This window comes from Sorex araneus, chromosome 11 (genome assembly GCF_027595985.1).
Source record: "Sorex araneus isolate mSorAra2 chromosome 11, mSorAra2.pri, whole genome shotgun sequence".
Classification (NCBI taxonomy): domain Eukaryota; kingdom Metazoa; phylum Chordata; class Mammalia; order Eulipotyphla; family Soricidae; genus Sorex; species Sorex araneus.
In genome coordinates, this window is record NC_073312.1 from 38,085,648 (window position 1) to 38,338,575 (window position 252,928).

The 252,928-nt window shown below is 42.0% G+C and overlaps 4 protein-coding genes and 2 non-coding genes across 11 annotated transcripts; 4 read left to right on the forward strand and 2 right to left on the reverse strand.

Moving 5' to 3' along the window:
• Positions 1-1,683: 1,683 nt before the first annotated feature.
• On the forward strand, positions 1,684-27,339 carry NCOA4 (nuclear receptor coactivator 4). 3 transcript variants are annotated; one of them, XM_012932468.2, is made up of 10 exons: positions 1,684-1,786; positions 15,348-15,502; positions 17,614-17,754; positions 17,936-18,024; positions 18,705-18,813; positions 19,755-19,844; positions 20,320-20,466; positions 22,036-23,052; positions 23,474-23,614; positions 23,941-27,339. In XM_012932468.2, the coding sequence occupies exons 2-10, from the start codon at positions 15,362-15,364 to the stop codon at positions 23,944-23,946; spliced, it is 1,881 nt and encodes a 626-aa protein (XP_012787922.2). In that variant the 5' UTR covers positions 1,684-1,786; positions 15,348-15,361; the 3' UTR covers positions 23,947-27,339. The 3 variants fall into 3 exon arrangements, with proteins under 3 accessions (XP_012787922.2, XP_054974689.1, XP_054974688.1); XM_055118714.1 differs by having other exon boundaries at positions 20,323-20,466; XM_055118713.1 differs by lacking the exon at positions 1,684-1,786 and adding an exon at positions 14,133-14,232.
• On the reverse strand, positions 27,039-42,692 carry TIMM23B (translocase of inner mitochondrial membrane 23 homolog B). Its single transcript, XM_004607387.2, has 7 exons — positions 42,442-42,692; positions 39,856-39,914; positions 37,379-37,472; positions 37,114-37,198; positions 35,044-35,102; positions 32,817-32,927; positions 27,039-27,552 (listed from the first exon to the last, which is right to left on the reverse strand). Exons 1-7 carry the CDS (start codon positions 42,545-42,547, stop codon positions 27,437-27,439), a joined length of 630 nt encoding a protein of 209 aa, XP_004607444.1. The 5' UTR covers positions 42,548-42,692; the 3' UTR covers positions 27,039-27,436.
• On the reverse strand, positions 35,582-35,784 carry LOC129399459 (small nucleolar RNA SNORA74). The gene has a single exon (XR_008627101.1). It is a non-coding gene; the product is annotated as a small nucleolar RNA SNORA74 (small nucleolar RNA).
• A 70-nt stretch (positions 42,693-42,762) lies between the features above and the next one.
• Positions 42,763-144,747, forward strand: PARG (poly(ADP-ribose) glycohydrolase). Of its 2 annotated transcripts, XM_004607388.3 has the most exons (18): positions 42,769-43,252; positions 49,981-50,047; positions 51,395-52,369; positions 57,355-57,538; positions 62,768-62,890; positions 64,007-64,090; positions 70,652-70,726; positions 87,092-87,184; positions 88,760-88,917; positions 97,535-97,614; positions 103,370-103,430; positions 106,752-106,827; positions 112,367-112,514; positions 119,196-119,274; positions 121,255-121,363; positions 131,100-131,205; positions 139,558-139,686; positions 141,319-144,747. In XM_004607388.3, the coding sequence occupies exons 1-18, from the start codon at positions 43,033-43,035 to the stop codon at positions 141,471-141,473; spliced, it is 2,922 nt and encodes a 973-aa protein (XP_004607445.2). In that variant the 5' UTR covers positions 42,769-43,032; the 3' UTR covers positions 141,474-144,747. The 2 variants fall into 2 exon arrangements, 1 of the variants encoding a protein (XP_004607445.2); XR_008627045.1 differs by lacking the exons at positions 119,196-119,274; positions 139,558-139,686; positions 141,319-144,747 and having other exon boundaries at positions 42,763-43,252.
• LOC129399465 (small nucleolar RNA SNORA66) lies at positions 117,168-117,300 on the forward strand. The gene has a single exon (XR_008627105.1). It is a non-coding gene; the product is annotated as a small nucleolar RNA SNORA66 (small nucleolar RNA).
• Positions 144,748-186,233: 41,486 nt separating the features above from the next.
• OGDHL (oxoglutarate dehydrogenase L) lies at positions 186,234-215,766 on the forward strand. Of its 3 annotated transcripts, none has more exons than XM_055119436.1 (24): positions 186,234-186,296; positions 189,030-189,092; positions 190,916-191,120; positions 193,224-193,394; positions 199,225-199,327; positions 199,674-199,789; positions 199,909-200,063; positions 200,812-200,958; positions 202,436-202,526; positions 205,444-205,623; positions 205,782-205,910; positions 207,037-207,216; positions 207,490-207,642; positions 208,174-208,276; positions 208,709-208,837; positions 209,540-209,690; positions 210,496-210,623; positions 211,121-211,299; positions 212,583-212,654; positions 212,756-212,881; positions 213,021-213,093; positions 214,362-214,525; positions 214,674-214,828; positions 215,044-215,766. In XM_055119436.1, the coding sequence occupies exons 3-24, from the start codon at positions 190,917-190,919 to the stop codon at positions 215,165-215,167; spliced, it is 3,033 nt and encodes a 1,010-aa protein (XP_054975411.1). In that variant the 5' UTR covers positions 186,234-186,296; positions 189,030-189,092; position 190,916; the 3' UTR covers positions 215,168-215,766. The 3 variants fall into 3 exon arrangements, with proteins under 3 accessions (XP_054975411.1, XP_004607447.1, XP_054975410.1); XM_055119435.1 differs by having other exon boundaries at positions 186,254-186,376; XM_004607390.2 differs by lacking the exon at positions 189,030-189,092 and having other exon boundaries at positions 186,251-186,376.
• The last annotated feature ends 37,162 nt before the right edge of the window (positions 215,767-252,928 follow it).

A 252,928-nucleotide genomic window follows, 5' to 3' on the forward strand; every position in this document is an offset into this window, starting at 1 on the left:
CTGTTCAAACATGGTATGTGGACTAGTTGGGCAATCTAGGTAGACTTTTCATTTTTTCTCACCACAGGACAATAATAATAGTAATAATAATAAAAAAATAACCTGTCATTGTCAGTTATAAGTCTCTACCCATAGTCTGCATCTGAACTGAAGAGAGGAAGAGAGTTAAGGAACAATATAGTTTCTTTTCTGCTGCCAGTGTCAGTGTTTAGGGCAACATCCTTACTTTATGGGGCCTTTGTGGACTGCTTGTCTCTGCTCCTCCTCTTTCTCCACAGCTCCCCTTGGGCTTACAGCTCTGACTGCCCTCCTAGCTTCAGCATCTGAACTTATGTTTCCTTTGCTTTCTGTGAGATTGCTTTGCTCCTGGTAGGAGCGAAGCAGAACCTATAAAACCCTATCACAATCAGTTCTGAAATGTTCTTTTATCTTGTTGGGAAACAAAGGCCACAGTTAATGCAGTGTTGGGACCTCCCTCAAATCTGAGCCAGAAAGACTCCTATCTTTGAGCACCTGCTTACAAATACAGAACAGAATAGGTCCACAGAGATAGTACAGAGTTAAGATACTTGATTTGCATGCGACTACGGCCATGGCAATGATTTGAATCCTGGCACTGCATATGGTGCCCTGGGTACTGCCAGAAGTAGACACTGAGCACAGGATCAGGTGAGGCTCCTGACCATAGAGCCAGGTCCCTTAGCACTTCCAGTATGCCCGCAGTCCACCAAAAAGAACAAAACAAATTTCAAAACAAAACAAATTGCATAATACCACACTTGGGGGAAGCAGTGAGTAGAATTGGGGTGAGGAGAATAGATAACTGTGACAGGTGGAAGAAGTATGTATTTTGGAGTCAGATGATATGGCATTTAATATGGGCTCAAACATTACTTCTGTTTTTTAAATGGAAAAATATTTAAGTGGAAAAATATTAACCATTCTCAAATGTACAAATGAGTGGTAGTAATTTTCTGTTTGCACGTTATTGTGCAATTATTTCAACCATTCTTATCCAGAACTATCACTCCAAATTGAAACTTTGCCCATTAAAAAAAAAATTCCCCTTTTTCAAACCTGTAACTGGCACTATTTCGTTTTTACTTTTTTATTTTTTCTTTTTGAGTCACACCCTGTGATGCTCGGGGGTTACTCCTCACTCTGTAGTCAGGAATTACTCCTAGCAATGCTCCAGGGACCATATGGGATGCCAGGGATCGAACTCGGGTTGGCCAGGGTGGCTGCTTGCAAGACTAATGCCCGATCCACTGTACTATCACTCCGACCCGTTATTTCGTTTTTCCTTTGTATGAAAGTGACTATTCTACATACGGCATATAAGTGTAACTAAACAATCTTAGTACTTCTATGTCTTCTGCCGTTTATTTTTACTGCTATCCATTAAGATCTAAAATATATCTATAGCTGAGGACATTTTGTGTGAGAAAGAGCTGATAGTCCTTAGCACAGACATTATTTTCAACAAATGCTTTTTTTTTTTTTTTTTCATTTCACGTTGTTTATTTAGGAAGGACAAAAGGACACACGTCTGGTGTCCTCAAAACAAAAAATGTGCGCCTACTCCGTGCCCCTCTAGAGGGCGGACCCAGGCTTCGGAAGGACACGAGCAAGGATATCGCGAGACTGTCAAGACTTGTGGCGTGAGACGTGGGAGGAAGGCGGTGCTCTCGCGAGAACTCAGCCTGTAGTCCCCCTGGTCGCGAGAAAGCAAGCTTCAGTCTCCTGACGGTTCTCCTCAAATCTGTGGGAGCGGCACTCGGACTCGGTAAGACCCGGAGTAGCCCGCAGAGTGTTGTCCCCGTTTTCAGGTTGTGCGCCACGCGCGGATCCGGAACTCCAGTCTCTCTTCTCTTCCCCGGGCCTGCTCGTCCCAGCCGGCGTTTGGCCACTCGCCGGGGCCGGCGCCCACGTTCCGCGCGCCCCCGGAGGGGGCCTCGCCGCCTCCTGCCCGCGCCTCCCTTCCGGCCTCTGACGCTCTCCCAGTGCCTGGCGGCCCGGCCTTCCGCGCCGCGGGCCGACCCCCCCTACGTCGCCAGCTGTGGCCAGGGTCTCGAGCGAGGAGGGGGCTCCGTATCGGATGGGAAGGAGGACGCAGTAGTTTGGGGTTTTCCCCTCCTGTTCTCTGGGCCGACCTGTCGTTGCTTACCGACACCGGCGATTCTGCCGGCAGCCCTGAGAGAGGAATGTGGCACCGTTTGACAGACGCGAAGCGGCGGCGGGGCGGCTGGCGGGGGGATGGGGATGGGGTTGGGGGGCGCCCGCCCTAGTTCCTCCCGCTGCCGCATTCCAGGCCTTTCCCCTTCTGGGTGCCCAGAAGGGAGCTGTGGGAGCTGGGCACAGCCCTGCCTGTCGCCGAGATAGATGCCTGTGGCGAGGACCGGGGCAGTCCTGTCAGTAGCCTCGGGGGCCGGGTGCCCAGTGCCCAGGACCGTGCGATATACAATGGCTGCCTAGTAGAGCGATTTTGTTGTTGCTTTTGATTTTTGGGGGGCTACACCCAAATGGGGCGTGAAGGCTTCTGGTGCTCTGTGCTTGGGGTGGCGCCGGGCGGGGCCTGCGGTGCTGGGGCTCAAACCTCGCTCTTGCAAAGGTTATCTCTGCCGCCCCAGAACAGGCTGCTAATCCGACAAGACCAGGCTTTTAAAATCTACTTAGAGCAGAGCTTTTTTTTTTTTTTACACACACACACACACACACACACACACACACACTTCCATTTTTTAATTTGGAGAAGACTCGCCACAACCTACCTTTGGGCTAGAATGAGTTCTTCTGCCCACTTGGTACCTTGGAAAGATGGTTCAGAGGACTCTTGAGTTACTTTGTAGGACGATGCTTTCTGCACTGGGGTCCCAAGTGTGGCGTTTCTGAATTTAGAATACTTAAAAATGTTTGCTAGCAAGTAGTTTGTGGCAGGACTTTGGAGAAAAATTCAATTTACTGGGGTAGCGCATAGAGGAAGGACTTGTATATGATAGTGATGAACGATGGCCTTCTGGAGGAGGTGAATTTGGAAATGAAGGAGTGAGCTTGAGGATGTCTGGAGGAAGGTGCCCTGAGGCAGAGCCCGGAGCATCTTTGGGATTAGGGGTGCAGGGCCGGGGTTCTTGTGCCCAGAGGAAAGGGAGACATGGGCCACAGCTGTGACATACCTACAGGATCAAGAGAGAGATGATGTTGGCTTTAATTAAAATATGAGTTGTATAAAATATCTTCTTTCATAATCGTACCCCTTTCTCTGTCCTGAAGTAATAGAAATACCCATAAAGCTCCCATGTGTCTGGCACTATCCTAAGTGCTTAGTATTAATCTTGGACTCGCTCTAAAAATTATTGCAGTCTCAGAGTATGGAGACTTCTCAGTATATAGCATATGCACCAAGATGTACCGCTGGTTCAGAGAAAATTTATTAGTGGTAGTGTGGAGCCCAGTGAGTTCAATATCTGTTTATGTGCCAGTTAGGAGGGAAGGTCGGGTGGCTATAATTACGAACCAACCACTATGTATTTTTCAGTCTTGGTTCAGTTTTGTGAAGGAACTGTAGAGTTTTTATGGCATTTTAATTACATTTCTTGCTATTTTTTTCAGCACTCTTAACGTTTTGGGTCACTATTTTATTTTGGCTTTGTTTACAGAGTAGATATTTCTGAATATATTCTTTTCAGCACAGAGCACAGCAACAATTCATTTGACATAGGCTAAATTGACCACTTTTTTGTTATTCGGTGACACCCAGCAGTGCTCAGGGCTTACTCTGTCTCCGTTCTCAGGGATAACATCTGGCACTCAGAGGATCATGGGGTTCTGGGGTCCAGTGCTGGGGATTGAACCCAGGTCTGCCACGTGTAAGGCAAGTGCCCTACCAGCTGTACTCTTTGGCCCCATGACCACTTTTATTCTGGCCAGCAGTTCTTGGTTTGGGGGCCATATTCCTTCAACCATGGGAGCTACTTCTTATGTGATATTTAGGGGTTACCAGTGTTGCTTTGGGGACCGTGTATTACTGGGGATCCAACTCTGCCTTTTTTAAAAGTCTTTTAAAAATAACTTCTGCTCTTTTTTAGCTACCTCCTTGGCCCATGAGGCCAGTAGTATTAGTAGGGTTTCTGTGCTTATAAAAGGAATGACCATCTAGTTATTTCCAGCTTGTTTTCACTTATTAAATTATAACATTATGGTCATACCGTATAAATGTCCCATCTGGCCTACAATAAATACTTCAAATTCTGGCATGTTTGTTTGTTTGTTTTGCTTTTTGGCTTTGCACTCAGGAATCATCTCCTGCTCAGGAGACCATATGGGATGCTGGGAATCAAATCCAGGTCCGCTGCGTGCAAGGCAAATGCCCTACCCGCTGTGCTATCACTCCAGCCCAAATTCTGGCATAAATCTTGAAATAGATTGATCAGCAAGTAGTAACAGTGACCTTTAGAGTCATTGACAAAGTAGTAACTTTGAGAGTGTTCTTTTGACTTAACCTCAACAAAATCAATGCGGAAAGAACCTGATTTTAACATAACAAACCTCTTTTGTTGAAATGATGTTTTAACTTCTGTTGTGAATGATTTTCCCCCCTGACTTAGCCATTCTTTTTCAACTTACCCTGTTTTGTTTTTTTTCTGGACTTGATTATGCAATAGAATCCTTTTGGGGGCTAGGAGTAATTGAGGGAGCACTTTTGAAGCTTAATATTCCTCTGATTCAACCTTGCTTTGAATGCTCTACAAATTTCGCAGTGCAGTTCAGTGTGGAGGTAAATAATAAAGTAGATGAAGTTTCTTAGCAGTATGGGACATAATTATGTGATTAAATCTAAGTTTGGCATTTGCAAATTTCATAAAAACATAATTTTGATTATATTTTGAGTTTTATTTTGGCATTATTGCTAGTCCTCCAGACTGTAGAGGAAGGAAATGTTTTATCACTTGTTTTCTTCTATGGGGAAAACCACAAGATGCTTACCATAGAAAATCAGGGATAAAAATAGTATTATCACCAAGATTATAAAATAACATGTTTTCTTATTCTTGACCATATTATATGGCAAAAAGATTCACTTTGTAGTTAGCCCTCCACCCTATTTCTAAAAGTGTAAGCACACTGAACTTCTGTGATGTCAACTGGAATTTCTTTGGTACTGCAAAATCTGAGGGGGGTGGGGGAAATAGTTTGCTGTAAGCAGTTAATATTTCCTCTTTAATTTGCAGATTTGCTGAGGGTTATGAATCTGTGTGGCTGAGATTTGATGGATCTCTTGTCCAGAAAAAACTATCTCAGCATCCTTTCTGGAATTGTGGTTTTTAGAGGAATAAGCTTGACAGTTTTGTTTAGAAGAAAACTACAGTGATAGTTGGCTAGACACATCTCTGAAAAACCTTCTTGAATAAATGTAGGCCTTCCTGGAGTGGTATATTAAGTTTAAAATACAATTGACCAAACTTATTGCCAGAGGTCTGAACTTGAGCTTCTGTTTTTATTGCTTCATTCATTCACGTATCAAGTATATATTAATCCCTGTTGAGGTTAGGTGTCACAGGTTTGGTATAGCACAGCTTCCAGGGACACCTTTTTCTTTTTCCTTCTAATTTTTTCTGATTTTATTTTATTTCAAAAAAATAGTTCACATTAATTTATCATATTCAGTATTCCAACGTCAATCCCACCACCTAACACCTTCCTAACACCTAACACCTTTTGTTACCCTCCCCACTACCCAAGCCTTTCATGTGGAGTGTAGTATAAAACCTCATGCTACTGTGAAAGCAGTCACGTACTCCAGGGATTCTGAAATTTTGGATAGGGTGCTACAACTTGTGGCTCTCTTGCAAGATTTATTTGTTAGTCTCTGGATCATGGCCCTTACTGACTTTAAATGGATCGGAGGTGGTTCGTAGGCATGGCCACCAGGCTCTGGGAAAACAGGGATTTGGTTGGAGGTTGCCCTTTCTGGCTTCCTCAGAAGCCTGGCGGTCACAAAAACGGCAAAACTGAGGTTTTCAGCTGATTCATTCTTGTGTTTGAGGGGCTCCACTCCAACTTGTGGGGATCGGTCGTGAGCCTGGTGGTGATTGGGTTCTGGAGGTTTTTGACTGCCAGTATTCTGTTGACATGGCAGAGAGACTGGCCTACACCCCTTTAGTTGGAAAACAATTTTCTTTGTCAGTTCTGCAAAATACAGAGAATTGAGGGGGATTGGTGATACAGTCTAGCTAACAGGATGTCTGTTCAGTGTTAGTGCAAACAAAGTCAAATAAGACTGTCTCTTTTTTAATAAGTGAGTTCTCAGACCAAAAAGTTACACAAGTTACAATTAGTGTAACACATTACCCAGTTCAGAGTGGGGGAACCTGTACACATTACAGTGGGCTCAGAGGAGGCAACAAACTTTATTGGAGAAAACTGCAATTGAGTGGGTACTTGGGTAGGAAAGGCTTTGTAGATGCAATGACTCCTGATTTGAGCAGTCAGAAAATGAACTGGTGTGGAAATAGGAAGAAACTGGCATTGCTAGAGAGGAGAAACAAATTGAGTAAGTAATCCTGTCTAATTAGACTTGGAACAGCTTGTCTCGCGGTTCATGGTGTGGAGGCTGCATAGCAGGAAAGACAGTCTAAACAGCAGTCTACAGCAAGAAAATAGTGCACTTTATTACTTTAATAAGACATTTGTGAGCATTGCCTTGCATGCAGCTAACCTCATTTCAAATCCCAAGTACCACATACAGTCCTGAGCACCACTAGGTAACATTGCTAAGCAATTAGCCAGCACAGCTCAGTGTGGCACAAAAACACAGTCCCCCCAAAAATTGGAGCTTGGAGAGGTAGTACTGGGATTAAAGCTCTTGCCTTTTGTTTTTGCTTTTGGGGTCACACCCAGTTATGTTCAGGGGTTAGCCCTGGTTTTACACCTAGGAAATACTCCGCATGGACCTTGGGGGACCGTCTGGAATGCCAGGGATTGAACGTGTGCTGGCCTTTTACAAGGCAAGCATCCTACTCATTTACTAACTCTCCAGCTCCAAGGCACTGCCTTGCATGCGGCCAACTGCATTTTGATACTGACACCAGGGTACCAGAAAAGGCCTCTTAGAATTCCTGAATGTGATCCAAATACCATGTTCCCCACCCCAAAAGTTGGACTTTATCCATTAGGCAAGTGGGGAGCCACTGAAGAGATGCAGTTGTATGATCTCTATAGTTGAGATGATATACTAGTCATAGATTATTTTCTTATTTGGACACAGTATAGAAATATTGAAGAAAGGTAAAATGCTTTATAAATTTCTCCCCTTTAGGAAAGAATTTTTGTGATGACTCAAATAATGCTTACGGGAACATAAAGTTACTTGTAAGGGGCCAGAGATATAGTACAGTGCTTAAGGCTCTTGCCTTGCATGCGGCTGATCCAGGTGCCCTGTATATTCCCTAAACCAGCCAGAAGTGAACTCAGAGCCTGGAGTAAGGCTGAGCACCACAGGATATGGCCCTCAAGACCAAGTTTACTTACAAAGGAATCTCAGTGCAAATTACTAGAATTTTGTAATTTCCCCCTTTCGTTTTTTGTTTATGCCATATTTTATTTATTACATGGTTACAACAGCAACTAAAGCTGGGCTGATGGATGAAATAAATACTCAGTAACTATAATTCCATGGGAATTCAGGTGAGAGAGTGCAATTAATGGTCAACTAAGTTTTTCTGTATTTACTACATTTTGACTATTTTACAAGGCCACATAAGGGACTTAAGTTCTTTCATTATTATTACAAGAGTGGGGATGGGGTAGAGGTCTCCAAGGCCTCAAAGGGTGTTCAGGAGCCCCTGGGGCCCCTTCTTGGAATTTTCAGCCAGTGTGACTGGTGGTTCAGTACAAGTCCCCAAGGGACTTGTAGGCCTGCCTTCTGGGCCCTGTAGTGCCAGGGATATACCCAGGCTACCAGGCAGTGCTTCTGGCTCTCTGTGCATTCTTTGATGCAGGGAGATTGTGTGGTGCCAGTGATCAAACAGGGAATGTGTCTGCATACTAGGCATATGATTTCACTATATTGTCTCTCTGGCTTGGGGTTAAAGTTCTACAGTGGAGTATTTTAATAGACTGAGAAGTCCCCTTTTTCTAGACAGAAACTTCAACCATAACTTTCATTATTCAGAACTAAGTTTTTTTAATAAAACATTTTTTTGGTGAGGGGTTGCACACTGTCATGCTCAGGTCTTTCTCTTGTCTTCTACTCAGGGTACCATATGCACCTTTACCCACTCTGCTATCTCTCTGGTCCATTTGCATTTTATAAAAGGTATTTTGACTTAGAAATTGTTTTCTTGTTCTTTTTGGTAGTAGATATCCTAATGAGATTCCAGAAGCTGCTTGAGAGATAAAGCAGACAACTGCAAACTTAAATCTGAGGGATGAGGGATATTTGAGCATGAGGATTTTTTAGTGTAATTTTTCAGGTCATAGGAGATAAGTACTTGCTTTGCATACAATGGTCATGATTATGTTTTGTACCTCTGGTATCACCCTGAGCACCAGTGTGTGTGGCCCAAACAACCCCCATTCCCAAGTGATTAAGAGCAGGGTGAAATTGCTCAAAAGATTGAAGCATGCAGGAGCCTTGGGTTTGATCCCCAGCATGTTATTGTCCTCCAGTTAGTACTGGGAGTAGTTCCCCAGAATAATTGTGTACAATCCAAAATTTAAAACAAAAAATATTGAAAAGAAATGACAGTGCTGTTTAGATTTTATCTTCTGACTTGATTGAATATGTAGGTTATAAAGATTATTTGGAAGCATGGGGAGGAAATTAAATTTAGAGGTACCAAGAGCATGATGATCAACAGATAAGTAGTATTTGCTTTGTGTCTGGAATAGCACTACACATTTTATATATGCTAATCATATAGTTCTCACTGAGTTGGGTCCATCATTTTTCCTGTTTCATAGGTGGGAAACAAGCACAGAATGGTTAACTAAAGTTCCACAGAGTCTGATTGGCAGAACTAGATTTTGTATCGTAAGGGTCTAGTCCCATAGTTATGTCATTACTACTGTGTATTATTACCATTATTATTAACATTAGTAGTGTTATTAGTGTATATGAATCTAACTCTATAGTAGCCTAGCCCCTCTCTTCACTGTGATATTCCCAGCACCTAGAAAAGTCTTCACATACCACTTACATATAGTAGTAGGTATTGAAACAACTTGCTGCTTGAAAGTATTCCTGAGCATTCAAGGCAGTACTGAACTGAAACCAAGCTTGAGTAAGAAACAGGAGGAATCAGAAACAGACTTGGGATGGGTTTCGGTATTGGTAGATCACAGATGGGAATGGCTATGTGAGGACCTGAAAACAAGCCAAAGGCTTGTGAGCAGCTGTGTTGTAACCCTTATCTCAGCAGGAGCCAGAAGCTGTTGGCTAGAAGTATTCCGTTTGTAAGTTTGTAAGCTTTCTTAGTGATATCTCTGCTCTGTTTTTCAGCAGGATCCTAAAATCATAGACACCTTGAGGCTTTGGTGCCGGGAGGGTGGACCTGGACTAATGTTGGAGCAGGAGGGGCTTATGAGGGGCTGGTGAGGAGCTCCTGGTGCCCTCTCTCCCTGGTTTGTCCCTGGCTGATTTCACTGGAGGTAGTGGGTGGGGGTGGGGATGAAGATGCCTAAGCTGGAGCTGGGGGGCCCTGACCCTCACAGGTGAGGTTCTGTGGTTGGAACTGGCAAAAAGCCAGGGGAGGCATTGGTCTGCTGGGAGGCGGGAGGGTGCCCTCCAAGAGGAGGAACCTACTGCTGGCCTTCTGCACCGTCGTGCTTGCTTCTGCTTGCTGGAGGATAGGCCTCACCTAACTGATGGACATGGTGGGTGGCTGATGTACTCGGGTTTTTGGCCATCAACTTGGGGCTTTTCACCCCAATCCTAGATAAATGAAACAAAATCTTCAAGTCAGGGTGGTTCTCACTACTGGAATCTGGCCATTGAAGTACTATCCTCCCTGGACAGCAGCAGGAACCTGGCCCACAAGCCAGCATACTGAGTGGGGCTCAATTTGGAACTGTGGTCAAACTTTGCTGAGGTTTGAGGCTTCATAGGACCACTGAGCTCTCTGGAAAGTATCTCTGGGGAAAATCACTTGTGTCACCGTTGCTTTTGAGGTCATAAAGTCTTCTTGACATTAGATGGTAGAAATATGTGTCCAGTTTTCAGTTTCTATTTGGAAAGTTGATTTGCTGGAGTTGATTTCCTGTAAATCGCATGTGTAAAGGCAGATAACTTGAGTATTAAGTGATTTTAAATTATGCTGATTTTATTGCCTTAAATTTTTTTTGTCTTAAATTATTTATTTTATTGAATCACCATGTGGAAAGTACAAAGTTCTCAGGCTTATGTCTCAGTTATACAATGCTCGAACACTGGTCCCTTCACCAGTGCCCATATTCTACCACCAAAAACCCCAGTATGCCTCCTACCCCCTCACCCCCGCCTGCGTAGCTGATAAATTTCACTTCATTTTCTCTTTACCTTGATTACATTCCATATTTCAACACAAAACTCACTATTGTTGTTGGAGTTCCCCCCCCCCCAAAAAAAAACAGCCCTATTGACAAGGAAGCATTTGATAATTAGTTTTCCATTGCTGAGGATGATGAGATAGGAAGTCTGTATTTTAGGATTTCTGTATTTTAGTATTTTAGTAATTAAGTCCAGGGAGATTTATGTTAGAAATTGCATTATTTCCCTTCCTGGGGAAGCATGGGGCAATGGCTTAGTTCACAGTCTAGAGACATGGCTGCAAGCAGTTGCTGGGACCAAAAGTAGTCTAGCTGGCCTCCGGATCGTGGTCTATCAGCAGCAGAGCAGCCACACAAAAGTGGAGCACCAGCCGGTATGGCCCCCGGCCCGAGACTGCCCACGCTTGCTGCTGTTTCAAGTTCATAAGTCTTTTTTTTTTTTTCTCCTTCCCACGCCACCAAGTTTGTACCTGCTTAATAGTCCTCATAATATGGCGGACACCACGCTGCTTCTCCATTGCCTTACTTTATTAAAGCAACTTTAGTTTTTATTATGTGTGTGGTTTAAAAAATATTATGAATTGAAAGTTCAGAAACTACTTGTCTTTATAATGAGTAGGTTGGGTGAGAGCAAGGTGTATATTAAGTTATTAAGTTTAGATTGTGATATAAATCGCCCATTTAAACTAATAGTAAATGTGACAAAATGTCTCACGGTAAAATTTAATGGGAAATATTATTGTGTTGCTGGTTTTTCCTGAAAATTTTTATAAACGGCCCAATATCTATTGTTTCAGTTAGATACCAAATATCCAGTCAGTTTTTCAAATTTAGTAATATACAGAACATAAAATGCTTTTCCTATGGGTTATTATTTTTTAATAGTTGCCACATCCCAGATGTGCTTGATGTATGTCTTTCTCGTTAAGTGCTAGGAAGACAGTGGGGGAGAGTCCCAGAGTCATAGTCGGCTGTAGGCAGGGGATATCAAAGTCAGGCCTAGCCTGCACATTCCAGACTCTCCCTCTCATCTCCCTTAACCTGGATTTTTGTGTTTGTTTGGTATAGTTTTGATTATGGGTGACTGGGACAAAAGTGTATATACTTTTATATACTTATTATTAAGGATAATAAGTATATAAGATTATACACTTATTATTAAAGATAAGGTACATATTAAAGAATGTAGATTGGTATTTCCCAGAGTAATTGATACTGCTTCCCAGAGGGGTATTAGAATGGGGTAGTAGGAGCTTCTGGTATAGTCATGGGCAGTTAAGTATTTTCTGGAAGGGGGTCAGTAAGCCAATTAAGTTTGGGAACTTCTGGTTTAGACTATTTTTTACCATAATTGTTTTGCTTTTGCTATGTTGTGCAGTATGGGGAGTTATTATTTCTTAAACAATGATGGTAGCCTCCTTTTAACTTTGAGACATAGGTATGGTTTTCCTCTCTTACAAATTAAGACCGTAGGTTCAAGAACAGCAAAATGTCCAAGATCATAGCATTGATAAAGGGCACTGAATGATTATTAGTCAGGGTCTTTTTCCTTCCAAGTTTTTCCTAGCTTTGGTATTATTTTCTATACACCAAAGGTGGAGATTTCTTCCACATTACTAAGCTTAATAACAATAAACTGCAGCATTAAAGAAAATTGTGTAGATTGGTAGGTGTGTACATGGAGCTAATGTCTCACTTTTTTGGGGTGGGGGGTGAAGGGCACATCCAGCAGTGCCACACTCTTGGTTCTGTGCTCATGGATCACTCATGGCTGTGCTCAGGATAACATATGGGATTTTGGAGATCAAAACCTCATTAGCTGCATGCAAGGCAAATGCTCTATTCACTGTACTATCTCTCCAGAAGAAACATTTTAATTTTATTATTGATTACACTGTGCCAGGAATTTGATAAAGGTAAAGGTTGGTTCATGATCATGAAATCCCATTAATCATCAATTTCTCGAGTAGGCTCAGTAACCTCCCCATTCGTCCTTTCCCTGAGATCTTAGAAGTCTCTCTCGACTTGGCCCTTCCAATTATGTCCCACTGGAGGCTCTTTCAGGGTCAAAGGAATGGGATCCAGCTTGTTACTGGATTTAGCATATGAAAACACCATGGGAAGCTCACAAGGCTTCCATGTGGGCAGGAAACTCTCAGAAGCTTGCCAGTTTCTCCCAGAGGGAGAAGCAGGCTACAAGATATCACGTGGCTGCAAAGCAGCCACGCGCTTCTGGGAGCTTGCTTTTAAGTCTCTGGATGTTGGCCGTTGATGGGATTACACACAACTGGGTTCCTCTGCCGGTACCTTCATGCATGAGGCTCGTTCAAAAACGTGTGGAGAGGGGCCTGGAACATGGCTGTAGTTAGGTTCCGGTGGTCTTTGGCCGCTGGGAACTCTGCTCGGGGTGGGGAGGGAAGCTGGAGCCCATCCCCTCCAAGGGGCCCCGGGGAAGATAGCCAGGCGTGTGGGCAAGAGACTCTCTTAAATGTTGGTTAATATATGAAAAATAGCTAAGTGTGTTTTACCTGTAACTAAGTACAAATGTAGTAATTTATGGTAATGAAATGATTCTCCAGCTTTCCAAATGTCAAGCCAATATTTCACTTGTGTTGTATGGGTATTTTTCAAAGACAATGTTTTTAAAGCGTATACTAGTGCTTTTTAACACCTTTGCTTTTTTTTTTTTTTTTTTGCTTTTTTTTGGGGGGGGGTCACACCCAGCAATGCTCAGGGGTTACTCCTGGCTTTGCACTCAGAAATTACTCCTAGCAGTGCTTGGGAGACCATATGGGATGCCGGGGATCGAACCCGGGTCGGCCGCGTGCAAGGCAAATGCCTTACCCGCTGTGCTATCGCTCCGGCCCCTTAACACCTTTGCTTTTAAAGGGGCAGCAAAATAGCTGGTGTGCAGCTAGTATTAGAAAGCTTGAAGAAAAAAAAACACTCCATGGGTTCTCTGATTAAATCTAGCCAAAGCTCTTTCTTTTTAGGGGGTTGTCAAGGGACATGGGCCACCCAGGTGGTGCTCTAGGGTACTGCTGACTTTGTATCAGTGGTCACTTTTGCCGGTGCTCTAGGAACCATATGCTTGTCTGGGATCCATTTGGGGTCAGCCACATGCAAGACAGTAGTAACCCCTAGTACGATCTCTCTTGCCCAGTTCTTCCTTTCTAGAGTTGATTGTGGGGAAAATGGACTTTTAACAAAATAACAAGGGGAAGTTAGAAATTTCCTGAATGTTTTCAGAGTTTCTTAGAGGAACCTGGTAGTTCCTGAATGTGAATCTTTTGCTTAGATGGAAAAAATAAAGCCTATCGGGTTTCCTTTCATTTTTTTATTTCTGATGGTGGAACACATAGTGCTTTGTCTCTTTTCAGTTTTTGGCTAGCTACTTGGTCCTAAGATAAACTTAGCTGGAAGATGCAGTCAAGGCCAATTAAAGTCTCAAGGTACAGTTATAGAGGAATCTACACCTTAAGCTGCTGTTCAGCTAAAAGCTGACTTCTCTGAGGCCACCGTGTTTAGGACGGTTAGGGAATTGATTCATTACTTTAAATGTCTTCTATTAATTTCCTACCTTCTTTGGTTTATTTTAAACAGTTCTAATTCTTCTGTCTCCATCTTTTTAAAGCAGTGTTTCATCTTGTCCTTTCCTATCCAGATTTAAAAGACCGGGCTTTGGGGACTGGAGAGAGAGTTAATACAGTGAGTAAGGCACTTGTTTTGCACACAGCCAACCCTGGTTGGATCCCCAGGCACCACATGATCCCTGCCCCCTGCCAGGAGTGATCCCTTTGCACACTCTGTACGGAATCAGTCGCACAGAGGTCCTGAGCTCTGTTGGGTGTGACCCAACTCTACCCCACCCCTGCAGTGAATTTTATTTTATAAAATTTAAGAGTTACATAAAGATTATAAGGTAATGTTTCTGTCATAGCCTCATATTATCTCTAGTTTTAATTGCCTTAATTTTTTTATCCCAGTAATTTAGGAAAGCACTTGAGTAATTGAGGGAAAGGAACATGCCACTATAAATAACAAACTTACTTCAAGTCATATGTGAAGTACTTTATAAAAAATAACCTTATGATTTACTTAGGTTATTCTTCTGTTTAATCCACATACTTTTACATAACTTGTTACTATCATGCAGATAGGTGTTTACAGCATTATATTGACTGGCTAGTTTTATATAAAACCTCTAAGAAGAAAATAACTTTGCTGTCACAGAATTTAGCTGCTGGGCTACAGTGATTTGGCTTTTTCTAAGTGTTTGGAAAACATAACCGATTTTAGATCTGCATAGAATAAACACTAAACTGTTCTTTCAAAGGCCTAGTCAAGCTTCACTTTGTTCTTCTGACTTTCTTCTGTTCCCAGTCTCATTATATCATTGGTTATATGCTATTCTTTTTATTTTGATTTCTTAATTTCTCATAAGCTGGAGCTTATGAAAATTTTTTAATCTATATCAATTCCTTTTATTAGAATTTCATGAAGTATTTTAGGTAGATTTATATTTTGGAAAGTTTCCTTGCTATGACTTCAGCCCTAAACTCTTCCTAAATTTTTAAAAATCCACCCAACAAAAGTATAAAAAATTTCATTCATAAATTGAGACACATACCATACCTAAACAACGTCCCAACTATTTATCAAACTGTTGGTATGGACATTCTTTTCAAAGTAATTATGGGCTCTTATAGATCTTTTAGCTTTTACCTCTAAATCTATAAAATAAAAGCTTGTGTCACCATGACTTTATTTGTACTGTAATTAGCAACTTAAACTCATGTTCTTATAACTTTTTTCTTTTAAAGGAACAGAGAACAGAATGAGTACCTCACAGGACCAGAGTGGCTGCTCCACTAATAGAGAACCCCTCTTGAGGTGTTGTGATGCACGGAGGGACTTGGAACTCGCTATTGGTGGAGTTCTTCGAGCTGAACAGCAAATTAAAGATAATTTGCGAGAGGTGTGATTCTATGCTTTTCTTTTCTGTTGTCTGGACTTTTAGCACAGATTGGTTAAAAGCATGGCCAAGAGATTGGCTTCTCCGTGCCAGCCAAAAAGTTTCATCTTTATTTCTTATATTTGCTTGAAATATTGGTGCCATTGATTCCAAAGGGAAGAGTGTGAAAACCTTACACTACTTTAGAAAATCCACATCAGTCTATTTTATTTTTCTGGTGCTGGGGGTTGGACCCAAGCCTCTCATATATATATATATATATATAATATATATGCAATATATATATATATATATGCAAGGCAGAAGCTTTCCTGCTGAGCTATATCCTGACCCTCAGTGTCCATTTTTGATTGCTCCTCTGTTTGGTCTCTCTGCGAATCACCATATATTATCCTCTTGTTGCATATGGGATATTTCAGCATGTCACTTGCCACCTTTTAACTTGGGTGGCATGGTTCTACTTTATCTGTTAATATTAAGCCAGAGTGAAGTTTGTTTTCCTTTGGTCTAATAGTATTTCATAACTTTTAACTACAACTTTATTATAGAAAAAATGATGTTTGGGTGTATGTGAGATAGTTCAGTGGGTTGGAAGTCATGCTTGACATGCATGCAACCCTGAGTTCAGTTTCCAGCACTGCATGGCCCAGTAAGCACTGCCAGATGTAGCCCTGGCTGCCCCCAGCTCCCCTATTTCCAAAAGAAAATTGTTTTAAAATATAATTTTGTTAATGTGGATGCTCATGGATAATTTGTAGCTTTTTTTTCTTAATTTTTGAATTTAATCTTTGAGTTACAACTATGTCCTATGTATGCCAGGCATGTGCTTCAGCCCTATAAGCTATTTCCCATGCTCCCAAACATAATTTTTCCTATAATAAAGTTGTGTTTTAAAGGAATGGAATGCTTGGACTACTCACTCTCAACATAATGGTTGCATATTTAGTTTGATTTTTGTGCCATATCTAGCAGTGCTCAGGACTTAACTCTTAGCTCTGTGCTCAAGGATCACTGCTGGTTGGGTTCAGGGGACCATCTGCAGTGCGAGACATCGAATTGAGATTGGCCTTGGGCAAGGCAAGCACCCTACCTTCTGTACTATTGCTCTGGCTCCTAATTTATAATTTAAAAAAATTGTATACCCTAATAATCTTCTACACATTGAATTATAATGGTATCACTTTACTAAGTTAGCTTACCATAAATGAATTATTCATTCGTGGGTTGAGAACAGAAAAGAATTAGCAAAATAGGGGCCAGGGTGATAGTAGAATTCAGTCAGTAGGGCACTTGTCTTGCATAGTCTACCTGGGTTCAATCCCTGGCATCCCATATGGTCCCCCAAGCACTGCCAGGAGTAATTCCTGATCACAGAGCCAGGAGTAACCTTTGAACATTGCTAGTTGTTGCCGATCCCCCCACCCCCTCCCAAAAAAAGAATTTGCAAAATACAGTCTTAATCCCCTTCCAACAAGGGAATCAATTTAATAGACACATTATTTTATGTTTTCTTAATTACTTTAGGATAACACAAATCACAAGTGCTCTTAGGTGTTGTGGTAGTATTTTAGAATTTTGATGGACCTTTGTGATATAATTCTTATCAATGTATCACTGTATCACTGTCATCCTGTTGGTCATTGATTTGCTCTAGGGGGCACCAGTAATGTCTCCAAGTGAGACTGGTTACTGTTTTTGGCATATTGAATACGCCATGGCTACTTGCCAGGCTCTGCCGTGCAGGCGAGATACTCTCGGTAGCTTGCCGGGTTCTCTGAGAGAGACAGAGGAATCAAACCCGGGTCGACTGCATACAAGGCACACACCCTACCTGCTGTGCTATTGCTCCAGCCTGGGCCAATTGAAATTTTTTGTGATTTCATGGGTGGGTTTTGGAACACTAACCTCCCCTCCCCCCAATACACACACTTCTTATCTGTCCCCTTCCCCCCACTGAGCCCTGGGAAGATACTCCATAGATGTAATTGGATATAACAACAACAACAACAAAAAATAGTGAACTTCAAAAGTTTAAAAATCTTATTCTTCTATAGGATAGAATTCTTCCATAGGATAGGTTTATAACACTAATAAAGCATGTGTTTGTTTCCTAGGTCAAAGCTCAGATTCACAGCTGTATTAGTCGTCATCTGGAATGCCTTAGAAGCCGTGAGGTGTGGCTGTATGAACAAGTAGATCTAATCTATCAGCTCAAAGAGGAGACACTTCAGCAGCAGGCCCAGCAGCTCTACTGGGTAAGGGGACTAAAAGGTTATAAATATAAGAGTAGGGTTTTGAGTTTCCAGGGAATATCTTTCCTTTTATTCAACATTAATAGAGATCAAATAAAAGTCAACTCTTAGTGCTATTTGTTAAATTTGGGTACACTGATATTTATAGTACTGTTGTGTTTAAATGGCTCTAATTTTCTTTTAGTTACTGGGACAGTTTAATTGTCTAATTCATCAACTGGAGTGCACCCAAAACAAAGATCTAGCCAATCAAGTCTCTGTGTGCCTGGAAAGGTAACAACCTTTTTTGATTGTTTTGACTATTGGCTATATTGACTATATTTTGACTATTGAGTATATTTTGGTTTTGAAGTATAACAACTTTACTGGGAAATAAAGGGAAATGAGGAGAGAGGTTAAGATATATTCTTAAGAGAGAAATGGGCTTCTCTGGAATGTAGAGAGAGGTGGTACACACCAGCATTAAAGTAGGAAAGTATGAAAGTACACATCTCAAGAGGGAATGTGTGGGTGACGTTTGTAGGCAACATGTGCCCAGGAAGCACTTACATGTGTTCAGGCAGTCCGTGCTTATTTGACTTAAATGTACTGAAAAAAAAAAATGATAGCTAGGGAAAGAGGCCAAAGGACTAGTGCCTATGCTTTGTAAGCCAGAGGCCTGGATTTGATTTCCAGCAGCATTGCATGATTTCCTTAGCATCACTGGATGTGACTCAAAACCAAAACAAATCAGGTTTTTAATTCTTTGCATAAATTAGATTTAACATCTACATTATGGTAAAAATCATTGCTTTATATATTTAATAAACTAATGCTTGGTTAATTGTTTTTTTTTTTTTTAAAGAAAAGTGCATTTAAATTAAATTCCTCCCATATTTGGCTTTTGTTTTGGATGAATTTGAAATAGACTTTCCTTAAAAGTAACCAGATTTTACTCATTTCTTTCTCCCTAGAATGGGTAATTTGACTCTCAAGCCTGAAGATTCAACTATCCTGCTTTTTGAAGCAGATACAACTACTCTGCGCCAGGCCATCACCACATTTGGGTCACTCAAAACCATTGTGAGTAAAGTTGACCTCAAATGATTCTTAGTACACATCTGTACCTATACACACCTAAAACATCACACCTGTGTTGTTTTATATGGCCTAGGACAGTGGTCTTCAGTAGACAGTACCCTGGTGTAAAAGGTTTGAAGAACACTGGTTTATTGTCGCACCATTAGCAATAGCCAAAATCTGGGTACTAACCAAGCGTCCAAGACCAGATAACTAGGTAAAGAGACTGGTACATATACATAATGGAATAATTAGCTATAAGGAAAGATGAAATCATACTATTTCTGCTACATGGATGGATCTAGAGAGTATCAAGCTGAGTGAAGTTAGGAGAGGGATAGATATAGAGTGATTTTGGTACAGAAAGAAACATAGTAAGGAAACAACAAATACTCAAAGGTAACAGAAACTGAGAATTGATCTTTAGCAGGAAGCATCTTACTATGAAGGGAATGCAGGGGAGAATAAGATACCCACGTAGGGATGGTGGAGGACATTGGGATGGTGATAGAGGGAAGTTGATATTTTTTCTGGTGGAGGGTGTAGTGTTGGAAAGTTTTATGCATGAAATCCTGCCAGCATCAATATTATAATTGATAATACAGTGCCAGAAAAAAAAGAAACATCACTATATATTTTTAAGACTTTTTTTTCCTCAAGAATAATTGTTTACTGAAGAATTGCATAAACTTCAGAAATTTCATGCTCTGATTAAATTAATAGAGCATTAATCTTTTACATTGATGAACTGACAGATCTAGGGACCAGTGATTGAATTCTAGATGTTCTAACTATTAGATCTTTGAATTTAGTGTAAAGATTATTTGTTCTAGTGGAATAATAATATATTGCTTAATACTTCTGAAAAATTTAGGAGTAATAATTTTCACTTTTTTGATATGAAAGATTAACATCATTAACATGTAATTTGCCTTTAATTTAAGCAAATTCCTGAGCACCTGATGGCTCATGCTAGCTCATCAAATATTGGGCCCTTCTTGGAGAAAAGAAGCTATAGTCCTTTGCCAGACCAGGTAAAGTGTCATCTTGTTTTTGGTAATTAAATTATTACTTAATTCCTTTAGATTTTGACTGAATCACATCTTTTTCACTATTATTTGTTTGTAAAGGGCACTTGTGCTAAGTGAGTTCACATTATGAAATAATGCCCTTGAGATTGAATGTCAGAAATAAAGTTTTTATAGAATAAAAGAGCAAGAGAGAAATTTCTCCTACGAGATTATTCTCTAGTTTAGTTCTCTTTTGGAGATCACTCTTTGTAATTACTAGAGATGATTTACCTCTAAAGGCAACATGAATATAGATGTTTGAATTGAAAAGAATACTGGAGATTAACTATATGCTCTGCTTTTTAGTTCTGAAGAAGGAGGCTTAGGGAAGTTATAATTTGTACATGATCATGATCAGTGGCAAGTCAAATTAGAATACTTGAGTGATGTGAGTTTTTGTTCAGCTCTCTATCACATTTGACAAGTATTGTATAATTAGCAGAAGTCAGCATCCAACACCACAGCGGTCCCTCTCAATGATTGGCTCCTTGGAAGTAAACCTGCCAGTGGTCGCCAGGCTCCTTACGTGCCCAGCACCAACCTTCAAGACTGGCTTACCCAAAAGTCAAGCCTGGAAAACAGTCAGGTATGTTACTGAGGTAGATGTAGTTATTGAAATTTTCATTCTAATCTGGAAACAAATAACTTTTATTTATGACAAGTGTTTTAGTTTTTTGATCTAGTCTGAAAAGTTTTAATAAGTATTACAATGGTGGTATCTTTGTTGTAGAAAATTTCAAAAACAAAGAACTATATATAATAACCACTAAATGTTATAGTAGACAACCACTATAACATTTACATACCTCATTTCTCTGTCTACATATTCCACTTTTGCAAATCCTGTTAGTCCTAGCAAGTTGTTTTTAGTAGAGCACAAATGTTTCTGTCACTTAGTTTTCCTATAGAATCTTTACTATGTTGTATTGACTATAACTCCGTTATTACATCTTTTATTTCTGTTTTGCAGAATTGAAGAAATTACTTTTAGGGTCAGAAATGTGCTTGTCTCTGTTATATCTACAGTTTTTCTGCATAAAAACAAAGCTACAGATACTCAAGAGCTATTTATCTAATGCACATTCTTATTTAGTTTCTCAGGAATAAATGACTAGATTTTATATCTTAAGATTTTTGATATGTTTTGCCAACTTTTGATTTCCAGGAAGTTGGTATAAGGTATCAATCAGGAAGTTGATACCAGTATTTGTTCCCACTGATAAAGTATTTAGAGTACCAGCTTCCTTAAAATTTCTTTTGGTAGTCAGGCTGGAGTGATAGCACAGCAGGTAGGGCGTTCGCCTTGCACGCGGCTGACCCAGGTTCGATTCCTCTGTCCCTCTCGGAGAGCCCGGCCACCTACCGAGAGGATCTCGCCTACACAGCAAAGCCTGGCAAGCTACCTGTGGCAAATTTGATATGCCAAAAACAGTAACAAGTCTCACAATGGAGACATTACTGGAGCCCGATCAAGCAAATTGATGAGCAACGGATGACAGTGACAGGTGCCCCCTGCCCGAGCAAATCGATGAACAACAGGACAATAGTGCTACAGTGCTACAGTCAGTGGTAGTCATTTACAGGTGTTAAGTTTTGCTTGTTTTGAGATTTGATTACTCAGATTAAGCATTTTTCATGTTTAGTTTAGCTAGCCTGATTATATCCTTTGCTTTCTATCTTTACCACCGCATACAATTAACCATTTTTCCTTTTTATTTTTTGGTTTTGGGGGGCTATACTCAGTGATGCTCAGGGGTTACTCTTGGCTCTGCACTCAGGAATTATTCTTGGCTGTGCTCGAAGGACCATATGAGATGCCAAGGATCTAATCTGGCTTGGCTGTGTATAAGCCAAGCTCCCTACCTGCTGTACCATTACTCTGGAATTCTTCTATTCCCCGCCCCCCATCAGATGTGCTATAAATTCTGTCTCCTGATTTACCTTTAATATTTTTGTTTTAAACTGCAGAAATTAAAACTTTCTAGGTAGCCAAATATTTATTTTGATATCTCAAAAGAGATTTCTGTCTCTCTTTTGTAAATCTAGATTTAGAAGTACTGAGCAGTGCAGTAAATTATGGAGATATATCTCTTATCATTGAATTGCCGTATTATTCATAATGGTCTAGTGAACTAACAACATACTCCTTTTGTAGACACCTGCCAGAACCTGCAGTTTCTTCAGTAATGTTTGGGGCAACCTAAAGGGCTTGGAAAATTGGCTCCTCAAGACTCAGCAAGAAGCTCCTGAAAAGCCTAATTACCAAAAGTCTAACATCTATTCTACTACCAGTTCTTACTCCTGTGAAATGGAAAAGACTGGTGATTTAGAGCTTCTTGATCAAGATGAAATGGACCTTTCTGATTGGCTCATAACTCCACAGGAATTACCTAAATTGGAGAAGCCTGGAAGTAGCAGCTGTGAAACCAGTGAGAAGTTTAAGTCCTTGTTCCAAGTGTTTCAGGAGTCCTATAATGTGAATGATTGGCTTGTTAAGCCTGATTCCTGTACTAATTGTCAGGGCAGTCTGCCTAAAGGTGTGGAGATTGAAAACCTGGGCAATCTTAAGTGCCTGAATGACCACTTGGAAGCCAAGAAACCCTTCTCCAACCCCAGCATGATTACTGAGGTTTGGCTTATCCAGAACCAGCAGGATCCATGTAAAGTAGAAGAGGTATGCAAAGCCAATGAGCCCTGTCCAAGCTTTGCAGAGTGTGTATGTGATGAAAATTGTGAGAAGGAAGCTCTCTATAAATGGCTTCTGAAGAAAGAAGGAAAGGATAAAAATGGTGTGCCCATGGAAACAAAACCTGAGCCCGAGAAGTATAAAGATTCCCTGAATATGTGGCTCTGTTCTTCAAAAAGAGAATCAACAGAACTTGTTAAGGCACCAAAGGCCCTGGCTCCCTCTAGAATTGCTGATTCTTTCCAAGTGATTAGAAACAGTCCTTTGTCAGGTTGGCTCACCAGGCCCTCATGCAAAGATCGACACCCCCAGGAAGTAGCATCCAGTGCTGAGGACAGAGATGGCAAACAAAAGCTTCTGAGCCCCATGACCACTTCTTGGTGTCCCTTTAATACGGCTGACTGGGTCCTGCCAGGAAAGAAGACAGGAAATCTCAACCAGTTATCTTCAGGAGAAGATAAGTGGTTGCTGAGAAAGAAGGCCAAGGTGAGCAGACATAAAAGTAGCATTATTTAAAATATATTTACTAGATTTTTACTTTATTCCCAAATCTTGCAAGTTGGCCAGATCCTGAAAATGTTAAATGTTAAGTTCCAAATGATTTACTAATTTTGGTGCCATGCTAGCAATAGAATGATTTGTGAATCTGTTTGTATCTTGCAGGAAAGAAAACAAACAAAAATACTAGCCTTGTTTTGTTTCTAGGTACAGTTACCATCTTTGCTCTTGATTATTAGGACAGCCAATTTTTTGAGATGCCAGGGCTTCATATAAGTAAAGCAAATGCTATGCTGCTGAATCTACCCTTGGCCTCCAGTAGTTCTTTCTAGACACTAGTTTGGCAGATGAGTTTAAGTTGGTCTCACACTTCCCAGCTGTATCTAGAAACCCACTCTTTGTCTTGTAGGAAATGCTACTTAACTCACCTCTACAGGAGGAACGTAACTTTCCTGCAGACCATTACGGCCTCCCAGCAGTTTGTGATCTCTTTGCCTGCATGCAACTTAAAGTTGATAAAGAAAAGTGGTTGTATCGAACTCCTCTACAGGTGGGTACATGCTACTGCTGTATTACAGACCAAGTGCTTTGTCTTGTATGTGATATTCGTACTGTATACGTGCAACATACTCCTAATAATGGTGATATATTTGGCTAGGGTAGAAGAGTCATAACAATTTATTTCACCTCATTTTGCTGTATGAAATTATGATACACTTTAAAGTTACCTTTTGAGGTGATGAAGCCATTGGGAATTTTTAGAATCTGTGAATTCTGGTAGTTTTATAAGAAATGAGCGGTGGGTGGGAGAGGAATCTACTTTATCCTACAATGTAATGATTTTATCTCAGAGCTTTTTTTATATTTTTTTAATAGATGTGAAGGACTGGAGACCTACAGTCAAGCAACTTTTCTGCAAAGTATCACACATCCATGAGCGGAGTGATTACACCATACCAAATCATTGTGTTCCTGGGTCTGACCAGTCATCTTAGTTCTTTTCTGTCCAATTTTGAACTAGTGAAGAGAAATAGTCATCAGTTTATGAGTTCTTATGTAAAAGAGGTTGTTTGTTGATGTTGAGATGATTCAGTTCCATTTTGCAGAAGTATTAATTCACCCTACATCATAGCATATTGATGGGTGGGTGTTTTTCATAAGCTTCCATGGCTCCTCAGATTGGCTTGTTACATTAAACCACAGTAGTTATTTAAAAATAAAAGTTCTAGGGGTCCAAAGACATAGTAGAGGGTTTAAGGCATTTGCCTTGCACGTGGCCAACCCCAGTTGGATCCCCAGTACTGCTAGAGTACAGAGCCAGGAGTAAACCCTGAGACTGCCATGTGGCCTATAAAACTGAAAGTAAAGTTTTATCATTGAGGTGTATCCATACATTTTAAAACTACTCAAGTTCTCTAACCTTTTGCTTCCTTTCTTTAGATGCTTCCCTTGATATGGGTTTTCTCCCGTTAGTGATAGATATGACTCTTCTGTTTAGTATTTAACACAAATAATTAACCTTGCAAATACGATTTTTTAAAAAATCAAAATGTGTATTAATTTGGATAATTTTTGACAAAACTATTAAGACATTTTCGCTTGTGTCAGTCTACATTATTTTGTTCTTTTGAAAGAAATTTAGCTACTGCAAATTTAGTCATTTTATTCCTTTAAATTCTTTATAATAGTGTTCAGGTGCGCTTTTTTAGAAGTGCCTCCAATAGCTTCAAGACGAGAGCCCCAGTGCCAACTAATCCAAAAATAAAAGGCAAGACAGTTGGAAATTGAGTACTTGAACCATCTCACTATCCTAGGGGTTTATTGGTGCATCCTGTGTAAATGGAAAACTAAGCTTAACACCTGGTGCTTTAACTAGGGATAAATTAAATGTTCTCTCACTGCAAGCATACCTATACCTCTGAACATAGAATGCAGTGACATTTTGGTGAACATGCTGTATTGAACACTTACTTGTGCCTTGGGGTGTTTATTGAAGCTTTATGAACTGTTTTCACAATATCCTTAGTCATGTCCATGCTTTAAAAAGTTTCTCTATAGGAGGGATACAGGACTAACATGTTTCTAAATTCTCTATAATGATAAGCTACTGCTGTTCAGGCTTTTAAACCATCAAGCCACTCTACATGTTATGTTTGGAGAAATTTTAGCCCCAGTATTATTGCCGTATACTAAATTACAATTCATAAACTACAGTTAAAACTATTCTATTTTTGCCCTCCACTCTCCATTTAGAACTTTAATTAATGTGGTATGTAATGGAAATGAGACTTTCGATAATCACTATGTAGTATATGTCAAGTATAAAGCTGTACACCTGACATTTACACAACGTTACAAACCAATGAAGCCTCCAAAAATAGCCCCCACCCCAACAATGAAAACTTAAGGAGCCTTTTCATTTTCAGTTCTAAGAAACTTTGTAGAGTTTTGAGATATGACAGCATATTCTTAAATTTAATTAATCACAATGCTGAGTATATACAACATTCTTTCCCGTGATGTTTTGTACCTTCCTCCATTAAAAGCATAACAAGCATAGTTGTGTGTTATTTGTAAAACTACCATTTACAAAATGTCTATCTTCTATATGTGAACCAAATAAAGCTGAGAAACAACTTGAATATATGAAGACATTTAAGAATTTTTACTTTTTTTTAAAGATTGTATTGTCTTAAAATACCAGTGGATTTTATGAATCTTGTATTAGCAACAAATAGTGAAAATGTTGAAATTACTTTTCAGTCTTTTCCTACAAAGTTTTTTGTTTTGGTTTTTTGGACCACACCCGGCAATGCTCAGGGGTATTCCTGATTCTGTGATCAGGAATCACTACTGGCAGTGCTCAGAGGACCCGGGATCAAACTTGGGTCAACTGCATGCAAGGCAAATCCCCTACCCTCTCTACTATTGCTCCAGCCCCCTTTCTTACAAATTGTTAGTCTGTTTTGTTTGCAGGTGAAATATTGACTCCTTTTGATTTTTATTAGAGATCTTCAGCTAGATTTCAGTGTTTTTATGCCAAATGTTTTATTAGATGTCCCTCAAAACGAACCACCATTATGTATATGTGTAACCTGCACTGCACTTGTACTTCACAGGAGAGTAAGAAATAACTCTTCGTGAAGACATTTTTTTTTTTTTTGCTTTTTGGGTCACACCCAGCGATGCTCAGGGGTTACTCCTGGCTCTGCACTAAGGAATTGCTCCTGGCAGTGCTTGGGGGACCATATGGGATGCCAGGGATCGAACCCAGGTCGGCCGCGTGCAAGGCAAACGCCCTACCGGCTGTGCTATCGCTCCGGCCCCCATTTTTTTTTTTGAGGGGTGGGGGGGTTGGGCGTGTACACCAATTTATCCTAAGGGGTTACTCCTGGCTCTGCATTCAGGTATCACTCCTGGTGGTGCTGGGGGAAAATAGGGGATGCCAGGGATCAAACCTGGGATCAGCTGTATGCAAGGCACTCTCAGCCCCCTCTTCATTTAGCTTTACCTGAAGGCTTATTTATAAAACCTTAAATGCCTACTGCACGTTTTTCCTAATTATCCCCAATGAAGAGAAAATACAAAATTAAGCATGATCAAGCTTAATTATTTGGACTGGTCTAAAACACTGATAATAGTCAATCTAAAATATCTTCAGGTTGTTTCTATCAACTCTAAGAACATGTTAGTCGGGCTGGAGATAGCACAGTGGGTAGGGTATTTGCCTTGCACGTGGCTGACCTGGGTTCAATTCCCAACATCTCATATGGTCCCCCAAGCACCGCCAAGAGTAATTCCTGATCGCATGAGGCAGGAGTAAACCCTGTGCATCGCTGGGTGTCTCCAGTACCTTATTTCAACACCGACACCGGAAATGTTTTAATCTCTTTGGGCCAAAAAAATGCCGAAAAGTCAAGAATAACTTTCACTTCAGTTTTTAAATGGAGAGACCATTTATTTTCAGGTTGGGCTTTGGTTCTATTTTCACCCTTTATTGTGAATACAGGGCATTAATTTGATTATTAAATGAGAGAACATGGTGATACAGTATCCGTAACAAGCGTGACCTGAATTTTGTGAGTAAGTGGTTTTCCAGCTCCAGGGAACAGAAGACAGAATAGGTAAAACATTTTCTCCAAAGGAGAAGAGAACCACATTACTCAGCCACTAGAGTGTTTTGGTTTCAACTCAATGGCTGTAAGGAATGCCAGTCCTGGTCAGCTATCCATGATCTTCATTGTAGCAAATCAGAATTTCCGTTTTTTTTTTTTTTTCCAAACGAATTATACATAAAAGAGTTAATTCCAGACTGACTTAGAAGTTGACGTGAATGACTAAAGTGTCCTCCATCCAAGAGTTGGCAAAATCTTCAGAGAGACTGCTGGAGCAAGGAACCTTTCATGTGTTCCCAGTTATTATATAGTGCATAGAGGCTGGTAAGTGTTAGTCCTGCTAGACCGCCTCGTGCTACTCCTCGAATTCCACCTGGGAGAGAAAAGGAATGTGAAAACAGCCTTGTTTTGTATATTTAGCACCAAACAGTCAGTTAAGTAAATTTCGCAAAACTCAGCATTCATGTCCATAAATATGAAAAAATGTCCATAAATATTTCAAAAAAATATTTTTTAAAAATGCTATTGGGAAATTATCTGAAAATGATCTTCAAACCAATTAAGAACAGGAACCACAAACATTAGGTAACCCAGACTCTTATCTATGGCATACTTGTTCCAAGTCTTTTGTTAGGAGGCCAAAAACATCTCAATGTTTTAAAAGACACAAATTTGAGAAACTACTAAATCAAATATACTTGATTTTAACTCATTTTTCACTTTTAATTTCACAATTTGTACCTAAAATCATTTTTTTCTTTTTGATTTATTCCTACAATGCCTGATACATTTTTCTTTTTAAAGGGGCCTCCCTAAGAGAGGACTCAGAGCCTTACACCTTACAATAGTGGAGGCTAAGGGAAATTCACTACTGGCATGGAACTCAGCCATTCTAAGCTATCCATGGGCCCTACATTTTCTTACTGAAATCCCTACCAGATCAATAATTTCTGTTGGTTACGTAGTTTAGAATTTAACCAGCTCTGTTAATGGACTCTATTATAATGTAAACAAGGTGATACCTTCTTTGGAAATAGTATTAACAGCTCTTGGACTCTGGACAGATATTCCAAACACTAACTGAGGTATAGTGATAACATAAGCTATTAATACCAAGTCTGAGTTCGGTGCTAATTACAAATTACCAACTCCCTGGCTCCATTCCTACACTGATGTGCAGAAAATCTTTAACTAATAAGCAACTAGGTACTTAAGGAGTAGACTTTGAACTGTTTTTGCTTCACAATAAATAAGCCATTTATCATGTGAAAAAAACTTAGTATATATTTTTTTGAAATGCTATTGGGGAATTATCTGAAAATGCTCCTCAAACCAATTAAGAACAGGAACCACAAACATTAGGTAATCCAGACTCTTATCTATTGCATACTTGTTCCAAGTCTTTTGTTAGGAGGGCAAAAGTGGAACAGAGGTGTGGTCCAGTGACTATTAAAAGCCCTTTAGCTACGAGCCAGTATTTCTGTGAAATTTAGTGACAACACTTCAGATCTACCATTTCTGTAATGAAGGTCCTGCCAGATGGCTTGGGTTGATTAGGATCGAAGGGTCACTCCCTCCAGGAGTCTCTAGTCTGGTGACTTCTGATAGCTGACTTGCTTACATTCTGATGGCAAATACCCAATTACCTCTAAAACAGTGAAAAAGAAGCTGCAGAAATCTATATATAACTATCAGGTATGTGGAAGAGGGATCAGAAACACTGAAAAATTTTTATCAAAGTAAACAATATAGCTCCTGGAAGTTCCACATAATTTCTTTCCTAGTTTTAACTCATATTTATACTCATATTTATACTAAACTCATATTTATACTAAAGATGTCAGTTCAATGGGACTGAAAAAAATTATAAAATTACATTTAATCTAATTAAACAATTTAAAGTATTTAAATTTAAGTTTAAGTAAAATTTAAGTATTTTAAAATTTAAGTATTGGGTCAGAGAGATGGTGTAACAGGTAGAGCATTTGCCTTGTAGATGGTCGACCCAGGTTCAATTCTTGAAACTCGACATGGTTCTCATCCTTCCTGTTTAGGAGTAAACCCTAAACACCAGATAGGTGTGGCCCCAAATAAAAAGAAAACAAGAAAAAAAACCCAAAAGACAATTTAAGTTTTATCCATTTAAAACAGTCTTCTGTCTTTGACCAGTAAGCTAATACAAAGTGGTAGGAGCTAAAAACAAACTGATGAGAACAAATACCCCCCCAAATGGGAAAACTTAAGTGGAATAGAATGAATAAATGCTAACATCTGCAATGACATCACTGTGGTTCGATTAAAAGATCTAAACTTGAGTAATATGAGGTTCTATCAAGCAGTCTGCAAAACTTTCAGTTATCCTCACCACTGAGATTAATGAAGGGCAGGTAATTTTACAGACACTATTTTCTAGGACCAAACATTTCAAATTCAGACTTATTCCTCCTTAAGGACTTTAAGACAAAGCCAGTTACAGATTCACCGGATTTTGAAGGCAACCTCAGAAATACCTACAAACTATTCCTTCTAGGTGGTCCTTTGATTTATGTGCCCTAAGAACATGGCTTCTACTTTACTAGTTTGGAAGGATTTTCACACTACTTTTGAGTTATCTAATATCAAGCCTCTGTAATGGGAGTTAACAATGAAATTGCGAATACAAGGCTTTAAAACTGGGAACAGCAGTTGCATATTATTGTTCCCTAGGAAAAATTTACCCATAATTGCACTAAAATTCAAGGGGGGCGGGGCGCTGGATAAGCTCTGGGGTTTGGAGAGGACTCTGGAAATAACAGGACACATGAAGGATGCTGCCATCAGGAGCTGAGGGACAAGAGAGGGAGGAACTGAGCAGAAATGAACACCAAACTGGTCCCTTAGGGAGACAGGAACAAGGGGTTTCTTTGGGGCTTGGGGTCTTAGGGAGTCCCATGAAAACTACTAGGACGTCCTGGAAACTGAAAGATGCACTCTGCCCCCCCACCTTCAAGCCCCAGAAGCCTTTTCTGGGTGTATCTAGGTAAAACTTGGGGTGCTTTCTCATGGTACTGGATTGGTTGTCCCCTGTAGCTGCAGTGGCTTTGAGCAGAGGGACTGTGCTGCAGCTTTCTGATGTTTATAGTAAATACACCTCTTCACCTATGGGACATGAACCCTAATAAAGTTTTACCTTTTAACGAAACGGGTCATCAACAAAAAATTCAAATCAACTTAAGCAATTGCTTGACTTGTATCCTCTCCCCTCAATCCCACCTATTCAGTGCAGGGATGGGATCCAAGCCTTTACACATGCAAGGCATGCACTGAGCCATCTGTGGCCTGCAAGTTTCTTCTTTGAAAAATAGAAATATTTCTAGCAATAAAACAGAAACATAAGCAGTGTTTGATTTACAAAGCACAATTAAGCCTGACTCAATGGGTAGCCTTTTATCGCAGATCAACCATGTGTTCATTTTATATTTTCATTAGTTCCAGTTTTCTAACTGGTTTATCTGTTAAAAATGAATGCCTCTGAAGTCAAACAATTTGTGTCAACTAAGCACAGGAAGGTGATTGGTAAATACACTTGTTCTGAACGCAGAGTAACCAAATAAGGCCAACAATCAAACTCTATAAAGCAAACCAAACATGTGACTAGTTTTACTTTCTACCTCTTAAATCCTTACACAACTCTTCCAGAAAGGTTAACTGTACTTCTGAACATGGGAAAATGATCGCTTAGTATATTTAAGTATATTGGCTCAACTCTCTTCTGTCCTCCAAACCCCCAAAACAGTACATAAGATTGGAGGTTTGTAAAAGTCTAAGGTTTTTAAAATAGTCCATGAAAACACTTAAAGAAGTTCAAGGGGTTTGCAATAAAAACCTCAACTTAGGTAATACATGGTACACTTCACAACTGCTAAAATGAGAGGCCATAAAAGAAATCAAGGTGACTAGGTCATTTTCCTCTCCTTGTTTCATTATCATACAAGATTATTATTATTATAAAGTAGTAGTATTATAATAAAGTATTATTCAGTCTAAAAAAATTATGATGGGAAGATAGCTCACAGGCTAGAGTACCACCAGGTGTAACCACAAAACCATTTAAAAAAACAAATTCAGACATTTGCTACAACATGAATTAACTAAATGAGGATACACTAGGATATGTTTAACATGTCAGTCACCATCACCTCAGAAAAACCCCCAAACACAAAAGAAACCAAAATTTTATGATTTCACTTGTATCTAGTACTTAAGGAGTCAAATCGAAAGACAAAACAAACAAAAAACCCAGTAGAACAGTATTGTCCGGTGCTAAAAGAAGGGGGAAAAGGGAACTTATAATGGGTGAAAGAGTTTCACTTTTCTAAGAGGAGAAAAAGATGTAGAGATTTCACAACACGAATATAGTTAATATATACTTAGTATTACTGAACTCTACATTTAAAATATGGTGGGGGGGACTTAGAACTTGGAATAAATGAAAAAAAAAAAAGGTTCATAGGGCTGATTTTACATTGTGTATAGTTTTTGAAGATTGGAAAAAAAAAATAACCACAGACCACCACAAGGTTTCAGAGAATAGTAAGTTTTCTTTTGACAGTTGTAAAATAGATTGTAATTCAGAGGCAGGAGAATGGCTGGCTCAGTGGCAAGTTTCTGTCCTGCAAGCACGAGGCGAGGAGTTCAATTTTCAGTGCTGCCCACAGAGATAGCTTAGTCCTGTCAACTCTTGCCTGTGATCCCTGGCATCAAACTGTGTGATCCACAGCCCACTGTAGCCAGATGTATGAACACTGCAACGGAAGTGCTTGAACCTCAGCAAGAATAAAAATATATAAGCACCTCTGCCAGGTAAGATGACTTAAAGAATGTGAATCCCAGAAAATTCTATAATCTGAATTATGTGTGAATGCCACAACCAAGTACGACCCCTAGTGAGCACACTGCAACTAAAGTGAAAGGTTTCCCTAGTGACTTTGACCCAGTATGAGAATATAGAAACTAGGCTTGTGGCTCTGGAAAGCACAACAAAACATGTGTGACCCACCATCATCACAATAACAAAGGGAATGAGCCAGGAAAAAAATTATTTTAAAAAACAAACAACAACAATAAAAGGAAATGGGGATATAGCTGATAATTCAAAAAGCCAGAACTCCTGCTCAGCATGTGCAAGGCCCTGAGGTTGATCCTCAGGACTACATGACCATTTAGGCTCCCAGAGTATAGCCCTAGAAGTCCCTAACCATCACGATAGTGGCCTGTGGTGCCTAGAGGAAATGCATCGCTGCCAAGCACTGAACCTCCTAGCACAGTAGGACTGCATCACCACGAGTGGCTCTCAGCTCCATTGAGCATGATGTGGGACCCCCTCCTCCAACCAAAAGAAAAATACCATTAAAATAAATTTAAAAAAACTCAGAACAACAAATATGCAATTCACTATTTAAGAGCTAACTTAACAAGGATGTAATATAGTGACAAAAATACAATAGTGTACATTTGAAAGTTGTTGTAAGATCAGATCTTGAAACTTTCCATTAAAACAATAAAAGACATGACCGCAGTATAAATCAGTGTCTCAATAAAGTTGGAAAAATAATGAAATAATATAAAACAGATAGCTTTCCATTGAATAATACCTACCAGTAGATTTATATAACATGCCTGTCATGGTTCCAGCTGCTACTGTATTGAGATCATCTTCTGCACCCCGTGTTTTCTCAATGACAACACCAAATGCGCTATAGAGCAAAGCTACAGAAAAAAAATGAAATTAATCAGTAATTTGTTTGCTTTTAGGCCACACCCAGCAGTACTCAGGACTTACTCACAACTCTGGGCACAAAGATCACTCCTGATAGTGCTTAGGGGACTATATGGGGTGCCAAGGATTGAACCAGAGTTGATCATATGCAAGGCAAATGCCCTACCTACTGTACTATCACTCTGGCCCAGACTACTCAGTAACTTAAAAAACACTGAAAGTCTGCATGGCAACTACATTTAGAATCTATATCCCACAAACAACACCATTTGTATTCAGAGATATAATGATCAGTGAGAACTCTGTAATAGCAAAAGCCCAGCAATAAATAAAATGCACACCAAGAAGAGATGGATCAAGAAAATAACTTTCCGTATAATGAATATTATGTATGTGCTTAAAACAAAAATAGGAAAAACTATATTCACTAGTATATGAAGGCAATTAATGTATGTCTCTGGACATGAAGAAAAAGTTTGGAAAAGACTCAGAAGAAACACTAATAGTAGCTATTTATGCAAAGTATCACCAAGGAATCCCAAGAAGAAGATTTTTAATTTTCCTATGTTATAAAGAATTGTACTTTGAATTTAAAAACAGAAACCAAAACCTGTATACTTGAATTTTAAGAAAAATACAACTTCAAAAATTGTGAGGTGAAGTTCTTGCAAATGCAAATACAGTAATGATAGTATTATTTAATTTTAACAAGATTTCCCACAAATCACTCTTTTTCTATCCCGATGAAGATTCCTACCAGCTATGAATGCATTAGTACTTCTCACCACTTTTAAAAATTATACCCACATTTAACTTCTTAGCATTATCATACTTAAATCTTATTACCTTTCTGTTTCCAATACTTCTATAAAGGGTCTTCTTTCCTATTTCAGCTTATTTACTCTATGCTTGTTCTCCTGTTTCAAACTAACTGAAAAGATCCAGGATGGTGGCAGTGGCTTTGGGCACATTTAGGAAAATGCTGTTTGTTCATATTACATGGAAATGGGATGAGCATGAGTGATTTTTTTTTTCCTATAAAAGGGGTAAGACACCAGTAAATTTCGGAATCTCTGCTCTCTGTGTACATAAGCAATCAAAGAGGAATAAAGGAAGCTGGGGTGGGGGGATGGGTGGGGCATGGCTAAGACACATCTGAGCAGCATATGGGAGCAGCAAATTTACTGTGCTATTAAATTTGAATTTGGCTTCATAGTGTAAAAATATACTACCATAAAAAAGTTAGAACCACAGTAAATTACACACACTTTTCCTATCTTTTTAATGTGATGCTGACATCTTCCCTTTGCACAATTAAGAAGATTTTCAGGTTTTCAAGCAAATTACAAAGAAAACCACGTATGTTAGGGCCTAAGTTTATTATGAATTATGACAAACCAAAAGAGCTAATTAAGTCCTAAGTACTACTAAATCACCGATTACTTACAATGCTACATGCTTTCATATCTTCAAGGCCCTTATTGCTTTGGCAATTAAGTTGGGGAAATCTACATAATTAAACAGAACGGTGAATAGACTACTAAGAAAACAAAGCAAAAAGTCTAAATTACTTCAGATGACAGTACAAGATGTTGAACCTTTGCTAACAAAAAAAGCCATCTGCCTTGGACTAAAATTTCATTTACTTAAAACATGACTTTATTTGTTAGCTAGTATCTAAGAAAAATATGCAGTGTTTAAGTAGATTTAAAACACTCATATAGGGGTTGGAGCGACAGTACAGCAGGTAGGACGTTTGCCTTGCATGCGGCCAACCCAGGTTCAATTTCCAGCATCCCATATAGTCCCCTGAGCACTGCCAGGAGTAATTCCTGAGTGCAGAGCCAGAATAACCCCTGTGCATTGCCAAGTGTGACCTCCACCAAAAAAAGAAAAAGAAAACACTTGTAAATGGTATTGACATTAGGTATCATTTCACTATGCAGTCCACGGTCTTTTCCAACCAGTATCTCTAACTACTCACCAGACCCATTTAAAGATACTTTAAAATAACCAAGAGCCAGAATTTTGGTTGAGAAAACTGTTAATGATGTGTGTACATTTCTTTGTATTACTAATTTATTATCAAATAAGAGGGCTACTTACCCAGAGAGCCTAGAGTATTAGCCCAAAGAGCCCCTTGCCTAGTCACCATATTCAAAATCCTAACCAGGACAGAAAGAGAAATAGTTTGTAATCACTCATTTGTTAAACAATTATAACAGCAGCTATTAAAAAATAATAATACTAACACCCAAAGTTTTCTTTAACTTTAAAACTTAGCTTATACCCCCTCATAATTTTAGATTTTACTACAGATATGAGTATGAATGAAGATTAATTTAAAAGCCTTCATTTGGGGTAAAGTAAGGAAGATTCTTACTATTAAACGCATAAAGCATATCAAACACAGGGCTCTGAATGACAGTCTGGAAAGTATTTTTATAAAGGAGATTAAGAAATAAGAAAAATATGCCATTATAACTGAGAACTATAACTATGTTATAAGTAAATTTTTCTTGGAGGGGTATATACTTAGAATATTAAGTATAATTAATGGAAGAATTAGTACAGAATATAAAGCAGAATGGTAATTAAAAAAAAGAAAAAAATCTGTCAAAGTAAAATACCGAAGAAAATACACCATGTTTGCTCCCAGACTAGCACTGAGCAGCCGAAGTGAATGCTTAGCACACTCTCGAGGAAGCACAGTTCTGCCTTGTACCAGTGCCAGCAGCCACCAGAACAGTGACAGAGGCAACAGGAAAAAAAGGCAAGACATTACTCTCCCAGCAGAGTAACACCATCACAGGAATGATTTTGTCCGGACAGCTGACTACTGCTGGAAATTATAGAATCATAATAACAAAATAGTAAAAGAATTTATTTACTATGTATAAAGAAACCGGTTAAACAAATATTGTATGCTACACAAATCTGTATCACTTCTAAAAGGTTGTTTAGTAAAAAGCTATGATTATAAAGAATATGAAAACCTTGACAGTTCTAATTCTAGCAGATCTGTTGCCACCTACTGGCTGAACACTATAAAAGAAAAACAGGTCTAAAACAAATGCAAAAGAGGCCAGATAGTAGTTCAGAGAACCCTTCTTGCAAGCAAAAAGTTACAATGTCCTACAAGTCATTTCTGGCAACTGTGCTGTTTAGCCCTGGCACTGCAAGCAACTTCCCACTATAGTGCAGGCAGGTATGAAGGTATGAAACCCAGGGAGAAGAACAACAAATAGGCAACATGGCCAGGAAGTGCTACCTTTAGCAAGCTTTACAGTAACCCCTCCACAAGCACCACACCTGATATGAGCACCAGATAAAAATGTACAAGCATCGGGGCTGGAGCAATAGTACAGGGGGATAGGGCATTTGCCTTGCACGTGGCCGACCTGGGTTCGATTCCCAGCATCCCATATGGTCCTCTGAGGGTGATTCCTGAGTGCAGAGCCAGAGTAACCCCTGTGCACTGCCAAGTGTGACCACCCCCCCAAAAATAAATAAAAATGAAAATGAACAAGCATCACAGCCAGGTGTGTATAGAACCTCCAGTTACTGCAACATCATCAACAATAACAAAGGAGGAAAAGTGGAGAGAGAATAAAAAACACAACAAATCTATCAAACAAATCCATGAATCAATCGAGAACACACTGTGATCCCACTGACAGCAAGCATAAAAACATGCAAAATGAAACAATATATTATTTATAGAGTACCAGAGGGAACTAATCATGTGTGTTTCTCAAGCAGGATGAAGATACTTTCTGGGGTTCTCAATCTTTTCACTTCTCTGCAACCTTCAATTTTTCAAGACCTGAGAGAGGACTGTTTTATTTCTTTCTGAACTACCTCTAGGTTTTAGTAGTTTCATTTAAAAACGCTTAAGGTTTTCATTTTATTTCAGCTATAGAGTTAACAAGTGTTCAGGTCAAATTACAGTATCACTGATATCTAGAAATTTCTCTGACATGTTTATTTACTATCATGGAAGGAAGGCAGGCAGGCAGGCAGGCAGGCAGGCAAAAACTAACCAGGAAACAAACTAAAATGTAACCATCTGTAACTTAAGGATTGTGTTCATAAAGCCAAGAACATAAGGACATTACTACATTATATCACTACATTACCACACAATACAACATCACATGATTACATGAGACTTACTGGACATTTCTTGGTTTGGACCAGGCCATATTCTGGGTTTCCTTCAATCCTAGCCGTAGACCATTGATTGCCCCAAATGCAGCCCCTAAAATCATAATAATAGTTCATCCTACTAATAGAGTTTGACATTAAAAACCTAATCCCTAATCCATATTTTTTACTTAATAAAAAGTCTTTTGAAAAATAGAATTATTTTTTAAGAAAACAATATTCTAGTTGCTTTTGGCTAGTTGAAGACACTTAAGAGAAAAATTATTACACCCACCTGTCATACAACATCCTCCAATAGTAAAAAAGGCCAGCTCAAATCTTCCCCTGGTCTTATTAGCTCCAGTTGGTAAAATGAATTCATCTGTATCCTAATGGGATAATAATAAAATAAAGCTGAGCTCCCCTCAATACACAGTACTTGCAAAGTGTTTTTAAAAATTTCAAAGCAGCTTCCTACAAAAAATAAAATTTTTAACTAAAATCCAACTATTAAATCAACAAGAGCAAAACTTTATGCAATAGTAACACCTAAAATGTAATGAAATACACAAAATATATAGCTATGTTCATTAGAAATTAATTCTCAGGAGGAATTCTTGTTCAAAATATTATTTCTGTAAACCTGATTATAATTTGCCTTAGTTAATGATAAAAATGAAACAATAGTACAAGACAGACTAGAGAATATGCTCTAAAAAAGGCAAATTGAAAGCCATGAGAAGTAACAGCTGATGAAGTACTAGTCTAGAAAATAGCTTTCATTCTGCAGCTCCTATTTCTGTATCATTTTACTGTGTATAAGACAAAACAGTCATTAAAAATGAGTGAAAAACATAAGGCAGGATTGTTAAGCAAGGGCAAATACTTCTTAAATACTTGGGGGGGCATGTATTTTCATCATAATCTTAAAGAGCTGTAGATCCTCTTTTCTGTTACTTCATTCACAAAATATGGGTGAAGTCTTTGAAGGTCACCCAAAAATTGTGTAATGAGAAATGCTACTGTAAGAGTATTGTATGACTGATACTGTGACACAGTATTTTTTTCCCTCTCCTGGTGTCAAGGACAAACTGAAAACCTCACTTAGTCCTCAGTGACGCATGCACTTTACGAATAAGCCACATCCTGGGACAAAGACAATATATACTTTCTTAAAAATCCTGTTTGATTTATATGAATTCATTTTAGTTAAGGAACTGTGTATATAACAGTGTTGACAAATTTGTAATCTTACCTGTTTTAAATCAACACCTGGAATAATCTGCAAATAATCCCCCAAATAAATAAATGCTGACCCATGTGGCCAGAGAGATAGCACAGTGTAGGACGCTTGCCTTGCCTGCAGCTGCTCTGGGTTTAATGCTCAGCACCACTCCCCTGATGCTGCCGGAAAAAATCCCTGAGTGGACAGCAAAGAGTAAGCCCTGAACACTGCTGGGCGTTTACCCCCATAACCAAAATCAAAAGAAGGTGGTGAGTTTTCAGAGGGCTACTGAACAAGTTTTGATGAGCATGTAGGGAAACTGTAACCCTTGAAGAATGCAGATGGATGGTGAAATCATACAATAGTGTTAGATCCTCAGAAAATTAAAAACAGAAATTACCATATAATCCAGCAATTCCACATCTTATTAAAACAAAAGTAAATAAAAGGAGAGTCTGGGAGCAATATTTGTATACTATTATCCATAGTAATCCAGGTTCATCAACAGATAGGTAAAACAAAAAAATATTCAATGGGTTATTATCCAGATTTTAAAAAGGAAATTAAGGGGCTGGAGTGATAGAACAGCGGGTAGGGTGTTTGCCTTGCACACGGCAGACAAGGGTTCAATCCTCGCCATCCCATATGGTCCCGCAAGTACCTCCAGGAGTGATTCCTGAGCGCAGAGCCAGGAGTAACCCTGAGCATCGCTGTGTGACCCAAAAAGCAAAAAATGAATAAGTAAATAATAAAAAGGAAATTAAGGGGGCACAGAGATAATACAGTGGGTAAGGCACTTGCCTTACATGCCACAGACCTGGGTTTGAGCCTGGATACCACATGGTCCCGTAAGCCACACCAGGAATAATTCCTGAGCGCAGAGCCAGGAGTAACCCCTGAACACTGGTGGATGTGACCCCCAAACAAGACAAAACAAAACAAGAAAATTAACATGCGTGCTACCGTATAGCTGAGTCTTGAGAACACTACACCAAATGAAGTAAGTCAACAAGTAAGCCAAAAAGACAACTACTGTATGATTCTACTTATCTGAGGTATGCAGAACATTCAAAATCAGAGAGAGGCAGAAAGCAGAGGATGGTTGCCATGTGCTGGAGATATAACTAACTGGAAAGTTACTGTTTCAGTTTTTAAAAATTGTGAGCTAGTAGATGGTTGATGACTATACAATATTACATACGCAATTAATACTGAGTAAATGCTTAAAAATGGTTAAGATGGTAACTTATATGAAGTGTATTTTCTATAATAATGGGGAAAGACCTCAAAATCCTTTAGAGGGAATTAATCTAGTATCAGGAAGAGATGCAGATTAATCTATTAATTATCTATTAATCTAGTATCAGGGAGAGATGCAGCCAAATTCCCAATATTTCAATATTATGAGAAAAAAGTGTGAACAGAGACTTGGTACTTCTAGAAATACATATGATAGAGCAAGTAAACATATGTAACTGACTTTTTTTTTTTTTACAATTAAGATAAACAACCAGACTAGTAAAATCATGAAATAGTCTTGACCTTACCTGTATAAGATATCTTGGATCCACATTTAAATAAGGAGACAAGGGGTTCATACCAGTTACTAGAGAAAGAACAAAGCAACATATTACACCAAAAATGTAAAGTGATTTCATTTTGTGTAAAGCGGCTATTGTTTTGCAATACTGATTTACAGGCTCCCTGACAGAAATTTTCTTTTTTCTAAGCTCATTCTCCACTTGTGATACTTGGGGGATTGCCTCCTCCTGGGGTTCTTCAGGCTCTCATACTCAGCAGGTACTGAGAGACATGGATCAAAAAGCAAAAATAAGCCCAAATAAATTATAAAGCTTTTCTATTTTACAAAACGCTACAATTACACAAATTTTCAAAATAAGATTGATAGAGACAGATGAAGCCCAGAGGAAAACAGTGCTTGGTTTATTGCTGAGTTTTAATGTTTGAGGAGTCCTCCCCTACAGTACTTTCTGGGGTGTGGAAACCAAACTCCAGGTGATGCAGACCTCTGTCTGGTGCTCAGGCCTGAGAATCCAGAGCAGCGGGGAACCCGAGTTATATACCCAAAAGTGCCTGGGGAGCACCAGGGCTGCATCCAATTGCGCTGGGCAGTGCAAGGAGCACCTGAGAGAAAACAAGGCATGTGCTCTAGCCCCTTGAGCAATCTCTTTGGTCCATGTATAAACTATAAATGTTGTAAGGCAGCTGCTTAGATCTTAGTGCTGCCAATTAATCACATGAGTTCCAAACATGACAGGATGGATGAAACTTGGGTCATCACCATATGAAAGGAAGCCAGGACAAAAGAAAAAAAGCACCAAGGTTCAGTTCTAATGCTTTTTCAGGGGTGGAGGGGTGGGTCTTTGGGGGATTTAATCTGGACAGCTTCATGCAAGTGTCTTACTCACTGTATTATCTCTCCCAATCCCCCTAATAACTTTGAAGACAGAAAACAGTATGGACGAAAATAAACTTCACATTTTAAATTAAATCTTTGGATCTTTCCGTATGTCAGCTGACTATTCACAAGGCATACACACTATGGCTTTTTTTTTTTTTTTTTTTTTTTGCTTTTTGGGGCACACTGAGCAACGCTCAGCGTTTACTCCTGGCTCTGCACTCAGCAGAAATCTCTTCTGGAGGTGCTCTGGGGACCGTATGAGAGGTTAGAGATCAAATCCAGGTAGGCCGTGTGCAAGGCGCTGTAGTGTTGCTCCGGCCCCATTCCTACTATTTTAGACCAACATTTTTGGGGGTGGGAGTGGAGGGGTAAACCCAGCATTACTCAGGAGTTACTACTTACTCAGTCATCACAAATTATTCCCAGCAGTGCTTGGGGAATGCCAGGAATAACTGAGATGCCAGGGATCCAACTGGGTAAGCCACATGCAAGGAAAGGGCCAAACACATTCTTTTATCCCTCCACCCCTAGACTAACTTAAATCGCACTTGGAGAGCAGCAATATTTCCTACCTTTGCTGTTTGCATTCCTTCAATTCACTTTCTACAGAGCAACTAAAATGATTCTATTTTCCAAGAAAAGAGTATCAAAATAGCTTTCATTTCCTCATGTAATCAAACACAAACTCCTTACCTACTCCTATCATCTTCTGATTTTGTTTTACTGCCTTTATAGCACCTGGCCCGTTAATTTAAATTACTATGATTCTCTATCTCTCCACCCACGTCAGAGAAACCCAAGGTTTTCTCCGCCAAGAGTTTTGTAAAGGGCTTACTCGACGTTCTCTTCACTCAGCTGAATACCAATTTTCAAAAAAAAAAAAAAAAAACACAACGCTCTGAAACACAGGGGTGAGCAGAGAGTTCAGGCAGGGGGTTCACCCTTCTGTACCCACAATCTCGTGTCTCTTGTCTACAACTGGTCGTTCGAGTTCTGTTCTATGCCTAACTTCTCCATCAATTATTTTTCTAGCAGCTTCTTTCTCTTCTATATGATTTTATTTTTGGCCACACCAGGCGATGCTCAGCAACTAAAAATCACTTGAGTTGCTTGGTAAAAAGTGAATTGAAGGAACTCAAGCAGCAAAGAGTTAGGTAGGAGATAGTTATTGTTGTCCAAGTGAGATTTTAAAATGTTGGTCTAAGGGGCTGGAAGGGCAGAATGAGCGTCTTATCCGCTGTACTATCGCTCCGCCCCCGACCCCATATTTATTTTTGAGGATTTGGTCCCGACTAAAACATGCGACTTTGTGGCGTAGTTATTCGTGGGCTCCCTTAAGTGCATTTACTTGCAGAACTGTAAATCTAGGATCTCTTCTTCATCAGCGTCGAACAGGCCAGCCATCCCCCCTCCCCCAAAAGACACACATCGCCCCCCTCTCGTCCACCAAAGCATGCGTGGAAGCCAAGGAAAGGCAGGAGGCTTGACTTGGAAAAGACAATGCAACAGTCTCCAGAGCGCAGGGCAACCACAGCTTGCTTCAGGGAACTCCATGATTCCCCAAAATCGTTGCTTTTGAAAGGGCGGACGCACCGTCACACTGACCCCGCCACGGTACGACGTGTGGGAACACCCGCTAAAAATAGATCAGCACGTCTGCGCGGCTGCCAGCCGCACAGCGAAACGCTCGCGGGCGAGGCCCGATACTTACGCGGGACGCCAGCCAGATCCGCGTGCGAATATCCTGCTCCGCCGGCTCCGAAAAAGCCGGCCAACCCCCCAGTGGTTTTGTTGCCACTTCCCCCGCCGCCCTCCATGGTGAAGCCAGCAACTTGTCCGCCTGCTCCTCACCGCCGCCTCAGGGTCGGGGTGGTCGGCTCGGCCGTTGCCCCGGAGTAAGCAGCGGGAACCCCCGCGTTCCCACTGGCTCCTTCACACGCTGACCTTCCGGGCGCCGGGGCCCGCTAAGCTCCACACTTCCGCTTTGCGACAGCGTTACGGCACGGAACCAGGCGCACCTGACGGCAGCTTTCCGGTGGTGGGAAAGTGAAGGAAGGCGGACTCCAAGCGGCGCTCCCCGAGGCGGATCGGGTTCCAGAGGCAGAAGGCGCACGGGCGGCTGGCTAGAGCCTGAGCTCCCGGAGGCCGGCGCGATCAGCAGCTTCAGAGAAGCCAGGCAGCGGCTGAGAGGGGATGGTGCCGCGAGGCGCCGGGAAAAAGGCGCCGTCCGTCCCTCTCAGGGTTAGTGAATGAGGCGTTCCCGCCCGGGCCGGCCCGGGGACTCTTCGCTGCGGGTCCCAGCATGAGCGCGGGCCCCGGCTGTGAGCCCTGCACCAAGCGACCGCGCTGGGCCGCTTCTGCAACTTCTCCGGCTGCCGCTTCTGACGCCCGGCGTTTCTCCGGCCGGCAGAGGCGCGTCCCCGACCCCAAGAACGCTCCCGTGCGGCTCAGGGCCCCACCGTCCTCGCCAGGCTGCATCCCGGGGCGGGCGGGACCGCACCGAGGCAGCACCACCTCGCTTGGTACGTGGGGGGAAACTAAAGATGCTTGTACTTCGCCTCAGTCCCGAAACTCATCCCGGGCTTTTGTCTTAAGACACCAGGGGACTCCGGGTTTCACCCTTTTCCCGGTCTTGGCATGCACCTGGGGGTGGTCGTAAGGGTCGCCCCCACCCCCACGCCCTCCCTTGCCATTGAGAACGCCTGGTGAGCAGCCTTCTCACCGGGCAGCTTTGCTCTCCTGGCGGGGTGACCGAGCAGATGCCCGGAAGGAGGTCTGGTGGGGTGTGCGACACTGCCACCTCTAGCGGTGAGGAAAGGCCCAGCGTCCCGCTGTTGAGATTCCAGAGTCCGGGGCTGTGGCGCTCTGAAGTGCCCCGTGGGCGTGGTTGGTGATTCTAGTCTCAGGTTGACGGTGCTGAGCCGCCGGAGCTTGTTTGGCCTCGGACTTCACTCTCAAAATCCATCCGGAGAGAAGGACAGTTGCAGAAGTCTGCATAATAAAAAAAAAAATGAAGTCACTTAGCCCCGATAAGGGAGGGACGGCAGCGTTCTGGTAGAAGTTGGGAGAACCCATCCCAGTCCGTGGGGTGGAAAGTAGTTTCTCAGAAAATGAGATTTCCCCATTTGGAGGAGGGGGGCAGGTGTCCAGGGCCCGGTGTTCCGGCTTTGGAACTCAGACAGGCGAAGGACGTGCTCTGCCAAGCTGAGCGACACCTGAAATGGATTTGAGGACTGAAGAATGAGGGAAATTAGATGAACAGGAGAGGAGAGGAGGGACGTGTGTCTACTTTCCTCGCCCCCCACACCCCCGCGGTGAAAGTGGTGGGAGATGAGGTTCGGATGGGTCAGCAAAGGTCAGACCATAGGGAGCGGGGTCATAGAGGCAATGCTGAGGATTCTGATCTTTTTAAAGTTGGGGCTAAGGTTGTAGAGGAAAGGGGGTAGCTAAGATTTAGGCTGTAAACTTAAGATGTAGATTTAGGACTTGGTGAAGGAGAACAGTGTCCGGTTCCCCCCCTTCCCACCTCCCTCTGCAAGTACTGTTTCCAACTTCTTTAACAGACTCATTTTGTGGTCCCATGAACTTTATTTGAGTATAAAGGAGGAGGAGGGCCTTGGGATATGACTCGAGGGAAGCATGTGCCTTGAGTGTGTGAGGGTCGGAATTTGATCCCTAATGTAGCATGGCACTGCCAGATATAGCCCTCCTTGATAGCCCCATCACTGGAAGTTGGCCCTGTTAGACAAGGGAAAGGAGTTAGTTACAGGTGATGGAGGACAGTCATTCCACACTTGGATTTTCTTGTTCGCTACAGAAGAGGAACCAAAATAATACTTGGGTTGGGCTGTACATGTATAGATGTTTTTTATATACCTGGGACAGGACACTGATTAAATTGCTTAGATTCTAAATTTGTATCAAAAACTGTTGTTTCAAATTTTGTAGTTTTCCCGGAAGTTAGCATTAAGTTTTAAAAGTAGTTTCTGGGGCTGGAGCAATAACGCAGTGGGTAGGGTGTTTGCCTTGCACGCGGCCCACCCGGGTTCAATTCCCAGCATCCCATATGGTCCCCTGAGCACCACCAGGGGTAATTCCTGAGTGCAGAGCCAGGAGTAACCCCTGTGCATCGCTGGGTGTGACCCAAAAAGCAAAAAAATTAAAATAAAAATAAAAGTTTCTTAGGAGAAAAGGGTGGGGGAGGGAATCAGTTTTAATTCGGTAACTTTAAATTTTGTGTTACTTATTTTCCTGGGTGTGTTTCTTATATTGAGTGACATTTGCAGATTTGTGGCTAGGAGAAAACTCAACATGCTTTTTACATTCTGGTGAAGAATGGTTTGTTTAGTTATTGCTTTCGGGACTCTCCTTTTCTTCCTGATAGATCATGGAGAAAAACTCTAGGTAGTTGATCTAGGAATAGGCTGTATATAAGCTATTGGTGAATGGTTAGGAAACTTGTCTGACTTGTCTCCTAGCCTCACTATTCTTATAGTCTCAGTGCTTTCAGAATCATCTTCATCTTTTTTCTTTCTTCATCTCAAAATTCTCCAGCTGTCTAGTGCTTTTTTTGCTTTTACCACACCTATATTGCTGCTGTTGAATGAAAGGGAGTGTGGAAGTGGGATGTTCCTTTGAAACACGGCTGAATGTTACCATGTTTTATGTCATCTGTTTGTTTCTACAGAAAATTGTATGAATTTTTTAGTTTTTGGACCACATCAGGGCCTACTCCTGGCTCCCGACAGTACTCAGCGGGCCTTACAGTGCTGTTGATTGAACATACACTCAACCCTTTGAGCTTTGGCCTCCAATGAATGATTTTTATTCACTATGATATATAGTATTGATACAGGATTTCATGCAAGAAATGTTCCTACACCACACCATCGACCGGAGTGTCAGCTTCCCACACCATGTTCCAGTATCCCCACCTTACCCCTCTCTTATCCTCTAACCCCCTACAGTAATGTGCTTCCTATTAAATATCAGTTCTCAGTTTCTTTTGCCTTTGAGTATTTGTTGTTTCTTTACTGTGTTGCTTTATGTACCATATATGAGGGTAATCCTTCTATATCTATTCCTCTCCTTCTGACTAACTTCATTCAGCATAATACACTCCAGATTTCTCCACATAGCCGCAAATAGCATTTCACGTTTTCTTAAAGCTGAGTAGTATTCCGGTTTCTTTATTCAGTCATCTGGGACACGGGCTGTTTCCAGATGTGGGCTATTGTAAATAGTACTGCAATAAACAGATGAGTACAAATGTCTTTTCATCAGAAGAGTTTTTGGGCCCTTAGGGCAAGTGCCAAGAAGTGGAATTGAATGCTAGATCATATGGAAGACCAGTTCATAGTTTTATTGAGAAGTATTCATATTGTTTTCCAAAAAGACTGGACCAGTCTACATTCTCACCAGTGTTGAGTAAGGACCCCTTTATCCCCACATCCTTGCTAACACTGGTTGTTTTTGATTTTGAGCCAGTCTCAGTGTCCTGAACTATTACCTCGTTGTTGTTTTGATTTACATTTCCCACATGATAAGTGATGCTGACCATTTTTTCCTATGTCTTTTGGCCATTGGTATCTTGACTTTGAAGAAGTTTCTGTTCATCTCTGTGGTCATCCTGGCTTTTTAAAAGACATTGTTTGCCTGTAAGCAATGTTTATAGCCTTTGACTTTGAGCCTGAATTTACCCTGACTATTCTCTTGTAGGCAGCAGAATGTTGGGTTCAGGTTTCTGGTCCATCCTGCCACTCTGTCGATTGATCTATTGATTGGTGAGTTTAGCCTGTTAATGTTGAGTGAGATTATTGATATGGAGGGATTTATTGCCATCATTTTGTAGGAGTGTAACATAATTGGGGGTTTGTCTTGCCTTTTAGAGAAGAATCTCTGTATGCTTCTTGCAAAACTGGTTTTAGGGCTTATGCTGTTAAACTCCTGTTTAAGCTGTCTGAAATTTTGTATCATTCCTTTGAATGGGAATGATAATCTAGCTAGATTAAGTGTTCCTGGTAAGGCATTCATTTCATTCAGCATTTTTTACTATATCTCCTCATTTTTTTCTGACCCATGGAGTCTCATTTGATAAATGTGCCATAAATCTTACAGGATTTCCTTTGTATGTCAGTTCCTTTTTTGATCTTGAAACTTTCGATATTCTCTGTCTTTAGCTTTTTTTTTTTTAATTCTTTTATTAATTCACCATGTGGAAAGTTACAAAGCTTTCAGGTTAAAGTCTCAGTTATACAATGCTCAAACACCCATCCCTTCACCAGTGCACATATTCCACCACCAAGAATCACGATATACCTCCCCCATTCCCCTGTCTTTAGCTTTTGTCATTTTGATTACAATATATTTTAGATTTATTTGTGGGGAGGAGGGTGCACACCTGGCAGTGCTCAGTGTTTACTCCTGGCTCCGTGCTCAGGACTCACTTCTGGTGGGGCTTGGGAGACTATATGGGGTGCCCAGGATCAAACCTAGATCGTCTGCATGCAAACACCCTACCCTCTATACTATCACTCCCACCCTCGTGTCTTGGATTTTTCCTTTTTAAATCTCTCCTTGCTGGGTCCCATCAGGCCTCTTATATCTGGGCTCATGTACTCTTCAGTTCTGGGAGTATCTTTTCTGTGATTTTTGAACAACTGATTCTTCTTATCTTTTATTTATTTGCTTTTTTTGGGTTTTATTGGACTATTGGTTCGTCATCGGTTTCTCCTTACTCTTCTTCAGGGACTCTGTTTCTTATATTATTCCTCTTGAAGTCATCCCCTAGTTTCTTGGTGTGGTGTTCATTTTTTTTTAGTCTTTTTTTTCCATATTTTGTTGGTTTATATAGGTTTCTAGCATTCCATCATGGAGCTCACTAGCTCGCTATTTTTTCCTTAACTGTTGTCACTGTGCTCTTGAGGCCTTCCATTGAATGGTTGTTTTGATTTTTTAAATTTTACTAACCACATTCTTTAGTTCTCTCACTTTTGATTATAGTTTTCTTTTTTTTTATTATAGTTTTCTTATGTGTACTCATGCTTTCTTATATATATAGCATTGTTTCTTTAAGCTCATTAAACATTTGTATCATGTTTACCTGTATCATGTTTATTTGTTTCATGTCATTGTCTGAGAAGTTATAGAACTGGTTGGTGCTAGTAAAGCCTTCTGATCCATTATCTTTATTCCTTGGGCTTGGTGAACTTTTATGTAGTTTCCCCATTGTGTCTGCATTTCTTTGGGGGCTTAGCAAGGTTAGGGATGGTGGGATGATGCTGCAGGCAAGCACTGACATCCAGGACTTCTCTGGGACAGGGATTGGGCTGGGGGCTCTAGGCTAGGGTCTTGATTTGCTTCTTAGGCTCCAGACCTGTTCCACTGGGGGTACTCTCCTGGGAGATTAGCAGGATTGGGAACAGTGCAATACAGCTATAGGCAGGCACTGACACCAAGGACTTGAAATTACATCTCTTAAGTGTGACTTTTTAGGGGGAAGTGCTCTCAAGCAGTGCTTAAGGAGCTGTGCTAGGACATTGTCATTATGGTACTACTCAGTCTCATCGGTGTAGGTGTGGTGGGGTGTAGGGAGGCAACAGGACCACAATCCAGTATTTGTTTTGACACAAGTGACACAGTCTGTCAGGGGAGGGGCATAATTTTTCTTTTATATGCTTATTCAAGACACAAGTCAGACATCACGTTATCCCACTTAGTCAAGATATCTAAAGAAGACTTCATAGGAAATATCAAAATTCCTTCAGAAATCTCTTTGAATACCAAATAGTTAAGGAATAACATTTAAGGGCCTGAGAAATTGGGGCAGCAGTTGAGATGCTTGACTTGCATGCTACCATCTCCAGCTCGATCTCAGACACCACAGGTGGTCCCTCAGTCATCACCAGGAGTAATCACTTTGCACAGAGCCAGGAGTAATCCCTGAGCACATCCAGGTATAACTCAAAAACTAAAAAAGAATTTATATATATATATAACATATACATATATATGTTAGTTTTTTATATATATAAAGATTCATTATATATATCTATATGTGTATATATATATATATATACACACATACATACATAAAGAACTAACATTGAGTATCTACCAGGTAGTACCCTATATACTTTTTATGGGTTATTGTTTAATTTAGACCTCGAGGTAGCTTTAGGAGTGGTATTTTTAATTAGCATCTTTATAGATAAGAGATCTAAGTCTTAAGAGATGGCTTCTCACAGTCACTTAGGTCTCCAGTGGGAGATTCAGGATTTGAATCTAGATGGTGTGACTCCAGAGCCTCTATGCTAATTATTATTGAACATACTAACTTAGGGACTAGTCACTTTCTACTCTGTACCAAATGTATTTATATTTATGTTCCTCTTTTGTGTCCTATTGCTTGCATATGTAAAAAGTGATTAATTTTTGTTTAGCCCAAAGAACTTACATATATACTGTAGATACTTTCTTTTTTTAAAAAAAAAAGTTAAAGGCAGTTTATTAATAGCATGTATAATTTTTTTAAACATGGGAGAGAAACAGCAAAATTGAGTGACAATTGTGGTTATAGACCCCATATTTGTTTAACTTAGCTTATACAAAGAGTGAATTGAAATTGAAAAGAAGAAAGGGAAGGTCAGGTTATATACAGAAAAGGTATTTTAGACAAAAAGATGTGGATTTAAGTTCCTTCATCTCTATTGAGAAAATTAGATCTGATCCTCAGGGAGACACCCAGAAAATGACAGTTAAATACCTTTTCACAGTCAACATACATTGTGTTTTGAGGGCTGAAGGCTCTGGTGCAATTAACCTTTCCCCAAATACTTATTTTAAGGGGTAGATTCTTGTTTCCCTACAGTAGAATATGTTGCAACTTTCCTAAGTGTCACATAACAAAAATCTTTGCTTCTGTACCTAGAGAGTTTACTTTTAAGGATTTCCCTTTCATTGACATGAATATTACATTCGCACATGGACTAATAATTCTGTCACAAATATAATGTCCTTATCATTTCATTTTTCAGAATAGGGTGCCATGGGTGCCAAGTAAAGTGCTTTTATCTATTATCTCTCAAAAGCTCACCTGGCATATGCCAATCAGGTAATTGCTTGTGCAAATGGATGTAGATACTTTCTGTATACACCTCCAAAGAGAAAGTATACAGTATACAGTATACTTTGGAGGTGTAAATGCATGTACATTAATATTTTGGGGTTGTTTCTTTTTTTTTAAATACAGTTTCCAGACAGAAGACTATTACCAGTTGGATGGACACTAAAGGAATCAAGACAGCAGAGTCAGAAAGGTATAAAAACACGCATTTATGGAGAAATGAATAACGTGACATGGGTGCTTTTATCTTGTCCATGCTATTTTCTCTCCTGGTATTCTCTTTTTTTTTGTACTTATTTATTCTTTGTTTCTGAAATCTGATTTTTATAGTCATATCTATTATAGCCTCCTTTGTTTCAAATATCTCATATATTTGAGATAGAAAGACAAATAAGGGCACGGTGAGATAGTACAGCCTCCTTTGTTTCAGATATCTCATATATTTGAGATAGAAAGACAAATAAGGGCCTGGTGAGATAGTACAGCCTCCTTTGTTTCAAATATCTCATATATTTGAGATAGAAAGACAAATAAGGGCCCAGTGAGATAGTACAGCCTCTTTTGTTTCAAATACCTCACATATTTGAGATAGAAAGACAAATAAGGGCCCGGTGAGATAGTACAGCAAGTAGGATGCTTGCCTTGTACCTGGCTGACCCGGGTTTCATCCCTGGCATCCAATGTGGTCTCCTGAGCCCACCAGGAGTGATTCCTGAGCATATAATCAGGAGTAACCCCTGAGCATCTTTAGGTGTGACCCTCCCCACAAAACAATTTAAAAAGACAGATGAATGTTAGTTTCTGTCTTTAAGATATGTACAGGATTGAGAGATCATGCACCAGAGTACGTGCTTTGTATGTGGGAACCCTGATTTAGATCCCTGATACTACACAGTTCGAGCAACCCTGGGAGTAGCTCCTGAGCCCCCAAGAAATTATTCATGTTGTGATGACAGGCACAAAAGCACATAGAAATTATATACATAATAAATATGACAGTGAAGATATAAGCTACGAGAAGGCTAGCATATAGAATAATCAACTTTACCTCTACTTGAGAGATTACAAAGAAAGTGAATATAGATGTAAGAATTAAAAGAAGAGCTAGGGGCAGGTGGGCATTATAGGCATATGTGAAAAGACATGGATTTATAAAAGACTGTTGTATGCTCAGGTAGTTATGGATAGTTTAGTTACTGCTATAACATTTTCATAAATGTGTTTAAGTAGGGCTGGAGCTATAGTGCAGCGGGTAGAGCTTTTGTCTTGCACATGACTGACCCAGGTTCGATTCTTCCGCCCCTCTCGGAGAGCTTGGCAAGCTACTAAGAATATATCGCCCGCATGGCAGAGCCTGGCAGGCTATCCATGGCGTATTCGATATATCAAAAACAGTAACAGGAAGTCTCACAATGGAGACGTTACTGGTGCCTGCTCAAGCAAATCGATGAACAATGGGACGACAGTGACAGTGGTTGAGTGATTATTTTTTTGCTTCATAATTTCTACTGTATAATTATTTCTTTGTGTTTTCCTATAGTTTGCATAGTAAAGAAAACAACAACACAAGAGTAGAATCCATAATGAGTTCTGTACAAAAAGACAACTTTTATCAACATAATAGGGAAAAATTAGAAAACGTCTCTCAACTAAGTCTGGACAAATCATCGGTTGAAAAAAATACACAGTATTTGAACCAGCATCAGACTGCAGCTATGTGTAAGTGGCAAAACGAAGGAAAACATACAGAACAGCTTTTGGAAAGTGAACCTCCAGTAGTCACGCTGGTGCCAGAGCAATTCGGTAATGCTAATGTTGGTCAGTCACCCCAAAATGATGATCACAGTGACACAGAGAGTGAGGAAAGTAGAGATAATCAACAATTTTTGACACCTGCTAAGCTTATAGAGCAAAGTATAGAAGATGAACAGGTCATAGAAGACAGAAGTCAACAGAAATGTAGCAAATCTTGCCATCCTGTGGAAGAGTGTGTAGGTTGTGAGTCAGAAGAGATAGATGTGGTACCAGAGAGTCCTTTGTCAGACATTGGCTCTGATGATGTTGGTACTGGACTAAAAAACGCCAATAAATTGAGTAGACAAGAAAGTAGTTTAGGGAATTCTCCATTTGAGAAAGAAAGTGAACCCGAGTCTCCAATGGATGTAGATAATTCCAAATATAGTTGTCAGGACTCAGAAGCAGATGAAGAGACAAGTCCAGGTTTTGATGAACATGAAGAGAGCAGTTCCTCTCAAATAGCAAATAAACCAAGGTTCCAAGCAAGGGAAGCTGACACTGAGTTGAGAAAACGGTCTTCTGCTAAGGGCGGGGAAATGAGACTACACTTCCAATTTGAAGGAGGAGAGAGTCGTACCGGCATAAATGATTTAAACACCAAAGTACCTGGAAACACTACCAGTATGAATGTGGAATGCAGAAGTTCCAAGCTGCATGGAAAAAAGGATTCTAAAATCACAGATCATTTCATGCGAATACCCAAAGCAGAGGACAAAAGGTATTATTTTCTATTAGGAGTTATCACTGTATGTTATGTAATATTGTAAAGCGGTTTAACAAAGTTATTGTTTATACTGAAGCAAAGAGCTGTCTCATACTATGCTAGGAAGGTTGTTTTCCTTCTTTATATTTGGCAGTACCAGAGCATTACATATGCAAAAAAAAGTGTTCTACCACTGAGCCATATCACGCACCCTTAAAATTTTAATATCTAAAAAGGCCTGAAACAGAGTAGGAAGTAAAAAAATTATCAGATTTTCAGTCATGAAGTTCCTTCTGAAATTTATGGGAATAATAAAAAAAAATTGTAGTTAATCAGTTATAGTTTGGAGACTGGAGTGATAGTATAGCAGAATGGGTGCTTGCCTTGCATGTGACTGACCAGATTTGATCTTCAGCATCCAATATGGTCTGAGAGCATCAGAAGTGATCCCTGAGTATAGAGCAAGGAGTAAGTCCCTGAACACTGCTGGGCGTGACCAAAAAAGAAATGCAAAAAAAAAAAGATGCATCTTATTTAGCCATTTTCCTAGATTTTTGTTTAACTATCTTTTCTCTGCTGCCTGGTAGGTGATACTGTATTCATTTCACAAATGAGAAAACTTGATTTGGGCTAGAGAATTTACTGGAATTAACTTGTGGGTGGTAATGCTGGGATTCAGTTTCATTTTCAATTCAGTTTCCTTCTGATTACAAAGCAGACATTAAAAACACTAATCATATGGAATCTTAAAACCTCCAAAATCGTAATCTTTGGGACTGAAGCAATAGCACATCTGGTAGGGCATTTACCTTGCACTCGGCCGAACCGGGTTCGATTCCCAGCATCCCTGAGCATCGCCAGGAGTAATTTTTGAGTGCAAAAGTCAGGAGTAACCCCTGAACACCACTGGGTGTGACCCAAAAAGAAAAAAAAAGTGATCTTTATTTGCATGTATGCCATGTTTAATTCACATTGTTAAAATTACTGCCTGGAAACCTGAGAAGTAGTAGATATAGGCATTTCTTGGAACTATTGTGTGTTCTTACTCCAGGCTGCTGCAGTTACTTGTAAAGCAAATTGTGTGGATATTTTGGTTTTCTAGTACATATAGAACTTACTGTTAGTCTACACTGTAGTTATTAAGTGCATAATAGCATTCTGCCTTTAAAAAAAAGGAATGTTATACTTTATTTTTAAAATACATTATTGTGGGTCAGAGAAATAGTACAGCAGATAGGGTATTTACCCTGCACACAGCTGAGCCAGGTTTTGTCCTTGGCATCCCACCTGTTTGCCTAAACACTACCAGGAGTGATTCCTGAATGCAGAGCAAAGAAGCTGTGAGCACCACTGAGTATGGCAAAAAAAGATAAAAAGTGCTTGGGCACTGATGGGCTTGAGCACTACTAGGTATGGTTACCAAAACAATAAAAAATAAAACAAACAGCTTCATTGTTGCTAAAAATTCTGTCCATCACCCGATCCGTCTTGATAATCTGGTCTTGCCTCAAGATTTGATGTTAATGACTGCTCGTGTTGGTTACTAGATCATGATAGCTGTGGCAATTTCTTAAACAATGGTTAAGTTTGGGATACCAGAGAAATAGTACAACGGGAGGGGCACTTGCCTTCCATGTTGCTGATGCTGGTCCCCAGCATCCTGTATAGTCTCCCGAGTACTTGGAAGAGCAAACCCTAACCACTGCCGAGTCAGAAAATCCCTGTATTGAAGTTTGCAGTATTGTTTGCTCCTTTTATGGAAGGTTTCTTTGTGATGTGTTGTGCCTTTTGATAGCATTTTACCCATGGTAGAATGTTCAATATTGGAGTCAGTCCCATTAGACCCTGCTGCTGCTCTATCAGTTAAGTTTATATAATATTCTTTTGGGGTGGGGCACACCCAGCAGTGCTCAGTACTTACTTCTGGCACTGTGCTCAAGAATCACTCTTGGCAGGGCTTGGGGGACCATGTGTGATGCTGGGGACCTTCAAGGAAAGTGCCTTACCCATTGTACTATCGCTTTAGTCTCGATTTTATATAATAGTCTAACTCCTTGTCCTTTAAACAATGTTCACAGTATCTTTAGGATTCAATCTCATGAAAAAATTTTTTGCACATCTATAACTGCTTATCCAGTTTCTCATCTGTTAAAATTTTGTTATAAGATTGCATTAGTTCAGTTACCTTTTCAACTACACTTTTTAGCTCTAGTTCTCTTATCTTCAGTTACTTTCTTCATTGACTTCTTAAACTCCTCAAAGTCATGATGTCAACAGAGGATGTGAAATATCCAGTCAGCCATGTTGTATACAGATGTGTTGTCATCAGATTTGTTTTTCCATTTGTAGTGCAAAGGTAGAATAGACTTAACTATTGGGTGCTAATGAATCTGATGACTTTCAGAGTGATTTCAACTTAAATGTCATTAGATTTATTAGCCCATGTTAAGACAGCTGCATGCAAGGCAAACGCCCTTCTCGCAGTGCTATGGATCCAGCCCCCATAGGTGCTTTCTAATCTATGCTGTAATCCCACATAAAGTTATAGTTAGCATTGGTTAGTTGTACATAAACATTTTTATTTTTTTTTGCTTTGTGGGTCACACCTGGCGATGCACAGGGGTTACTCCTGGCTCAGCACTCAGGAATTACCCCTGGCCATGCTCAGGGGACCATATGGGATGCTGGGATTTGAACCCAGGTCAGCCGCGTGCAAGGCAAACGCTCTACCCGCTGTGCTATCTCTCCAGCCCCCAATTGTACATAAACATTTTTAATAGGACCATTGTTAAGTAATTGCTTTTTATCTCAATTATTAATATGTTGCAATAAAATAACACAATTTTTAGTTTTTTATATATACACACATATATATATGTAAAATAAATATCGGAGAGCCCTGAGAGTATACCGCCGACATGGGCAGAGCCTGGCAAGCTACCCATGGTGTGTTCGATATGCCAAAAACAGGGACAGTAGGTCTCATTCCCCTGACCCTGAAAGAGCCTCCAATTGTTGGGAAAGACTAGTAAGGAGAGGCTGCTAAAATCTCAGGACTGGGGGAGCTAGAGCAATAGCACAGCATGTAGGGCATTTGCCTTGCACGCGACTGGCCTGGTTCGATTCCCAGCATCCCATATGGTCCCCCGAGCACCTCCAATTCCTGAGTGCATAAGCCAGGAATAACCCCTGTGCATTGCCGGGTGTGACCCAAAAAGAAAAAAAAACTCAGGGCTGGGAAGAATAGAGACGTTACTGGTGCCCGCTCAAGTAAATTGATGAACAATGGATGACAGTGACACAATGATACAGTGAATAAGACAGTCACGTTTCCTTGGACACTTTGAATCCAGACATTCAGTTCTCTTTTGCTTGAAAGTCTTAGAAGTCATCTTCTTCTAATATACGGCTACTTTGTCTATAGTGAAAATCTTTTGATAGCTGTAGCTACCATTTTCAGTTACCTCTGCTAGATACACTGAAAAACTTGCTACAGCATCTACATTGCCATTTACTGCTTTAGTTTGCATTTTTGTGTTGTATACATATGTTACTGGTGCCCGCTCGAGCAAATCGATGAGCAACGGGATGATAGTGACAGTGACAGTGGGAACAAAGGACAGAGGTGCTTCTGCAGCATGCTGACTGCCATTTGTTGCCCACAAACATCTAATCAAATACATATGTTATGCTGCTTTCTTATGTCCTCATGAATAGACCTGTACTAGTGTTGAATTTTCTCCTGTAGCTTCCTTGCCTTTCAGCTGCTTTGTCTTAAGGAAATGTGCCTGGTTCATTTTTCAATTCAACAAATACAGCTATTTCACATTCTTATTGCTTGTTTGTTCACTGGTGTTCACTGGAGAAGTGCATTTAATTTCCTTCAATAATTTTTTTTGACATTCACAAAATGGCTAATTGGTGAAAGGAGACTAGCTTTCAGCCTGCTTTGACTTTTGATATATCTTCTTTACTATTCTTAGTCATATCTAGCTTCTTTTTGGTAAAGAGGTGGTAGGGAATGAATACAAGGTCTGCATATGCAAAGAATGCACTCTACCACTGATCTACTTTCCTGGTCTCCTATAGCTTTTTGCTATTTTGGGGGGCTGGGGGGAGTCACACCTGGTGATGCTCTGGTGCCCCCTGGCTCTGCACTCAGGAGTTACTCCTGGTGGTGCTCGGGGGACTATATGGGATGCTGGGGATTGAACCTGGGTCGGCTGTGGGCTGTGGGCAAGGCAAACGCCCTCCCCACTGTACTATTGCTCTGGCTCCAATAGCTTTTGAATTAAAATGAGAAATGTGTGACTCTTTCACTTGAACACCTAGAGGGCATTGTTTGGTTTAATTTTAGTTTTGTGGTGTCTCAAGGACTAGGGAAGCTCCATGAAAAGTACATGGGGAATAACTGGGGCCTGTGGAATAGTCAAAATATATATGTTTATCAAGTTTACTGCTTTTATTGGCAAGAAACTTGGTGCCCTCAATTTTAGTAGTAACATCAAAAATCACTAATCAAAAATTACCATAACATGTATAATAACTGAAAAATTTGAAATAATATGAGAATTACCAAAAGATGATGGCGAAACAATGAAGTGAACACATGCCATTGCCAAAGGGCGATAACAATGAAATGAGAAAAATGAGGCTGATAAATTTGGTGTCATTCAGATTAAGTCCAAATCTTATTTTGTATTAGAAATAAACAATATCAGTGAAGCACAATAAAATGAAGTATGCCTGTACAAGATACCACAATCCATTTGGCAGTATCTATATTCTGATAATCTTTTTTCAAAAAGTGATGTACATGAGTTGGGTAATTCCCTTCACAGATTACTGAAAATAAGTCCTTTGGTTTTATGATCGGCTTTATTATGCTTGAGGGAATACCAAGGATAGAGATTGACCTGGCACATTTTAAATTATTATGTTTCGGTGGTAAGTTTTGTATTTGTGTGATTTGTGACTGAGTATATTTGTTTTAACCTCAGAAAAGAACAGTGTGAAATCAAACATCAAAGAGCAGAAAGGAAGATCCCTAAATACATTCCACCTCACCTTTCTCCTGATAAGAAATGGCTTGGAACTCCTATTGAGGAGATGAGAAGAATGCCTAGATGTGGGACCCGGCTGCCTCTTTTGAGACCATCTGCCAATCATACAGTAACTATTAGGGTCAGTATTACTTTTTACCTATAAAGAGAAAATTCCAAGTCTTAGTTTCTTGTAAGACTAATGTAAAAAAAAGAGAATACTTCTTTATTCTTCACATTTGAAATATTAAGAAGTCAACAGTATGATACAAGAATAATAACCTAATTGTATTTAAGGAAATCATAACATGACTCATGTGAGCAGATTAGGACATTAAATTTTTGTTTTTTAAAAAATGTATATTTTTCCATAAAGCTATTAATATATACACTTCTGCTCTATAATGTGCAGTACCTCTGCCACCGCCAAAGTGCCCAGTACCCTCCACTACTATAATTATGTCACTTCCACATCCATTCCAGTCCCCTGTCTACCCCTCACTTGATAACCTCAGTTCTGTTGTTAGAATTCTAGTACCTTCATTTACCGTTGTCTATTTCCTTTCTTTATTTTATGTTCTACGTATGAGTGAGATCGCCTGGCACTTGTCCTTCTCCTTCTGATTTAGTTTGTGTAACTTGACACCCTTTGGTTCCTTCCAAGTTGTAGCAAAAGGCAGGATTTCATCTTTTCTTAAAAGTGAGTAGTATTCCGGGGCTGGAGCAATAGCACAGTGGGTAGGGCATTTTCCTTGCACGTGGCCGACCCGGGTTCGAATTCCAGCATCCCATATGGTCCCCTGAGCACCGCCAGGAGTAATTCCTGAGTGCAGAGCTAGGAGTAACCCCTGTGCATCGCTGAGTGTGACCCAAAGAGAAAAAAAAAAGAGTAGTATTCCACTGGGTATACATACATAATTTTTTTCCATTTTTAATCATAAATTTGTTTTACTTATAAAGCAACCTCCACATTCAGTTATGTGACCCCTTATGGAATTATGATCCACAGTTTAACAAACTAGGAACTGAGAGCACCTGTGGCAATGTCATCATGTGAATAGCATTAAGGCCCCCATTTTCTGGGAAAAATGGTCTGCAGTGCTTGGGTGTCACATTACTGCCTTCTAATATATCATGATTTTTTTATCCACTTATTTTTTGTTGAACATTTGGGTTGTTTGAGTTTTTGGCTGCAGTAAATATAGGTGTGCATATATCTTTCCTAATTCATGTTTTTCTGTTTCTGAAATAGAGACCAAGAAATGGAATTACAGGGTCCTATGGTAGTTTTATATTTAATCTTTTAACATGTAATCCTGCACAGTTATTCCACCCTATACTTGTGGAAGTATAAACTGTAGGGTACATCTTGTTCTAAACGAGTTTATAGCAGGTAATGGGACTACTAAGGAATAGAATATCATGCCATTCTCAGTTTTTTATTTTGCCTCCAATTTAGGTTTTGCCAAGAGTGGAGTTGTAAATCCTGGTGCCTGCTCACCCTTCTTTTCTCAGTTGAAGTTTTGAACTTTCAGCCTGTTTTTACTCCTTCCTACTATCAGGATCATTCTCCTTATATGTGATATCAATCAGATATCTGTGTTGTGCAGTCACAAATCTCTCAAAGGTAGTGACTTATTCTCTGGTGGATTTTGTCCAAGAACTCCATGCAGGACTCTGTGATCAATTCAGGGATTTTTTGCATTCTTTTTGTTGGTACCATGGTAGTATGCTCAGACCTTTCCCCTATGAATTTAGTGCTTTAAATAAAACGCACTGGATTCTTTTTATTTTTCCTTTTTCCTATTGACAGTATAGTTGTCATTGCATGCTAGTTACTGATTTAGTCCTTTAAATTCTAAGTTGTATGTGGTCCAGTTTTCTCAAATTATTCTCCACTTTTGCCTTCTTTTTCTGTGCTTCAGATTTTCTAGACATTTCCATCACTGTCCCTTGGGCGTCTTATACACACATCTCGCACCAACAAAATTTTTAAAATAATGTGTTAAAGGACTAGTGTGATAGTGTGGCACGTAGACTACTTGCTTTGTGTGTGGCAACCCATATTTAGTTCCCAGCATCCCATATGGTTCCCCAAGTCCTGCTAGTAGTGTTAACTGAACACTGAACCTGATTCAATACCTAGCACTGCATATGGGTTCCCAAGTATTGCAGAAGTGACCAGTGAGCACAGTGCCAGGAGATTGTTCCTTTGTTTTGCTTCTCTACATCCCACATGAGAGTATTTATCTTTCTCCTTCTGACGTATTTCAGGTAGCATGACCTATTCCATCTATATTATGAAAGGCAAATTTCATCTTCAATTTCTTTTTTCCCCTCCTTCCCTTTCCTCTTGATGTGATTGTGGAGGGGGACAAGTTGGGGGATACACATACTTGATGTGATGCTCACACATTTTAGTTGTGGTGGTCACACGCAGCCATAGTGCCAGGTGTTGAATTCCTTTAGTTGTGCTTGCCCCCAAGCTTGCAGGGAGTTGAACTGACTGCAGTGCTTGGCTATCTTTTTAGTTACCAGGGGATGAAACCTTTTATTGCAGTGTTCCGTGGCTGTGACTGCAGTGTGACCAGAAATCTGTTGTGACACTGGGGATCTCAGACTGTGCTGGCAAGTCAGGCACCATAGGCACTGAGCGATCACCTCGCTCCAGGTTTTTTTTTTTTTTTTTTTTTTTTTTTTTTTTTTTATTGTGGAAAGTTACAAAGTTACAAAGTTTTCAGGTTTAAATCTCAGTTATACAATGCTCGAATTCGCTCCAGGTTTTTATCTTTCCTTTTTTCATTATTCATGTATACCTTATTTTCTTTATTCATTCATCTGTCATTGGGTACTTGGTTTTTCCCCCCATACTTTAACTATTGTAAACCCCTTCAATGGATATAGGTGTGTCTGTGTCTTTTCAAATTAGTGTTTTGTATGATTTGGATTGATACCTAAGGGTGAATGCCTAGAAGATCTAGCTTTTAATAATTTGAAACTTCTCCAATACTATTTCCATAGAGGCCTGGGTCAGTTTGCATTGTCACCAGTAGTGTGTGAGGGTTCTTTAAAAAATCTTTATTTTATTAGATAATATTTGAGGGTCATAGTAAAAAAAATGCTATTATGTAGAAGTATGCAAATCAGAAAACCGATTTTCTCTTAATCTTAATCCAAAAATTAACAATTTAGTCTGTTTTCTTTCAGATTCTTTTTCATGAATATGGTAACATATACATGTAATAAATAGTTATTAAATGACTAATCCATAGTTACATTTCTAAGATGCCAGGAATAGTGACAGTATTTAAAGTAATAAAAATAAAACTTACATTGGTATTAGGGCTATAACGCAGTCTGAAATTTTGTGGACATGGTGACACCTTTTTGAGAATTAAAAAAAACATCCAGGATCTGTGACTGTAGCTCAGTAGTACAGCCTTTGCTTTCATCTTTGGCACCACAAAACAAAACAAAGCACACTGATAAATATACACATTGATACACAAGCACACATACATACTGATGCACACATGAATATACATATATATATTCATATATGCACACGAAACTTATTCACCTATTAGTGAGTTTGACTGGTACCTATTCTCACCTCAGATTATGTGGAACATCTTTACAAAAACACCTTGGGGCCTCCATTTGGAGAAAATATATTCAGCATTATTGATGACTAAGCCACTTTTAATCATTTTGATTTTGGAGTTTAGGTCCATACTAGGAGGTGGTTGGGGATTTACTCTCAGCAGTGCCGTGGGGGAGTAAGGTGGAGGTGAGGGGAAATGGGAACCATGTGGTGCTATATCTTGAACTCATGCATCACATGTGCAAATCATGCACTACAGCCCTTTGAGCTATTTTCCCCAGTCCACTTTGACTGTTCTTTCTTCCTAGTCTTTCCTGAATAGTCACATCCTTTGGTATCTATAATATATAGTATGAGTTTTATTCCTACCTTCGATAGCCATTTCTTCTGGATTTTTCTTTTAGTTCTTTTTCTGTATGTGAGTAGTAAATGTTCTTGGAGTTTTCCAAAGTGTTTACATAATAGTTACCCTTTTCTTCTTAGGCATTTTATGGATGATCTCATTCATACTTACATATTAACAGTAAGATAGCCTAACGTTTATTTCTTATGGGTTTTAGATTTGTACAGCTGCCTACTTTTCCTTTTCCCTTTTCATTAATTAACTTTTTAAAAGTTATTAGAAATTTAGTTCAATTGCTCCTTCTAGAAAGTTTAAAAAGGCTAGGTTATCATAATACCATGAGCCTTTCATTCATAACATTATTGTTGAAATTTATATGTATTTGATTATTTTGTTATCTGCAATAAAGTTATAATACAGATGAATCTTTGCAGATTGTCAAAATGCAAAATTAATGTGGTTATTACTTATAAGATTAGAATCTATTGGAAAAGGACAAATAAGTGTATGATAATGATCGAATAAAATAAGAGTTAAACTTTTTTTTTTTAATTTCCGAAAACATTTTAGGGTAAATTAAAATGGAGCTGTTGAAGTTCAGAATAGATATTTAACCAGCTGGAAAAATGTTAAACATTGAGGACATCATTTGGATTCAGCGTTTAGGCAGAGGGGGCACAATTTAAGGATTAGAATCCTTAAAATGCAAAGATAATGTTATTCCCAAGCAAAGTTAAGAGTTTATTTTTTTTTTTTTCATTGAGAGTCTGTGGTTTACAGTACCATGAATAGTGTTTTCTTAAATACTTAATTCCAACACCACGTTTATTACCAGTGTCTCCAGATCTTTCCCCAAAGCACTTCACTACCCCTACCTCTCATCCCTTCACATCTAACTCAGTTGTGTGGATCAATTCTCCCATTATGTAGCCTTTGAACCTTTGTCACTTGCTACTTCAGTTTGTATCTTTTTGCGATACCTTTGAGAGAGATCATATTGTATCCCTTTCCTTCTGACTGACTTTACTCAGCATGATGATATCCTCTAGTTCTATCCATGTTGTTGCAAATAGCATGATTTTGTTCTTTCTTGGAGATGCATAGTATTCCATTGTTATATACATCACAATTTTTTGATCCATTCATCTCTGTAGTTGAGCATTTGGGTTTCTTTTTCTGGGCCATGAGCGTAGGTGTGCATATAATTTTCTGAATTAATGTTTTTGTGTTTGATGCCACAAAATGGTATGCTACTTGGATTTTTATTAAGTGGAGATATGGACTGGGAACAGCTGAAAAGGACCTCTGAGATTTCTTGTTTGGGAACTGGTCTGTATTTTATAGCATTTGGTTTGTCAATCTATTTTGAGGAAGTAGATCTATCTCAATGTACTTATACTTTTCTTTGTTTATCTATATTTCAGGTAGATCTTTTACGAGCGGGAGAAGTTCCTAAACCTTTTCCAACACATTTTAAGGATTTGTGGGACAACAAACATGTTAAGATGCCTTGTTCAGAACAAAACTTATATCCTGTGGAAGATGAGGTAAGAATGTAGATGTGAAGTCATGTTAAACCAGTGGCAAATTAATTTTAAAAATAACCACACGTAAAATATTTGAAAAAATAGGTTGGATATTGAGGAAAACATTAATCATGGATATCGCTTAGTATTTGTCATCTTCCTTTTTCACCCTTGGGTACAGGAATTCACTTTTCCCAGTATCCTTATGGTTAGATGGGGTAATAAGATTAATTATTTTATGGATAATAATCCAGCAATAGCACAGCAGGTAGGACTGGAGCAATAGCACAGCGGGTAGGGTTATTGCCTTGCACGCGGCCGAGCCAGGTCCGATTCCTCTGCCCCTCTCTTTTCAAATATTCCTCTGCCCAGCAAGCTACTGAGAGTATCCCGCCTGCACGGCAGAGCCTGGAAAGCTACCCATGGCGTATTCGATATGCCAAAAACAGTAACAAGTTTCACAATGGAGATGCTACTGGTGCCCGCTCGAGCAAATCGATGAGCAATGGGATGACAGTGATACAGTGATATCTGAATGGATAATAATCATAAGTAGTACATATAACAAAGCATACAAGAACAGGTGTGATCTCTTGCTGCTCCTTTCCCCTTGGCATGGTGACAAATATTCAAGTGGAGAAGCTTCGAAGATAGCTCAAGTGGTAGAGCACATACCTTTGTAAGGTCCTACGTTCAATATCCAGTACTACTGCATGTACCCCTGCCCCAGACCCCTTCATCATTATTAAGACTAATCCCTGCACCCACCAAATGTTGCTGGGTGGTAATCCCTGTCAAATAAAAATGATTCAAGTGGGCATGGTAGCACCTATAATACCAGAGTAAACTTAATACCAGTAGGAGAGTGGTCACCTGAGTTATATAGATAAGCCATGAAGTTTCTTTTGAATAAACTTACTATAGTAAATTATTAAGAGAAAAAATACCCGCCAAAAATGCTGCTGGGTTATTTTTGTGTTTTTTTGTTTGTTTGTTTTGGCCACACCATGAGAGCTGCTGATTTAATCTATGAAAAATAGTATAGAAATAGTATAATACTTGCTTGGTTGGCTTCTGATTTTATGCTGCAAATGAGCTTAGAATACTTTCTTCATCTGTTTTTCCTTTTACTTGAAGAATGGTGAGCGAACTGCAGGAAGCCGGTGGGAGCTCATTCAGACTGCACTTCTCAATAAATTCACACGACCCCAAAACCTGAAGGTGTGTTTTTTTCTCTTGTCTTCTACATGTAATTCTTAGAAGTGGGTTCTGTGTCTCTCCCTCAAACACGTATTTTGATGCTTAATAGACACAGGTAATACATTTATATACAAAGTGCGTTCTTCCTGAGGAAGGAACTCTCCATAGGGATATTATTGGTTTCCACTCTATTACTAGAATATGAATAGAAAAATTGAGAATTGTATATGACTTGCACTGCCTAGAGCCATGCAGAATAATTTGTCCAACCAGGAATAAGACCTCTGTTTCTTGATTTCCCTACCCAATTTCCTCCAATGCAGACTTCTCTTTTGTTTCAGAATTACCATATTTCTGAAATGTGTTTAAGGGTAAATTAGGAAAGAATTATGACTTCAGCAGTATTTGCCCAGGGGGAAGCTTTTTTGTGATGATTGAAGTACACAATAAGCATATTTTTATTGCAAAAATTTTCTATTTTTCATTACTCTTATTATAGCTACTAGCAGTTTAATAATTTACTGATCTTTGGGGGGTAATTTTTTCATTTTAAATATTTTTTTTAACAGCAAAGGTAGTCATTAGGTAGTTTTTCTTATATATAAACTGTGACAAGTGTATGTATATGTGTATATATTTGATGCTACATCTGTGTAAACTTTTAAAACTGTTTTATAACAAACAGTAACACGTTTTTCTATAGTTCTGTGTATATTAATTTAACTTTTTTTGAGAAACTGAATTTGTTAGAATAGTTTCAAGTTTTATATCATCTTTTCCATTTATAGTTGCTTGCCATTCTTAAACTTTCTATATTATTTTGTAGTTCCTATTTTATGTTCTTTTTTCTTTATGTGAAAAGCATTGATATTTTGCGCCATATGTATTTTGAAGTTTCATTTCTTAGTAGTAGTGTTTCTCAATCTTGTAATGTACTTATGTATTTATTTCGGTTTGGGGGCCTTTACCTGGTGGTGCCCAGGGCTTACTCCTGGCTCTGTGCTCAGGGTTCACTCCTGGCGGTGCTCAGGGTACCATATGAGATGCCAGAGATCTGAACAGGGTCAACTGTATGCAAGGCAAGCACCCTACCAGCTGTACTATCTCTCTGCCGAAGAGGGTTTTGTTTTTGTCTTTGAAGTGTAAAAATAAACTTACTGTGCTCCAGAGGTTTTGAAAATTTTGTCTTGTTTTCATTTTCAAATGTGGGGTGGAATTGAACCCAGGACCCCCTCAAACATGAGAGGTTCTGCTGCTGTCTCTGTGGCCCTTTGTAATGTACTTTTAAATCAGGGTTTTCCAGAGTTGTCTTCTTTTTAGTATAACGTGAATTATATTTGTGCAAACATAAAACTTTAATATTTTGGTACTTGTGTAACTATTTCAATTTGATTTTTTTCTTTGTTTATGAACCTGTGTTCTGTGTTTATGAAGTGTTTATGAACCATGATTTGACTTGTGTTCACTGTCACAGTCAAAACCATTTGTTGTTGGGGCTGGAGCAATAGCAAAGCGGGTAGGGTGTTTGCCTTGCACGCAGCTGACCCGGGTTCGATTCCCAGCATCCCATATGGTCCCCTGAGTGCTGCCACAGGTAATTCCTGAGTGCAGAGCCAGGTACCTGTGCACTGCCGGGTGTGACCCATCCCCCCAAAAAAAAGCAAAAAAAAAAAAAAACCATTTGTTGTTATTCACAAACCTTACCTCAAACCAGGGGTTTTTAACTCTTAACTTGAAGTTCAAAATAGCATGGTATGAAATTTTTTTATAAAGAAAAAAATTGTTTATACTATATTTATTAATCACAGTCCATTGATGTTAGCATATGCAAAGATGGAATCTCTATACAAAGTACCATTGCAAATAAATATAATAGTGACCACTTTGAACAAGATTATGTATAAGTTAACATTGTACTGTGGTATCTCTTAGGATATCTCGATCTTTTTAGCATTTATATCTATTTATTGGCCTTGATTCCTGTGGTGTGTTTTCATTTGGACTTTGTTATCCTAACTACCACTATAAACTATAGCAAACACAGAAGCAGGATACCCATGAATACCGCCCAGATTTCTTAATGAGAAACATTGTCTTAGTGTTCTGACTATATAAAGAAGGCTATTTTTAAGAACTTGCATTTTTATTTCCTGTGTAAACACAGGATAATCATAGTGTTCTAAATTACATTCTTTTCTCATCACTTAAGCAATTCCTTAGTGTGTCATGATTACTTTAGGAAGGGTAATTGCTTTAATCTGAATTTCCCTTTCTTGTTTATTTTATGGTAGATTCAACAGAACAGAGTAATCCATCGAGATTTTCTTCTACCTGCATATGGTAATTGTTTCCTTTGCTGAGAGAACACTGTGAGAGGGAGAGGAAACACCAAATCCCTCTTATGGAATTTACTATATTTTTTTACTGTTTTTAGCCATTTGCTGTTAAATTAAGAGGAGGTCAGAACTGCTAAAAAGTTAGTAAGTTCCTTTTAAAAAGGAACTGTTTCCTTTAACATTGATTTACACAGTAATATCTACCTAAGTGAGCTGTGTAATAAGACAAAGAATGGACTTCTTTATACTTTGATTGTACTTATTATGAATTATGAACTGAAAAGATCTCAACAGTTGAAAACTAGGAATATAAAATAGCTAGAAGTTTTTCTAATGACTGGAGGAACATCTTATAATAGTTTTGAAATCTGAAAATTAATAGTTAATGCTAACTGTAAGTTCCATAAAAGGATTAGAGTAAGTGGCTATTTAAAATATTTACCAACCTAGGGGCCGGAGTGATAGCACAGTGGGTAGGGCATTTGCCTTGCACGTGGCCAACCCGGGTTCGATCCCCGGCATCCCATGTGGTTTCCCAAGCACTGCCAGGAGTAATTCCTGAGTGCAAAGCCAGGAGTAACCCCTGAGCATCGCTGGGTGTGGCCCAAAAAGCAAAAAAAAAAATATTAACCAACCTAACAGTTTTGAGGATTCTTTTATATCCTTTAAAATTTAAAGTGTGAAATTTCATGAAATTTAGCTTTTGCATTCCCTTTGAGTTTCTACTACAGTGTAGGAACTACAAAATATTTGTCATCCTCAAAAATTTCTTTACCCTTTTGTGGTTGATTTCTTTTTCTGTTTTCACCCCAAGTTACTATTCATTTGCCCTTTTTCCCAAACAAAACTAAAACTCAAAACCCTATTGATCCATTTATATTTTGTATAAATGAAATTGCTTTGTATGTTAGTATGTCTGTCTTCTTTTGCTCAGAATGAATGAAAATTTTTGGATTTATCTGTATTATTGAGTATATCAGTAGTTTTTTCCAGTATATGCACAGTTTGTCCATTAGACTTTTTTAATTGAATCACTGTGAGAACAGTTACAAAGCTTTCAGGTTTAAATCTCAGTCATACAATGATCAAACACCCATCCCTTCACCAGTGCGCATGTTCCACCACCAAGAACCCCAGTATACCCCATCCCACCCCCCACACTGCCTGTGTGGCAGATGATTTTCACTTTACTCTCTCTTTACTTTGATTACACTCAATTTTTGACAGAAAACCCACTATTATTTGGAATTTTACCCCAACATTCAGACCTGCCGAAAAGGCATTATTAGATAATTTGTTTTCTATTCCTGATAATGAAGAGCATATGATGTCACATAGCCGCAATAGTGGCTGTGCAGTTTTGGAATTCTGGTATTTTAGTAATTAAGTCCAGAGGTATTTCTGCCAGCAGCAGCTGTGTTCCGAGATTGGTTTGTGTGCCTCTGGGATCATGGCCGTTCATGAGTGGAGGAGCCTTTCCTGAGCATTTTTTTGTATATCAGAAAAGGTTGTGCGGCCGCTTAAGTTGCCGCATGGTTTGGAGAAATAGTCCTGATCCCCACATACCAGGGCCATGTTTGTAGAAGCTCATGGTCGCCAGGATTCCATCTGGAGAAAGCAGGGAGACTGCACCTGCTCCATCTGGGGCACCCCAGTGTTATCAGCTCGGTTTGGGGTCCGGAGCATTCTCCAGTGTTGTGGTGCCAGCCAGCCAGGATTCTTCACTGCTGAGTGCAGCAAGATGGCACCAGGGGCAGGTTTAGGGCGTGACTTCTGGGGCCATTAGACTTTTTTGTGTAATAATTTGTGTGTGGTTCTGAAACTAGGTACCAGAGATGAGAAACAAGTCTTACAATCTTTTCTTTCTTCATTAAAAATGTTTTATTACTTTGAAGTGAAAGGCTTTTTTTAATATTATTTTTTGATGTTCTACTCGATTCCCCCACTGCTTTTTTTTTTTGTTTCTCCAACATTTATATCTTTTTTTAAATTTATTTATTTTTTAATTAGTCACAGTGAGGGTATAGTTACCGATTCACACATTGTCGTGCTTGTTTTTCCCCTCATTCAATGTTTGAGATCCCATCCCTCCACCAGTGTCCATTCTCCACCACCAATGAACCCAGTATCCCTCCCACCCCCAAGTTCCATCCACCCCACCCCACCCCGCCTCTGAGGCAGGGCATTCCAGTTTGTACTCTCTCTCTCCTTTTAGGTGTTGTGGTTTGCAGTAGGGGTATTGACCCCACCGCTTTCTTAAAGGAACTTGGAAATCTTTTGATTCCAAGGAAACTGTATATTTTGTTGAGTTGTTTTTGGGGAGAGAGGAAAGTCATACCTGACAATGCTCAGGACTTAGTCCTGACTCTGTACTCAGGGGTCACTCCAGGCAGTGCTCAGAGAACCATATGTGTTTATTGGGACTGAACTTTAGTTGGCCATATGCAAGGCAAGTGCCTTAATTCTTGTACTATCTCTCCAGCCTACCTTATTTTTTAACCTAGATGCTTAGTGATTTTTTTTTTCTTTCTGAGTCATACCTGACTGATGCTCAGGGGTTACTCCTGGCTCTGCACTGAGGAATTACTCCTGGAGGTGCTCAGGGGACATATGGGATGCTGGGAATTGAATCCAGGTCAGCTGCATGTAAGACAAATGCCCTACCTGCTGTGCTATCGCTCCAGCCACTAATAGTGATTATTTTTATGCATGTATTTTTCAGGAAGTTATTTTTTAATCAATGTTTATTTTTAAAATCTTCAACAATAAGAACATTTGGAAAGATATTATATTTATTATCTCTGTTTTTTCAATATTATGGTCAATATATATCTTTAGTTAAAAATAACTTGGAATATGTTCAAGTAAAGTTAATAGTTTATAAATCATATTTATCACGATACTAATATAGCTGTGCATTATACACAATTGGATATCATATTGTTACTTTGGTGAACATATATGGTGTTTGGGATTAAATCTCATGCCTCAGACATGACAGGGAGCCATTCTACCACTGAGCTACATCTCCTGTCCTTGAAAATAGAATTTAAAAAGATGATGTGGAATATAATTGTAAACAATAGCTTTTTCTGCATAACTGGTAAATTATTTTATGTATTCCACTTTGGTAATCCAGTGTATAATACTTACTCAGCAGTTAAAGTCACACCAGTAGATGGCATACTACTTTGACTTTTTACTACATAAATGTGTAATTTCTGTGACCTTGTGGAAGAAGAGAACTCATTTTTACAACTTGTGAAAGTATTCCTCATTGTTTTCATTACTCACCTGACAACCTTTAAAGACATTCTTATTACAACTTAACTCTCTCCATGAAATTTTACTTATTTTTATTGGCAGGGGAGGGTCTTCCCAAGTAGTGTTCAGGGGGTCACTCTTAATAATGTTCAGCCAGCTGGGCTAGGTCAGTGCTTGCTACTTGGACCTTACGGTGTTGGGGACCACCAGTACTACACCTGTTGATGCTGGGGGTAGGACGGTGTGCAGTGCCAAAGTTGGAACTCAGGACTTTTAAGAATTCAATTCATGCATTCCAGTCCTTTGTGCTCTCTTCTTGGCTCCTATCCCAGCATAACATATGTCTTGAGATAGTAGTTTATAATTCATATTTATTTGACATCATAGTATAATAATAATTGAGGGCCAAAAATCATTATCTTATTTTGGGATTTTGTTGTTGTTATTTTGTCTCCCAGTTATTCTTCGCCAGCTGGGCTGATGGTCAGTGTAAGAATCCAGGGATTTGATATTGCTGGAGCTATATCAAATCACAGCCATGTTGTGCTGGAGGGGTTCTAGAGTTGTACCTGTGATATTCAGGGAACCATGTTTTGCTGGAGATCAAAATGGGAACATTTGCTTGTAAAGCCTATGCCTTAAGACCTGTACTATCTCTCTGACCCTACTTTTGCTTTTTAAATGTCCTAAGATCTTATTTATGTGCATTTGGAGTTTATCATCTGTTGTGTAATATACATGTTCTAGGTGAATAATGGTGTTTTTCCCTAAACTCAAATCTTTCTAATCTCATTTTTTAAATGAATAATATATTAATGTATTATTTATTCATAAACACTATGTGGAATAGCTAATGGTAGAAGGAAGCTTACCTAGTATTAAAAAATTTTACTGGAAGTAATTAATAAAGGAAGTAGTCTTATTTATAGCTATTTCACTTGGCTACATCATGAAATCTTTGCTTTTTATGCTTTTTCCACAGGAAGCTATTCTGAAATATAACGTGGCATATTCGAAGAAATGGGATTTTACTGCTTTGGTTGATTTCTGGGATAAGGTAAAATGTTTGTTCTCTTAACCATGAAAATAATATGACAGCTCTATAAGAATTGTATAAATATCCTGTTAATTAAGTTGCTATCACAGTTACCATTATACTTTTTTGTGAAATATTTCTTTTATTATTTAATACTCATTTTTAGGAGTGTAGGGTGCCCATTCCCAATTTTGTGTGAACCTAGAGTCACAAAACCCACATACCTGGGTTTTTCATTGGATTCATTGTCATGCATGAGGGGCTTATCCCAAGCCTGTGGAAATCGACCTTGAGCATGGTAGTAATTAGGTTCTGGCACTGTATTTTTTAAACATTTTCTATTGAAATAGTAGATTCTTAAGAAATTGCAAAGGAAATGAATAGGAAGACTCCCTGTATGTACTTTATTCCACTGTCCTCATTACATAACTCTTAATGCAGTATTAAAATTTCAGTAAGAGATTATTTATTTAGAGTTCACCTATTATACCTGTACCCAGTTTTATGTGAAAATTAATTGTAGTATTGTACTATTGCTACCATAAGAAAGATATGTAGCTGCCCTGTCATTAAGGAGCTCACTGGTGCTACCTGTTAATAACCACCAATTCTTTCCTAACTTCTGGCAATCACTAATCTGTTCTCCAGTTCTGTAAATCTGTTTCAGAAAGGTTGCAGTATTAATCTTTTTAAGTTGCCTCTTTTTGTTCTCCTTAATTCCCTTGATTCTTGAATAGTTTGTTCCTTTTTGTTTGTGTTTTTTTTGGGTCACACCCGGCGATGCACAGGGGACACTCCTGGCTCTGCACTCAGGAATTACCCCTGGCGGTGCTCAGGGGACCATATGGGATGCTGGGAATCGAACCTGGGCCAGCCTCATGCAAGGCAAACGCCCTACCCTCTGTGCTATCACTCAAGCCCCAGTTTGTTCCTTTTTATTGCTGAGTTGTATTCTCTGATCTAGAGGTATCTTTAACCATAGATGTATTCCAGGATATTAGAGTTGTTCTCATGTTTTGATTGTTACAAGTAAAGTTGCTATGGACTTATGTGTGCACATTTTTATGAACATAGTTTTCTTTAGGATAAATAATCAAGGATTTACTTATTAAGTTATTTGTTAAAGGTACTTTCAGTTTTAGAAAAATTGTCAATATATTTTTACTAAGCAAGTCTTCCCACAGTACTCTTTTAAAGGTTTTTGAAAAATAATTGTTTAGTTTTGGGCCAAATCCAGGAGTACTCAGTGTTTTCTCATTTTGTTGTTGTTGTTGTTGTTATTTATATTACTTAATGCTTCACTTACAATACGGGGAAAATGATTTTAAAGTGGAACACTTAAGTTTTGGTTTATGGGCCACACCCATGGTGTTCAGGACTTTTCTGACTCGAAAGTGACTACTGGCAGTGTGCAGGGAATCATATATGGTGTCGGGGACTTAAACTAGGGTCACAATCTTAAACAGGGTCACATCTTCATGCAAGGACATTACCTTACCTCTTGTACTGTCTCTCCAGCGCAGAGTGGAAACATTTTGAATAGAAATATTTTCAGTATTACATAATTTTAGTTTATGTAATTGAGAAAAATTATTATTGACTTCGGATATGTCCATGCTTTTCTTGTCTAGTCTCTTCTTCAGTTATCTATGAGATAAATAAGCTTATTACTATTATAAATGAAAAGTTGTGATTTAAAGTTGTATTCATTTGGCCTAAAGCACATAAATAATCAATGTACCTAATATTTCTTCTTTTTGTTTCTTTTTTGAACAAAAACACTAGAAGAAGTAGAAGAATATTTTTTCTCCTTACACATACCACCTTGGTGTAACCCCCCCTCCACACACACACGCACACATCCTCTGTTAATTGCTTTGTTGATCTTGTGTGTTTTTTATAATAATTTGTAAAAAGCTGAGGTGGGGCAAGGCAATATATTATTATAACCAGTTTCAAAGCAGAACAACTTTCTTTGACCAATGAACAAAATATTAAAGATCGCAATCTTCTATAATAGCCTTTTGTTGTGTTCCTAAGGCAATTCTTCTTAATTTATTTTGTTAGTCTTCAGAGCTTAAAAGATTTGAAGTGTCCTTGTTACATTTGTCATAAAAGAGCTCATAGCTAAAATCTAATCAAATGAAAACAACCTTGAATGTTTTGTAAGACTACAGCTAATGTCTTTATCTCTCTAGCTTTCAAACCTCTGATTTGAAGTTCATTGGGAATTTAACCTTTTTGTACTACTTCCCTCACTGACTCAGTCTCTAGAATCAATAATGTCTGCATTGCTTTACAGCTTGAATTAAATTAATTTATGAGAACTGTAGAAGCCAAAAGAGAGCTAATCAGAGTCACTAAAATATTAAAATTTAGATTTGTATAAAGTGCCCCGGGAAATCTACCTCCTTTTAGTGAACAAACAGGAAACATTCCCCCCATCCCTCTTGCCCATAGCATTCAGAAATACTGAGACCCTCCTGAGTCTTTCCAGTCTCCCCACCCCTAGCGGCTACTGTTACCCACTTTGGGAGATACTAATCAAGATTTTTCTAACCATTGCTCCCTTCTTACCTTACTTTCTTTCTGTGCCCTCCACCCTCCACCCCTCATACTGCAGATCCACATTTATGTAGTTTTCATCTTGAAATAACTTGGGGCCCACATACGGGGTTTATAATCCCAGGTTGAAAACTGATACACAATATAACTTGGAACTGAGGAGGTAGCGGAAGAAAATGTCGGATATTTGTGGAGGGACCTAGACTCACTTTGAAGGGATTAATGTAGTGCTCTGCAACTATCAAATAATGACAATATATAAACTATACTGCAATAGAAAATAATTAAAAAGAAAAAGAAGAGAATGCTGAATCTAGATTCTTCTTGATCTTTGGTGTCTGTAATTTCCAAGTTTGATAATATCCACCTACCTGCTTCCTTTTTTCTTAACAAATAGAAACTTATATTTGGAAAAGGGAAGGAGGGACAGAGGGAAGAAGGGAGTAAATCACAATTCTTACTGTTAGGCCTCACTGAGGATTTATTTTATTATTAAGTCTTGATTTGGACTTTCATTCTTTTAGCCATCTTTGCCATATTTCCTCATTATTTTTTTTGTTCTATGTTTATTTTTTCCTTTTGAAATGGAATCTTTTAAAAATTTTATTTTGAGCATCATGATTTACAGTACTGTTAATGATACAGTTTCATTATAACACATTTTTGTTAATGATAGGTTTCATGTATAATGTTGCTGCACTGTAAAAAACTAAGGCTCGCCAAGGGGCGAGTGCACTCGTGGGCTCTCCGGGCAGCTCTGTCTCACCACCCGCGTTCGGTGCCCTGGAACCGCAGTGTCCATCTCCCGCACTCCCAGCTCCAGCCTCTCTCTGGATCTACTCCGCTCCTTCTCTAGTCTCTCCTTCCCCATGTCTCTCTCTCGGAACCCCTTTTTGCTCATGGCGCAATACATTGATGTCACCAAAGGCACCAAAAGATCTTACAGGAAGAACATTGAGGCAACATTATTCTCTTATATCTGCAGGCCAGTAATTTAGGCTTCCGGAAGGAAGATACAAAACCGAAACAGAAGCCTTCCTTGGGCGGAAAAGCACTTGGATTTACTTACCAAAGACTTGGCTGGGCTGCCACTTGAAATCTACTTTGTCAATTGCAAACTAGGCAGCACCTGAAATCTACATCTCAAAGACTAGGCTGGGCCAGAGCCTGGAATCTACAATGTAACAATTCAAGCTTAAAAAGTTCAATAACAATAGCAGAACACCTATTCTCTAGGACAGATACTCTTTCAGCAGGACCCATCAATGATGAAATCCCATGGTTGTGTTTCTCCTCTCCTTGTCCAACAAACATATAAGCATTCATAATATTAATCGTTTTGTATGGGCATAGCAAGAGATGAATTAAACTTTTAGAATTGCTCTCCTGGGGTCATCTCAATCTCAGACTACAGTGCCCAGGCCAGATTAGTCTTTCCTATCCCTAGCAGGGTCCTAGTCTCGTCATTACTTTAAGATCATGACAGCACTTGTCCATGATCAGACTCTTATAGTTAAGAATGAGGCACTTTGGCCAGGCCCATCTCGATGCCAGGGTAGCACATAACTTACCGCTTGCCCTGGGTCCGTTTCGTCCCCCGTTGGGACCCTGCCTTTTAGAGGGCTAGGAACTGAGGGCAACCAAGGCTACAGTAAAGAAAGCAGATGCCCGGGAATTAATAATATTCGAAGCCAATTAAATCCCAATTGCAAAGGCATATTAATAAATGTCTTTCTTTGTCCATACAAAAAGGACTTGCTCTGAATAAGCTATGCAAAGGACTCAAGGAGAAGAGAAAAATATTATTTACAAGTCAACAGAACACTAAGAAAGAAGCTACAAATAAACACAGAGGAATGGGAGCACTGTGACGGGAGTAACCCAATAAACCTAAACTACCTGAAGTTATGTAATCCTACATTGCACCACACCCTTCTTTGGTTCTTAACCTTTTCATTGTTTTTTCTATCTGTATTTACATCACTCTCCAGCTACTTTTGTTTTACACTTCATAGATTTGATGTCATCTTAAAAGGTAAATTATTTTAGTTCATTTTTGGTTTTCTATATTTTTATCTCAATTTTATCCAAGAAGGAAAATAAAAACAAAATAGGCCTATTTCTTTCCTCAAATCCAACATATCTAAAACAGAATTATACTTTAGGATACTTCTATCACGATACCTTTTCCTGGTCTTCTTCCCTCATGCCCACCCACCATTTTCTTGTCCTTGAATGTTTTCGTGTAAGTATCACTACTCTTACTGTCTTTTAACTTATCCATTTCCCATACTCTTCCTTGAGACAGAGTCTGTAACTTAGTTTTTGTTTTACTCCCATCACTATTACAGTGCCAGGGCCTATTGACGACACTGAAATCTTGATCTTTATCTCTCCATTATCTTCTTACACTAAGGCATAATAATTTTATTTCCTAAATACTTTTTGACTTACTCTATTTTATTATCCCTGTCTCATCTATGCCATTATCATGAGTCAGGTGGTTTATTGTGACAATATACAGCTGACCTTGTGTACAGAGTTTCTCCCTTCAAATTCATCCTTCAAGTTGCTCTCACAAAATGAGCTATCAGTAGCATATATTTTAAAACCTCATCTATTTTCAGCCCTATTAGGTTATATTTATCATATCCTCCCACTTTACCTCATTTCATCTCTCCGGTATCATCTCGCAAATGTTACCAAACCTGACATACAAATGACTGAATCACTTTAGTTTTCAGTCATTTTACTTTCAGCAAGTCAAGTTTAACTTTACTTGCCTTCTAGACTCAGTTAAGCTTGATCTCAACTGGGGTATCTTTTCTGTCTTCCCTGCCTCTTTGTACTCAAAGTAGTATCTATACACATTTTCATCCACTTAGCACATGGTACATTATTTTTTTATATCTGTGTCCTTCATGAAGTTGAACATCTTCAGGGCACCTTACTGTTTTTCAGCTTATGACTGGTGAATAAAGGTTTCCTTGAACTAACTTTAAAATACTCAAGGGGAATAGAATAGATCAGTGCACAGAAATGTGAGTCTTTCCATAACTTTTCACTTTAAGATTTAAAAATTTTTTACTAGAGAGATCATACAAAGAGGTTAGTTGCCTGCGTTGCATGAGGCCAACCCCTGTTCAATCCCTGGCCTTGCATATGGTCCCTTGAGCCCCACCAGAAGTGATCCCTGAGTATAGAGTCAGTAGTAAGCTTTGAGCACACCAGGTGTGGCTCAAAACTCCCCAAAATTATTTATGAAAAGTGGCAGTTTACAATTTGAGACTGGCAGTAGAGAAGAAAGGTGAAGTCAAGTGTACTAACCCGGTACACATAATCCTGTGGATTATTTAAATGGCATTTGGAGATCAAAACATTCTATCATTTATGTTTGTGTTTCTTTCCATTGCTGCTCAATATGATTTCCCTAGACAAAGTGACTAATCAATATCTGTTGTAACTTAGCTACATACAAGTAAATTTAAGCATAAAGTATAGCTAGACCTATTGGGTTGTTCTCCTATTTGGGCTCTTTTATTTGATTTTTGTGGAGGATGTGTGGGCCACACCCAGCTATGCTCATAGCTTACTTCTGGCTCTACATTCCCAGCTCATTCCTGGCAAAGCCTTGAAACACCATATGGGGTGCAAGGGCTCGAAATCATGTGTAAGCCACAAATAAATGTCTTACCTTTTGTGCTATGCTTTTGCCTCTTGATTCTTGAGCTCAGCAGATCCATGGTTCAGGGGCCCACTTTCTTCTTTATTTTGTACATGTGAAAAAAAGAATAAAGGACTCATATTAAACCTGCTCTCTAAACCAATTTTTTTGATGAACTAACGCCATTCAGCCCCACACCTCTTCAGTATTGCATGGTTTGTGACCAAAATTCAATGACTAACTATTTTCAAACTTATCTGTATTTAAAATTAATTGCAGTTAATAAAAGTAGCCTAATGCTTTTGAATAAAACTAGGTGCATTTTAAAAATCCCCAGGGGGCTAGAGTGATAGCACAACAGGTAGGGCATTTGCCTGATTCCCAGCATCCCATATGGTCCCCTGAGCACTGAGTAACCCCTGAGCATCGCAGGGTATGACAAAAAATAAAAAATAAATAAAATTTAAAATCCCCAATGTAGGGGCTGGTGAAAGTACAGCATTTTTTGGTGTTTGTCTTGCATTCTTCCAACCCAAGTTTATTCTCTGGCATCCCATATTGTCTTCTGAGCCCTGCAAGCAGTGATACTTTAGCATAGAGCCAGGAATAAGCTCTGTGCATAACTGAGTGTAGCCCGGAAAAAAAACCCAAATCTCCAACTGAGGACTGGAGAGATAGTTCAGTAGAATAGATCCCATGCTTTATGTGCAGATACATAATCTGATCCCCTTGTCCACATATGATTCAAAATGGGAGAAACCTCTGAAGTCTGCTAGGTGTGGCCTAAAAATTGGGGGGGGGGGCTAGGAAGGGGATGGGGCTATCCAAACAAAAAGTTTCAGATATACATATTTATACCATCCTTCTGTTCATATGTCTAAGAACCTTTGAATCTTCCTTGAACAGCTCTGTTGACTGTTTCTCTGGTTTGGTATAACTGATAGAATTAGATTCACGTGTCCAAACAGGAGCCTCTAACTATATATGACTATTTAAAATTGAAATTAAAGGACTGGAGCGATAGTACAGGGATAAGATCCTTGCTATTAAATGAAATAGTACAGAGGTAAGGTGCTTACATTGTATGCAGCCAACCCTGGTTCATCCCAAGTACCACATATGGTCCCCTTAGCACTGTGTGGAGTGATTCCTGATCATAATAGTAAACCTTGAGCACAGCCAAGTGTGGCCCCAAACACTAAATTAAAATAAAATTGAAATTAAAATTGAAAATTAGTTAACAGCTAATAGTTAACAGCTGCTTTAGTAACTGTCCTACCATTCGGACGCTCAATTAAAATGTATATTACATGCTTTTTGTGGATAATTTTGCATATTTATGTTACATTAACTTTCAGAAATAAAGTAATAAAAAATATTACAAAATAGACATATGGCTGAGGGTCTGGCTCAGTGGTGAGTACATGCCTTTATATGTTTGAGATCTGGGCTTGATCCTGGCAGAAAAAAAGATACACACACACGTAAAGTAATAAATAAGAAAGTAAGCATGACTGGTGGCACTCCTTTTGGAAAGAGCAGAAGTTTCATTCTGTGCAATAGGTCATCTCTAAAGTTCCTTTTGAAGCTCACAGAAAGTTTCTAAATATTTTTAAAGAATATTTTTATTGTAATAACATTTGTGTTAACTTTTAATAAATTTGATATATTTTTTCTAAAGATTCTTAAACCATTGCTTTCTGCTGAGATCAAGGGTAGTATCCAGATATTCTGCCACCAGGGGGGGCACTCACCTTTTGGAAATTTTATATTTGTTTCATCCTCTTAAGTGAAGTTCAGACTGTATTCATAGTACATAATTTAAGAATAAACTTAATAATCTCTATAATATGAATGCATATTATTTGACTTGTGTGGTAAATTACTTTCTAAGTGGTAGAGTGTGAGACTCTACCAGTGAACTATCTTGAAAATTATTTAAAAGTTAAAACAGGGGTTATAGAGACTGTATAGCAGGTAAGGCCCTTGGTTTGAACATGGCTGATTTGAGTTCAGTCCCTGGCACCCCATATGAATGTACCTAAGTTTGATCCCTGGAACCACAAATAGTCCCCAGAGTGCAGAGCCAGGAGTAAGCCTTGAGCACTGTCAGGTATGGTACAACCCCTGCCCCCCAAATATATAAAAACAAATACCTTAAAAGTATTTCTTATAGTTAAAATGTGTTCTTTATTGAATTTTAAATTAAAAGCTATAGGAAATGATTCAAGTTATTATTTACTATATTTCTTGGACAATTTTTTTGTTTTGTTTTGCGTCCAGATTACCATTAGTTACTTCTCTGAAATCTTGTCATGTTGAATTTGATTGCCTGTCTGTGAAAGATGGATAATAGTTTGTATGGTATTGAAAGTGTCTCTTGACTTATATGTAATAGCATTGTGGTTTCGTAGTGTTTGCTAAAAGTGATTGATAGATATGGCCATGTAGCTTTACAGTAATAGAAGTGAAAGATGAGAAAGACCTACCAGCGCATCTTGTGCAAGTGTGGGGATTATTCCCTAAAGAGTAATAATTTACCACAACAGTATTGAAAAGTTTTTCTTTGGAGACACATGGCAATGTGGATGTGTTGTTATGGTTTGTCCATTCTAAGTTAAGACCACTCTTTGCATTTTATTATTAGTATGAAAAAAGCATAGTGATTATGAGTAAATATTGTTTGGAGAAATGTTTCCTTAATGTTTCATAAACCTACACAATTCTATTTTTCATGTTGTTCTAATGAAATTTGTGTAGGAAATTGTGTGGCTGTTTTTGATTAGAGGCATGTTCTGTTCTAAAATTTTGATGAAGGTATTCTTATTTATTCTTAAATTGGTTGTGTTCCCAGATTGGTTGTTACTTATTTGGATTAAGTAGTACATGATGGTGAAATTTCCACATCCATCTACAAAAGCCTGTGAATTTTAAGCCACTGACAGCTTGTTTTCTGAATGAAGTGAGAATTGTCATGTTGAGTTCTGTCATTAGAAACAGAACAGTCTTTAGGTGAAATTGCAAATTGAGTTATAAAGATCAGCAGGAAGACTCTTACTTTATTTCTTCTTATCCCTGCACTAGCTGATAAGAGCTGGATTTGGAATTGGAATGAAGAATAAAAGGATAATTCATGACCTTGTACTTTGTTTTCCCTCCTCTGTCAGCTGTGGAGAGGAAACAACAGTATTTGATCAGCCTGATCTATTTCATATCAAATAATAGTTAAATTACTGACTAATACAGATTATTTATACCATAAGATGGCTGTTTTGTTTTATTCCTAAATCAAATCATTTCAAATGTGTGTAATGAAGTGTGATTTTTATCTTGTATCCCATATTTGAGTCAATTGCACTTTAAAAATCCATAAGAAAATCTTTAATAGCTATTTGAAGGGGAAAACTAAGTCAAGCCAAAAGATGGTAGAGAGGTAGGGTGACTTGTGAGCACTGATCTTTTTTACTGTTACCACTGCTGTCCCATGTTGACATTCAGCCTTTCCTATCCTCTTGCTCTCTGCCAACATATTCATTTTGTACTTTTTTAAATGCCACCCTATAAAATTCAGGGTCAGTCTTATTTAGGTCCACAAGTTAGTTCATACTTGTGTCTTGAATATGAAAATATTAGGCTGGCTATTTCTTGAGACCAACTGGACTTTATTAAAATTTGAGTATATTTTTATTGATGCTATAATTGTCATGGGGATACACATGAGAGATCACTCTGTGGTTGGCCTGTCAGACTTCAGAAATTAAATGGAATGAGTGAGTTTGTTTTCTTGTTAACTGTCATATTCTTCTCTTCGAAGTGTCAGTTTGAGTCACGCACAAATAAATGTTAGAAGTGTTCACCTTCTCCATTGGATTTTTTTTTACCCTTACATCATTTTAGCAATTCAAAATATTTTTTTGCCTATGTTTGGTTTTGTAGTAAAAAACATGCCTGAAGAATAAGTATATTTGAAAGATCCTAATTGTGTTTTATGTTGTTTCACTTTAATTTTTGAGTACAAATTGATCTTTTGGTGTTTTGAAACTCTAGTGATAGATTTCTTTGCCAAGTTTCAGGTATATGACAGAATGCTTAATTAAACTACACATATGCAGTTTAATTTATTTGGGGTTTAGGGTTGGTCGCCAAAGTATTACTCAGTAGATCTCTTCCAGGCCAGATAGCTCAGTACTGAGAGTTGTGGTTCTGGTCCGTCCTTGCAGTGCTGGAGACTACCATAACTACCCCAGTGGTGCTCAGGGCCTGTAGGGCCACACCCAGCAGTGCTCAGGTGTCCCAGGGGCTTCACACACTGGTGCTGGATGGAGATGAGGGGAGGGATCATGTGGTGCCAGTGTTTGAATCAGGGCCCATCAAGCCATCTCCAGGGCCCTAATTTGTTTATCTTTCAAAAACAAAACAAAACTTCCAGAGTTGCTTGCATCTCGATTCAGTTTTGTAATTTTTCTTCTGTATAGGGCTCTCTTCTCTCTTGTTTCTTGAATGTATTTTACAAAAAATAAACTTTTAATTAGAGAACCTTGATTTACAGAATTATTGATAGTTGAGTTTTAGGCACACAATATTTCAACACTACCAGTGTCAACTTCTCTTCACCAGTGTTCCCATGCTCTGTTCCTTATCCCCCTTCCCTATCCCCTGCCTGCCATCTTGTTAGTCGTATCTCAAAGGGTGATTAGAGTTTAAATCTCATGTTTTCACTGTTTTTGAGTCTGTGCTTTGGATATATACCACTCTTCCCCATCACCAGTATACCTGAGGTTCCAAACCCTTGTTTCCCCATTAATTCCCTTACTAATATTCCTCCCCCTTCTCAATTTCTTTTCTTCTCTGGCCTTCTCCCCTCTATATTCTGGAATCAAAGGTGACTGAAACAAAAGAAAACAACAGTTTTGAAGAAAAGCTCATTTCGTCTTCAGTGTCTTGTGAAGAAGAAATAATACAAATAAAATTCAAGAGGGACCCTTTATTTGAATAGAGTGAAACTATTTGAATAGAATCTGAAGCAAAGTATTGTTTAAGCAAGACCAAAGAAAAGTTCGCTAAGTCTAGGGCCGGAGAGATAGTACAGCGGATAGAGCTTGTGCTTTGCACTCAGCAACCCTGGTTCAATCTTTGGTACCCCATAGGGTTCCCATGCCTGCCAGGAGTAAGCCCTGAGCACAGCCAGGTGTGACTCAAAACCCAAAAGGAAACAAAATAAAAACCCTAAAAAGAAGTTAGCTAAGTCTTAGAGCTGAGTAGGAAAGGTTTTTCCAGCTAGGACAGATTATATCTATTAGAAGCACGATAGATACTAGAGAAGAGTCAATTGCTGCATCTTTATTATGTATAATGCACAGATTTGTGTGTTTGCATGTATACAGGTGCATGGTAAATAAGCTAAATGAGCATAGATGGACCATATACATAGTTGGATTATTAGTTCAAGGAGTTTGTACTATATTGAAAAGACTGCAAAAAACCATTGAAAGCTTTCAAGTGGAACAGGGACACACCCAGGTGTACTTAAGCAGAAACTAATGGTATGCTTCCAGCAGGGAAGCAGTTAAAGACTGGTTGAAGAACTAAATCAGGGTAGCTTAGAGGTGATTAAGAGGAGGTAATGAATATGTAAGATCCTACTGGATCAATCAGTTGGCAGTTACTTGATGTTGGTGGTAAAAAAAAAAAAAAAAGAGGAGGCTCTAGAAAGGGTCTGATTTACTGGCACCCATTAGATATAATATTTTGCATTTATTTATGGACTTTAGAATTCATGAAACACTATTAAGCCTTTGAACTCTAAACAGAATTTTTAAAATTATAGCTGAGGAAATAATTCAATGATTTTTCTAAATTAATAAAGAGAGCAAATGTAAATCTTATAATTGTCTTCTATCTTCTTGGTCAGTTTACCTAAAATACCCTTCTTTCTAAAGTTGGGGAAAAAAGCATTGACAGACATATCATCCCAAATTATGCTACTAATTTTGAATATGAGGCATTGTTTTTTACCCTTTTTTGAGTTTTAATTTCTCCAGATGTTCTTACATTTTCTACCTTGCAGTGATACTTTCAGGATAAAATGTTTTTTTAATAAAAATTTTTAGCAGTCTTTAATCAGAAAATAATGAGTGCTAAGTACTGTGCTTGATATTAGATTACAATATATATAAAAATACAAATCCTGCTTTTGCAGGATTTTACAGATTTGAGGAGAAAAACATATAAATATAAGGAACTGTAGTAAATGTCTGTACATGTGATTCTAGAGTAACAGAAAGGAACTAGGAAAATTAGGAAAGACTTTCCAGGGAGATATGAATCTTGAAACAAAATAATGTAACTATGATGAAATGTTAGGTAAGGCAAAAGATAAATTATGTAGCAGGGAGCTGAAAGAGTACAGCAGCTAGGGCTCATGCATAGTATGTGTTGACCCATATTCAACTCCCAGTATCACATCGTTTTCTGCATTGCTGGATGCAGCTCTGGAGGTCCCCAAACACACCAGGTATGGCCTTCGGTGCTCCCAGCACTGAAGGGAAGGGGTAACCCAGCTATCCCTAGCACCTTAGGGCCAAGCAGCAAAGCTTTTTAAAATTTTAAAATTTTTCTTTTATTTATTTATTTTTTTTGCTTTTGGCCGGGGGGCGTGGGGGCACACCCATGCTCAGGGATTACTCCTGGTGGTGGTTGGGAGACCATATGGGATGCCGGGGATTAAACCCTGGTTGGCCGCATGCAAGGCAAACACCCTACCTACTGTACTGTCGCTCTGGCCCTATAGCATCAAAGCTTTTAAGATTGCACTTGGTGCATGTGACAGACTGGGGATTTGAATGGGTGACCATACGCTTGCAACACAACTATTGTTTTGATGGTAGAATTGCATTTACATATTACTTAGAAATTAATTTGAGTTAAGAGCTTTATGCAGAGGGGCTTGCATACGTTGTAATACAAATATTAGCATCATTAGTAATCAAAGAAACATAAAATAAAAATAGTGATGTGAGCCAGGAATGTGGCTCAAGTGGTAAAGCTCATGCTCTGTATGTGTCAGGCCTTTAATTCAGTCCCCAATATTGCAAGCAAATGAATAACACTGCCCCCCAAAAAAACAGCTATTAAAATTTGTGGTATAGTTACGTTTATTCAAATAAAACATGTTAGTAATGAATATTCTGATATAATTGGGCTTATGAGTGATATTTATTTTATAAATTTTTATAATGAAAGACTGATGAAAAACATTTTGTTTCTAGTGATGTTTATAAAACTATCACAGGGTGGGAAATTTAAAAAAATAGAGTGATATTTTAAAATATCATTCTGGAGTGATAGCACAGTGGGTAGGACATTTGCCTTGCATGCAGCCGACCAGGTTCAATTCCTGCATCCCTCTCGGAGAGCCCAGCAAGCTAGAGAGTTCCCGCCCACATGGCAAAGCCTGGCAAGCTACCCGTGGTGTATTCGGTATGCCAAAAAATAGTAACAAGTCTCACAATGGAGTCGTTACTGGTGCCCACTTGAGCGAATCAACGAACAACAGGATGACAACGCAACAGTGCTACAGAATGATATTTAATCTTGTTTACTAGAAGTTTGAACTCTGGAAGTTCAAAATTAGTGTCATTACCCATGAGCTTATAGACACCAGAAAAAGTTTCAGCTTTTTGTTCCATGTTGTTTTGTTGTGCTTTATCCTGATGAATTTTTATGATTTGACTGGTGCACAGTTTCACATGGTGCTCACAATTTCACTTGGATAAACCAAATACTCCAGGATTGCATCATACATAGTGCTCAGAATTCTGCTCCTGTGATACTTTCACTTATTTTGTGCCAGGCACTGTGCTTAGTGATGAATGAATAAGTCCTTGGTTTTACAGCACAGTTCAGGTTTAGTTTTAGTTGATGAAGTTTTTTCGAGAAGAAATAAATAAAAACTTATTTTCTATTTGTATCCTTCTAGATATTGAAGGCATCCATAATGTTTTGACATTTGACAAATTCAGTTACTATATTATAATAGTTTGTCCATGTTTCTGTCTGTGGAAGGAAGAAAGAAAGATAGCCTCTCCACAGTCACCATGATGAGGTTACAGTAATTACTATCCTTCAGGGTTACAACTGATGTCTTGAAGGGTCACAGAGAGAGCATAGAGTTTTCTGCTGTGACATTCATGTGGTCAAAAACACATCCGTTACTATTTACAGCTCTCTCTTCATTCCTCACAGAGTCTCTTCCACATAATAGATACTCAAATGTTTGTTTACTGGTCAGTTAAGTGAATTAATAGATCTAGACTCTAAAGGATATGGGCAAAATTGCATTAAAACTTTGAAACTCACTATCAATTCTGAGTGATGCATTGTACAATTTACAAGGTTTGACTAAAAGACATTATGTACATAAATATACCAGAAACACTTGTTATGTATAATTATATATGCAGATTATTCAATAGATGGCAGTGCTTATGGGAAAATTTAATAAAACTTTTATTACCATTATGTAAATGTTAATTTTCCCTATAATTATTATCATCCCTGTTATAAATATTATATTATGACAGTGTTATTTATGGTTCTTGCTTCTTGATGTTAATATGTATTTTAAAATATTTTTTGCTGATATCTTGGTTTGCATTATACAGATTAATAAATTATAGAGTATAGAAATTTTTTTAATATGAGATTTGCATAAAGATACTAATATTTGAGGAGTGCTGAGAATGTTGCTCGGTGGAAGAGCACGTACTCTGCATGTATGAGGCTCTAGTTTTGATCCCTGGCACCAATACAAAAAGAAAATAAAAAACATCTAGGAAGGTAGAAAGCTGTGCTAGTGTTTTAAATTATGCTTTTCATCTTAGTAATTAGATTGGTTAAGAGTTCTCAAATGATATTTTTAATGTTCTCGTTTGTGTTTCCAAAACATCATTACACATACATCTGCTGTGTTGACAATGGAGAAAAAATTCAGTGTAATAAAAATTTATCAGATAAATAAAATATATTAAACCTGTGTCAGTCAGCAAAGCATGTCAGCAGTTACTTATATGTCGATTTTAAAAGGACTGGTACCCAAAGGAAAAGGAGCTATCAGACTATTTGGAAACTTAAGGTTAAATGTCCTTAATGTTAAAAAATCTTTAATAGACATTTCTCCTTATCCTTCCTGCCAAATGCAGCTTCAAAATCTGGACACTGTCGGGGCTGGAGAGATAGTAGAGCGAGGGCCTACTAGATTTGATTCCTAGCATTCCCTATTTTCCCCTGAGCATTGCCAGGAATAGCCCCAAATGAAATAAACCACACCAAAAAAATTCTGGACACTATAAATAATAATACAACTGTGAATGGTAGAAACATGAACTATTAGTTTGTAAGATTGTGGAAAAGATACAGTACGAGTGTGGTATCTGTACCCCTACCAGGTGGCAACAGGATGACTTTTTCTTCCCCATCCTTGGAGTCAACAAAAGCCAAGTAGAGAACCTTGAATTTTCACCATCAACTAGCATACTAGGGCAATTATAGAAAGTCATAGAAAGCCTGCAAAACAAGATTTAAATTAGATTGGAAGTTTCATAATCAATCATCCAGAAACAATTAAAAAAACACTCATCAGAAAGAACCAGGAAATTCAACGAAATGAGAAAAGACAAACATTAGCTGTGAAATAACAAATATTTTTCACTTGCAAGTGTTTTATTTCATTGTGGATGTTGATAGGATAGGTATCTGATATTTACTTATAACATTCATTTGTTTCCAGTAGGGATTAAGATGAGGTCATACACTTAGCGATGAAGTTTTGTTCGTCTTGAGGGCATATCTGATGGTGCTCAGGGGTTACCCCTGACTTTGCATTCAGGAATCACTTATGGCAGGCTCAGGGGACCGTGCTTGGGATCAAGCCTGGGTTGGCTGTGTGCACGGCAAGTGTTCTACCTGCTATTCTACCTCTCAAATCCCTAGAAATGTTATTAAGATTAGTAGTGCACCTGTTGGTGTACATTTACTCATGATTAATGATGCGATAACGTGCTGTAGGATATCTGATAAGAAGTAGATACTTGATTTAAATTTTACAAAATTTGCTCAATTTGGCTCTTATTTACTGTTAACATTTTATTGGATTTTAGGTATTGGAAGAAGCAGAAGCTCAACATTTATATCAGTCCATTTTGCCTGATATGGTAAAGGTTGCACTCTCTCTTCCTAATATTTGCACTCAGGTTGGTGGAAATTAATTCTTCCTTGGTTGCTTTCCTGAGATTCACAATGAATTTCTTTTAAACTCTCATGGACAAGGTTAAAAGAGAAAAGGGAAGTGGGGAACAGTTGAGTATGATAATTTTACAGTCCTAAGAAAAAAAGGTTAGAGGCTAGGGACAGTGTTGCAAATGGACATTAAAAATGCAGCATTCAATATTTGAGCTTCAGTTTATACTATTAAAGTTTGATTACTCTACTTTTTTTGTTTAAACTGTCCAACTCAAAAATAAATAAATAAACCTACACTAATGGGTTTAGAACATTTTATCTTCAAAATAACTCTTACTCACTTTTTCTCTCCCTCTTCCAAAGTAGTGTATCATTAATAGTTGAGAAAGTTTAAAACTTTAAAAAGTGAAATAAGCTTGTGTTATTTCACTTTGCTTGGAATGTATTCATTATTGATGAATAACAAATTATGTCAAAATTCCATGGCTTTTTTTTTCTTTTTTCTTTCTTTTTTTTTGGGGAGGGGATCACACCCAGCAATGCACAGGGGTTACTCCTGGCTCATGCACTCAGAAATCGCTCCTGGTGGTGCTCAGGGGACCATATGAGATGCTAGGAATCGAACCCGGGTCAGCCTCGTGCAAGGCAAACGCCCTACCCGCTGTGCTATCACTCCAGCCCCAAAATTACATAGCTTTTAACATCAAACATTATAGGGGCTGGAGAAACAGTACAACAGGTAAGATGTTTGCCTTGAACATAACCGATCTATGTTCGATCCCTGGAATTCCATATGGTAACACCCCAAGAACAGCTGAGTGAGACTGCCCCCCAGAAAAAAATGAAATTAAATTTAATATGTATATTGTTTCAATATTTAAAATAAAATCTGCTGAATACAAAATGCAGTTTTGTAGATTATACAGAAAATTTTAAAAAGTGAATTTGGGTTTGCTACCACTTGAAAATATTTTGGAATATGAAATTTGGTTCAGAATTGTTCTGTATCTTCCTTGATTTTGATAATGTATGAAATAATCTGTCTTCTTATAAGTGATACAGTAATATATATATATATGCATATATTTCATTTGTTATGTGAAGTATGATTCAAACTTAGAAGGAAAAAACTTTATTAAACATTTTTTCTTGAGTTCATTTTACTTAAATAGAAAAGTTACTCTAGCTAATAATTATTCTTCAATAAAAGTGATAAGAAAGTCTTGTATGTTAGTAAGAACTATACAGCATTGCCATTTTCTGTTTTTTTATCATGTCGATAATGTGTTTTTATTTTTAATATTCTATAGCAGTCTTTATTTTTACAGATAAGTAATTTTTTGTGTTCTTTTTTATGCCGGTTTTTTTTTTTTATCATTAATCTGCAATTTGTTAAACAAGTATATTTTCTCAATCTTCCTTGATGACCTGCCCTTGACTTCAACAGTATTTCTGATTGAAGGATTCAAGAGTGGCCTGAAATTACTCCTGCCTTAATTTGGCAAATGTAATTTGGTGCCCCTGCTTTTGAAATTGCTAAACTAATTATTGCTCTTCTTGTCTGTATTTTTTGTTTTCTCTATCAGCCAATACCACTCCTGAAACAGAAGATGAATCATTCCATCACAATGTCACAGGAACAAATTGCCAGTCTTTTAGCTAATGCTTTCTTTTGCACATTTCCACGGCGAAATGCTAAAATGAAATCGGAGTATTCTAGTTACCCAGACATTAACTTCAATAGGTATGTTTTAATGTGAAATAGAGAAGAATAGAAGGAAATACTAATATTTATCAAGTGATTTTTCCATAGGGAAAATATATTCATTTGTATTATTTCATCTTTATAATACATATAGTAGTATAGTATTTTTGACTTTTTTTTTTGAGACAAATTAACATTCATGAACATTGTAGAACTTGATTATGGTCTGTACTACTCTAAGACCCATGTTCTTTTTACCAAGTCAGATTGTCTTCCAAATGCACTAAATTCACAGACTAGTTGTTGTGTATATATGTATACATACAAAGCCTCACACAATAACTCTTTCTATTTGTATATATACGTATGTACTCTCGAACAGTAACTGTGTGTGTATATAACTAGATGTTGTGTATACATCTGTATGGGGGGTTTTGGTATAATGTAATAATGTTAACTGGACATCGAGTTCTTCTTTGTGTAAAGTGAGCTTAAAGTCATTACATTTATGGGGCTGGAGCAATAACACAGTGGGTAGGGCTTGCATGCGGCCGACCCAGGTTCGATTCCCAGCATCCCATATGGTCCCCCAAGCACCACCAGGAGTAATTCCTGAGTGCATGAGCCAGAAGTAACCCCTGAGCATCGCTGGGTGTGACCCAAAAAGCAAAAAAAATGTCATTAAATTTAGGAGTTTTGAAAATTACATTTGTTAAATTAAAAATGAAAGTCTACATATCATTTTGTAGACATGATGAATTTGTCATATTTTTAAAAGAAAGACAAAAATACATTGAAATTCTTCCACTAATTTATCGAAAGTATTATTAAAGTGGCAGATTCTTGCCAGGGACATAGCTCAAAAGGCTAAAAGACATGCCTTGTATGCAAGGTTCCAAGTTTGATTCCTTGGACTACATTGCCTTGAGTACAACTTGGTGTATTTTTTTCGTTCTCTTTTATTTGGGGGGATGGGGTGGGGTAAGCAGTAGATTGGTTTGGTCCACAGTCAGTGGTGCTCAGGACTTACTCCTGGCTCTGCACTCAGGAATCATTCTTGGGGACCATATGGGGTGCTGGGAATTGAGCTTGGGTCAGCCATGGGCAAAGGCAAATTACCTACCTGCTGTACTGTCGATCCAGCTCCACTTGGTGTATTTCTGGTGGCTGTTTGACACTAATGGGTCTGAGCACCTCCCGGCCTAATAAAGAATCTGCAGAACCACATTGCCAGACTATATCACCAGATGGATCAGGATGGCCCTATGAAATATAAGCCATATTTATTTTAGGCATGTAAAAGTTGTAGAGCAGTACCAAAAATTTCTATATGTAACTTACTTAGCTTTACCTTTTTTAACATTACTAGGTAACCATAGTGAGTAACATAGTAAAATTATCCCTGCTAGTGAGGTCACATTGGTATGATACTGTTAACCGAGCTGCAGACCTTATTTGAGTTCTGGAGCAATAGCACAACAGGTAGGGCGGTTGCCTTGCATGCGGCCGACCCAGGTTCAATTCCTCCGACCCTCTCAGAGAGTCTGGCAAACTACCGAGAGTATCCCGCGCACATGGCAGAGACTGGCAAGCTACCCGTGGCATATTTGATATGCCAAAAACAGTAACAAGAAGTCTCACAATGGAGCTGTTGCTGGTGGGATTACAGTGATAGAATTTTTCTACTCGGTTTTCTGTTTTAGGATCTTCCCACTATTCTACATTGCAGTTTGTCTTGCTCAGTCATCTCTACCTTCTAGAATGGTTCTTTCCTATTCTTTCATGACTTAATACTTTTCAGAATTATTCATCTTTCTACATTTTCTTTAGAAGACTGTTCCTCAGTCTGTTTTGTTTTTTATTTTCTGAAATATTTTTGCAAATGGAATGAGGTCGTGCATTTTTTTATGAAGAATATCACAGAATAGATATTGTGTCTTTCTCAGTACAACTATATTAGTTGGTATGTGAGCTCCTTGCCAAGATGTTGTCTGCTGGGGTTTTTACTCACAAATATTGACTTTTCCTTTGTGATCAGTAAATGTCTTGGGGGAGGTATGTTAGTGTTATGAAAATGTTGTTTTGCTTCACATTACCCCCCACTGATTTTAGTATCCTTTGATTGTGGAATCTATTTGCAATAGTTATTACCACAGTGTTTGCTGTCATGGGATTTCTCTCTTCTATAATTAGTAATTAAAGTGCTTTTGTAACAAAGAGCTGTCCCTTTTGATCCTTTCTTATTTCTGTAAGGACCTAGGGTTCAACAAATAGTATAGTGAGTAGGGAACTTGCCTTGTACACAGCTAGTCTGGGTTCAATTTCCAGTGCCTCGTGATCCTCATAGCCTGTGAAACATTTTTTTTTAACCAGCTTTTTTTGGTCTTTTTAGTTTTTGTTGTTTCATGTTTTTATTGTGTGTGGGAACGAGGTTGAGGGGTGGTGGGGGCGGGGGTGGGGGTTGCAGGGCACTCCCAGCAATGGTCAATGGAATTGAACCTGGGACTCCTACAAGTAATACATGTTCTTTAGCCTTTGAGTCATTTCCTGGATTCTACAGTTAAACCTTAGGTAGGAAAACTTCTAGGGACTTATTGGAATTGGCATGTTTGTCTTTTTCATTGTCCATGGCAATTTTTCCTGAGCCTGAAATGGTTAGCTCAGAGTTCCAGCAAGTTAGGTTTGATGGGAAGAGGATCATTTTTCTTAGTGATTGGAATATTGATTAGAACTGTGAAAGCATTTTATGTAAATGGATGTTGATCTTTTTTTATAATCTGGACATTATGTATGGCCTTATTCTAGTCTAAGCACCTCTGCTTATTCAGCCTGATCTGAAATTTTTTTGCATTTAAGTTTCTCTTCACAGTGGCTAATATTTGCTAAGTACTAGCCTTACATCAATTACTATCACTATCACTATCATCCCGTTGTTCATCGACTGCTCTAGCGGGCACCAGTAACATCTTCATTCGTCCCTGTCGTGTGTCAGTGCAGCCCAACAGCATCTGCTTGCTCCAGGAACACGAAAAGCACGTTTATTTTGTTACTGTTCCTGTTGTTGGCATATCAAATACGTCACAGGTAGCTTGCCAGGCTCTGCCGTTTGGGCGGGATAACCTTGGTAGCTTGCCAGGCTCTCCGAGAGGGACAGAGGCATTTGGGGCGGCCTCTAATCGTCCTTACAGGTGTTCCCAGTCTATCGAAATCAAGCTTTTTGGTCAGCTGGCATGTTGTAATGACCTGCATGCTGACAAACATGCACTGCCTGCATCTCTGGGCAGCACCTGGGACATCTGCGGCCTCAGATTGATCTTGAGATTGATGGAATGCGTCCAGAAGTGGTTGAGCAGCTGGCAGAGCAGGACCCCATCACCGAGGGTCTGTACCAGGTGGAACACCCACACCGAGACCTAGGTCAACCGGTGGCCAGCGGGCAGCACCCTGTAGTGGATGTGCCACTGCGCAGTACCATAGGATATCCAGCAGGGGTTATACACAGAGTTCCCTGCCTGGCGTGTTGAGCCTCGAGCTGTCTAAGGCGAGATGGTGAGCCGGGTTCGGGAGACCCGGGTTTTGGGTTCAGCGGCATTGGCGCCATCTTGGATCTTATACTGACTTATACCAGTCACTATACAGTACTTAATCTTTACATCAATCCTATGAATTAAGTCTGACCTCTGGGTTAAATCTTTTTTTCCCCATTATTGTTTAAATGAAATGTTGGATGCCTCAAGAGACTAGATTACTTTAAGTTAACTGGTATAACTAAGATTTATACTCGAGATGTAATTGATTTCTAAAATTGCTGTCCCTTAGTTACTTTGCTCTGCAGTCACCTTTTCAGTAAATTATTAATATTCCTAGTTTTAGGTAGGAAGTTTCTATATCACTAGAGTAAATGAGTTGTTAGGCAGATCTAGGACTTGAACTTTGTCTTCTATAAATACTCAGTGATTTTGTCTTGTCTTGCATCTTCTCAAGAACAAAATGATCCGGGTGCACACCAGAAATGGTAAACAAAAGAAAGATTTCCTTTATCATGTATTTTATGAAAAATCAAGTACCTAAGTTGATAGGTCATTTGGTGAGCTTAATATGGATTATTTTGTTGTTATTGTATTTTCTTATGTTGCATTGTTGTTATTTTTGATTATGCTGGCATTTGGGAAGGATATGTGTATAGTGTGTATTTAATCTCAAAATGGTAACAGAATATTATGGGAGGATGATGTCATAATTCAATAAGTCTTCTCTTTTTAATTTATTGTTGTGTTCTTCCCAGCCCTGCTAAGTTATGTTAAATACCCCTGACCTTTTCCCCTGCTTGCCTTTCAGGGCCTAAACATTCATATAAAGGCTTCCAATGTGATTAGCATTGATGCTTCTGAGATTGCTTAGAAACTGATGGTCAGAGATTAATTGTGGGTTGCAACAGTGGTCAACCCAGGAGGCTTTTACATCTGTTTCTTCCCTGGATTAAAACATATTGCTGAGACCGTGTGGGAAGAGTGTTTTACAGAAAAAAAAAAAAACAGAAAGACTTTTTGGTTGCATTCTGGATTATCACTTATTTCCAATTAGAAAAAATGGGGAGGTGGGGCTGGAGCGATAGCACAGCGGGTAGGGTGTTTGCCTTGTACTCGGCCGACCCGAGTTCGATTCCCAGCTTCCCATATGGTCCCCTGAGCACTGCCAGGGCTAATTCCTGAATGTAGAGCCAGGGGTGACCTCTGTGCATCATCAGGTGTGACCCAAAAAGCAAAAAAAAAAAGAAAATACTGGGGAAGTGGTGTTGTACACATTGTACATTCAAGGAAAGTCACTCTGGGAAGGATTTCATTAAACTGTGTTTCTCTTTTTACATATGGAAAAATACCCTTGATTGACTGGCTTTTCTGCTTACTTTTTTAGTGCTCTGTAATTAACATTTAGTTAAACACCAAAATTGTCTTCCCTTTGTGCAGAGAAGTTATAGTTGAGAATATGTGCATGTTTACCTGCACATCTGCTGGCTCAAAATATACCCTCATATATACTTAACCCTGGACTTGAAAGTCTAGATACTAAAAGAAATTGGTTTTAAAATATGAAAAATTGGATGATGCTTGATTATTATGAGATGGTCTCATTCTGAGTCTCTGGTCTGTGTTTCTCTGGGTGTATATTTCTCTCTCTGGGTTTCTGTCTTATTCCTCTGTCACCATTTCTAATTTGTTTTCTTTGCCTTCTGGGGTCACTCACCTAGAAGTGCTTTGGGTCTACTCCCTACAGTGCTTGCGGGACCATTTGGTGCCAAGGAATGAATCCTGGACTCCCACATGCAAAGCATACATACTTTTAAACTATCTCCTTGTCCTTGTCTCAGTTTCTGTCAGAATCTTTCTCCTCTATCTTGTATCACTTTTTCTCTCTTCATTCTCAGACTCTGTTCTCAATCTGTTTACCTCTTCCTCCATCAAATTTGGCCTTTCAGATAAACCACACTCATATGATGTTTCAGCACTTGCTTCTGTTTTTGTTATTTTTACTTGTTTTCATAATAGGAGAATTCATTTTATTTGGTTGGCTATACTTAATACTTATTATTTCACAATGCAAATTATTTCACAAATGCAAATCAGAATTAATAAGGATGTTATCTCCACCTTCTCCCTCTCCTTTTAACACACTTTCCCACTCTTTAGGAAGATGGGCAAACATATTTGGTAACATAGTAACTTGGAATAAGGCTTAGATCAACAAATAAAATGAATGCATGAAAATTTTGCTTGATTTGTACCTGTAACATTTTGACCTGCAAATAAACTGATACTTATTTGTAGTGGTCTAATAACAGTCTAATCTTGTAGGAAATGCCTTATCCCTGGCAGAATAAATCTGTAGTCCCTCAAGACTCCTAATGTTAATAATTTATCATCATGGTTATGAAATACATTTATTTTTGTGATCTATTACTAATAGCTGAACACATAAAGACACAAGACACATTTTTATATTTGGGAAAGTTATTTTCCTTTTTGAGCGGGAGTGGGTGCAGGAGATAGGGCACAACGGCAATTTCAGGGGTCACTTCTGGCTCCACATGCAGAAATCAGTCCTGGTAATCAGCTTAAGGGACCATACAAACATTGGGCAACCACACGCAAGACAAGCACCTTACTCACTCTTGCCCTTGTTTGGGGAAATTATTTCTTCTCTGGTTGGTTTTGCTTTTGTTTGGGACCCACACTTGAGTTCCTGGCTCTAAACTCAGGAATCACTCCTGGCAGTGTTTGGGGGAATATATGGAATGTCAGGGATCAAACCGACATTGACCTGGGTTGGCCATATGTAAGGCAAACACCTTATCTGCTGTACTGTCTCTCTGTACTGTCTCTCCTATGGGAGTTATTTCTTAAACCATTTTCTCCTCTGTGTAACAAGATCTGTGGAAGAGGAATTTTGCCCCCTTCTATCATTTCAAGAATAGCTGGTGGTTGAATTTATATTACTTTCTCTCCCAAACAGCAATCTAAAAGGGATTTTTCAGTGGATCCCAAGGTATTCATTTAGTAAATCAAATTTATTTGATGTACTGTTTAATTAAACTGCCAGGTGACTTCTTCATTTTGACTATCATCTTGATTTAAGCAAACTGTTTTGGTTGACATATTGCAAAAGGAGCCAGGCTGAAACCTGCATTCTCAAAGAACCTTTCAGCAGGCAGCAGAATTTTAAGAATATTTATAATAAAGATTTTAGAAAAACTGGGGCTGGAGCAATAGCATAGCAGGTAAGGCGTTTGCTTTGTATGCGGCCGACCCAGGTTCGATTCCCAGCATCCCATATGGTCCCCGAGTACTGCCGGGAGTAATTCCTGAGTGCATGAGCCAGGAGTGACTCCTGTGCATCGCCAGATGTGACCAAAAAGCAAAAAAAAAAAAAAAAAGAAAAAGAAAAGAAAAGAAAAAGATTTTAGAAAAATCAATTAATTTAAATGAGTAAAAATGATCACACACACACACTCAAACTATTTTAAAGAACTCCATTGTTAAAATATTTTCTGGGCTGGGGAGATATGTTAGAAGACTAGTGCACATATCTGGAATACAGAGACCTGTACTTAATTCTTGTCACTGCATAATGCCCCAAGTACCATTTGGGTGTCTCTTTAGTGGCCCCAGTGCTGCTGGGTCCAAGCATTACTGGGCAGAGCATCCCTGGGAGTGGCCCAAGGACCTCTGAGTGCTTGCTGGGAGACTGACCCCTCTCAGAAAAATGATTCGGATTTTTTTTAATATTAGTTTTCTCTTCAGGAAATAAGTATATATTTTTTCAGAAATAGATGCTGAATAAAGGGTTTGAGATCATTAAAATGGGATAATTTAAAATTTGCTTTTCTCCCTTTCTAATTCATTTCAATCAACAGAATTTTTGTCATGGAAATAGCTTCTCTCTCTCTCCCCCCCCCCCTTCATTGTTATATAAGTTTGAATTTCTAATTAGAAAAATTTTTCCCATTTCTACACTTAAAAAACTGGAGGCAGATGAATAATACTTCATCAGTTTGTAGCAACAGAACTTTCCTTTAATTTTTTTTTTCCTTTAATTTTTAAATGCCTTTGGAAAGCTGCATTTTGTCCCCCACAGCAAGCTTTTGTATTTCAGTGAACTACTCACTCAGGTCATCTACTTGCATCTGCTTTTCTTTCCTCGGGATATATTGCATTATGTATTGCCAATAACAGAGAATGTCAGATCATTTCAAAGAAAACTAAATTAAGTAGTGCAAGTCTAGATTGTTGGAAACAAGATGATAAGGCAGACTCAGTTTTGGTTACTATTTAAAGGATATATTTGTTCTACTCTTCCAGTATCCAGTCTTAACATGTGGTGGTTGTTGGCCCCCTCCCTATTCCCTGACAGAATCATGTGAATTTTCTGATACCATTCCTGTTAATTCATTTAACTATCTCCTGTGATGTATTATAATAGTGTTTGTCATTGAGAAAAATGATAAAGCATTAATTCACTGGCCTAATTGGCTTTGGGAGACCAGATGGTGCCTTCTCCCTGGAGGAAGATAGATTAGAGAAAGGTGGTTGTTAGAGAGTGCCATTTGAATTGAACAACTTCTTTTGTTTTGGTTTGTTTTTTTGGCCACCCTGCAGATGGTCAGGACTTTCTCCTACTCTTTACTCAAGTATCGCTTCTGACAGTGTGGGACCCATATGTAATTCTGGGGATACCACTTGGGTTGGATGTATGCAAGTCAAGCTCTTTAATCTACTGTATTGTGTCTCTATCTCCTTGAACAATTTTTATAAGCCGCCTTTTAGTTGTTTCAGACCTCTCCAGATACCATTTGAATCCAAACTAGTTTTCTAGCTCTGTAGAAGTATTATTAAGAATTATCTTTTACCTCTTGGTAGCAACATAGATTCAAGTTTTTGTGGATCTTCAGATAATTTATATTGGTAAGAATTTGGTGTTAAAGTTTTTTTTTTTTGTTTGTTTTTTGGTGGAAACTCTTTTTTTAATTGTATTTTTTGATTATAGGGATTGAACTCAAAGTTATGTACATGCAAGGCAGTGCTTTACATGTGAGCTACATCCCTGGCTCCTATTAGGACTTCTAGACCATCTTTTACCCTTCTATTTTTTTCTCTTTCAGATTGTTTGAAGGACGCTCATCCCGGAAACCAGAGAAGCTTAAAACACTCTTTTGCTACTTTAGAAGAGTCACAGAAAAAAGTAACTTCCTTTCATTCTTTAATTTTTTTTTTCACTCAGGACAGTTCAAATCGAGAACACTGTATTTTAAGTATAGCCTCTGTGCCCAAACCATAGAAACAGTAACAATTTAGTGTTATAATATAGATTTATATGTATATTTTCTATATAGGTGTGTGTTGTAAATTTGTGTGTATTTTCCATACTGAAATTAAACCAGCATAACATGTACTAGTGGTTTCTCTTGACTAAAAATAAAAACAGTCAATTAGTGCCAGTATGAGAAAGTGTTTTGACTAAAAAAAAAAAAGTTTGGTGCTTTTTATTTAAAGAAGCATTGACTATTGCAATTACCTTAAGTTTATTTGCACAGATCAACCTGTTCATTACCTTCCTAGCAACTCCTTTCTTTTATGCCTCATTCTTTTTTGTGACGTTCTAATAAACAGTGTTGTGCAGTTTAACAAAATTAATTAAAAATAACAAACACTGTTGTACTGAGGTTGGTAGAGATCTCAAAGGCCTAAGCAGTGGGCTTGATCTCTAGCTTGCCTTAGACCAACACCTGAGATTCACTGGGGTGTGGCTCAGGATAAAATTCTTGTGTCTTCCTCTGTTGAACCTCAGCCATTTTCCCAGAGGCAAATAATAGCATCTGAAGTAATTGTAGTAAATGTCTCAATCATTGCTGGCAATGACCAGTTATTAATAGATTGGAATTGCTACTCTTATCCTAGGAACAGGGTAACCATGGGCAAATTTCTTAACATCTATAAGCTTCTGTTTTTTTCATATGTAAAATAAAAGAATAATGGTTGTTTACTCATGGAGTTGCTATAAATATTAACCATTAATCAAAATCAAATGGTTCATAAGTATTATCAATTATCAGTGGCTAGTCTTTTCTAAAATCTATTAGAGGGGGGACCAGAAAAAAATTTGCCTTGCTATTTTGTTTCTGCCAGTAGAGTTAGTGAACTCTGATCAAATGAAAGGAGTTCCTTTTTTGGCAGTGCTAAAAAAGATTATCTTTAATGTATGTCACTAAATCATTATTTTAAATATATACATTCTCTAGTAATACCATTTATCATATTATCATTTTCCCCCATTAAATCTAATATTGTTAAACATAGTTCAGATTTAGAAATTTCCAGGATTTGGATTTGGGGGGGGGAATCATATGCGGTTTTAATAAAGGGTTATGATATCTTAGCTTGAGATTTTTAGTTTAGTGCTGTATGCCAGATTAAGTGTTAAGGAAAAATGTAGGGTTTGTAAAACATAAGACCAAATTAAAATTTGTAAGAACATTGTCAGTGGGGGTGTGCCCACAGTGATCAGGATTAGTAAAAGAAGTCAGTCCCAGCCTCTACAAGGGTTCATGCTCTTGTCTTTTTGTTCTTCTTTTTCTTTTGTGGTCATATCTAGTGGTGTTGGGGGCCATTCCTGGAGGTATGTGCTGGAGGGGGGGACTGTGTGATGGAGATTTCAGGAGTAAGCCAGCCCCAAGCACAGCTGTGTATGACCCAAGTACTGTCCCAAGTGTGTGTGTGTGTGTGTGTGTGTGTGTGTGTGTGTGTGTGTGTGTGTGTGACCCAGGTAAGCCAGCCCCAAGCATAGCTGTGTGTGACCCAAGTACTGTCCCCAAGTGTGTGTGTGTGTGTGTGTGTGTGTGTGTGTGTGTGAGTGTGACCCAGGTAAGCCAGCCCCAAGCACAGCTGTGTGTGACCCAAGTACTGTCCCCAAGTGTGTGTGTGTGTGTGTGTGTGACCCAAGTACTGTCCCCAAGTGTGTGTGTGTGTGTGTGTGACCCAAGTACTGTCCCCAAGTGTGTGTGTGTGTGTGTGTGTGTGTGAGTGTGTGTGAGTGTGTGTATGTAAATACTAGATAGTAAAGTTCTTATCCTAAAGAAAGGCATAGGCACCTCCAGAGAGGAGTGCTGTAAAAGCGGAACTATGCACCCAGCATTGAGATAGGGGTCATTCCAGCATGGAGTGCTCCAGATTACTTTGGAAAGATGATTTTGTGGATTGTGCTGTCTCCTTAAACTGCCTCAGCTTGGGGTGCGGGTTACTGCTTTGTTGTCTTAGTCTTAGGGGTTTCTTTGTTCCTTATCAGAGTGTTCTTTCTCATCATCAGTGAGCAGTGTACTAGGTCTGTTTTTACTCCTTTTTGACTATAACTTGTCTTTCCAAACATTTTCTGATATTATGGCTCTCTCTTTCCAAATATCTCTTGGTTATTTTATTGCCTTTTGCTTCTCCTTGAAGTTCATGGTCCCCTACCCATCTCTCTACTTAATAAATTTCTTAAATGAGTACTTTTTTTTTCTTTTGGTTTTAGGGCCGCACTCGATGGTGTTCAGGGCTTAATCTTGACTCTGCACTGAGGGAGCACTCCTGGTGGGTTTCAGGGGACCATATGTGGTGCCGGGAATGGAATCATATGTGATTCCAGGAAAGCGTATTACTGCTCAGCTATTGCTCTGGCTCAGAGAAAGATAAATACTTTTTTATATTTCAAATTTCAATGGGATGAGCCCAATTATTATAACTAATTAATTCAGAGTTTATTCCTCTATCCTTGATGTCAAATCATCTGTGGCTTCTCTAAAAGCTGTCTAAGTTTTTAGACTTTTACGCATTTTGAGGGATATATCTAAAATTTTGTTTTATTAGCAGGAAATTTATGATTTCATCATAAGAATTAGGCGGATAAAGGTTGTATTAGACATTTCTTGCTCTTGTGTGTGGTAATTTAGTTCTTTATAGAAACATGTTACAGATTTTCAGACTATTAAAATACAGACTTAAGAAGGAGATACAAAATAGGGCAAAAGAGGCTTATAGTTTAATGTGAAACCTATTAAGAGTACCTAGAATTATCAAATCTATGACATTGCAGATGGTAAGAAGTACCATCTTTTATTAATTACTACTACTATTACTATATACTATTACCATCTTTATTGTTACTTTCTATACCTGTAGGAAGCAAAAAATATAGGGTTTTGTGGGGAGGATTTAGAACCCTTCTCTTACCATGTTAGTATGCCAAAAATTTAAATCGTTAGTATAAAGGTTGAAGGTAAATGAGATTGTGATTTACCTGATTATGCAGAAAAGGGACATTGTGCCAAAAAGAACCATTGAAGAAATTACATTTTTAGGGGCCTAGAGCCATAGTAACAGTGGGTAGGGTGTTTGCCGTGCACGTGGCTGACCTAGGTTCAATCCCTGGTATCCCGTGTGGTCCCCCAGCACTGTAGGAGTAATTCCTGATTGCAGAGCCAGGAGTAACTCCTGAGCATTGACCGGTGTGAGCCCCCCTTCCCCCAAGAAATAAATATATCTTTTTTTCCATCTTTAATGCTGGCAGTAGGTAGCAAGGGTGATAAAGCAGGAGCTGGTGAAAATATAAGCCCTAAGCCCCAATTTTAGGGTCTGAAGTGATATTATCAGTTTGGTTCACAGAAGCCTGAAGCAGAGGATTTAATTCAAACTGATCTCAGGTTGATAGTACACAACTTCCCTGGAAAAATTCTACTTAATCTCAGATCAACAGCAGACTGAATACCTTTAGCTGTGAAAGGTACATCCCAGTTTCTTGAATTTAGTAGATGAAATAACTTTTTATTTTATTTATTTATTTTTTTTTTGCTTTTTGGGTCACACCCAGCAATGCACAGGGGTTACTCCTGGTCCTTCACTCAGGAATTACTCCTGGCAGTGCTCGGGGAACCATATGGGATGCTGGGAATCGAACCCGGGTCGGCTGTGTGCAAGGCAAACGCCCTCCCCGCTGTGCTATTGCTCCAGCCCCTGAAATAACTTTTTAGAATCAATCAAATATAATTTCATCAAAACCAGCTATTCAGTATTGTCACATGTCTGTATAATTGTAATGAAGATCTTGAGACTAAAAGAGCTTTCTAAATTATATTCAATGTATTACATTTTAAAACTTTTTAATTATGTATAGGGGCTGGAGCAATAGCACAGTGGGTAGGGTGTTTGCCTTGCATGCAGCCGACCCCGGGTTTGATTCCCAGCATCCCATATGGTTCCCCAAGCACTGACAGGAGTAATTCCTGAATGAAGGGCCAGGAGTAACCCCTGTGCATCGCTGGGTATGACCCAAAAAGCCAAAAAAAAATAAATTACATGTAGTATATTTCATGATTTTTACTAAAGAAAAGACTTGCTTAACCTAAAAAACCTATTCTTCCATGAAAACTGTTTTATGAGAAATAAAGATAATAGGTTATTTGAGTGTTTTGCTACAAGCAATAGAGCATTGGGTTCTTTGGTCTTGCTTTGCCCACAGTATTCAATTCTTCTTGGACTCTCAGTATATATTAAGGACAATTTAATGTTCTGTGCCAAGATATGAATCAGATTTACAGTAGTCTCCTTTGATTAGAATTGCTTCTCTAATCTTCGACATAATTTTAAATTGTGAGTTTTAAATGTGCTGTTCATTCCTCTTAAAAGTTTTACATCAAGAGGTTAAGTACAAGGGAGAAAAGAAAAGTTATACATTAAAAAAATTAACTTATGTTAACAGAATTCTGTTTTCTATATTGCTATTCTGTATTATTTTTAATCTTTATTTTATTTTGCTGCTTATGATTGAAAACAGAATGTAGAATTGTCCAAAGGAATGAAATGATTGCCAAGCTTTCATTGGTACTCTACCACCATTATCACTAATAGCTCCTGACATATTTCTCTCTGCTTAAGAGCTTTTTTAAAAAAAAAAAAAAGGAAAGAAAAGAAAAGGCAGAAATGGCCTGGTCTTTTTAGTTTGTTCTTTGATTTGAATTAAAACGGATTACTTTTGGCCAGCTGATTTATTTGTTGCTTTCACCATTAGTTTAAAAACAGAAATAAACCTAACAAAAAAGTATCTAAATTTACTGCATTTTGATTCTCTCATATCTTACTGCTCTTTGAAAACTGTCATCTTTTATTTCTGACCACAGAGAACACAGTAATTCTTCCAGCTAAGACTGTTCTAAGTAGAGCAGTTGCATATTGTCTGAGCCTATGATTTAGCTCTGTCAACCCCATAGAGTACAGGAATAGTTTCCTTTTTCAATCTTAGATATTTTGTTTAAAATATAAATGTACCAACCTTTAAATACAGAGTTAAGAATATGTTAACTCTTACAAATTATAAAATGTCTAACAAGTTAAACATCTTAACTAATTTGAATTAGAGTTTTCTTCTTTGAGAGAACATCTACAAATTTAAATTCATTGTATCTTTATTTCATAAACTTACACCTATTTTTATGTTTTTAAAAATCTGTTCGGTTTAGAAAATCTCACTTCAAAGTGCCAGCTCTCAAATTCTGATGTTGTTATGGGACCAGAGAGATAGTACATCAGGTAGGGTGTTTGCCTGCATTGGCCAACCTGGGTTCGATCCTCGGCATCCCATAAGGTCTCCCAAGAACAACCAGGAATAACTCCTGAGTGCAGAACCAGGAGTAATCCCTGAGCATCGCCAGTTGTAGCCCCAAAACAAACAAACAAAAAGCCCAAATTCTAATATTGTGCTATAATCTATTTATTTTAATTAGCGCTTATAAGTTCCTGCCATACAGATCATGTATCTTAAATCTGTCCTCTATTGTATTTCAACACTAGTCTTGGTATTTCTCTATTATTTTTGTAGCCATTGTTAGACCCACCCTTTTATTGAATATATAATTATTTTCATAATCAAAACTTAACTTGGGTATATTTTTCTTTTATTACTATTATAGAACCTACTGGGTTGGTGACATTTACAAGACAAAGTCTTGAAGATTTTCCAGATTGGGAAAGGTAATAATAATAATAATAATATAAAAATAGTTATGAAATCTTAAAAATAACACTTTTAACATGATAGGATGATAGGATTCTGCTTCACAATACCTAAAAATACAGTTTTCCAATCTCCAATTTCCCTAGTGTTAGGGAGTTTCATCTCATAAATAATCCAGTGATCACTGTCATTGTTAGAAAGTCCTGCCTTTTGAGTCAAAGTGTGCAACCATTTATTTGACTGGAGCGATAGCACAGCAGGTAGGGCCTCTGTCTTGCATGTGGCCGACCTGGGTTCAGTTCCTCCCTCCCTTTCGGAGAGCCCGGCAAGCTACCGAGAGTATCCTGCCCGCATGGCAGAACCTGGCAAGCTACCTGTTGTGTATTTGATATGCCAAAAACATTAACAAGTCTGACAATGGAGACCTTACTGGTGCCCAGTCTAGCAAATCAATGAGCAATGGGATGACAATGCTACAGTGATACTCCTTTGTTTTTATAGATTTATTTCTTAAAGCAAAATTCTGTTTAGAACTAAGGAATTTTATATGTAAAGACACTTCATTGAAACAGCAATGTTTCAGTGTTCCTTTCATCCTTCTTCTGTAGTTAGTGTCTACACATTATGGCTTTTCTTTTTGAAAAAAGACAAGAGTTCAAATTTTTTTAAAATTATAGAGTGACAAGAATTTTGAAGTTTGACTATGCGCATATATCTATTGGTGGTTTTTGTGAAAGTTGCAAGTGTACTGGGTTTTTTAATTGTTTACTGTAAATACCAAGGAGAATAATACCAACCTGAATTTATTCAGATTTGTAAGTTTCTTAACACCTGAAATAAGTAACCTATTTCATCATAATCTAGAGCAAATTTCCAAAGTGCTTAAAGAAGAATGGATCGACTTTTTTTTTTTAACATGCTCTTAAGAACGTAGCATACTAAATGGTGTGTGCATTGTATTGAGCAGGTCATTTTAACTTTCTTTTATTTTTTTAAATGCAGTTGTATTTGTAAACCATGTTCATAATGCAGATATTTCTGGTATTCAGTGTTCCAATACAATCCCACCACCAGTCTGACCTTCCCCGACCATTGTCTCCAGTTTCCCACCCCACCCCACCCCAAGCCTTTGCCTTTGCTGGCACAAAATAATTTATTTTATATTGCTTGTTACGACAAAACGGTAAGTGAAATGAGCAAATGTAGTTCAGTAAAAGAAAGTTTGTGAAAATTGTTATATCTCACAATGGTGTCATTAAAGTCATTGTCTGGGGATTTACTGAGCTGTTTGCTGCTAGTTGAGCGGGTGTACCTGAGAATTTTGTGGGCTTGGCTCCTCTTGAGAGATTGGTCATGAAGCAGTGAAATTGGGTCTTTTGTATGGTAATAGCTGTAGGGCATGGGCATGACTGCTAGGGTTTTGGCAGGGTGGGGACTCAGCCTGCCCCCCTCTGAGGGCACTCCAGAGTTTTTAGTTTGAAGAGCAGTGTACCCATGAGTTTCAGCAGCTTGGCTTGCATCTCTTATGAAACTAGTCTTAGTCGTGAAGGTGTGAAGCTCAGCTGTTTATATGGCAGATGTTGTGAGATGAGTTCATATTTAAATTTCCTAATTATGGGGGCTGGAACGATAGCACAGCGGGTAGGGCGTTTGCCCTGCATGCGGTCGACCCGGGTTCGATTCCCAGCATCCCATATGGTCCCCTGAGCACCGCCAGGGGTAATTCCTGAGTGCAGAGCCAGGAGTGACCCCTGTGCATCGCCGGGTGTGACCCAAAAAGCAAAAATAAATTAATAAAAAATAAAAATAAATAAATTTCCTAATTATGTTTTTGGTTTGTTTTATATTGAGCCACTCCCAGTGGTACTCAGGTCTTACTCCTGGCTTTTTTCTCAAGGATCACTCCTGGGCGGGCTCAGAGGACCATATGGGATGCTGGAGATCAAACCCATATTAGGTCCATGCAAGGCAAGCTCCATACATGCTATACTATCCCTCTGGCCCTTTTTTTTTTTCTGTGTGTGTGTGTGTGTGTGTGTGTGTGTGTGTGTGTGTGTGTGTGTGTGTAGGTTTTTTAATTGGGGCGGGGCGGGGGGGCCCACACCCAGTGATTTTCAGAAATAATTCTTATTCTTACCAGCCATATGTGCTTCCAAAGATCAGACCTAGGTTGACCGCATGCAAGGCAAACCCCCTACATGCTATACTATCTCTTGGGCCCCACTAATAATTTTTATGATTGTTCCCTACCTGCTGTGCTATCATTCTAACCTCAGACACATGTGTTCTTATGCTATATTTGATGAATAGTGATGAGTTGTGGAAGAATATCATAGGTTAAGGAGTATAGAATAAATGTAGTGAGCAAACTCTGGGAACACCTCTTAGAATTCGCCTTGTCATTCTTTTGTCTTTAGATACAAGATGTGTGTCTTTCCTCTGGTATAAAGAGGGCATCTTACACATGCTCACACATGAGGTATTTATTGCCTGTCTCAGGGACAAAGAATAAAGGCTGGAGAAAGAGAACAGAATCACATTTCTTCTGCAGTTTCCTCAGATTTAAAAAAAAAAAATATTCAGTATGACAGGGTATACCATATTTTGGACTAGAATGTCCTAACCCTTATGAACATCTTAGTGACCATGGTTTATGAATAAGAAAGAAAATAATTGTGACTTACAGATACTAGATTCAGACATCAATTTATTAATATAAAAATATCACAGATAAGAATTCCTGTGGTGTGTATTTTCTTCAAGATAATATACTGTTTACATATACATTGTTAGCAGATTAGTGAAAATAGAGCTTACTTGAAAACTATATATGATTTATTGCCAACGTTGACTATATATTTTCTTCAGTTGTCAGCTCTAGCATTATAAAGTCTTATAGATACAGAGAGGAGTGTGGGTAGGCCTCACTTAGCAGTGCTAAGGAACATTTCTCTGGCAGTGCTGGGGTTACTGTGTGTGGTGGCAGGTTGACCCTGGGGATCAGCCATTGACCGCTTGCAAGACAAATTCCTTACCTCTTGTACTATATACCTTTGGCCCCCAAATTTCGTAGATTAAAAAAAAATTATCTGTTGAGTTCTCTGATGCTTAAAGTGGAGAAACAGTTTACAGGGGAAAATTGGATTTTAAAACAGTATTTCATCTCATTTAAATGTATTTGAGTAAGAAAAATCGGGAGAATTATCAAGAATGTTAAGAGCTGGGATCTGTTTTTGACTTTGGAATTTGAGCTGTTTTCAATTTTTCTATATTGGTTATATATTTTTTTTCAGATTTTTCTGTAAGAAATTAATCAGTGTATATCTTTTTATTTGTAGATGTGAGAAAACCCTAACTCGATTACATGTCACTTATGAAGGTACCATAGAAGGAAATGGTCAAGGCATGCTGCAGGTAGGTGAATCACTGTAGTGTTTGTTTGGGGGATGTCAAGCTTCTGACAGCAAAGGAAATTTTAAATTTAAATTGTTTAATTTATCTTCTAAGATGATTTAATGCAAAAAATAAAGGATGATAACAGAATTGTGAAAAACACCAAACAGATCATTTTGATAGACTTAGTAATATTGTTATTTGTCATCCTGCACACTCAGTTTTTTGCATGTTTCTTTTTAAGAAAACCTTTGACAGAAAACCCCAAGATGAGGAAAATATCTGGCCTTTAGGTTCAGACATTGATTGTAGATTGACAGTGGAGGAAGTTCCCAAGGTATGGTCTTGACAAGCTGTCGTCAGGCAATTTTGTTCTTCTTTGTTTTTTTTTTTTTTAAGCCCTTTCTTTGCCCTAAATGATGACCAGCTTGAAATGTTATTTTGCCACCAACCTTGTTTAGGTCTAGGAAGCAGACATCTAAAACTGATTGTTCAGAAAATCGTCTCTCCCATATGTAATCATTTTAGGCATTTGATGAACCAGCTGTGTTTGCTATCATTTCCATGTTTTAAAGCAGGTTCATCTGTAGATCTTTGTTTTTAATCTGTGTACTGTCATAAAACATTTTTTAAATTAACAAATATATGCAACAAACCTGTCATTAAAATGTAAAAAGAGGCCAATTTTCCTGTGATAATAGAATAATTTAATATTTTTGTTTATTCTGTACTTAAAGTGTTTTAAATTTGTATTTAATCAATGCCTTCTGTTTAAGACAGTAATTGTGAAGTCCATTTAGAATTTGTTTCAGATATCACTTTTTTTTTTTGCTTTTTGGGTCACACCCGGCAATGCACAGGGGTTACTACTGGCTCATGCACTGAGGAATTACTCCTAGCAGTGTTCGGGGGACCATATGGGATGCTAGGAGTTGAACCCAGGTTGGCCTTGTGCAAGGCAAATGCCCTATCCGCTCTATCACTTCAGCCCCTTAGATATCACTTTTCATCTACATTTCCTTCTTGATCATGTTCTTTCCTATAGTAAAGTCCTGTATGATCTAAGAGAATCTTAATATACATTAAATAAACAAAATTACTGCTAGTTAGCACTGAAGAAATGGTGACCTTTTATTTCAATACAATTCAATAAGAAATTATTGAGCAATAGTCAAGATTGAGATTCTCTTCACTTCCAAGAATATAAATGAAATATAAGACCTTGGTATATTAAAAGACCACCATAAAGGCTTCTAGCACTATTAATTGTTCTCCCCATCCCTGCCTTAAAATTCCTTCTGTAACATATAAATTGCATTATGCTGAATGGTAATAGAATAAAACCTCTTGAAGAAGTGTTTTCATTTCTTTGTCAACAAGTTATAATTTAAAAACTAAGTAATCTAAGAAAGTAGTTTCAAAGAAAAATGACTTAGAAAATAATGGCTTAGAAATAAAGAAGCACTCATGCTTATTTTCATGTTCTGGCATAGGTTTCTCACTTTTAATAGATTGCTTTTAAGTTCTTGAACTTACAGGGGAAACTGGTTTTTCTAAATGACCCCTTGCTTTCAGAGGAATTTTGAGCTTAGGATATTTGTTTCTAGGCATACCTTTCAGGTAATAAATATTGGTCTCTTATTCAAAAACTGAATAATCATGTGCATGTGCATGGTATATTTTTAATATTATCAGATAGTATATAAGTTGGATCATTTATTTTTCTACTTTAGTTATGTACCTTGTTCCAGTTAAAATTCATTTAGCCAGTCTCAGACCTTTGTTTCTCTTTTTTAAGTATTCTCAGTTGCAAATTTTTCTTCTGCATGCCTAGTGTTTTGGTACGAAAACGTGTTCAGGGCTTACTCCTTGCCCTGTCCCCAGGGGATCATTTTTGCTGGTTCCTGGGGAACTGTATATAGTGCCAGGAATCTAGTGGGTTGGCCATGTACATAGCAAGTCTCTGACCCCCCCATACTCGTTCCCCATCTTTGGTATTCTCAGTTTTCAGGTATTGTCACTTGTTTGTTGGTCTCTCTTTTTGTTCTCATTGATATTTTGAAACCCTAGTTGTGTTTGTCTACTCAGTGATCAGCCAACCAGTTTTTCTATTTTGGAAATTTTACACATTTCTGGTTATTTAAATTCTAACCTGAACTGTCTTCCTTAGTTGTTGCTTTTTTTTTTTTCTTTTGGTGTTGGAAGGACCTTTCCCAGGGGTGCTCAGAAAACCTGTGGTCCCTCCAGGGCCCAAGGACACATTGGGGTATCCGCACCTGACAGTGTTCAGGGGCTATGTTGTGCCAGGGATTGAAGCAAGGTTGTTATTACCTTTCTTTTCAAAATCTTCCCCAGAACTCTCGGGATTAAGTAAAAATGTTCTAGACCTTAGACACCTTATCATCAACTATAATCCTATACATACACTGTTACGGCATGAGTAATCTTCTTTTAACATTAGTTCTTTTGTTTTGTTTTGTCTTTTTTTTTTTCTTTTTGGGTCACAGCCAGTGATGCACAGGGATTATTCCTGGCTCTGCACTCAGGAATTAGCCCTGGCAGTGCTCAGGGGACCATATGGGATGCTGGGAATTGAACCTGGGTTGGCCGAGTGCAAAGCAAACGCCCTACTCACTGTGCTATCGCTCCAGCCCCTAACATTAGTTTTACCTTTATCTTTGTATAGCTATTTCCTCAACCTCAGGATGTCAACAAAATCTGTATTAAATGCATATCTTCTTATTAGTAAGCATTTGTAATTTCCCAAGTGATAAGAACACTAGGAATTTTTTTCCCCTCTCATAATTAATTTCTGACACAGCTGGTAAATTGTTGTAATTTCCAGGAATATCATTTGAAGTTAATCGGAATCCATCATGATGGTAATCAAAAAAAAACTAAGTTATAAGTTTAAAATTTTCTTTCTTTCTTTTTTTTTTTTTTCTTTTTGGGTCACACTCAGTGATGCACAGGGGTCACTCCTGGCTCATGCACTCAGGAATTACTCCTGGCGGTGCTCGGGGGACCATATGGGATGTTGGAATTTGAACCCATATCAGCCACGTGCAAGGCAAACACCCTACCCGCTGTGCTATTGCTCCAGCCCCAAAGTTTAAAATTTTCTACCCCGTCCTCTGGGAAAGCGAGAAGGACTAAAGATTGAATTAATGGTTAATTATGCCTACGTGATGAACTTGTATAAACGTCCCCAAATTACAGAATTTAGAGAACTTCTGGGTTAGAGATTTATGGAAATGCTGGAAGAGTGACTTGCTCTGATAGAGCAAGGAAGCTTTGTGCACTTCTCACATACCTTGTTCATTTATCTGACTATTCATCTGCATCCTTTATTACATCCTTCATAATTACGCAGTAAATTGTGAACCTTTTTCAGCAAATTGTCAGATCCTAATGAATTAAAAAACAAAATAGGAACCCCAGTTCATAGCCAGTCAACTAGAAGTATCAGTGACAACCTGGGATTTTCAGTTTATTTCTGAGGTGGGGCAGAAATAATATGATCAGATATGTGATGCTGCTCTTAGGTAACTAGTATTAGAACTAGGCTGAGAAGTTGTAGGACACATTCCTGGTGTCAGAATTACTTGGTGAGTAGATAACTAACACTTCTCATATTAGAACTGTTGTGACTTGTGTAAATAGTGGGAGAGTGAAGGAGAGACACGGGAGTGTATTGTTCTTATATAGCACATAAGCTTTATTTATATTACTATATAGTATTTTTGTATATATGACTGTGCGTACACAAGTTTATGTATATAACTTCTCAGGTCATCTAAAGCAAAGTTGAAAACTTTTGGGGCTAGGGGTGGTATTTGAACCACATACCAGTTTTACTTAGCGTCTTTTTAGGCTCAGTGCTGCAGAGTCATTACTGTGCCGAAGAGACCATGAAGAATCTGGGACCAAGCCCAGACCTCCTGCATGTGACGCATGCATTCTAGCCCCAGCCTTCTGTGTATGTGTGTGTGTGTGTGTGTGTGTGTGTGTGTGTGTGTGTGTGTGTGTATGTGTGTGTGTGTGTGTAATTATATGTTACGTATGTTTTTAATAGTTTGTAATGCTCATAGAGTTTGTATGTTGCAATTAGTTTCAAAGTTTTATTCTTGGGGTTGGAGAGAGAGTACAGCAGGTAGGACACTTGCCTTGCACTCTGCCGAACTGGGTACAATACTCAGCATTCCATATGGTTCTCTAAACTCTGCCAGGAATATTTCCTGAGTGCAGAGCCAGAAGTAACCCTGAGCATATCACCAGGTGTGACCCAAAAAAGCAGAAGAAAAAAATAAAAAACCAACTTCATTCTTTTTGTTTGTTTGTTTGTTTTGCTTTTTGGGTCACACCCGGCGATGCTGAGGGGTTACTCCTGGTTTTTGCACTCAGGAATTACTCCTGGCGATGCTCGGGGAACCATATGGGATGCTGGGAATCGAACCCGAGTCGGCCGCTTGCAAGTCAAACGCCCTACCCGCTGTGCTATCACTCCATCCCCAAACCAACTCCATTCTTTTATTTTGCCACAGTAGAAAAGGGTTACCCAAAAAAGATTAACACTTAACATTTTAGTTCTTTTTTTTTTTTTTTTTTTTTGCTTTTTGGGTCACATCTGGCAATGCACAGGGGTTACTCCTGGCTTTGCACTCAGGAATTACCCCTGGTCATGCTCAGGGGACCATATGGGATGCTGGGATTTGAACCCGGGTCGGCCGCGTGCAAGGCAAACGCCCTACCCGCTGTGCTATCTCTCCAGCCCCAACATTTTAGTTCATTAAGGAAAGTGTTTGTCATGTCGTATGAGAAAATGATACTATGTTAAATTCATGAAACACCTAAAGACCTTGAAATCTTTCCAAATTAAAATCTTCTTTGTAACCATTGAAATACAAAATTAATAACAAAAGTCTGATTACACTGGGGCTTCTACTTAACATCTATTATTTGGGGTGAGAGGGGGTCTTTGGGCCACACCCAGTGGTGCTCAGTTTTTATTCCTGGTTCTGCTCAGGACTCATTCCTCATGGTGGTCAGAGGACCATATGCAGTGACCAGGGTTGACCCTTGTCGCTCCCATGCAAAGGAAGAACCCTTCCTGCTGGACTGTCTCTCCAGCACCATAAAAATTATTTTCTGGGGCTGGAGCGATAGCACAGCGGGTAGGGCGTTTGCCTTGCACGCGGCCGACCCGGGTTCGAATCCCAGCATCCCATATGGTCCCCTGAGCACGGCCAGGGGTGATTCCTGAGTGCAGAGCCAGGAGTAACCCCTGTGCATCGCCAGGTGTGACCCAAAAAAGCAAAAAAAAAAAAAAAAAAAAATTATTTTCTTTCTAAGGTTTTTGGATCGAAATTAATATGCAGAGAGATATTCATTTCCATGAGATATGTAGAGCACAGTTTACCGCAATCTGTTCTTTCCTGGTAAGATAAGTCCAAATCTGGAACATTGATTTATATGGAAAGGAAAGACATTTATATGTGTCTGTCTGTCCGTTTGTATGTATGTTGGGCTATCATTTAACATGCTACATTTTTTCAAATAGGTGGATTTTGCAAACCGTTTTGTTGGAGGTGGTGTAACTGGTGCAGGACTAGTACAAGAAGAAATTCGCTTTTTAATCAATCCTGAATTGATTGTTTCACGACTTTTCACTGAGGTTCTGGATCACAATGAATGTCTTATCATCACAGGTTAGTCTTGGAAAATCTGGCAAGCGGGCTATTTTTTTTTATTATTATTTAAATATCCACCATGGAAACTAGAGAATAAACAGATTGCTTTTCTCTACTGTGGACATTATTTACAGTATATTCAGTAATTCATATTTAGTTTTATCAGTTGTTATGTAGAATCACTTTTCTGATCTTGAGTAAGGTATTTTATCACCACATTTTCTTTATTGGCATCTTTATTCGTGGAAAAGGGGGGGAAATGCTCCTTTATGCTTAAAATTTTATTATATGATACAATTTTTTCAGGAATGTTTATTGTGACACTATGATTTACAAAGATGTTCATAATAGAGATGTTTCAGATATACAGCATTCCATCACTAGATCACCTCTAGTATTCCCTTCCCTCCACCAGTATCCCCAGGTTCCCTCCCAACCCCCAGCCTGACCCCTTGGCAGGTATGTAACAAATTTATTTTATATTACTTGGTCCAAAGGCAAATATAATTATCAAAAATAAATCAACAAAAGTCAGTGATGATGAATTGCTAAATGTTTTTAGCCTTTTTAAGTCTAATAGAGGACAACCATATGCACTATTATTGAGTATCATACTCAATGTCACATGATGGGAAGTTTTTATACTCCAATCTGTACAACAGGCTTTGATGGTGGGATAGTAACTAAAGGCAGTGGGAAGGTGTTATGGTGATGGGATTAGTGTTGGAATACTGAATGTGGTAAATTACTTTGGACTACTTTATTAAAATAAAATCGGGAAAATAATAAAATATAAATGATACACAAAAATGGGAGAAAATATTTGCATATCCTCCATCTAATAATGGGTTAATATCCAAGATACATAAAGCACTCGCATAATTCAGCAACAACTCAACATCCTTGTCAAAAAGAGGGGAAATAGGCAAGAGAGATATCTTGCTGGTAAGATAGTAATAAGTTCCGTTGGTCACCAAGGCGCTGTTATTTTTTTCTTTATTTTTTATTCTTTCTGTCTTAAGACTAGATGATCTTAGTTTTCCTATTTTTCATTCATCCTTCTACCCTCTCAAGTCTTTTATTTATAAATCAATTGCATACCCCAGTGCCTCACACCTGGTGATGTTCCGGTTGGGGAAACGTATGTGATGCCAGGGATCCAACTGGAATTGGCTTCATTCAAGGAAAGTGCCTTAAACCCTGTACTGTCTCTCCAGATGTAATCTCTGCTTTTAAGTACTTAACAGTATCAGTTATTGTGCTTTTCAGTTTTTGGATTTTCTAACCACCAGACAGGTCAAATGATGACAGTTCTCTGAGAATGTTGATATCCATGTAGATATATACATATAGATATTCATGATAATCCCTGTGAAGGTAACTATGAAGGTAATTTCAACCTTCTTTGCCTCCTCAGGTGACTATCAGTCCCTGGGTGTGACTGCCTAGCTACTGGGAAATGGGAAATCTGGGCGGAGGAGGCCCATTCCCGATCTGATCCGAGCAGCCTTGGCGGTCTCAGCCCCGGGTCCCACACACCTGGGTTCCTCTGCCAGTTCCTTCATGCGTGAGGCTCGTCTGAACGTGTCGAGAGGGGCCTTGAGCATGGCTGTGGCCAGGCTCTGGAGGTGTTCGGCTGCTGGGAGCTCTGCTTGGGGTGGGGAGGGAAGCTGGAGCCCATCCCCTCCGAGGAGGCCCCAGGGAAGACAGCCAGGCGCTCGGGCAAGAGACTGCCCAGTTCAAATTAATTTTCCCAGTTCAAAAAAAGTTGATCTCACAATTTTTATCTGTGTTCTCATTGTTTTGTTTGTTTGTTTAGCTTTTGGGGTCACACCCGGTGATGCACAGGGGTTACTCTTGGCTCTTCACTCAGGAATTAGTCCTGGCAGTGCTGGGGGACCCTACGGGATGCTGGGAATCAAACCCGGGTCGGCTGCGTGCAAAGCAAACACCCTACCCGCTGTGCTACCACTCCAGCCCCCTCATTGTTTTTATGGAAGAAATTTTTATCTCATCAGTTTTACTAATGTATACATATCTAAGTGCTTTTGGGTCTACATGTAGATATTTATAATAATCCCTGTGATTCTGCTGCTTTGGTGAATAAGACAAAAAGTAAAATTGTTAACTATATTTGTATAGGAAATTAATAGTGGAATCTAAGCAAGGGAATTTCTTTCTGAATTAAACCTCAACTGTTTGACGTAGCTACCTGAAATATTTTAATCTGAAATATTTCATCCAGAATTTAGCTCATATCTGTTACATGTGTAGAAAGGAAGGATGTTAATTGGAAAGGATTTGGGAAGACATTTTTGGCTTGCTCTTCAAGCCCGTGTCTCTCTTGAACACGTGTCTCGCTTGCTTGTCTCTGTTTCTTTGCCTACTTGTTTCTTTGTCTACTCTGGAGAAGCCTGTGTGTCTGTTTCAAGCACGAGTAGGTATTTCTCTCTTTCTCTCCCCTTATATTTTAAATAACTTTCAACAAAAACTACCTTGCTTCACAAAAAAATAATAATAAATATTTTAACTGTTTAGCTATAGTTTACAACTGAAAACTCAGCAAACTTCTCATTATTTAAAGTACATTTACGAACTTGAAACAAAAATGTTGGTAGAATGCGGGACACTTCAAGCCATTTTGGTTCTTTTCTCTTGTACTAGAAAAAGAATAAATCTCTTGGCATCTGAGTACTAATGTTGCTGTAAGTAAAAGATACAAGTTTGGGGGCATCGTATAAGGGGAAAAACCTATCTTTTAAAAAATATTTTTGATAGTTTTAAAGATAGTTTGCTTCAAATCTTAAAAAAGATCATCACTCTGGGTTATGGCTGTTCCAACTTACCTGCAGCCATTGTTAAATGAATGGGAAATTGTACATCCATGACTTAGTTTCAGATTTTTTATTTTCTTAGGCTAAGGACATCCAGGGTGACTTTTAACTCAGCATTTTCCCCCACATCTATTTAACTTTATTATAGTGCCTCCTAATTAATATTTGTGATGTGATGTTCCCTTAATGGAAATGGCCATTTCATCATCTATTTGATGTTGGATTTCTGCCATCTCCCTTCTTAGGAGACTCTTAACCGTATACTGTAATCTGTCTGCCTGATCAATTCCATTCCTTCAATGATACATTCAGTCTTAGTGAGCTAATGGCTGTGACTGTGCTGCCTGAATCTGTAGAAGAGTTTGAGAAATTGGAAGTAAATTAAATTTATCATCATTGTGGGGCATCTGGTTGGTATCAGACTTTTAAATGAATATGAAACAGGTCATGCATGCAATCAGGCAAATATTTATATCCACATAGTGTCATCCCAGTATTTTCTGTGATCTGGGCAGCTCTTCAGTTGAGTTAAAAAAAAGAAAACTTCAATAAATATATGTATATATATATATGTGTGTGTGTGTGTGTGTATATGTCTTTCTATATATAGAAAGAGAATTCTTCCTTCTTTTCTCCACGCCCCCCCCCCATTGGTCTATAATATCCAGCAAATTGCCTCATTAACAAAGTTTATCACTGGTTTTAGAGTGTTTTGGTTTTGTTTGGTAAACATGTAAAGCAGGGGACTAGACTTGAAACCAGTTTTGGTTTGCATGTTTTTGTTTTGTTTTGTTTTGTTTTTCAGGGCAAGCCAAGGGTGTGGGGTGGTCACACCTAGCTGTGGTTGGAGGAACATATATATCATGGTGCCAGGGATTGAACCAGACTTGATTGAACGGAAGGGAAGGGGAGTGCAGCAGACCCTGGACTGTCTGTCTGGCCCCATAGACTTGAAACTTAGGTGGAATGGTTGTACCTTTTACAAAGTTGCCATTTAGTGAATGAACTCATCCCAGGTGGTGTGCTTCACTACCAAAACAATCCATCACTGAATAACACAAGCTCTTTGGAAAGATCTTAATTTTTATTTATCAGAGAAATGAAAGTGTTCTATGTGCTGCAAAATTAGCATTGTTTGAATTAGGCTAAAAAAAGCAGGTAGATGGCTTTTATTTAAACCTTTTCCAAGGCCACAATCTATTTGTGATTAGAGGCTTTTTTTTTTCATAAGAGAAAATAGAATATTTTGCAACACAAAAATCTAAAAATTCACAAAACTGTAATGAATTCTTGATTTTAAAGAATTCCTTCTCGTATTTTAAGTGAAAAATTACCTCGAACATGAGTTCTTATTATCTGTCTCTAGAAACAAAAGGCATTCATTCAATCTTCCATCTCTTTTTTGCTGGTAATACTATTTACCTTTTTACATCATAGTCAATACATTTGAATTAAAAGCAAGTTAAGGGCACCCATTTCTGAGAACATAAAGTCAATATTTTTAACATAATTTTGGAAAACATCTACTTAGAAGATCCAGATTTAATATGGTTAGAACGACAGCATGTGTTTATGCACTTTTTATTTCCCATACTTGAAGGAAATTTATTTAACATGGTTTCTCTTTGGAAAAAAATGCTAAAACTATCCTAATTTGAAATAGAAATATTATAATATTTTATAGTTTCAAAAATACAGAACAGGTGTTTTTATAGTTAATAAGTAAGAGTTAACAGTATTTTTCAGAAAATATAAGACCTGTACAGTGCAGGGCAGAAAATGGGAAAGAATTTTCTTGCTTTTTTTTTTATCCCCAGTCAAATTAGCAACATCTGTTCTTAAAACTCATATAAATAATTCTGCATGATGTTGCAGATCTGAGGGGAATCAGGATTGCTAAAGTTACTATAATGATAGAAATGTATCAACTTCTGATCCTACTGAGTTGCTTGTGCTATCCTAATATAGAATTAAAATTTCTTAATTAAAACTCATAAAAATAGGGGCTGGAGTAATAGCACAGTGGGTAGGGCGTTTGCCTTGCATGCGGCCGAGCCAGGTTCGAGTCCCATCATCCCATACGGTTCCCCAAGCACCACCAGGAGTAATTTCTGAGTGCAGAGCCAGGAGTAACCCATGTGCACCGCTGGGTGTGACCCAAAAAGAAAAAAAAAAAGACCCTCATAAAAATAGGGTAATTTATGTCTGATTTATTTTCTTCCATACAAAGTTGGGTGACATTAGTAGTAAGTGCTGCTCTATGATTTTAAATGATTTTAAACTTATTTTATTTCCCAAGCAATCCTGTGAGTTCAAAAAGTAAAACTTCTGAGAATTGAGCTTATAGTGAATGGATGTGGGGTAGGTTGAGGAAGGACAGGGACACTGGTGGAGGGTGTGGTGGTGGAGCACTTTATACATAAAACACTATCATTTAACAATTGTAAATCATAGTGCCTAAAATTAAAACAACTAAATTTAAAAATTGTAATTCCAATTAGATTTTTTAAGCTGTGTGGGGTGGGGGGTGCAGTCTAGAGAGATAGTGCAGCAAGTAGGATGCTCTCCTTGCACCTGGATTCAGTCCTTGGCACCCCTTTTGTTCCCCTGATCTCCACCAGGAGTAATCCCTTAGTATGGTGCCAGGAGTAAACCCTAAGCACTGCCAGGTGTGGCTCAAAAACAAACAAAAAGTTAATACTTACTAAAATGAAATCCAGGGACATTTGATTACTAAAGGATTCTCTTTAGTTTTATCTGAATTCTGTGAATTCTGATCCAAATATGTTGTTACTGTCATGCTACTCTCTTTGTAAATTTGAAAAATTTGTTATGTTTTTGGGCCACCTACCAGTGCTCAGGGCTTATTCTCCGCTCTGTGCTCAGGGATCATTCCTGGTAGGCACGGGGGAACATAATGCAGTTCTGGGGATCCAACCCAGCACTTATGCAAGGCAAGTGCCCTGTCCACTGTACAACTGGGCAAATTTGGAATTTTTATGTTTCATATGTATTCCTGGTATGTTACTCAGTGATCCTAGTGGTGGTTTGGTGACCATGAAGTACTTGGAATTCAACCCTAGCCCCCCACAACTTACGTGTACTAGCCCTTTATGCTATTGTACCTATCCCATTTTTTCCCTTAATAGTAAATAATAATACCTCATTAATACCAGTGGTTTTTACTTTTGATGCTTACAAATGAGGTTGAGGTATATCAAGAAAGACTTTTACACATTTTTTGTTTTATTTTTTGTATCTGGGTCACACTGGGTAGTGCTCAGGTCTTACTCCTGGTTCTGTGCTCATGGATTGAGCATTCCTTGTGGAATTCAGGGGACCAAATGGGGTGTCAGAGATTGAATCTGCGTCAGCTATGTGCAAGGCTAATACCCTGCCTGCTGTACTATCTCTCCAACCCCTGGAAAAATCCTTTTAAAGGCAGTTTTTTTGGGTGTTTTTTTTTTTTTTTTTGCTTTTTTTGGGCGGGGTGGGGGGGTCACACCCAGCGATGCACAGGGGTTACTCCTGGCTCTGCACCCAGGATCCACCTCTGGTGGTGCTCAGGGGATCATATGGGATGCTGGGAATTGAGCCCTACCCACTGTGCTATTGCTCCAGCCCCTGAAGGCAGTTTTTAAGGGAAGTCTCTCTGGGACCTGAGTGACAGTACAGTGGGTATGGCTTTTGCCTTGCATGTGGCTGACCAGGTTTTGATCACTGGTACTCCTTGTGGTCCCTTGAGCACTGCCAGGAGTAAGTAATCCCTGAACACTGCCAAGTGTAGCCCCCAAAACAAACAAACAAAAAAGTAAAAAAGAAAAGTCTTTCTGAAAAATTATAGTGGCAAAATCATTTATTTCAGGTACTGAACAGTACAGTGAATACACAGGCTATGCTGAAACTTATCGTTGGGCTCGGAGTCATGAAGATGGGAGTGAAAAGTGAGTTTTGATTCTTACTCTAGTATTGCATGGCCAAGGAATATGGGCTAAGGAATATGGACACAATCCTTGTACATTTTTCTCTTCCCTCTTATTTCAGCAACTTTCTTTTTAAATTCAATGTTATAATTTTGTTAGTGGTTAAAACAATATTACTTAACTCCATATGCCAAAGGGAAGAACAGAAAAATGAAAATCAAAAGTCTAAACTGAGAACATGAAATCTAAATTTTACCAAAAATTTTATGATAAGAAATTTATATAATTTTGTGTAATTATGTCATTAAAATTTCTCTAATAAAATTATATAAAAATTTATAATAAAAATAAATAAATCAAGAACAAAATGGACGGAACTTTTAAGTATTTTACCTTTCAGCTGCCAGTGGTACCCAGTCATTGGAGGTTAACTTTCCAGTCCAACCTTAGGATGAATTCTAATTATAGCAAGTAGCCTTTAAACAGCTTGTTTACTTATCTTTAACTTTCATGTAAGATTAGTTAGAGAGCATATATTGGGATTGTTTGCCTGATGGATGCCACAAAACAGTTGATAGCAGAACCTATAGAGAATTTTGTTGCAATGATCTTTTTTAATTCTTAATTAAATACATTGTTTTCAATACATACACACATGCATTGAAAGCTCTGTGTGTGTGTGTGTGTGTGTGTGTGTGTGATGTGTGTGTGACTTATAATGAAAAAAGAACTTTTCATGGCCAAAAGAATCTGTCCTTCTCAGTGTAGCCATACAAACATCCTTTTATGTTTTGGTTTTTTGAATCATACCCAACAGTACCTGTGGACACTCCTGGAATGATGCTTCAGGGGTTGCTCTCTGTGGTGCTTGGGGGGTCATCCAGGGTTCCTCATGCAAAGTATACACACCAGCCCTCTTTGCTTTCACCCTGACCTACAAACTTATACTTCTTAATATCTTTAGTCCTGCCTTTCTCTTTTTTGTTTTGGTTAAGATATGTGGTTGTACCAATATATCTATCTGGATGTTGATGTTTAATTCTTCATTATTTATAGACTAACATAAATAAGGTGTTTTGTCATTCTTTTATGTGAAAAGTTTCATAGTTACCCATATACCAAAGTTCATAAAGAGATTAAATATTTGGAATTTCAGTTTTTCAAAATTATTTGTTCCTTTCCATTTCTGTAGGTAATTCATTTTCTGCTTTGGTATCTTTTTTTAATTTTTATAGTAGTTTGCATAATTGGCAGTTGAGTTAAGTAAGTAGAATATTGTACTGAGGCATATACATTTTCGCATTTTATATTATACATTACATATAATACATGCATTATACTTTTGTCATAGTATCTTTTAGATTGTTTGAGTAGTATATGATATTAGAAGCCCAGTGATTAGAGTAGGTCTTTCAAAAGAAAAGAGAAGTGAGTTTCTGTAAAATAAGAAATGCCATATCTTTAGTATTAGAGGAGAACAGAGAGCTAAGTACCCTTGTTTTCCCCAAATATTTAACCTCTGAGTTCCACTAAAAATAATGCACCTAATCTAGTACGTCAGTCCATCATATTGATTGTCTCTTGACAAGTTATCTTGAAATGCTTAACATTCCACCATGTGTGTAAGCCTTAGAATCTAAAATTAACAGTTTCTCTGAATTCCTGAGACCAAATAGTCTCTGGTTTGTTGGTTGTTTTTTGGGGTTTTTTTCAACTGTTTTGTTTTGTTCTATTTTGGAGCCTGGCAATGCTCAGGGTTACTCCTGGCTTTGTGCTCAGGAATTAACTTCTGGCGGTGCTCAGAGGACCATATGGGGATCCAGGAGTTGAACCCGGTTGACCACATGCAAGACAAGCACCTGACCACTATACTATCACTCTGGTCCCAGTTGTTAGTATTTTAACCCTGCCAAAAGTCTCAGAAACATTAACCTATGAGGGGTTCATTTTGTGAACAGCTTTCATCTCTTCTCATCTTGCCCCTATTGTGTCCTACCCCAGGGATGATTGGCAGCGACGTGGCACGGAAATAGTCGCTATTGATGCCCTTCACTTCAGACGTTACCTCGACCAGTTTGTGCCGGAGAAAATCAGACGTGAACTTAACAAGGCCAGTAACCTTATTTCTTCATTCATCTGGCAGCTGTCATCTGTTTACTGCCATTTTATTAATGCTGAAATTAATGCTTTCTGGTAATTCTTGCAGTGTCAGTATGTCTGCCCCCGGCTCTCCTGATTTAATGGCTCTGTCAGCTTGTACAAGATGTACTTTCCATTTCGTAATTGTTTGATTACTGATGCCAGATAGACTGTTGCTTGATATTAGCCCTACACATGCATTTATCTCATCAAATACTTTTAGCTCCTTTGGAACATTATCACTGTAAAACCATTTAGAAATGAATGAGTCCTAAAATTTTTTTCCGACCGTCCCATGATTTTTCTCTACCAGGTATATTATCAGGATTAAAGCAGATAAACTATTAGAATCAAGCTAATATTATGTTATTGACACATTTATATGTAAATTTTTATTGGTAATTTGGTGTACAGCTATAGAATCTTGATATTCTCTAGTGCCTAGTAATATCTACTATTATCATTTCCTTTTTATTATGTTACAGAAATATAAAAATGAGCCATACTTACTGTTAGTACAAATTTTCACTGTTAACCATAATAAATAAACTATCATACAACTGTTGATTCTGTACTCTAGATTTAGAATCTGAGATTTCCTTTAATTCTTCAAATTGCTCTCACAGCCAGGAAGACTGAATTCTTAAACCTTTTTAACTCATGAGTAGGATTTGCTTATAAGATTATTTATTAGCATATTTGTACTTGTCTGTGATGACATACAGTCTGTCCCTACACAGACTTTTGATGACAGCAGACTGTTCATTACAAGGAGATTGGGGGGTGTCCTCAGATTAGTATGTCTGGCATTTTTTATATCAGTTTTCTCTTTTTCGTAGGTCTTATGGCAGTGGTTTACATATTGTGCTCTTCATGTCCTAGATCTTATTTTTCAGATTGTTAGTAAAATAAATACACCAAATAATTCAGAAAAATTTTTATTGTACTTAAACTCAATAGCTATTTTTAGTATAATTACATATAGTATCTTTGGAGGAAGGGAATTTCATAATACGCAACTGGGTGCAGGGGTCATCAAACTGGAGTTCGCTGCATTCAAGAGAAGCACCTTAACCCCTGTCCTCTCTGCTCAGGAATCATTCCTTGCCCTCTCAGAGACCATCTGTGGGGCTGGGGCTTAAACCCTGTTGGATGCATATAAAGCAGAAACCCTATCCTCCGTAGTATCTCTCTGCATCCTAAGTTTGTTTTTTGTTTTTCTTATAATAGTTTCTTAGAACAACTATCTTGGAAGATAGTTTTTTGTTTTGTCTATACCAAAGTAATAGCTTCTTTTTTTTTTTTGCTTTTTGGGTCACACCCGGCGATGCACAGGGGTTAACTCCTGGCTCTGCACTCAGGAATTACCCCTGGCGGTGCTCAGGGGACCATATGGGATGCTGGGAATCGAACCCGGGTCGGCTGTGTGCAAGGCAAACGCCCTACCCGCTGTGCTATTGCTCCAGCCCCAGTAATAGCTTTTTTTAAAAAAAATTTTTTTATTGAATCACCATGAGATAAACAGTTCTAAAATTGTTCATGATTGGGTTTCAGTCATACAGTGTTCCAACACCCATCCTTTCACCCTGCACCACTGTTTTTCTCTCTGTCTCTCTCGCTGTCTCCCCAACCCTCCGTCTCGTGTGTGTTTGTGCCCTGTCCCTTTTGGGCATTATGATTTGGAGTACAGGTACTAAAAGTTATAATGTTGGTCCCTTTACCTACTTTCAGCACACATTCCTGAGTGCTGATTTCCAACTATCATTGTCATGGTGGTCCCTTCTTTCTCCTAACTGTCCTCCCCCATCACTTGTGGAAAGCTTCCAACCATGGACAAGTCCTCCTAGTTCTTGTTTCTGCTCTTCTTGGGTTTGTGGGATATTTGAAAACATAATAGCTTTTATTTTGCACTACGCGTTTCCACTGTGCCAAACTTGTTTTTAAAAGATTGTCTCCAGGCCAGAGAAACAATACAGCAGGTATGGCACTTGCCTTGCACACAGCCAACTGGGATTCAATTTCTGGAATCCCATATGGTCCCCTAACCCTGCCAGAAGTTATCGCTGAGTGCAGAGCGAGGAGTAAGTCCTGAGAAATGCTGGGTGTGGCCCCAAAGCAAAAAAATAAAAATTTAAAAACTAAAAAGAATGTCTCTAAGCATATGACATTTTTATCATATTGCAAATTAAGTATATTAGAAGATTTATGTGTAGATTATTCTCAGATGTTATTTATTAAATGTGTTTGTTAAATTGGTAACTGATACTAGAAGACATATGATACTAGAATTACATACAAGCAGTATGTAATTTAGTTGGAAATATGTAAAAAGGAAGATTAATCATAATCTTCCACTCTGAGAAAACTGCCAGTTTGAATGCTTTTCTTAATAATCTGTTCAATAATTTTTTAAGGGAATTTGAGGATTCTCCACACCCTATTAATTTCTCTTTAGACAGGTTAAAGTAGCCCTTCAACCCATGGAGTCACATTCAGAAAATTCCTAGTTCAAGACTGCATATGGAAAAGCATTTGCTACATGTATTTTCTTTCACTCATTGCATTCCAAAATACTTGGTAGAAACCAAAAATTTGTTTTCTCATTCTGCCATCAGGAAAAAAGAAAGCAGTGAATGATTTTTAAAAATGTTATCAATAGTTTAATTAAAAAGTAAATTCAATTAGGGGCTGGAAAAATAGTACAGCAGATAGGGCTTTTGACTTGCACATGGCCGACCTGGGTTGATCCCTGGCATCCCATTACTTCTGAGCACTGCTAGAAGTAATTCCTGAATGCAAAGCCAGGAGTAACCCCTGAGCATCACCAGGTGTGACCCTAAAAGAACAAAAACAGAAACTCAAATAAGTTAGCTTTTTTAAAGTAAAGTATTCCATCATTTATTGGTTATATTTAACTCTTTGTCTTTTCCCATTTGTTGTTTTGAGGAGGATAACAACAAAAGAAGGGGCTAATTTAATTGGTGTGTACTTGAGTTGTGGTTTTGTGGGTTGTGGTATCCTGAAGATCACAATTTGTTATGGACCTATGGATTCCAAATGGCTGTGGTGCCAGCATCACCTTCGGTATGTGAAGCAGTACTGAGTACTGAGTTTAATGCCTCATACTTATAAGCTGGTGTTTAGCCACTAAGCTATTCCCAGGCCTCTTAGATTTTTCCTATTAGAGTTCTGAATTTTAGTACAGTCAGTAGGGAATTTTACTACCCATATCTTGGAGACAATGTAATTAAATGTGTGTTTTTTTTTTTTTAGGACTCATTGTGTTTAGTAAACTTAGGCTTAAAGCATAAGTCTGTATTAAATCACCTTTGGAGATGACTTACGTGTGTGTGTGTGTGTGTGTGTGTGTGTGTGTGTATTTGTGTGTGTGTGTGTGAGAGAGAGAGAGAGAGAGAGAGAGAGAGAGAGAGAGAGAGAGAGAATTCCATTGTTTTAAATAAAACAGCAAAGCATAAGACTACTTTTCACCATCAGAATTCAGTGCAGAGATCTGAACTCAGTGGGCCTATTTGCTACTTTTATGTATTATGTACCAGATAATAATTGGAAAGGCAAGGGGGCGGAGCAATAAACAGCAGCTAAAGCAATTACCTTCCACACTGTCGACCGGGGCCTCATCCTAGCACCTCATATGGACTCCCAGCCTGCCTGGAATGATTACTCAGCACAGAGCCAGGAGTAAGCCCTGAGCATAGCCAGTGTAGACCAAAAATCAAATGATAATAATAATAATTCCTAATTGTAGGATAACATTGGTTTGTCCTTTCTGCATTGCCACAGGGAGCTTAGGTTTATTGGGTTATACCCATCACAGTGCTCCTGAGGCACTCCAATTCCTCTGTGTTTGTCTGTAATCTCTTTCTTTGTGCTCTGCTTCCCCAACTGGTCAATCACCTTTATCTCCTAATCAGACTCTGTTAACTTGTAAATGCTGCTTTTCTCTTCTCCTTATGTCCTTTGCATAGTTACTTGAGAGCAGTATAGACACAGAAAGACAGTTAATGATATATTTTTGTAACTTGGGAGTTAATTGACTCCGAATAATATTCACTCTAGGGCATCTGTTTTCTTGACTTAAGCCTCAGTTGCCCTTACTTCCTAGTACCCCCAAAGTAGGGTTCTGATGAGGAACTGGATGGATCCAGGGCAAGCTGTGAGCAACCCTGACATTAAATGGGCCATGCCAAAGCGCCATAATACTTAACTGTAAGTTTAGAGCATGGTCAGGGACAAATTCTGTCATGGTCCAAAAAGTAACAACTGGATTAGGACCCTGCTAGGGTCAGGAAAGACTAATCTGGCCTGAGCACTGTAGTCCTAGGGACATCTATAGCAAGATGTCCCCAGGAGAGCCACCCTACAAGATTAATGTATTTCTTACTTTGTCCATACAAAATGACTAATATTATTAAGGAGTAGAATTAAGATGATTGTTGAAATGGCTATTGGACTAAGAAAAGGAGAAACACACCCTAAGTGGTATTTCACCCTTAAGTGGATCTCCTGGCTGCAGGAAGGGCTTTCATATGTTGATTGTGCTACCTGACCTGGGTGTGTTTGCTACCACCAAGGTTTGGAGGGTGTGAAAGACTAGAGAGACCAGGACTAGAGTCCTAGAGTCAGGGTGCAGAGAGACTAGCAAGGGGACAGAAGGAGAAGAATGTAGAGGAAAAGAATGTTAGGAGTAGGACCAGAGGAGAGGAATCAAGGAGAATGGGGATCAAGGAGAATCAAGGGGAATTCAGGAGAAAAAAGAGATTCGGAGCAGAGTCAGAGGAGAATGGAGACAAGATTGGAATAAATGCAGTTGATACCAACCAGCCTGGCCCTTGTTTCCTCCTTCGTCCACCCATGGTATCGGCCATCCCAGTGGAGGAAGCAGCCTTAGACCACCGAACACAGGTGGCGAAAGAGAGCTGCTGGCTTCTTACCATTTTATGAATACACACCTAATTATAATAAAAATAAAGGCAATCCTACCAAACACTTTATTAGCTCTGGTAACAGTTCAGTTCTTCCCAACTCTGCCTTTTCTCCAGGATTCACATTGTGACTTGTAATCAGACTCCTTCTGTTTGACTGGAGGTTTTTTGATTATTGTTTTGTTTTGTTTTGTTTTTTGTGGCAGGTGCGGCTTGATGGTCAACATCCAGCAGTGCTCAGGAGCTACTCCTGGCTCTCTTTTCAGGGTTGTACTTGGCAGTGCTCAGGGGACATATATAATACCAGTATCAGTTGTGAACCAGGATCAGCTGCATATGACTTAACCCTTTTGTTATCTCTGCCCTGGAATCAGACTCCTTTCTATACTGTGTAGCAACAATCCTGTGAGAGGAGTATTTTCTAGTGGATTACTTTCTAGAGAATTACCTTTTAGGTATAAGGATTTATGACTCCAACTTGGCGAAAGGGGCAAATAGTTCAGTAAGGGAAGAAAGAAATCATCTGTGAAAAGTTGCATTTAACCATATTAGACTCATTCAGGTAAGATAAGTAATAGATATATTTTGTGAAGGCTTCTGAGTCAGAAATGTAATTAAGAGACCACCCCAACAAGAAATCACCATTTTATCATTTTTTAAATGTATCAGTTGGAGGGGCCAGCGTGGTAGTAAATGCCCTACATACTGTACAATCTCTCTGGCCCCAATCAATACATTTTTTGTTCTGTTTACTTTGGGTACTACCCAGTAGTGCTCAGGGCTTACAGCGTGGTAGTAGATAAGCCCTGAGCACTACTGGGTAGTACCCAAAGTAAACAGAACAAAAAATGTATTGATTGGGGCCAGAGAGATTGTACAGTATGTAGGGCATTTGCCTTGCTATGGCAAGGTCAGTCATATGTGACTGACCCCAGATAGTCCCCCATCACTCCAGGGATGCCAGGAATGGTCCCTGAGCACAGAGTCTAGGATAAACCCTAAACAAAGCTGGGCGTGGCCCAAATTTTTAGATAGATAGATAGATAGATAGATAGATAGATAGATAGATAGATAGATAGATAGATAGATTGTTGTTAGATTGTTGTTGCCCATCTTTAGATTGGAAAGGACATGATTAACAGTGTTGCTAATTCTAAATTTAACATCTGATAATTTATAATCTTTTCCTAAATGTGTATAAGAAATATTAGTTCAAAATGTGTCATTTTTAGTGAATTTTCCCTTAAGACTCTAAATATAGAGAACCAGAATGACTATAGAGATACCTAATCCATTCTTTTATTTCACACTTGAGAAAAGTAAGGTTTGTAAATCAAAGGTTCAGTTTCACTGCCACTCAAGGGCCAGTTAGTCAAGAACCATGTGATGGTTCCAGAAAAAGCTTTACTGGCAGCAAGCCAGCAGAAGGCTGACAGATTCATGTCTCAGAATAACCATTTTTGGGGCTGGAGCAATAGCACAGCGGGTAGGGCATTTGCCTTGCACGTGGCCAACCCGGGTTCAATTCCCAGCATCCCATATGGTCCCCCAAGCACCACCAGGAGTAGTTCCTGAGTGAGGAGGCAGGATGCCAGGAGTAACCCCTGTGCATCACCAGATGTGACCTAAAAAGCCAAAAATTTAAAAAATAATAATAAATTTTTTTAAATGTCGTAAAAAAAGAATAACCATTTTTGTTTGTACAATCACAGGGAGGGGTTTTTATAGAGAAATAGAGCAAGGATACACCATTTTAGAAAGGGTGGATTGCAGACAGTCAGTGCCAGGGATCAAAGGAGTCCTCATTCATGTAAGTCAGGGACTCTACCACAAAGTCACATCTTCAAACCCCATGGTATGAGAGAGTTACCACAGGGGGGTGGGGGAGAAGAAAGGGAGGAGTATAGGGGAGGGGGGGAGACTTTTGTACCAGGGATTAATCACTGGGTCTCACAAACAGGAGGCAGTCACTTTACCACTAAGCCACATCCCCAGCCCCAGAAATGCCTTTTGTTTTGTTTTGTTTTACTTTGAAATCTGTATTTTATTTATTTTTAGGCACTGTGATTTGCAAAACTGTTAATGGTTGAGTTTCATGTATAAAAAATTCAGCATCTTATACCCCCACCCTTTCCAGGGTCAGCTTCATACTGAAGATCCCTTCTCAGTTTCTGTTGCCTTTGGGCGTTTGTTATGTCCCTACTGTGTTTCTTTACAAAATGCTTAGTTTTAATGAAACATTAGAAAAGTGTTTCTATTGGACAGTGGAGATAGCTCAAAGGGCTGGAGCACGTTTTGCATGACTGAGCCATACGTTCATCTCCAGCATCACATACCCCCCAGCACCACTGGTACAGACCCTGAGCACCAAACCAGGAGTAGCACGCCCTCTGCCCCAACCTTCTTTCCTAGTACTGCTGGTTTGGCTCTAAACCAAAAAGCTCATATTTAATCAGTATAATATATTTTTTATACCTTATTATTATGTAACTTTCTGTATAATTTGATTTCCATCTGATTAACTTTTAAAACTATATGATTGGTCCAAATGTAAAATTAACTGACATTTTCATTCTACAGTTTTTATTATAATCACTTTTTCAGAGTGGTATTTTTAAAATTTGTTTACATTTATTAATTCTAGGTCACGTCTAGTAATACTCAGTAACTGGCCAGTGTTTGGGGATCACGGATATTGGGTGCTTGGGAACCATGCAGTGCTGGAGAGCAAACCCAGGTTTCCTGCACGCAAACGTGTGCTTCATCCTATGTAACCATCTCCAGCTTTGGATAGATGTTTCATTTAATACTTTACATTAAGTGTTCCTTATAAGTATCTTTTTCATGTTTTATGAGACTTTAAGTTGCCCTAAACTGATTTTTGCTAATTGAAGAAAAATTAACCCAAGTATGTGAGACAGCAGTGAGGAAAAACTAAAAACCATTTGGCAGCTTTTATAAAATAGACAGAATAGAAAACTATAAAATCTTTCTCTTTAGTTATGTTAGGAGAATTTGACAGAAACTAAGTGGCCAAGTTATGTTATGTTTATTTTGATAGAATTGGTTCCTTCCCTTTATTGACATAAAGGCAGAGTTTTTAAGCTTTTAAGTTTTTAACCATCTAAAAACATTAAGCTCTTTGGTATTTTTGACCTGAAAGACTTTCAGAAGGTCCATACATCTGATTATATAGGTGATTTGTGAGTTCTAGTGTAAGCTCTGTACCAGTCTTGAATAATGGTTGGATACCAACGTTCAATTAATATCTGTCAGAATTTACAGCCTAAGAGGGGGTGGGAGGAATAGTCTTGTTAATCCATCCAGGCAGTGTGTAAAATGCATTTTTATACCTTTGTGGAACCTCAGAGAGCAATTTACTGTATTCTGTGTGTGGGTTTTATAGAGGCATCTTTCTTTATTCTTGGTTTTTCTCTGGGAACATTTGTCACAGATCATTCTTTTTAATTTATTTACTACTATACATAAGCTATATTTTAGGCTTTGTTTAGTGCTTTAGAGAACCCAGAGGAGATTTGCTTTTCTATTATATTGAACCTCTTAATATAGTCTGATTGTTTCAGAAAACTAAGAACCCTTAGGGGACAGAAAGACCAACTAGGCTGACAACAAAGAAATAGAAACCAAAAATTCTGGAATCTTAAACTGCAGCCTCCTCATATACAAAATGAGCTGCTTATCTGTATCATACAGTGCTCAGGTGACTGGCTTTTTTTTTTTAAATTCTAGCTTAAAGCAGAGCTTTGAAATTAGACATATTAGAGCTGGAAAGGATCCTAAAGCTTATTTCATAACCAGCTGTAGAAGTCCTTTTTGGGGGGCAAATGGGGAGGAGGGTCAGTGTTGGTGGCAGGTGCTACTCAAAGATTACTTTAGGCTCTGCACTCAGGAATTACTCCTGGCATAGTAATACAGGGAACTGTATGGGATGCCAGGGATTGAACCCAGGTAGACCTCTGCAAGGCAAGTGCTCTACCTGCTGTACTGTCTCTCCAGTTCAAGAATCCTCTTTTTATTATTTTTTTTTCCATATATATATGTGCGTACTCATTGTTTAGGTCTTTAGTAGCACAATAAAAGCTAATCATAGTTATTATTCTAGCCCAGTAGTTCAGAAAGAAAGTATTGAGGTAGCTTAATAGTAATAACTGTACCTTAATGAAAGTAATGGTGATCAAGTCTTTAAAGAAAACAGTTATCTTAAGTACCTTTCCAACCTTTAGTTCATAGTTTGTAATTGGGTTTTCCTTGGTTCTTTTTTTTTTTTTTATGCTTTTTTGGGTCACACCCAGCGATGCACAGGGGTTACTCCTGGCTGTGTACTCAGGAATTACTTCTGACATTGCTCAGAGGACCATATGGGATGCTGGGACTCGAACCTGGTTCGGCCACATGCAAGGCAAACACCCTACTCAATGTACTATTGCTCAAGCCCCCTCTTGGTTCTTGATGTAACTAATCTTTGTTTTCATTGGCTTCAATCAGGAAAAGATTTGAAATTGTATTGATTTAAGGAATTTTGTTATCCAGCATCAAAACAAGTAAATATTTGAAATCATCATCTTATTTTCTTCCATATGTTACCCCAGAATTTTCTATTCTTCCCTCTACTTTAGCTTCAAAGGAAAAAAAAAGATGAGAGATAACATAAGCTTAATAATGGATACTGTTCCTTGCACATCAGTTAGAAATACTGTTAATGTCCAGTCATTCATGTGTTTTGCTATTTCTTTTATCCTCTAGGCTTACTGTGGATTTCTTCGTCCTGGAGTTTCTTCAGAGAATCTTTCTGCAGTGGCCACAGGAAATTGGGGGTGTGGTGCCTTTGGGGGTGATGCTAGATTAAAAGGTGAGTGAGGGCTCACTGTGACTGTGACTTAGTGGTAGAGCACTTCCCTTGTACAAGCAATCTTGATTCCTGGCTCCATATAGTCTCCTGAGCACAACCAGACCCAAGTGTCTTTGGGGATAGCTCCCAAACCAAAAAAAAAAAATTGAATAAGGGGCTGGAGCAAGAGTATAGAAAGTAGGATGCTTGCCTTATACATGGCCAACCGGGTTCAATCTCTGGCATCTCATATGGTCCCCCAAGCACCCCCAGGAATAATTCCTGAGTGCAGAACCAAGAGTAACTCGTCAGTATCACCAGGTGTGACCCAAAAAGAAAAAAAAAGTGAAAAGTGAATGACTGTGTTGTAAGAAGGACGGTAGTGGGACTGAAGAGGTAAGGTATTTACTTTGCACATTGTCCTTACTTTGACCCCTGGCACTGCGTTATGTCTCCCAGACCACCACCAGGAATAATTTTCTGAGCATAGAACCAGGAGTAATCTCTGTACATAGCCAAGTGTCACCCAAATCTCTTACCCCCACAAAATGGATAGTCTTCTGGCTGTGGAAAAAGTTAGTCCTTGAGCCAGATTTCCCAAGTTCCAATAAGACCATAAAGATATAAGGGTTGGGCGGGGGGAGAATATTTGATACCATCCTTTTTACTCTTTACTGGATTTAAAGAAACTCATTTTTATTTACTGATTCCCTGAACAGGTTATTTATCTCTTTAATACCTAAACATAATTGAATTTAGTGGATGACGTTTTAACTGAGAACACCAGCTTTAGCACTTTCCTTCACAGATGTGACTTTTATGGACAGTGCTATTTTTCATTGAATGACTCATCCATTCCCCCATGCTTTTGCGACATCTGCCATGCTCTAGGCACTATGGTGTGCTCTGAAAATTCAAGAGGTAAATAAGATGTGGTTCCTGTTCTGAAATATTCAGTCCAGCATATGAGGAAAAAAGCTAAGGCAGTTCAGAGTATTGAATGCTTTAGTAAAGGCACATGTATAGCGGAGTAGAACTTGGGAGAGGTCAGTAATTAGCACAAATAGGAAGGCACTTGGGTTTCTAAGAAAGATAGATACCTTTTGCATTTTACTGTTTGTAATAGAAAAATCATAGGCCTGATCAACAAAGTTACTGAATACTTACCAGATTATATTTAGTTTATTGTCAACCATAGAGTCACTATCACTGTCACTGTCATCCCGTTGCTCATTGATTTGCTCGAGTGGGCACCAGTAACGTCTCCATTGTGAGACTTGTTGTTACTGTTTTTGGTATATTAAATACACCACGGGTAGCTTGCTGGGCTCTCCGAGAGGGGCAGAGGAATCGAACCTGGGTTGGCCACATGCAAGGCAAATGCCCTACCCACTGTGCTATAGCTCCAGTCCTTTAAAATAGCTACATGGTTTATTCTCTTTGTTTGCCTACATACTGTATTTTTATTTTTCATTGAAAGTCTTCTTTTGGGGTCAGAGAGGTAACACAGGGGGTGGGGCCTTTTCCTTTATAGGCAGCTCACCCATTTCAATCCCCAGCAGCACACTATATGGACCTCTGATTCTTACCAGGATTGATCCCTGAGAACAAAGCCAGGGGTAGCTCAAAAATCAAAAATAAATTCAAAAAATGTGTTGGTTTTTCTTGATCTTAGAAGCAATACTGAAGTATGTAGTTATATATGATATATGTCATTCTGGGCTGGAGCGATAGCACAGTGGGTAGGGTGTTTGCCTTGCATGCAGCCGACCCGGGTTCGATTCCTCCATCCCTCTCGGAGAGTTCGGCAAGCTACCGAGAGTATCTCGCCCGCACTGCAGAGCCTGGCAAGCTACCCGTGGCATATTCAATATGCCAAAAACAGTAACAACAAGTCTCACAATGGAGCCGTTACTGGTGCCTGCTCAAGCAAATCGATGAACAATGGCATGACAGTGATACAGTGATATTCATTCTATTTTCTTGGTTAATTTTTTTATTGAATCACCATGAGATACAAAGTTACAGATTTTTTTCATATTAAGCTTCAGTTGTACAGTGTTTGATCACCACCCATCCCTTCACCATTGTCTACTTCCCTCCACCAATGTCCCCAGTTTTGTCCCTCTTCCCTAAGCTGCCTCAATGGCAGACACCTTTGTAATTATTTTCTTAAAGACTAATTCCTAGAAGGATATGTAATTATATGTTGGTATTTTATGGGCCATGGAGATAGCTTAAAGAGCTAGTCATGCTTTGCATACTGGAGGCCAGGGTTTGATCCCAGAATTGCCTGTTCTCACTGGCATTACAAGACTGACCTCCAACTTGGGGACTGGAGTGATTATACAGTGATAGATTGCTTGACTTGTATGTGACTAACCCAGGTCCCATCCTCGGCAACCCATGTGGTCCTTTAGGCATAGCCAGGAGTAATTGCTGAGTGCAGAGCCAGGAGTAACACCTGAGTGTCACTGAGTGTGGTCTCAAGTAAAACAAAACTAAAACCCCAATAACATAAAGACTAACCCACCAAGAGTAGAATAGCAGGGCATAGCCTCGAACACCAGAGTATGGCTCTCGAAATTACTACTTGCTGTTAATTGTCCCTCTGAAAGACTTGGTGTATATTGTCATCCTTGTACAAGCAACCTCATTAAGATGGGATTTTGACCTTCTTTTCTCTGAGGTTTTTAAATTTGTTTTCATGTTTATAGCCATTTTTATGGTTGGTTGGTTGGAGTACCCCTGGAGGTACTCAGAGGCTACTTGGAGCTCAGTGTTTGGGGCTATTCCTGGCAGTACTTAGAGAACTGTCCAGTGCCAGGGATTGAACTTGGACCTCTTGGCTGCATAGCATGCACTCAACTTGTTGAGCTATGTTTTATGAATTGCTTTTTTTGTATGTCTTCTCATTTATCTCTTTGAAAGTAGTTTTAATTTCTCCATGATTGGTAATAAATAAGTCATTGTGTGTTTGCATATATGTATATATTTGTTATTTTTTTAATTTGGTAGCCATACCCTGCAGTGCTCAGAGATTCCTTTTTGCTCTGTACTCAGGAATCATTCCTAGTGGTGCTTGGAGGGCCTTAAATGATACTGAGTATTGAACTGGAGTCAGCCAAGGAAAGAATCTTAACCCCTATACTCTGGCCCAACTCTTTGTATATTAAGAAATGTTATGTATCTGTCCTATACTGCAGTTTTTCTCAATTTTTTAATGAATTTTAGTCTATTGAATGGGTGTCATAATAGAGTTGATTTTTATGTGTCCACATTTTTATGACATTCTTCGAAAAAGCGTCCTTATTTCTTCATTAGAAAGATTTTCTGCTATATTTTCATCATCTCAAAAATTGCATGGTGCTATTTCAAGTGCTTTGAAAGTCTGTAAAAGAAAGAATTTCTGGTACTTATTTTATGAAATTCTTTATCATCCTGAATTTACAGAAACCTGTTTTTCACTTGGATTTATTGATCTTATGACAGATACTTTTTTTCTGTTTTTCTCTTAAGTAAAATGAATGAGTAGATTCATATCATCAATCCAGAAACCAGGTCTGCCATAAGCCTTGGTAATTTGTGATGTACCATTTTGGAAGCTTTATAAATGTGTTTGTTTCTTTGCTGTTCTTTGTAATAGAAGCACCTTTTTCTCAGACTGCAGTTTTGCTTCTTCTGGTGACTATTAGATGTAGTTTTCAAAGATTTTCATTTATGTGTTTTTCATAGTTCTCAAGATTTAAATTTAGATTGACTCTTGAATAATTTTTGAATGTCATTTAGTAGTCATATAAGTAGTCATTATATCCAAATATCCAAACATTGATTTTCAAAATAATTATGGTTGATTTACATAATACAGTATTTGGCAGGCATTAAAAGCTATTGCAGATATATATTTGCAGACATGAAAGGTTAACTTAGAATATTGACAAGTGGGAGAGAAATCTAAAAAATGTATTACTTAAAATAGTCCAAAGTTGAATTATGAATATAAAATGTCACACAGATTTGAATTTTCTGGGGTTTTGTTTTTTTTCTTGTTTGTTTTTGTTTTGGAGCTATACATTGCTGTATCAGGGCTTACTCCTGATTCTGCTAGAGGATCCATATAGTATGCTGGGGATCAAACCCCGGTCAACCATCTGGAAGTCAAGTGCATTACCCACTGAATTATCTGTTCGGTCCCAAGAAAAATATCTTTAAGTTGAACAGTAAAAGTAACAGTTGAATATTTATTCCCAGATTTGGAAAAGAATGTAAAACATATGAGACCCTAAAATGCCAAAGTACTAACTTTATTTATTAAGTATCCACAACATGTGAGGTACCATAACTAGGCCTCATTAATCTTTGGAGTATTATGAGTAATTAATCTCAAAATAGATAAATTTTAATTAAAACTGCTCAACCAACTTATACATACATTAAAGCTTCGGTACACTAAATTTTAAAAGGTTGCTAATTAACCTAAACTTCATATAAAAATAGAGACTAATGAATTGTCATTTTCATGTACCAAAAGGTATCATTTCTTACCTTTCAGTGAGAATGAAAATCTGACTTTAAGAATTTCCTATTGGGGCTGGAGTGATAGCACAGCGGGTAGGGCGTTTGCCTTGCACGCAGCCGACCGGGTTCGAATCCCAGCATCCCATATGGTCCCCTGAGCACCGCCAGGGGTGATTCCTGAGTGCATGAGCCAGGAGTGACCCCTGTGCATCGCCGGGTGTGACCCAAAAAGCAAAAAAAAAAAAAAAAAAAAAAGAATTTCCTATTAAAGGGTCGATAGAGATAGTACAAGACTTAAGGCACTGGCCTGGCATCCAGCTGACCCTGGCTTGACCTCCAGAACACCTCCAGGAGTGATCCCTGAGCACAGATCCAAGAGTAACACTTGAGCACAACCAGATATTCCCCCACATCAAAAAAGGAAAGAATTTTGTGTTTAAAAAAAGAGAGAAAGAGGGACAGGAGAGATAGTACAGTGAATAAGGTGCTTGCTGGCCTTGCATGAGCCAGCCTGAGTTCAGTCCCCAACACCACAGGTACCCCTGAGCACAGCCAGGAGGAAGCCCAGAGCATAGCCTGGTGTGACTAGAGGAGACGGGAGAGAGAGTCCCCTTGAAAGATGTTTGGCTCTCTTACAAACGAAATTGCTACATCACTGGTCAAAGCCTTTGTTTTCGGTTTGGGTCTCACTTGGTGATGCTCAGGGATTACTCCCAGCTTTTAGAACTACTTCTGGTAGGCTCACAGAACCATGTGTGGTGCCAGGGACTAGATCTGGGTCAATCCCTTACAAGGCAAGTGTCCTACGTGCTGTACTATCTCTCCGGTCCCTGGTCAGTGCCTTTTGTGCAGAGTAGTCCCTGAGCACTGGTGTTCTGCCCCTTTCCCCAATAAAATTAAAATGTTTCACAAGCTTTTTGTTGCCAATATAAGCTTTTGAAGTTAAACCTGATAGAGCCACTGAAACAGTTGAATCCTAATAAATTATTCAGATAACATTTTTAATTTAATGTGCCTATTGGGGTACACAGTGTAACAAACATGTTACGGACAAGCTGGAACTGGAGACAGAAAACAGAGTTTAGTCTGTCCTCCTGTCTTTTCTATCTCTGTGACTCTTAAATAAAGTCAGTTAACTCTCTTGGTCTTGTTTTGCTCAGCTATACAGTAAGAGTTAAGTCAGATTATGTGAATCTCTGAAAATTCCTGCTTTTAAAAAAATTTCTGCTGTGATTGTCTTTGCATTTAATATTAGACACAAATGAAACTTATTTTAGGGCTGGAGCAGTAGTACAGCAGGTAGGGTGTTGGCCTAGCATGAGGCTGATCCAGGTCCAATTCCCAGCATCCCATTTGGTCCCCCAAGTACCGCCAGGAGTAATTCCTGAGTGCAGAGCCAGGAGTAACCCCTGAGCATCACTGGGTGTGTCCCAAAAAAAGCAACAACAAAAAAATTATTTTATTTGACATAAATAAAAATTTAGAAATATATATTAACCTTGAACACAAATACATCAGTAATCATTTACAAAAGATCAGATTTAACAATATATGTACATATCTAAATATGTATAACATCACCAAGACCTTTGCAAATCTAGAGTATTATGTTATGATTTAAGTGAACTCAGCATCACAAATTAGATAAGAATGAATCAAAACTAACAGAATGTGTGAACTGATTCCAAGTATGATATAAAAGCATCATATTTTGACTTCAAGTTCAATGAGGTGCCAAAATAATTACTTAAATTGATCTTCAGGTAGCTTAGTTTTAATTTACTTTTTGGCATCAATATTAAACTCTAAAGAAAACACAGGGGCCCAAGCAACAGTATAGTAGGTAGGGCATTTGCCTTGCATGCAGTTGACCTGAGTTTGATCCTTGGCATCCCATATGGTACCCTGAGCCCACCAGAAGTAATTCCTGAATGCAGAGACAGGAATAATCTCTGTGCACCACCAAATGATTCCCTCAACCCCTCAATGCCCCCCCCATACTAATATATATGGAAAAAAAAATCAGTGTCCTCTTGCAATAAAATGAACCAAAACGAAAAATAAATTAAATGATGGATATTGTTTGCACAGGTATGCATTGAGGCCATCAGCAGTTAATATTAGTAACCACTGCTCACAGTGAGATCTTATGTTTTAGCAGTTTTTTGGGCACTGAATCAAAATTTATAAGATTTACCTCATCCAATACTTATAAAAACTCAAATTGATTATTATTACAAAATTATTAAATAAAATATATTATCTCAGAAAATCAAGTAATGCATCACTAAAAGGTAAGTAGTTTGACTAAGATCACAAGACTGGAAAGCAGTGGAATTGAGATTTGAACCCTGATCATCTGAGAAACTTGTTCACTTTGCCACAGTGGCATAGTTGCCATGCTGAGTCATTTTGTTCTACTCCAGGCATATTTTCCACATGCCAGCCAGGATTTCCTCAAATGGTTCATTTATATTATTTAAGTGCAAGTTGGAAAAATAGGCTAAAATAAAATAAATTTAAAAGTACTCTACTGTTGTCCTTTCTATAATAAAATTCAAGGTGCTTTGTGCATTCTTCTGCCCCAGTAACCCTTAACATACAAGTACTGCTCACCAGCCACCAAGTCTTTTGGCTCATTTATATTTTCAGAAGTCATGAGTACACAATAGTGCTTTCTCTTTCAGTCCATCCTCAAAGAGTTAATTTTGCTTTACCCCATTTCAGGTTTGCGTGCCCCATCTCATTCCCAGTAGTCAACACTTTTACTCCTTTACTCAATTCTGTATTATATTTTAAAATTATTTCAGAATTTCTTTCCTTATACTACTATGATAAGCAAACTTAGTAAAAAATAGTTACATATTAGTTTACAGTTCTTACCTTTTTGCCTAGTACTAACGATATATAGTCAAATACTGTCTTCATAGTTAACTTGGATTAGTTCTTTCTTGTTTTTGTTCAACATATGTTATTCTTTTGAAATAAAATTAGGCTTACTTAGTTTGCTTTCAATTTAAATATTAGGCTCTCCCCCTTCCCATTCTTTAATTGCCATTTCTGATTATACATTTCTGATTATACAGATGATTAGCTTGCCCCACCCCAAAATCAAAACTATCCAAATACTATCCTTTATAGATTTTGAATCCCACCTTCTCATTTATGGAGGAAAAACAAATCTATTGAGGTTAAGATTACATGAGAACAAAAACTTTAAAACATACTTCAAAGCTTCATGATTTTTTACCTTCCGATTCCTAAGGACACTAGTTCTCAATGACCTTCACTTTAAGCCTACCAGAGTAATTACTCATTGTTTTCAGTCATACACACTGTATGTTGCAGTGATGATGTGGAGGAGGGAGTGCAGAAGGGACTACGGTGCAGTCTCTCAATCACTTTGAAAATGCTTGGATAGGGTTAATGAGAGAACTAGAACTGCCCGAGTCAGTGAGACAAAAGATCAACTGTGTAATAAGACAAAAATTATTAAATCAGGCAAACAGATTTCAGTTCCAAATTAATACGGGTGAAAAGTATATCACCTTGGTCCCTTCGCAGTCCTACCTCTGTTTATTTGTACCTTTATTTGTGGAACAGAAAATGTGCTTATGTCGGAATTCTGTCACTCAATGACACTTTTGGCAACATGTCTAAAGCATTCCGTAACTAGATGGTTCATATCTATTCTGTATTTTCCATTTTAAATAATATGCATATTATATTTATTTATAAGTCTTCAATCCAGGATAAAGCTGTGACACGCCAACAATAATTTAGCTGGTGGAAAGAACTAAAGGTGTCTTGATAGGAAGTGATATAATGTGGCTGTGTTTTCTCTCTTTGCTTCAGCCTTAATACAGATACTGGCAGCAGCTGTAGCTGAGCGAGATGTGGTTTATTTTACCTTTGGGGACTCAGAATTGATGAGAGACATTTACAGCATGCACACTTTCCTTACTGAAAGGAAACTGACTGTTGGTAAGTAGGAGATTGCCTTGACACTGTATCTAGATAGATTATACAATATCTAACAGGTATACTTGCTAAATCTGGATAGATCTCAGTGGCTCAGGGAAAAAAATGAAAATATGATTTTCAGTGGAAAGGACAAATTCTTGAAGGGTTAGCCTTTTTTTTTTTTTTTTTTTTTTGCTTTTTGGGTCACACCAGGCAATACACAGGGGTTACTCCTGGCTTTGCATTCAGGAATTACTTCTGGTGGTGCTCGGGGGACTATATGGGATGCTGGGAATCTAACCCAGTTGGCTGCATGCAAGGCAAATGCCCTACCCACTGTACTATTGCTCCAGCCCCAAAAGGGGCAGCTTTTATAGACTTTTTTCCTGAAGTTTCACTTGCAAACTTGAATGTGATATGGAATTCATTAAAGTAGGAATATATAAAATAAAGAAGCTAGAGTTGGGTCCAGAGAAATAGCATAACAGGTATGGCACTTGCCTTGCACATTGTTGACCTGAGTTCAATCTCCAGCATCCTGGAATGATTCCTGAGTGCAAAGTCAAGATAAATCCTGAGCACAGCTGGGAGTAACCCCAAACCTAAATAAATAAGCAAATAAATAAATTTTAGAAGAAGGTGAAGTCACTGTTAATAACTTCTGTATATGTAGAATATTATAGAATACTAATTGAGGAAAGGCATAGATTACATTTACATAAGAGCCCTCTAGGGCCAGGGAGATAAGGCACTGGGTAAGGCACTTGCCTTGCATGCATCCATTCTGGTTTTGATCCCTAGCACCCCAAGTGTTCTCAGAAGCACTGCTAGGAGAACCCTGAGAACCTCTGGGTATGGCACAAAAACGAGCAAATTTGGGGGCAGGGTTCAGAGTCAGCAATAAACCTTGAGCACTTCCAAGTGTGGCCCTAAAACAAAAGTAGAAACTTGGAAGCTATACCAAGGGTCAGAGATGTGGAACTCCTGTTCAAACTCCAGCACCTCATGGCCACTAAGCAACACCAGAGCAGGCCTGGTGAGTCTCTGGCAGCTCAGGGTCCAAGCTGCTCCACATTGGACCATCCAGCCCAGTTAGCTGAGTGTTGCTGGAAGTTGCCCTCAACCCCTGAGCACTATTTTTTTTTTATATTTTTAACTTAAACATATCTAGGCATGTGAGATACATGATTTATTTTTACCAAATTCAAGTATGTTATATACATTAAGATAAAATTGGTGGGATGGAGCAATAGGACAGTGGGTAGGGCGTTTGCCTTGCAAGTGGCAAACCTGGGTTTAATTTCCAGCATCCCATATGGTCCCCTGAGCACCGCCAGGAGGTAATTCCTGAGTGCAATTCCCTATGCATCGCCGGGTGTGACCCAAAAAACAAAATTGGTGAGGCTGGAGTGATAGTACAGCAGGTAGGGTGCTTGCCTTGCATGCAGCTAACTAGGGTACAATTCCCAGCACTATATATGGTCCCCTGAGCCCAGCAGGAGTAATCCCTGAATGCAGAACTAGGAGTAAGCCTTGAGCACCACTAGATTTACTTTCCCCCAGCTCCATTTTAAAAATGACAAAATTGAAGTGTTTTTGAGTAGCTTGATCTATAAAATTAATATGCAAATTGTTTGGTGTTTCATTCTCTAGGAGAAATATATAAATTGTTGCTCCGATATTACAATGAAGAATGCAGAAACTGTTCTACCCCTGGACCAGATATCAAGCTTTATTCATTCATATATCACACTGTTGTATCCTGTGCAGAGAGTACCAATCAGCCAGGACAGAGGACTGGTGCCTGAGGAGCCAAGCAAATAGAACCACCTTCCACCACTCATCTGAAACATCCTGTTTGAATTGTCATGTGTAATATATGAACTGACTTATCTTAATATAAATGTGTATATAATCCACATTTGTAGGTAAAGATGCATTCCTTCCTGCATACTTAACAATTGTCAGTTTGTACATCTAAAACCTCTCCATCTTGACTTATTCAGGCTTAGATATTTTGTTTCTGCTTTTATTTCTATATTCATTATTTGACTTTTCTTTTTTATGCCCATGAGATTTCTTTTTTTGCCTATATATTATATAAATTTTACCACCACTGGCAGATGCCAGTGGTGCCAGGGAAGAAGTTGAAATCCAAAGATTCTTTATCTGGTTTGCTAAAAATGACCCTATGAAGGCTACAGTGATAGTACAGTGGGTAGGGTGTTTGCCTTGCACACAGGCCAACCCAGGTTCAGTTGGCCTCAGCATCCTCTATTGTCCCCCATGCTCACCAGGAGTGATTACTGAGAGAGAGCCAGGAGTAACCCCTGAGCATCACTGGATTGACCCAAAAACCTTAAAAAAAAGAAAAAGAAAAGAAAGAAAAAAAATGTTCCTATGAAGACTTTCACTCAATTCTAATTATGATTGTACTGTTTCAAGTTTTTAGATTTTGAAAATAAAGATTCCTCCCCCCTACATGTTACATAATGCAAATATGATAGGGTAAGACTATTATTTATTTTAAACAATAATTTCTACAAAAAGTTTTTTTGAGACATCATCCTTACTTGTAACGGTTTATCCTTTTTTCCCTGAACAATTTTTATTGGAAATTGACCAGTATAGATGGAAATACAGAGTTTCCCTTATGATTTAAAAATGTGTATATTCAAGAGAGTTGAAGGGTATTTTTTCTTTATTTCTTTGGATTTCTTTTTTCCAGTTTAGGGTTATTGTTTGTTCCTGGTGCTTGAGGCATATTCTATAACCAAAGTTTGGGAACTGGAAACTTCATGCTGATTTGTACATACTGAAGTTTCTCTAGTATTCAAAGGTTATAGAACTAATAAATTTTCTTTAAGAAATCATTTATCAGAAATTCATCTTTATATGTATGTGTGTGTGTGTTTTCCTTAAATATGTGTGCAAACACATAAAATATAAATAAAACGCTAGTTGTGAAAAATGATTCGGTTTAGTTTAGGACTTTTTAAAATCTTTTATCTATAACTGTACATCTAAAACTGTCAGCAAATATGTCTTTCAAAGGTTGAGATAGTAGCTGATACCAAACCTATGTTAATTGACAGTAGAGTTTAATCACAAGCTATTCCTATTTCTAAATAGTCCTGAAGTATACTGTTCAAATTCTGGTTTACAGTCAGCTCTCAGGAAAAACTATTAAAGCTCAAAGGCTATTAATAAGGAGTTAGACAGCCCAAACACTTAATATTAATATTGGCAGGAGAGGTTCAGAGGGATAGTAGAGGTAAAGGCTTTTGCCTGGCATGTTGCTACAGCTGCAACATTGGTTCGGATTCCAAGCAAAGTCTGCATTGCTTTCTATTTTTTTTTTAACCCTTTTGAAGAGATTGAGAAGTTAAAAGGGATTGGCACCTGAAGGCAGCCTTTTCTCTTTCACAAAATATTTTCTGCTCTGCATCTTCATTCACTAAGTAAATTTAAGGCATCTGGCTGTATTTCCACTAATACTTAAGTCCTCTCTTCCCAACCTTTTCTACGCTTAGGTTAAGCATTTATGGTTTTATTTCTTCTCTTTTTCAATCTCCATATCCTTTTCCTCTTATACAGACCCAAGACTAAATGAACAATTTTGGGTTTTTTTAATGCCGCATAAGCACATGGTTCATGTGGTAGAGAAATCATTACCCAGAATAATGGACCATACTGTCTAATATTTTAGAATATAGTATCTAAGACTCTTAATTCTCAGACGGCAGAATAGACTTAGTAACTGGACTATCTGCCTGAATATCACTGTTGAGGACTTTCAAAATAAAACAAATGCCTCATTCTTCTACTTCATTCTGGGATTGGGACAATTGAACCAGATGGAATGTGAAGAGAACTATTGATCATTTTTAAAAGGGAGAAAGGTAGAGAGAATATGAGTACTTTGTTCTTAAAGACCCTCTAAAAATTTTTTTTTAATCTAATACTTATTCTAAGGCCTTTAAGTGCACTTTTTAAATTTTTCATGTGGTTTTACTGTTTTATTTCATATTGTGTATCCCTCCTTTTTTCCTTTATACATAGGCATAAAATGATTTTTAGTTTAATATTTTTAAGTTTTTAATACAATTCCCTATTTTTTTTGCTACTTATCTCCCTCAGTCATATAATAACATTTTAAGGAAACAGTGTGGCAAAATGGAAAGCCATGAGATTTTTTTAATTAGATTAGGTGGGTTCAAATGCTAGCTACATATCCCTAGCTAACGCTTTTTTTTTTATAGACATATATTTATTGATGAAATACAGTTACTAGAGTCCTTGGTATTTCAGTGATCATTCCACATTATAAATTATTCACCACGTGTATTCTTTTAAGTCTACACCCAGTCATGCTGTCATTCTTTTCAGGTAAACCTTAGCCATTTCTTCTGTCAAGTGCTTTAGTATCCATTTAAACTGTAAATGAAGTACTTGAGCCAAACGATTACTTGAGCAAAATTATTTTCAGAAATAGAAGAGAAAGACAATGACTCTGAAGAAAAAGCATCTGAATTATCAAATCCCAAAGAACTAAACCTCTGTAATTTGCTGTTATACTAATGGGCCAAGTAGCCTTGTTGCAGAAGACACATAACTTCAATATCTCTCACCTACAACATTTAAATATGCTTTCTTAGACATTTCTTTTTCTGACTCTTTTTGGGAGGAGGGGAAGGGCCTCTCATAGCAGGTTGGTGGCGGAGTCCCCACCAGGGCCCCACCAAAGCTCAATGCAAGGCCCGAGGATGCCATGCGGCTCAGGCCCTGCAGTGCTAGCAGCCTGCAGGGTTCCACATATGGGGAGTGAGTGTATGATGCTGGGGATCAAATCCAGATGTTCTAATCACTCTACTATTTCTCTGCTCATAAATATATTTTTCTCTAAATTTTAAAAAGTGTATTTAAACTACTGGCAGAGTTTACTTTTTTTAAATACACCTGGCAGTGCTCAGGACTTAATCCTGGCTCTGTGCTCGGGGATCACTCCTGATGGGCTCAGTACCATATTGGGGTGCTGAGGATCAAACCCAGGATTGAAGCAAGGTAAGTACTTTACCCACTGTACTATCTCTCCAGCTACCTTTCTATTCCTAGCTACCTTTCTATTCCTAGCTATCTTTCTATTCCTAGGCCAGAGAAATAGAATAGGAATTAAGGCACTTGCTTTACATATGGTTGGTCTTGATTTGATCCCTGGCACCAGAGATGGTTCCTGGGCACCACCAGGAATAATTCCTGAGCACAGAGCGAGGAGTAAGCCTTAAGCACAGCCGGGTGTGGCATGCACACACACACAAAACTATGTTCCTCAGAAATAATTAATATAATCACATTGGAACTACTTAATAATAGTTGTAAATGGAATTATTTTTTTTTTCTTTTTGGGTCACACCTGGAGATGCACAGGGGTCACTCCAAGCTCTGCACTCAGGAATTACCCCTGGCAGTGCTCAGGGACCATATGGGATGCTGGGAATCGAACCTGGGTCAGCCGCATGCAAGGCAAACACCCTACCCGCTGTGCTATCACTCCAGCCCCAATTTTTTTTTGCTTTTTGAAATTATTCTTATCTTATACTTCCAAATTGAGTCCAGTATTTTGTTTTTGTTTGTTCATTTGGAACCACACCCAGCAGTGCTAACAGTTTACTCCTAGCTCTGTGCTCAGGGATCATTTCTGGTTGGGCTCAAGGGACCATATGTGGTGCCAGGGATCAAACCCATGTCAGCTGTGTGCAGGGCAAGCACCCTATTCACTACTATCTCTCCAGCCTCTGAGTCAAACCTTATAAAGGAGAAAACTAGTTTCCAATCCAATGTGACCTGCAGAATCTCTGGAAACTTTGCTAACATTTTACTCCTCTCTTAATAAACTGAATTTCTGGGGGCTGGAGAGATAGCACAGCGGGTAGGGCGTTTGCCTTGCACGCGGCCGACCCAGGTTCAAATCCCAGCATCCCATATGGTCCCCTGAGCACGGCCAGGGGTAATTCCTGAGTGCAGAACCAGGAGTTCCTGAGTGCAGAGCCAGGAGTAACCCCTGTGCATCGCCAGGTGTGACCCAAAAAAGCAAAATAAATAAATAAACAGAATTTCTCCAGAGTTCATTCTCCAGCAACATAAAAAGATTAATAAGTAAAGTGAACTTCTGAACCTTTCTTAAGTCATCCCGAAAATGAGTTATTAGCACCAATCAGCTATGTATATAGTGATCATCATAAATTAGTATTTTTTAAAAAGTTGAGCTTGGGGTTGAAGCGATAGTACAGCAGGTAAGGCATCTGCCTTGCACGCAGCCAACCCGGACTCAATCCCTGGTATCCCATATGGCCCCCAAGCAACGCCAGGAGTAATTCCTGAGTGCAGAGCTAGGAGTAACCCCTAGCATGGCTGGGTGTGACCCAAAAAGAAAAAAAGTTGACCTTGTTCCTCTTGGCCTAGAAACACAGAGTACATACTGTGTTGGTTGCTGCACTTTATTTTCCATGTTTCCAGTGGACTAACATGCCTTCAAACTAGGACATGCCATCTCAACATTCAGGAATTCTTTATGAAAGGAGACAATCTCAATAGGGAATTTGATTTAAATTTTTTTAAGAGGTGTTCTGATACTTCATCTTATACCAAATTCCTACTACAACATGAAAGACTGATAATCAGTTGGAATATGTAAAGTCTGAGAATTCTATTTCTGGTTGAAATAATTTTTGGACAGGCAGATACAAATTTTTATTTTAAATGGAGATTGAAAGAAAATAATACAGCTCATGATTGCTATGTTACATATTTAACTAAATATGTGTTGCTTTGGAAACTAAATATTAAGTTTTCCCACTCCCAAGAGTATGATGGAGGAAGAGCTGGAGTGATAGCACAGTGGGTAAGGTGTTTGCCTTGCACGCAGCCGACCCAGGTTCGATTCCCAGCATCTCATATGGTACCCCAAGCACTGCCAGGAGTAATTCCTGAGTGCATGATCCAGGAGTAACCACTGTGCATTGCCGGATGTAACCCAAAAAGCAAAAAAAAAAAAAAAAGAATATGATGGAGCAGAAAATAAATTGCATTGAGTTCTTCAAAACCTCCATAGGAAGAAGATACTGTGTAGATTCCTACCTACTACCTGTGTGGTTGCAGTTGATAGTATTTGTTTTCCACTGTAAGGAAGCCCTGATTCACACTATGTTTAAAGATAAAGATACAGCTGAGGGTCTATACTTTCTTTTCTCAATCATCTAGCTCTGCACTAATCTTTTTTTCTAGAGAAAAGAGAAGACTAAACTTTGCTGGAACATGAGCTCAGAGTATTTAATCCTGTCTGTTTTATAAGTAGGAAGAGGATATCAATGTGATGTTTATTAAAACTAAAAATCCTCTGATCCACTGCTGTTCTCTGTGCTAGTAGTAGTGTCCTGAGTTCTTCTCACCAAATCTCACACAGATCAAGCTTTCAGAGCAAGTTTCCCAAACACAATTGCAAATATTCATCTGGTAGCTGGTTTTATTTTTTTTTCTGGCTGATTATTATTGTAAATATTAAGTTGACTTAATAATGAGTTTGAACTTACAGGTAATATTTCCTTGATTTTTATAGGAAGAGAAAAAAATTCTGATCCCCTGATAATCACTTTTTTTCCCTCAAATAATCAAACTGCTTTTGAAATTTCATTTGCAGACTCCCATTTTACAATATTAGAGTAGGCCAAAGAGATCAGATTGACAGGCTGAGCATGCTTTGCATGCTGGAGGCCTTGGTTTAATTCCCAACACCATATGGTCCCTCTGACTAGGAGTAACACTCAAAGACAAAGCCTGAAAAAGCCCCTGAGAACTCTAGTGTGTGGCCCCTAAAATAGTGAAATAAAGTTTTTAAAGTGTTTCACACACAAGGTAAAAGTTTTTTGCAGGTAGATTAGTTCATATCATATTAGGCATGAAGAATTAGTTCACAGCATGAAGAGCTTTTCAGACAAAGAGAATTCTGGTTACTTTAGCTTCATTTATTTTCCAGGCCCCTCAGGTGATGTACTTCATGTTTGTTTCCTTGTCCTAATTTTTTTTTTAATAATGTAGGAGTACTGCTATTTATTCAGCCATTGATTAAGCTGACTGAATTAGGCATGAACTCCACATTACTTTTTTAAAAAAATTTATTTATTTTTAATTCTTTTATTGATTCACCATGTGGAAAGTTACAAAGTTTTCAGGTTTAAGTCTCAGTTATACAATGCTCAAACACCCATCCCTTCACCAGTGCACATATTCCACCACCAAGAATCACGATATACCTCCCCCCTTCCCCCCACCTCCCCAGCCCCCCACCCCGCATGTGTAACTGGTAAATTTCACTTTACTTTCACTTTAATTTGATTACATTCAATATTTCTTTTTTTTAATTTATTTATTTTTAATTAGTGAATCACCGTGAGGGTACAGTTACAGATTTATACACTTTTGTGCTTATGCTTCCCTCATACAAAGTTCGGGAACCCATTCCTTCACCAGTGCCCATTCTCCACCACCAGTAAACCCAACATCCCTCCCACCCTCCCCAATCCCATCTCCCCCCCACCCCACCCTGCCACTGTGGCAGGGCATTCCCTTCTGTTCTCTCTCTCTAATTAGCTGTTGTGGTTTGCAATAAAGGTGTTGAGTGGCCACTGTGCTCAGACTCTAGCCCTCATTCAGCCCGCAACTCCCTTCCCTCACATGGCCTTCGACTACATTATAGTTGGTGATCCCTTCTCTGAGTTGCCCTTTCCCCAGAATGTGAGGTCAGCCTCCAATCCATGGAGTCAACCTCCTAGTACTTATTTCTACAATTCTTGGGTGTTAGTCTCCCACTCTGTTATTCTATATACCATAGATGAGTGCAATCTTTCTATGTCTGTCTCTCTCTTTCTGACTCATTTCATTTAGCATGAAACTTTTCATGCCGATTCACTTAAATACAAAATTCATGACCTCCTTTTTTCTAACAGCTGCATAGTATTCCATTGTATAGATGTACCAAAGTTTCCTCAACCAGTCATCCGTTCTAGGGCATTCGGGTTTTTTCCAGATTCTGGCTATTGTAAACAGTGCTGCGATGAACATACATGTGCAGATGTTGTTTCGATTATACTTTTTTTGCCTCTCTGGGATATATTCCCAGCAGTGGTATTGCTGGATCAAATGGGAGCTCAATATCTAATTTTTTGAGAATCGTCCATATTGTTTTCCAGAAGAGCTGAACCAGTTGGCATTCCCACCAGCAGTGTAGAAGGGTCCCTTTCTCCCCACATCCTCTCCAACAGCAGTTGCTTTTGTTCTTTTGGATGTGTGCTAGTCTCTGTGGTGTGAGGTGGTATCTCGTGGTTGTTTTGATCTGCATCTCTCTGATGATTAGTGATGTGGAGCACTTTTTCATGTGCCTTTTGGCCATTCGTATTTCTTCCTTGGTAAAGTTTCTGTTCATTTCTTCACCCCATTTTCTGATGGGGTTGGATGTTTTCTTCTTGTAGAGTTCAACCAGTGCTTTATATACCATTGATATCAACCCCTTATCTGATGGGTATTGTGTAAATATCCTTTCCCATTCTGTGGATAGTCTTTGTATTCTGGTCACTGTATCTTTTGCGGTGCAGAAGCTTTTTAGTTTAATGTAGTCCCATTTGTTGATCTCTGTTTTTACTAGATTGCTTAGTTCCATGTCACTTTTGAAGATACCTTTATCTTCAATATCGTGGAGGGTTTTGCCGACCTTGTATTCAATGTACCTTATGGTTTGTGGTCTAATGTTGAGGTCTTTAATCCATTTTGATCTGACTTTTGTGCATGGTGTCAGGTCAAGGTCTAAGCCCATTTTTTTGCATGTGGTTGTCCAGTTGTGCCAGCACCATTTGTTAAAGAGGCTTTCCTTGCTCCACTTCACATCTCTTGCTCCCTTATCAAAGATTAGATGATCATACATTTGGGGTTGTGTGTAGGGATATTCAACCCTGTTCCATTGGTCTACAGCTCTGCCTTTGTTCCAGTACCATGCTGTTTTAATTGTTACTGCTTTGTAGTAAAGTTTGAAGTTGGGGAGGGTGATGCCTCCCATCGTCTTTTTCCCAAGAATTGTTTTAGCTATCCTTGGACGTTTGTTGTTCCATATGAATTTTAGGATTGCTTGATCCATTTCTTTGAAGAATGTCATGGGTATCCTTATAGGGATCGCGTTGAATCTGTATAATGCTTTGGGAAGTATTGCCATTTTGACAACATTGATTCTCCCTATCCAGGAGCAGGGTATATGTTTCCATTTCCTCATGTTCTCTTTTATTTCATGGAGTAGTGTTTTATAGTTTTCCTTATAGAGGTCTTTTACTTCCTTGGTTAAGCTGATTCCAAGATACTTGATTTTCTGGGGCACGATTGTGAATGGGATTGCTTTTTTCATGTCCCTTTCCTTTGCCTCATTGTTTGCATATATGAAGGCCATGGATTTTTGGGTATTGATTTTGTAGCCTGCAACTTTACTGTATAAGTCTATTGTTTCTAAGAGTTTCTTAGTAGAGGCTTTGGGCTTCTCTAGATATAGTATCATATCGTCTGCAAATAGTGAGAGTTTGATTTCTTCCTTTCCTATCTGGATGCCCTTAATCTCTTTTTCTTGTCTAATAGCTATCACAAGTACTTCCTGTACTATATTGAAGAGGAGTGGTGAGAGTGGGCATCCTTGTCTTGTGCCTGATCTCAGAGGAAAGGCCCTTAGTTTTTCCCGTTGAGGATAATGCTTGCCGTTGGCTTGTGATAGATGGCTTCGACTATCTTGAGGAAAGTTCCTCCAAACCCCATTTTGGCGAGGGTTTTCATCATGAAAGGATGTTGGATCTTGTCAAATGCTTTCTCTGCATCTATTGATATGATCATATGGTTTTTATCTTTGCTTTTGTTGATATGGTGGATTATGTTGATTGATTTCCGAATGTTAAACCATCCTTGCATCCCCGGGATGAATCCCACTTGGTCGTGATGTATGATCTTTTTGATGAGTTGTTGGATCCTATTTGCTAGTATTTTGTTGAGGATCTTTGCATCGGTGTTCATCAGGGATATTGGTCTGTAATTTTCTTTCTTAGTGGTGTCTTTGTTTGCTTTTGGTATTAGGGAGATGTGTGCTTCATAGAAACTGTTTGGGAGAGTTCCTGTTTTTTCAATTTCCTGGAAAAGTTTGAGGAAAACAGGCAACAGGTCTTCTTTAAATGTTTGGAAGAATTCACCAGTGAAACCATTTGGGCCTGGGCTTTTATTTTTGGGGAGGTTTTTGATTACAGTTTCAATTTCCTTAACATTGATGGGTCTATTCAGGTATTCGAAGTCTTCTTTTTTCAGTCTTGGGAGATTGTAGGAATCGAGGAATCCATCCATTTCTTTTAGGTTCTCCTGTTTTGTGGCATATAGACTTTCGAAGTAGTCTCTAATGATCTTTTGAATTTCACTGGTTTCTGTTATGATGTCCCCCTTTTCATTTCTGATTCGATTTATTAGGGTTCTCTCTCTTTCTTTCTTTGTGAGTCTTGCTAGCGGTTTATCAATCTTATTTATTTTCTCGAAGAACCAGCTCTTTGTTTCATTGATCTTTCGGATTGTCTTTTTGGTTTCCATGTCATTAATTTCTGCTCTAATTTTTATTATTTCTTTCCTTCGATCTGGTTTGGGTTCCTTTTTCTGGTCCTTTTCTAAGGTCTTGAGTCGTGAAGTCAAGCTGTCTATGTGGGCCTTTTCTTCCTTCCTGAGGAATGCCTGTAGAGCTATAAATTTTCCCCTTATCACGGCTTTAGCTGCGTCCCATAGGTTTTAGCAGCTCATGTCTTCATTCTCATTTTTTTCTAAGTATTTTTTTATTTCTTCCTTGATTTCCTTCCTGACCCACTCATTGTTCAACATTGAATTGTTCAATTTCCAAGTGTTTGATTTGATTCTCCGTGTCGGTGAGTGGTTAGCTTCTATCTTCAGCACATCATGGTCTGAAAAGATGGTTGATACAATTTCTATTTTTCCGATTCTATTGAGGTATGTTCTGGGGCCCAGTACATGGTCTATTTTAGAAAATGTTCCATGTGCACTGGAAAAGAATGTGTATTCTTTCTTTTTGGGGTGTAAGGCCCTGTATAGGTCTATTAGGCCTCTCTCTTCAATTTCTTCTTTCAGAGTCAGTGTTTCCTTGTTGAGTTTTGTTCTTGTCGATCTATCTAGAGGCGATAAGGCCGTATTGAAGTCTCCGACTACTATTGTGCTGTTAGTGATGTCCTCTTTGAAGTCTGTTAGGAGTTGTTTTAAATATTTAGCTGGTCGCTCATTAGGTGCAAATATGTTTAAGAGTGTGATTTCTTCCTGTTGTACATATCCCTTGATAAACAGAAAATAACCTTCGCTATCCCTTTTAATCTTTTTCAACCTGAAATCTATGTTGTCGGATATTAGGATGGCCACTCCAGCTTTTTTAAGGGGGTTGTTTTCATCCTTTGACTTTGAGTCTATGTTTACTCTGTTTGTTCAGGTGAGTTTCTTGCAGGCAACAGAATGTTGGGTTTAATTTCCGGATCCATTTTGCCACTCTGTGTCTCTTGATAGGTGCATTTAGGCCGTTGACATTGAGAGAGATTATTGTGATGGGGTTTTGTGTCATCTTTCTATGGGATTTGTTGTTCTTATGGGGCTCCTACTTGTCTCACAGTAGCCCCTTTAGACCTTCTTTCAAGTTTGGTTTTGAGTCTATGAAGTTTCTGAGCTGTTGTTTGTCCGAGAAGTAGTGTATGTTTCCTTCAAGTTTGAGTGAGAGTTTAGCCGGATAAAGTATTCTTGGTGAGGCATTCATTTCGTTGAGTTTTTTCACTATGTCCCACCATTGTCTTTGGGCTCGGAGGGTTTCCTCTGACAGGTCTGCTGTAAATCTGAGGGGTGCTCCTTTGTATGTGATTTCCTTCTTTGACCTTGCTGCTTGCAGAATTGTGTCTCTATCCATAGCATCCATCATTCTGACTATGATATGCCTTGGAGTCTTTTTATTTGGGTCTCTTTTTGCTGGTACTCTTCGGACTCCTTGTATCTGGATGCCTGCCTTCTCCAGCTCTGGGAATTTCTTAGCAATGATGTCTTTGACTGTGTTTTTTTCATTGGGGTTACTTCCCTGTGGTTCTGGTACTCCAATGATTTCATCTCTTTTCATCTCCAATGATTCTAATGTTGTTCCTCTTGAAGTCATCCCCCAGGGCTCTGATTCATTCTATAGCCATTTTGAGTTCTTTGGCCATGATTTGTTATTGTCTATAAGCTTTCTGTAGCTCATCTTCTAGGTCACTGATTCTGTCTTCGGCTGTAGTCATTCTACTGTTGAGGCCATCTAATGAGATTTTTAGTTCATCTACCAAATCCTTTATTTGTGTGACTTCCGTTCGTAGGTTTGAAATTTCTGCTCTCATTTCTTCCTGCATTTTCTTGGTAGACCGTTGCAGTGCTTCATTCATCTCCTCCCGTAACTTATTGGATGTCTGTTCCATGGTTGCTTGTAATAGGTCGACTCTCCTCCAGATTTCCTCTCTGAATTGTTTATCTGAGAGGTCGTAGATGTGAGTAGCCCCTGATGATGTTTCTGGAATTTTTTCATCTCCCTCTCTTGGTAGAGGGGATTTTCGCTGCTTCTTCATCTTGATATGGAAGTGTAGAGTCTGAGCTTTGTGGTTCTTTATTCCTGTTCCCTCTTGTTGTGGGAAGGAGAGTTTCTGTTTGTGCTAAGCTTCCCTTATTCACTGATAGGTTGTATAAAGTTAGGCTAGGCCAATGGGTATTTTGCATAGGTGGTTGAGATGATTAAAGTGATTTTCAAAGAAATAGACAATACTGGGACCCTCTGCGCCTAAAGACTTTGATTACAGAGATCTAACATATTCGGGCATCCAGCGCAGCATCTCATAGCAATGCACTGGGACTGCGAACTGGGCTACAACTCTGTGCTGCCAGGGGGGTGGATTTTTTTCCTCCCCACCCTGTCTTCCTGCACGGAAAACAGCGGGTTGGCGGCACCCACGTGGCAGGCGCCATCTTCTGAGACTCCAAACCCAGAGGTATTCGGTTTTTACTTTTGGGGGCTCCCAGGAACTCATGGGAAGGGGGCGTAACCGGCACACCCTCTGCCCAGATAAATCCGGAGCCGCTGAGCGTGAAGTGGACCCTCTGCGCCTAAAGGCTTTAATTCTAGAGACTTCTTACAGCAATCCACTGGGACTGTGAGCTGGGCTATGCAATTTCTGGCAGAATTTTCCCTGGACTTTATGCGTCCGCGCAAATTCACATTTATAATTGTCAGCAATGTGAAATGGTTTCTTTTAAATAGGTCTGACTTGAGGGGGAAACTCCAAATAATAACAGTAAGTTTTTGTTGAAATATTGAAGGTTATTAATGTAGCAGCCACCTCTCTGGACTGTGAACTAAGCAAAAGCCCCACGCTGCCGATGCGGCGTGGCGTACACCATACTATGAGGCGCGGGAAGGGGGATGAGGGGGAAAAAAAAAAGGAAAAAAAGGGGAAAAGGGAAAAAGAAAAAAAAAAGAGAGTTATGTACTTGTAGCAGTGGGGCTACATATCTCTTCATTTCCAGCAATGGAAAACTAATTATCAAATGCTGCCTTGGTAGTAGGTCTGTCTCTCTTGGGTGGAAACTCCAACAACTATAGTGAGTTTTGTGTTGAATTATGGAATGTAATCAGGTAAAGAGAAAATGAAGTGAAATTCATTAGTTATACAGTAGGGGGTAGGGGGTGGGGGCGGGGGTATACTGGGGTTTTTGGTGGTGGAATATGGGCACTGGTGACGGGATGGGTGTTTGAATATTGTATAACTGAGACATAAACCTGAGAACTTTGTAACTTCCCACATGGTGATTTAATAAAAAGTTTTTTTTTTAAAAAAAGAAATAGACAATACCTATTATGCTAAGGTCAGAGATAATATCTGTGGAGATAATATCTGCGGCCGCATTAGCATTGGCCGCTCCGACAGGAGGCCACGCCCACTTTGAGACCACGCCCACTGAGATACAGGCCACGCCCCCAGAATCTTCCTGGTGGGTTCACAGTTTCTCGCAGGTCCGCGCAGCGCAGGGAAGCATTTCCCTGTCGGTCCTCACCTGTTCAAGACCCATGAGATGGGGCGGCGCTGGGCTTGATTGGCCGCGGCGACAAAGTGGGGGAGGATGCAGAAAAGCCCAAGCCGGCAGGAAGCCGACTTGGGGGACAGTTTCTCACAGGTCTGTGAAGCGCAGGGCTCCTTGTCCTAATTTTTATCTTTTATTATTATTATTATTATTATTCATGAATCACCTTGAGGTACAGTTACATATTTACAAACTTTCTTGCTTGGGTTTCAGTCATGCAATGATCAAGTACCCATCCCTCTACCAGTGCCCATTTTCCACTACCAATGATCCCAGTATCCCTCCCCCAGCCCCTACCCCATCCCCCCACCCTGCCTCTGTGGCAGGGCATTCCCTTTTGTTCTCTTTCCTTTTGGATGCAGTTTGCAATAGAGGCACTGAGTGGCCATTATGTTCAATCTATAGTCTATATTGGGCACTCATCTCCCAACCTGAGCGGGTCCTTCAAACATCCTTTACTTAGTGTTCCCTTCTCTATCTGAGCTGCCTTTCCCCCCAGCATGTGAAGCTAGCTTCCAAGCCATGGAGAAAATTTCCTGGTCCTTATCTCTACTATTCTTGGGTGTTAGTCTCCCATTCTGTTACTTTATATTCCACTGAGTTCAATTCTTTTTTTATGTATGTCCCTCTCTGACTCATTTCACTTAACATGATACTTTCCATGTCGATACACTTATATGCAAATTTCATGACTTCATCTTTTCTAACAGCTGCATACTATTTCATTGTGTATATGTACCAAAGCTTCTTTAACTGGTCATCTGTCCTTGGCCACTTGGGTTTTTTCCAGATTTTGGCTATTGTAAACAGTGCGGCAAAGAACATACAAGTGCAGGTGTCATTTCTACTAAACTCTTTTGCCTCTCTGGGATATATTCCCAGAAGTGGTATTGCTGGGTCAAATGGGAGCTCAATTTCTAATTTTTTGAGAATCGTCCATACTGTTTTCCAAAAGGACTGAACCAGTCGGCATTCCCACCAGCAGTGAAGGAGGGTTCCTTTCTCCCCACATCCACACCAACACTTTTGGTGCTTTTGCTTTTGTTCTTTTGGATGTGGGCCAGTCTCTCTGGTGTGAGATGATATCTCATTGTTGTTTTGATCTGTTGATTAGTGATGAAGAGCATTTTTTCATGTGGCTTTTAGCCATTCGGATATTTTCTTTGAGAAAGTTTCTGTTCATTTCCTTTTTCTTTTAAAAAAAATTTTTTTAGAGTCTGGAGCAATAAATAGCACAGTGGGTAGGGCGTTTGCCTTGCACTCGACCCAGCATCCCATATGGTCCCCTGAGCACAGCCAGGAGTGATTCCTGAGTGCAGAGCCAGGAGTAACCCCTGAGCATCGCCAGGTGTGATCCCCCCCAAAAAAATTTTTTTTTAACTGAGTCACCGTGAGTCACAGTTACAAAGCTGTTCATGATCCAGTTTTAGCCCTACAATGATCCAACACTCCAACACTCTCCACCAGTGTCCATCCATTTCCCACCACCAGTGACCCCAGTTTCCCTCCCACCAGCCTGTCTCTCCTGAGGTTATCATGTTCCTTTACCTACCCTCAGCACGCAGTTCCTATCTAGACTTATCATTTCCAACTATCTTTGTCATAACTGTCTCTTCTGTATCCCAATTACCCTCGCCCCTGCATTTGAGGCAGGGTTCCAACCATGAACTAATCCTCCTTGCCCTTGTTTCTATTGTCCTTGGGTATTAGTCTCATATTATGAGTTTTTTTTATATTCCACAAATGAGTGCAATCATTTTGTCTGTCCTCCTTCTGACTCATTTCACTCTGCATGATACTCTCCATGTCCATCCATTTATAAGCGAATTTCATTACTTCATTTTTCCTTGCTGCTGCATAGTATTCCGTTGTATAGATGTACCATAGTTTCTTTAACTAGTCATCTGTTCTTGGACATTCAGGTTGTTTCCAGATTTGGGCTAAGGTGAATAGTGCTGTGATAAACAGAAGTGCAGATGTCTTTCTGCAGTGTGTTTTTGGTCCCCCAGGGTAAATTCCCAGAAGTGATATTGCAGGGTCATATGGAAGTTCAATCTCTAGCTTTTTGAGGAATGCCCATATTGTTTTCCAAAAAGACTGGCCCAGTCAGCATTTCCACCAACAATGAAGGAGAGTCCCTTTATCCCCACAACCACGCCAGCACTGGATACTCTTGTTCTTTTTGATGTTTGCCACGCTCTGTGGTGTAAGATGATATCTCATTGGTTTTTTTTTTAATTTATTTATTTTTAATTAGAGAATCACCGTGAGGGTACAGTTACAGATTTATACACTTTTGTGCTTATACTTCCCTCATACAAAGTTTGGGAACCCATCCCTTCACCAGTGCCCATTCTCCACCACCCGTAAACCCAGTGTCCCTCCCACCCTCCCCAATCCCATCTCCCCCCCACCCCACCCTGCCACTGTGGCAAGGCATTCCCTTCTGTTTTCTCTCTCTAATTAGCTGTTGTGGTTTGCAATAAAGGTGTTGAGTGGCCGCTGTGCTCAGTCTCTAGCCCTCATTCAGCCCGCAACTCCCTTCCCCCACATGGCCTTCGACTACAATGTAGTTGGTGATCGCTTCTCTGAGTTGACCTTTCCCCGGAACGTGAGGCCAGCCTCGAAGCCATGGAGTCAACCTCCTGGTACTTATTTCTACAGTTCTTGGGTGTTAGTCTCCCACTCTGTTATTCTATATACCATAGATGAGTGCAATCTTTCTATGTCTGTCTCTCTCTTTCTGACTCATTTCACTCAGCATGAAACTTTTCATGCCCATCCACTTGACTACAAAATTCTTGACCTCCTTTTTTCTAACAGCTGCATAGTATTCCATTGTATAGATGTACCAAAGTTTCCTCAACCAGTCATCCGTTCTGGGGCATTCGGGTTTTTTCCAGATTCTGGCTATTGTAAACAGTGCTGCGATGAACATACATGTGCAGATGTTGTTTCGATTGTACTTTTTTGCCTCTCTGGGATATATTCCCAGCAGTGGTATAGCTGGGTCAAATGGGAATTCAATATCTAATTTTTTGAGAGTCGTCCAAATTGTTTTCCAGAAGGGCTGAACCAGTCGGCATTCCCACCAGCAGTGAAGAAGGGTCCCTTTCTCCCCACATCCTCTCCAACAGCGGTTGCTTTTGTTCTTTTGGATGTGTGCTAGTCTCTGTGGTGTGAGGTGGTAAGATGATATCTCATTGTTGTTTTGATTTGCATCTCCCTGTTTAGGAATGTAAAGCATTTTTTCAATACAAATGGCTAAAAGACACATGTAATAATTTTTATCTTCAAGAGAGCAAATGAAGGATAGAGAAGAACTTTTGAAATTTCTGGGGACCACTATTCTTCCATTCATTCACATATTCATAAATACGGTGACTTCTCTGGGTAGTCACTGAACTCTGCTTGGAGATGGAAAGATCAACCTCTGTGTCATATCTAAACTGAGGCATAGAAAGAGGGTACGTTATCTAAAACCCTACAAATGGCATTTTCTTTTCACCATACTGTACCACTTCAACTTAGTAAAACCAGTATAACCTTAAGGACAAAATACTAAAAGGAGACCTTATTGTGAAAAGGTGGAGACTATCATGTCAGATGTCGTATTTTCTGTTAAGGTTTCTTATAACGAGCTATGAACTTCAACATAGAATATTAGAATTTGGGAAGTAATAGCCAGCCTGGGTTTTAGCATCTGCCCATTCAACCAAATTATTTACTATGTAGTTAGGCCTATCATGTCTGTACCTGTACTGAACATGTAATTTTTTTCCCTTTTGTCATTCCCTAAACATCAGCATAATTGTTTTCATATCTTTTACACTGTATAAGGTATTACAAGTAGTAGAGAGATGACTTGAGGTATGTGGAAAAATGTATGCAAGTTATATGCAAATACTATATCATTTTGTACAAGGAACTTTAGTATGCATGGGTAGCTACATGGAATCTTGGAATCTTTCCCTTTAGACGCCAAGGAATGACTATATTCTCAACAGAATTGATAATGGCTTCAATAATATACCCTGTTCTGCTCTTAAACATGTATAAAGTATTTTCATAAGTGTTTTCAGAATTTTTATTCCACAAATCTCTTTAAATCTGCAGATTATGTATATATATACATTATATATATATGTATATATATATATATCTAGAGAGAGAGAGAGAGAGAGAGATTTCCCATTTTCCAGTAGCTAGGCGGTCACATGCAGGGACTGCCCCTAGAGCTGTGTAATCCCACTAACGGCCAACATCCAGAGACTTAAAACCAAGCTCCCGGAAGAGAGCAACACAGAGAGTCTCTTGCCCATGCATCTGGTTGTCTTCCCTGGGGCCCCTTGGAGGGGGTGGGCTCTAGCTTCCCTCCCTGCCTGAGCAGAGCTCCCGCGGCCGAAGACCTCCAGAGCTTAGCCACAGCCATGCTCAAGGCCCCTCTCCATACATTCAGACAAGCCTCACGCATGAAGGAAACCGGCATAGGAACCCAGTTGTGTGGGACCCGGGGCTGAGACCTCCAAACCTGCTTGGATCGGGACTGGGCCTCTTCCGCCCAGATTTCCCATTTTCCAGTAGCTAGGTAGTCACATCTAGAGACTTAAAACCAAGCTCCCGGAAGCATCTCATAGTCTACTTCTCCCTCTGGGAGAACCTGGCAAGTTACCGAGAGTCTCCTGCCCACATAGGAGAGCCTCGCAAATTCCCCATGGTGTATTAATATGCCAAAAACAGTAGCATTGCTGGATCTCATTCCCCTAACCCTGAAAGTGCCTCCAATGCAGCATGGTTGAGAACGACGAGTTTAGAAGAGGCTTCTAAAATCTCAGGGCTAGGACAAATGGAGATGTTACTGAGACCACTCGAGAAATTCAACAATCAATGGGATGATGATGATGATGATGATGATGATGATTATATATATATGTGTATATATATACATATGCATATATATACATATATATATATGTAGAGAGAGATGCCAGAAGTATTCAGGACTACTCTGCCTGCAGGGATCAGTCTTGGCCTATATGCAATGCTGGGGATTGAACCAAGGTCAACAGTGTGCCAGGCTGGGCTGGAACAATAATACAGTAGGTAGGACATTTGCCTTGCACGTGGCTGACCTTGGTTTGATCCCCGGCATCCCATATGGTCCCCAAAGCACCATCAGGAGTAATTCCTGAGTGCAGAGCCTGGAGTAGTCTCTAAGCATCACTGGATGTGACCCAAAAAAGAAAATAATAACTGTGCCAGGCAAGAGCTTAAACCCCTGTATTATCACTCCAGACCCTGCAATAAGTAATAATGGTATTTAAAATACAGGTATTGGGGCTGGAGCTATAGCACAGCAGGTAGGGCATTTGCCTTGCACGCGGCTGACCTAGGTTTGATTCCCAGCATCCCATATGGTCTCCCGAGCACCACCAGGAATGATTCCTGAGTGCAGAGCCAGGAGTAACCCCTGAGTATTGCCGGGTATGACCCAAAAAAAGCAAAATAAAATAAAATAAAATACAGGTATTTTATAATCTATGATGGCTTACATTTAAGGCAGAAAGTAATTTAGTGCCAACTACATATCAGTCATTTTTGAGCTTTGGAGCTGTAAATATGACCAAGATAGACCCTTGTTACCAGGTTTATAATATCATGAAGATCACAGAGCAAAAGGATGTGGTACTGCTCTAGTGCTATGGTGTCAGGAACAATTAGGGCCATCCCAGCAGTGCTCAGAGGCCATTTGGTGCTGGGATCAAACCTAGGTCAGGCACATCCATCCGTGCTAACCTCTGTACTATAATGCCAGCATTTCTTTCAGCTTTGGTTTTTAATTTTGGGGATTTTTTGTGGGGAAGGGGGCTGGGCCACATCCAGCAGTGCTCAGGGGTTACTCCTGGCTCTGCACTCAAAAATTACTCCTGGTGGTGCTCAAGGGACAATATGGGATGCCAAGGATCAAATCTGGGTTAGCCACGAGCAAAGCAAATACCCTATCCATTGTATTATCACTCCTGCCCCTCTTTCAGGTTTTTTCTTGGGGGTAGAGGGTCACACCCGGCAATGCACAGGGGTTACTCCTGGCTCTGCACTCAGGAATTACTCCTTGTGGTGCTCAGGGGACCACATGGGATGCTGGGATTCGAACCAGGGTCGGCTGCATCAAGGCAAACACCCTACCTGCTGTGCTATCACTCCAGCCCCACCTCTTTCAGGTTTTAAGGAGAATTTTAGACATACAAACTTACATATACTAGTGGACATCCATATATGTATCTTAAACAATTATTAATTCAGGGTCAGGGCTCTCCAGGCCAGTACATATTCCTGACATATATGAGGCCCTGGTTTCAATACCTGGTGTCATATGGCCTCCCAAACTCTGTCAGGCATAGCCCTAGTGGCCTTCAGCACAAATGGAGATGATGTCCAAGAAAACAAATATAATCAATGCAAATATAATCAAATATAAATATAAATACAAATATAATCAAAACAGATATAATCAATTTATAGCTTATCTCACTGGTTCTATATTCCTACCCATTATCTACTTTCAAATAATTTTGAAGGTCATCCAAGCTATCATATTTCATCTGCAAATGGATGTCTCTAAAATTAAATTACCACAATATTGTCATGCATCCACATTAAAAATAATAGAGAAATGAATTCTTATTCCAAAGTAGATATTTTCCCTGTTCTTATTGCTAAATACAGCTAAAAATCCTAAATATCATATAAATTAAACGTAATGTTTCCTTTGTTTTTTTATGCTACCAAGAATGAAACCCAAGTCTCATGTGCAAGGTATGTACATTGCCATTGAGCCATATCCCCAACATAAATTAAACGTAAAATTTTGAAAGGTAGGCCAAACAAATAACTCAAAGGGCTAATGTGTATGCTTTGCATGCAGGAGACCAGTTTCAATTTCCAGCACCTTATGGCCCCCTGGTTTATGGTGTGGCCAAAAATGGTGTAGAGGGCTGGGGGCCTGGGGCATGACTGGAGTTCTTACAGAAAGATTGTACAAGCAAAGTGCTTGTACAATCAATACAGGTTCAATCCCCAGCACATGGTCCCCAATCCCTGCAAGGAATGATCCTCTAGCATAGCTCAGCATGGCTCCCCATGCTGTGGTCTTTAAGTACCACCTTTTATGCACCCCTGATCCCTCCAAAAAAGAGTTGTGGTAAATAAATGAAATGCTACTAAACTATTAAAAATCATAAAATTGTACCTTTCATGACAATGTAAACAAAGCAAATTGGAGAGATAGCACTGGAATTTTGGTGGTCCGGTACAGTGAGTCATCCACACATACAAAGGTATGAAACTGAGCTCCCCAAATATTATAGGGGCTGGAGCAATAGCACAGTGGGTAAGGCATTTGCCTTGCACGCGGCCGACCCGGGTTCTATTCCCAGCATCCCATATGGTCCCCCAAGCACCACCAGGAGTAATTCTTGAGTGCATGAGCCAGGAGTAACCCCTGTGCAAAAGCCGGGTGTGACCCAAAAAGAAAAAAATATATAGTATTTTAAATCAGTGTAAAAATATCAATAAAACTTTTTTTTAATGGCCCAAGAAAAGCCTGCTCTCTGGGGTTAAAAAAAAAAACAGTAAAAAGGAAAACTTATAGAGAAAACATCTATATCCTAACCACCCATTATAGGTAAATAGCACAGAAAAAACTGATGCCCCACTGGAAAGTGAAGAGCTTAGACTTCCACCCTCCTCAGGCTATAACAAAGTGCCCCGATTGGTGGTAGTAAAAAGATTCTCTTAGGTATGTAGGATAACATTGGTTAGTGCTTTCTCCTCTGCCACAAGGAGCTTAGGTTTATTAGGTTATAATGTTCCAGAAGCACTCCCATTTCCTTGGTATTCATCTTTAACTTCTCTGTGCTCTGCTTTCTCTATCTGTTAATCACTCATTTCCCCTAACCAGAACCTGTCACTCGTAAAGTAAAATTCTTCAGAGATCTCTGGTTTTGTGTTTGTAAGTGAAATATTGCTTTCTCTTTTCCTTATGTCCTGTGCATAGTTTACTTTAGACCAATGTGCTTTTTGTATAGACACAGGAAGACAGTTAATGCTATGCTTTTAGAACTTGGAAATTAATTGACTCCAAATAATACTTACTTCTGGGCATCTGTATTATTTACTTGACAGCCTCAGTTGCCCTTAGTTCCTAGCTACCTAGAAGCAGGGTTCCAACGAAGGGACTTGATAGACCCAGGGCAAATGGTAAGCTACCCAGGCATCAAAACGGGACAGGCCAAGTGCCATAAAACTTATAAGTTAAAAGCATGGTCGTGAACAAATTCTGTCATGACCCAAGGAGAAGTGACAGAACAAGGACCCTGCAGGGATTAGGGAGGACTAATCTGGCCTGAGGACTGTGGCCTGGGATCTATAGGGAGATGTTCCCAGGAGAGCTATAAGCTTAATGTTTCTCTTACTGTGTCCATACAAAATGACTAGAAAAATTATTAAGAAGTAAACTTGGGGCTGGAGCAATAGCACAGAGAGTAGGGCATTTGCCTTGCATGCAGCCAACCCAGGTTCGATTCCGATTCCCAGCATTCCATATGGTCCCCTGAGCACCGCCAGGAGTAATTCCTGAGTTCAGAGCCAGGAGTGACCCCTGTGCATCCCCGGACCCCAAAAGAAAAAAAAATTAACTTAAGGTAACTGTTTATGGACTGTTTATGCTTATGGACTAAGGAAAAGAGAACTTTGTCCTTAGATAAAATCCTGCCCTTGAGCATTCTCCTAGCAGGAGATCTTTGTTTTATTTTAGAAGAGCTTACCCCCCACCCCAAGGGAGGGCTTTCATATTTTGATTGTGCTACTTGACCTCGGTAGAGCTGCTATGCCCAAGTCTACACTAAGGCTGCAAGACTGGGCTCTGGGAGAATAGCATGGGGGACAGGAGGAGGAGACAAGAATGAGGGGCGGAGTGAGACTGGAATGGGGCACTCAGTGAGATTGGAACAGGCGCATGGGAAGAATGGAACAAACAGGTCAGAGAATGGAATAAATGGCTACTGATCGCCAACCAACCTGAGAGCCTGTTCCTTCTTTCGTGCATCTGTTGGCGATGGCTGCAGGCCAGGTTGGGGAAGCGGCCCATGGCCACTGAGCGCACATGGTAGGAAAGAGCCCACACCACACACTCACTTATTTTGTGATTACACAGTGGTGTATTTGGACAATAGTGGAGTATTCAATGCTATAAATAACTATGCTATCGGGATGGAAAGAGAGCACAGAAGGAAGGGTGCCTGCTTTGCACGTGGCTGTCTTGGGTTTGATTTCCAGCATCCCATATGGTTCCCTGACACTCTCATGTGTGAAACTTGAGCACAGATCCAGGAGTAAGCCCTGAGCACCGCTAGATGTGTCCTCAACCCCCCTCCCAAAGAATAAAATGCTCCTCAGAAGCCCTCAGCACCACTAGAGTGCCCATAGTCATTCCAACATAGCAGGGCCTTAGCAGCACAGCATCCTCAGGCTCTAGCAGTGAAGCATTCATGCTAGCCATCTTACTATCACCATATCAATGAGTACCCTGGACTCTCTAAGTACTTCTTGGGTGGCTCCCTCATCGATAAACATCTCTTTTACTTAATTCTCTGCTTGTTTGATTTATCTTCTTGATAGAGAGAAACCTCTTTAGATCAGAATCTGTCTCTCAACCTTTCTCTTCCAGGATGCAGTGCAGCCTCTTTAAAGGAATATGAGATCATTAAATGCTTATTGATTTACTAGTATCTTAAATAGACCTACAGATTTGCATTTATGTGAAATACTCATTCATCCATGAAACAGAAACATGAAACTCTTCCAGAAAAGCTATAAACTAAATATCTCTAAACAGATCATCTTAAATGCACTTAGAAACTTGGGTATAAAAGTTATGCTGAAGTCTCTTATAAAGTGAACTGTTGGATAACATTGGGTTATCCTTGCTCCTCCTGCAGGGAGCTTAGGTTTATTGAGTTACTCCCACAACAGTGCTCCTGAAGCACACTTAATTCCATCAAGAACTAATAATCCTATATTGCTTTTCTCTTTTCTTTATGTCATTTGCATAGACACAGGAAGACAGTTGATGCTATGCTTTTGTAACATGGGAGTTAATTGACTCCAAATGATATTTACTCATCCATCATATTTACCTGACTTAAACTTCAGTTGCCCTAACTTTCTTTTTTTTTCTTTTTGGGTCACACCCTGCAATGCACAGGAGTTACTCTTGGCTGTACTCTCTGTAGCCCTCCACTGTATATTCTTGCTTTTATTTGTCAATTGAGTTGAGTGTCCAAATATGTCTCTGATGTTGAATTCCTGGAGCGTGTCACCTATTCTCTTATATGTATTTTATGGTTGGGCTGGAGTGATAGCACGGCGGTAGGGCATTCACCTTACATGCAGCCAACCTAGGTTCGATTCCTCTGCCCCTCTTAGAGAACCTGGCAAGCTACCTAGAGTATCTCCCCTGTATGGCAGAGCCTGGCAAGCTACCCGTGGCATATTCAATATGCCAAAAACAGTAATAACAAGTCTCAAAATGGAGATGTTATTGGTGCCCACTTGAGCAAATGGGGTGACAGTGATACAGTGATACAGTGATTTTATGGCTCTGGTCTAATGTTCAAGTCTTTAATAATTTTTAGTTTGATTTTTATTTGTGGTATTACATATATATTATCTGTATTAATATTTTATGTGTATAAGTATATGTTAACATATACTAAATTGACCTACTTTCCTTTTCTTCATGACTATCAAGTTCCCCTGACATCATTTGTTAAAGAGGCTTTCCTTTCTTTATTGTAGAAGAGGTACCTTATACACCTCTTGGCACCTCTAGCATAGATTAGATGTCCATATATGTATGACTTTATTTGGGGATAACTACTCTCTTCCATTGGTGTGTGCCTGTTTTTGTTTCACTATCACACTATTTAAATGACTATTGCATTGTAATGTAATTAGGAGATGGGAAGCCTCGTTTTTTTCTTTTCTCTGAATTGTTTTGGTTGTTTAGGATCTTTTGTGGTTCCATGTAAGTTTTACAATTATTTGTTCTTTTTTTCTTGAAAAATGTCTTTGGATTTTGGCAAGGATTACATTGAAGCTGTAAATTCCTTAAGTCAGCCAATATAAACGTTTATTTTGGTCCAGGGAGTTAAGACTGAAACAGGCCTTGCATGCAGAAACCCTGAGTTGGTTCATTCCCTGGTACCACGTGGCCCCTTGAGCAACACCAGGAGCAGCCTCTGGCATGTAGCAGGACCAGTCCCCACGCACTGTCAAGTGTATCTTTCCATGATCCCTGAAAAAAATAGTAAAATAATCTTTGTTCTTCCAATTCACGTAGTATACCTTTCCATTTCCCTGAATCTTATTTCTTATAATAATGCCATGGTTTTCAACAGATGGGTTCTCTACCTCCTTGGCAAGGTAAAGGACCTATCCTTTTCACTAAGCACCATCCTGATTGCTCTGCTGTCTGTGATCCCTGGCACTGCAAGTGGTTTACAGCTGCATCACTAGATATGTGTGAGCACCAGAACAAAGGAGTGTGACTCCCCAGCGAGTGCCACTGAAAGATGTGTAAAGACCACAGCCAGGAAGTGTGACTACTGTTGACCAACACTGTGTCAACACCACAGCAAGCCCTGCGAGTACTATAAACAAGATGTGTGTGAGGCCAGCATCTAAAGAGTGCAACCTCTGGCAAGTGCAACCTCTGGCAAGTGCATATGCAGCACTGCAGTGAGAGTGTGGCCCTTGGAAAGCCTGGCAGTCAGGTTTGTGAGCACTGCAATCTGACATGAGTCCCCAGCACACACATCAACTAAAACTGCAGGGGCGCCCTATCCAGGTATTTATTAGCGTGACTTCCAGTATCACAAAATCAACAACAACAAAGGGAAGAAAAGAGTGAAAAATGCTAAAGTAAGGCATTAAGAAAGCTAAACAATCATTATTAAATCTGATCCTTTATTATTTATACATTTTATATCATTCAACAATCACTATTTAATAACCTGTTCGCCTACATGGATTCCATCTCTAATTTTTGGTGGATTTGCTGAAGGCTAGATTAACTTTCAACACATTTATCAGTCCCCAATCCTTGCATTGAACACTGACCCAACTGACCAAGAATTGCCAGGAAGAGCCCCAGGCCTCCTAAGTACTATTTGGGAAAGACCCCACACAGCAATATCCCCACCTCCAAAATAAGTCTTATGACTTTGCTCCTCAGTGATAGCATGTAGCCTGACAAAAGGGGAAGGAAGGCCTGGGTGTGCCTTCCTTCTGGGAACAGTAATGCCCCCAGAATCAGGATCCTGGCAATAATTCAACATGTAATTGATCCATCTGAGACTTCGACTATCATCAAAGACATCAAACTTGAATTCTGAGTTAAAAGAATCCTCTGCTAAACTGAGGCAAACTTTCAGTGCCTGCTTTGATTTTTTTCTATTTCTTTTTTTTTTCTTTTTGGGTCACACCTGGCAATGCTCAGTTACTCCTGGTTCATGCACTCAGGAATTACTCCTGGAGGTGCTCAGGAGACCATATGGGATGCTGGGAATTGAACCTGGTTGGCTTCGTGCAAGGCAAACGCCCTACCCGCTGTGCTATCACTCCAGCCCCTACTTTGATTTTTCATGAGAATACTTAGAAGATTAAACAGCTGCTATTTTGCCTTCAAGAAATATTAATTTATAGTCCCTTGGCACAATGTTTTGGTTTAATATCATTTAGAAGAATTGATCATTTCCTTGATTTTATTGCCTTCCGGAAAAAAAAGTCTTTACATGGAAAGTTTCTTTTATTTCCCATTAAATATATGGACTCTTCCATCCTCTGTGAGCAAATCTGGAGGAGGCTAATCTGTCCTGAAAACATTTCTGCTGTGAACAAGGTCGTCAGTACTCTAATGCACACTGAGCACCAACACTGATGGACCTCAGCGGGTGGCTGGCCAATGTTCTCCCTCCTTTCTTGACGTCCATCCTTAGTAAATAAAAAGAAAGGGGGGTATACTGGGGACATTGGCAGCAAGAATGTGCACTGGTGGAGGGATGGGTGTCTGAACATTGTATAATTGTAACTCAAACATGAAAGCCTGTAACTGTATCTCACGGTGATTCAATAAAATAAAATAAAATAAACACATCAATGTCTTAATACAAAATAGAAGTATCTTCAAATTAAGATTCTAGTTTTGGGGGCTGGAGTCATAGCACAGTAGTTAGGGGTTTGCCTTGCATGCAGGCGACCCAGGTTCGATTCCCAGCATCCCATATCTTCCCCTGAGCACTGCCAGGAGTAATTCCTGAGTGCAGAGCCAGGAGTAAGCCCCGAGCATCGCCGGGTATGACCCAAAACGGAAAAAAAAAAAGATTCTAGTTTGGCTCTGTCTCTGGTCTGTTTTCTTGTTTGTTTGGTTTTGATTTTGTTTGGGTCCAGGGAGAGGAGGGCATACCAGGGGGTGCTCAGTTTTTATTCCTGACTCTGCTCAGGGATTACTCCTTGTGGTGTTTGTTGGGTTCAACCATATCTGGTGCCGGGGATGAGACCTAGGCCGGCTGCGTGCAAAGCAAACATCTTCCCTGTTTTCCTAGCTCTCCAGCCCTGGACTACTTTTAAAGGAGAGGCAGGGATGCTGGGGATCATACCTAGGGCCTCAGGTGTATTACTGCAAACCGTTTGCTGTATCACCAAGGTACTTCCCTGGCCCCTCTGCTGACTTTTCATCTTATTTTTTCCTTTACTTGGAATTTCCTTCCCCACACTTTGCAGGCTATTCTGTTTCTATTCATCTTTTAAGATCTATCCCAAATGTGACCCTCTGGAGAAGCTTCCCTTGACCAGCTCAAGCAGAAACTGACCTATTCCTCCAAACGTGTGCCATGCACAGCATTATTCTACACTTAGAACGATGCTTCTAAAACATTGAAGCTCTTGTTAAAATGCAGATTCGGAATCTGGAGACCAAGAGTGTGCATTTATTTTTATTTGTTTAAATTTTTTTGTTATGTTTTGGGCCACACCCAGTTATTCTCAGAGATTACTCTGGCTCTGCACTCAAGAATTACTCCTAGTGGGGGCTGGAGTGATAACACAGTAGGTAGGGCTTTTGCCTTGCATGTGGCCAATCCTGGTTCGATTCCCAGCATCCCATATGGTCCTCTGAGCACTGCCAGGAGTAATTCCTGAGTGAATGAGCCAGGAATAATCCCTGTGCATCGTTGGGTATGACCCAAAACGCAAAAAAAAAAAAATTACTCCTGGTGGTAGGGCTGGAGCGATAGCACAGCGGTTGGGCGTTCACCTTTCACACGGCTGACCCAAGTTCTATTCCTTCACCCCTCTTGGAGAGCCCTACAAGCTACGGAGAGTACCTAGCCCGTGCCACAGAGCCTGGCAAGCTACCCGTGCATATTGGATATGCCAAAAACAGTAACAATAAGTCTCTCAATGAGAGACATTACTGGTGCCCACTCGAACAAATCGATGAGCAACGGGATGACAGTGACTGACTTTCTGACTCCTGGTGGTATGTACTTGGGGGACCATATGAGATGTCAGGGATCTAACCCAGGTTGACCCACATACAAAGCAAGCTTCTTACCCTGTATACTATCACTTCAGCAACCCAGAGTGAGCATTTTGAGCAAGTTCCCAGGAGAGGCTGCTGTTGTTGCTCCATGGAAATACACTAGGAAATGTCCTTGTTCGTGGCGGGGGGGGTGTGGAAAAAAATCAAAGGAAATGTCCTTGTTCCCTGCGGTGCTGAGGGTGCAGACTAAATTTCATGTTTGCAAGCATGAACTTTATCACTGAGCCACCCGGGAAAATTCTGGAGGGGCCAGTTTTTGTTTTATTTTGATTGTGTCTGGTGCTGGGGATCAAACCCAGTACTTCATACATGCAAGGCATACTCTCCACCACTGAACTACAACCCCAGCCCCAGTTGCAACACTTTGAATTGTAAGAATATCAACTTCCTGAAGCCAGAGATTTGCTGGATTTCCTGGAGCCAGGGGGTTTGCCTTTCGAGTGGCTGACCTGAGTTCAATTCCCAGAATCCCATATGGTTCCCTGAACACTGTCAGGAGTTATTCCTGAGCTCATAGCCAGAAATATGCCTAGAACATCCCTGGGTATGTCCCCCCAAACCAATACATAAACAAATAGTTTTTTTTTTTTTAAAAGTACATTATCTTCCTGGGCAGGAAATCCATGCTATGTGTGCAGAGGTCTAAGCATCTCAGGGAATGTCTCTAAGAATTGGGCTGCAATTAACCCCTGGACACTGCAGGTGTGAACCCCCTCAAATAAAACAAAACAAAAAATAAATTAGGTCTTCTTTTTTATGTTTTCATTTATATTCATTTTTATTTTTAATTTAGGCACCATGATTTGCAGTGTTAATGTTAATATTTCTGTTCTAGGAATGCAGTGTTGCTCTACTACACTATCGCCAGAATAGCAGCTCCCTCCACTACTGCCTCTAGGTTCCCTCTCATCACCTTCATCCCATCCACTTTAGCAAACTGAGTTCTACAAGCACACTCTCAGGATCTGGGTTTTTTTTTCTTTTTGGGTCACACCTAGTGATGCTCAGGGGTTTCTCCTGGCTCTGCACTCAGGAATTACTCCTGGCAGTGCCTGGGGGACCACATGGGGTGCTGGGGATGAACTTGGGTTGGCTGCCTGCAAAACCAACTCCCTACCCAATGTGCTATCCCTCCAGCCCCACCCTTACTCTGTTTCTTTATAGTCTATATGCGAAGGAGATTCTGTTTTTTTAATCTATTTAGTTTTTGGGCCACACCCAGAGCTTACTCCTGGCTCTGTGCACAGAGATCGCTCCTGGCTGCACCCAGAGGACCATATATAGTGCCTGGGATCAAACCTGGATCCACCACATGCAAGGCAAGTACCTTAACCTCTTAACTATCTCCTCAGCTCCTTTTATTTATTGATTTATTTGGGTGATGGGGTTTGAGGACATCTTTCTGTATCTGTCCTTCTCCCTTTGAACCACTTCTCTCAGTATTATGTCCTGCAGTTCCATCCAAGTTGCAGTGAACTGTAGGAATTTATCTTTTCTTATAGATGAGTTATACTCCATTGTGTATACCATCGTGTATATATGTCACAATTTCTTTATCATCTTTACTCATATTCTTTACTCATCTGTGATTGGGCAATTGTGTTCTTTCTAGATTTTGACTATTGTAAATAGTGCTGCAATGAACATAGGGATGCAAATATCTTGTTGTATCAATGTTTTTTTATGCTATTAGAATAGATGCCAAGAAGTAGAATTGCTAAGTCACATGGAAACCCAGTTCTTAATTTTTTGAGATGTGTCCCACTGTTTTTCTCAGATACTGAACTGGATGACGTTCCCACACAGAGAGGATGAGGGTTCCCTCTCCTGGCCCCTCGTCTACCAGCATTTACTGTTTCTATCCTTTGTGATTTGTACCAGTCTTACTGATGAGAGATGACTCTTGGTTTGGTTTACATTTCCCTGATGATAAGTGATGAACACTTTTTCATATACCTATTGACCATCTTTGAGGAAGTGTCTGCTCAGCTCCTCTCCCCATTTTTGATGGGGTGATTTGTTTTTTCTTGTTAAGTTTTGTGAGTGCTTTATAAATCTTGGATATTAGCCCTTTGTCAGATGCCTGGTGAGGGAAGATTCTTACATCTACTCAGTAGGATGTTTTTCTATTCTAGCTATCATTTCATGCACAATACAGAAATTTTTTAATTTGATGCAATCTCATTTTTAAATTTTTCTTTCTGTTTTCTTAGCCAATGTCATTGAATTATTGAAGAAGATACTGCTGAAGTCAGTATCATGGAGAGTTCCACCTATGTGTTTTTCGAAGTATTTTATGGATTTGGACTAATATTGAGATCTTTAGTCCATTTTGAACTAAGGGAGTTTGTTTTGCAGGAGAGGGGTAGACACTTATCAGTACTTGGAGCTTACTTCTGGTTCTATCTGCACTCAGGGATCACTCCTGGCAGATTCTGGGGGACCATCTGGGTGCCAGAGATCAAATCCACATTGGCTGCATATAAGGCAAGAGCACTACCTCTATACTATTTCAATGGCCCCTTGAATTAAGTTTTGTGTATGGCATAACATAGAGGTCCAGATTCTTTTTGTTTTGTTTTGTTTTTGTTTTTGTTTTGCTTTTGGGGTCCACACCCAGCGATGCTCAGGGGTTACTCCTGGCTCTGCACTCAGGAATTATGCCTGACAGTGTTTGAGGGACCATATGAGGGGGGCCAGGGATTGAACCCAGGTCAGCCGCGTGCAAGGCAAATGCTCTACCTGCTGTGCTATCACTCCAGCCCCAAGTCCAGATTCTTGTTGACCCGCATGTAACTATCCAGTTTTTCCAGCACCTTTGTTGATGAAAAAAGCTTGGAGTAATCCCTGAGCTCTGCTGAGTATGACCCCCCAAACAACAATGACAACAAAACCCCAAGATTGTAATTCTTGAGCACACTTTTAAAATTGGGCTTTAATTTGATCTGTACAATATGTAAAGTAAGGGGCTGGAGCAATAGTACAGCAGGTATGGTATTTGCCTTGCATGTGGGAGACTCAGGTTCAATCCCCTTAGCATTCCATATGGTCCCCTTTAGCACCAACAGGAGTAATTCCTTAGTGTAGATTCAGTAGTAATTCTTGAGCGTCACTAGGTATGACCCCAAAAAAGAAAAAGAAAATACAATATATAAAGTGAAGTCCTGAAGCTGGTTCCTTTTGAGCATTCTTTTTTTTAAATTTATTCTTTAATTGAATCACCATGTGGAAAGTTACAAAGCTTTCAGGTTTAAGTCCCAGTTATACAATGTTGAGCATTCTTTTATTCACAGCCTCTCTGAGCATTCTTCTAAAGGGAAAAAGACTGCAGGAATTTTTTTTGTTGCTTTTTCTGGGTCACACCCAGTGATGCTCAGAGGTTACTCCTGGCTCTGCACTCAGGAATTACTCCTAGCAGTGATCGGGCAACCATATGGGATGCTGGGGATTGAACCCAGGTCGGCCGCATGCAAGGCAAACACCCTACCCACTGTGCTATCTCCCAGGCTGCAGGATTTTGATGTTACAGAGAACAGTGCTTCTCCTATCTGTATTAAATATAGATATGGTGGCTGGAGAGAGAGTGTGCAGGGGTTAAGGCAGTTGCCTTACATGAAGCTAACCTCATTTGTATGGTTCCCTCTTGAGTACTGTCAGGAGTCACTCCTGGGCACCAGTTGGTGTGGCCCTAGAAGCCTAATAAATACAGATCTGGATTCAGTTGGTATGGGGTAGAGGCTGCCTACAAGCTCCCAGGTGATGCCCATATTTCTGGTTTGTAGACCCCTATCTGAAGAGCAAGGTTATGATGAAGTTCCCAGAAGATGCCGAGCACTTATGCATCTAGGTCTGAATTCAAAACAAAACAAAGGCATGCTTGCCCACACCTCCTCTTGAGATGTGTATTTTCTATTTCTTTTCTTTTCTTTTTCTTTTTTTTTGCTTTTTGTGTCATACCCAGCATTGCACAGGGGTTACTCCTGGCTCATGCACTCAGGAATCATTCCTGGTGGTGCTCAGGGGACCATATGGGATGCTGGGAATCGAACCCAGATCAGCCGTGTGCAAGGCAAACGCCTACCTGCTGTGCTATCGCTCCAGCCCCTGTATTTTTTTCTTTGATTTTTTTCCCTTTTGGGTCACACCCAGAGATGCTCAGGGGTTACTCCAGGCTCTGCATTTAGGAATTACTCCTGGTGGTGGTTGGAGGACCATACAGGATGTTAGCAATTGAACCCAGGTCAGCCATGTGCCAGGCAAATGCCCTACTCACTGTACTATAGCTAAGACCCTGAGATGTGTACTCTCTTAACCTTGCCTCTTTGGCCCACATTTGCCTGGGATGCGTATCTTTATATTTTAAGGCATACTTTCCCATTCTGGGGAAACGGCACACACAGCCATGCTTGGGATGTGTACTTTGCTTTTTTTCCCACTGTGGAGAAGCTTGTATTTGCTCTTGAGGCTTCTCCTCTCACACTTTTTTTTCCTCTCACACTTTTCTAAGTGTCTTTCAATAAAATCTATCTTGCTTCACAAAAAAGAATGATAATAATAATATAATAATAATTTTTAAAAAACTGAGACTGATTAAAGTCCCCTTAGAGGTCAGCAGAGCTCTTCTTTTTAGGATTCATCACGTGAATAATGTCAACTATTCCCCTCCTAGCTCCACCACTAAGAATATGAAACTAATCTCACTTCACCCTCATTTTTATTGAGGTGCCATGATTTTACAGTGCTGCTAATGATAGTTTCTTTCGTGTTCCAACACCACACCCACGACCAGAGTATCCTCGAATATCCATCAATATCTTAAAGACCCCTCCCGGCCCTCCTGAGGACTAACTTTCCCTTTCTGTTGTCTCTGGCCATTTGTTACTTTCTTATGGTGCTTCTTTACTGCCCACATAGGAGAGTGATAATTCTGTATATGACCCTCTCCTGATTGTACTCAGCATGATATCCTCCAGTTTCATTCGTATAGCAGCAAATCGCATACTTTCATCTTTTCTTGTAATATTCATTATATTTACATAACACAGTTTCTTTATCCATTACCTGTCTTTGGACATTTGACTCGTTTCCAGATTTTAACCATTGTGACTAGTGCTGCAACGAACACAGGAGCACAAATGTCTTTTTGAAATAGTATTTTTGAGTCCTTAGGGTAGATGCCAAGCAGTGGGATTGCTGGGTTGTACAGAGGATCAATTCTTAGATTTTTGAGTAGTGTCCATCTTGGCAAACCACTTTTGGGGTGGAGTTTAAGTAACACAATATCTCTGCCTGATGTTTACATAGCTCAGTTCTTCCTTATGAAATCAGCCTAAACCCAATCCAAAATGGCATTGATTATTTCCCAAGGGTCTCATCTCATGCTTCATTTAATTGAGCAGACTATCTCAATCTCATTAACTAACCTCAGCCCATACTTCCTCTTTGTTTCCACTGGAAGTTAATTATATTGCTGTAGTTTGTAAGCCACTGTGAATAGAGTTCCCTAAATATTTATTTTTGGGAGGAATGGTACCCAACACTAAAAAAAAAATCAGGAAAAAAGAATTAATGTAAGTGAAAAAGAAAAAAGTTTCTTCTTTTTCATATTTTAGTTTTTCATTTTTTACATTGTATTAGAGATTATAATAGTATTGATGTTTGAGATCTGCAATTATTATACCACCACTCTCAAAGCTGAAGACCCTTCACCACTGTCTTTTGTCATTAGTCAACTTCAGGAAGTCACATCTCTTAATCTCTGTTGTAATGCAAAAGGCAAGTGACATCTGCATTATTAATTTGTAGATCCACTGCCATTTTGGATTCAGAAATTAAGACAAATCTGTCGAGCTAGAATTGGAGTAACCTATTAAATACTACTTCAGGTGACTTGGAAAAGTGGCTCAATTTGAGTGGGAGACTGAATCTTTTTTCTCATATGTTTTGTGATTTTAAAGTCATTTATATGAAAAATGATTACTAACACTGCGTTTATTTTGCTTTTTGCTTTTGGGGTATGTGCACTGGGTATTCACACAATGCAAAGAAGCAAAACTAGACTGCCGCATGAAAATTATGTACTCCAACTTTCAAGCCATCTTGCTGCCTGTTGACATTGTATTTAAAAAAGAAAAACTTGACTCTGATAAGTGACTCTATTACATGTGCTTATCTATTAACTTCTTCGGATTCTTTTTGTTTTTTTTGCCTTTTGGTCTCTGTTTTCTCTGTGGATTCAGGGCTGAGTGTCCTGAATTGCTGAGTGTCCAGAATTCTGCAATCACCAGGACAGCAAGGATGCTCTCTATCTAGTCATTTTTATCCAAGGATAAAAAGGAAACACCTTTCTCTTTTTAAAAAAAATTTTTATTAGTGAATCACCGTGAGGTACAGTTACAAAATTATGAACTTTCATGTTTGCATTTTGTTTACATTCCTCCACCAGTGCCCATTATCCTCCACCAATGTTCCCAGTATCCCTCCCACCACCCCCTCCCCAACACCCAACACCCCACCCTTCCTCTATGGCAGGGCATTCCCTTTTGTTCTCTCTCCTGTTGGACGTTGTAGTTTGCATAGAGGTATTGAGTGACCATCATATTTGGTCTATAATCTACTTTCGGCACACAGCTTTCAACCCAAGTGGGTCCTCCCAACATTCTCTACTAGGTGTTCCCTTCTTTATCTCAGCTGCATTTTCCCCCAGCATGTGAGGCCAGTTTCCAAGCTGTAGGGCAGATCTCCTGGTTCTTATCTCTACTACTCTTGGGTGTTAGTCTTCCATTCTGCTACTTTATATTCCACAGATGAGTGCAATCTTTCTATGTCTGTCTCTTTCTTTTTGACTCATTTCACTCAACATGAGACTTTCCATGTTAATCCACTTATATGCAAATTTCATGATTTCATCTTTTCTAACAGCTGCATAGTATTCCATTGTGTAGATGTACCAAAATTTCTTTAACCAGTCATCTGTTTTTGGGCACTCGGGTTTTTTCCAGATTTTGGCTATTGAAAACAGTGCTGCAATGAACATACAAGTGCAGATGTCATTTCTACTATACCTTTTTGTCTCTTCAGGATATATTCCCAGGAGTGGTATTACTGTGTCAAATGGGAGCTCAATTTCTAATTTTTTTAGAATCGTCCATATTGTTTTCCAAAAGGGCTGAACCAGTCGGCATTCCCACCAGCAGTGAAGGAGGGTCCCTTTCTACCCACATCCATGCCAACACTTGTTGCTTTTGCTTTTTTGGATGTGGGGCAGTCTCTGTGGTGTGAGAAGATATCTCACACCATTGTTGTTTTGATCTGCACCTCCCTGATGATTAGTGATGTAGAGCATTTTCTCATGTGCCTCTGAGCCATTTGGATTTCTTCTTTGAGAAAGTTTCTGTTCATTTCATCACCCCATTTTTTGATCAGGTTGGCAGTTTTCTTCTTATGGAGTTCAACTAGTGCCTTGTATATCCTTGATATCAACCCCTTATCAGATGGGTATTGGGTGAATATCCTTTCCCATTCTGTACTTTGGTCACTATTTCTTTTGAGGTGCAGAAGCTTCTGAGTTTAAGATAGTTCCATTTATTTATCTCTGTTTTCACTTGCTTGGCCAGTGGCATGTCATCTTTGAAGATACCATTGGCTTCAATGTCGTGGAGAGTTTTGCCGACCTTGTCTTCAATGTACGTATGGATTCTGGTCTGATGTTGAGGTCTTTAATCCATTTTGAGCTAACTTTTGTACATGGTGATAGGTGGAGATCTAAGCCAATTTTTTTTTGCATGTAGCTGTCCAATTTTGCCAGCACAATTTGTTAAAAATGCTTTCCTTGCTCCACTTCACATTTCTTGCTCCCTTATCAAAGATTAGATGATCATATATTTGGGGTGGTGTGTCAGAATATTCAACCCTGTTCCACTGGTCTGCGGTGCTGCCTTTGTTCCAGTATCAGGCTGTTTTAATTATTACCGCTTTGTAGTAGAGTTTGAAGTTGGGGAGGTTGATTCCTCCCATTTTTTTCTTTCCAAGAATTGCTTTAGCTATTCATGAGGGCTTGTTTTTCTATATGAACTTTGGGAGTGTTTGCTCCATTTCTTTGAAGAATGTCAAAGGTATCCTTATAGGGATCACATTGAATTTGTACAATGCTTTGGGGAGTATTGCCATTTTGGCAATATTAATTCTTCCAATCCATGAGCAAGGGATATCTTTACATTTCCTCGTGTTCTCTTTTATTTCCTGAAGTAGTTTTTTTGTAGTTTTCTTAATACAAGTCCTTTACCTCCTTAGTTAAGCTGATTCTGAGGTACTTAATATTTTGAGGTACAATTGTGAATGGGATTGCTTTTATCATGTCACTTTCTTCTCTCTCATTATTTGCATGTAGGAAAGTCATGGACTTTTGGATATTGATTTTATAGTCTGCAATTTTGCTATATGAGTCTATTGTGAAACACCTTTCTCTTGCCTCTAAGAATATTATGGGCCTGAGCTAGAATAGCTCAAGTGGCCGAATATTTGGCTTATTTAGTATTTGCAGTGGCATGAATTCCAGCCTGAGAATCACTAGTAGTAGCCAGAGAATGGCCAGTCAGTCAGGCACCACTCCATGAACTGGGAATAGCACCACCACCATTGGGGGTGTCTGAGTTAGCAGAAAGAAGCAATAAAGAATTATTATGGCCCAACCCTCAAGTGCTGGAATGAAAGAGCTTCCTTATGATGAAGGGAGAAGGTCAGAGCAATAGTACAGCAGGGAGAGCATTTGCCTTGCACATGGCCCACCTGGGTTTGATCTTTGGTATTCCATATGGCCCCCCAAGCACCTCCAGGAATGATTCCTGAGTGCAGAGCCAGGAGTAACCTCTGAGCATCACCTGGTGTGTTTTTCCCTGCCCTGCCAAAAAAGAAAGGAAAAAAAAGATGAAGGGGGCTCAGTGTTCTGCCACAGGTGGGATGATCAGACTCTTTATCCATCCTCCATACAGCTGATCCCCTTATAATTCTCTGCCGGGGGGGCCTACCATGTTCTGGTGGTCTCCTCCCTCGACCCACTCTCCAACAGAACCTCTGCAGTTCAGGCAGGTCTTCTGGCTCTCTCCTTCAACAGCCCAGTCCTTCATCTTCTCTATTAAAATAGATTCCAGTCTTGTCTTCTACTTATACTCTGCAGAGGCTCCAAATTAAAAATTCAGGTAGAATATTTGAGGCCTTTGGCTGGGGCTGGCTGAATGGAGACATTCATCTAATTTCTAGCCCTGGCCTGGAGCCCTGGATCAGAGACGTGTCTAACTCTCTGAGCCCAGCCACAGACAACTGCCTAGACTGTCCCCTTCCCTTAGCCTCCAGACTCTCGACTCTTCCACTCTCTCTAGGGTTCCCCCACAGAACTTCCTGTCATTATTCTAGCACCTACTCTTGTTTGGGAGGCCACAGATTCTGAACCCCCAACTCCAAGATAATAAGTGTGTGGGCCTTCAGCCTTCCGCACCTCCAAATACTCATCTGGTGTGGAAGCACCAATCTCCTATCTCCACTTCGCAGGTGCAGAAGTCTCCCAGCCCTGCAGATGGGATCTTTCCCAGACATTGCTGGAGGGAGTTGTTCAGGAATGGGCGCTGTCCTGCCCACATTGCCCATTTTGATTAAAGATGAGCATCATCAGCACCTCCCTGCCCACTCCCCACCCCCAGACCTTCCCCAATCCGATACAAATAGTACCTGCTCCAGCAGCCAAGAACTAGAAGCTGATTAGCTGATTGTGATTGGCATTACAGGGTGTTTGGGGCCAGTGGGGCAGTGTTTAGAGGGGAAGCAGTAGGGAGAGGACAGGACATGAAAGGGAAAGCAGATTCCTGACAGTCATGCCAGCCCCCAGCCCCATCAGCTCCTGTGACTCTGCCTATCATTCAAATCCCTCTACACTTGTCCTCTAGAATGAGGGAAAAGCACCAAGTAGAATTGCAAAGCTGTTTTTATAGGGTTTTCCCCAAACTGCCCAGATTGAAACTTTTTATGCAGGTAAGAGTTTGTTGCTAAGATGTTATCATAAGGAAAAGAGCTATGAATGTTTAAATATTTAAATTTTTTTCAGTTATTTAAATATCTATAACTGGGTGGAGGCACAACTGTCTGTGCTCAAGGTTTATTTCTGGCAGTGCTGTGTGGCCATATGTGGTGCCAAGATTGAACCAGGGCAGTTGTGTGCAAAGCAAGAGCCTAACCTTTTGTGCTACCTCTCCAGCCTGAGCTTTGAATTTTTGTTGTGACTCTCATGCTCTTATCACAGCATTTCACTTCTCTTGAAGCTTCTCTGTTACTGAGTGAATCCACCCTTCTCTGAACAGTGTCTCAGCTTCTGCATCACCAAGGGGGTGCAGCCCTCATACCTGTGGACCACCCCAGGGCTGATGAATAAGACAATTTCTCTAAGATATCTGAGAAACTCATGGCGGTGAGGGAGCAGCCTCTGTGCCGTGTTTCCCACAGGATAACAGGATAGCAATACACATGCATGTCTGTGACACACACACACACACACGCACACACACACAGTAGTTTGCAGTCAAGGAAGAAAAAAAAGGGGTCTGCTTCTGAAGATCTTTGCAGAGCCCATGGGCGTTGCCTCAGGTCTTCTCAGTCATCTGAGGATGGCAACCACCAGCAGGGCGCCTTGATTGGCCCCACACTTGCTTGCATCAGTGTAATTAACATGGCATCAATTAGGCTGGTAGCCCTGCAGCCTCCCCCAGCCCTGGCTTCTGTCCTTGGCTGCCCCAAGCAGCCTCTTCTGTGACTCAGCTTCTCTCTCCCCAGTGAGGTTTTCTCACCCTCCATGGTGCTCTGCTTCCTTTCATGACTTGTCAGCCTAGAAAAAGCTCAGAACAACTGAATTGAGAAGAGGAGTTTATTGGCAACGACACAATCTTAATTGGGGACGGGTTTCCACAGGCAGACTGGAGAACAGTTTCTGAGGAGGATTAGGAGGTCAGGTTTTCTGCCCAGCTGAGCTTGTGTCCTAACAGCTGATTGTGTCCCAGGAAACTCTTACATATTCATGAGGGAGAGAAGTGGGCGTGTGCAATTGAGGAACATACAAAAAACATATATCACAGGTACAGAAAATGGCAAAGAAACATCCTCAGGGGTGTGCATTTTAGTATGGTATAAAGATCAAGGAGACTAGAGGTTGAAATGGTTTCTCCTGCCCAGTCTACTGGCTGTACTGACTGGCCTGGGGCTTTAGCAGTGCAAAAGTGTTCTTGAGGTTCTGGCCCAATCACAATCAGTAGAGTGCAAAAGGGCAGCTTCTCCAGGGACAGGTGGTCACACCCTCCAAATTTCATGCTTCAGGTCAGTCTGTTTTAGTCTTTCCCAATGCCCAGAGAATCCTTCTTAGTTTTCAGGAGAAAGAGAAGAGGCAAAGTTGCAAAAACCTTTGACACTCTGATGACCACACAGGTAGTCTCTGGAACCTTTTGATTTACTCAAATTATCTTTGCCTGTTCTTTCTTAGGTAGTAGTGTCACCTCATAAACTCCCCAACTTTCTTTTCCTCCTGTTTCCAAATTTACAGAGGGTCCACTGACCTCCCAGTCCCCAGGATCAGAAAGCCGTGAACTATTATTGTCCTCGCCACTCATATATTGTCAGCCACTTGGCTCAGTGGAGCTGATTCCTAGGGTGTGTGTGTGTGTGTGTGTGTGTGTGTGCGCGCGCGCGCACACACACACACACACACAAGCATCTTAGGGCCACACCCAGCACTTCTCAGTGATGTTTAGAGGTTAATTCAAGGTCAGCGCTTAGGAATCACTTCCGGTGATGCTTGGAAGATCATGTGGTGTGGGGGATCCAACCCAGCCACCAGCATGCAAAGCATTCACTCAGCCTCTGGGGCTACCTCTGGCCCTGGAACTGACTTCTAAATATCTCTCAATTCTGTATTTCTTTCCCCATCTTTTCTGCCATTATATTATTGCTCTCACAAGACCTGACTTCTAAATGTCTCTTAATTCTATCTTTCTTTTCCACTTATTCTGCCAGTGTATCATTGCCTCTCACTGGGATATATTTTTGCTTGCACTTTTTAACACTCTGATTCCTTCGATCTGGTAAAGGGACCCCTTGACAATGAATTTCAGGTGAATTTCAAAAAGAGTCAGAACCAGCTCAAGCCCATCAAGGACCAATTAAGACCCTTCAGAAGATGATTCAGCAGACTAGGATTAAGCATTGAGCACTGCTGAGTGCAGCACCCACTACCTCTCCCAGAGAGCACAAGGGATGATTCAGTGGTCTCTTTTTACAACCCCCCTATCAGTGGACCCCCAAGGTAGGGAATCTTAGAAAGATCCTAAAAGAAAATCACCTTTGGCGGAATGAGGTGAATTTATTTTCTCAGTCTGATCTTGGAGTCACTGACACTTGTCTAGGTAGACAACTGTTTCCCATTTATTTGAAGGGAGCATTGCCATTTTGTATAAGAGTCATGCACAAACCAATACTCTGGTGTATGTCTTTTTTTCTTTTGACTTTATTGGGAGTTGCTGTCATATCAATTTGAGATGTATAATTCCTTTATAAGGTTATTTCCTCTCTTTGAAGAAATACAAAATTCTTTTGGAATATGTTGTGTCCTTTGTCTGTCTGTCTCTGTCCATCTGTCTGTCTGTCTGTCTGTCTCTCTCTCTCTCTCTCACACACACTGACACAGACACAGACACAAACACACATTTCCTACATAACCTCTTTTTTCATTTGTTTCACTCTTTGTCTCACAACAAGAAGGGAGCAAGGGGCCAGCCAGAGTGATAGTACAGCAGGTAGGTAGGGCTTGTATCCAGTGGACACACAGAAGGGGCCAGATACTTTCTGGAGGTAAAGCCCCAGGGAAAGCACTTTATTTATTTATTTATTTATTTATTTTTGCTTCTCGGGTCATACCCAGCAATGGTCAGGGGTTACTCTTGGTTCTGCACTCAGGAGACCATATGAGATGCTGGGAACCAAACCCTGGTCGGCTGCGTGCAAGGCAAATGCCCTACCCACTGTGCTATCACTCCAGCCCTGCAGGGAAAGCATTTTAAAAGGTAAATCTGACCACATGCTTCACAGCTTAAAATGTTGCTCATCTTCCATGACCCTCTTGACAGAGACTCAACCCTCTCACAGTGGTCCACCCAGCCCCTCTAGCCTAGACCACCGATAATTCCTTCCAGGTAGTTTTCTCTTCCCTCACCCTGTCTTTGTATAAACTGCTGAGAGAAAACCCTAGGTAGAGATGGATTTGTGCCCCTGGGGAAAACCTCATTTGTGTCGTGGAAACAATCAGCTAAAAGGCCTGGAAATGCTCTGGACTGCATCATACACTTCACTCCAGCAGGCTCTCCCTTCCTCCTAGGGTCTAGCAGCTTCTGCAGCCTCACCTGCATCCCTCACTCCCGACCTAGCAAGCCATTTGTTCCTCCCGAAAAAAACAACAGTATGCATCACCTCATCTTCCCATCCAAAAAGAGGCCCCTAAGAAAGATAAAAGGCTCCAAGCCTGTCTCTGAAGTCTCTGTTTTGTCTTCTGACAGTGCTCTCCCAAATAAACTTTTACTTTCCTGGTCTAAACTTCACACTGTGGCTTTATCAGACTTCAGTTCTAGTTTTTCTTCTTCTCTCTCTCCAAGCCTAGTCCAAAGGATGCTTCAATATTCCTTCAGGTGGGGGATGTGAATTTTGCAGAAGTCTTTTTATGGACCCTAAAGAAAAGCAAAACCTTCTTTTTAAATGTAAAAGCCTTGCTTGGCAGCCAGCGTGCATCTACATTCTAATCCTCTTGCAGATTGTCTTATGCTGGTAGGCCAATTAGGAACCTGGGAAGTGGCTCAAAGGACTGGAGTGCAAGCTTTGCTTGTAGGAGCTCTGGGTTCAGTCCATGGCACCATGAGATTCCCCAGTTCTCCTCCCCAGCACTAAGACTGGAGTAGCCCCTGAGCACTGTTGAGTGTGGCTCAAATAAACAAAACAAAACAGAGGGTAGGCTAAATATGACAATATATGATGCCAGGCAATGTGTCCATCTAGCCATACAACTTATGAGGAATTGTTATCTCTGATTTACATATCCTTATCCCTACAATATTTCCTGTTTTGTGGAATGGTTTCAAAATCCAAATGTATTTTAATTTTTGTTTCAGCCAGGATGTTGGAATTGCCAAATACCCATCAAAAGACAAATGCTTTTTCTCTTCTATGACTTTAAACATAATTTTTTTTCCTCTACTGAGGAAAGCTCTCTTATAGAAATAGTATGTAAACCATACTTTGCATTGGGAGGAGGCAGACACCATAAAGCAGTTAAGTTGAACTCTGTTTGCTTCTTCTTCCAGGCAGCTTTCAACTTTAAGCTCTGGAAAAAAATAAAGCTCTCTTTTCATTCTTTTCAGTGATGATATTTCATTTCAACTAACATTGCCTTCTTTCTGGGGGCTGGTAGTGAGCATGTATTCATCCTCTCCCATCCCTGCCCTTGAGTTCAGTTCTGTTTACTGCTATACTGACATCCCAAGGTCTGTCTACGTCTGTCTCAATTCATGTGTTCTTTGAATAGGTGACTCCCATCCCCCTCTCTTTCACTTCAGGCCAAGACAGATCATTACATCAACAGAAAGCTGATTAAACAACACATCTTTCTGGAATTGGAATATGTTTTGTGGAGGAGGTGTGGTTTTGGGGTCACACCTGGTGGTGCTGAAGTCTGATTTCTGCAGTGCTCTGGGGACTATGTGATGTGAGGGATCAAACTAGGTTTGCTGCATGGAAACCTAGTTGTATTTAAACCTTTGCTGTATTTAAACCTGTACTGTCTCTCTGGCCTAGAATTTGAATTCGAAACGCTAAAATAGCCTTGAAGAGACCTTACATTTCTGACTCAGTCTTGCTTCCTGAGACAAATTCTTCAGTTTTACTCTGATTCTGTGAATCGTTCCATAGACTGTCTTCTCAGTAACTCTGATGAGTATTATATAGAGGGGAGATGCATTTATTTTGAGAATAAAGGGCAAGATTGCTAGAAAATGGCACTGTTCCACAGATTCTTAGCTACCAGGCATAAAACTAGGATGTAGGAAGCCAGCATGGGAAGCACTAAGAGATACAACCCATACATTTCTCAGGAAACCACAATGGGGAGAGAAAGACCAGAGCTCACAACCTTCGAGATGTCTCAGTTTATTTTGTTCCCATGAAACAAGCACAGTTGATAATTTACAGCAGCTTAGTAAAATGCTTATCAGTAGGATGCATCTGAACAATTAGAAGGAACCCAAACCTGACTCTAAGGCTTCAGTTATGTAGATGAACCCCAATCCTCTCACAGTCGTGAAAGAAATAATCCTGGGCAAAACACAAGCCTTGCTTAATTCTGGGTCTTTTACTCAGAATAAAAGGCCTGGTGCTCCCTTTCAACCATCTATTTCCCCAATAAACTTTCCCTTTGCCTATAATTCTCTCATTGAATTCTTTCACAAACCTGCTAACCCACTTACTACTCCTGGCAGTCTCCAATTTCGCTTAATCTAGTCAGATGATTTTCCGATGTGTTTTAATCAAAGCACTTCAATTGAGTATTACTAATCTTCACTAGAAAACTCAGGATAAACATATCCTTCTGGATCTAAGTTTCATTTATTTATTTAGTAATAACGTTTCATGTTTTTGCTGAAAACATGAAATTTGGTACTATGCAAATTGTTGGGAATACAGCATCAAATAAGACAAGTTAAAGTTCATCGGATGAACCTTAAACATCTCCCCCAAACCCAGCTGTGGTAGAATTTAGGTGTAGATGTAGATGGATGGGTTAATCATGTTCTTCCATGCAAAGCACCCTATCAGCTCTCTTATGAACAATCAACGAATTCCTAACATCCACATTCCCCTATATTTCTCCATTCTGTAGGCAACCATATCAACATGTTACATATATACTGGAATGTATTCTTGTCAAATGCACATTGTGGTTTTATGGGCATGTACCTTTTTTTGGGGGAGCATGTACTTTCAATCAACATAAAGTTGTTCAAATAATATATACTACTTTTTTCGTTTAGTTTCCTAATTTTCTTTGTTAAGCATGATAGTGTAAAGGAGAAAAATAAAGCAGATTAAATTTCTTACCATTTTATGATAAAGACCTTATTATGTATTCGTTTAATTTTATTTATGTTTGGCCACACCCTGTGAAGTGCAAGGCTTATTTCTGGCTTTGGCACTCAGGGATCGCTCTTGGCTGTGCTCAGAGGACCATATGCAAGAAAAGCACTCAGCCCGCTGTACTATTGCTATGGCCTAGTTTTAATTTTTTTCAAGACAATCATAAGACAGTGGTATTTTTCACAGCACTTCGGTTTTGCAGATGATAAAATGGAAATTCTCTTTCTCTTTTATATATTGCTTTTTTCTTTTGGTTTCCTAATTTTCTTTATTAAGCATGCAAACAGCAGTTTATCTTCTAGTACACCTTCCTTAGGGCTCTGACCAGGCACTAGGGGTCAAGTGCTCCCAGCCTGCCAAGGCTCTTAGCCCTAGGGGCGGTTTCCTGCCCCAGTTTTGAGGTTTGCCAGGCTCCGGGAAGCTGAAACTGGGATGTCAGCACCACGGACAGAGTCACGGGCGGGAGGCGGGGCCGGGGGCGGGGCGTCCGCGGAGACGTCATGACGCGCGGAGTCTGGCGCGCGCTCCCGGGCCGCGGGCGTCAGCGCGTCACGTGACCCAGGTACTTGGCACCGCGCGCCGCGCAGCCCCCCTCATCTGCTGAGTGCGGACCCCGCTGCCCCGCCGACCCCCGCCGGCCCGGTGAGCGCGGCAGCCCCTTTCTTCGTGTCCTGAGCCTTCTCTCCTTCTGCCGTCTCGAGGCCCGGCCCCTCTCGGGGCTCCGTCTTCCCGGGGGCTCCGGGCCGCCGGGGAGGAGGGGAGGGGGCAGGGGGAGTGAGCGTGACCTTGGCTTCGCGCTGTGCTGGCCACAGCCTCCCCAGGCCCTCTCCCCCACCCCCCTCCATCCTTTCTCTCACGTCGAACCCCGGAGGGCAGAGTTTTGCCTAAAGGAGCTACACTCTGATGCTGAGAGTTCGGGCATCCACGGGGGGCTGCAGCATCCGAAGGGGTTCTCCAGCCCCAAGACTGCCCCTGCAGCCCTTAGTGGCCCGGGGAGTTGGTGGGGGGTGGCCCCAGCTGGGCCTCATCCCCACAGAGGGTCAGCCACACCGCAGGGGGCTAGGGTTGAGGGTTCGGAGAGTGGCGGGCGCCGGAGTTGGGAAGGGGGGAGGGCTGCGTGCTTGGTAAGAGGACGGGCAGGCAGCTTCCAAGTCCCTGCACCCCGTGAGTTAGAGCCAGAACTCTTAGAGACCGTCTTAGTCACCGTGCCTGACACAGAGGGGTAACGGGAGACAGGACAAGGGAGACAGGGTAAGGGTGAGACAGGGAACTGCTCCTCCCACTCCCTGGCGTATGTGGGAGAAGGGGTTATAGGGGTAACCCCTCTGACCTAGCAGGGTGAAGTGCGCCTAATTAACTCAGGAGCCGCCCTCTTCCCTCTGAAGGCCCTGCACCACATCAGGCTCCTTGCTTGCCTGTTGGGGGAGTCAGGGAGGACTCACCCTGCCGCCCACCTTGAAGGTCAGGGAGGCCCCTTTGCCCTCAGGCGGCTGTTAACTGATGTTTTTTAAGGTGACCAGCAACCCTGACTGCTGGTGAGGAAGGCTTCGTGCTGCAGGGTGTTTGTAACCTGGTTCTAGAGAGCATGGTCTGGGGTGTTTTTGACCTTGTCCCTAGGTGGGGGCAGGGTACAGCTCCTTGGGGGTTGGTTGCTTCCACTGGTTTGGGCAGGAACCTGCAGGGCAGGCAGGCAGGCACTTAGGCGCCCAATACTGAGATTGTTCCGACCCTAGATGGTTAAGATGCCTGGGTCCTCAGGGCCTGTTGGCTCGGGGGCAGCCTCTGGCAGCCCTCCCGCCAGGCCAGGTGAAGGCCAGCCATCCCACACTGTGGCTGTTTATAAAACACTGTTCCCAGATTGGGGACAGCCAAGCATTGGCACTTGCCTGATCTGATCCGTCCCCTCTCGGGGTGGAGGATTCGGTAAGAGCAGCTCTGCTGGAGAGAGAGTAAAGGGGTGAAGGTGCTTGCTTGCTTGCAAATGGCCAGTTCTTGCTCAACCCCAGGGCCCCACACTTGGTCCCTGGAGCACAGAACCAGGTATGGCCTCTGGTCACAGAGGCAAATCTGACCCTGATCATAAAATCAGGTGAGGTGCCTCTCATCAAGAAAAAGAAAACAGGGCAGCTTTGGCCTCAGCCTCTGGAAAGTGCATCGTCACTCAGAGAAATCTGGGTTTTAAGATAAATCTTCAAGGGTTTAAAGGTATCTGTATTTTATTTAAAAGTATCTGTATTTAAAAAAAAAAAAAGTCTAGTTGTTGGTCCACCAACTGGCTCTGCACAGGGCTTACTCCTGGCTCTGTGCTCAGGGACCTCATGGTAGTGCTTAAGGTGCCAGAAATTGAATCCAGGTCAGTCATGAGCAAGGTAAGCGCCTTTACCCCGTGCTCTCTCTGGCCTCCCTCTACCTTTTATCGGTTCCCCTTTGACTTTGCACTACACCTGACAGTGCCTAAGGGCTACTCCTGGCTCTGCTCAGGGGTCACTCCTAGAGGTGCTGTGTCCATGGGGAAAACCCCATGGTGGAGCAGCGCTGGCCCTTGAGCATGGAGCCTGTGCTCAGCCCCCGGGGCTGTCTCTTGGTCCTGGTTTCTGTCTTTACTCCTCCAGAAGGAGGGCACAGCCTCAGAAACACACCGAGGCCCATCCGTCAGCTAATTAGCTTCCTTCTGCCTTAGTTTCCATGTTCTAAAGGTGAGGTGAGTGCCCCCCCTCCCGTGAGAATGTTGAAGCAGTTTCATGAGCTCAGAGCCCGCCCCAGCTTCAGATTCCACGGTGTGTGCTTATGTTTCTTTCCACGAAGGATGGTTTGGGTATCCAACTTATTATCATTTTTTTTTTTTGGTTTGTTTTTTGGCTACACCCAGTGGTACTCAGGGGTTGCTCCTGGTGGGCCTTAGAGACCATATGGGTGCTGGGTTTGCCTTGTGCGAGGCAAGTGCCCTACCCACTGTTCTATCATTCTGGCCCCTCTCCGGCCTCTTTGGCCGCTGAAGAGGGAATGGTAGGACTTGCTGGCCTGTTTAGATTTCTGTGATGCCACAGGCTAGGAGTTTCTGAACCCATCATTGTCTGCTGGGAATTTGCTCAGGCCTTGTGGATGATGGGAGGGAGGCCTCTCCTGCCCTCTCTGACCCCAGCCCAGCTGTGGCGACTTGCTGCTCTAGGGCTGACCCTATGGCACGATGCTTCAGGGCTGGGCTTGAGGGAAATTGGGCCTCAGGTTTCAGCTGAACATACTTCCTTCCCTGCAGGGGAACTGAGTTTTGCATTTAAAATATTCTTTTCTTTAGACTTGTTGCCCTTGAGGACCCCACTGTTTTTCTTGCTTGAAGAGGTCTCCTGTGTTGGCTCACGTGAGTTGGCGCTGGTGGGGGTGTGAGAGGAAGAGAGGGAAGGGGCTGCCTGGAAGGGCTGTGTCCTGCTCTGGGATCTGGCCCCTTGCGCAACCACTCAAGGGGTCTGTCCCACCCTTGCCCCCCAAGACACTTTCTCTGGAACTGAAGAGAAATAGAGGATTCCTGTGTGTCCTCAGGTGTGTCAGAGCTGCCCTGCGCTCCTTTTACCGTCTGAATTAGCAGGGATCTCTTTTACGGCCTGCCTCAGGGCCAGGTGGGGGTGGGGGAAAGAGTTCTGACTTTGCACTTCCTATGTTGGACCCCATGGCCAGGGTCTGGGGGCAGCAGTGGCCTCAGGGAGCCCTGTCAGCCTCCCATTTTGTCTGCTAAGGGAGCCTACTCCGGGATTGACAGGAGTGAGGGGGAGGCTGTTAGAACACCTGCCCCAGGAGTGCGGTGAATGTAGAAGGAACGACCCCACCCCCATCAAAAGCTCAAAAGTCAGGAGTTTTCCCCCAGCAAACAGCAGGTGACTTATGGGCATGAGATGAACTCCAGGTTCTTCTGCCTCCCAGTCTGAGAGGGCTGCCGGCCTGTCAGTGCCCCAAGTTGTTGGCTGTGCTGAGTGACGTGAGTCCTGGGTGCAAACTTTTTTTTCTCTTGGTGAAGCAAGAAAGTTTTTTTTTTTTTACTTTAGGTAGTATGAGTTATTTATTTTTTTATATTCTTTTATTGAATCACCATGTGGAAAGTTACAAAGGTTTCAGGTTTAAGTCTCAGTTATACAATGCTCGAACACCCATCCCTTCACCAGTGCACATATTCCACCACCAAGAGTCACAGTATACCTCCTCCCCACCCCCCAAGAAAGTTTTGATTGAAACTTATTTTGAAATATGTGAGGTGAGAAAGAGAGAGAAGTACAATTTTCCAGAGAGAAACGGGCTTCTCCCGAGTGCAAATAAACAAATAGAGACAGGCAGGCGAGGTACTTGTTGAAGGGAGAGCGTGGCCTTGAGGAGCAGCTGCTCTGTACAAGCTCAGAGCAGGCCCCAGGAGCCAGGGGAGGTGGCAGAGGGTGTGGCTGGGCGCTGGGCTCCTCCTGCGGCTGCCCCTGGGGCCGCCTTCGCTTTGTTCTCCACTGTGCCCTGTCCCGCTTCCCTCCTCTGAGCCTGGATCCTCCAGCTTCGCAGTGGGACCCCTCTGAGGCCACTGTCAGTGACCTTTTGGTGTCAATGACCAGAGCCCCTTAGCAGGGCCCTGAGATAGAGACTCACTGCCAGCATCTTTCTGCCACACTCTCGGGCTTTTTTGTTTGTTTTTTGTTTTCCACTTCTGGCGGTGCTCAGGGGATCCTACGAGGTGCCAGGGGCTGAGGAGGCTGTGTGCAAGGCACGCTCTTTACCCGCTATGTTATCTCTGTCCCCTGCCACACTTTTTGCCCAGCTTCTTTGCTTATTTTCCCCTGACTTTACAATGTAGGTACATTAGCCCCCGTAGGACCCTCTTGGCGGAGGTTTAGGTGCGCTTTGGAAGTGAGGCCTGAGCTGGAGGGTGCCCGGGGACTTCAGGTTTCCAGCTGGCATCCCCCGAGGCAGGGCCTGGGTGGTGCATGTCCTGGAATTGGGTGGGGCTGGATGGTGACAGGCAGCACTGGGGGGACACAGGACATGTAGGGAGGCTGCGGGCAGGGCTGCCCAGCCCCGTGTCCACCTCTGTCCCCTCACTGCTTGTTTAGTCACTTGCTCTATAAGATCGGCAGATCCCAGCTGAGTGTCTGTGGAACTTCCTTCCCCCTGTGCCAGTCAGGGTGACATGCCTGTCCCTGTGCCTCTGTCTAGAATGAGCCAGCTGAGGTTGCTCTCCACCCGGCTGGGGGCGCAGGCTGTGCGCCTCCTCGTTCCCCGTGATGTCCAGGTGAGCAGCGGGCGCAGCGGGTCCTCGGGGCCACCGGCCACCTTTCCGGGCAGCAAAGGCGGAGGCGGCTCCAGTTACATGGAGGAGATGTACTTCGCCTGGCTGGAGAACCCCCAGAGCGTCCACAAGGTCAGCAGCCCACCCCAGGGGAAGTGGGGAAGCTCTGTCCGGGTTGTGGGGGCCCCTTGGGGAGCTGTAGCTGGCCGCCCTGTGGCTGGGGCAGCTGGTTTGCTTGTCAGTCTGCGCTCCCGGTACGTGAGAGCCTGAGCTCATGCTGGGTGTAGGGGAGCGGGCAGCTGGCCTGGGGCTGGTGGTCTGGCTTCACACTAGCCAGTTCCTGACCAGGATGGGAAAAGCTCCATAATGAAAACCTTCTCCCAGTGCTGAGTGCCTGCCTGCCTGCCTGCCTGTCCCCGGTTTATTCTTAGTTTCTTGCGTATCCTTTCAGAAAGTTGGGTGAATTTACTGTAAACCTGACGCTGGATTAACCCCCCCCTTTTATCTATCTATCTATCTATCTATCTATCTATCTATCTATCTATCTATCTATCTATTTTTAATCACCGTGAGATAGTTACAAAGCTTTCATGTTTGAGTTTCAATCATACATACAATGATCAATGATTGAACACCCATCCCTCTAGCAGTGCACATTTTCCACCACCAATGTCCCCAGTATCAACCCCTCCCGGTCCCCCCCATCCCATCCTTCCCCCTGCCTCCATGGCAGACAATTTCCCCCATACTCTCTCTCTATTGTTGGGCATTATTTTTTGCAATACATACACTGAGAGGCCATCACATATGGTCCTTTATCTACTTTGAGCACACATCTCCCATCCCGAACGATTCCTCCAACCATCATTGACTTAGTGATCCCTTCTCTATTCCAGCTGCCTCCTCCCCCAGTTCATGAGGCAGGCTGCCAGTCATGGAGCAATATTCCTGGTGGATTGACTCCTTTAACACAATTGTAAATGTAATATGCTCTCCTGCTCTAGGTTTTATTTTGGGGGGTCAGGGTGAGGGAGGAGCTGTACCTAGTAGTGCTGGAGTATTATACCCAATGGTGCTTGGAACTGTGTGGAAGGGCGAAAACCCAATCCTCAGCCTCCTTCACAAAAAACATGCACTCAGCACCTTGAGCTTCCTCTCTGGCCCCTGCGCCTATCTTTTCCTACGGACTCTACATACCCAAGAGCTTCATCAAAAGCCTCGTTTTTCTTTTTTTTCCACTGCATAGTATTTCTGTGGCGTGGATGTGCCACACCAGCTCCCCTGACAGGCAGCTGTCTCATTTCCCATGTCTGGCTGTCATGTCAAGTGCACCAGTGCAGACAGTCTTGTGCATTTGTTATCTGACACATGGGCAGCTCTCTGTAAGATCATTTCCCCCCAGGTGGCATTATTTCTGGTCAATGTGTATTTGACCGTGTGTACATTTAATTTCCAAAAGGGATTCCTCTGGAGCTTGGCCCCTCTCTCTCCCTGCTGCTGTTGGCATGCGTGTGTGTGGAGGGAAGCACCCTGATGTTTTTAGAAAGCACGGAGGTCCCTGTGCTCGGGCCTGTCTACTTTTTGCTGCTATGCAGACAGTGGCAGCCCTAGGCCTCTTCTTCATTGTTCATGACCTTTGTTGGCAGCATTCCACATCATCAATACTCCTTGCCTTCTTATTTTTATAAAGGCCACTTAATCTTCTAGATTCTAAATGTGCCATTACTTAATCAGTTTCCTATTGATCACGGTTTAGGTAGGTTTAATGCTGTCATTTTTATAAACAGTCCCGAGGGAACCGTGGATGGACACTTTGGCATAGTTGCACGTTGGCAGAATAAATGACTAGCGGCAGACTTGCTGGCTCTGAAGATGCCCATTGAACACGCGGAGGGCTTGCCAGCAGATCGCCATCTCAGAGGCCAGCCCCGTTGACGGGGGTGGGGTGGGGTGAGGAAAGCATGTTTCCCCAGGGGTAGCGACCCATTCCACACCTGAAGCCCCCAGGTCACACTTACAGCTTCCTCCAGCCCATGCCAAACTGGGTCTTAGAGCGAGCTGGTGGGTCTGTGGACTGGGTGTGAGGGTCCTCAGGGAGGTCCCAGGAAGCCCTGGGAGCTGGAGGAGGGACGGGACATCAGCAAAGGAGGAGGGAGGGAATGTAAGCTGCCTCCTCTGGCCCCAGCTTCTCCCAGGCCTTCACCTGGTGGTTTTCTTGTTTCTGCCCCTGTCCAGTCCTGGGACAGCTTCTTCCGGAAAGCCAGCGAGGAGGCCTCTGATGTGCCGGGTCAGCCACAAGCCCCGGCTGTCGTCTCTGAGAGCAGGCCGGTCATCTCGAGCCAGGCCCAAACCAGCAAGCTGGTGGAGGACCACCTGGCCGTGCAGTCCCTGATCCGGGCCTACCAGGTGAGCAGCTGCGGCCCCGGGGGTGGGTGGGAGGGGCCTTGCTCGCTCCGTGGCTTCTCCTCAGAGCACCCTCCGCTGAGTCCTCTATCCAGTGGCTCCCTCCTTCTGCTACTCTGTCAAACTACACCCCCGGCATTCTGTGTGTGTGCTGGTTGGTTTGTGGTCTCCACATAGATGTTACCCACCTCGCCCAGCACAGTCCCCCAGGTACCTAGAGGAGTATACTTAGGAACGCATTGGTGGCAGGAAAGCTGAGTTGGTGGACCCTGGATAATGTCTCTTGGTTGGAGCATTCCAAGGGGTCAGGGGCTGACAGTGCTAGTAAGTGTTTATGGGATGAGTGGATGGCTCAGTCAGCTGCTCTGTGCTGGTCACTTAGACTGGGTCGCCGGCCTGATCATGCTCTGTGTTCTGTGTCTCACTGGAGGGCTGTGTGGGTGTTCACACCATAACAGGTATCACTGGTGGGGGTCTCACGAGGAGCCAGTGACAGAAGAAGGCATTTCACCAGACAAACTCAACGTGCAGAGGTGCAGAAGGAGGGCAAGGGCATCCTGGGCCCTTGGCGGAGACCACCCCTCCCCCTCTCCCGGGAGGCAGCATGTGCCTGCCTAGCTGCAGGTGGGGTGGTTGGTGGGGCCTTAGCAAATGGAAACGGAGGCTTGTCTGTGGTCAGTGAGCAGTACTGCATGTTAGCTGCCCTGTGGGGAAGGAAGCAGAAAGGTGAGAGGCTGAGTCCTGAATCCGGTCCCTTCCCTGGCCTCAGGCCCTCTGGATTGGGGCCACTTGTGAGTCACCCTTGCTAGTTTCATTAGATTTTCACTGGCTAGCTGAAAGAAGCAGAAAGTTCTCCAAGCAGAGACTTGGAAAACAAAATCCCAGAAAACCAGGAATGTAGAGCGCTGAAATACAAAGTAGCCTTCTGAATGCCGGCCTTATCTGTTCAGCATCATTCCCAGAGCTGCTTCTGCTCTTTGTTCTTTCATTAGCTGGGAGAGTCCGTGACTGGCTATGCTTGATCAAGGCCTGTGGAAGTGGCGTTTGACCTCTGTAAGCTTCCACGGGGGTAGCCAGTAGGAAGCAGAGCTCTGAGCTAATGCATTTGCAGATACTATTAAAAATAAATAACTCCTAAACCTGTTCTGGGCAATTTCAAGCTACGTGTTGCTCCTTTGCGGGAAGTGGGGGGTGCGGGTGGGGAGGGTGTGCTTGGACTAAATTAGCTCTCTCTCCAGACCTGGAGAAGACCATTTTAACTCACCTGTTACTCCCCTCTCCACTGGAGAGCGGTTATTATTATTTTGTGTGATAATTACTATATTTATCCCACTCCCCAGGTCCAGTCATGTACTTTTTTTTTTTTTGAGTCATCATGAGATGCACAGGGTCAAAGCTGTTCATCTGTTCATGATCAGGTTTCAGTCATACAATGAGCCAACACCCATCCCTCTATCATTGTCCATTTCCCACCACCAGTGACTCTAGTTTCCCTCCCTTCTGCCACCCCTCTCCCCCCAGACTGCCTCTATGGCTCTATGACAGGCACTTGCCTTCAGGAGAGTAATTATTTTGAACAAATCCCAGGCACCCTATTTCAATCATAGGCCATTTCAGCAATATTTCCAGAGGTAAAGACTCTTTAAAAGCTATACCATGATAACAGGATCATACTTAAAAGTAACAATAGTAATCCTTAACGTCAGTACATATTCTGTTGGTATCTGTGTTTTTTTCTGTTTGTGTCAGGATTTCTTTTGGCTGCCTGTTTGAACAGGATCAGGATCCAAAGAAAGCCACAACTTGTGACAAGTTGAAATGGTCCTTAAGCCTCTTCTGCTCTGCAGGTGCCCTTCTGTGTCTTGCCTCCCCCAGGAGACCGGGTTGTTTGTCCTGTAGCCTTTTGAGTCTGGAGTTGGCTGATTGCATCCCCATGGTGTTCCTTCGTCTGTGTCCCTTGGAATTTCTGTAAATAGGTAGTAAGATCTAGAAGCTTGATTCAATATAGATTTGACTTTTGCTTGTTGTTGTTTTGAAATCAGCTTCCTGGGGGTGATGGGCACTTCATCATTTAGCTGCTAGGGATGACTAATTCATCCTGGACGCATTAACTCATTAGGGGTGGTTAAAGGAAAAGTGACATTCTATTTTTGTCTTTGTTGATGATATAAAACTACTTCCATCAGGAAAAGGTTCTTTTTATCAACTCATTTTATACCCTAAGTTCGAATTGTCTAGGAAGGGTAGGATCAATCTTTCAGATTTCTGTTCATTGACTTTCATTTCATTCTTTTTCCATTTATCTTTTCTTTTCTCTTTTGTTCTTTTGTGCTGGGAATAAAACCCAGACCCTCACACATGCAGGACCAGTGCTTTAGCACCGAGCCACACCCTGGCCCCTCATTTTTAAAATTAGGAGGTTCCTCTTACCCTCCACAGATGGCCAGTGAAGGCTTTCTTTTTTGAGTAGGGTGTGAATTTAAACATATTGATGGGTTTCCATCTGATCAGATACTGTCCTTAGCATGGCTCCTGCTGTACCCTGACCCCCAGCTTCATTTGCTGCCCCAGTTGCTCCAATCTCAGTTCGAATCTGCTTGTACCTGGTACCAGTCACTCTGCAGGGAGTGCTGAGTGTTTGCTGCACTTGGTCTCAGTAATAATTTCAGGGCCTTTCCAGTGATTAGAGCCAGGAACTCAAAGAGAGAGAGAGAGAGAGAGAGAGAGAGAGGGGGAGAGAGGGAGAGAGGGAGAGAGGGAGAGAGAGAGGGAGAGAGAGAGGGAGAGAGGGAGAGAGGGAGAGAGAGAGGGAGAGAGGGAGAGAGAGAGAGAGATTAAAATATAAGAGATTAAAATATAATTTACTTTATAGGTTTATGCTGAAGATAACTTCAGGGCCTGTGCAGTGATTAGAGCCAGGAACTCTGTGTGTGTGTGTGTGTGTGTGTGTGTGTGTGTGTGTGTTTATAACATACTTTATGGGTTTATGCTGAAGCTTTTACATACTTCAATGCAGAAATTCAGGTTTGTCCTTGATATCCTTCCTTTCCTTTTCAAAATGCTGAAAGCCGGGGCCCGTGCGATAGCTCAGAGGGCCAAGCACATGCTTTGTCTGTGGGAGGACTGAATTTTTTTTTTTTTTTTATTGAATCACCGTGAGAACAGTTACAAAGCTTTCAGGTTTGTCTCAGTCATACAGTAATCAAACACCCATCCCTTCACCAGTGCACATGTTCCACCACCAAGAAACCCAGTATAACCGCCCCCCTCCATCCTACCTCCCACCCTGCCTGTGTGGCAGGTGATTTTCACTTTACTCTCTCTTTACTTTGATTACATTCAATTTTTTTTTCTATTTTTGGGTCACACCTGGTGACGCACAAGGGTTACTCCTGGCTCTGCACTCAGGAATTACCCCTGATGGTGCTCAGGGGACCATATGGGATGCTGGGAATCGAACCCGAGTTGGCCGCGTGCAAGGAAAATGCCCTACCCACTGTGCTATTGCTCCAGCCCCTACATTTAATTTTTGACAGAAAACCCACTATTATATTTGGAATATTCCCCCAACAATCAGACCTGCTGAAAAGGCATCATTAAATCATCACAGAGGCTGCGTAGTTTTGGAATTCTGGTATTTTAGTAATTAAGTCCAGAGGTATTTCTGCAGCTGCTGTTTTCTAAGATTGGTTTGTGTGCCTCTGGGATCATGGCCACTCAGGGGCGAAGGAGCCGCTGCTGAACCTTTTTTCATTTATCAGGAAAGGTTGCGTGTCCCCATAAGCGGCCGCGTGGTTTGGAGAAATAGTCCTGGTCCCCACATACTGGAGCCATGTTAGTGGAAGCTCAGTGTCACCAGGATTCCATCTGGAGAAAGCGGGGAGACTGTACCTTCTCCAATCTGGGGCACCGGTATTATCGGCTCGCTTTGGGGTCCGGAGCATTATCTGGTGTGTGGTGCCCACCGGCCAGGATTCTTCACTGCTGAGTGCGGCAAGATGGTCAGGATTGAATTTGATACCCTCCTGCATATTTCATGCACAGAGGTAGTAGTAGCCTCTGAACACGAACCATGTGCTCCAGCCCTTCGAGCACATCTCCTTAGTCTTATTTCAACTTTGGTTTATTTGGAGTCTTGGGGGTCACGCACGGCTGTGCTCAGGGATTTCTCCTGCAGAGCTCGGGGGACCGTAGTTGGTGCCAGGATCAAATCCATGTCAGCTGCATGCAAAGCTAGTGCAAGTATCTCTGTAGTAGCTCTCTGGCCTTCTTACATTCAACTTTGAAAATTTAATCTTTTTTTTTAATAGCAACATATCTGCAAGATTCCATAGTTCAAATAGTTTTATGTGGGGGTTATACCTGATGGTGCTGAGGGACAAGAGGGGTCAGTCCTGGTGGTGCTGTGGGAGTCGGGCAGTGCCAGGGCTTGAACCCAGGCCTCCTGCATGGAAAGCCTGCTCTATAGCTGCCGTGCACACTCCCTAGCTCCCAGAGGCACATCCTACCGGGAGATGGGGTCTTGAAAGTCCAGCTCCTAGCCCTGCTCTCTTCTATCCTTTTCTCCGTTTCTCATTTTCTGGTTTTCTCACTTTGCAATTTATTTTTCTAATATATGTTTATGTTTACTTAGATATAAATAAAAGATGTTGCATTAATTAGATATGCAGATTCAGGTACACATATATACAGTTGCATAATTTTACTCATAGCTGCCTCTTTTTAGATAGTGGGTCATAGTTTTCTGTGATTTGCTTCTTTTTGCTTAACACAGTCTGCCTCATAGTAGGTGGTAGAGACTTCCTTCCTTTCTTTCCCTCCCTCCCTCCCTCCCTCCCTCCCTCCCTCCCTCCCTCCCTCCCTCCCTCCCTCCCTCCCTCCCTCCCTCCCTCCCTCCCTCCCTTCCTCCCTTCCTTCCTTCCTTCCTTCCTTCCTTCCTTCCTTCCTTCCTTCCTTCCTTCCTTCCTTCCTTCCTTCCTTCCTTCCTTCCGTGTGTTTGGACCACACCTGGCAATGCTCAGAGCTTATTCCTGGCTCTGCACTCAGAGCCTGGCAGTACTTGGGGGATGCTGGGAAATTAAACCCAGGCAAGGCAAGTATCTTACCCGCTGTACTATTGCTCCAGCCCTGACATTGTCTTTGTTTCTTTTGTTTGTTTTAGATTTGGGGTCCAAACTTTGCTTATGGAATTGTTTCCAGCTCTGTGCTCAGGGGGCCCTACTGGCAGTGCCAGGAGGGACCATGTGTGGTGCACAGAATTGAACCCAGGCCTCCTGCATACAAATCATGTACTCGGTCCATTGAGCTATCTCTCCATCCCTCAGTTCTTTTGAAAGCTGTGTATTCCTTCCCTGCATGAACTTCCTTTATCCATTGCTTGTATCCTGTGAATGGACATTTGGGGAGGTGTTGAGTTTCATGATTGCTTGTACTGGTGGTGAATTTTGGTATACCTCTTCTTATTTTTCTATTTTTTATCTTTACTTTTGGTTTTGGTTTTTGGGCCATACTTGGCAATGCTCAGGGGTTACTCCTGGCTCTGCAATCAGGAATTACTCCTGGTGGGTTTGGGGAACCATATGGGATGCCGGGGATTAAACCCAGTGGGTCGCATGCAAGGCAAGCGCCCTATGCACTGTACTATTCCTCCGGCCACACTCTTTGCTGTATTTGAAAACTTCTCTGGAGTTGATGAGCTCTTGTCACCCTGGTGGCCTCCTCCAAAACTGAGCATCTGGGCATTTGGACACATGGAACCTGGGAATCGTGAAGCAGAGAATGAGGGCCAGGCCCTGGAACCTTATTCTATCTGCCTTCTTTCTCCCCATCTCAGATTCGAGGCCACCATGTCGCCCAGCTGGACCCCCTGGGCATCCTGGATGCAGACCTGGATTCCTTTGTGCCCTCGGACTTGATAACCACTATCGACAAACTGGGTGAGAGTCAGTGCCCTTTGCCCCGTGTTCCCAGTGCTAGAGGCAGCTACAGTCTGTGCCTGGGAGGAGATGGTGCAGCCTCTGGGTCGGGGCCCCGTGTGCAACCTCAGCATCCCTGTGCAGCCCTCTCAGCTTCCCTAGCAGGCACCTTGCTCAGCTCTCTGGAGAAATGTGCCCGAGACCCACCTCGTGGTCAACCCCGGACTCTTCCCCTTACCACTCGGGGCCCTTGAGTTCTCAGCTAGCAGGAGGGAGTGAGGGAAGGGGTGTGGGTGGGGGTACGGCGGTTATTGGGGAATCTAGGGATGCTGCGGAGCCCCAACCTGGCCACACGGTGCATCCTCAGCCTTCTATGACCTGCGGGAGACTGACCTGGATAAGGAGTTCCAGCTGCCCACAACCACCTTCATCGGGGGCGCGGACAGTACCCTCTCGCTGCGGGAGATTATCCGGCGCCTGGAGGTGAGCGTGGGCTGGTGCAGGGGGTCCCTCAGTGGAGGCTGGGAGGGAGCTGCCCTTCCTATTCTGGAAGCAGGGCCCTCCCGGACTCTTCACCTATCCCCCTGACCCACCCCCGCCAGAACACCTACTGCCAGCATATAGGCCTGGAGTTCATGTTCATCAATGACGTGGAGCAGTGCCAGTGGATCCGGCAGAAGTTCGAGACCCCCGGCGTGATGCAGTTCTCCAGTGAGGAGAAGCGGACGCTGCTGGCCCGGCTGGTGCGCTCCATGAGGTCAGGCCCTCGGCACCGCCCTGGTGGAGGTGTCCCAGTGAGGGGACGTGGACTAGGAAAGAGGAGGCCGTGGGGAAGGGCAGGCACGCCTGGGGAGGATTTTCTCCCCCGGCCACCCCTGACTTGGGCGAGGCTCTCCTGAGGGACTAGTGCTCAGACAGAGCTGGGGGGTGCGGGAGATCCTCATAGTGTGGGGAGGGGATAGCGAGTGGCCTTGGCAGCGTGAGGCAGGAAGATGTCCTCTGTGGAGAGAGAGGGGCATCCCTTCTGCGGACGGCCCACTCCTGCCTCTGTCTGCTGGGCTTCTCAGCAGCTGGGGAGACCTCAGTGTGCACCTGGTCTGGCTGCTGGGTGCAGAGAGGATCAGGGCAGTGAACTGGGGGCCGGAAGTAGAGCTGTGCTCGAGTCTTTGGGCGGGGTGGAGGTGGGGGTGCAGGAGTGATGAAGGGAGGTGGGCTGGGTGTGCTGGCAGCTGTTGGCAGCTATTAGACTGGAAAGGCGGAAGGTGGTTGTCGGGAAAGGTGCCAGCACAGATCTTCCCTGCGGTGGGGTAAACTCCGACCTCCTTCCCTCCCCTGGTGCTCGGTGCAGGTGGGAGCACCCTGGTGTCGGGGTCAGGGGAGGCGGCTGTGCAGCTCTCTGTGTTCTGGGCAGCCAGCTCCCAGCCCTGGTGAGAGACCCCCCCTCCAACCCCAGACCCTGACGCCCCCAGACTCTCCATCCTTTCCCATCTCTTCCATGCAAGCAGATTTGAAGACTTCCTGGCCCGGAAGTGGTCCTCAGAGAAGCGGTTTGGCCTGGAGGGCTGCGAGGTCATGATCCCTGCGCTCAAGACCATTATTGACAAGTCCAGTGAGATGGGGATTGAGAACGTCATCCTGGGCATGCCTCACAGGTGGGCCTCCTCTTTCCCCTCCCCCCAAATCAGATGTGTGCAGACTGGTTCTCCCTGTGCCCACGAGGGTCAAGGTTCCAGAGAAGGGCTGTACTTTCTGAGTTTCCTGTGGACAAGGAGTCACAGAGATGGCCTGTCCCAGAGTGTCGGGCGGGGCGTGGGCCCTCAGCCCTGCCTTGGCTCCTCCCTCTGCAGGGAGGTGAGCTCAGGCCCTTTTCTTGGCTTTCGGCTCACTGCTTTGGCCTTGATGAAATGAAAACCTGGATGGCTGCTAAGCAACAGGGCCATTCCCACTGAGCTGGAGCCTGCGGCTGATTGGAAGAGCCTGGGCTGAGAGGCCGGGGCTTCCTGGGGTCCTGCTGGACGGGCCGTGGGAAGTTGGGATCAGCTGGTGTTTCCTGTAACTGCTGCCAGATGCTAACAGCTGGGTCCACTTGGATACATTCCTGTTTTGTTTTGTTTTTTTGTTTTTGTTTTTTTGTTTTGGCCACACCTGGAAGTACTCAGGGCTTACTCCTGGCTTTGTGCTCAGGAGTCACTCCTGGTGGGGTCGGGCGACCCAATGCGATGCTGGGGACTGAGCCCAGGTCAGCCACGTACAAGGCTGTACCTACCCACTACTATCTCTCCAGCAACTCCTGGACACCGTTGGCATGACTGCTTAGTGCCGGGGTGCTGGAGGGGGCAGAGCTCCCGGCGGACTGCAGTGGCATCAGCAGAGCTGGGAGAGGTTGGCAGGGGTGGCCCTGGCCCAGGGGTGGTGCTGGGCAGGCTCCTGGCTGAGGAGGCAGCTGTGAGCTGAGGGGGTTCTGGGCCAGACTTGCACAGAGGGTGAGGTAGCATTGCTTAGAGGCATCAGGGTGTCTGTCCTGCTCCAGTGCCCCCATCATCCTGCCCACCCAGCAGAGGACTCTATCCTTCTGGGCACAACCCCTCAGGGCAGGCGGCCAGGCTTAAGGTGGGTGCCTGCTGCTGGGACTGAGGCATCTCTTCATACCCACCACAGTATAATGTGCACCCACAGTGGAACGTTCCAGATTGGGGAACCCTCAGTCCCCTTCAGACCCCAGCCCTGACCCAGGCTCCTTCTGGTGACTCCTGACCTTAGTTACAGTCACTCCAGCCTCTTCCTGTTCTGCTGCCCTGTGCAGCAGGTGGGTGATGGTGCTGTGGTATGTTGTTAGCAGGTGGGGCTTGAGGTACTGGGTCGGGCTCCCTGATGGGGAGGGGCGAGAGGGCTGCCGTGGGACTGGGTGGCGTCCTGCTCATCTGAGCCACCCGCCCCGCCCTCTGGGTCTCAGATGGACCATGTTGTGTATCCAGGGAGCTGGCATGCCAGGCCCACTCACAGATGGTCTTGCAGCTTGAGACAGAATGAGAGGGTGGGGGCACCAGCTCCCCCATGTTTATTCTGCAAGAAACTTGGGGATTCTGGGTCTGGGAGGGGAGACATGAGCACCCAGCCCCCCTTTTCCAGGGGCAGGCTGAACGTGCTGGCCAATGTGATCCGCAAGGACCTGGAACAGATCTTCTGCCAGTTTGACCCCAAGCTGGAGGCGGCGGATGAGGTGGGTGCTGGACCCTGGAGCACCGAGGGGGCAGGTATTTAGGACGTGCACGGGAGGAGGGCCTGGGTCGGGAGTTTCAGGGCTCACAGGGACCTTGAGAGTGGCAGACATGGGGACGAGAAGAGGCTGGGATGCCTGCCTGAGTTCCCTCCAGCTGGCCTCCCTTGGAGAATCTGGGCCAGCCTCCCTGTTTGCACCCGGGGAAATAGAGGCCCAGGACTGTGCCTCAAGCCATTCATCTCTGTTTCTGCTCCTCTGCTCCCCCTGCCCAGGGCCCTCCTTTCACTTGTCTGGGATGTGTCCTGTGCCCACAGAGGAGCAGACCAGGCGCACTTCTGCGTCACCCCTGCCTGGCACCCATGCTTGACCCACTGCCCACACGTTTGCCCATACTGGGGCCTCTGCCCCCTTTCTCCTACTTGGCCTCCCCTGTGGACCTGACTGTCAAGGGCGAGCCTGTCCCTCCTTCCTCCGTCTTCAGTGCTGTCTTGTTCTGCCCTTCAGGAGTGTGTCTGTGGTTTGTATGTTCAGTCCAGGTAATGTGTGTGTTGTTGCCTGTATGAGTGTATTTGTGCGTGTGTGTGTGTTTTCAGGCCTTCTCCATGAATGTGTGCGCATGTGGGTGTGCTCTGATCTTTAGATATGTGTATGTGTGTGTTGCATGTGTGAGAGTGTGTGTGTTCTGGCCTTCTCCAAGTCCATATGTGAATGTGTATGCACGCGTGTGTGTGTGTGTGTGTGTGTGTGTGTGTTTGTGTGTGTTCTGATTTTCTCCAGGTATTGTGAGTTTGTGTCTTCAGGCCTTCTCCAGGTATGTGTGTGTGTGCGCCTGTGTCTGTTCTGTCTTCAGTCTTGTGTATGTCTGTATGACACATGCCTGTGTTAGCCTGGAGAGGGAAAATCCTCAGTTCCTAGCACTGGTGCTTGCTTCATTCTGGTGAGTGACATTCCGTGACTGTCCTAGTCCCCCATTGGGGCAGGACCAAGCAGGACTAGAATCTACATCTGCTGCCTCTTAAGCCTAGAATTTTCCCTCAGTCACGTTCATCTTAAGCTTCTTCCTCTCTCAGAGCCTCATTTGCTCTTCTGTAAAAATGGGGATCAGGAAACCTGTTTCCAGGTGGCCATGAGGGGTGAAGGAGATGCACGCGTAACTGAGATGCACGTGTAACTGTGAAACCTGGCAGAGAGACCCTAAGATAGAAGGGTCTTTTTACATAAAAAAGAAATGTGAAGTTTTAAAATTTTTTTTTTTTTTTTTTTTTTTTTTTTTTTTTTTTGCTTTTTGGGTCACACCCAGCTATGCTCAGGGGTTACTCCTGGCTTTGCACTCAGGAATTACTCCTGGCGGTGCTTGGGGGACCATATGGGATGCCGGGGATCGAACCCGGGTCGGCCGCGTGCAAGGCAAACGCCCTACCCGCTGTGCTATCGCTCCGGCCCCGAAGTTTTAAAATTTTTAATAAGCCACCTTAAAGGAAATAAATTTCCTCTGGTATGACTCCCTTTCTGGCTCTTCTGTGATGTTAATGTGGGCAATTTTGTTTGTGGGAAGGTGTATATATACTTCTGCAAAGTTCCACATGGATTTTTTTTTCCTTTTTGTGTCACACCCAGTGATCCTCAGGGGTTACTCCTGACTCTGCACTCAGGAATTACTCCTGGGGGTGCTTAGGGGACCATATGGGATGCTAGGGAATTGAACTCGGGTCGGCCGCATACTATCACTGTATGCGTGCAGCATACCTGCTGTACTATCGCTCTGGCCCAAGTTCCACATCAGTTGGAACATGCCTGTTTGGCCAGGGCAGCCCTGCTCCATGACTCTGCTGTGTATCTTGAACGTGTTGTCCGAGCTGCCTGTGGCATGCACTGTCCCTTTGGGTGGATGCTCCTGGCCAGAGTGAGTGTCTGGGGGCGTCTGATGGCGTGAGTGAGAGCTGCATCACCCTGCAACGAGCTTGCAGGCCCCTGAGACCCCAGTGGGCTGTGCCGGTCCTGTCCTGCCTCGCTGCCCGCTCTTCCTGCCCCTCTTGCAGAGCATGGCCATATTTCACCTTCTGGCTTCAGGCGCAGTGGGGTGATCTTGCCACATGTCACTAGCCCCATCTTATTTCTCTTGCTGTCAAATTCCTCCTCGTGGCTTTTGCTCATTTTCCTCTGGGGCTTAGTGGCGCTCGCAGGTATAAACGGGATTAGTGCTCTCTCGGCATTTGTCTTAGAAATATTGTTCCAGGCTTGATGTTTCTGCCTGTTGACGCTGCGTCTGGATTTGCTTCTCCCGTGACAAGTTGATTAGATTCCAGCCGTCTTGCCGTGCTTGGCTTCTGAGGTTTCTCCAGTGTTCAGGAAGGCTTTCCCCACCCCGAGGCGGTCAAGTGTCCTGTTTCCCTCTGCGCTGTGGCTTTGCCTGTTGTGTGTGTGTGTGTGGTTGTCACTTTGAAGAGGGACTCAGGTAGGAATCCCTAGGACCCCTCCCCCGTCTCTGCTGTCATAGTCCCTGCAGCCCTTACTGCTTGCCTCTGTGCCGGCCACTGATGCTGAGAGGAGGGTGGCTGAGAGAGCCGGGCCTCTGGGCATTAGCCTCTCTGCCAAGGCCTGGAGGGCAAGGTGGGGAAAGAGGAGAAGGGAGTGTCTTGGGACGGCCTGACCTTTCCTGGGAGAAGGACCCCGGGAGGGTCCAGGCCCCGCAGTGGGCTGGGGGAGGAGGATACACTCAATGGTGCTCTGTGGCAGCTCTGGCCTGGTGCTCTGGGGTCACTCCTGGGGGTGCTGGGACTTGAACTTGAAGCTCCCACATATAAAGCGTGTGCTCCGACCCTTTGAGTCATCCCCCGGGCCCTCGTCTGTCTGTCTGTGTGAGAAGGGAATGGGAGCGGGGTGGGGGGGTCTTCTCACAGGCCCCCTCCACTTCCAGGGCTCTGGAGATGTCAAGTACCACCTCGGCATGTACCACGAGAGGATCAACCGTGTCACCAACAGGAACATCACGCTGTCGCTTGTGGCCAACCCCTCGCACCTGGAAGCCGTGGACCCAGTGGTTCAGGGGAAGACAAAGGCTGAGCAGTTCTACCGTGGGGATGCCCAGGGCAAGAAGGTGACTACTCTGGAGCCAAGGGACAATGTCGATTTGGAGGCCTGGGGTCTGGGTATTGGGCTCTGGGGCCAGGCCCCGGCTCTCCCTGCAGGGGGCAGGGCTGCCTCTCAGGCCTGGGGGCCACCGGCTCTCCTCTTGGCTCACATTCTGCCCCGCAGGTCATGTCCATCTTGGTCCACGGGGATGCCGCCTTTGCCGGCCAGGGTGTGGTCTACGAGACCTTCCATCTGAGTGACCTGCCCTCGTACACCACCAATGGCACCGTGCACGTCGTCGTCAACAACCAGGTGAGGGCCCGGCTGCCCCCGCTGTGTGTCCAGGCAGTATCAGGACTGTGAGGAGCCGGTCCTGCTACTAACCCCACTGCTTTGGGGCCTCCTGGCGGTGACCTTGGGCAGGACACCCGCCATCCCCCAATTTCCGTTTCCTGAACCAAGATGGCAGAACTCAAGCCTCCTCCCCAGGGGATGGAGTGATAGTACAGCGGGGAAGGGCATTTGCCTTGCACGTGTCTGACCCGGGTTCGATCCCCGGCATCCCATATGTTCCCTGCCCCCCTCGCCTCACCCAGCACCCACCGCCAGGAGTAATTCCTGGGTGCAGAGCCAGGAGTAATTCCTGGGTACAGAGCCAGGAGTAACCCCTGAGCATCGCCAGATATGATCCAAAAAGTAAAAAGAAAAAAAAAAAGAGCCTCTTCCACAGGACCATGCAGTTGGTGTTCTGAGAGATGGGCACTACCCGGGCACATCCTCTTTTCACCACTCACCAAAGGGGAATTTTGTTTTTTTGTGTTTATTTTGTAAAGGTGGGGGCAGGGGGTGGCTGGAGCGATAGCACAGCCTGTAGGGCATTTGCCTTGCACGCGGCCAACCCGGGTTCGAATCCCAGCATCCCATATGGTCCCCCAAGCACTGCCAGGAGTGATTCCTGAGTGCATGAGCCAGGAGTGACCCCTGTGTATCCCCGGGTGTGACCCAAAAAGCAAAAAAAAAAAAAAGTGGGGGCAGGGCCACACCCAGCAATACTCAGGGCTTATTCCTGGCTCAGTGCTCAGGGATCACTCTTGGCAGCTCTCAGGGACCTTATGGGGTGCCGAGGGTCAAACCTGGGTTAGCTGCATGCAAGGCAAACACCTACCCACTGTCCCCACCCACGGAAAGCGGGCAGACGAGGAGCAGACCCCCATCTCAGGATGGTGCTGCTGTCCCTGGTGCGCAGCTGCCAAGTCCGATTTGGGGGCCCTTCCCTGCTCCCCCTTCCCATTCGGTGTGGGCGGCTTTGACACTCTCGAACACCCCTGAAGGACCACCGATGCCCCGCCCAAGTCCCTTTGGCCCTCTGCCTGCCCAGACAGGCGCCCCTCTCAGGCGCTCCTAAACGGGAGCCTGCCGCTGCCTCCTGCTTTTGCAGATCGGCTTCACCACGGACCCCCGCATGGCCCGCTCCTCGCCCTACCCCACCGACGTGGCCCGTGTGGTGAACGCGCCCATCTTCCACGTGAACGCAGATGACCCCGAGGCCGTGATGTACGTGTGCAGCGTGGCGGCCGAGTGGAGGAACACCTTCAACAAAGACGTTGTGGTTGACCTGGTGGGTCTGGGGGCCGGGGTGGGGTTGTATGGCCTGTTCCTCTGTGCCACGGGGGAGGGGGACCTCAAGGGCTGGAAGATTTTTGTATCGAGGGTGCGGAGCCCTGGAAGATCAATCTACACCCAGGCTGGGGGTTGTATTCAGGGGTCGGTGGTTGTGGGGGGCTGCCAGGCGTGCCCCAGTTGTGAGTTGCTGGTGCCAGCCGCACTGCTGGGGGGGGTGGGGTCAGAGGGTGATCCTGTCCCCCAACTACCGACGCCGGAATCCCTGCAGGTCTGTTACCGCCGACGCGGCCACAATGAGATGGACGAGCCCATGTTCACGCAGCCGCTCATGTATAAGCAGATCCACAAGCAGGTGCCTGTGCTGAAGAAGTACGCGGACAAGCTCATCGCCGAGGGCACCGTCACCCTGCAGGAGTTTGAGGTGGCTGGGCAGGGGACGGAGCCTGGGTGCACCTGGGACCCTGCGGTGGTGGCCGGTGTCATGCTGGGTGCTGGTAACTGAAAGTAGCCGCCAGTGGTGTCCAGGTCCCCTAAGAGCCCCATCTTTAACGCCCAAGAACCCTGTCTTAAGGGGGGCAGAGGCACATTTGCACTCTGAGATGAACAGATGCTGCCATGCGAGCAAACAAGAGTCCAGGAAGGCTCCCTGCAGGAGGTGGCCCTTAACCACCTTTGTCCTTGAGGTCCTTTACGGATGTGTAAGGACCGTCTTCAGGGGAACATTGACGATGACTTTTCCGTGGGTCTGCCCCAAGCTCCCGCTTGAGCATACAGCAAACACTCTCCCCCAACCCACACTTCCAGGCCTTGGAATACCTGCCTAGGATCCACTTGAGCTCAGACCTCAGCCTCTGGCTACAGGGTGCTACAGGCCAGCCTGATGGAGAGTTCTAGACTTGGGCGTGGGCCTTTGGCTGCCCCAAGCCCCACCTACCCCCGCTTCTTGTTTCAGGAAGAAATCGCTAAATATGACCGGATCTGTGAGGAGGCCTATGGCAGGTCCAAGGACAAGAAGATCCTGCATATCAAGCACTGGCTTGACTCGCCGTGGCCCGGTGAGCCGGCGGGGTGGGGCAGGGCAGGCTAGTCCCCAGCTCAGAAGCTGCATGGGATGCACCCTTGCAGCTGGGAAGTGGAGGTGGGTCAAGGGGAGCCAAGGAACAGAGCGTGGCCTTCCCGGCACCTGTGTCCACTGCACTGCTCTGTAAAAAGAGAGCTGAGTGAGGCCGGGGCTCATGAAGGGCAAACCCTGAAGCAGGGTGTTGGGAGCCTCTTGGGGGGATGGGGCCGATGACTGTGACCCCACCACTGGGAGGCCGTGGTTTGAGCCAGAGGTGGAACTGCTCCCCCTGAATCTTCACCTGGTTGTGTGGAGGGTGCCTGCTGGGGGCAGCGGAGAGAGGGGGGTTGTCCTGAGGCCCAGGTGCCGGTTCACTGGGGCTCTCAGACCCCACACCGCCCGGAGTACACAGTCCCCGTCCCCTCAGGCTTCTTCAACGTGGATGGGGAGCCCAAGAGCATGACGTGCCCCTCCACGGGCATCCCCGAGGACATGCTCACGCACATCGGCACCGTGGCCAGCTCCGTGCCCCTGGAGGACTTTAAGATCCACACAGGTGAGTGCAACCCTGAGAGATGCACCGGTGTCCCCACCTGCTCATGTGGTGGCTCAGCTGCAGGTGGGATGCTCAGGATGGCAGCACCTCTTGGCACCTGCAGAACCATGCCGTGCCCAGGGGTGCCGGCAGCCAGGTCTGCACCACGTCCCTTCGGTTTCCCCAGGGCCTTTGCCAGGGTCGAGAAGCAGGAACTTCCTGTGGGGGTGGGGGGACAGTCACTTGGGCCTGGGCTGTGTGTGGAGGCCGGCAGTGCTGGGCTGCCGGGCTGTGGTGGCTGCAGCTGTCGGCTGTGGCCTCCGGACTCTCTGCTCGGGTGACCTGCGGGAAGGCCCTGGTAACAGGAGCGGGGTCGCTGCAAGTCGCACCCTCAGACCAGCCTGTGGGAGTCCAGGGGGGTCCTCTCCAGTGTCTGCAGAGGCCCAGGTGTCCTGCGGTCTCTGCTCTGAATCTGCAGTGTGGGTCTGCGAGAGGCCGGCTACATGCCAGCACTCTGAGTGCTGTGATGGTGACTCTCCCTGTGGGGCTGTGAGAAATGGCCCAGCTCTCTGTGCCGCCTCCTTGCCGCACAGAAGAGTGACCTTGGGGTGGTCAGGCCGGCCCGGATTGCTGGGGCTGAGGTAGCTGGAGGACACCCTGGGCCGGGGGAGAGTCGCGCTGTACCTTAGCGGCCCCGAGCAGGCTGGTCCTTTCCCCCGACAGGCCTCTCCCGCATCCTGCGGGGCCGTGCGGACATGACCAAGAACCGGATGGTGGACTGGGCCCTGGCTGAGTACATGGCCTTCGGCTCCCTGCTCAAGGAGGGCATCCACGTGCGGCTCAGCGGGCAGGATGTGGAGAGGGGCACGTTCAGGTGAGGGCAGGTGGTGCCACCCGGGGTCAGCTCAGAGCTACAGGTGGGGCCAGCTGGCCCTCACTCCTCTTCCCTGACCACTCTGGGGAGCCTGGACAGGCCCTTACCTGGCTCTTTGGTCACCCCTCAACATTCCCAGGGCCTGTTCATGAGCCAGGCTGGCAGGAGCCACGGGGCTCCCACGCTGACCCCCAGGGGTTCATGTAGAGCTGATCGCATGGCTGGAGAGGCTGGTGGACTTGGGCCTCGTGGCCACGAGTGTCCAGGTCCTGTGTGTGGAACTGCCCCCAGCCACTCCCCCATTTCGCTGCTGCATGTTGGGGACTGGATGCAGGGCTTGTGCCAGTTGTGCCCAGGACACGTTGTCTGATGCCTAAGTGTTTGGGATCGGATGGGGTCACTGCCCTTGTGAGGAGCGGTGGACTGTGCTTTGGCGTCATTCTCACGTCTCTTTGCTGTGACACAGCTGCTCTGTGCCCCTCGGGCCCATGTGTTCCGCCCCCCCACCCCGCCCTGCTTAGGCCTCTGTTCGTGCAGGGCCCCTGCAGAACCAGCAGGGATGACCCGGGAGTGAGGAGTGACCTTTGGGGGAGGTTCAGTCTCCATCCTTGTGGAGGCCTTCAAGGGTCCATTCTGCGGGTGAGAAGCGGAGACCATCACATCTGTGCTCAGGCCACAGTGCAACCGTGAGGCCCCGAGGTTGAGGGGAGTCCCCCCATGGGGCTGGCTTTCTGGGCTCCTCGGGTCCCACCCTACGGGACTCCCACCAGGGTTCTGCTCAGGACCTGCTGCCTCTCCCCTGCAGCCACCGGCACCACGTTCTCCACGACCAGGAAGTTGACCGGAGGACCTGTGTCCCCATGAACCACCTGTGGCCAGACCAGGCGCCCTACACCGTGTGCAATAGCTCCCTCTCGGAGTACGGAGTCCTGGGTGCGTCCCTGCGCTGCCTCCAGCCCCCAAAACCCTGGGTGGTGTCCCCTGGGCCTGGGAGCGCCCTCAGGGCCTAGAGGCCCCCAGAATCAGGAGGCCCAGACTAGGCCTGGGGCTGGACCCACGGACTGACCTGTTTCTGGCCGATACCTGCCAAGTTCCTGACTCCTGAGTGCCTCTTCTACACTGTACCCAGCCACCCTGACCTGAGGTCGTCTCCTCCGCTCTGGTCCCAGGGCCTCGCCCCACATCCTTCTCCACTTTCTGCAGTCCCCAAACAGAAAAGTTCTTCCAAGTTCTTCCTGCCCCTTCTCTGAAGGATTCCGGGAGGGGCCTTTGCCCAGCCTCTGCTTCCTGCCCCGGGGCTCACGGCACTGGTTGCTCAGACTCGAGGTCAGGGCGGTGTGGGAGGAGGAGGACGAGTGAGGAGTCCTCAGATTGCTCCTGGCTGGCAGGAGGGTGCATCCGGCTCTGCCTCCGTGTCCTCTCCTCTGCAGGCTTTGAGCTGGGCTACGCCATGGCCAGCCCCAATGCACTCGTGCTCTGGGAGGCCCAGTTTGGCGACTTCCACAACACGGCCCAGTGCATCATCGACCAGTTCATCAGCACCGGCCAGGCCAAGTGGGTGCGGCACAACGGCATCGTGCTGCTGCTGCCCCACGGCATGGAGGGCATGGTGAGGCCCGTGCTGGGGGCTGGGGCAGGGTGGGCAGTGTGGGCAGCCTGCTGGCACCGGCATTGTCCCAGTGAGGACAGCCAGGAGGGTCCTGCGCTTACTCACCCGTCTGGGAGCTTGCTTGGCACCAGGCTCTGTCTCAGGCCTCCCTGGGGGAAGCAGCTCTCCCATCCCCAGGACCGCCTCACAGAGCCGCTCCTCCTCCCACTGTCCGCGTGAGGGCATGGGGTCAGAGAGCTGTGGCAGTTTGCCTGAGGTCACACAGCTCAGAGCTGTGCTGTGCCCTGTACTGCGTCTCCTTCGGTCCCCCTTGGGGCGCCCAGACTGTGTCGCCACAAGGGGGAGGGAGAGGCCAGCCGGCAGGCGGAAGTGGGGGCTGCTGGAGGCCGGTCTGGCTGTAGGGAGGTGGCTGAGCTCAGCTGGGTCTTGCCGGGGAGTCCGAGACTCGCCACCATCCCACTGCCATGAGCGCTCTTGGTCCTTATGGATTCCAGGGACCCGGCCTGTCTGCGGCATTTCACATGCCGGAGAGTGCAAGGGACCAAGGTCACTCGCTGCTTGCTCTTGGGGTGGTTTGAGCCGGTGAGGGGGCTGGCCTGAGCTGCACCTGTGGGTGGTGGGGGCAGAAGGGTTGTGAGGAAGGTCACCCAATTAGGCAGCCAGCGTAGGGCTTTCTGGCTGCTCTCAGGCACGTGGCCAGGATGGGAGGCGGAGACATGCCCAGCTCTGAGCTGACCGTTTCTGTCTGGGTGACCTTGGGTGGTTTCGGATTCTGTTTTCTGTTTGGTTTTGGACTGCACCCAGTAGTGTTATGGCTCTGCTCCAGATCCTGTGCTGGGTCGGGCATGGGCGGGGGAGGGGGGGCGGTGCTGTGCGAGGGGTGGTCACTCTGATTGGTGCTCAGGGGACCGTGCAGTGCTGGAGGTTGAGCCCAGTCCTCTAGCATGCAAAGCTTGAGGTGGCCCGTTGGGCCATATCCCTGGCCCCCGGGGCTGTTTCTTGATCTCTGTGGGTGGGGAAACTGCCTCCATCCCTTGTTTGGTCAGGGAATGGTGTGGCAGGGCCTGGAGAGAGAGGAAGCAGGTCCATGGGCCTTCCTGCCCCGTGACATATGCTGGTCCTGTGCGCTGAGAATGCCCTGCCCAGTCTAGTCTTAGTTTTCTGATTCTTCTCTGTGGATCCTGAGAAACCATCCAAGCTGTCCCCTGAGTCCTGGGTCCCAGCCAGGCCAGCAAGGTCCTGTGTCATTATCCCCCTTCCACATGCCCGGGCTTTGCTTCCAGGGCCCGGAACACTCCTCCGCACGGCCCGAGAGGTTCCTGCAGATGAGCAACGATGACTCGGATGCGTATCCGGTGAGTGCTGCCCACGGGTCAGGCCTGGGACCTAGATGCATCCGGTCAAGGTGTGGGTGCTTTCGGAAGGTCACGCCCCAACCACCCCCTACCCCCCACAGGCCTTCACTCAGGACTTTGAGGTAAGCCAGCTCTACGACTGTAACTGGATCGTCGTCAACTGCTCCACACCAGCCAGCTACTTCCATGTCCTGCGCCGGCAAATCCTGCTGCCCTTCCGCAAGCCAGTGAGTGCCTGCCCTCCTCGGATGGCCACAGAGCATGGGGGGGATGAGGACTGAGCATGCCCACTCTGCTCGACCATGGAACGCAGGGGGCGCCGGCCGGCGGGGGCAGCTAGCAGCTGGGCCTGTGTTTCCCTTGCAGCTGATTGTCTTCACACCCAAATCTCTGCTGAGACACCCAGATGCCAAGTCCAGCTTTGACCAAATGGTGTCTGGTACGTGCCGGGCTTGTTCTGGGGGCTGGGGTGTGGCTGATGGGTTCCCAGGGGCCCGTGGCATCACCTCTGCTCCTGGGGCGCTGCCATCCTCCCCACTCTCAGTAGTTCCGTCAGCCCTGTGGCAGCTCCCAACACGCCCCAATGGGGACCAGGTTAGGAGGGTTGGCAGGCTGCCAGCTGGCCTGCCCAGGTCTCCTGGGCTGAGTGCCAGGGCCAAGGATGCACTGGAACTTCCCAGCCACCTGGCCGGGGCCACCCGTCTGTGCCAGGAGAGCTGGGGGGCAGGAGGCTGGGATGACTCAGTCTGGCCCTCAGACAGGCATGGGTCGCATTGGTCCAATTTATTCCTTTCTCCTGTGAACCAGACAGACATTATTGGTCCTGGGGGCCTAGTGTCCCTCTCCCCGCTCCCCCACCCTACGAGCTCTCAGTCTCAGTTACCTGGAAATGGGCCAAGAGTATCTCTGAAGGGCCTGGCAGTGGGGTGACAGATGTCAGCCAGAGGAGATCAGGGAGACCAGTTGCCTGGTGCTTGGCTACGGTTGGGTCAGCAGCTGTGATGCTGCATTTGAGTGTCCTGGCCCAGGTGGGACATGACAGCTTAGCAGGGAGGTTCTGGCAGTGTGCTTGGCCTGGCACCGGCTCAGAAAGGAATAACAGGACTCGGAAATGGGGAGTTGGCTGCAGCCTAAGGGAGGCTCCAGGAAGAAGGGGCCCTCCCAGCTTCTGAAACCACAGGAGGTCACCTGACTGAATGGGGTTGTCATTAAAAAAAAAAAAGGTTTCTGAATGTGCAGTGACCAAACATCAACTCAGCCCCAGCCACAGATTGAATTGGAGGCACCTCTTGCAGCCAGGCTTGCCTGGGGGTGGGGGGTGGGGGGTGGGGGCTGCATTTCTTCGTGACAAAGAGGTGCGAGTGAGAAAGCTGAAGAAGCCGTGATCTAGGTAACTGCACCTTTTGGCAGGAGATGGGCGGAGGGGATAGAGGTGGGTCCAGACAGACCGTTAGGGGTGTGGCATCTCCACCTTCGTCCCCTCCCGCCGTGGCCAGTACTCTCAGGGCTGTGCCCTCGGGCCTCTCCCCTTCTCCCAGCTCCAGCGCGGGCTGTGCTCTCTCTCCTGCTCCGTGGGTTGGGCATAACCTCAGGCTTATGCCTGTGACATAGTATGAGGCAGACCGTGGGGGTGCCAGGGTGCCTGCCTGGTTCCCCACACATTTGCTCCCCTCCGGGAGCTGAGGGCCCTGCCCTGCCTTCCCCCAGGGACCAGCTTCCGGCGGGTGATTCCGGAGGATGGGGCTGCGGCGCAGGCCCCAGGCCAGGTGCGGCGGCTCATCTTCTGCACGGGCAAGGTCTACTACGACCTGGTGAAGGAGCGGAGCAGCCAGGGCCTGGAGGACCGGGTGGCCATCACGCGCCTGGAGCAGGTACGCCTGAGCCCCGCGTCATGTCGAGTGATGGATGAGGTCAAACCCCTCCCACACCACCTAACTCAAGCCCTGGGCAGGCAGGGCTGGCAGGGGGCCTGGCCACGGGCACCCCTGCAGTGCACCCCTTTCTTCCTCCCTGCTGCAGATCTCCCCGTTCCCCTTCGACCTGATTAAACAAGAGGCGGAGAAGTACTCGAGCGCGGAGCTGGTGTGGTGCCAGGAGGAGCACAAGAACATGGGCTACTACGACTACATCAGCCCGCGCTTCATGACCATCCTGAGCCGGGCGCGCCCCATATGGTACAGTGCAGGGGGGTGTGGGCAGGGCACCTTCACTCTTGTCCCACAACTGAGCCCAGGGCCCTCCCTGGCATGGTGGGCTGGCTGCGGAGACTCCGGGCCCCTTTCATCCTTCCTCCCAACCCCAGGAGCACGAGAAAGCTTAAGCTTGGTGCGCCTTGAGGACAGGGGAGAAAGTCGGCCCTGTCCATCTCTTACCTCGCGTCTCTCCCCAGGTATGTCGGCCGTGACCCAGCGGCTGCCCCAGCCACCGGAAACCGGAACACACATCTGGTGTCTCTGAAGAAGTTTCTGGATACCGCCTTCAATCTCCAGGCCTTTGAGGGCAAGACGTTTTAGAGATGAGCAAGGCCTATCAGGGTCTTGCCACAGGGTTGTTCGGGGACACTGGGGACTAGCCAGGGAGGGGCAGTTGGTCCTGCCTAGGAGAGGGGAGGTAGGGCTCCCCCTCCCCAGGATAAAACGCTTATGCAATGATTGAGGCCAGAGAGTAGGCACCACTGGCTTTGGGGTCACGCCCCCTTGGGGCCTTCTTGTATAGTTCAGAGTCTGGTAGAACCCAGCAAGCAGGAGCCTGAGAGACGAGGCCTGGTTCTGGAGGGTTTCTCCAGCCATCCTGGCATTTTGGGGGGTGGCCTCTCCCCAGGCATCAGAGACTTTGTCTCTGGCCCGTCCCGTCCTGGCAGTGCGGGTTAGTGCTTCCCCTGTCCTTGTCCATCTGTAGAATCAAAGAATATTCTCTTCCGTGCTCTTAGAAATAGAGATTTCAGCAATAACAACCAGGTGAAGCAGAACCGCGCCCGGTGATTTATTTGTGCTCTGTTTTATGGGGCGTGCCATAATGAGGTATGTCGGCTTCTGTGTAAAATACAGCCGCAGCTCGTGTGTACCAAAGTAGAAAACCAAATAACAGAGAAATAAAAGCAGTGCTCATGAGAGACTGTCTCTTTTCATTTCGCCTTGTAAAACTGGAGGACTGCTGGTTTAGAGGGGGGGAGGCGGGGTCGAGAGGCCGGTGTGCGAGGGTGAACCCCCCTCGCCCTCTGCTGCACGGCTTCCTCTGCACCGGGCTGTGTGTGTGCAGAGCCATTGCCAGCCCCCCCACCCCACCCTCCTTTGCCTTTTATAGGTTTTGTCTCCCAACAAAGATGCTGGGGAGACTGCAGGCGGGAGAAATATTTCACTTCCTTCAAATCTTTGATTCATTTGCCTCTTCTCAGAGCACTTTCTCTCTGCTCAGCACTGGGTTCTGGGTAAAAGAAGTGTGTATCTCTGTGCCGGCTTTTCCCATTCGTGAACCCCTATGGGGCGAGTGTAGACCGTTCGATTCATGGAGTTGTTTGTTTTTCTTTTTTCCTTTTTGGGTCACACCCGGTGATGCACAGGGGTTACTCTTGGCTCTGTACTCAGGAATTACTCCTGATGGTGCTCAGGGGACCATATGGGATGCTGGGAATTGAACCGGGTCAGCTGCGTGCAAGGCAAATGTCCTACTCGCTGTGCTATTGCTCCAGCCCTGAGTTGTGTGTGATTTTGGTGGCAAAGGGTTACCGGCCTCAAGGAAGACTGCCTGGAGGAAATATTTGAAGGAAGACGAGTTCCACTGCAAACCATAAACTGAGTCTCCAGGAGAGCAGACCCAGAAATACTAAACACAGGGTGGGGCAACCTAACAGATAAACTAACTGGAAGGTGGACAAGGGAGTGAGCCTCAAATGCAGCTTTAGGGAGTTACACTTGGAATTGTAACCCAGGAGCATTTGAATTGTCATAAAGTCAACCTGGCTGCATCTGCCTCTATAGAGTGTGGCCATTGTGTTTGGGGCTCTTTGCTGAGTGTTTGGCATGGATTGCCACATAGACCAACCTTCACTGTGTGTTTGCTTCCTTGGACTGTGCCCATTTTATAGATGAGGAAATCAAGGTTCACATGAAATTATTTGTCCAGTATCATTTACCACGTGAGCGGTGTGGCTGTCACCAAGATCACCCTTGCCCTCGGAAGCACAACTGTCCTGTCATGCATTCCTGCTTTCATGGACAGCCCTTTGGGGCTCTTCCTGCACGTGGGCAGTGCTCATCAGGCTTGTAACCTTTGGAGGAGCTGGGCTGCCCACCAACCTGTACTCTGCATCTGGGCACACTGAATGCTCCCCACATCCTCTGCAGGCAGGCCAGGTTGGGGGTTTCCCGGTTGCTTTGCTCAGCACACAGGCTGGCCATCATGAGAAAGGAGGTAGTCAGGCTCTGTGTGCATGAGAGCAGGGGTGGGGCAGGAATTGCTCCTGTGCAATGGTCAAGGCCATTAGGACTTTGCGTTTCACACGTGGGAGTCCTGGATCTGATCCCTGGCATCACATGGCCCCCAGTGCATCAGCCGGAGTGCACTCAAAGCAGAACAGATAGCACGAGTTAAAACACTGCCTTTGTATGTGTCCAGCCCTAGTTCCATAGCCCTTTAACACTAATATGAGTGACCTGATGTAGATGATGCTGGAGCAGCAGTGGTTGGTCGCTGTTTGCAATTCCAAGGTTCTTAAAAATACTCAAGAATGGAAATATTGGGGGCTGGAGTGATAGCACAGCGGGTAGGGTGTTTGCCTTGCACGAGGCCAACCCGGGTTCTAATCCCAGCATCCCATATGGTCCCCTGACCACCGCCAGGAGTGATTCCTGAGTGCATGAGCCAGGAATGACCCCTGTGCATTGCAGGATGTGACCCAAAAAGCAAAAAAAAAAAAAAAAAAAAAAAAAAGGAAATATTGAGTAATAAACATGCTCAGACTGAGAATTGGAAAGTAGAAAAATATACTGGAAACTCAAAGAGAAAGGTAAAGGAGCCCCCCACGGAGAGAAACTTAGTATATGACTAAGTTAACTGTGGCTCTTCTGTGGGGTGTTTTGTTTTTTTTTTTTTTTAAGGAAAACTGGATGTTTGAGTTACAGAGACTACAGGAAGTTAAAGTGTCATCTGGGGGCCGGAGTGATAGCACAGTGGGTAGGGCGTTTGCCTTGCACATATCTCACCTGGGTTTGATATCTCTGGTGTTCCATATCATCCACCCATACACCACCAGGAGTAATTACTGAGTGCAGAGCCAGGAGTAACCCCTAAGCATCTCCAGATGTGATGACCCCCTTCCCCCACCAAAAAAAAAGTGATCTAGCTGGTTTTAGTCTTTCTGACCATTTGCCTCAGATATTGCCCATATCTTTGTCTTCCTGTGAGCCAAAGCTCTGGGTTAGAATTTTGGGTTAGACAATTGTTAACTCCCTGCTTATCAGAAAGAGCCCAGGAACTCTCAGAAAGTCTAAAATGTGGGATGGGGCAGCCGAAAATAGGACTGCTCACAGCACTGGGAAGGGTAAATTGAGACTTTCTCTTTCAATCTCCCCTGAGTACCATTGAGTGTGTACCCCCCCACTATCCCTCAAAGAAAGGAGAATATTTCTAAGAATAAAGAAATGGCTTTGCTGGCTGGAGTGAATGTTTTGCATGAGGGCGACCTGGGTTCAATCCAGCACCACATGAGTAACACATGTGGTTTCTGAGCACCACTCAGTTTGGTACCAAAACCAAAACTAACAAAACAAGCACTGCTGAGTGTGGCTCCCCAAAACAAGCAAAACCTGATTACCAAATGGTGGAGAACTGATATATACTTAGAAAATAAAACCACACCCCAGTATATTGAATGTTTGATATGTGCCAGCCCATAATGAATAGGGCTCCCCAAGATATTCAAATAAATCTCTTTAAGACATCCAGAGCAATTCTTTCTAGACACTTTGGCATGTCTATTATTTCAAGTTAAGGATTACTTGAAGTCCTTTGGGTCCCTGAGAGTCTTTGATCATTTCCTTTGGTACCTTGAAAATTAAAATGGTAGTCATGGTCCAAGAATTAGGAATTTTACCGGCAGAGGAACCCAGGTGTGCAGGACCCAGGACTGAGATCTCCAAGCTTGCTTGGATAGGGTCTGGGCCTCCTCCACCCAGACCCCTCATTTTCCAGCAGCTTGGCAGCCACACCCACAAACTGTCCCCGGGCGCATGTAATCCCATCAATGGCCAAGATCCAGAGACTATAAAACAACACTCCTGGAAGCCTCTTATAGCCTAGTTCTCCCTCTCAGAGGAACTGGCAAGGTACCAAGAGCATCCTGCTCACAGGGCAGAGCCTGGCAAGCTCTCCGTGGCATATTCGATATGCCAAATACAGTAACAATGATGGGTCTCATTCCCCTTATCCTGAAAAAGCCTCCAATGCGGCACCTCTGAGAAGAATGAGTAAAGAGAGGCTGCTAAAATCTCAGGGCTAGAATGAATGGAGACATTACTGACGCACACTTGAACAAATTGATGATCAATGGGATGACAGTGACACAGTGATACAGTGAAACATAGATGTAGTGCAAACACACCCCACATTTCTTACATGTAATAGGTGTCCTCTGAGGAGAAATCAGGGGATTTTGTGATGGAAATTTGTTTTGACTGTCAATGTATATCTTGGATGTGATATTATACAATAGCTTTGCAAGATGATATCATTGGTGAAACAGTAAGGGCTACAAGGTCTATCATTCAACACTGTAAGTCAACATTCTCTTTAAATTATACAATATAAACAAACATGAAATGTTGACTCAGTGTTATCAAGGTGTAAGCATTCCTCCTTCAACTGGCATGCAGGTTTCTTATCAGATACATGTTTACAAGTACTACAGTCTGTGGCTTGTGCTTTAATGTTTTGAAAGGGTGAAATGCTCTAATTTTCTTGATGAGCATTTTGTCACTTTTACTGGCTTATAACTTCTTAACTCAATGTCACCAGATTTTCTCCCGTGTTTCTTGTAGGAACTAGAAAATTTATAGTTTTAATTCAAGTTTTGTTCTAGAGTCATACATTTTGAGTTATTTTGCATTAGATAGGAAGTATGGATCAAGTGCTTTCTTTATCATACTCAATTGACCCTGTATCAATTTGTTAAAAAGAACTTTTTTCCTGAGAATGTGGCTCAAAGTAGAGTGCATGTGTTATATGTTTGAGGTCTGGTTTCTATTCTTGGCACACCAACAAACAAAAAACCTTATTTTTTATTCATTGAATTATCTGAATCTTTGTATTTGTATACTGCATTACATAGTTTCCAGAATATGAAAAAAGACATCAAGATATGTGTGCTGAGTATATAAAACTGATTATGATGGGGAAGTTTAAACCTGTTCATAGAGTGGATGTCTTTTTTTAAAATTTTTTTCTTTTATTTATTTTTAATTAGTGAATCACCGTGAGGGTACAGTTACAGATTTACTCATCTTTGTCCTCTTGTTTCCCTCATACAAAGTTTGAGAACCCATCCCTTCACCAGTGCCCATTCTCCACCACCAGTAAACCCAGCATCCCTCCTACCCTCCCCAATCCCATCTCCCCACACCCCGCCCCACCACTGTGGCAGGGTATTCCCTTTTGTTCTCTCTCTCTAATTAGGTGTTGTGGTTCGCAATAAAGGTGTTGAGTGGCCACTGTGTTCAGTCTCTAGCCCACATTCAGCCCGCATCACCCTTCCCCCGAATGGCCTCTGACCACATTATATTTGGTGATCCCTTCTCTGAGTTGCCCTCTCCCCAGAATGTGAGGCCAGCCTCCAAGCCATGGAGTCAGCCTCCTGGTACTTATTTCTACTATTCTTGGGTGTTAGTCTCCTACTCTGTTATTCTATATTCCACAGATGAGTGCAATCTTTCTATGTCTGTCTCTCTCTTTCTGACTCATTTCACTTAGCATGATACTTTCCATGCCGATCCACTTATATGCAAAATTCATGACCCATAGAGTGGATGTCTTAATGTTAAGAATCAATTTTCCTGGCTGGAGAGAGTACAACAGGTAAAGCGCTTGCCTTGCATGTGTCTGACCTGAGTTTGATCCCTGGCACTGCCAGGAGTCAGTACTGAACACTGCTGGGTGTATTTCCTCCCTGCCCGCCACCAATAAAAGAATTGTTTCTTCCAACTTTAAAATGCGTATGTAATATTTTGATAGCCAAGCAACTTTGGAAAGGAAGGAAATGATGCTTTTAGCACTTATTTCTAAGATTTATTTAATTTTGTGGTTTTGGAGCTATGCCCAACAGTGCTCAGGGCTTACTCCTTGCTTGGTACTCAGGGATCACTTCTGGTGGGACTTGGAGAACCCTTTGGGATACCAGGGATCAAACTCGGCTCTCCCATATGCCAGACAAATTCCTTACCCACTGCAGTGTCTCTCCAAACTCATGATTACTATTTAAATTTCTGTTCCTGTAACTGATCTGCTCATGCTAAACAATTTATTTCTTGTTTAGTCTGGGAAGGTTATATGATTCTAAAAATACGTCCATTTCTTCTAGATTCTCTTTTCTCTTCATAACCTTGTTCAAAATAGTTCTTTGTATCATTTTTGTAGTACCACTTCTAATTCAATTCATTTATTTCTGATACTTTTTTTTTTTTTGCTTTTTGGGTTCACACCTGGTGATGCACAAGGATTACTAATGGCTCTGCACTCAGGAATTACCCCAGGCGGTGCTCAGGGGACTATATGGGAAGCTGAGAATCGAACCCAGGCTGGCCTACTGCGAGGCAAATGCTCTACCTGCTGTGCTATCACTCCAGCCCCTATTAATCAGAATTTCTTGGTGTGCACTTGCTCTTTCTCTCTCTTTCTCCCCTTTCTCTCTCTCATGACCTTAGCACTCTCTCTCTCTCTCTTTCTCTCTCTCTCATGACCTTAGCAAGGGATTTAAAATTTTATTAATCCTTTCAAAGAGCCAGTTTTTTTGGTTTCATTTATTTCTTATACCATCTTTTTAGTTTCTACTTTGTTTATTGCCATGTACTTTTTATTTATTATTTCCTCTCTTCCATTGACTTTTGGTTCTGTTTGTTATGCATTTTCTAGTTCCTTCAGGTGTAAGGTTGAATTGTTTGGTCTTGGGAAATTGTATGCCTGAATCTCAGTCATTAATAACTTTGTGATTCAATTAAATAACACATAAAAGAAATATCTTAGGATATTTCTAACAAAGATGAGTTATATCTGGCCAATACTGGTGGAATAGAGGTAGCCTGCATTTTCCTTGAGATAAATTTTCTAAAATTTTTGCTACTTTTAAGTAAACAAATTTAAAAGCACTAAAAAGAACAATTCTTACTGGTTTGGGCTATATTGTTGTGATTTATTGTAACAATAATACACCCTGTCCTTTTCTATGCATTACTGGACTTGCTCTATTTCTCACTTTGAACCTACTTTTGTCTTTATAGCTTATGTAAGATTTTTTTCCTGAGGGTGGTGACACACCAGTGGTGCTAGGGAGCTACTCCTAGCTTTGTGCTCAGGGGTTGCTCTTGGTGGTGCTTGGGGAACCACGTGATGACATGAATTAAACCCAGGCCTCCTGTTGCCAAGTATATTTTGTATGTGTTCAAACCTTTGAACTATCCCTGGTTCTATACGAGATTCTTGTGTGTGTAGTATTGATAGATTTGCATTTTTATCTCTCCAATCTCTATCTTTTTATTAGTATATTCAGATAATTCACATATAGAGTGATTATGATAGATGTCGCTTACTTCCAACTATCCTTCCCTCTCCCCTGCTTTATATTTTTGTCATTTCTTCACCCCATTTGTTTCTATCTGCCTTTTTCACCTGGATGGCTTTTCCCCTGCAGATTCTCTTTAATTTCATTGTTTTTCTATCATCACTGCTCCAGACTTTTGTTTTGTGTTTGTCAAAAGAATCATAACAACCTCTCTTTATTCAAGCTGGTATTTTTTGATGCTGGTAGTGATTGGTTATCTTTTTCCTCCCCTTTGATGGTTTATTATCAGCTCATTTTATTTTTATTTATTTTTTTTTCTAGCTCTCTAACGTTATTTGTCACCATGCTCAAGGTTTAATGTTCTCCAGCATTTTCTTTACAAGGACTCCTTTCAATATTTCTTGTAATGCTAGTCTGGTGGTGCTGAAGCCCATTAGCTTTTGTTTATCTGGGAAAGCCTTTGTTTCTCCATCATAGTTGAATGATAGGATACAGTTCTGTAAATGTATCATATTCTTCTAGCCTGTAGGGTTTCTGCTGAGAAATCTTATGATAACTTGATTGAAGTACCATATATATATATATATGTTATATATATAAACGGTTAAAGACTGCTGAAGGGATTATATATATTATCCCTTCAGCAGTCTTTAACCTTTTTCTTTATTGTTGACTTCTGATGATTTAACAATGATATAGAGTCCTGAGAGATAGTACAGCAGATCGGGCACTTGCCTTGCACATGGCTGACCTGGGTTCCATCCCCGGCATCACATGTGGTCCCTAGAGCCCTGAAAGTGATCAAAAAAATAACCAGATCAAAGAAATAACTAAGAACTCCCAAATCTAAGGAACAAACCCGAGAAATCCAGGAAGCTGAGAGAATCCAAGTTTCTAAATACAAAGTCACAAACCAGGATAAATCTCTATTTAATTTAGCCAAGAATTACTGGCTGGGGCCCTGGGCTTCCTGAAGACTGTTTCGGAGCTCCTCCCCACCCAGATTTTTTAATTTCTATTAATGATGCAAAGGGGTAAACCTGGCTCTGCTCAGGGATTCCTCCTGGCTTGCAACCAGGGATCATTCCTGGTATGGCATGGAGGACCATATTGGGTACCGGGGATCGAACCTGAGTTGGTCACATGCAAGGTAAGTCCACCTTACGCACTGTACTATTGCTCTGGCCCCTAATCTTTTTGTGTGTGTGTGTGTGTGTGTCTGTGTGTGTGGTGTGTGTGTGTAAAGGGGACACACTGGCAATACTCAGGGGTTACTTCTGGATATGCACTCAGAATTTACTGTCAGTGCTCTGGGGACCATATGGGGTGCTGGGGATTGAATCCGGTGCAAAGCAAGCACTCTATTCACTGTACTAGCTCTGCAGGCCCCCTAATTCCTTAATTTTTTTTCTTTCTCCTCCTCCTTCTCAGCTTTATGGAGACATTATTTACAGTTAGCATGTGGAAATTTAAGTTGTATCATACAAATATTTCACACATATATGTTGAAAAATAGTAGAGTAAGGTTAGTTGATGGTTCCAATCCCACACGTGATTACTATTTTGTATGTAGTGTTATAAAATTTACTCTTGACAATTTTCAAGCAGGTGACAGTGCAGTATCGCTAATCAGAGTCACTATGCAGGGCATTAGAGTCCCAGAATGCAGTCATCATCTAGCTGGGTGTTTGTACCCTTAGACCAACATCTACCCAGTTCTTCCACCCCCACCCCTGGTAATCACCCTTCTACTCTCTCATTCTATGATCTCAGACTTTTAAGGTTTTGCACATAAGAAAGCATACACAGATTCTGTCTGATTTATTCACTTGGCGTAATGCCTGAGCTTCATCCCTCTCTGGACTCCAGTTACACATGCTTGCTTCCACGACAGTGCTCTTCAGGTAGTTGAGACCCTTGGTAGTTGTGATGACTGGCTCTGTGTGTGTGTGTTTGTGTGTGTGTGGTGGGTGGGGGGAGGGGTGTCACATCATGTGCTCACACAGCCTCAGAACTCACTGAGGATTTAGTTGGGTCACACACCTGGTTGCAGTGGGACCAGTGATTGTTTTCTGTGTCTATTTTACACAACCCCTCAATAGCCAGGCCAGTGCTGGCCATACACAGACCTCTTGATCTCGTGCTGGTAAAACAGATACTCTAGGCCATGGAGCTCTCCCTTGGGACATGAACTATTCTCTTCTTTGGTTTATTTGTGTCTTGTGTTTTGGGTTTCAGTTTGCATCATTTCTACTGACAAACTCATGGATCTTTTCTGATAGCATCCAAACATTCTGGCAATCACAGCCAATAATTTTTGACTTCAGATAATATATTTTACTGTTGTTTACTTGGTTTTGAGGTCACAACTGGCTGTGCTCAGGGCTTATTTTTGGCTCTGTGTTCAAGGATCCCTCCTGGTAGTGCTTGGGGGACCATATGTAGTACTGGCAATGAAACCAGGGTCTACTGCATGCAAGGCAAGCCCTTACCTCCTGTATTATCTCACAGGACCCTTATAGTGTATTCGTTAACTCTAGAATTACTTTTTTGTTTTCTGAACAGTTTAACGTCTTACCTAATATTTTCACATCCCTTCCCCAATTCTATTTCTCTTTTCATATGGATTTGTTATCATGTTTATAGTAGTTCTTTTAAAGTGCTTGTCTAGGGGCTGAAGAGATAGTTCAACAGGCTAAGTGTGCAGAGACCTGGGATTGATTACCAGCCCCACATGGTTCCCTAAGCACTCCTCGGGGGGACTCCAGAGCACAAAGCTAGGAGAAGCCCCATCATTGCCTGCTGGGTATGGCACCAAAATTTAAAGAAAAGAAAAGAAAAGAAAGTGCTTGTCTATTAATTTCAAAATCTGACTTGTCAATGAATTTGCTTCTGTTATCATGTTCCCTGTGGTCCTGGAACATTCTTCCTGCTGCTTCACTCAACTAGTAAATTTTTTTTTTTGGCAGTGCCAGGAATTGAATCTAGGGCCTCACACACGAAAGTTAGGTGCTTTACCACTGAGTCACATAATGGTTCCCACATGTTGAGCAATTCAAAGAAACAGAAAGGTATTGTAGGTACTCTGAGGGTGAGGTTCTGTGCTACACTATTTTCCATGCATGAGTGAATCCCTGGGTTTGATTTCATAGCATTCCCCCCACCCCCACCCCCGTTCCTACAAATCACACCTTGTTATGGATCAGAGAGAGAACTTGGGACAGGGATTCAAAATCTGGAATTCAATCCCTGCTTTGCATGGGTCTTGAGCAGTAAAAGGTTTAGCCCGGGAGGTCCCCAGCTCTGGGCCCAAGCAGCCCTGCAACTCCTACTTGAGACTTGAACCATCCAGCCCCGTGACCCCATCTGGTGGGAGCTGTCCTGGTGTGCACGGCACCCTGCTTGGGAGTCCCTCAGAAATAAAACCATTATTGTGCACTGGATATTATGGGTGACACTGAATTGTGGAAATTGAATTCTGTTACCTTCTACTGAAGGGAGATTGATTTTTGACCTACCAGGCAGTTAAATTTTTCCTCCAGTGAATGTTTGGTTTCAGGCTTTGTTTGAATGAGTTTCTCAGGGTTTGTTTGGTTTTCCCCTCAGGTTTTTTTTAATTCCTATGCTAGGGCATACATTCTCAACAGGACCAACATTACACCCAAGGGGTTGAAAATTGGTTCCTTGTGGGGATGAAAAATATCTCCACTGGCGCAATGGCTTGTGGTCTTCCAAAGGTCATCTTTACTTGACAAAATATCATTCTTTAGTATTTGATTTTTCTCCTATGAGGGAATTTAGCTTTAGTTTAATTTTTCTCTTTGGCAGAGGTAGAGGAGAAAGGGAATGAAAAAAGAAAGCAGGCTAGAAATAACTCTTTGTCTAAAACTCCATTCCACTAGGTGGTCTTTCTTCGCAGTTTGACCCTTCTGAGCAGACACCTGCATTTTTCAGGTTTCTCTAAGTTTCTGAAATTGAATTACAACCTCTTAACTTCCTACATCAGGCACTCTTGAAATCTCTGCTTATGGACCTTCTAGTTCTGGCTTCTCTCAATCTCCTTGGGCATTTTTCTCCAGTTTCCATGATCTCTCTCTTACAGGAAGGGGTTTTTCTTGGATTTTGTTTTGATGAGGGGCCATGCAGTGAACTAATCTCTCAACTGTGAGCTTGGCCCATCTACTGCCAATCACTGATATAAGTGCCTCTATTTCTTAGTTTATCACCTCTCACTTCCTACACATGTGCACATAGAAGAGCGTTCTTACTTTGTACTGTTCATAGTGGTGAAGTAATAGAAGTCTGTAGTGTTCTCTGGCTTGATAAGCTTTTTCTGAAAGTAGCCAGATAGAGATTTAGACCTGGCAGGCCAAATTCTCTCTGTAGCAATGACTAAACCCTAGTTGAGGCAAGGAGAAGTAGCCAGCTGACAGATAAAACAATATGCTTGGTGTATTTTAATAAAATTTAATTTGTAGACTCCAGAATTTGAATTTCACATAATTTTCATGTATCACAAAGCATTCTCTTTTGGAAATATTTTTTCTGGTTTTTTTGGTCCACACCCATCTGTGTTCAGAGTTTACTCCTGCACTCAGGAATCACTCCTGATGGGACTTTGGGGGTCCGTATGTGGTACCAGGGATCAAATCCAGATTGACTGTGTGCAAGGCAAGCAACGTACCAACTGTCTTACTGCTCAGGCCCCTTGAAAATGTTTTTTCTTTTTTTTTTAATTTTATTTTATTAAATCACCGTGTGGAAGATTACAATGCTTTCAGGCTTAGGTCTCAGTTATACAATGCTGAAACAACCATCCCTTCACCAGTGCCCATATACCACCACCAAAAAAAAAAAAAAACCCACACAGTACACCTCCCATCCCGCCCCCCCACCCCCTACCTTGTAACTGATAAGTTTCATTTTACATTCTGTTTACTTTGGTTACATTCAATATTTCAACACAAACCTCACTATTGTTGTTAGGAGTACCCCACTAGATTCAGACCTACTGTGAAGACAAATAAGGTACTGCGGCCGCGCGGTTTTGAATTTCTGTACTTTAACAAGAAGTCCAGGGAGATTTCTTCCAGATATTAGATAATTGCAGGCTTGAAAACCCAATCTGTGGTCGTCTTAATATGGCGGTCACTGCGCCCTTCATCCCCGGAGAGAAAGAGGCGAGAGAGAGAAATACCTTTCCCCTCCTGGGCGGGCACAGGGCTGAGGCTTAGTTCTCAGGCTGGAGACATTTTTCGAGGAGTTGCCCATGCCGAAAGAGGTTTTGCTGGGTCTGGATTCACGCTTGTGCAGCTGCGGAGAGGCCGCACATGCGTGCGGCCCCCGGGGAAAATGTTTTTTCAATCACTTCAAAATGTGAAGCATATTATCAGTTTATGTCATACAAGTTAGGTTTATAAGTCATGTTTAGAGTTTACCAACCTTTAGTCTGTAGTTTTAGCTATTTACACATAATTTATTTTCTTAAATATTAACTTGAAAATAATTGAAGGTCAACACAAAGTTGCTAATACAGTGCAGAGTCCTGCATACTCTTTGCCAAATCTTTTTTATTTGTTTTGTTTTTTGGATCACACCCATCGATGCACAGGGATTACTCCTGGCGCTGCACTCAAGAATTACTCCTGGCAGTGCACAGGGGACCATATGGGATGCTGGGAATTGAACCCGGGTTGGCAGTGTGCAAGGCAAATGCCCTACCCACTGTACTATTGCTCCAGCCCCTCTTTGCCCAATCTTTTCAGTGGCTGCATTTCCATAACTATAGTGTGTGTATATAATACATATATATATGTATAAAATAAAATCCAGGAAACTGACATTAATATAATATGGCTACGTTCTTATTCTGTTTTCTCACAAGTATAGATTTGTTTAACCATGATCGTGTTCAAGATATACAGCACTTCTACCACTACAAAGATCTCTCTTGGCCCTGTCATTTATACCCAGTGCCCCCATTTATATCCTGGCAACCCCTAGTAACCATTAATTTCCTTTACATCTCTATAATTTTGTGATTTTGAGAAGGTTATATAAATAGGATGATATAGAATGGTGCCTTTTGAGACTTTTTTTTTTTACCTTTTCTCATCCAGCAGAATGCTCTTGAGATCACTGCAAGAGGCAAGTTCTTTGTTATCATTGAAAGCTAGGCAGTTAGAACTTGAACACCATATTGACATGAGTTTTGGTTTCAAATTAAAGTGACAGGTTTATCTGGAACTGCCAAATTCCGGCATAAGCAGCAGCTTCTGTAACATTTGTACCTTTGAAGCAGGTTTTACACCTGCAAGAGAGGGTCATGGTAACTAAATCAGTCGTCAGCTTGTATTGCGCCAGTTTACCTATTTTACTCAAGCTAATTTCTAAAGTGGATTTTTTTTTATGATTTAAAACCTCAAGTTGAAAGGTCCTGAAATGCTGCAGAGTCCTGAGAAGTCCTTAGAAATGGGGCTTTCGGGGCAGATGCCTCCTGTGGTCTTCTGGAAAATTCTTTGCTTCCTCTCACCAGGCACTGTATGGGGGACTCCGTGGGAAAAACATACCAGAGAGGTCTGGATTCCCCAGGGAAGCCCAGCTAGAGGACCACATCTGCCCTCCCAGTGCTGTCTTTCTTGAAGCAGCAGAGAGAAGGGCACAGATCCCTTCTGTCCGGGAAGGCATGTCCTCTAAGCTTCCCCCGGCCATCTGGGACATAATCAGCTGAGCAAATGTTGGGCTGGAGAGCAGGAGCATTTGCTTTTGAAGCGACTAGTGTTCATGTAAAGAGAACCAAATGGGTATTTCTTTGCCCATGGCAGGTGGTGAGACTCACCTGCCCCCTCCGGGGTACCCCAGTTGAGACAGCTTGGAGGTATCTCTGCAGCATGTTTCTCTTTGTTCTCTTCTAATTCTTAAAAATGTTATTGTAGAGGGTGGAGTGATAGGTAGAGCAAGTAAGGTGTTTGCCTTGCATTTAGCCGAAACTGCAGAGCAATAGTACAGCAGCGAGGGCACTTGCCTTGCATACCACTGATTCAAGTTTGATCCCGTGGGCATCCCATACGGTCCCCCCAAGTGATCCCTGAATGCAGAGCCAGGAGTAAGCCCAAAGCACTGCTGGGTGTGGCCCCTCAAACCAATAAATAAATAAAAAGGTATTTTTTCATTTTTTTTCTAACCTTCTAAGCAAACCTCTTAAATGGTTGCTTTAGATGGGTAATTGTTTTTGCTTTTTCATCGAAAAAGAATACTGTTAAAAGGCAGAAATGAGGGACTGGAGTGATAGTACAGTGGGTAGGGCATTTGCCTTGCACCCGGCAGACCCAGGTTCGATTCCCAGCATCCTATATGGTCCCCCAACACCCTGATAAAAACAGAAAGGAATCATATGAAAGACACTTGCCTGTGCTTTACCCACTGTCCCCACCTCCTGATTGACACTGGTGCTGTCCTGTGTGTGCCCACCCACCTCCCTTCCCCACCCCGCTGAGCTCTGTGGCTGAGGAATTAAGGGTTTCCTTCACATCAGACACTCTTACATTTTCAAGTCTAACCATACATGATAAAAAAAATGTAACTCCAGTGAGTCTGTATGTGCTAAACTTTCATAGTTTATCTGGCATAACAGTCTAAACTGGTTCTTTACCCGCAATCATTTAGAAGACAACGTTGCTCCTTTATCTTTCTCTCTCTCCCCCTATCTTTGTGCAGTCCTGGGCTGGGGGGCAGAGACTTACTCACATCAGGTGCCTCTGAACCAGCTCCTTCCACAGCCCTTCCTCCCATCTCAGCTTCTCAATGTTGATGGAAAACCTGTCATTAGTCTAGTTGTTGTTCTATTAGTGATTTGTCTTTTTGCTGTCAGCTTTTTACACTTGCATTCTGCAGTCTTGTTACAATTTCTCCAAGTATAGATTTTCCCTTTCTGTAAACCTTTACTCATGGTGTGCTCTGAGAATGAGCCCTTGAGTTCTGGAAAGTGCTCGTGTATTGTCTCTTCAAATTTGTATTTCTCCTTGTTTCCTCATTCTCTCCTTCTGTTGCCCGTATTACCTATTTGTTCAACATCTTAAAGTAGCCTTCAGTGTGCCTTTTCACATGTCTCCTAATTTATGTCACCATCTCAGTCCTATCTCCCAAATCAGTGATGTCTTCTTCAGTCAGCTTGTGTAGAGTTGATCTGATCTAGTGAGTTTTTTCCCCATAACGCTCATTTTTTTTAGAATTAATTTACATACATGTTGCTATTTGCTGCTGGGGTGTGCCCGCAAGGTTTTGAAGCCACTAGGGACATTCAGTGGTGCTCAGGAGATGTGAAATGCCAGGGATCGGACCCAGGGCCTTGCACACACAAGAACCCACCAATTTGTGGAGGACTTCTCACAGCCTAAGAAATTCAATTTGTTGTTCTTCCTTTTTTTTTGGGGGGGGGGCTGATGATGTGCACTTAATGGTTCTTTGGAGCTACTTCCAGTTGAGTGCTCAGAGTTCACTGAATAATGCTTGGGAACCACATGTTGTTGGGCTCAATCCAGGGGGTTCCTGCATACAAAATATTTGTGCTAGCTCTTGGAGCTATCTCCCTGGCCCTAAAATAGTGCTCTATAATTATTATTTTTTCAGTTTTTGGAGCCATACCAGTGCACAGGGAGCTGCTTCCAGTGGTGCTCAAGGGACCATGTGGTGCTGAAAATTGAATTTGGGCCTTTTTCCCTTCTTCCCTACTCCCCTTCTGCACTCTCTTCCTCCCTCCTTCCCTTTCTTCTTTCCACTTTTGGGCCACACCTGCCAGTGCTTAGGGACTATGCCAGGCTTATTGCTCAGGGGTTGCCCCGTTGGTGTTCGGGGAACCAGATGCAGCGCCAAAGATCGAGCTGAGGCATTCTGCATGCAAAGCATGTGCTCTAGCCTGCTGACCTATCTCTCTGGCCCTTTTTGTTCAATTCTTTCATAACCCCCCTGAAATCTAAGGTGATGTGCTCAAATGGCACATCACAGAGCCTGGCCAACTGTTCTGACTCTTGACTCACGTTTATGGCTTCAATTAGCTCATTGCTGTAGGCCTTTACCCATTTGCTACCACCAATACCTGTTCTGGTCACAAAGGGAAACAGAGTCACATTGTTGAACAACCTAGTAGCCGAACAAGTGAATTGGAGATCTTATTTAAATATATACACTATTTATTTAATTTTTTATTTCTCATTGATTTGTCATTGATTTACAATATTATAGAATTTCAGTGGTTTAGTTTCACACCTTTCTGTACAATTGTCACTACTCCCTCCACTGAAGTTTTAGTGCTATTCTACCCCCTCAAAACTCCTTAGCATGTTCTTTTCAGATCTCTTTAGGGTAACAGAAAACTTGGGGGTAAGGTACAAACTTCCCTTTTGCCTTTTAATTTTTCACTTTGTAAAAGACATTTTAGTTGCTTCCAGTTTTTGGCAATTATGTAATAAACATCCGTGAGTAGGTTTTTGTGTGGACACAAGTTTTCAGCTCCTTTGGATAAATCCCAAGAATTTATGCTGTAACATATGGCAAATGTTTAGCTTTAGAGAAATCTGCCAAACTCTTCCAAATTGGCTCTAGTAAGTTTTGAAAAGTGTGGGGGTCATGGATATAGAGCAAAATATTGGAGTGTGAGTGGAAGCTCTAGCTTTCATCTCTGGCCTCTTGTGGCTCCTGGGCACCATGGGGGTGGTCCTTGGGCACTGTACATGAGCATTGCAAGGTGTGGCCTAAAAAGAAAAACAAAAAAGGGCTGGTCTTGGTTGCCTTCTACTAGATTAAGGAAAATCAGTGTATTTCTAGCTTGCTAAGGGATTTTTAAAAGGATTTTTAAATAATGGATTAATATTGAATTCATTTATATTGATTGAATCTTTTTTAAATGTTTGGGGTTTGGGGCCACACACGGCTGTGCTCAGGGATTACTTCTGGCAGTGCTCAGAGGACCATATGGGATGCCCGGGATCAAATCTGACAAGATTGTCTTGACTGTGTGTAAGACAAGTACTTTACCCACTATACTCTCTAGTCCCAAAATAGTGAATCTTGTCATTTCAGGAGGCTTTTTTTTTTAATCTATAGAGGTTTTTGTTATAGTCTTTTATTTATTAGTGAGACACTTATGTTCTACCTATAATACAATATTTTCATCTTCCTTTTAAATTTTTTGTTTTGTTTTGGGGCCATACCTGGAGGTGCTCAGTGCTTAGTCCTAGCACAGGTATCACTCCTGGTGGGCTTGGGGGACCTTATAGGATGCTGGGGGTTGAACCTTGATCAGCGTGTGCAAGGCAAGCACCTTACCTGCTATATTATTTCTTGGGCACCTATAATAAAATTTTTCTAATATAAAACCAATGTTCCCTCCTTAGGATAAAGTGTACTTTTGGAGGCCTATGCAGATTTTTTCTTAAAATTTAAATTTTTTCTCCTCAACTTTTTTTTTCTTTTTCAGGCCATATACAGCAATGCTCAGGGATTACTTCTGGATCACTTCTGGGGTACCAAATGGGGTCCCTGACTCAGTCGCGTGCAAATCAAGCACCCTGCCTGCTGTTCTATCTCTTCAGTCCCATTTCCTCTCTTCAACTCTTACTAAATTGTTTATTTGTGTAGTTTACTTCATGTGAATTTTAAAATGCATTATTGGAGAGTCATTCATACTAGTAATTAAAATTTTATTTTATTTTATTATTTATTTATTTTTTGCTTTTTGGGTCACACCTGGTGATGCACAGGAGTCACTCCTGGCTCTGCACTCAGAAATTACCCCTGGCGGTGCTCAGGGGACCATATGGGATGCTAGGAATCGAACCCGGGTTGGCCGTGTGCAAGGTAAACGCCCTACCCGCTGTGCTATTGCTCCAGCCCCTAGCAATTAAAATATTTTGTGAAATCTCAGGACTTCCGCTTTAGTCATCTTTATGTGCCAGTGTCACCCCCTCTACAATCAATAAAAAGATCTCTGTCGTATGTGACAAGGAAAGAAACACAGTAAGAAAACAACAAATGGCCAAAGTCATAGGAAATGGATAATTTGACTCTACAGGATAATTTGTACTGTACATAGGAAATGGATAATTTGAGCTTCTGTGATGGGGCAAGGTTGTGGGAGTGGGGAGGGATGGGCTTTGGGACACTGGTGGAGAAAGCAGGCACACTGGTTAGGGTACGGTATTGGAATGGTATACGCATGAAAGGTATAATTAACAATATTGTAAATCCTGGTGCCCACTGAAAATGTTTTGTTATTTTTTTTTAACAGAACTGAAGAGCTGGTACAGAATGGTAAGGTGCTTGCCTTGCATTCAGGATATTCTATTCTGCACTAAGTGAGGGTGAGAAACAGTGTCATGGTATTTATCAAGCGCTTTCAAGTTCTCACTCTGTGCCAGAAACTGTTTTAGCTTGCGTCCATGGAATAATGCCTCTAGGTCTTGCCACACCTCATGACACATGTATTACTTTCAAGCTTGTAAGTAAGATAGTGAGGCTCATTGAGGATGAGACTCCTGGATTCATATCGTGTCAGCTGGGATGTAGGCTCCATACACTAACCCCCTGAGCCAGAGTGCCCTGGTCTCTGCTGCTTTTTCACTGGCTGAGAAGGATGGGGGGCCTTGTGGAGAGAGAGATGACTCGGAGCTCAAACCACATTGGTCAGTCAGCATCCAACAGGGGTCCAATGGGTTTCCTCTTTCTGTGGGAGTGAGAGCGAGGATGAGAACTGCATTTTCTTGGAATACTCAAGGAAACTTCTCTGGTGAGAGAATTCACGGACACTGGTGAGCAGAGCTGAGTTGTGTGGTGAATCATCTGCTTCCCCATGCTGTTTGTTACCTCTCCTTCCAGCTGAAGTGTAAAATGAAAATTCTCTGTGGTCATTACCTTCTAAAACCACTGGACCCCAAAAGAAAGGCCAGAAAAAAACATGCTACTGCTTTCTTGCAAAGGATCTTAGAAACCAAATTCCTTGTCTTGCCCCAACAGAAAGATAAAGCTGAGATCTTTGTAGGAGTAACAGATTATAGGAATCCCAAAATTTATGAATGACTTGTTGGTGTGCCAGGGCCTAGGCTCTGCTTTTTACAGATTTTTATTCAAAAAATTTCTTGGGAGGAGGAGGTACAGAAAAATAATACATAGGTTGAGACTTGCCTTGCACTTGACTGAACCCTGTTCATTCCTTGGCATTGCATCTAGTGCCCTGAGCTTCACCACGGGCCCCTTTGAGCACAGAGTCAGAAATAACCCTCAGACATTGCTAAATGTGACCCAATTCCCCAGACTTTGGGGAGTCTGAGGCCCACAGGGGTTCAATGTTGAGTTGGAGGATGTGTCCTGCAGTGTCGGGGCCATTAGATCACACCTGTGATGACTGGGAGAGGACAGATAACCACGGTCTCTCTCTAGGACTTCAAAGCCTTCCAATTTTGTCCTCTAATAGACTCACAAAAAAGTTACTATCTCCCTAATTTCACAGAGGAGAATCTCCCATCACATAAAATGACACACACATTTCTTTTTGTTCTTGGGCCACACCCAGTGATGCTCAGGGGTTACTAAGTGCAGACACTTAGGGACTATTCTTGGCAGTACTTGGGGGACCATATGGGATCCCAGGGATTGAACTCGAATCAGCTGCGTGCAAGGCACTCACCCTACCTGCTATACTCTGGCGTTGGCCTCATACACATTTTTAAAAAACTTATTTATTTTAAAATATTACATTAAAAAATGGGCTGAAGCGATAGCACAGCGATTAGGTGTTCGCCTTTCACGCAGCCAACCTGTGTTCGATTTCTCCGCCCCTCTCGGAGAGCCCGGCAAGCTACCGAGAGTATCTGAACGGTTTGGGCCATGTAGCAGCAAAGGATAGGGTTAATGTTTTGCTAACTTGCTTGATTGCTTTCTGTAACTTGCTAACTTTCTTGATCAATCTCTGTAAAACAATGCCTTGCAGTATGATCTAAGCTACACAAAACAAGGACCTGTTTCAGGAAATGAAACTGCCCAGACGCCTGGTAATATCCAGGAAAGGCACGGACATATGGCAAAATTTACTCTAGCAAAGCAGAATGTCACTGATGACCCCCCTTGGTCCCGAAAAATGAGGATGTTGATCTAAGTGACCTGGGAAAAATGAAGATGTTGATCAAAGTAACCTTGGAAAAATGAGAAAAATGAGAATAATGATCAAAGTAATCTTATTTACTAAGGTGTATAAAAAGAGCCTGAACTCTGTATACGGGGCTCTCTTTCTCTCTCTCTAACCCTCCTCTGCATAGGAGTGAGAGCTGAGTGAGAGCCCCAGCATGCTGGTCTGAATAAATCCCCTTGCTGTTGCAGAATGAGTTGTCTCGGCCTGTTCCTCCGCGCCTCCCGTGGGCAGAGATCTGCCCCACCCTAACATATCGAGCCCACTTGGCAGAGCCTGGCAAGCTACCCGTGGCGAATTGGATATGCCAAACACAGTAACAATAAGTCTCACAATGAGAGACGTTACTGGTGCCCGCTCGAACAAATTGATGAGCAACAGGATGACAGTGACAGTGACATTAAAAAATGAAAAAAATGTTAAGGCACTGTGATTGACATAGTTATTCATAGTTGGGTTTCAGGTGTACAGTGTTCCATCATCAGTCCTACATCAGTGTCAGCTTCCCTCCACCAATATGCCCAGCATCCCTCCCACTCAAATGACACTTTTGTTGGAGCAACATTTAGTGCATTTTCCCCAAACATCTATGTGCTTTGCATTGCATTGCCAGGCGAGGGACTGGGGGGCCTTTGTGCCAGGCTCTGCCAGCTGCTTGAAGTGTGCTTTACACAGATCGGGCCGCACTTGCTGTGATACTGCACGCCAGAACAAGTGGCTTTCATGTTAAGAGCATTCTGGAAAGCACCAACAATCACTGTGACAAACTGAACAACTTGGAAAATGGGCTGAGTTTTAGCGACATATCACTGTTACAATCATTTTTCTCAGGAAAAATTTGACAATATATGTAACTGTCCCTGGGGCAAAAGCCCTAACATGCTCTGGCACTTTCTGTGTGGCTAATGAAGTTCTCAGCTCCTCCCTGCTCTCCTGTGTCAGCACGTGTGTTTCCTTAACTTCAGCTGGCTCACAAAGGCAGAGCTTCTTTAAATCCGGACACTGGAGCCAGTCTGGTGGCCTGGGGCAAGTCGCTTTTCTCTGTGAAGCATTGTTTTGAAACATGTGGGAAGACAGGCTTCTTGGCATCCAGGTAGCTGAGAACTCACTTAACATCCATGGAAAATAGGGCCTGGCTTCCTCACTCCAGTGCCCCAGCCTGGAGACACAGCGCCACAGCTTAGTCAGCCGTCTGTGTTGGCCTGGAATTGAGACCAGGGCAGGAAGTCACTGCCTGTGAGTGAAGGAAAGCATTTCCTTCTACAAGCAGCACACATGGGGCTAGAGCGATAGCACAGTGTATGGGGTGTTTGCCTCGCACGTGGCCGACCCGGGTTCGATTCCCAGCATCCCATATGGTCCCCTGAGCACCGCCAAGAGTAATTCCTGAGTGCATGAGCCAGGAGTAACCCCTGTGTGTTGTTGGGTGTGACCCAAAAAGGAAAAATAAATAAATAAATAAAATTAAAAAAAAAAAAACGGAGCACACAGGAGGCAAACCGGCACTAAACGGCTGTGAGAAAGACTTTTCAGTCCTTGCCTTGGGGTCTGGGATAGACGCTCTCTTTTCTTTCCCTAGGGAATATTCTGTCAATTCTGCTCTGAGCCCAGGTGCCTTAGGGTGAGTGGGTTTATCTGTGCCCAAAGAGGAAGGTGAGGTGAATGACAGCTATCAGCCATTCTGGGGGTGGTTGGGTGAGTCAGTCGAGATGGAATGTGTCCAGAGCTTCAGCTCCCAGGTGTTAGGGGGGCCAAGGCCTTCGCAACTGAAAAGTGGCTGATTTGATCTGCTGAGCACTCACTGTTGTTTTGTGTGTCTGATTCAGTGAACATATTTTGGATTCCAATGACAGGAATGCTCATACTGACTTACAGAAACCCAATCAGGGGCCCAAGAGAGAGTACCAGGACTATGGTATTGCCTTTGCCTTGCATATGGCCAACCCTGGTTCGGGCCCTGGCACTGCATATGATCCCCCAAGCACTGCCAAGGGGGACTCGTGAGCAAAGAACTGGCAGTAGTCTCTGAGCATTTCCCCGTGTGTTTCCTCCCCCCCAAACCAACTACTTCCTGTGGCCCAGGGATATATGCTCTGATTAGCTGGACTAGAGTTTTAGCTGTAGTGGCCTCTCATCTGGTCATAAGAACCTGGCAAAGGTGAATCACTAAAACAGCAAAACTTCTGAAAGAAGGTAAACAGCTATTGTCCACCCCAGAGGCCAAAGGAGAGACAGTCTTCTGCACTCCCAGTCCTAGGGATTCATCAAGAACGTACAGTGACCAGCAGGTCACTCCAGCAGGTCAACTGACTGAGCCCAAAGGGAGAGGCAAAGAAATTGTCCACATCAAATTGTAGGAGCTATTTTCTTCCAGGTGTGCAAACACTTCCCAGCATATTTTACTGAGCAGGAGTGCTGGAATGCCACTTTTCTCCTTAAGTGGGTGTAGATGGTTGCTGGCACCTAAGCCGAAAGTTGTTGGACAAAGTGTTTAAAAAAAGCAATTCAAAAATTTTTATGATAAATTTTATAATTATCACTGTCCCTGTCATCCCATTGCTCATCAATTTGCTCAAGCGGGCACCAGTAACGTCTCCATTGTGAGATTTGTTGTTACTGTGTTTGGCATGTTGGATATGCCACGGGTAGCTTGTCAGGCTCTGCCATGTGGGGCTGGAGCAATAGCAGAGTGGTGAGGCATTTGCCTCCTCTCAGGTGGAGGAATTAATTTCAATTAATTAAAATTAAATTAGAATTAATTAAAATTAATTAATTTAAATTTGATTCATAATTAATTTTATAATAAACTTTAATTTATATAATGGATTCTAATTAATTTATTAGTAAACAAAAAAATTAATATATAATGAATTATAATAAACCTATAATAAATTATATAATAAATAAGTTTTTAAAATAATTTTTTTTTTGCTTTTTGGGTCACACCCAGTGATGCACAGAGGTTACTCCTGGCTCTGCACTCAGGAATTACCCCTAGTGGTGCTCAGGGGACCATATGGGATGCTGGGATTCGAGCCCGGGTTGGCCGCGTGCAAGGCAAACGCCCTACCCGCTGTGCTATCATACCAGACCCTTAAAATAATTTTAAAAATTAAAATTAAAAATTATTATTGAATCACCATCTAAATTCTTCACCTTTAGAAACCTGTTCAAGATCAGGTGTGATGTGTTTGTAGAGGGTTCTCCCATGACATGTTCGCCAGGCTCTGGGATAGAAGTCTCAAAGACATCAAATATGTGTTGCCTTAAGAATCTCAGTGGTTCCTTTAAGATCAGGGACAAGACAAGGATGCCCACTCTCACCACTTCTATTCAACATAGTACTGGAAGTACTTGTAATAGCTGTTAGGCAAGAAAAAGATATTAAGGACATCCAGATAGAAAAGGAAGAAATCAAACTCTCACTATTCACAGATGATATGATAATATATCTGGAGAAGCCTAAAACCTCTACTAAGAAACTCTTAGAAACGATAGGCTTGTATAGTAAAGTTGCAGGCTATAAAATCAATACCCAAAAATCCATGGCCTTCCTATACGTAAACAATGAGACAGAGGAAAGGGACATGAAAAAAGCAATCCCTTTCACATTTGTGCCCCAGAAAATCAAGTACCTCGGAATCAGCTTAACTAAGGAAGTAAAGGCCCTCTACAAAGAAAACTATAAAACACTACTCCATGAAATAAAAGAGGACATGAGGAAATGGAAACATATACCCTGCTCCTGGATAGGGAGAATCAACATTGTCAAAATAGCAATACTCCCCAAAGAATTATACAGATTCAATGCGATCCCTATAAAGATACCCATGAACTTCTTCAAAGAAATGGATCAAGCTATCCTGAAATTTATATGGAATAACAAACGCTCACAGATAGCTAAAACAATTCTCGGGAAAAAGATGATGAGAGGCATCACCCTCCCCAACCTTAAACTTTACTACAAAGCTGTAACAATTAAAACAGCATGGTACTGGAACAAAGGCAGAGCTGCAGACCAATGGAAAGGGTGGAATATCCCTACACACAACCCCAAATGTATGATAATCTAATCTTTGATAAGGGAGCAAGAAATGTGAAGTGGAGCAAGGAAAGCCTCTTTAACAAATGGTGCTGGCACAACTGGACAACTACAAGCAAAAGAATGGGCTTAGACCTTGACCTGACACCTTGCACAAAAGTCAGATCAAAATGGATTAAAGACCTCAATATCAGACCACAATCCATAAGGTACATTGAAGACAAATTCGGCAAAACCCTCCACGATATTGAAGCTAAAGGTATCTTCAAAGATGACACTCAACTGATCAACCAAATGGAAGCAGAGATAAACAAATGGGACTATATTTAACTAAGAAGCTTCTGCACCGCAAAAGATACAGTGACCAGAATACAAAGACAACCTACAGAATGGGAAAGGATATTCACCCAATACCCACCTGATAAGCGGTTGATATCAAGGGTATATAAGGCACTGGTTGAACTCTACAAGAAGAAAACATCCAACCCCATCAGAAAATGGGGCAAAGAAATGAACAGAAATTTTTCCAAAGAAGAGATACGAATGGCCAAAAGGCACATGAAAAAATGCTCTGCATCACTAATCCTCAAGGAAATGCAGATCAAAACAACTATGGCATACCACCTCACACCACAGAGAATGGCACACATCCAAAAGAACAAAAGCAACTGCTGTTGAAGGGGATGTGGGGAGAGAGTGACCCTTCTACACTGTTGGTAGGAATGCTGACTTGTTCAGTCCTTCTGGAAAACAATATGGAAGTGCCTCAAAAAATTAGAAATTGAGCTCCCATTTGACCCAGCAATACCACTTCTGGGAATATATCCCATAGAAGCAAAAAAGTATGGTCGAAATGACATCTGCACTTATATGTTCATTGCAGCACTGTTTACAATAGCCAGAACCTAGAAAAAAACCCAAGTGCCCGAGAACAGATAACTGGTTAAAGAAACTTTAGTACATCTATACAATGGAATACTATGCAGCTGTTAGAAAAGATGAAATCATGAATTCTGCATATAAGTGGATCAACATGGAAAGTATCATGCTAAGTGAAATGAGTCAGAGAGAGACAGACATAGAAAGATTGCACTCATCTGTGCAATATAAAATAACAGAGTAGGAGACTAATACCCAAGAATAGTAGAAATAAGTACCAGGAGGTTTGCTCCATGGCTTGGAAGCTGGCCTCACATGCTGGGGGAAAAGGCAGTTCAGATAAAGAAGGGAATATCAAGTAAACTGTGGTTGGAGGACCCGCTTAGGAGGGGAGATGCGTGCTGAAGTAGACTATAGATTGAACACGATGGTCACTCAATACCTCTATTATAGACCACAACACCCAAAAGGAGAGGGAGAACAAAAGGGAATGCCCTGCCACAGGGGCGGTGGGGGGAAATGGGATTGATGGGTGGGAGGGATAATGGGTTCACTGTTGGTGGAGAATGGACACTGGTGGAGGGATGGGTGCTCGAACATTGTATGAGGGAAACACAAGTATGAAAATGTGGAAATCTATTACTGTACCCTCATGGTGATTCACTAATTAAAAAAATTTTTAAAAAAGAATCTCAGTGGTCCTCTCTTAGCAACAGACACATAAGGACAGAAGGTGCTGGGGTTCATTTAAACCTATGGTGAGAGAAGGCTTCAGGGACCACCAGGGTGAGCACAGCATTCTCTTGGGAGAAAAGAATGAGAAGTCAGTTGGATTAGGCAGCATTTTGTCAGGTAAAGTAGGGAGGTAAATCAGGAAGCTCAAAGAATTGCCAGGAGGGACAGAAATGTAGCTGGACAAGGCTGGCAAAGGCTCAAATTTCATAGGTAAGACCCAAGCCATATCACAAAACCAGGTATAAGATACTTTCAAAGCAGCGGCTACTGAAACAGCCTCCTGGCTTCTTTGGACACTGGCGTGGCTGGCATGATGGCTTTTGTCATCCCCAGGAGCTGGACATGGCCATTTCTATTGTCATAGAATGCCTCATTAATTGTCTCATCATCTTTATGCTCTAGAGTTCTAGAATCAAGTTCTGGGACAGAGGCATCCAGTTGGCCAGGTTTGGGGTCAATGTCCACACTGAGTTTCCATCAAGTTCCACAAGGTGGCAATGGCCCAGAGCACACCACAGTAATGCACAACCCCCCAGAGAGCAAAGCAAACATGCTGGAAGAAACAGGGTTGGGCTGATTATTTTCTAGTTATTTTGATTTTGGGCTACACCTGGTGGTGCTCAGGGCCTACTCCTGACCCTGCTTGAAGGCATCACTTCCATGGACCGTGCAAGGTGCACTCAAGGCCCTATCCCTACAAAATTTCTCCAGCCCCATGAAGGATCACTTCCATCATGATACAGACAGTCAGTGGCACGGAGAAGCAAGGGAACGGATAACAAGAGACACTTACCCTGAAGTAGTCTAGGCGATAATCACAAGGAGGAACCCCCATGCACAGAACTGGTCGTAGACTCAGTGTGACTCAGGCTTCTGCCCTTTCAACAAAACACATGTTTCCATTTTCTTAAAACACTTACAGTTCACTTAAGCTGCCTAGACCTTAGAATCTAAAAGCGCTTAACAAAGAAGTCAATACTAGAAAAAGAGGTCCCGAAAGTTCTGACTAACAGATATAACCCCGGTGTACAGGATCACTGGTGCTGGCATAGAAATACTGTTAGAAATATTCATGGGGTAGAGAGATGGTATCTTGGGTAAGGTGCTTGCTTTTCACGCGGCTGATTGGGATTAGGTCAATCCCTGGCATCACATGTGGTCCCTTGAATATAGCCAGGCCTGATACCTGAGCACAGCTAGGTGTGGCTTCCCCAATCACCCCTTCCCCCACCAAAAAAAATCCCCAAAACTAAGGAATAACTTTAGAGCACTGGCAGGGGTGCCCTTCTTATCAAGTACTAATGTTTGTAGCAGGTTCAGAAAAAACTTAAGACCACCAGGCTGGTGGTGATAATTTGCGTTTAGTGTTTTTGTTTGTTTGTTTTTGTTTTTTGGGGCTTTCTTTCTTTCTTTCTTTCTTTCTTTCTTTCTTTCTTTCTTTCTTTCTTTCTTTCTTTCTTTCTTTCTTTCTTTCTTTCTTTCTTTCTTTCTTTCTTTCCTTCCTTCCTTCCTTCCTTCCTTCCTTCCTTCCTTCTTTCTTTCTTTCTTTCTTTCTTTCTTTCTTTCTTTCTTTCTTTCTTTCTTTCTTTCTTTCTTTCTTTCTTTCTTTCTTTCTTTCTTTCTTTCTTTCTTTCTTTCTTTCTTTCTTTCTTTCTTTTTGCTTGTTATTTGTTTTCCTTTCTAAAGAAAACCATGATTAAATGTTTTGGAAACACTTTTCTGAATAAGGGGAAATCGATGTGTCTCTGAGGCCATTTTCCAAGAAGGCACATCCCTGCCCCAAAATGTCTGGCTTTAGTGCTGCTGTTGACCACCAGGAAGTGCAGTGATCAACAAGTAGCTTAGGACATTTTCCCACTGTAAATTGTAGTATTTAGCTCATTTAACTCATTTAACCCATTTCCCTAGTGAAGCTGAATCATTGATGAATATTAAGAGACTGGAACATTTTAAAGAAAAGAATCAGTCAAGCCTTGGAGCCTGATTACCAGCTGCTCTGAGGCTTCACTGAAGTTATTTTGGATCTTATTTTTGGTGAACTCCATTACACGAACCAACCTTCCTTCCTTCCTTCCTTCCTTCCTTCCTTCCTTCCTTCCTTCCTTCCTTCCTTCCTTCCTTCCTTCCTTCCTTCCTTCCTTCCTTCCTTCCTTCCTTCCTTCCTTCCTTCCTTCCTTCCTTCCTTCCTCCCTCCCTCCTTCCCTCCTTCCCTCCTTCCTTCCCTCCCTCCTTCCTTCCTTCCTTCCCTCCCTCCCTCCCTCCCTCCCTCCCTCCCTCCCTCCTTCCTTCCTTCCTTCCTTCCTTCCTCCCTCCCATTTATGTCATGGTTTCTTTACGTTTTAGCTGGATTATTCTTCTCATCACTGGATCATTGTTACTTTTTTTTTTTTTTTTTGCTTTTTGGGTCACACCCAGCGCTGCTCAGGGGTTACTCCTGGCTTTGCACTCAGGAATTACTCCTGGCGGTGCTTGGGGGACCATATGGGATGCCGGGGATCGAACCCGGGTCGGCCGCGTGCAAGGCAAACGCCCTACCCGCTGTGCTATCGCTCCGGCCCCCATTGTTACTTTTTATTGTTGAAACAGACTCCCAGGAGGTCAGTCTGGGGAAAAGCATAGGAATAGCTTGTGATTCATTCTGGCAATGGAAATGGGTGGAGCTGGAATGCTTAGGCTCTGGGATGTCACAGAGAATCCCATGGTCCCTAGTGCACCTACCTATGGCCTGTGGTCAAGTTCCTTACTCAGTCTCCCCACCTGTTAAACAGAGGCTGTAGAGTGCTGTGAAAGGTATTTTAGGGATTAAATGAAATCAGGTTCATCAGGAGATCAGACAGTGTATGGCAATTAGTAACTTTTATTTCTATGTTTTAATGCTATAGAATATAAAGGGGGCTGGAGTGCTAGCACAGCAGGTAGGGCATTTGCCTTGTACTCAGCTGACCCGGGTTCAATTCCTCTGTCCCTCTCGGAGAGCCCGGAAAGCTACCGAGACAGTATCCTGCCTGCATGGCAGAGCCTGGCAAACTCCCCTGTGGCATATTCGATATGCCAAAAACAGTAACAAGTCTCACAATGGAGACGTTACTGGTGCCCACTCGAACAAATTGATGAGCAACAGGATGACAGTGACAGGGACAGTATATAAAGGAATGAGAAGCCTAGTGGCTCTATGTATTTTCAGCAGAAACTGTCAAACTATTTCCTAAAGTAGCACTATTTACATTTTCACCGTCAGTGCAAAGGGCTTCTGAGTTTTCTATATCTTTACCAACATCCCCAGCGATGCTCAAAGGAACAGTGCTTGGGGAACCGTGCAGTGCTGGGACTTGAACCCATGCCTTCCCCGGGAGCAAAATCTGTGGTCCAGCCTTCGAGCCATCTCCCTGCTCACTGGCATAGCGTCTTCAGAGGAATACCTATTCAGACCCTTTGCTCATTTAAATGTTGGGTTACTTTTCTTTACTTTAGATTGAGTTATTAGAATTTTTATGTAGTGTAGATATAAGTATTTTTAACAGATGCATGATTAAATTGTTCTTTCTCTCATAGCAATAGTTCCTCTTCATTTTCTTGAAGATACCTTTTGAAGAATAAGAGTTTTATGTTTTGATAACATCCAATTTATATTTTCTTTTGTTGCTTGGTATCTTATCTGAAAAAAAAAAACCCATTTCCATTGCTAGGATTATGAAGATTTACCTCTATTTAATTTCTAAGAGTTTTTTAGTGTTCACCTTAGATAGATCTTTCATTCCTTTTGAGTTCAGTTTATTTATTTATTTATTTATTTATTTATTTATTTATTTATTGTGAGTTGGGTAGCTTGCGGGGATCTCCGAGAGGTATGCATGGCAGAGCCTGGCAAGCTACCCGTGGTGTATTTGATATGCCAAAAACAGTAACGATAGGTCTCATTCCCTTGACCCTGAAAGAGTCTCCATCATTGGGAAAAATGATTAAGGAAAGGCTGCTAAAATCTCAGGGCTGAGTGTAATGGAAACGTTACTGGTTCCCGCTTGAGTAAATCGAAGAACAAGGGGATGACAGTGACACAGTGATACAGTGTGAGTGGGAGTTGTTTTTGAGACACTCAGGGTTTACTCCAGCTCTGCACTCAGGAATCACTCCTAGCGGTGCTCAGGGGATCATGTGGGGTGCTTAGGATTGAACTTGTGTCAGCAATGTGCAAGGCAAGTGCCCTGCCTACTACGCTATCTCTCTGGCCCCTGCGTTCATTCTTCATATGAAAAATATATGCATACTTCATTCTCTTTTGGCAGGCCAAAGGGTATCCTCAAGAAGACGAAGATAAACTATTACTATGAGAGAAAAAATAATTTAATCATGTAATTGTAAAAAGGTTTATAAATCTTTTTGTTATTCTCATATTATGTTTTTCCCCCTTCACCTTTATTTATTTAATTTTTTTTTGCTTTTTGGGTTATACCCAGCGATGCTCAGGGGTTACTCCTGGCTCTGCACTCAGGAATTACTCCTGGCGGTGCTCGGGGAACCATATGGGATGCTGGGAATTGAACCCAGGTCAGCCACGGGCAAGGCAAATACCCAACCCACTGTGCTATTGCTCCAGGCCCCTTCACCATTTTTATTGAGGTTTTAAAATTTATAATATCGTTAATTAGATTTTTCATGCATACATCATTCCAACACTCCACCCATCACCACCGTGCCCAGTTCACTCCATCAGTGTTTCAAGGGCCCCTCCCAGCCCCCCACCTCACGAAAGCTCAGTTCTGTAGACAAGTCTGATAGTTCTAGTTCTGTAGACAAGTCTAATGGTTTTGACCATTTGTTGTTGCCTTATCATGTTTCTTTATAGCTCACATATGAGAGAGGTCATTCTGGATCTGTCTCTCTCCTTCTCTAGTGCAATTTCTTAAGGCAACTAACTTTTGGATCATTCTGTACAGAGTGGATTATTTCATTAATTTAAATATACTTTCAGTCGATTTGTTTTTGTACCTTTAAAGATCCTCTGCTATGGTAGGGTCTGGTTACATTCTGAACATAAACTCAACTGCTTTATTCATTAAAATGCTATTTTTGAAGAGGTAATGTAGATGATACAAATTAGATACAAATGAAGATGATGGAAAGGGATATAATGGAAAGGTTTTCCTTTTACTGCTGCCCCTCCCTCACAGGCTTCCTTAGTTACCTTATGCTACTTCCTGCTTTATCTTATGCAGGTTCAATACATAAACATGTACCTTCTCTCCTTTAAAAAATAACCAATATTTATGCTCTTTTGTATCATACTTTTCATGCTTTTTTTGACTTAAAGAAGATATCTTGGGGTTAGAGCAATAGCCCAGTGGGTAGGGTGTTGGGTTAGATTCCCAGCATTCCATATGGTCTCCTGAGCACTGCCAGGGGTCATTCCTGGCTCTGCATTCAGGAATCACCAGGTGTGATCCAAAAAGCAAACAAAACAAAACAAAACAAAAACAAGAAGATATCTTGAATGTCATTCCATAACATTACCCTAGTGATCTCTCTTTTTTTTTTCTTTTCGCAGGGCACATAGAAATCTATTGCAAGAATAGCCATCATAATGATTTAACGATTACCTTGTCAGAGGATATGGGGCAATATTTAATTATTACAAGCCATGACATAAATTTTTTTGAGGGTTTTTTTTTGGCCACATCCCGTTGTGTTCAGGGATCACTCCTGATGGTGCTCAGTGACCAAATCTGGTACTTGGCTTAGATGACAGCGTGGCAAGGCAAGGAACCCACCTGCCGCACTATCTCTCTGGCCTTCACATAGACATTTTGAATAATGTGTAAATAATAGGTCAAGGATAAGCAAAATCAAATGATTTTTTTCAAATTTGTATTTGAAAGACAAATACTTAATATTTCGACAAATATTGCTAGATTTTTCTGCAGACACATTGTCAATTTATCCTGAATCCAGCGATGCATGAGGGTCTACTCCCTACATCTTTACAATGGAAAATGCCTTCTCATTTTTTAAATTTAGTGTCTGTTTCAGTTGGCATGGTCTTATTATGAGTGGGGTCAAACCACTTCCTATGTTTAAAGACAGTTTACATTTCCCTGCTGTGAATCATCTCTTCTTGTCTTCTATGTTTCATTTTTGCCTAATGGGCTTTTTTTTCCTTATAGATTTGGGTAGCTCTGTAGATAAAAAAAAAGATAATGCATCAAAATATGCCTCTTCTTATCTGTAATTTTAAGTTTTAGTTCTGTTCATGTTTGCTCTCCTTTATGGGGGCCAGGCCAGATGCGCAGGGAGAGGGAAGCAGGCATTGTGGGTCAGACAAAAAACTCTAGGCCTTGCCCATGCAGTGCGCATCCTCTACCACTTGAACTCTTTCCCTTGTCCCTCTATTTGGATTCTTTAGAACACAAATTATTTTATTCCTATGAAATTGAATTTGTTGAGCTCTTCTGTGTCTCTGGGATTTTTTGTTTTGTTTTTGCTTTGTGTTGGGCCATATCTGGCAGTGCTCAGGGCTTACTCCTGGCTCTGAGCTCACTTCTGGCAGGGCACCAGGGACCATACAGAGTGGTAAGGATCAAACCCTGGTCAGCAGCATATAAGGCAAGGCCAGCACCCTACCCACAGGACTATTTCTCTGCATCTCCCCTCACCTCCCATCTTTGTGCTTTAATTCATACTTAAAGAACTCCATTATTCCAAGTTTATAAAAAACAGTTGAAAGTTTGTGACATCACTTATTACATTTAAATACTGATCCATTTGGAAATTATTCTAGGTTAAGATTGAATAAAAATCTAGTTTCCCTCCAAATAGCTAAAAGTTACCAAACTGTTTTCTCAGAAATACTCTGGTCATAGGTTTGAAAAGTCTTTTATCATATCCTACATTCCTCTGCTTGTCAATTTCAGGTTTGGCTTGTATATTTACTGATATTGCTTGATTAGATTTGAATTACATTTTATAATTCATTTTTCTTATTTCCAAAAAGTCCAGTTGGCTTTTTTATTGGGTTAACATTATATTTAAATATTAACTTTCCGAGAGTGGATATCTGATGACGAATCTGCCTGTAATATCCAGGAGGAGGAAGAAGATAGAAATCTCCACAGAATTTGGACCCAATAGACCTGCAACAGCCCACTCATCATAAGACCAGGCAGCATAAACACTCAGTGATGACTGAACTTTCCTTTAATACAACAGTGAACATCCCATGAACATTGACTTTTTGCCAGCATGTGGCTAATCACCTCCATTAGCCTTCCTTCCCGTCTTCTTCAGCAATAGGACATTTTAATACAAGTTGCTGCTCGGCTGAACAGCTGCATTCCCCAGTACCTTTTGCAACTAGGTTGGGATTTTGTGGGGTTTCTGAGAAGCTTCTTCAAATGAAGAGGCTTTCCTTTCTTACCACCCTCTCTTTCTTGCATGGCAGTAGCATCCTGGAAAAGGAGTTTCCACACCAAGAAGGTGGAGCATCAAGGTAGAAGGTGTCCCAGTGTCTGGCAACTAGGCAGTATACACAGGCTGGACTTTTTGTCAGGGTTCAAACCTGAATCAGTCATGTGCATGACAAATGCCTTACCCCTGTACTCTCTTGCCAGTCCCATTTATTTATTTCACTGTCACTGTCATCCCGTTGCTCATCGATTTGTTCGAGCGGGCACCAGTAACGTCTCTCATTGTGAGACTTATTGTTACTGTTTCTGGCATATCCAATAAGCTTGGGTAGCTTGCCAGGCTCTGCCGAGCGGGCTTGATACTCTTGGTAGCTTGCCAGGCTCTCCGAGAAGGGCGGAGGAATCAAACTCGGGTCTGCCACGTGAAAGGTGAAAGCCCAACCGCTATGCTATCACTCCAGCCCTTTATTTATTTATTTATTTATTTGCTTTTTGGGTCACACCCAGCGATGCGCAGGGGTTACTCCTGGCTCTGCACTCAGGAATTACTCCTGGCAGTGCTCAGAGGACCATATGAGATGCTGGGAATCAAACCCGGGCCGACCGTGTGCAAGGCAAATGCCCTACCCGCTGTGCTACTGCTCCAGCCCTGTCAGTCCCATTTTAATTGTGTGGGCTTTTTCTTTTTTTTGGTTTTTGGGTCACACCCGGCGATGCACAGGGGTTACTCCTGGCTCTTCACTCAGGAATTACTCCTGGCAGTGCTCAGAGGACCATATGAGATGCTGGGAATCAAACCCGGGCCGACCGTGTGCAAGGCAAATGCCCTACCCGCTGTGCTATCGCTCCAGCCCCTTGTGTGGGTTTTTTTTTTTCCCCTTTCCTTTTCTCTTTGGGATTTTGGGCCATACTGACATTGGGTAGTACTCGGTGATTATTTCTGGGTTGATGCTCAGGGGTTGCTCCTAGCAGTGTTCAGGGAACTATGGTGCCAAGGATGGAACGTGGGGCTCTTGCACGCAAAGTCTGTGCTCCAAGCCTGTTGAACCATCCTCACAGCCCAGTTTTCTTTCTGCTTGTTTGTCTGTCTTGTGTTATTTTGAAGCCACACCAAGCAGTGCTCAGGGCTCTTGCTCTGTGTTCAGGGATCACTCCTGGCAGGACCCAGGGGACCATGTGTGGTGTCAGGAATGAAACCTGGGTCAGCTACATGCAAGGCATGCTATCTTTCCGGCACCCCATGGTTTCCTTGGACATGCTACTGACCTTGATCCCACTCATTCAGAATACACAGACAAAGGGGAGAGAGCAACCTCCTGAGGAGGAAATGGAGCCCAGCAACCAGCATCCTCAGCAGGAGATGCCATTGCAGAAAGGACCCTTAAAGTTGCGTGGGCTGGGCGGGAAGACTTTGAGGGAGTGCTGATTGGGAAAAGCAGGATCTGACAACTGGGGCAAATTTTGTTAGCCTCAGAACTCATCACAGCGTTCCAGGAGAAGAAAGCAGGACAAGAAAGGTGGAAAAAAGAGGCGTGTGCTTCCCAGGGAGAAACATACATCTGCCCGAACAAATCAGATCATGTAGGAAAAGGTCTCAGACGGTAGGACTTAACAGAAAAACTGTAATGAGTTTGGGAACAACTTGTAATCAAATAGTAGCTCAGAAATAGACTCCTAAGACTCTTAAAAGACTTCGTTGGAAAGGAAATTCTTTATAAGAAATGGAGAGCTGTGATTCTCAAGCCAGGTCTCCCTTTTCCACACTAGCTTGCAGGAGTCACAGAGCTGTGCTTAGCCAGGCTCAGCCTCGAGGTATCAGAAGCGTCTGCAGCCTGCAGTCCGCTGAAAGCTGACCGGCCAGGAGGGAGCCGCCCACTCTCTCCTCCTGCCCTGGAGCGCCACTGCTGACTCCATTTGTGACTGAAGCGGATCTGTGAGGCCAGGCAGGGACCGCGCCTGCATGGACTTTGATCCACTTACTCATCAAAGTGTAGCTTGCAAAGGGACAAACAGAGAGGGTAGAGACGGTTCATTTTGTGGCAACTGGGGATCAAACTCTGGATCTCACTTGTGTAATGCAAGTGCTCATTCCTTTTTTTTTCTTTTTTGGGTCACACCCGGTGATGCACCTGGGTCACTCCTGGCTCAGCACTCAGGAATTACCCCTGGCAGTGCTCAGGGGATCATATGGGATGCTGGGAATCAAACCCAGGTCAGCCGCGAACAAGGCGAACACCCTACCTGCTGTGCTATTGCTCCAGCCTGCAAGTGCTCTGTCACTGAGCTATGTCCTTGATTCCCAAAGCAAATAGGTTTTATATGTGTACTCCAAGTCATGCCCTGATCTCCTGGGTTCATAGGACCAAGGGAAAGGTGAACATAGAAGGCCTACGTTTGCTCAGAGAAGACCTGGCGGGGGGGAAAGGGAAAGAGCACCCTCTTCTGGACCTGGACTCATAGGAGGTGTCCCCTTCACTGGACAGGACTGATGGGGGAGGTGCACCCCAATGGTCTCTCATGATGCTCTGGGCCTCTACAGGTTTCCATGCCACCTCCGGCAGGTCTCAGGACTACCGCCTTTGATGGTATGTGTCTTCTCTTCCTTGGCTTTCCCTCTGTTGATCTTCCTTGGCCTCCCCAGAGTAGAACAGACAGGGAGGGACAGAGCAGATGCCTCCCCTCAGCTCCCACACCCTAACTCCACTGGATGAGAAGAGTTTGCTGGAGGAGCCGGAGGGATAGTACAGGAATTAAGGCGCTTGCCTTTCATGGAGCCAACCTCAGTTTGATTCCTGGCACTGCGCATGTTCCCCTAAGCATGGTCAGAATTTAATCCTAAACAGGCAGAGAGTAAATCCTGAGCAGGGAGTAAATCCTGAGCACTGTTGGGTGTGGCTTCCAAAAAAACCCAAACAAACAAACATTCCTCCCACCCCACCTCAAAGAATTTGCTGAACTGCTTCCACCAATGTCTCTAGACTGTGAACTAAGCCCTAGCCTCATGCTGGCCAAGGAGGAGAAATATCTTTCTCGGTTTGTTTTCCCTTGCAGGGGGAAAGTGGCGTGGTGTCTGCCATTTTATGAGAACTTTTAAGCAGGTATGAACTTGGTGGCATGGGAAGAGAAGAAAAAAAAAGAGAGAGAGGTTGGAACTTAAAACAGCGGGACAGGGCTGGAGCGATAGCACAGCGTGTAGGGCGATTGCCTTGCACACAGCCGAACTGAGTTCGATTCCCAGCATCCCATATGGTCCCCTGAGCACTGCCAGGGGTGATTCCTGAGTGCAGAGCCAGGAGCAACCCATGTGCATCGCCAGGTGTGACACCCCCCCCACAATAAAAGCAAAAAAACAAACAAAAAAAACAGCGGGACATTTGTGGGCAGTCTTGGGCCGGGATGATTATCGGTGGGTGCTCTGCTGAGATGCAACCGAGGTGGCCACATGTTTGTGTGGCCGCTCTGCTGCTGATGACCACGATCCGAAGGCCAGCTAGACTACTTGGTACCAGCAACTGCTTCCACCAATGTCTCTAGACTGTGAACTAAGCCATAGCCCCAGGAAGGGAAATAATGCAATTTCTAATATAAATCTCACTGGACTTAACTACTAAAGTACTAAAATGCAGAAATCCTAAACTGACTTCATATCTCATCATCCTCAGCAATGGAAAACTAATTATCAAATGTTTCCTTGTCAGTAGGGCTGTTTTTTTTGGGGGGGAAACTCCAACAACAATAGTGAGTTTTGTGTTGAAATATGGAATGTAATCAAGGTAAAGAGAAAATGAAGTGAAATTTATCAGCTACACAGGTGGGGGTGGGGGTTGGGGGGGTGGGAGGTATACTGGGGTTTTTGGTGGTGGAATATGGGCACTGGTGAAGGGACAGGTGTTTGAGCAGTGTATAACCGAGACATAAGCCTGGAAACTGTAACTTTCCACATGGTGATTTAATTAAAAAAAAAAAAAGAATTTGCTGAAAGCTTAGACTCCGAAAACTGGTCACACCCATGGGGTAAAAGCCCCAGGATATTTACCTGCCTAACCCAAGCCTAGCAAGCTCCCCGTGGCGTATTCGATATGCCAAAAACAGTAATGATAGGTCTCATTCCCCTGATCCTGAAAAGAGTCTCCAGTCGTTGGGAAAAACAAGTAAGGAGAGATTGCTAAAATTTCAGGATTGGGATGAATGGAGACATTACTGGCACCCACTCGAGTAAATTGATGAACAACAAGATGAGAGTGATACAGTGATACAGTGAACCCAAGCTAACATAGG

Excerpts from the sequence above, each read along its gene's own strand:
- OGDHL (XM_055119436.1), top strand. The coding sequence starts at position 190,917 with ATGAGCCAGCTGAGGTTGCTCTCCACCCGGCTGGGGGCGCAGGCTGTG. Across the intron at positions 191,121-193,223 it reads ACCCCCAGAGCGTCCACAAG|TCCTGGGACAGCTTCTTCCG; the intron begins GTCAGCAGCCCA and ends GCCCCTGTCCAG. Across the intron at positions 211,300-212,582 it reads CCCACGGCATGGAGGGCATG|GGCCCGGAACACTCCTCCGC; the intron begins GTGAGGCCCGTG and ends CTTTGCTTCCAG.
- PARG (XM_004607388.3), top strand. The coding sequence starts at position 43,033 with ATGAGCGCGGGCCCCGGCTGTGAGCCCTGCACCAAGCGACCGCGCTGG. Across the intron at positions 121,364-131,099 it reads TCAGACGTGAACTTAACAAG|GCTTACTGTGGATTTCTTCG; the intron begins GCCAGTAACCTT and ends TTTATCCTCTAG. Across the intron at positions 139,687-141,318 it reads TGAAAGGAAACTGACTGTTG|GAGAAATATATAAATTGTTG; the intron begins GTAAGTAGGAGA and ends TTCATTCTCTAG.
- NCOA4 (XM_012932468.2), top strand. The coding sequence starts at position 15,362 with ATGAGTACCTCACAGGACCAGAGTGGCTGCTCCACTAATAGAGAACCC. Across the intron at positions 15,503-17,613 it reads TTAAAGATAATTTGCGAGAG|GTCAAAGCTCAGATTCACAG; the intron begins GTGTGATTCTAT and ends TTTGTTTCCTAG. Across the intron at positions 17,755-17,935 it reads AGGCCCAGCAGCTCTACTGG|TTACTGGGACAGTTTAATTG; the intron begins GTAAGGGGACTA and ends ATTTTCTTTTAG.
- TIMM23B (XM_004607387.2), bottom strand. The coding sequence starts at position 42,547 with ATGGAGGGCGGCGGGGGAAGTGGCAACAAAACCACTGGGGGGTTGGCC. Across the intron at positions 39,915-42,441 it reads GGATCTGGCTGGCGTCCCGC|TAACTGGTATGAACCCCTTG; the intron begins GTAAGTATCGGG and ends TTCTTTCTCTAG. Across the intron at positions 32,928-35,043 it reads TAATACTCTAGGCTCTCTGG|CTTTGCTCTATAGCGCATTT; the intron begins GTAAGTAGCCCT and ends TTTTTTCTGTAG.